Source organism: Pituophis catenifer, unplaced genomic scaffold (assembly GCF_029215685.1).
Source record: "Pituophis catenifer annectens isolate HBS135680 unplaced genomic scaffold, rPitCat1.0.hap2 SCAF_12, whole genome shotgun sequence".
NCBI classification, from domain to species: Eukaryota; Metazoa; Chordata; class Lepidosauria; order Squamata; family Colubridae; genus Pituophis; species Pituophis catenifer.
Window position 1 is genome coordinate 6,625,984 of NW_027256892.1, and position 288,358 is coordinate 6,914,341.

The 288,358-nt window shown below is 40.8% G+C and overlaps 6 protein-coding genes across 8 annotated transcripts; 2 read left to right on the plus strand and 4 right to left on the minus strand.

Annotated features, from left to right (window-relative positions):
* Positions 1–5,343: 5,343 nt before the first annotated feature.
* On the plus strand, positions 5,344–20,033 carry RAB11FIP1 (RAB11 family interacting protein 1). Its single transcript, XM_070952444.1, has 6 exons — positions 5,344–5,735; positions 11,899–12,347; positions 12,634–13,459; positions 14,708–16,615; positions 17,101–17,206; positions 18,294–20,033. Exons 1-6 carry the CDS (start codon positions 5,344–5,346, stop codon positions 18,510–18,512), a joined length of 3,900 nt encoding a protein of 1,299 aa, XP_070808545.1. The 3' UTR covers positions 18,513–20,033.
* Positions 20,034–25,790: 5,757 nt separating this feature from the next.
* Positions 25,791–32,589, plus strand: BRF2 (BRF2 general transcription factor IIIB subunit). Of its 2 annotated transcripts, none has more exons than XM_070952577.1 (5): positions 25,791–25,892; positions 27,288–27,472; positions 27,702–27,761; positions 29,502–29,823; positions 31,595–32,589. In XM_070952577.1, the coding sequence occupies exons 2-5, from the start codon at positions 27,319–27,321 to the stop codon at positions 32,292–32,294; spliced, it is 1,236 nt and encodes a 411-aa protein (XP_070808678.1). In that variant the 5' UTR covers positions 25,791–25,892; positions 27,288–27,318; the 3' UTR covers positions 32,295–32,589. The 2 variants fall into 2 exon arrangements, with proteins under 2 accessions (XP_070808678.1, XP_070808677.1); XM_070952576.1 differs by having other exon boundaries at positions 27,310–27,472.
* A 1,149-nt stretch (positions 32,590–33,738) lies between these two features.
* Positions 33,739–137,643, minus strand: ADGRA2 (adhesion G protein-coupled receptor A2). The gene is made up of 19 exons (XM_070952574.1): positions 137,237–137,643; positions 101,537–101,608; positions 61,519–61,590; positions 60,475–60,546; positions 58,981–59,052; positions 58,475–58,638; positions 56,662–56,875; positions 54,944–55,108; positions 51,184–51,379; positions 50,085–50,234; positions 49,658–49,819; positions 48,795–49,001; positions 47,639–47,843; positions 45,489–45,697; positions 44,390–44,517; positions 43,993–44,116; positions 42,560–42,705; positions 41,725–41,814; positions 33,739–40,299 (listed from the first exon to the last, which is right to left on the minus strand). The coding sequence occupies exons 1-19, from the start codon at positions 137,467–137,469 to the stop codon at positions 39,069–39,071; spliced, it is 3,912 nt and encodes a 1,303-aa protein (XP_070808675.1). The 5' UTR covers positions 137,470–137,643; the 3' UTR covers positions 33,739–39,068.
* Positions 137,644–147,520: 9,877 nt separating this feature from the next.
* On the minus strand, positions 147,521–156,584 carry PLPBP (pyridoxal phosphate binding protein). 2 transcript variants are annotated; one of them, XR_011600962.1, is made up of 9 exons: positions 156,462–156,584; positions 154,737–154,844; positions 153,032–153,067; positions 152,474–152,549; positions 151,595–151,729; positions 150,935–151,077; positions 150,737–150,835; positions 149,635–149,871; positions 147,521–148,307 (listed from the first exon to the last, which is right to left on the minus strand). XR_011600962.1 is itself a non-coding variant. In XM_070952250.1 (8 exons), exons 1-8 carry the CDS (start codon positions 156,555–156,557, stop codon positions 149,734–149,736), a joined length of 831 nt encoding a protein of 276 aa, XP_070808351.1. In that variant the 5' UTR covers positions 156,558–156,584; the 3' UTR covers positions 147,521–149,733. The 2 variants fall into 2 exon arrangements, 1 of the variants encoding a protein (XP_070808351.1); XM_070952250.1 differs by having other exon boundaries at positions 147,521–149,871.
* A 1,458-nt stretch (positions 156,585–158,042) lies between these two features.
* ERLIN2 (ER lipid raft associated 2) lies at positions 158,043–179,648 on the minus strand. Its single transcript, XM_070952307.1, has 12 exons — positions 179,613–179,648; positions 176,223–176,344; positions 175,491–175,572; positions 173,511–173,557; positions 171,739–171,800; positions 171,329–171,454; positions 170,296–170,369; positions 169,588–169,646; positions 168,803–168,894; positions 168,171–168,260; positions 164,509–164,588; positions 158,043–163,562 (listed from the first exon to the last, which is right to left on the minus strand). The coding sequence occupies exons 2-12, from the start codon at positions 176,327–176,329 to the stop codon at positions 163,374–163,376; spliced, it is 1,008 nt and encodes a 335-aa protein (XP_070808408.1). The 5' UTR covers positions 176,330–176,344; positions 179,613–179,648; the 3' UTR covers positions 158,043–163,373.
* Positions 179,649–225,815: 46,167 nt separating this feature from the next.
* On the minus strand, positions 225,816–229,835 carry ZNF703 (zinc finger protein 703). Its single transcript, XM_070952343.1, has 2 exons — positions 229,551–229,835; positions 225,816–228,602 (listed from the first exon to the last, which is right to left on the minus strand). The coding sequence occupies exons 1-2, from the start codon at positions 229,833–229,835 to the stop codon at positions 227,154–227,156; spliced, it is 1,734 nt and encodes a 577-aa protein (XP_070808444.1). The 3' UTR covers positions 225,816–227,153.
* Positions 229,836–288,358: the final 58,523 nt, after the last annotated feature.

Genomic DNA, 288,358 nt, shown 5'->3' on the forward strand with positions numbered 1-288,358 from the left:
GTGTAAACACCGAAACTCTCTAGCATACTTTTCACCTGCTTGGCTGTTCTTTCCACCAGTTCCTCTTCAAAGAACAGGGCCTCCTGCTTCAAAATGAGCAGGGACATAATAGAAGGCAGGGAGAAGCTATCGATACTGGCATTTACCTGTGTTTGTCTTTTCTTTATGAAAAAAACTGAGAGATTTAGCAAAATACGGGCAATTGAGGGGTAGAAGGAGTTAGCAAGTGCATAGCAAATCCCTTTACCTCACCAAACCAAGATAATTTAAGTTCTGGAATGGAAGCTTAAATAAAGCAACATAAAATATTATCACAATGCTGGCACAGTGACAGAGCACAGAGTTCATACATCTCTTGGGTTGTTGAATAAGCTATGGTTTGATTAACCACAGTTTATTGAATCACCTCAAATTGTCTGGATTTTCCTGTTAGCTATATAAGCTAAGGTTTCAGGGCTATGTGTCCAGCTTCATTTCTGTGGCCTGCAAAGCCACAATTGCAGGAAATTGCTCTTAAGATTTAACAAAACAACAACTTGATGGAGGGATAAAACCTGAAGAACTTAAATATATTGGTTTCTTGCAATCAATGAGCCTTTTGAAAAGTATCTTTCATATCTGCTCATAAGTGGGGTTAGTGCTGCCAGGAAGGAATCACTAACATAATGTTTTCAGGATTCAGTCCTTACTCCAGGATCTTCATAAATTCAGGCTCAAAATGGCAGCTCACCCTCAGTTTGTGCTCATATCTGCCATCCTACAGATTTCACAGACCCTTATTACTAGTCGCCATCCTGCTGTACCACACTATCAATTCTCATCTTTGACTAAGGGTGGGCTGTAGCAAAACTATAAGCACATAATTTATGCATGATAATCCTTTACAATATAAACTTTACTAGGCAAAATGTGGACAGTCACAACCATGCCTTCCACACTTTGTGGGAGAAAGCAGCAGCAGATGGTCTGATCCAAATCTTTAGACATGACATTACTATGAAATTTCCTCAAGAAAGGTCTTGTCTAAGTAATCAGGTCATGAAGAAGTATTTCCATTTAGCCGAAGAAAGCTCTGTATGCAACTTCATATATTAAAATCCTTTTTTATATACATATAGCAGTGATAGAATCAGAGCTATAAATAACTAGGCTTTGAGCTGAAAAGAATGATTAAATTTACATTTTTGGGAAGACAGCTTTGACAACAAATCATTATTTCCATCAGACATCAGGATAAAATGATATAAAACTCAATCCCAATACAAAGGATTACAACAACTTCAGCAGTAAGTGAAATTTAATATTAGTAACATCATGATATAAAATATTATAGTTCTAAATCCTGTAAGTAAAATTGTACTGCTGCTACTCTCGATAAATAAAACTAACCAATACAATAGAATGATGTAAAAAGACAATGAAGTAGATTTACTGTTTAACTGTAGTCTAAGTGGCTGACATGTCTTGTAAGAGTTCTTTGTGTTCTGTTTTTTGTAATTAATACAACCTCTGGAGGAAAATGGAAAAATGACTGATGGTTCAAATAAAGTTGAATTTATGTGTCATAATATTTATTCATTTATTTACTGGAATACTCTGCTGCAATCAGACTGTTCTCAGCAGTTCACATCAATGGAAATATAGTAAACATTAAGAATAAAACTATAAACACACATAATTGTCCCCGAAGCTGTCTGAAATAACCCTGACATTTGAATCAGGAGTGTCAAAATTAAAGCAGATAACTGTGAATAGAAACCCCTATGAAAAATGAAAAAAATGGGAAAAAAATGTGATTTACAGAATGGCTTTGATGATTAGACAGGTTGGATTATAGAAAGAAGAGAATCATGATGTAACTTTAGAGAGAAAGATTAATAGCAATAGCAATAGCACTTAGATTTATACAGTATACCGCCCCACAGTGCTTTACAGCACTCTCTGAATGGTTTCTGAGTCAGCATATTGCCCCCAATAATCTGCGTCCTCATTTTACCAACCTTGGAAGGATGGAAGGTTGAGTCAACCTTGAGTCCATCAAGATCGAACTCCAGACTGTGGGCAGAGTTAGCCTGCAATACTGCATTCTAACCACTGTGCTACCAGGATTAAAATATAATGGTACTTATAACTGGTGTGAAGTATATTGGAAACTACTTTTTTCTTTCTTTTCTATATTTTTTACTTTTTTTTTCTTGCACTTTTAGCTTTCTCTCTGATTCCTTTCTTTTTTCTTCCTTACTTTGTATTTGTTTTTATCTTCCTTTTAAAAACTTTTAGTGAAAATTGTATATTTAAAAAAATCGAAGCAGATAAGAATTTCTGCAATCACTTTGGAGCCAAGCCAGGCCTGGCTTGAAAGGATTGAGAACAAGGATTTTGAATTGCATTGAAACTAATAGATAGGGTCATGTTGGTGATTACTTATCTACCAATAAAGGGCCACTGCATTCTGGACCAAGGGAGGCTTTCAAAGCATCTTCAAAGCTAAGCCCACGTGGAGCACATTGCAGTAGACTGATGAGTCGTGATGAGGGCATGAATTAAAGCTTGCCTCCTGGAGTTGTGGGAACTCCATCACCTACGGTTTTCAAGAAAAGATTGGACAACCATTGTCCAGGATGGTGCAAGATCTCCTATCTTGGGCAGGGGGTTGGACTAGAAAACATGCAAGATCCTTCCAGCCCTATGATTCTAGGTCCTCTTGCTTCAGTTGGGACCACAATTGGTGCACCAAACTAAGTTGGGAAAAGGTCCTGATGGCTACAACATCCATTGCCCATCTGATCGTTGCTGGGAATCTGTGATTTCAAAATCTCTGATGTGCTTCCTCAAGTATACCCTACCCAGAAACAACATTGGAGGCTTAAAAGAGCAAATAGCAGCTTGCATCTTCTTGTTTCATCCCATCACAGCCTCCAGACATTGCGTTACTGCATATCCTTTACTTTGCAGAGTTATACCACAATATTTAGTTTCATGCAAATATACATTATTTTGCATGCTTCAATTGCAGAAATGAAAAACATACTGGGCTTCAATGGTCAGTTGGAGAGTTTTAGTCCCCAAGTTAGATTCCCTCATGACAGCAAAAATTTCAAATTTAATATACATCAATAAAATGTTACATCCACTGTAATCATAGGTCAGGGATCATAAAGTCTAAGATCTTCTCAGTTCTTACTGGGCAAAATTTACCCTTAATTGCACAGGAATAGCTTATCAGAAAGTCCTTTTTACCGCTTATCAAAAAGTTCTTATTTAAATGTCCCTGTTGGGATTGGGTAATGAGTTCATGTGTTGTTCAAAGGGAAAAAAAGAACAGGTTTATCTATTTTGGGGTAATTTACCCAGGTTTGGGAAGCACTAAATTAACTTCTTAGATAGGCTTCTAAATGTTGCAATGCAGGGTGGAGTCTATATGCATGAAGTCATTTCTAAAAAAGGAAATGCAAGACATTCAGGCTTGAATGCATTCAGATTGCCTACAGTGGAAAACTACACCCTTCTGAGGTGAAACTATTATTATCTAACTGCTAGCTTCTGGACAGGGCCATGTTTACTCGCCCTCAGGAAGAAATGAACTCTGCACATACTCTAAGACAAATTGGCTCATTAGTTTCAGAAAGGAAATACCAGTGTTTTTTCTCCCTTTTCCCTGTTGTAAGTCTTCGCTAACATGGAAATGAATAGTAAATCAGCAGAAATTCTTTCTCCATATAAAAAAGCTATTCAAGAAACTTTAGTGTCAGAATTTTTGCTAGCTCTTTGAACTCCTTCAAAAACTCAGCCAGGAAATGGCAGGCTAAAAAAAAACAAGATGGTGTTTTTAGCCTGCCATTTTCAGATGTTGTTGTTCTCCATATTTTGCTCCCCAAACAAGTAGCCACAGCTATTTAGGCATTATTTGATACGTTTGTCCCAATTTCTGGGACTGTTGTCAGCATCCCGACATGGCACATTTACAACTGATGCTAAATCATCATGTGGTTTATCTATTTGGTAAGTTGAATGCAGTGTGTGTTCCATATACTGCACTTATAATCAGTTTGTGCCCCAGAATTAAAAAAAAAACACCCATCAGTAGTATCCAACAACCAATTACAGACAGAAGAATCCAAGGTGAAAATATAGATTTATGTTTAATAAGCTATAGACACGCCAATTTTTTAAAATAAAAAGCAATGGAAAGTCATCAATTTGATAGAATCTGCTATACGCACAGGGACCATTCATTAAAAGAGCCTTGGTAGTACAGGGGTTTAAGGCACCCTGTTATTAAGCTGGTTATTAAGACCAGCTGCCTGCAATTACTGCAGGGTTCGAATCTCGCCAAGGCTCAAGGTTGACTCAGCCTTCCATCCTTTCTAAGGTAGGTGAAATGAGGACCCAGTTTGTGGGGGCAATAAGCTGACTTTGTATAAATATACAAAAGGATGAAGGCTATTGCTGAGCACATTGTAAGCCGCCCTGAGTCTTCGGAGAAGGGCGGCATATAAATCAAATTAAAAAAAAAAAAATTACAAAGGACAGTCTTTTTATTTCAAAAAGACGGCCTTTAGATTTATTTTTCCAAAACTCACTCTTTTTGTTGTTTAACTTTTACTGTATAAATGGTACCATTTCATGCACACGATTTGCATTCTTGTGGAAAACGTGGAAATAGAATAACACTGTTATCAGCGCTGTTGGTAATGAAACATCTGCAAGAAAACCCCCGAGCACAGAGAGCACCAAGGACCCCACAAATGTCCTTTAGTCTTTTTTTTATACAAACTGACTGGTTGGATTTTATTAGAACAGTTGTCCTTGCTTTTGAGTTTCCCTTTTTAAAGCAAAGGTATAAACATAAACAATTTTTTAATCCATCATAAACCTCTTCGGATTTGTCCCTTTTCAGTCGAGTCCTTTTATTTTTTTCCCCCAAGAAGCCTTTAATTTGCACCGCAGCTATGTGCAAATAAAGGCAGAGCAACTGATGGCCTTCCGCATATTTTGCACTATCCCCGCCGTCATCCTTGCTATGGGTAATGGAAATTGCTCCAAAGCAAACCACAGAGGAGGAACCGGTCTACCACTCCCGCCTGGGGGTAAACAAACTCCAGTCCCTGCGCTGGAAGCCACGCCCCTTTCCCCTGACAGATCTCGCGGGCTCTGGCGAGCGCTCGAGGCTCCCCTTCAGCGTTTTTCCATTCGGAAGGGGGCGGGGCGTAGCGCTCTCGCGAGACCAGGAACCGGCTGCTTGGCGTCTCCGCGGTGCCGGTTGCTCAGTCTGGCCGCGCGAGAAGACGGAACTGCCGCCGCTCTTACGGATCCGCTGCTGAAGCGGACGGAACCGCCGCTATGTCGCTGCCGGGCTCCCCGAGCTCTCCGGCCCCGCGCTGGGCCCCGACGCACGTCCAAGTGACGGTCCTCCAGGCGCGGGGGCTGCGCTCCAAAGCCAAGGGCGGCGGCGGGGGCAGCGACGCCTACGCCGTCATGGCGCTGGGCAAGGAGAAGTTCGCCACCTCGGTGGCCGAGCGCTGCCTCGGCTCGCCCGTGTGGCGGGAAGAAGCCACCTTCGAGCTGCCCTCGCTGCCCCGACGAGGCCTGGGCGTGGCCGGCGGGCCTGGGCCGAACGCCGTGCTGCAGCTGAGCGTCCTCCACCGCGCGCTGCTCGGCCTCGACAAGTTCTTGGGCCGCGCCGAGATCAGCCTCGGCGAGCTGCAGAGCGAAGGCGGCCGCCGCAGCACCCGGTGAGCGGGCGGGGGAAGCCTCCAGGCTCAGGGGCAGTCTACCTGCGCGGGGAGGAAGAAAGCGGGGCGGCTGATGGCGCCGGTCAGGGCCAACCTCGTTTTTGCTAGATTGGTTTTCGATCCCCTTTGCTTCCCTGAGAAAAAGCAGAGAAATGCGAAATTATATATATATATATATATATATATATATATATATATATATATATATATATATATATATATATATATATATATATATATATATATATATATTTAACCCCTTTCCTTCCCCTCCCCACGGTTAAAGATCTGAAGACCTTGGTAGTACAGGGGTTTAAGGCACCCTGTTATTAAGCTGGTTATTAAGGACCAGCTGCCTGGTCGAATCTCTCCAAGGCTCAAGGTTGACTCAGCCTTCCATCGTTTCTAAGGTAGGTGAAATGAGGACCCAGTTTGTGGGGGCAATAAGCTGACTTTGTATAAAATATACAAAAGAATGAAGGCTATTGCTTAACGCATTGTAAGCCGCCCTGAGTCTCCGGAGAAGGGCGGCATATAAATCAAATTAAAAAAAAAAAAAAGACCTAATTGTCTGGATACCGAATTGTCAAGTATCTAGAGATCTAATATTACATCTCTAGGTCTCTAATTTCTGGAGAGCCGATTGTCTAAATAATTGCACATTAGACAAGGGCTATGAGATGTCAGATGAAGCCTCCACCTTCAGGGGCAGGTGCACCTGAAATGAGGGGAATATGGCTGAAATTGGCATGAAGCAGCCTATTTGGGAAAGGAGGGGATTTCTTGCAGTAGGACCTGTTTGTATGTTTTGTTGTGTATTGTGAGAGCCCACCCATTTGGGTAGTTTTGGGTGTGTTGTGTCAGCCCTCCGAAAGTTGATAATCGGAATCCAGATAGCCTTCCTTTGTTAGGAGAATAAAATGTTATTTTAAAGGCCAGGCTCATTTTTAACATAAAAGTTTTGGATAGGTCAGCTCTGTAAATTTTTAGTTTAGTTTTGTGCTTTCAGTTAAAATACTCATTTTAGTTAAACGGAAGGGTGGAATAGTTCTGCTGGATAAAATTAGAGGCTAGCCAGCACACTTTAGTTTGTGCTTTTAATACAGATTGTCTTGACTTTTAATTAAAAGGGAAGCCTATTTTTGAAAAAAATCAACATCCTGTTTTCAAGTACTGTTCTTTATTTTTTATTTATTAAAAAAAATTACGTGGCACCCATCTCTCATGGTGACTCCATTCAACTTATAGAAATAAACCCCAATGTACAAAACCCAATAATACTTCCAAGAAATGCCCAAGGAAGGTACAAAATGGTCAATTCTTGTTTTTCACTCAGCAGTTAATATGCTGCTTCTGTTTAATAGATGTTAATCTGCTAATAATTAAAGATAAATTTACCCTGTATAAATGCAGTTATGTTCTTTTTACATTGCTCAAAGCAAATATTCATTACTTTTTTTAGTAAATATACTAAATTTTGTTTGATACTGCAAACAAAAGCTGCCCTTTAAGAATCTAATAGAGTTCAATGAAATAAGTGTCTTATGGAGCCAAGCATGAATTTGCTTGATTATGAAAAAAAAACTAAACAGAGAATGATGTTCACAATTCTAAATTTGGGGATGTGGTGGAATAAAAGAAGCTTCATTTTTAAATTCCAACTTGAACTGAAAAAGAATTGTAAACCAGCAGAAAATATAGTAATATAGAATATTGGTATAAAAATTAAGTTAGGAAACACATTGATGGATGAGCATGAGTAGAATCCAGTAATTTGATGAAATATCAATGAACTTTGAATGTTTGGAGATTAACTTTTTTTTTCAAACTCCAGTGTTAATTCAAATAGCATACTTTTAATAGATTGAACAAGTAATATGTAAGGGGGGGGGAAGGTAAATAATCCAAATGAAATGGATTAAGGTACCAATAATTAGGAGTTATTGAAAAAGAATGACTTCAATTTCAGTCCAAAATGTAGTCCTATTTAATAAAAGATTGGGTTAGACATTTATCTTTGGAGGAAAATACTGGAATCTGAAATTGTACAGTTAATGCAAGGTTTCAGTAGGTGTGTCCTTTTGATCAAAATGAGAATGTTTTCAAATGTTTATATGGCAATTTGTAAACTCATGTAGGGTGTGTACCTTTTATAAAACGGTGCATCATAAGATCGAGGCAGGTAAAGTATCTATATTCAGTAACTGCTAGGAATGAGTCAGAGTTTTCTGTAATTCCTTATAGCCATGTACTTATTGTTTGCATTTTAGCAGCCCCACAAAACAGCCTACTTGAATTTGTAACATAAGAATTTGATTGTTGCTAGTTCAGAGAGAAGTTGGAAAAGGGAGTTTACATATATACCTATTGCACTATTTACCTTGTGATTAAAAAAACATGAATACGATTAGATAAACACTAGTAAATGAATGTGCTTTGAAACCAAATGTGCATTGTTACGTGAGGCATAAGTCTTTGCTACTTGTTACTCTGTAGGAGCAAAGAAGTTGCTTTGGGGTGGTATATACATTTTAACACTTCTTTGTGCAGACTTCAAGCTGGAAGTGGTAGTAAAATGGATAGCTTTTATCTTCATTGTTGAAAGTCAAACTGTTGATAGTACTTCCCCTAATTTTTACATATGGTTTTATAATCGTTTAAATGTTGTTAAAGGATGCTATTTGTGTTTATTTTTAAATGTCCTCTGTGGGGTAATGCAGAGTACTTCCAGACTCATAAAATTTCTTGTTCTGCTATTGAAGCTATTGAAGAATTCATTTGTTATTTTAAAATAGGTATTTCCCTATTATGTCAGGATTCCTGCTGCAAAACAGCTGCACATAGTAAAAAGCATGATTTAAAAGTAAAAGATTAAATATATAAGACTGTATTAATTGGTTGTAATTCTATGGCCCTTTGTTAAATGTGCCAAAAAAAATTCTTTTGACCTTGAAGAGAAGATTCAAATCTTGGGAGGGAAAACTTTTTTCTGCCATTCTTCCAGTCTGAAAAAACAACTAGATATAAATGAAATTATGTTCCAGTAATAATAGTTGAGCACCATATTCACATTGAATAAAACTATTTATTTATTTATTTACTATCACTATTGAATAAAACCATACATTTAAAGTAAAAATAATATACATGCATAGTAGATAATGTATCACTGTTTTGTCTTAGAGTGCAGAAAATGATACTTCAGAACAAAATACCATGATCCTTTTCTTTGGTCAGCAATGTTTTTAGGCTGAGCTCATATTTCAGTGTTAGGAATGTAAATTACAATATATTATGATAACATTATTTTCTTAAAATCATATCTGGTATAGTTGATAAGTGGTAGGTCTCTTGTAAAGGCTGAACTATAACAAGTCCAACAGGCTTACCAAGTTTACACTGACAGTCTTGAATTCTTTGTACAACCATGAGAAGCATCCAGAGAATGTTTGAAGGAAAGGCCCTGTTCATAACTTTCTTACTACAATCAGCAGCACAATGTCAGCTAACCCATTGGATTGATCTTACAAAAGAAAACCAGAGCTGTTTGATCTCCTTATTTTTTTCTGATTTAATCACCTTTACATCTGCAATTGATTGACTATAATGGCATCATATATTTTAAATCTGTTGGTATCTTTTCATTTGAAAATTGTATCTTTTACAGCAACAGCCTTGTACCAAGTGGGTGGTTTTTGATATATAGTAGTACTTTTCCTATGGGATGGCAAATACACAACCATTTTGCAGGTAACGGACATGGTTTTGAACTGAATATCCCACTTAGAATCATATCACTTAGATTAGATGACCTAGTTGAAGAGCAGTTGCACAATCTCACCTGATGTTCAGAGGGAGGTAGGAAAGAATGTGGAAAATGAATTGCTTTATATCTGGTGCTTTTTCTCATTCTGTTCCTCTGTTTCATTCTTTTCTCAGACTTGGTATGTAAACTTTTAATGCATGCAATTTTCTTATAAAATGGAAATAGTTAAAATTAAAGTAGAAATTGCATGAATACTTGTAGTCCTTGACTTACAACCATTAGTTTAACAACCGAAGTTACCATGGCACTTGAAAAAGTGACTTGCAACCCCTCACTTATGACTGTCACAGCCATGGTCATGTGATCAAAATTTGGGCTCTTGCAGCTGGTATTATTTACAGCAATGCTGCATCACAGAGTCATGTGATTGGCATTTGTGACCTTCCCAGCCAGTTTTTGACTAGCAAAATCAATGGGGGAAGCCAGTTTTGTTCAATGGTTGAATGATTCACTTAACAATTGCAGTGATTTGCTTAACAACAGTGGCAAAAAAAAAAGCTCATAAAATTGGGTGCGACTCACTTAACCACCTTGCTTGGCAATGAAAATTCTGTTCCCAATTGTGATCATAAGTCGAGGACTACCTGTAAATAGATTCCTCTTTCTGCTTCCGAAATCTTTTTCTGGTAATAACTTTCTTCTTTTCTTTCTTTCTAGTCATGCTATCTCCTATGCTGTATCCAGTTCCATTCAAGACTATACTACAGTACTTGTCTTGGTTCATGTTGTACCTGTGAGGGAACGAAAAGGTTAGAGAAACCAAGGTGGCTTGCATCTTAGGCTCCAGTAGAGAAGCAGTTCGTTCTTTGCCATCTATTTCCTTATACCTATCAGTGGCATTTCAGCAGTTATTTATTTATTTATTTATTTATTTATTTTTCATATTTGTATACCGCCCTACTCCCGAAGGACTCAGGGCGGTGAACAGCCATAATAAATACAAATACATATAGAAGTTAAAAACTATTAAGAAACAGATTAAGTAATTTAGGCTCAAAGATTAAAAAACATCCAAATTTATCTAAGGAGGTTTAAAACCCAATTTAAAAGACAGTTTAAAAGCCAATTAAAAAGGGAGAGTTAGGCCAGACCAGCTTGTTGGAATAGAAATGTTTTCAGGGCTCGGCGGAAAATGCGTAAGTCTTGGATGTTTCGTAACTCCGGGGGAAGCCCGTTCCAGATGGTAGGTGCCCCCACAGAAAAGGCTCTCCCCCTGGGGGCCATCAGTCGACATTGTTTGGCCGACGGCACCCTGAGGAGTCCCCCTCTATGGGAGCGAACTGGTCGGTGAGAGGCTATTGGTGGCAGGAGGCGGTCTCGTAAGTACCCTGGTCCTGAGCCATGGAGCGCTCTAAAGATAGTAACCAAAACCTTGAAGCGCACCCGGAAGACCACTGGGAGCCAGTGCAGCTCGCGCAGGAGGGGGGTTACATGAGAGCGCCACATTGCTCCCATTACCACCCACGCGGCCGCATTCTGGACCAGTTGGAGCCTAATTATTATATTAAAATCTTACTGAGAGTTTGGGAAACAGCCAGATCTTTACTGTTTTTTATATTGTAGCAATTTAAAATTACAAAACTGTTGCATAGTAAGAAACCCACCAGCAGAATAGGGGGATCTAGAAAAAATGTTTCAAGATCATATTAAAAGCAAAACTTTTTCCCAGTTATATTCTTGTATCTTCAGAGTGAAAGCACTCACTTCTCTTAGCAGATAAATCTACATCTTCAGTTTGGCTCATCCTGTTTAAGTGCCTCAATTCTCCTTTCTAACCAGCTATATTTAAAAAGTCTGGATGCATTATACTTTGATCAGAGGGTTTAAAATTCTTACAGAAACATGTTCCTCTTTTGCTAAAGAGTTTGAAAATTTCCTTAAATGGGAATGATAAAACTAATTATTGTTTATGGGCATATATATAAATGGATAAATAACACAATGTACTTAAATTCACAGTAAATTATTATTTACATCTTTTTTCAAGACTTTCTTTGCCTGATATCTATCTATGCCTGATAGATAGACCCACCCTTCCTAGCTATGTAAACATAGAGACCCTTTTTTCTGATATTGGTAATTAGTTTTAAAATAAAAGAGCTATCTATACTTTTAACTATTTTGAGAATGATGCAGCACATTGGAGGAATAAATAATTTGTGTGATTTCCTTTTCTCTTTTTTACATTATACTTTGCTGGATCAGTATCACTAGGCTCCATTTCATGGTCATAGAGAATTTGATTCTTCTTCTTTTTGGGCTAAAACTCTGCAAGAAGCATTTCGGAATTAGTGTCTTCATGTTCCTAATTCCTGATTTCACTTTTCATGTATACAGATGGTACAAGCTTCACTCCAAACCAGGGAAGAAGGAAAAAGAGCGGGGTGAGATTGAAGTGGATATCCAGTTCATGAGGAGCAACATGACAGCCAGTATGTTTGATCTGTCCATGAAGGATAAGCCTCGGACTCCCTTTAGCAAACTGAAAAACAAATTAAAAGGGAAAAGGGGCAACGGATTGCCAGACACGGCTTCAGCCATTATTCCTAGCATTACTCACTCTCCAGCTGACAGTGAAGAAGAGTCAAATGAGAAGGAGAAGAAAAAATCAAAATTCAAGACACTGTTCTCTAAACCTGGTTTGCATAAAAGCAATATTTCCCAGTCCATGTCTGTGCTACCCACACTCCAGCCTGTTTCAGAGAGAGTTCGACTTCGACCCAGTGACTTTCAGTCACAGTGGAGTGATGATGAAGATGATGACACTTTGACAACAGTCTCTGAGAGTGAGTAGCCTCTTCATTAAGAGAAGCAGTTTCATGAACCTCTTAGGGCTGTGTCTAACTTTGAGATACCATACATTTTCTTTTTTGATCAAAATTGAGTTCTCCCTATCTTTTTGAGAATGGAGCTGTCATGATGATCTGTAGTATATGTCATTGGTTAAGTCCACTTTAAATAATCCCCAACCATAAATATATTGTTCATAAATATCCTTACTTTCTATAGATAAGTATTTTCAGAAATTATGTACTTAACCGTTTTGATAGCAATGTTACTTTTTCTTTTCAGAGCCCTCTGCAAACAGAACCAACAATAATGTACTTGGTCCCCCTTCTGTCATGACCCACAAGAGAACTGGTAGTGGAGACTCCAAGCAATTAAACCAAATAATTGCTGGCAGTGCTAAGAAGGATATGCATTCTTTATTTGGCCTCAGATCCAAAAATGACCCAGTTTCCAGGTCCAATCTGTGTATCAATGGTAGCCATGTTTACATGGAAGAAAATGAATCAAAGAGCGACCTCGTTTCAAAAGAAGGCACTCCATCTTCTCCTCAGACATCCCAGCGAAAACGCCTCTTTTTGTCTCAGGAAAACCTCTCTTTCGAACATGACAAGGAGCTTGAAAACTCTGCAAGGTTGGCCCTTGATAAATTGCCATCTGGGTCGTTGGAATCCTTTAAAGCCATGACTCTGCCATCGTATAAATTGCTTGCTGGTGGAGATTTAGTAGAAAATAACACTCAATTTGTTTCAGACACTCCAAAAGAAACCAAGGAGATCAAAAAACAGGAGAACAAGAAGTCTGGCTTGCTGTCTCTTGTGACAGGGAAAAAAGAAACAAAAAGCAGTGAGGAGTTGGGGAACACTGAAAGTTCCCTGAAAGCGAAGGAAGTGAAGCGTAATGAAAAAGAATTGGCCAGAAAAGAGGCAAACCCTTCTGAGCTCCCTGTGGATGGCAAAAGGGGCCATGGCCCACCTAAGAGTAATGCCATAGATGTTGTCATTGCAAAGACATCAACAAACCCTTTCAGTGAAAACATTGTGGAAGGAGAGAAACCAGAAAAGAATGCCGCTTCTGTGAAACCTTCTCAGACGAAACCTGTCAAACCCAGGTTAGTAAGAAGAGATGCTTAAATTTTTGCTAATATCATCACCATCATCTTATTTGTCAGGGCTGCCCAATTTAGAAAACTGGGCAGCTTATAACATTGGAATTCACAATGAACAGTTAAAAACATAAGACTAAAACATAACAGCCCCCACAAAAAAGCAGCCATAACCAACATACAAGGGCTCCACAGATTCATCAATTAAGAGTTAAATGCTGCCCAGAGAAGAGTGAGATGGGCAACATATAAATTGTATAAATAAAAGAAATAACTTCAGGTTTTATAACTTGAGCCAAATCTTAAGAGCTTTCCATAACCCCAGGAAAGAGAGTGCCATATGTATCTCGGGTGGGATGGGATCAAGGATGCTGTTTCAAAGGTCACAGATATCTTGGCATATAATGCATTTAGTAAGATTGATCTTTTACCTGGAGCAGGTATAAATTTCAAGGTGTATCTGATCTGGGTATTTAGCAGCCAGATCATTTTGCAGGTGACATGCACAGCTCTGTCTTCTTGAAAAAGGAGAGTAACACATGATCTTGGCAGGCTATCTTGGTTTTTTTTTTAGGAGAAAAAGCAAAATAGTTGCTATTCTTCCCCTCAGGGTAGAAATGTTCCTCATAGAGGTTCTACAGCTGGAACATGAAGGGAATAGGAGGAATTATTTGAGAAGAAAATTGGGCTACTTAGATTGCATAAGCTGATTATATTTGTAAAGTAGTCCACATGTTTCCAAACGAAATGTCAAAATACGTCAATACAGATACTGAGGACTATTGATTGTGACTCAGGTTCATTGTTTTATATTAGCGATAAATATATTATGTGCTAACAATGTCTTGTAACTTTGACTTTGTATTTAACTATATTTTAGAGACCGATAAACTTTGCTTTTGTAAGGAAAGTGTGCCTGTCAAACATAGTGCTGTGCTTTCTAACTTTTGTGTCTCTGCTGCTTTATATATTTGAAGGCTTTGCTGCTCATACAGTCTATTTAATCTGCTGAGATTAACAAAGTAATACTTTATAGACATATTTTCCTAAAATACAGTTTTTGCTTTTCCATTTACTCTATTAAAAAAGTATCACAACATAAAAGAATATGCTTGGGTGCTTCACTAAAGCCCTGTGTCCCTCCTCATTACTAACATACAGCAACTTTTCTAAACTTTTTATCTAAAATATGTCTGCTTGTCTCAGGTTGCATCTGCAACTGACATGCAGGTTTTATTTTGTCCCTTCTTACAGATTGGGCGTGTCTTCAGAGGATGAAACCAAAGCCACCTCTTTTCCTCCTGTTCCTCTTCCTCCTACTTGCTATCCTTCAAATAATGAAAATAATCCTTTTACTTCTAAATTTGATGTAGAACAGAAAACTCGGGAAGTTGGTACGTTTGATAGCTCAAAGAATGTTTCTGTTAATAATCCGTTCACTACAAAATGGATGCAGGATTCTAGAGACCTGGAATGCTCTGCAGTTTCTATCTGCCTTCCTTCAACTTCTGGCCGTGAAAATAATCCCTTCACTCCTAAATGCGGCCAAGAATTTCAGGAGATGGAAACCTCTTCCTTATATTCTCTACATTCTGCAGCTTCCATTACTGAAACTCATACTATTCCTTCTCAGCTTTCTAACATTAATGATCCCTTTGTAATCAAAGTAGGACAGGAATCTGAAAGAATTAAAGGTCCTCCCACATCTATAAATTCTGTTTCTTTAACCGGAAACATTGATAATTCCAAGTACACTGATGTTTCTTCAGAAAAGTTTCAAAATGAAAACTTAACTGTTCAAACAGATACTACATCCAACTTCTCTGGCTCTCTATCTGAGAGTCTTCCACCACAGTCTTCTGACCTAGTTAGAGTGAACCAAAAAGCCTCATATGACAAAGTGCATATAGTACTGCCTTTTAAAGAAAATAATGGGATGAAAAAGTCGGTAGCCTTTGCCCTCGATGAATCGAAAGTGGATGTAATAAGTAGTCATAATGACCGTGCAGATGAAGATTCATTTGAGGTAAATGAAAATAAAGAAACACTAAATTCATTTGAAAAGAATAGCGTCCAGGTAATTGAATTAAACATAGAAAATAGTTGTGGCTCTAAGCCTGATGAAGAAGACATAATTTCTGTTCATACTAGTGGGAACCCCTTAGAGAAAGAAGTTGAATCTGGCTTCTCTAAAAAGGAGCCACTGGTACCAATTGCAAGAGTCCTCATTCCTCTGCAAAGCAAAATGTCAGTTCCTGAACAGAGTGACCAAACACATACTGTGCCACCAAAACCAGCACCAAGAAATGGTTTGAAAGTGAAAAAATGTGTACCTCTATCTGATGAACCAAAAGGAGACGATGTATCAAGCCAGTCATCTGTTCTCAAAGAGGTTTCTTCAGACAATTCAACCTTTAGTGAAAAGCCAAGCCATATTTGCTCATTAACTTCAGAAATGGCTGTCCTTCCTCATAGATATGATAATGGTAACACAGATCCATCTCAAAGTATTAAGGATGACTCTAACCACATGATGAGAACATCACTTGGGATTTCAGGTCCCGGAGAGCTGAATGTAAAGCCCATTACTCTTCCTGTTATTCCAGAAGTAGCTTCAGATGATGAGCAATTAGGTGATTATCAGCAGAATCCTGTAAGTATGACATTAAGTGAAGATTTGTCAAGAAATGAAGATGGCTTTATGAACTTGTGGGCTTCTGCTGAGAGGACAGATCTGACATCAACTAAGAAAGCTATTGGAGAGACTGTATCAGGTCTTATGCAAATGAGTAATTTTGGCAATTCATCCAACAGATTGTTGAAGGATACAGCCAACAATGTACATAAAAACCCAACTCATAACCTAATAGGCATAGAAAAGGAGTGTGGAGAGCACTCTACCAAAGATAGGCAGGATGATTGTCCCGAGTCTTCTGCTAAGCCTGTTTCTCTTTACCCTCTGTCTGATTCTTCTCAGTCTTGCTCTGTTAGTTCTTTCCAGTCTGATTCTCACGGCTTTAATAAAGCAGAATCTCCAAAAAAGGCTACAGCAGAAGAATTGGATGCCAAAGTGGAAAGCTCTGGCAGGAAGAAGCTGCTGCAGGCATGGGTTTCACCCTCTGAAACACATCCTAATCCTGGTGGAAATTCTGCCAAACTCAGGTGAGAAGACAAGATCCAATATAAAAACCATTAGCTGCTGTTGAATCCTTGATATCTCTCTTCTTGGTGGGAAGGTGGAAAAGCCAACTTTATTTGTAACTTTAATAAATGGAACGGGGAAACAATAAGTCATGGGGATATACTCAGTACATATCCTGGTTTACTTCCATTATTTTGTCATATATCTCTAATTTGTTATGAAAATAAAATAGTAAAAGTGAAAATCTCCTACTTTGGCATAAATTCCTTGGAGGAAGGACAGAACATAAATGTATTAAGTAAACCTTTGATCTTATTTGAGCAAGTTATTTAATACACTGTGTCAACTTGTTGTTCCACCATATGGAGATGCCAGCCATACAAGAGGGTTTGTCTTAAATTTGAAGGTAAGAGAGAAGAAAAGTGACTTTGCAGGATTCATGTGTGCAGTACTCTGTTACATCCAGAGTAAGTATGTTGTTCACTGTAAATGTTTTCTCTTGTAGACTTCATCCTGTGAAGCCAATGAATGCTACAACTAACCAACCATCTGCAAAAACCTTGAGTATAAATACTAAGATGCTGGATAATCAAACTGAAATCAATCTAAAGGTACTTAAGGCATTTTTTTAAATGTATGGGCAATCTCTGGTTCTGTAATTTCTGTTAATTCTCACCATAGAGTAAATGAAAATTGAATATTAAAATATGTTAAAGCGCAGTGTGATATTCAATTCAGTTTTTATTATTACAGTCATAGACCAGAGACCAGAACAAATAAAAACACTCAATAAATAATACAATTAAAAATTCTAGAATAACAATAGCACTTAGACTTATATACCACTTCACAGTGCTTTACAGACCTCTCTAAGCGATTTACAGAGTCAGCCTATTGCCCCCAACAATCTGGATCCTCATTTTACTCACCTCGGAAGGATGGAAGGCTGAGTCAACCTTGAGCCTGGTGAGATTTGAACTGCCAAATTGCAGGCAGCCAGCAGGCAGCAGAAGTAGCCTGCAGTACTGCACTCGTAACAACTGCACCACCACTGCGCCAATAACAGATAGAAATCTATGATAAAATCCAGTCTGTCAATTATACATGGTCTGATATTTTGTAGCTGTGGTTAACGTGTGCTCCTTGTACTCTGTGTTTTTAACTATTTTTTTGTGAAGACAATAGTTGAAGGATAGTATAATCAATTTTAAAATATGACTGACTGGAGAATGTATGAATTGCATATGCTGAAAACTTGAAACTCTTCTAAAGGCTTTCAACATAAAAGATTTTGGTATTGGATTATACAATAGTTATTGACTATGTGTATGACGTTTGTAAGAGTTTGATTTTATACAGAAATTAGACCTTGGTTTTCTCAACTGAGACAATTGTAATGGATGATTTACATGTGATATCTTAAGATTGTCTTGATTTTTGCTGGTTTGAGCAACAGCAACCAGAGGTGGGCTTAGAAAGACTTAAAATCTTCATCTCCATAAATGTACTTGCTAACGCTGCATTTTTACATTTTTGTGATTTTTTAAAAAGTGGTTGCTTTTAAGCATTACTGAAGCATTTTTGAAGTGCATGCTAGATCCCTGAAGCTAAAAGTTTGAGCTGCTTTCTGATTTTTTAGTCTATTCATGACAACTCTTTCTACTGAAATGACTTTTTCCCCCTCTTTCTTTCCTACAGAAATATGACCGTTCAGATCCTGCCTATGCTTATGCTCAGTTAACTCATGATGAACTGATCCAACTGGTCTTGAAACAAAAAGATATTCTTGCCAAGCGAGATGTCCAGGTACGAGAACTGGAAGACTATATAGATAACTTACTTGTTAGAGTCATGGAAGCAACCCCCAACATTCTTCGAATTGAAGTCCACCCCAAAAAGAAAGCTGGAAAGATGTAAAATGACTCCTCAACCTGTATGAAGACCTTTCTTAGTCAAACTTAAGGAGTAGAGAATGTGAAATGAAATAATTGTTGCTTTATCAAAACAAAGGTTATTTATTTCTTTGGATAAAATTGCTTTTCTTGTCTTAGAGACTGGCTAGATATAAACCAAAATGACAATCTATCTTTACTCTTCCAATACAAAGCACATATTTTGCTTCTCTGTTTATGATTAAAAGTTTGAGCTTATGAAACTTCAAGAGAGCTATGTGAATCAGTTTTCTACTGTGAATAATATTGTACCTGGAGCCTTTATACAGAATTTTATGTAAAGTTGAAAAACATTTGCCACAGTTTTCAAATTTCTGTGGGTAATCCTAAATTTTTGTGCAATATATACAATCTTATCCTAAGCAATCTCATGCTAATTCACTGAAAACACTGGAATATCATCAAGTCCCTCATTTTAATTAGCTGGAAAATGAAAATATTACTGGAAAACTGGATGCCTTTGAAATCATCATTGTGACTTTCACAGGTTCTTATCAATTGGGGCTTATGCTGTGGATGTTTACAGTGGATTGTGTACTGAGCTACTTGCGTTATTCATTTGGGGACCATAGGTAGAAAAAAATTATATAGTAACAGCTGGTGAACAAACATTGCTTGCTTGTGTTTTCTACATTGAAATGGCAAGTGAATAAGAACATGCAAAACTGCAGTTCAGCACTGAGTTTTATAATCTCTAATTATGATTGGTTTGGGGTCCATTGTATTTGATTTGGATTGGGACAAACTGGTTAATAGCACTAGAGCTATTGCTCAGTTGTAGGTGATGATTTATAAATAGAGATTAAAGCAGGGATAAGTAACCTTGGGTTTTAAAAAGAACAAAACTCCAGAAGAAGTACTAGGTTGTTATTCCTCTATGACTTTAGAAATGTGGATATAACTGGAATGTTCCCAGACTTTTAAGTTTGAAAGTACATATTCACACGATTCTTAATTGGCCATGAATATTGACTGAGTTTGCTTTTTAGTCATCTCTTCTTTGTTCAGAAATTGATTTGTTTTTCTTCCTTCCCTTTTACTCAATAAAGTGTTCCCAGAATGTCTTCCAATTTGTGAATACCCACACAAAAATTCCTCTAACAAGGTTCTTTTCAGAAAATCTAAGAACATTGGTGTACTTAAGTCCTTTTAGAATAACAATCTACATAGGCTAGTACAATTACTTCTGTCAGGAAAGGTCAGATAGTTTTGGGGTTCCAGAAGTTTCTCTTGAGTTCTTCCAGATTCTGTATTTTTCAGAGATATAATTAATTGCCTGTGATGGTTATTATGGGTGAAAATAAAGATAAAATTGTAGACTTTCAGAATCCGTAACTGATGAGCAAGCAGTTAGAAATCTTTTAGGTAATTTTTGCTAAGGTGAAGGAAAGGCATTCTTTCTCATCAGATGCCATGGCAAATGTATCTGCAATTCTTGAACACTTTCCCCTTTTTCTATGCAGTGAAACTTTGGGTTAAACTTCGCTGAGCAAAAAAAAATGTATAAACTCTTGTAATTCCAAGCATTTATTTGCTATGCCCAGAGCTGTATATGCAATATTGTCAGTTAACTCAAGTTTTCCTTTCTCCTTAAGAATATCTATCCTATGTTTGAAATGAACAAACCTGAATATCTGATAAATTGCTCAAATCTCAGAATATTCATTGATACTTAAATTCCATTTTATTTGATCAAGAAAACTAAACAGGGCACTATTGATGTGAGACAATCTGTGGGAGTTAACAGCAGCAATTTTGTACATTGAGGCATTCGTTTTGGAAATCTGGAAGCTTTGTTTGAGCTGTGTTTCTGATATAAAGGTTTTGAATTGTCAAGCTTTTCCACAGTTAACTTCTCTTTCCCCAGAGGTAGAGAAATGTAGCCTGATCTATTTGTTGCAGTAATTACTGGAATACATATGAGATCTACATTATCTTTACACAATAGATAGCCTATATTGTTTCTGATAAAAGACTAAGGGGAAATGTTCACATTTTCAACATACAGTTTATGCAAAGTTTATATAAGAGATAAAACTTCCTTTTTCCTGTGAAAATAATAGTATGTGGTAAAGTGGGAAGAATAAATACAGAACGTTTAAATCTTGCGAACTTTTTAAATGGAAAGTTAAAGAGGTTTTTAATTTTAAAGCAGGACAATGGTTACACGGGTGAGATGTGCCTTGAAAGAAAGAATGCATACTCCAGATCTAGTAATATTTTATTCTGAATGTAGTGGGAAAACCACATTTTCTATGTGTATTTTAAAACTTACTCTGAACTGGGCATCTTCCTTTTTATGATTTACAACAAATCCATTGTTGTGTTATTAGAGATTATTTAATCTATCTTTAAATTCTGTTTTAAAAGGTAGAAACTACATGTAGAGATTAGCAAAGTATTTTGCAGAATTACACAAATCTATGCACGTTTATGTTCTGGCCACTCAAATCTACTACTGATTCAAAATTGTTAGCAATCACAGCTAGCTGATTAAATACAGGTACCTGCAGCAATCCAAGTATTATTTAGTGACATTGAAGAATTAACTTAATCATTTGCTATAGCTGTTGTTTATTATCTTCCTATGCACTTTAATGAAGGATCTGTTTGGCACTGAACAGTTCTTCAGTCCTCTTATTATACTTAGTCACCACACTGGATTATAATGTAAATTTGTCAGCTACATTTAATAACCAGTGTACTTGCCACTTTATAATCTGGCAATCACCAAAGAGCAAAATAGCTTAGGCGGCTACGGTACTCATGTTTTGAGAAGAAATGTAGTTTGTATGACTTACAAACTACATGCATCACAAACTACATCAATGCATTCATAACCTAATTACATATTTTAAGGTTTGGTATGAAATGAGTAATATATTTGAATGTCAGATTCTGAGGGAGGAGGAGATCATACTCTGTTGTTGCCATAAACTGAGTGTGAAATTTGTTGAATAGATATGTCTGCCTCTTCCTATGCAGTATAATTCTAATTCTGAGGAACTATAAAAAGTTTCTTTTTGCCTCATTTGTTTGGTAGAGTTAGAAGCAGCATTTTGGATTTTTCCACAGAAAAGAGCAGTGATCTGGCATATTGAAGGCAGTATGATATTGTGAAATTGCTGGTACTGAAATGTGTAACAGTACATATTTTATAGGTAGAAGAAAAAATTTGGAGGGTGTTTTAAAGTCTGGCTATTTCCCTCTGCTGGTTGTAGCATAATACAATATGCTTTTATGAAAGGCATGCAGAAATTTGTATCGTGTGTCTGATTCCAGAATATCAAATAGCTGCTTTAACACCATGTTCCCTAGGAATAAATTTCTGAAATAGACTGGAATATATTCTAAACATGCCCGCTAATAAAATGGCAGGTATCAAAAAAAAAACAAAAAAGAAACAAAATTCGTGCTGGACAAATTTTGAGCAGATTGAGAAAATCCAAATTTAGAATCCTTAAAACAGTGAATTTTAATATAAATTCCAGTAAGATAGCATAGTTAATGGTCATTGTTGAAAATTATGGGAATTGCAATCTCAGGAGCTTGCTAAATTTTCCAACCTGAAACAGGCTGTCTGCAGTTCCAATAATTGGAAAGGTCCATTTTGTGTTTAGAATGTTCCATAATCTTTTGTACAAAATTGATCTCAACACACACAAAGAACACTAATTTGGGGATAGTTTTAAGTCATAACTGTATGTATTTAATGGGTTTTAAGTCGGGCAGTTTCACATATTGTGTAACCTAGTATGAAGGAGTTACATCTGGGCCCAGTTGTTGCTAACTTTGTCTTCATGCCTTATATATCACTCAATATATAATGTAGAAATAATAGTGCCTTAAAATCAGTATTTTACTGAACGATTTAAATATAATCAGTTCATGTAAATTCTTAAGTTTTAATAAAATGGTTATGCAATGAATAGTTTGTGTCCCTCTGTATATTTAACATAGAAGGATTTAAATGTATGTTTATGCTTTGTTACAGTTGGTAAATTGCCTGATGGTTTTTATACAAAAACCTTCAGCCTTATGAAATGTTAAAATAAAGTTATTTAAAGTTAAACAAATGTGTGTCCTTCGTTACATATTTTACGCACTGATAGACCCAAGAATGAATAAGCACATTGACTGTTTAGTGAATATCTGCTTAGAAAGCATGTATCCAATCCATCGTTTAAACATAATTTTCTTCATATGTTTGATAGAAGTGTTTATGAAGGCAGTTCTATGAATGTGATAAAGATTAGCAAATGAGGGAAGCAGAGCATGTGTGAAAGTATATAGAATACTTAACTAATGGTTCATCACTAAGCAGGGAGTAAAATGTACCATGTCTTTCATTTTCAATGCATTTTTGAATATAGTAAAAGTTTGTTGGGAATTTAGAATTTTGATGATCGGGGCATAAATATCTCTACTTTTATATGCTGATGTGCAAATGCTGAACAATGTCCTTAAATGTCTTTTTTTGCATTTTGTAAAATATTCCCTGCCTGAAAGGGAATAGTGTGCGCACACAAAATAGGAATGAAGTTTTAGGTTGTGGCTGATTTTAATAGGATGTAAATTCAGCCTAATCCTGTATTTCATACCAATATTTTAACAACCAGTGACATCTCTTATTCACACTACAAACCTAATATAGAAATTGTAGAAAATAAGATTATGGATGTGGATGATCAAAATCATCCTGATTTGATGATACTGAGAACATTTCTTTTTCTAATTTCCTCTGCTTTTACATATTTGGTGAGACTGAAACTTCAGGCTATTTTACATGCATATTTCAAATTCTATTATTTTAATAATCTACTGTTAATGGAACAGTTGGATTTGAAGAAAGTCAAAGGTTTTAGGAATTTATTTTTTTTTTGAGATTTTTTTACAATTTGACAACACGGCTAGTTCTAAATGATAGTATGAAAAATAGTTCCAGTTTTTTAAAAAATCCTACAGTTAAAATTGGCAACATCCTGATAAATATGCTTTTTAAAAATATAATAATAATCCTGCATTGCAGTATCAAATTTGGTCCTTCGCTGTAAAGCATTCCTGCTAGAATAGGCTGAGCCCAATTTGGAAAGTAATTGTAATGCTAAGTCATTGCACAGGAAGGAACCGGATTATCTGAGCAAACAGTATTCCTTGAATTACAGGGGAAATATTTATTTTAGTACTATGACACCATTTAATAAACATTTCACATGATAATTTGCTTTTCCAAAGATAGCAACACTGTTGCTTCATTTTTACACCTTACAAAATATCTGGCTGAACTGTTGTCTGCATTCCAAAGGTTGACATACATATTTTAAAATAAACTAAGCATTTATTGTGGATTTTATGGAGTTGAGTGCATTAAGACATAAGATAATACTTTAGTTATTGCTTGCATACTACTTCTGGCCCTTCTACAGTTTTGTCCCTATTATAGTAAGACTTGGAAAAATAAATCTATGCTTTGCTCAAATCAGATTTATTTAGCGTTAACTGTCAGTGTAATCAGAAGTTGGCGTGTTAATCTTTCATACATTTCTAGACTACTATGCACCATTAGCCAATTTGTTGTGCTATAGGGGTTAAGACTAGAGGCTAGAAACCAGGAGTTCTACTCTCATCACAGGAACAAAGCTAGCTAGGTGACCATAGGCCAGTCACATGCACCCAGCCCTAGGCAATGACACTTACAAAAAAACATCAGTAAGAAAACTGCAACGTTAGTCGGTGCATGGCCAAGAGTCAACATTGACTCAAAGGCAACAAAACAATCCACACACACACATACTTAAGGTTATACAATGCATTTTAAAGTTTGTACTTTGCACATGAAAATTCAGCTTTTGATCATTTTGTTTCCTAAATGGGATTCTATGGTCCCCTTTTCTGTGAGATTAATGGCTGTGGATTGGAAACTCAAATTTTATCTTCTGGCAATGCCATGAGGAATATCAAATAAATGCCTGGGGCTTCTGGGTAACATATAAACAGAATATCCCAAGTTCCATTTCAGTTGCCAAGTGATTAATACATAATTACTTATAATTCTAAGGCTTAAGCTAATTTGAAAAAAAGTCCCAGTAAAAATGCAATAGCAAACCACTTACCATTTTAATGCTAAAACATGCAATTCTCAGGACCTACATTTAGTTCTAGGATGTCTCTATTTAATTAACAGTTTTTCCATAAGGACTTTTTGGATTTGTTTTATTGAATGATTTGTTACAGCTATCCAGTTCCTGTAATGCATTACAATATCAAGAATCCAAAGCACAGTCCTGAGGTGCTAAATATCTAGCCAGTTTTTCAGTCAACAGCAATACAATTGACATGACCGCAATTTTACTAGCGCTTTCTGCTCTTTACAGAGAGTTTAATTGACATAAGAAATCTCCTTAGGGTAACTGCAGCCATACCTTGAAACCAACTATGCCTAATACATGTATAATCCAGAACATTTACCTGCATGGCTGTATTAGCACAATTGGTTGATGCCACAGTAACTTAACCTGGTTTAACAAATTAACCCAGTTTTCTGGTTTACTTTGCTATATTGAACTAGTATAATTCAGTTCAGTTGGCAGTAGTCCTAACTACATTGCATTGAGCTAGAGACTAGTCAACCATATTTAGCCAAGGTTACTCTTGGCTTAAACCTAATTCAGGTTTAAATTTTTGTTTACCTTGAATATGGCAAAAATCCAGTTAGCCTCTTTTACCTTCTGACCCAATGAAATATTTTGTTTTCAGAAGAAAACATTTATAAAGAATGGGTAATGAGGAAGGTGCAACTGAGTTATAAGGATGACACTATTGATTATTGTCATAATAGATATCCAATTACTTATGTAAGTTTCGGACGTCCAACTGCATAATATCTCAGCTCCCGGCATAGAACGGGTCCCAACGGAAAAAAAAAAAGTCCCACTTCTGAAAAGAAATAATAATAAAATAAGCTGATGATGATGATAATGATGCGCTCCTGTCCACCAGGCATCCTTCACTTCGAACAAAAGACCTAACAGGTCTCCAGAGTTTTCCTCGAAATGGTCTCTAGAAACAGAAAATAAGCAAACAACTCCTTCAGCACTTACCCGGAACTCTTTTCCTTCATTCTTTGTTTCTCTTCGGAAACATTGAGCGGTGATGAATTCGTTGCTGACGGGATACTGTAATCGTGCACCGGAAAATGCATGTGTTCCAGGGAAAAGTCCCCCCAGCGGGTCTGTTTCCGGTTTGAGCCGAGTTAAATAAAATGGAGTGAAGCTGTTTTTTTTCGGCATACTGCTACATACAGCTGTGGGAGGATAGCCGCCCTCGTCCTCTGACTCGCAATAAGGTACGCGAATGCCCTACAGCAGCTGCTATAGGTCGGTCTTCCCCATCCAGCTGCGGTCGGAGTGAGGACTCCCAACTCCCTTAATCCCCAGCGTTCCCGGGACCAGATGAGTTATGAAGAGGGGGGGGGCATGTCGCACTATGTGGGTCTTCGAACAAGTATCTTGGTGGGCTCTGCCTTAATTAAAAACCATAGATCAGTATGCACAATGCGGACCTGGCGTCTCACGATCCCTAGGCAGCCCCAGCAATCTCTCTTTGTGGCTGTGGTGGTTTTTGTTTCGATTGCAAAAGTTTTTTTTTTTTTAATTTGATTTATATGCCGCCCTTCTCCGGAGACTCAGGGCGGCTTACAATGCGTTAAGCAATAGCCTTCATTCTTTTGTATATTTTATACAAAGTCAGCTTATTGCCCCCACAATCTGGGTCCTCATTTAACCTACCTTTGAAAGGATGGAAGGCTGAGTCAACCTTGAGCCTGGGGAGATTCGAACCTGCAATAATTGCAGGCAGCTGGTGTTAATAACAGGGTGCATTAAACCACTGTACTATCAAGGCCCTTTTAGGGTTTTAGGCCACTTAGGTCCTCTGACTCTGTGGCCTGGGTTTCCTCTTTGCCCGCGACTAGCAATAAAATCTCATAAACAAAACGTTTTTAAATTTCTAAGGAGAAATTTCCTGACAGTTAGAACAATTAGTTAGTGGAATGTCTTGCCTCCAGAAATTGTGAACACTCCAAGCCTGGAAGTTTTTAAAGAAGAGATTGGACAACCATTTGTTTGAAATAGTATAGGGTTTCCTGCCAGAGCAGACTAGAAGACATCCAAGGTCCCTTCCATCTCTGTTATTCTGTTATACCAGACACAGAAATTAGAGAGTAGATATTTTAAATAAGAGATTGGACAGCCCTTTGTCCGCAATGGTATAGTCTCCTGCTTGAGCAGGTGTTTGGATTGGAAGATGTTAAAGGTCCTTTCCATCCCTATTATTCTGAATTCTAGTGATGCCTATAGATCATGAATTCATTAGAAGATATCCTTGCTGGGATTAGATTGATGCTACCTACTTATGTGCATTTGCTGAATTGATGCAGAAAACTCATGAATGATGCAGCTTGCTGAGAAGCATACAATGCATTGCAAGAATTAAAAAGTTAACAGAATGATTGAGCACTGATATTAATATGTTTCTAAAATAACAATATCTCATTCTATTTTGAAATATGCCCATCAAATTGGTCAAACTTACTTTTTCCTAACTAGTAAGTTAATTTCTTAAAATTAATTCAAATATATAAATTAGACAGGTAGATGGAGGCAGTTTTATGGGTGTGGAATATGGGAAAAATTATGCAGCAAACATGTTAAACAAATTCCAATATTTTTTCAATTGTCAGCTTAAAATAATTCTGTTGTCAGGCTACTAAAATGTCCACTCAAAAGAAGTGTCCAGATTGTGGCTCCCTGGAAATTGTGGAAGATTCTCACTACACTCAGAACCAGTTGGTGTGTGCAGATTGTGGCTTTATTCTAACTGAAGGACTTCTCACCACTACGTATGCTGATGAGGAACATTTACAAGGTGAATCAAAGAATAACAATGGAACTAAAAACTCCTGGGATCATAAAGTTTAAGTATATTTTGGATACCTGTGATCTACATAGATGAAAACATCCCTTGTGGCCTTTTATGTAAACTTCAAACATTTAAACATTGAACATTAAAAATGTATGAGTTTTAAAAAGTTGTTTGGAGAAATGTGATGTTCTTTTTGTCATTTTTCCCTTCTAATTTATTTTTGTCTTTATAGAAGTGACATATTCACGAAGTACTGGACAAAGTGAACAGCTGAGCCGTTGCTTACAGCGAGGTAAATATTTAATATTACCAGTCAGCACCTTTTGGTGCATTGTACTTCCCATTTGTGATGGAGTATTTCCTCTCTAAAAGCAAAACCATTCTGTATTTTAAATTACCTGTATCCTTTGTTAAGGGCAGGGTGATTTTCCATTTCAGATTTTTAGAAGAGCTCATTAAATCCCTGGTAGATAATTTTTAGCTGGTACCAGGCTTCTGCCAGATAGATATGCTTTAAATGGTCTCTTATCAAATTATAAAGTTATAAAATAGTCTATATAAAAAAGCGAAACTCATTACTGCAGCAGTGCTAATATACAGATAGTCCTCAGTTTATGACCACAGTTGAGCCCAGAATTTCTGTTGCTAAGTGAAAAATTTGTTAAGTGAGTTATGTCCCATTTTACGACTTTACTTGCTACATTAATGCAGTTGTTAAATTAGTAACATGGTTAAGTGAATCCGGCTTCGCCATTAACTTTTCTTGACAGAATGTCACAAAAGATGATTATATGACCTTGGGACACTGCAACCGTCATAAATATGAACCACTTGTCAGGCATCTGAATGTAAATCATTTGACCATGAGGATGCTGCAACAGTCATAAGTGTGAAAAATGGTCATGTCATTTTTTTCAGTGCCATTGTAACTTCAAACGGTCACTAAACAAACTGTTGTAAGTTGAAGACTACCTGTATGCACCTACCCACCCACAATACATAACAAGTACTACATAGAGGTATACCCTTATGTTTGTAGTTGAGTCCAGAAGTCTGGTTGTAAGCCATACTTTGCAGCCATAAGTCAAAGCACGAACAGATTCAATTTTGTTAAAAAAAAAATCAGTAGTCATTAAGTAAATGTGACACTTGTTAAACGAACGTGATGATCATTAAGTGAATCAATTTTCTCCAATGGGCATTTTTTTTGCCAGAAACCAGAACACTGGTAACTGGCAAAAAATGTCGCTAGTCATGATCATGTGATGATGGGATGCTGCAAACAGCCATAAAAGTGAGCCAATTGCCAAGTGTCCAAATTGTGATCAAGTCATCACGTGAGTGTATATGCCTGTCATAACTTAGAAAACAGGTCATAAGTACTTTTTGTGGGGTCCATTGCAACTTTGAACAGTCATGAAGTGACTGGGTTGCATATTGAGGACTATCTATACAATACACCCACAGAATAAAAGGCCACAGATAAATATTGAGGGGAGACATCCAGTGATTTTTTTACACACGTTTTACATAAAACATACTCATTTGTTTTGTCTAATGTGCCTTATATTTTTATCCAGTTGACCAAATAAGCTGTCTTGGTTTTGATTTTATGGGAAGAACAGACATCCATCTTAAAACAAAAAAAATTTAAATTAGTACATGGCTGTGTGTGTATACATACCCATTCTGCTTTGCAAATACCTTGAGTTTCTCCTTATATTGATTCTGCTATCTGTCTCCAACCCCAATATATTGCTCCATTCCAGAAGATTGCTAACAGCAAATATTTGTGAATTCTATAATTCGAAATGGGAATTGAAAAAAATCTTGCTGTCCTTCTTAAAACCTCACATACAGTAATGCCATTAGAACAGAATAGTGATATTTGTCCAGTACAGATTTTCTGAAGCAAGAAGTTGGTGTCAAATAGTTTTTCAGAGACTACAGTCCTAGCCAGTATTGCCAGAAATATCTGGAGGGCTTTGCTATGGGCATTTTTAAAAATTATCTACATTGCCTTCTTCTACAGGAATCAGACGTGTTCAGGATCTCTGCAAAGTTCTCCGACTTCCTTCTCTGTTTGAAGATACAGCTGTGTCTTATTACCAGAAGGCAATCAAATGCCCCTGCTTTGCTTTGGTCAGCTTAGAGAAGAAGGAGATAATTATAGGTTGCTGTGTTTTTGTGACCTGTAGACAGCACAACTGGCCCTTGACAATGGGCACTGTCTGCTTGCTCCTTTATGCAGACAAGGAATTGTTTGCCAAAACCTACCTGCAGTTCTTGAAGGAATTGACACTAGATGTACCAACTCTGAGCTTGATCGATCTTGTGAAAACGCACCTCAACAGGTAAGATTTTTTTTAATACTCTTTTCTCATAAACATCTGAACCATTAATGTGCAGTTGTTGAAGAGTTATGGATGGAATTAATTCTTATTATTTAAGCTTCAGTATATTGGTTCTAGGAAAGCTCTATAGATTGGATGTGTAGTGTAGCGACTTTGCTGAAACTAGATAAAGCTGAGTGTGGTTGATGCCTGCTCAGAAATATTTCTAGTGAACTTGGATGTTTTCTCATACTTTGGAGGTGGAGGTCCACTTTCGGAGTATTTAGATGTTCTTGTCAGAACTGCCTCAGCTTGAACCTCTCAGTAAGAACGATCCTTAACTCCATTTATTGAGAAAGGTATAATTTACTAGAAATCAAGTCCATTACAGTAGTTATTGTAGGTTCAAGCTGAGGCAGGTCTGAGAGTTCTCCTAAACCAGGGGTGTCAAATTCGATTTCATTGAGGGCCACATCAGGGTTGTGTTTGACCTCGGGGAGGGGCTAGGGGGGGCGTGGCCAACTCAATGTCACTTGTGTGGGAGCGCCTGTGGTGGCCTGAGTGCTCTGCCAGCAAAAATGGGCTCCCAAGCTCCGTTTTAGGCTGTGATGGCCTCCTGCAACCCTCTGCCAGCAAAAATGGAGCTTTCACTGGCAGGGGCACTGTGGGCCAGTCCTTCACTGTTTCTAGGGCAGCCCCACGGGCCAGATCTAAGCACCCTACAGGCCGGATTCGGCCCGTGGGTCTTGTGTTTGATACCTCTGTCCTAAACCAATCTGCTTTCTGAAAATGTATTACATATGGGTGGTTTTGTTATTTCTAATATAAGATTCAAATGTAGGTTTCAGAAAGTTACTAATAGTTAATCTTCTGACAAACTTCAGCTTTTAATTGTCTTGTGCATTTGTGAATGCAATCTCATATGTCTGATTTGGGTGAATTTTTATTATTTGGGTGGGAAATAGAAAGAAGAAAGCTTATTAAGGAGTCTTCAGAGACATGTATATGAGCTCAGGATGTATATTTGAAGTGAACATTTTATTTTGAATTGACTTTTCTGGATGGGCTGTGTGTTATATTCTGAGCAGGAAGCATGGAATGGTGAGATCTAGACAGGCACATCCAAATATTTATTGCTTTCTAAACAATGATCCCAAGAATTAAAATAGTAAAGCAGCTGTAGCAGTGATCTAAATAATATTTAAAATGGGAATGACATTCTTGGAATAACTTGCCTCCAGAAATTATGAATGCTCCAACACTGGAAGTTTCTAAGAAGAGATTGGACCACTATTTGTCTGAAATAGGGTTTCCTGTCTGAGCAGGGGTTTGGACTAGCTCTAGAAGACCTCCAAGGTCCCTTCCAACTCTGTTCTTCTCTTTTCTCTCTTCTCTTCTCTTCTCTTCTCTTCTCTTCTCTTCTCTTCTCTTCTCTTCTCTTCTCTTCTCTTCTCTTCTCTTCTCTCCTCTCCTCTCCTCTCCTCTCCTCTCCTCTCCTCTCCTCTCCTCTCCTCTCCTCCCCTCCCCTCCCCTCCCCTCCCCTCCCCTTCTATTCTAATTCTTACTTTAAAAACATATCTACCTGTAAGGAAGGAACTGATACCATAAAATCTGTGATGACAGAGCATTAGCAGGCAAAGCCTTGATTTATTTAATCAGAGGTTTTTAAAAATAATTTCCTCAGATTATATAAATATTGCCAGTAATATTTCCAAAACTATAAAATTAAAGCAAAAACATGAGCTGTATTGATAGGCTTTTCCATACCCCCAATATATTTTGTTCCTTTCAGCTTTAAGCTTTTCCAGGAATCGTCCAGCATCCCAGCCAAATTTCTGGAAGACAAGGAGAAGCTGTTGGCAAGGACAATCCAGATAGTGGAGCTTGCCAGTGAGACGTGGCTGGTGACTGGTCGGCACCCCATCCCCATTGTGGTGGCAGCAGCCTTCTTGGCATGGCAGTCTTTGCGACCTGTTGATCGCCTCGCTTGCACCCTTACAAAGTTCTGTAAACTTGCTGGCATGGACATGCCCCGGCCAGCCCCACAAAGACTGAAGGAATTGCATAATATCCTCCTTCAGATGGCCTCTCAACTAGGTTGGTTGCGAGGGCTCAAAGTGGACCGGAGGACTGTGTCGAAATATGTTGGAGACTTGCTGCAACATCGCCGTGTGCTTCTACGGGCTGCTTTCCGTATGGTGGATACCACAGAAGACCACGAGCCTGAGAACTTCACAGCACCGCCAGACCATCAGCTTATAAAACCAACCGTTGCTTTGACAGAAGAAGCTTCTGTTGCTGGGAAGAAGCGGGTGCCTTTGCTTCCACCTTGTATCCTGTACCCAACAAAGAAGCCTCGAACCAGCAATCCAGACCCTGAAGGCCCAGCCATCACAGGGAACGAGCCCATTTTAGACAGTGAGATTGAACAATACATCCGGACTCCAGAAGAAACAGAACTGTTTAGCAAAATGCAAGTTCGCCTGTACTAGTGAAAGTATTTAGTGAGTGTTAAAAGCCTGCAGTCAATGGCGACAGGGGTTGGGTTTCTTATATTTATAGTCTGTGGTCCCAGATGTATTTCTGTCCTGAGATTAGATGAAGTCCTTGTGTTCAGGAACGAACAACCTTGTATCTTAATAGTCTTCTGCAGCCTGTTGCTTTGTATGCATTAGTTGGGGTTTTCTGGATTCACAGTACGAACAAATATGGAAGGTTATAATAAAGATTGGGGAAAGCAGCGATAGAACATGAGCTTTAATTTTTTTTGCTAGATTTGGACGAAACGTAATTACTGTAATAATTTTCTTAAAAGGCTGTTCTTTGGCCTAGATATGTGTTGGTGAACACACTAATGCTAAATTTTTAGTCCTGAACATTATAAAAAATTGGATTTAATCGTACTACATTGAAGTTTAATGATCTGCATCAGATACACTCCTGGTTTATTTTGCTTGTTATGTTTTGAATTAGATTATCCTTCTTTCCAGTTCAAACATTGCTTTGCATGTTATTTTAGAACTTTCCCATGCGAGTCTGGTAACACTGAAGGTAAACATTCATTTAGCATTCAATGGGTTAAGTGGACTTAGGCTCTGCAGTCATTAACTGAGGTTGAAAGTGACATAAGTAGTGTAAACAGGGCATATTGTGATCCATATACCTGTTTATCTGTAAGGGGGGGGCAAGAGGAATAAATATGATGGTGCATGCCATGATGTCATCATACAAATAAGCTAATTATCTTATGTATAAATGGGATGAAATCAGGATATCCCTTTAAATCTTATGACTGAAACTCCACTCTTCAGCTTCTGTTTTTCCCCCTTATTATTAGTACCTATAACCTTTTGTGTTTGATGTCAGCTATATATATTAAAAAGCTGCAATAGAAAGATTTGAGATGAATTTGCCCAGTTGGGATGATTTTGAATGAGTGCACAAGTTGGGCTTTGCCAGCCCTCATGAATAGGTACCGTGTTTCCCTAAAAATAAGACTGGGTCTTATATTAATTTTTGCTCCAAAAGATGTATTAGGGCTTATTTTCTGGTTAGGGCTTATTTTTGAGGAAATACGGTACTAAGTGCATCCATCTGAATGACAATCTTAACTCGGGCTTATTTTGGGGGTAGGGCTTATATTACGAGCATCCTGAAAAATCATGCTAGGACTTATTTTCCAGTTGGGTCTTATTTTCAGGGAAACAGGGTAGGTGAGAGAAAACCATTCATTAAGAATGTGCAGGAGATTTGTCTCCTATCCCCAGAGTCTGAGATGACCAGTGTAGTTGCTTGAATAGCTCTTCACCTCCCACAGATCTTTTAAGTATTGAGTAAATGAGTCCCACTGCTTGGAATCAGTATACAAGTTTGAAATATTAAAAATGTGTAGGTTGAGATGGCAAAGCATGGGTGGAACATAAACGCAATACCTAGTTCATTGGATATTGCAGTTCTTTTAATATATTAAACAAGAAACATCTGCTAAAAACAGTTCATTTGTATAAAATGCAAACACAACAAAAATGTATTAAATGTTTTCTTTGGCACAGCTGTCTCTCAAAGAGCTCTGGTTTTGATATGTCATTTGCTCAAAATGTAAACCAACAAAAAAAAGGGTAGTTATACAGAGTTTTCCCCAATAATAATATTTCATTCTAGCAAGCATATATAACAAGTTCAGCATTGCCAATATCATGTGGTTGTAATATTGCCATATAAAATAGTTAAGGCTCTATTAAACATCATACATATGAAAACCAAGGTGATTGAGAGAAATGACCTTTTTCAAATGAGGATTAAGTGCTTTTATGGCTTTTCATGGCTATTGCTTTCCAGAAGTCTTAGGAAATTTCAAGGTTGGCCTAAGGCTGCCTGGCTTGTGAAACCACACAGCCTCTGCGGTTCTGTGGAGGTAGGTTTTGTGGAGTAGGTTTTCTCTTTTCTGGCAAGGAGGGCTGTGAAAACCTGACCCTTCTGCCCTCTATACAGAGTGAAGAGCTTCTCTATCGTTTTAAACAGGCATGGTATACATCAGTTTAAATGAGTTAATTAAGGATTATGGAGCAGTAAAAATAAAATCAACACATAGACACACACATGGACAAAGAAGAGATTTGTGGTATTTTTTGCATAGAACAACTGAAGGAAATTTTTCCATCTTGGATGAAAATGCTTTACAAGCGCTGCCCTTTGGGTATTCTCAGCAGAGAATACCACTGTTGATCATTTACGTCAATCCTGGAAATAATACTAAGTCAATACTACGATTGTTGCAAGGGAAGTTTCTGGGAATTGCAAGAATCCTGGCCAAAGATTTTCCACTGGAATGGAAAAACTCCAAGGAATGTTGGGTGCTGTGACCTTGGTCTTGCTGGACTCTCTCCTTTAAGTAAGAAATTTTGCATTTCTCCAATATTCTGTTCTAAACAGCAGCCTCCTACAGGTGTAATCTTAATTCATAAATCCAATGCAAAAGTTAATTACGTCTATCTCTGTAAACAAAAGAAGGTAATGATCCTAAAGAACTAAGGGATTTAAGCCAAGACTTTCCCTCAGACCTAGCAAAAAATTGTAGCCCATTACCTTGCTACATCCTTCATAAACATGGGTGCGGTACTTTTAAGATCCCAGCCTTTTGCTTTTGATTGTCCACAAAATGTTCCTTGCTGTTTTGTTGGCTAGTACATGAGATATTTGCACAATGTACTCTGAAGGGTTGATTTTAAATGAGCAACATGCATTTCTCTCCCCTTTTTACCCCAGTTGGGTTACATGCATTCTTCCAAATACTTGGAAGTTCAGCTGTTCATCAACAATCTTTTTGTTGTTGTTCCTTTCAGTTCCAATGAACTAATGTTATCATTTTGGCATGAATAAAAAAAGCCTCCGCTGAGTGCATTGTATAAACAAATATGATATATGCCCCATTTCATAGGCCAAACCCTATTTATGAGGTTCATGCTATCAAGAACAAGTATCTGTACTTTAGAACTATTTTTTTTAAAAAAAGGCACCAACTACTTATGTGGGAAGGTTTGCTTGATTGTCATATTCACACACCATACTTAACCTCATAATTGAAGTAACGGATTTTCTGGATTTTGCAATACATTAGCAATAAGAAAATAATCTAACCGAATCAACGTTAAATGTAGTATGCATCCTAGTATATTTGGGAAATTAAAAAAAAATGCAGAAGGAGGGCGCAAAAGATATTTTTGTTATTAAGATTTGGATGTTTAAGACCAAATAGATTGGGGAAAGAAAAATTAATTTGGCCTTTCCTGGCCTAACACCCTCTAGAAACACTGAGGTTCAACTAAAGGAATCTCAAAGCAGAATCATCTTTTTTTAGACTTTTATTTTAAGCCAGAAATGAGAGAGGATAGCACAGCTTCCGTGGAAGAAAAGATTTCTTAGTCTGCACTGTTATCACTTTGTATGTTCACCAGTTCCTCCAGAGAAAAGGGTACAGGGTCTTCCTTAATTTATAATCTCAATTGGGACCAGAATTTCTATTGCTAAGTGAATCATGCCTGATTTTATGAGCTTTGTTGCCCTGATTGTTAAGTAAATCATTGCAGCTAAATGAACCACACAGTTTTTAAGAGAATCCAAATTCTCTCATTGACTTTGTTTGTCGGAACCTGGCTAGGAAGGTTACAAATGGCAATCATATGACTCTGGGCTCCCAAAGGTCCCTTTTTAAGAGGCAACTGGACTTTCTGGTGTTTCTTTGAAGAAGAAGCTTCTTGGATGAGAAGCAAAACATCTTCAAAGAAAACCAAAGAAAGTTTACCGTAGTTGCCTCTTGAAAAAGCACCTTTGGGACAACCATGACCTGGAAGACTGAGAATCTCCATAGACATGACCCTGGGATGCTACAACCATCATAAACATATCCCAGTTTTCAAGCTCATTTTGCCCATATGACCATGGGGATGTGTGATGGTTGTGAGGGTGAAGATTGGTCATAATTTACTTTTCTCACTGCTGTTGTAACTTTGAATGGTTGCAACCTTTGAAATGCTAGAAATATGACAACTTCACAAAATGTCTGTCAGGCCCATTTGTGAATTCTCAGAAGGACTGCTGTGACGGTTGGGCCAGTTTGAAACTCCCCTTTACCAGAAAGAAAATGAGCAAGGATGCTCTTTACTACCCTATTAATATTAGCTATTAGCTCATCTTTTGTTCTAAGAACACGGTCACATTTTCAACAGCAAAACACTGCCATTGTCTTCTTCTATGAGGACCCTGCCTAGCCAACAGAGGCACTTCTGGACATAAAGAACATGACAGAAGCTGGCAGCTTTTCCCACAGCTTACCAACCTTCTATTTAAAGTATTGCTTTGATTTTAAAAAACAGAATAGGAAATCTTGAAGTTATTGAGGAACATGTCTATAGGCACATCAGTGCGATGAATCCCATGTTGAGGTTCCTGAAGGAAATATGAGATTCCTAGAAGAATCATTTGTGGCATCTTCTGATCTTTCCTCAACTGGTAACATTAGAGATGCAGTGCTACATACTTGGAACTGTCATCAATCCAACAAGGAATTTCGGAGGGGGGGGGTGTCTCTTCAATTGAATTTTTCATATCTACAGGAGGGATTTATTCTTGAGTGTGGCATATGGTATGTAAGCAGCGTCCCTATACTATTGGGTGCAGAGTAATTAAAATGCCAGCAAACAGAATAATAAGCTTGATCCTTTCCAATATTTCTGGAAACTGCCTTCGAGAAAGAATCACAATACCTTCATTCATCTGATTTTTGACAACAGATTCATTCTGGGGATTGCTACACAATTCTGTGAAACGGTTACTGTATTGCAAAGAGGCCTTGGTTTTTTTAAAGTTATGTCACATATACATAAAGATAAAGGGAATGTCCCCAAGGTGCTTAAAAACAATATTTCGTAGCTTCCCAAATCCTTAAAGGATTAATGTTCTTCAAGCCTCTAAGGCTTTTTTCTTGGCAATTTTAATTCTATTCTAAACTTCTTTTTCTCATTCTTTTTTTCCTGTTTGCTGATGCACATGCTTTCCTTCATATAGTGAGGGGTTATGGGCTTTCTTTAAAAAATATGGTTAACTAAACACAATCAGCTTTAATAAATGATTGATATGCACATGGGGAAAAAACTATTTCTGAAGCAAGAAGCACACTGCTTTACTTTTAGACAGAGGAAAATCTCTCTTATAGGAAAGGAAATCCATGTGCTAAGATGCAGGGCTGTCCTCTGCAGTTTTTATAACTGCCCATTATAAATTTGTTGCCATTTTTAATTTATTACGGTAATTAAAACATCCCACTCTTGTAAGCGCTGGGCTTTGCTTATCCCTAGATAAGAACAATAAAATTGTGTTTCACTTTTTTCAATGGATCAAACTTACTAGTTAAACAGTGCAGCAGCTTCATTTATTTCAGAGGCTTCTATGTGGCATGTTAGCTGTGTCATGCCTTTAATGAGGCTTCATGGGGCATATTTTCCACACAGCTGTTAAACAGGCCTCAAGGCTTACTTCCAACTTTGAACGTGAGGAGTGACTCGACTTGGAATCACAGAAAAGGATAGAACTGTCCCAGTTTTTGTTCAGTCTGTTCCCCGCCTAACATTCAAAGTTGGAAGTAAGCCTTCAGGCCTGTTTAGCAGCTGTGTGGCAAATGTGCACCAAGAGCCTTAGCAATGAGAACCCAAACTAGGAATCTATTCCAATTCAGTTCCATAGCAGGTAACTTGGAAGGTGGACTTGTTGATAGCTTTTGCTTGAAAGTGCTACTAAAAAGATTTTATACAAAACATGTCAAGCTCAGAATAGCTGTTCTGAACCTTACCTGAAATAATTTGCTCTAGAAGTATTTCAACCCTGAAACTTCTCTTTTGAATGGAAAACTCTTCTAGAGCAGTATTCTGGTAAAATCTGAATAAGCCACTCTAAAGTTGACAATTGTTCTGAGCTCTTGATGTTTCGCATACCTCTACTGTTAAGCATCTTTGGGCAATGATGCCCAACAAATCATATTCTCCCCGAGTCCCTTCCTAAAGAAGAATAAGGATTGTCACCTAAGCATGCACCTTTGGACAATTAATAGTGCACCTTTTTCTGTCTTGTGGCTTTTTCCTTGACAACTCTACAATCATTCATTAGATTTATCAAAATCAAAACTAGATATGTGCATAACTTTGAATGACTAGGAAGAGCTTCTCTTGTCTCACACAACATGAGTTATTTTGCATAAAGCATGTAGAGACTTTCCAATGGATAGCAAATTTGCCTATACATATGTACACAGCGTATTAGAAGTTTTAGCTTATAGATCACTGTCTTCCTCAGGATGGGGTACAGAAATATCAAGGATATAAAGAGGCGTGAAGGAGGGAGACCATACAATCACAAAAACAGATGATTGTCTCTTGCTTTGCAACTTTGGCACCTTGGCTGATTGTGACTTTCTGCCCATTCTCTGGAGGAAAATGTTCCCTGGCACAAAGAACAGCAACTTCACCTGATACATAAGTGAAATGTGCTGTGATTCCCATGACAGGACAGAACAGTCTCCTTACTCCATCTGCTCAGGAGGATCGGTGGGGAGCATGGTTCTTGCCTACCCATCTCATATTATCTAAACCTATGTAGTGCATAAGAGTGTTCTCTTCACTGAGTCTGGTAGGCTGTGGCTACAAGGGTAACCTGCAGCTTCCTACCTGAGTTGGTGTTGCTCTAGGATCCCAGCTGCAGAGGTCTTTGACCCTTTCCTACACTGTTGTCTCACTCTTCCAGAGACCTGTTTTCATGCTGCTTGCATTGTCAGCACCACTGAGATTAATGTCATACTTGCTGCCCTTCAGGACCCCATTCTGGTTTGCTGCATTGAGTGGGAAGGAGCGCCTCTTAGTCTCTCTTTCTACAGAGGGGTTGGCCTGATGCTTAAGGTTGTCTCTGCTGGCGCTTCTCCTCTGGCCTCGCCCAAAATCTGCAGACTGGGGGCCACCACTGCCATCACTCAAGTCCGACTGTGTCAGGGTGGATTCCAGAGTCACAACTTTCCCTTGGTTCTGATTGTTCAAAGGGCTATTCTGGCTGCTTTGGTAACTTTCTGAATGACTGTTCTGAAGGCTCCCACTCTCACTAGTAGGATGCTCTGAGGATGGTCCCCGCATTGCCTTCAGGCGTTGATGCTTCCCTTCTCTATAGAGTTTAGTTCTGCTTTTATGGTGCCTGGTGCGCCCATGGAGATTGTTCGTATACCTGGTTGAGGGGATACTCTTACTGTTGGAAGGCTCTGCTTCCTCATAGCAGGCAGTTGTTACAGGGTTACTGTCTGGCTGGGCAAGGGCCACTTGCAAATTGTTGAGTTTGCAAGGCCCTGGGGTTGAAATTGTGCTGGTAGGGGAAGATGAAGACTTAATGGACTGAGCTACTTCTGGGTTGCAGCCAATGAAGACCTGTGAGCCATCTTCAACACCTGCTGCAGTGTGCCCATAAGCCTGCATAGGTAAAGCATTCCTGTAAGATGGGCAACAGGTAAACCATAAACTCTGTACATCTCTCCGTCGGGCACAGTGGTAGATAAAGATGAAAAATCCTAAGGCTCCAGCGGTGACTCCATAGAGGCAACTGAAGACAACCTTCAGGAGGAACCAACGCTGAGATACTGCCATTGCTCCAAATGTCCATAAAGTGAGGTATAGGAAATGGGTGATGACAAGGGCCCAGAGTTGCACCCCTAGAGAATACACACCATCAACATCACCAGCGTGGGGGCTGGAATTCAGGGTGACTGAAAGCGACCCTGAATCGGTTAACAAGTTGCTACTGCCTCCGAAGCGCTGCCTTGTTTCCAAGGGTTTTGGTATTTCTTTGGGATCCTTAGCTCGGCACTGCAGACTGATTCCGGCACACAGGAAATAAATCCAGGTGATGAGCAAAATGAAAGCTGCAGGCACATAGAATGCTCCAATGCTTGGTCGGCAAGCCAGCCAGCAGCTGGGTGGAGAAAGAAAAGGTTGGCCAAATTATGAATAGCTAACAAAGCAGCAACAACTTTGCTCCTGTTCTTCATGACAAAACATACAATCTCGGGTCTAGTACAACTCACTGCGGCCAACTCGCCATGGCCAACTCATCGTAAGACAAGAGCTATACTAATACCGAAGAAATGTTGGGATAGAATCATTAAAGAAAGATGCCAAGAAGGGACATAATGAAAAGTGAATGACAAAAATTAAAATGATGTTTTAATTGTTTTAAATTATTCAATTGAATTGTTGAATTGTCCTGTGATGAGCTGGCCATGGGAAGTTGGCCACAACAAATTGACTGTAGTGAGTTGGCCGCAGCAAGTTGTCCCATTCCATACAATCTCTTGCCTACCTTGACTTAAAGCAGCCAAAGGGGGACTCTGGAAACTACAGATATGCAGGAGAGGAGACATCTACTGGTGGCTCATAGCCAAAAATACTTAAACCAAATGTCTCTATTCACCTATAACCTATAGAACCTATAGAATAGAATGCTTGTTAATGCACACCTTGTCCTTTCTGAAATGTGGTAAAATGGCACCTGAAGGATAAGATTAGACAGGATTTATGGGGCAAAGAAGGGGGCACTTAGGAGGAACATATTTAATCCCCAAGAGATCTTCAAACACTTGAAAACAACACTGAGGATTCCCTCCCCCCCAGTTTTTGGGATCCATTCATGCAACTGAATACATATGTGCAACAGGGGTGGGTTCTAAATTTTTTTACTACCGGTTCTGTGGGCGTGGCTTATTTTGTGGGTGTGGCTTGATGGTCATATCATTTAGGATTTAGCAGAGGTACTGGTCTACCAGGCTTTTAACTGCTTGCAGAGCTGTACCGATTTACCCATTTATTTTTGCAGGCACTGGTCTACTCATGTATTTTTGCAGGCACCGGTCTACTCATTTGTTTTAACACTGATCAGCTGTAGGGCGGCCCTTTGAAGCCCCATGGCAAGAGTTTAAACAGTTTTTTTCCCTCTAGCCATCAGCTGGGACTCAGGAGGCAGCAATAGATTGGGGGTGGGGCCAAATAAAAGGTAAGAATAACACGGGGGTGGGTGGGTGGAGCAGGGGGGCAGAACTGGTTCAGTGACATCATATCATCACCACTACCGGCTTGGTGGACCTGGGCCAAACCGGGAGGAACCCACCACTGATGTACAAGTAGATACAGTGGACCAGCAGTAAGGTGGATGGACTCAATTGTGGTGGTCGTGGGTACAGTGATGGAAGATCTGAAGAACTAGATTGGGGATAGATCATCCTGAAGATCATTTATCTCTATGGCTATTAAGTCAATGCCAACTTGATGACTCATAATCAATGTTCAAGTAGGATCACAATCATGATACCTTAGGATCAAATTGGATGTTGCAAATACATACTACGAGTCCTGATCTCCATAATTGTCAATACGAACTGCCGCTGTAATCCCGCAGATGATCAAGGGGATCCCTCCAGCAATCAGGTAGAACCTGGAAAGAAAACCAGAAAATACCATGCAGAATTCAGCCTATGAATTAGAGCGAGTCGGATATCTATTACAAGAACTAAATCCTAAACTGGATGCAATAATCATAGATTAGGCTCATACAGCATATTGATCTTGAATTCAAGCAATTGTTGTTTCTATATAACCTTCCTTGCATTTTGCATGCATGTTCAATTGGCCCCATTTCTTTGTGTTTTTGATATGAGTTGAGTATGGAAACCATCATAGAAAATTTTGCCAATTTTATTCTTGTATCATTTGTTCATTTAAGTGCTAATTTTCTCATTTCCTGCCCAGAATCTCAGAATGATTTATAAGGTTTTAAAGGGGTGGGGGAGAAATAGATGCCCCAATAGCGTTACAACCTGATGCAAGGAATCAAGCAATGTTTAAGTTCCCACCACACACAGGGTCACTATCTACTATACCAGTTAAATGGGTATATAAATACATATTAACCTACAAAAGAAATCTTAATTCAATAGGACTTCTTTTGTAAGTTAATCATGGCAAACCACATCCAGTCCCTGCAATCTTCAGATGCCTTATAACAAGTCCTATAATTCCTACTTCCTTAATACCCAGCTGAGGACCCAGTTGTGGGGGCAATAAGCTGACTTTGTATAAATATACAAAAGGATGAAGGCTATTGCTGAGCACATTGTAAGCCGCCCTGAGTCTTCGGAGAAGGGCGGCATATAAATCAAATTAAAAAAAAAAAAAAATACCGTAGCATTGGACGAGGAGCAGGCTGAGTTGGTTCCCCTTCCTGCTGTTGGGGTGCCTTCCAGGCGGATGCCTTGTAGATCACTCGTGCCATCATTGCCATCCACAGAAGAGTAGACAAGGAAGAATAATGGAGAATGATGCCAACCTGGAGAAGGGAGGGGATGTGGAAAACAGACATAGTGGAAGTCAATAAAAGTTGCTACAACTTCCAGGACTTCATTTGTGGGATTATCTATCCCCTATAAATCTGAGGAGATATATTGTTCAAAGGTGGGCAAATTCAAAAAAAAACCTTTTAGATGAGTTTTAGTTGTTCCTTAAACTAGGACCATCTGCTTGAGTGCTATTGGAATCTCAAAAAATTTAAGAGAGTCATCAGTTTCCCAATTTTGCCTCAATGGCAAAGTAGCTAAGGACTTGTATGTGTGCATGCACATGGATTTGCCCTTGAATTGGTGTCCTCAGCTACCTAGCAATGTATCTTTTGTAAATTTGGGCTGATCACTCAAGAAGGTGATTCGGTTAAGAGTGAAACAGTTTGGTAATGGAGATGGTGGTTTTTAGGGTGGAACATCTGTTCATTTGTTCCTTACCAGGCAAATAGGTGGCAACATGTCCCCTGCATCTACAGGCACCGTAGATAGAAAGACAATCAAAATGGCCTTACAGTAATGTCTCAAAGGGGCTTTCCCCAAAAGGCAACTGGACTTTGTCTTTTTCCCCCCTTTGAAAATGTTTTCAAAAAGCATCTTGGATGAGAAGCAAAACATTTTCAAAGAAAAACCAATAAAGTCCAGTTGCCTTTTGGAAAAAGCACCTTTGGGGCAATTATGACCTGGATAATTGAGAATCTCTATAGACGTAACACCTTATTGTAACACCTTACAATAATATATACTGCTCAAAAAAATAAAGGGAACGCAAGCAGAAGACATCCGAGATCTGAATGAATGAAATAGCCTTATTAAATACTTTGTTCATTACATACAGTAGTTTATACACTGCTCAAACAACTAAAGGGAACACAAAACTACTGTATGTAATGAACAAAGTATTTAATAAGGCTATTTCATTCATTCAGATCTCGGATGTCTTCTGCTTGTGTTCCCTTTATTTTTTTGAGCAGTGTATTTACTGATAAATGGAATGCTGAAGTTTACCTATCAATTCTTGGAATTCCAGGGGGTATGTGTGATGTGATGCAATTTTGATGTGATGGGCGTTTCTGTGTATCCCATGTGGAAGCTGACAGATTTGGAAAAAGGAAGAAAGGGCTGAACTAGTTCCACATTGCAAAGGGAACACTGGTGTGATCTTGAAGCCATTTTAGCAACTTCTCAGTGTTTCTTGTGCATGAAGAAAACCTCTCAGTGATGTGTCAACTGACACAACCTACAAGCCCGAATTAATCAGATCCTGCCCTCATACTCACAGCTTGGCAGATGGCTATGTAGTTGGTGAGAGTGATACCACCTGCAAACACAGCAGATGTCATGGCGATGTGAAAACAAAGGTTTAGCAGCATATGCCAGCACTTCTGTGCAATATGAATGGTGCTGAAAAAAAAAACCGGGATAAGAAAGTTAAGAGATCAAACAATAAAGCTTTGCAGGCAAGGACCCTATATTCAAGTAAAGGTATCTCCGTTTAAAAGATAAGCAGGTGATGAGAAAGCCCTGAGTTTGCTTTCTCCTGGTGCTGCTGTTATTCAAAGCATACAGAATTGGGCTAGTGTTGTTATCGAGAAAAATCTGGGATGTAAGTACCTGCTCAGCAGTGGGGAGGAGAATTTCAGGAAGCTAGAAACTTCAACTCTAAAAGTGATTCACCTGTGATTGATGATGTAGATAATGATGGTGGTAAACAGGCACAAGAGGAGGAGAGCCGTGCAACTGTAAATTACAGGATGAAGCACCTCAGCGGGACTTGGTGAGTCATGCAGGAAGTTGCTCAGTTCCTGTATTTGAGAATACGTTTCATTAGGGCATAATATGGGAGGATGACAGATATTAAGGCAGCTTCTATAAAAGTCATTCCATGTGCAGTTGAAAGGGGTCATGTGGCCAATGCACTGTAGCCATTCATTCTGTCTCAGTTGAGTGTACCTCATATGGTTGTTATTAGGGGGAAACTGAGAGAATTGTGTCTTAACCAATTTGAGATACTGAAAAAACTTATACTGACTATGAGGGGTGGTGCTCATCTCTGTTTCAAGGCCATTGAGCCAGCGCTGTCCGAAAACATTTTCCCGGTCATATGACCGGCATGATGTCACGAGCACTTTTACCTTCCCACAGAAGTGGTACCTATTTATCTACTTGCATTTGTGTGCTTTCGAACTGCTAGGTTGGCAGGACCCCTAGGCGAGGACAGGAGCTCACTCTGTCATGTGGAGCTCAGGTCTTGAACCTGGGGTGCTGGCATTCTAGCATCTTAGATATTGCCAGCATCTTAAATATTGAGTCACTGTGCTGCCCTTAGATACAGAAGGACAAGCAAAATATAACTCTAGTAAATACTGTTACTATAACTACTGTACATATTAACAGTAATATATACTAAGTCTTTATAAGTATCTGTGGAGTAGGAAAGTTAAACAGGAATAGACAACTTAGCATATTCCAAATAATTTGGACTACATTTCCTTTTAGCTCTATCCACTTTGACAAGTAGCAAAAGAAACTGGGAGCTCTGGACTAGAACATCTGAAGGTTATCTATCCTAGGTTGGGAGCAAAGGAAGCTCCATACCATTAGGCATGTACAGTGTGCGGAAAAATGCATGCAAGATTTTAAAGAAATGCATGTAAAAGGGAAAGTGGTGCTTCTTGCTTTGTTGAAAGAGAATTTGGCAGAAATTTATGTGACATAACCAGGGGCTAAACAGAAATGTAATAGATCGAAGTACCATACACTGTCTCCCGCCTACCATCAGCACAGCAGTGTTGCTAAGATGTCGGCAGCTCACAGTGGTGAAGTTGGGTTCCTGAAGGATCAGCTGGCAACCTTCTGCTCTCCAGCCGCCATAACCACCCAGAATGTCAAAGTCCCAGAAAGCGGCTGTGCGATCTGTGCCCTGGTCCAAATGCCGCAACGATATGATGACTGGCTCGGTGAGATTGCTTACGCCACAGCCATCTGAGGAAGGCAGAACCAGGGGTTCATCAAAGTAGTTCATGGAAGTGCTCAGAACTCAAATTAACTTCAGGAGGTGCTTGTTCGCTCAGATAGGGTTTGCCTAACGGGGGCAGGAGATCATCTGCCTTTTTTTCAGGATCAGGATGCTTTCCTCACACTCTTAAGAGTTGCTTAAATAAATTCCACAGAGCTACTGCTCAGCAAGGGAAAGCAAATAAAGATTGAGTTTTCTGATTAAAAACAACAACAATATAAAGCACCAGCCTTTAGCATCCACTTTATTTCCAAGGATGTCACACATAAGCCTTCGGGTATTTTAGAAAAGTAAAAAATGATGATGCTTATGTGTTCTTCATTAGGAAGTGTGTCTAGACAGCTACCCCCTTTTGGTGGTCCCAAAGCTGCTTTTCCAAAAGGCAACTGGATTTTCTTGTTTCTTTCCTTGAAAACATTTTGTTTCTCATCCAAGAAGCTTTTTCAGTTCTGAAGAATGAAATGTTGTCAAGGAAAAAACCAAGAGAATAGACTAGAATGGAATGGAATGGAATAGAAAATTTATTGTCACTTTAAATGTATTCTAATCAGCATACATCAAAATGATTTTTTTTTTTTTGCATTCAGTTTAGTTTAGTTTAGTTTAATTTATTTGATTTGTATACCGCCCTACTCCCGAAGGACTCAGGGCGGTGAACAGCCAAACAATAAAATACATAGATACAAAAAATTTAAGAACCAGATAAAATCGAATTAAACCATTTTGGCCCAGACAAATTAAAACACCCCAATAATTTAAAAGCAGATTAAAATTTACATATTAAAAAGAGGGGAAAGATTAGGCCAAGCCCGCCTGGTGGAATAAAAAGGTCTTCACAGCGCGGTGGAAGGTGCACAGATCCGGGATCCTCCGTATCTCTGGGGGGAGCTCATTCCAGACCGTAGGTGCCCCCACAGAGAAGGCTCTCTCCCTAGGGGCTGCCAGTCGACATTGTTTGGCTGACGGCACCCGGAGGAGTCCCTGTCTATGAGAGCGTACTGGCTGGTGGGAGGCTATTGGTGGTAGTGGGCGGTCCCGTAGGTAACCAGGTCCTAAGCCATGGAGCGCTCTAAAGGTGGTAACCAAAACCTTGAAGCGCACCCGGAAGACCACCGGGAGCCAGTGCAGCTCGCGCAGGAGAGGTGTTACATGGGAGCGCCATGTCGCTCCCATTACCACCCATGCGGCCGCACTCTGCACCAGTTGGAGCCTCCAGGTGCTCCTCAAGGGGAGCCCCATGTAGAGAGCATTGCAATAGTCCAGGCGGGAGGTGACGAGGGCATGAGTGACCGTGCGTAAGGAGTCCCGATCCAGAAAGGGACGCAACTGGCGAATCAGGCGAACCTCAATCTCAAAAGATAACCATTATGCATATACCCCCCCCACACACACATATGACACAGAGAAACATCACAGTCTAGTTTGCCTGTATACATATACATGACCAAAAAAAAAAAAAAATCCTGCAAATTTACAAGGCGGATGGGATAAGAAACAAAGCTGTTACAGAATCTAGCAGACCTGCTAGAAATACTTCGAAACTTCCTCCCAGAGGGAAGCAACAAATAGAGACCGTGAAGTGGGTGTGTAGGGTCTCTAACAATGCTCTGAGCATTAAGCACAGAGTGCTTATAATTATTGCCTTTTGGAAAAGCACCTTTGGGACAACCATGACATGGATGATTGAGAATCTCCATAGACATTCACCTTCTAGTAGGCAAAAATTCCCAGACTGGCCCCACTAACTCTGCCAGATGGTTTGTTCCCAGGCCATCCATCCCACAGCAGCTGTCTTATAAACATCTCCATGCTATGGTCCCAAGTTTCCCAATGAACCTGCCAGCCACTCAGTTTCTTCCTGCAGTGGGTTAATGTCCTTCTCTGCCACAGCAACCGGGGTCTCTTACGTGTGCCTGCATAGATCACCGGAGTGGCCACGCTGCGTCGCTTGCCATCATCAGCGAGGTGTGAAGAATTTCCAGTGCTGCAGAAGAGTTTTCCATTGCGGAACACCAGGAACTGAAGCTTACACCTGATGGGCACGGGCTGGTGGGGAACTGATGGGGAGAAGAGGCCCAGAGGCAGCTGAATGGAGGCCAGAGCAATGCTGTTCTAATGAGAAGAGGAACAAAGAAAGCTAAAGATGGGGCTGGCCAAGCCAAACCCTTCCCATAGTTAACCCTCCTCCCAGCTATCCCAAAAGGGCTGAATACACAAACAGTCAAAGTACTAACACACCCAGGCAAAATGAATAACAGAATAACAGAGTCGAAAGGGACCTTGGAGGTCTTCTAGTCCAACCCCCCGCACAAGCAGGAGACCTTATACCATTCTGGACAAAGAGCTATCTAATCTCTTCTTAAAATCTTCTAGTGATGAAGCACCCACAACTTCTGGAGGCAAGTCATTCCACCAGTTTATTGTTCTCGCTGTCAGAAAATTTCTTCTTAGTTCTAGGTTGCTTCTCTCCTTGGTTACTTTCCAACAATTGCTTCTTGTCTTGCCTTCTGGTGCTTTGGTGAATAGATTGACTCCCTCTTCTTTCATGGACAAGGAATGATTCAAAAGCAGGATAGTGCCATTCTTCTTGCTTGTTTAGGAAATACAACTTTTGATAGCTGTCCTTGCAACATTAATGACATCTCAATCCATCAATATATCTCAATCACTGGTTAATAGAAGAATATCCTTTATTGGCCAAGTGTGATTTGACACACAAGGAATTTGTCTCCTTGTGTGTCCAATCACATTCAGCCAATAAAGGACAACCTCCTCCTCCTCCATCATGATTGAGATATGTCAATGAGTATTTCAGATATGTCAATAATGTTTTCCAGGCTGCTCTGGTTCTTATGCCTTATGTTCTGATATGAGAAACCTAGCAATATAGGGATGCTTGCTTACATGGAAAAGCAATATGGAAATGAAATTACTGTAGGTTCTCCTGCTATTTCCTCAATTTAAACCCCACATCACCAATTGCTATGCCAGAGATAAGGAGTACTTTTTCCTTATGCTATTACGCTCATCCACCAGAAACCTTTCTTCCCCATCCCATCTCACCTTGATGTGGAAACCGGCCAAGGAGATGTTTGGCCGGCCTGTAGCACAACGGAACTTCAACTGCTGGTCTGCCAAGGATTCAGAATACCGTTCCTGTCGTGGAGAACGGTTACCAAGGTTCTCACGCTTCTGAAAAGCCATGCAGCTCATGCCCAGATAACTTTCTGGCATGATAAGGTAGGCTTCAAAGGCGATGTTCCTGGAGTTCTGCATAAACAAAGCCAGGAGCTTTGTGAAACCAAGCAACTTTTCTAGATCCAGGCCATCATATGTGTGGTCATCAGCCATTAGTTTTTTGTCCTAATCTGAAGTCTCTAGCTCTTTAAAACTTACTGCTATCCAAGTTCCTGGACAGATGGCCTTTCCCATGGCAATTTTGTGGGATGTTTTCCCCATATTCGCTGCCCTGAATATGGGCTTTTCTGATAGAAGCAGCCACATAAAATCCTCTCCCTCTTTAAAATCTCCTAATAGCATTTACATTGTAGTTGTGCTCCTCTGAGGTACTATGGAAAGTTTAAAGCAATAGGAACATCGAGGAACTGGACAAGGAACTGAGGGGGAGAGGAGACAATCATCAGCAAGGAAGACATGTCAAGATGCTTGAGTCTCAACAGCTGTCCAAGAATATCTTTGGGCCCTTGTATATCTCAGTCTCAGCCAATTCAAAATCTTCCCACAGTGTAAAAATTCTCCTACTTCATCAGTGTTTTTTTTTAAATTCTTGTTTCCTAGTTCTTTGCCCCCCCCTCAAAAATAATATAGCTGTAATTTGCATTTTTGGCAGTACACCACACCTAATCTTCAAATGTAGCCTTTTTTTACTCTGCCATCCCTCCCACTAGGAGAGCTTGGATCCCTACCACAGCCATATGCTGAGAGTTGTTGCTGACAGCATAAGTCGCAATCTTCTCCAAGGAGTGCACTATGCTGGTACAAGCTTTGTCTTCAATCTGGGCCATCCACAGAACATGGTCATCTACCAGCATCATGTTACTTGCCATCTCCACAATGACGTCGGTCAGCTGGGCGAAAGCAAACAATTTGGGATATAAGAAATCATTGAACATTTCACTCCAGATCAAAGATGTGCTTGTTAGGCCATCTGGTTAGGAAAGTTAGATTCTAAGATCAGATGGTGGCCACAGACTGCCCATCTCTACTTTAGACTTTCTATATGTTGAGCATATTTAGCAACAAATGGAATGTAGACCCCTCTTTTCTTTCCTCACCATTATGAATGTGGGGAAATGAACACATGGAAATCAGCTCCTAATGTAATGCGCTTACCTGTTTGATCTGGTCTACATAACCAGTGAACTTTTCAATCATCTGAGACACATAGATGACATCCATCATATCTGAGAAATTGGCAGCTTCAGCTGTGTAGACCCGCAACTGGTGAGCTAAGGTTAGTGCATTTGAGGCATTGATAGGCATCTGTCAGCAGATAAATGGGGATAAATGTCAAAGCAGTCTAAGCCCTCTTTCCCCATCCCCAATGCATCCGACAATACTTAATTTACAAAATGGGGAGATAAAGCCTGTTTAGCTACAGTGTTAGGTTTTCTGACAAAAAATAGCCACCACTTTTAAGAGAAGTACTGAAATCTGCCAATGCACCCATCCTGTGCAAGATGTAGTCAGAGTGAAGTGACAATGATGAGCAGGCCAGGTCAGTCAATTGTGGTCAACTATAACTTGGAGGTCTGCAAGAAAGGGGCTTATGCATCCTGTGATGTTATGTGGACCACACTATTATAGATAGATGGACAAATGGGAGACATGGCATCTGTTGTAATCATTCTTAGTTATAAAGGACTGCATGATGGATAATTGAGAAAGAGACATACCAAAAACAATACTATGTGGAAAACTGGATTTTACAAAAAAACATACTTTATAAAATGCTGCATATAAAAATGAAATTCGAGGGCTAATTGTATAAAATGCAGTATATTAGAGAAGGATGTACAACAAAGACTAGTAAAGTACGGCTTTAATAAGGTATATGGAAAATATGTAGAGGGGTTGTGACTTAATAGTACTGCTAAACATGTAAAAAAAATCATGGGAAGGAGTCAGTGGGTGAATGCAGTGCTGACATGGACCATGTGGATCTCTAAAACTCAGGTATGTTAAGGATAAATTCTCGTTATACATGGCAAGGAGTGAAAAGGGCTCTCCACGTGCTTCAAAACATTCACTTTATCATTTTGTTTTGTATTATTTGAGCCACTCCAGAAAACAATCTCCTGCTTGGAATGAACCAGCAATTCTTGGACATTGCTTGTGATCATTTCTTGCTGCAACGCCTGAGTCAGTCTGTCCAGCGGCTACAAAATACTCAAGGACAATCAGAGGAACAAGTCCTTATCGTCCTACTCACCAGCACAAAGGTGTAGAGTACACGGGTGATATCATTGGTGTACAAGCAGTGTGAATAGTCCTCTTCTTCCCAGTGGCCTGTGCGGTCACAGTGTCTCCATGCCTGCTTTTCATGGCCAGAACCTGCATTCCCAGAAGTGAAAGGATACTGGAGGCAGGATTGATAAGCAGTGATGCCAGCCAAAGTCCGTGGCCACCTAGCACCAAAGATGAGAAGACTCAGAAAAGCACATTTATATCCATCTAATCAAATGCTGATGTTAGATAGATCCCAGAAAAATGGCTTATGGAATCAACCAAGGGAAAATGAAGGAATTATGGAGGGTGGCATAAGAGGTCTGGAAAGTTGGGGATAAGGTGTGGGAGGGTTCAAGACTGGAAATGTTCCACCATGGGGGGGGAAAGTCTCCATTGCTTCAGCTCAGGTCTGAGAATATAGGAAAATGTCAAATGCCAGTTATTTTATTTGCCTCCTGGAATGCTCTCCTTGGCTCAGCAGCTTCAACATCTGGATCGCAGAATTTTGAGGCCACTTCCTTCCCATGCCAGCAGCAACAGCTGGATGAATTGAGCAAAAGCAAATGGAGATCAGAGATACTCCCACACCTTGGATACCACCTGTCAAAGCAAGTTTCTTCTCTTGTCCCTGTTCACAGTTCAAGCAAGTAGGGAAAGGAAGACCTTAGTACAATGATTCTCAATCTTTTCTTCACCACAGACTGCCTTTAAATATCTTTTATGGCTATGGCCCCCAAGACTTAAGTCAAAATTTAAATCATAATATTTCTTCAAGCCTTCGCAGACCCCTGTAATGACATTGCCCCCTCCAGGGGTCGGGGAACAAGTTGAGAATCCTGTCTTAGCATAATGTGCAAATCAAGTGAAAAGCAGATTGCTAGTTCTCTCCATCTATCCTCCAAGAATAATATTTCCTCCAGCACACCCTCAAAAAAAAGAGCACTTGAATACATTGGTCAGCAGCTCATGTATCTTATGATGTAACTGAAGAACAAGCTAGCACAAATCAAGCACATAATTCCTTAGCTGTTTGAAAACTAACAGTATGTGTGTGAGTATTGGAGCTGTGCTGCTGATTGATGTAGCAAGGAGGAGGGGGTATTTCTCCCATAATATGTTTGTAATGAGTACCAAGACCCTTTTCCAATGGGGCAAGGAGATTTGGAGTTGGGGAGAGAACATTTTCATCTGGAAGCTTAGAACAGGGAGCTGTGATTTTAGTTTTAAAAAATAGGTTTCCCCAAAGACATGAGTTGCATAGCAGAAGCATACCAAGTCTAACAAGAGCTGATCAATATATTTGGCTTTCTCAATGGGACTTTTTTGGCATGCAGTGGTTCAATTAAAAAGTTTGCTGAGCTCTTGGAGTCTTGATTCTCTCCTACCCCCCAGGAAAAAACCCCAGTGGAATTCAAATTTTTTTACTACCGGTTCTGTGGGCATGGCTTGGTGGGCGTGGCATGGTGGCTTGGTGGGCATGGCAGGGGAAGGATACTGTAAAATCTCCATTCCCACCCCACTCCAGGGGAAGGTTACTGCAAAATCCCCATTTCCTCCTGATCAACTGGGATTTGGGAGGCAGAGAATAGATGGGGGTGGGGCCAGTCAGAATTTTTACTACTGGTTCTCCAAACTACTCAAAATTTCTATTACTGGTTCTCCAGAACTGGTCAGAACCTGCTGAAACCCACCTCTGAAAAAAAACCCTCTGGAATTGCAAAAAGGGAAGGGAAGGGAAGGGAAGGGAAGGGAAGGGAAGGGAAGGGAAGGGAAGGGAAGGGAAGGGAAAGGTGAATATGCCATTGCTCCACCAGCATATGGAATCCTCACCTCCCTTTCTGTAGTAAAATAAAATGCAATAAAATAAAAGCCAGAAGATAATTCCTAATTATCTCTTTATTCATCTGGCATTCAATCAGGTTCCCGTCAGGGATTTCCTGAAAAGGAGGAATCTTGCAAAGCAGCTCTTATGCACAATAGGCCAGGCCTTTGGTCCCCATTGGGATACCCGACTGGCCCACAGATGGGGAAGATCTTCCAACCCTCCGCTGGTCTTCTTCTGCAGCTGCTTTTCCTACGTCTAATCCCAGGCTCTATCCTGCTCATGCAGGCTACAGATGGAAGGAAGGGGAGGGAGTTAGAAGACAGGCCCGCTGTTAATTTAAGCCACATTGACTGCACAGTAATTTATATTCCATCAAGACCCCGCCAAGGTTACAGCCGACTCCATGAGCCTTTTTTCTCGTGCCAGAAAAATTCCAACACCTCCTGTTTCTGGAGCCTGTCTGCACTGCCAGAGCGGGCCTCTCAGATGGCCTCCCTTGCAACAGATGCTTAATCATTCCCAGGCCTCAATTGCCAGCAATCCCAAATCCCTCGCTGACTTTGCCTTCCCCGGGAGGGGCAGGGGAGCTTTGCAGTAGAATTCAGACAGTTCATCTGCAGCTGCTCCTCCAACCCAACCCTTGTCCAGCAGGACAAGGCAGCAGGAACTCAAAGGAAGCAGCTTCACCTTCCCGTCTTCTCAATTAAAGTGTGTTGGGGTCTCTCCAAGAAATGTGTTGCTCCTTTTTTGGGGGTTGGCTTCCTGGGGAAAGCCAATTTAGGTTCTTTGGGGAAGATGCTAGTGAAGGGGTGCTCCTTCTGATTCTGGTCTTTCCCTGCAATTCTATTGCCAAGGCACAAGAGGGCAGAGATGGGCAAAAGAGAAGGGGATCCACTGAGTTTATGCAACCAATTTTTGCTAGAAGAAGGGCGCATAAGTAGGCTTGTATAAATTGACGTGCTTTCTTGACGTGCTTCAACTCATGCAGCAATGCTGTTCAACCTCTATAAGCTACTTTGCCTGTTGAAAACACTTTATGACCATTCTTTGAAGTGGCTCAGCAGACTGATAGCATTGTGATTAACACCAACTGTCTGCAATTACTGTAAGTTCGAATCTCACCAGGCTCAAGGTTGACTCAGCCTTCCATCCTTTCTAAGGTAGGTAAATTGAGGACCTAGTTTGTGGGGGCAATAAGCTGACTTTGTATAAATATAGAAAAGTATGAAGGCTATTGCTTAACGCATTGTAAGCCGCCCTGAGTCTCCGGAGAAGGGCGGCATATAAATCAAATTAAAAAAAAAAAAGTGCCTCTTTGAACCCATTGCCCCTTTCAAATATTTGCACAGTCCCAGACACAATTCATCGTACGTGACAGAGTGTGTGTGTGGGGGGGAGTATATGGCCATCCTTGTTTTCAGCAAAGTTCTCCATATGTGTAATTCACGCTACAAACCTATGAGCCAAAACACGTAATATTTGTATGGCTTTTTGTTCCATCTTCTCCTCATTGATCATTTTTCCATGACTGCAACTAATTAGGAAAATTTGGGTTTGCCAGACTCAAGTGTACTGGCTGTTCCTCAAATATTCAACTTCATTTTTTTATTTCTTGGCCACAGCTCACACTTTTGTTTCTCAAGCCTTGAATCTTTCCCTCGTTTATCTGTTATGTAAGTTATCATTTATTGCAAATGTCCAGCCTACTTTTCTTCAAAAATTGATTCTCCAGCAACTAAAGACATAAAGGGACCAGGGCAGAACTAAATCATTCCCCGTTAAGACAATTTCTTCCCATATTAGCCCATGCGAAATGAGTAGAATTCTGGAACACGAATCCAACGACCGTCTGGGGGAACCTATCATAGATGATCAGTTCTGCTCCTGATAACAGCTTCTGCCACACTTTGGCTCCTACCTGAAGTCTCCACGGTTGTTTGTAACCCGCTCAGGTGGGCAGTATGAGGCTGAGGTCTCCAGCACAACAATTTCCACCTTTTTGCTAACGTTGCCCTGGGCAGTGGAGATGGTACATTCCCATTCACCATTAGCTGAGACATGGATGTTTGACAGGATGAGCTCACTGCAAACAGAGAATGCTTTTAGAAGAGAACATGGGCTGATGATCAATTGAGCTTTTGAACTACAGACTAGCCCAACCCATATTTCCTCTCCTTACATCATATTCTTTACACACAGAATTAGCAATATATAGTTGCTGGGAACTGAAGCAGGAACTTTGGAAGAGGTGTGGACATGCCCACTGCATTTCTCAGTGCCTCCTGAAGGCCTTTTTCTAGGCTTACATGGAGCCACATAATCCCAGGAATATACACATTTGATTTTGATTTGGTGCCTACCAACAGATCATACTGCATGGCTAATTAAAATGCCTACTTTCCTGGGACTGCATGACTACCATGGTTGTGCAGGAGAAAACGTGGTTATTTTAAGGAGGTAAAGAGACCTGTGGTGAGCATGCATCCATCTCACATTTTTTTATATTCTTGATCCAAACAGCTGCACATCCTAATAGAAAAGTTTTCAGAGCTCAGTACAGAACAAATTTATTAGCAGTATTCAAGTAACGTTATTATAACGTCATACAGGTCACCCAAATCTACAGGCATTTCTTTTGTAATGCCCTATGGATGTCTTTAAAAATGGGGAGGGTATACAGTATTTATTGGGTGGTTGGGAGTGACCAGAGAGAATTCCAGAATGAAGCAAAGGACAGAAATCTACTAAGTTACTCTCCAGTTATTAGATTTATTTACTGCCTTCTGGGTGAATAGGATAAAAAGAAATATATATATATATATATATATATATATATATATATATATATATGTAGGTCTTTGGTTATTCGGGTCTTCTCCCACGTAAAATTGGAAGTGTCTTGGCGACGTTTCGACGAAGTCTCATTCGTCATCTTCAGGCTGGTGTTCTCGGCTTCGTGCTTCCAGGAGCACGAAGCCGAGAACACCAGCCTGAAGATGACGAATGAGACTTCGTCGAAACGTCGCCAAGACACTTCCAATTTTACGTGGGAGAAGACCCGAATAACCAAAGACCTACATACAAACACCCGCGAAGACCTGAGAAAACATATATATATATATATATATATATATATATATATATATATATATATATATATATATATATATATATATATATATATATATAAAACATAAAAGAATAATGCATTCAAATATCTGCAAATGCCTGAAGGAATAAGCATATATATTCAAGACTCTGAAAAGATTGCAATGTTGTCACTGGACAAATCAATTTGGGAGAGAATTCCAGAACAGGAAGCCACCACTAAGAAGGCAGCCATCAGTCTTCCTTCTAGGAGGACCTTCTGCTTGGAATCAAGTCAAACCCAAGTACAAAAATGAGCTAAATCCCTGAGTCCATCCCTGTACTCTGAAGTTACTGCTTATGTGTGAATCAATAGGACATTTTTTTCTAAACCTTAGTTCCTACTGGTATTAGTCAACATCAATTCACCCAATGACCACGTTGGTGGAAATCAGCCTGCCTAATGGCCATGCTATGCTAGACCAAAGATTGGAAATAACTAGGAAAGAACTTTTCCTTCTTTGACCGACCCAGTTCAGCCTTTAGTACCTTGTGATTAAAGTGCAATCATGAACGAGGCTGTCCTCTAAGATGATGCCGCTAGGTTCATCTTCTTGCACCAGTGCACGGTTGTGGTACCAGAGGATGTGTGTGCTGTTGTCCAGATAGGTGGCTGTACATTGGAAAGGGAGTCGGTCTCCTTGGAAGACAACTTGCCTCAGGGAGGGGATTAGCTGATGAGTGTGCAGCTCTGGGGACCCTTCTGTGGGTAAAAGAGAGAGAGAGACCTCACTTAGGCTTTAGGGAAACAAGAGAAGAAAGCCCAAATCAGTCGTGTCCTGGACCCTCTCAAAGAAAGTGCGCCTAACCAAAGGCCCACTTGGTCAGCAGTCAAAGCCAGTTATGCTCCACCCTTCAAAGAAAAGAAATAAATACATCCAGGAGGACATGTCCAGAATGCTTGTCTATATGTCTACTTGGATTTTTTCTTAGATTTTTTTAAATTCTGCCTTTTATTATTCTATTAACTAAATGTTCATATAGGTATTGCATTTAAAATAAAAAAGAAAGGTTGCTAAATTCTGAATGTAAAAGGCTAAAAAGGTAAATGATTCCCTTCAGATTTTACTCCACTAGTCATTGCCAACTATTCATCTTTGTTTCAGGGCCCCTGAGCCAGCGCTGTCCGAAGACATTTCTATGGTTATGTGGTCAGCATGACATCATGGAGTGCTGTTACCTTCCCACCAAAGTGGTACCTATTTATCTACTTGCATTTGCAGGCTTTCAAACTGCTAGGTTGGCAGGAGCTAGGGCGAGGTCAGGCGCTTATGGTGTCATTTGGCGCTCAGGGCTCAAAACTGGGCTGCTGGCTTCTCAACCGGCAAGCCCAGAGTCTTAACCACTGAGCCATCATGCCACCAAATTCTGCATGAAGTCAACATGAAACTGTATGCTGAATAACAGAATGTGTATAGACTGCCCAAGGATCACATGTTTCCAGAGCCGCCTGTCTGCTTTGCTGCTATACTAGCATTACTTCACGTCTGCCAAACTTTTTGCAAGACATCTGAGGATTGTACTTTATAGCGCTGTTCATTTGAGTAAGATTCTGCTGCTTCTAAGAGTTGCCCGCAAGGAAAAACTTCTTTCCATCACTGGTGAAGCCAGTTACTCAGGCTATGCTGTGGGAAAGAAGAGCCATATTGAGAACTCCATCAGCTGAGAGAAGATGATCTCAGGAATTTTTCCCTGCAAGCATCCCAGAGGAATCATGTTGCTTTGCTTGACATGGGAGCTGTGAGTGAGGTTTTTGGTAAGCCGTTCTGAAGTCCTCTTGGTATTGCAAAATGAAGTAGACACACTTTACATATTGAGCTGTGATATTTCAGTAAGCAAACCTGGAACCCTGAAAGGATTATCAATTGCAGAGGTTTGCAGCTGACCAACACCACTATCCCTTCATGGTGATAATCCATGCTAAGCAGTAACAGAATTCTAACCACTGCATGGTGGCACAGTGGTTAGAAAACAATATTGCAGGGTAACTCTGCTCACATTGCCAGGAGTTTGATTCCTTCAATCCTGACCGGCTCAAGATTGACTCAGCCTTCCATCCTTCCTAAGTCAGTAAAATGAGGACCAAGATTGTTGGGGGCAATGTGCTGACTCTGTAAACCACTTAGAGAGTGTTGTAAGGTACTATGGGGATGGTATATAAGTCTAAGTGCTATTTCTATCTGTTGAATGAAGGATGGAATAGAAGCAGGGAGGTATCCCAGAGGGAGAAAAGAGCACTGGACTACTGAACAAATCTCCTTTGCACACCAAGCAAACTCACTCACTCAGGAGGGTGCCTCACCACAGCGCAGTTGGCTCTCTCTGATGTTTCGTAGTAGCTTCCCATGCAAGTTGCTGGGGTAGACACACACCGTCTTATCAGATACCTGGACAGAATGGCTTTTGGACCAGGCTAGGACCCAGCGCAAATGGCAGTCACAGGTCAGGTATTCAGTGGCAAAGTCACTGGAGAACAAGAGAAATGTAAATTGAAGAGGAAGTGCCAGTGAGGAAGATTTACACAGGAAAGAGATGCCTGTCCCTCCTCGATAACAAAAACATCTCTAGAAAGCTCCAGCATCTTGAGGTAGCACAGTGAACATCGAGGAACCTTGTCCACAGCTGGGTGATGGCTTGGTCTATTCTCTCCAGAGGGCTTCAAAGGGGAGGACAATGTGACTGAGCATGGCTTTCCATGCAGAAAGACACAGATGTCAACCCCAACATTAATCACGTAAATTAATCATTTAAAAAAATTAAGTGCTGCTTTTTCCTTTTCCTTTGACCAACAAAACAAAAAATACTTACAGTACTTTCAGAGACAGCAACTCATCAAAGACTCCACTCTGGAGGGTGGCGAAGATATTTCCTGATATGTTCCTGTCAAAGAGATGATAACAAAATAAGATAAAACTTACACGAGTAGACCAAGAAGCCTACCTAAGATGAGATTCATCATGGCAAGAAAGCTGCTTCAGGGAAGTCTTTGAATGGTAGGAATCTTATTCTCTTTGCAATTGCTACTTAGAGAGAAACATCCTTTCTCTGAACATCAGGGCTCCATAGAGCCCTCACAGCAAATGATGATATAGTTTTATAATAATTAAAGTCAGTTTCCCTCACTTCATCTTTTGGCTATGGTTTCCATAAATTTACTGTGAACAAAGAAATGCAATAGGGGGTTCAATTTATTTTGGGGGGCGAGAACATAAGCCATGGCAGAAGACCATACAGCATAACTAAGTCCGGTTGCTATTTCTGTTTCTGACTGAAGTTCTCTCCTCCAGAATCTATCAGGAGCTTGCAAGAAGAGCAACATCATCCCAAGACCATCTGCTTTAGAGATGAGAGTTTCTATCTGAACCTCCCTAGGTTGCTCATTTCCATGACAGCTGGATATTATACAAAACAGAATTACTGCAAATAATGCCTGAGCTTTCTGGTTTTCTTATTCCCTTCCTATCCCTTGTCTCTTCTGTACCATTTCTTCCATAATTAGTAAACCTGAAGACAAGGACTTCTGCCTTTTATTTTTCTGTAAGTTCTTCCAGGAACTCTTCACAGAAAGTATCAGAGTATAAATGCTAAAGTTACTACAAAATAAACAAGAGATTTGCTGGATCAGACCAAAGAGCTATCTCATCCAGGTCCTTCCTGTCCCCTCCAATTGCCAACCAGAAAGCTAAGGGAAGTCCAGGACAGATGTGAGAACAATAATCCTATTTCTACTGTTCTTCCCAACAACCTACTGCTCTTATCTTAAGGGTATATCATCACTATGACTAATAGCTGTAGATAGATAGCTAAATTTAAGAATTTGTCTAAATAACATCAAAAAGTAAAATTAGCCAAAAGTATTCAATGTGTTTTTTTTTTTTTAATTGAAAGACCTAGCAGGTTTGCTGCTATGGGGTTGCTGCTATGGGTAGTTGGGTTCATAAATCTATAGATCCCAATAGGGATCTATTTCTTATAAATCCCTCAGCCTTCCCTTTCAAATTTCAGGATTCCCTGACAAAATAAGTTGAAAAGGAATAATGAAATAAAAGCAAAACCATCATGTTTGGCATCTGTGCTTAGCAGTATTCTTTGACACAGTATTCTCCAACCAGAACAGTTTTCAGTTATGTGGACTGTCAATTTTGACCTTGCCAAGTGGAAATTCTGGAAGGTGACATTCACACCTTTGGAGAGAACCCAGATTTTGGAAGATGGATTTGATAAATAAGGGTTCCTGTCAACAGCACATGTACAGAGGCTCAAAGTGAGACCATACCTTCACCATTGCCACTGAATACTCACAGACGGATAAGGCTGGACAGTCCCTGCAAGAGGCCGATGTTGAAGCAGCCAATGCGGTTGTTGGAGAGATCCCTGCAGAACAATGAGAAAAAAATGGGAGCCATAGACAAACCGTGAATAGCCATGGATATTAAGGGTATACGAGCTTTCTCTTCATGGGGCATCCCAACGTTGACACAGCATAGTCTGAATTTGCCGGAAAACCTTGTACACCTTGAATGTATACTGGTAAAGATAAAGGCTTCCCCTGTCCACTTGTGTCCAACTCTTTGGAGCAGTGCTCATCTCCGTTTCTTAACCGAGGAAATCAACATTCACATTGTCCAAAGATGCTACTGGGGTCATGTGGCCAGCAAGACTATGCACCAAGGCGCACAGAATGCTGTTACCTTCCCACTGAAGTGGTACCTATTTATCTACTTACATTTGCATGCTTCTGAACTGCTGAGCACCTTTCAATGTCAGCATCTACTTCTTGGTTAATCTCAAAAAACTATGCAGAATCAGCATTTGTTTGGGAGATTTATTAGAAGTGGTGAGATTGTAGATCAGAGTGAAAAGCAGCAGTAAAAATACCCCTAAAAACAATAGCCAATCGTTTTAGTATTGTTGCCAAAACAACTGCATGGACACATCCATGAAATCACCAGAAGCTTTTTTTCCCCCTTGAATGAGCACTTGAATGAGTGCAACTAGCTTAGAGGACTGGTGGAGAATTAAAGGACAGATTTGTCTTTTCCAAGCATACGTTGCAATTACTTTTGGAAAAATAAACACCCAGCTCAAAAGATGGTGACCACATGCATCTTTGTTGAAATTATCAGGAAACTGACACTTGGAGTAAACAGTCAGGCATTATGAGTTATGGACAGGTTACACATTACTTAAAACTTTTTGAAATGGCTCTGGGCTTGGAAGTTAAGCAATTATGGGGGTGGGGATATGGGATTCACATGTAAATATTAAAGGTAGCTTGCAGATTAAAGAATCAAGAGCAGGAAATTAGCTGGAATATGTTCCGGAGAAGTTGAAACTATTACTTACAAGCGTTTCAGGTCCTGAAGACCCAGAAAAGCTCCAGGCTGAATGATGCTAATCAAATTGTTCTTTAGGTCTCTGGGAAATAAGGAAAAAAGAAACATAAGATGTTGCACTGAAGAATGGGTGAATTTTGTTCTTGATGGATCCTTGAGGATAAGGGTTAAAACTTTCTTAAGGTAACTACTCTATTTTCTTTATACCAATCAATATAAATTTCACCAAAATTTAAAAGAACAAAGCCCAAGCGAAGCAAATAAATACAATAATACACTAAAAACTAGCAAAATAACTCACATAGCATAACATTTGCTCCTCTGTTACTATGTTAATACAGTTGTTACTGGGATAATAAATCTAAAACATTAATAGGTATAAGTAAAAATAAAAAACTATATATCCCCTAACAACTGATTCATTAAAATGTGTCAAACCAAAATATTTAAAACAAAGATAACTGTGCCTTTAGATAATTACATCTTTCATTGCATTTTTTAATATATGGATATATAAAGTTTTCCACTTTTCCTTTTCTATTCCTCACTCATCTACTTCCTTCTTCCTATTTATTTACAAACATGCTTTCGAGAAAATTTTATCACATGTAAACATACATAATTAACTTTCAAAACAAGACCACAAATGGAGTATTTAAAAAAATATTCATAATCCTGAGTGGCATCTTACTTTACACCACTGAAAGCCTTGTTGAAGCAACCACCATGTGCAGTAGAATTCAAGCACTTTCAAATTATTCCAAATTTCCTTGTTTCAGCCATGTGTGGGCTGTTTCTCAGGTTTTCATTATTTATTGACTTTATTTAGTATAATAATGGACATTTACAAACCCACCTTTTTTTTTCCAGGGAAGCAGGAATCAATTTAACTCTTTGGCAGTCTAACTGTTCCACTTTCTGGTGTTTGATACACTTCAGCCATTAATAAAACATCTCAAAGATTCTGTACTTACTTGAAATGAAGACTTCACCCCACCCATGTCAAATTATTTATTTAAAAAGAGAGAGTTGGCCTGTGATTTGTTGAGAAATTGATAATGGAGGCATGTTTTTTTTTTTTCAGTTCTTATTTTCAAGATGGAGAAAGGAAAAGAGAAAGAAAAGTCCTGGATTTTATTCAGACTAAATCAAGTTTCCCCAAATGTATTCCTTCCAGAAGGGTTTCACAACTGTAACTGACTTATTTGGGTGAGGTACAAAAACAATCTTTTTAGAAGATTGAAAATCTTTTACGGACTTTTTGCTGACCGTGAAATGATTCATGGATCTGATGATTAAAAAAGGACTAAATAAAGGGCCGAAGGGATTTTTATACTATTAAGAAAGAAGGCTGGGCATAAGTTGCTAACTTTTGTTGCAAAAGAGATTTGAAGTCACTTATTTTTCTGACCTTTGTTCTATTAATTATTCTTCCACTTTTTTCTTCTCATTATTATTCTTTCTTCCCTTTTCTTTTTTTAGATTTGTCTTTTATTGTTTGAAGAACATCCTTCATAAAAATTATGCTTTGAACAAAAGAAAAAATAATTCTTTTCTTGCCCACTTCTGGTAACATCACAGGAAGATGAACGGTTGCCCAAGAATACAAGGTATTTACTTATCTTGTGGCTAAATCCAACTAATCCCTTGGATGTTCTTCCTCAGTGAACAAACTTCCTCATTGTTTGAAACACAGTGATGGATTCCCATCTTCTGAAGATAAGTTTCTCTTAGTAGTTGTCCCATAGAGTCCAAAGGCCCCTCTAACACTATGCTCACATCAAAGAATGGTTTATAGATGTAAGAAGGTTTGTTATTGTTCTGTAATTCATTAAGGATCACCATTAGGACTCCTCCTTCCCTTGTAATTGTAACTTCTTCCTACTCTCAGCTTATGCTAGGCACTAAGAAAACAACAGTGCATACTCACACAAACAAGCCCACCCATACTTCATGACTTCTTGCCAAACAGAGTAGGACAGCAACAAAATCCTCTGCTCCACAGAAAAATAAAGCAGCTTTTCCCATCTACTAGCTTTGTATGCTGCCTGTAAATCTTCCTAAACACTTCATACTTTCCCGGTGTCAAGCCGAGCAGGCTAAAATGAAGCTCAACTTTGAAAGAGATAACACTTAAAATACTGCATCCAGTTTTGGTCACCATATTATGAAAAAAGAAATGTAGAGACCCTGGAAAGAGTGCAGGAAAGAGCAACAAAGATGAATAGGGAGCTGGAAACTAAAACATGAAACACGGTTGCAGGAATTGGGTATGTCTAGTTTAATGAAAAGAAGGACCAGGGGTGACATGATAGCAATGTTCCAATATTTGAGAGGCTGCCACAAAGATGAGAAGGTCAACTTGTTTCCCGAAGCACCTGAAGAAACAATGGATGGAAACTTATCAAAGAGAGACCCAACCTAGAACTAAGGAGCAATTTCCTAACATGAGAATAATTAATCAGTGGAAGGACTTGCCTTCAGACGTTGTGGGTGCTCTATCACTCGAGGCTTTTAAAAAGAGACTGGACAGCCACCTGTTTGAAATGTTGTAGGGTCTCCTGCTTGAGCAGGAGGTTGGACTAAAAGACCTCCAAGGTCCCGTCAACTCTGTTATTCTGTTATATTCAGGAGAGAAAAAAATCAACATTTTTCCTACATCCCAGAGGCCCCTTTTAGGATCAGGGAATATACCAATTTGAAATTTAGACTGTTTTTGTACCCTGTGATGTCACAGAGCTTATGTGCAGTTTGCAGTGGTAAACTGATCTACTATCACTTCACTCCCCTGCTAAAGGAAATGGTATGAAGCCAATTTTGCTGTGCTTCCTTGGAAATAGGCAGTCCAGTTGAATTCTCCCATTAGTGAGAACTGCACTTTCCTTCTGTATCCATGGTATTGTGATGCACCCATCTCCGATCCACTCTAGCTGCTTTCAAGTAAAGCTTTCTCTCTCACCCTCCCCATCCAATGGCTGGGTGTTCTTATTTCATTATTGGGGAAAGCAAAGATGACAAAGGAAGATTTATTTATTTTGTGTATGGCATAAAGACATACACAAGTTACATGTGACCTACATAAAGACATACATGGAGTTCCCATGTAACACCTCTCCTGTGCGAGCTGCACTGGCTCCCGGTGGTCTTCCGAGTGCGCTTCAAGGTTCTGGTTATCACCTTTAAAGCGCTCCATGGCTTAGGACCTAGTTATCTATGGGACCGCCTGCTACCACCAACAGCCTCCCACCGGCCAGTATGCTCCCATAGAGAGGGGCTCCTCCGGGTGCCGTCGGCCAAACAATGTCGACTGGCGGCCCCTAGTGGGAGAGCCTTCTCTGTGGGGGCACCTACAATCTGGAACGAGCTCCCCCCGGAGATACTGAGGATCCCGGATCTGCGCACCTTCCGTCACGCGCTTAAGACTTTCCTATTCCATCAAGCTGGCCTGGCCTAAATCTTCTCCCCTTTTTAAATGTAAATTTTTAAATGTAAATTTTAATTTGTTTTAAATTATGGGGTATTTTAAATTCAGCCAAATTATTTAATTCATTTTTAATTCATTTTAAATTTTTTGTATTGATGTGTTTTATCTCGTGGCTGTTCACTGCCCTGAGTCCTTCGGGAGAAGGGCGGTATAGAAATTTAATAAAATAAAATAAATAAAATAAATAAAGTACCTGGAACAATAGTAAGAATATATAAAAGGAGCAAAGGTATGATGGGAATAGGTAGTCAATTTTGTAAGGTATAAGGAATTCAAGAAGTTATATATAAGTTGTAGATTACATTTTCAAATATGTTGGTTGATGAGAATGGAATAAGTGTTCTATATATTAATATCTAAAGTATATCGTTTATCCAATTAAGTGCAGTATTTGTTAGTTGGAGAAAATCTGCTTTTCCTCCTGTATAAGCTCTCAGATAGCAGCTAGTCATTATATGATCCAATGTCTGGCAAAGAGTAGCACAGTCACATTTGGGGGAAGGAGGAGGAGGAAGAGGAGGAGGAGGAGGCTATCTGTTCAGTCATGTCCAACACTTGGTGATTCTCTGGGCCAGGTGCCTCCACATCTTCTGAGCTTATACTACTTCTTTGAATTTTTCTGTGTCTGGTTGGTGTCAGCGTTGATGATGTCCAGTCACAGTGTTCTTTGAAATCCTGGTTTCCTTCAGGAGAGGATCCTCTGCTCCATTCACCTAGAGAATCTTGACAGATGCCATGCAAGATATGAATCCTAGCCAGAATTTTCCAGCATTGACAGGTGGCATCAAAACCTGTTAATTTTTATGATGGGTCAGGCATATTTTTTCCAGGCAAAGGAAGAATAAGGATGGAGTAGAGCAGAGTTAGATGGGGACGGAGTGCTCTTGCACTAGAAACATATTAACCTGTGAGGGACCATCTTGAACAAAGCTAATGGAATGAATATTAAGAGTAGGGCTGAAGATTTTCTGGAATGGCCACAGTTAACATATGGAAATCGCTTCCACACAGGATCTAGGGCTCATCAGCAACTTGGAAGGCTTGAAAAAGCATATAAACAAATGCTCAGTATATAACATTATTTATTGCTCTCCAAGCTTCTTCTTGGCTGAGAGATTCCAGAAAATCCCATGCCATGAATGCCTTTGTCACTGTAAATCAGGAACCATTACTTTCAACCTTATCAACAAGATCTGTAACACAAATTTATTACATCTTCCTTAACCCTTGCCCAGGCCATACACTCTTTGTCTTGATTATCTTTTAGCTGATCTGAATGATAGGAAAGTCATCAAACTCTGTTTAATAGTCAGCAAGATCTGGCAAGACCTCACTAGGAACAGTTTTGGTATGATTAAACATGCTCAAGGTTTAATAATAACAATTGCTGTTAATTCTCCTATTTATCTCTTATGATTGATGATGATCTCTTCACTGAAGCCTTAGTACTAATATAGGTAGTCCTTGATTTACGACCACAATTGAGCCCAAGATTTCTGTTGTTAAGTGAAACATTGGTTAAGTGAATTTTTCCCCATTTTATGACCTTTCTTGCCACAGTCATTAAGTGAATCACTAAAGTTGTTAAGTTAGAAGCAGGGTTGTTAAGTGAATCTGGTTTCCCCATTGACTTTGCTTGTAAGAAAGTCGCAAAAGGTGATCACATGACCCCAGGACACTGCAGTGGACATAAATGTGAGAGAGTTGCCAAGCATCTGAATTTTGATCATTTTATGACCTTTCCTGCCACTGTCCATGGGATGCTGAAAAATGGTCATAAGTCACTTTTTTCAGTGCAGTTGTAACTTTGAACAGTCACTGAATGAACTGCTGTAAGTCAAGGACTACCTGTATATAATCACTCAATATTTGAAGTAGTTTACTTGAACTTACACCGTAGTTCATATTGCAGTTTGTTTTATTCATCTTATCTTTTAAGCTTATTTTTATTTATTCCTATGTTTTATGTGTAAGGATAGCCAGGGACCAAATATTTAGTAGTACATATACTAATATCATCCAATATTAATTATTAATCATGACAGCAATATATTGCTTAGCATTAAAAGCTGAATGCACCCAGGAACAGATAAAGAGAGTTGTTGTGAGTTGGGTGGCATTGATATTGAACAATAATTTAATAATAATTTTTATTACGGCCACAGACCAGGATTACAAATAAGAAGCATTAAAATAATAATACTGTAAAGACAAGATAATATATTACAATTAGTGGTGGATTGCTAGTGGGAAGTCAAATCTGCCTAATTTTGCAGACAGCATAACAAAATTTAGTTACATTCAAAGAAATTACATTGTACTGATCTGATAACAGCAATTTTAAGCAGGAAAGTTTAACAAATAATTATTGTTCATGGCACAGTCAGCCAGATATTTAGACTGGATTTGGCATTTTTGTCAATTACTGAGTCTTTCCCAAGGACTTGGAATAGGCAGATGTGACTATTTGATGGTGTTAAAAAGCAAATAATAACAACAGTTATTATTGGAGAAGGAGAAAAAATATGTTAAATAAACAAATCTGCCATGTTTGAGATGTTGAGGAATCTCATATGAAGAAAGATATTAAGCAGATCTTCCAAGTTTTTGGAAACAGTGACTCAATTTTTACATATAAAACAAAGAAGCCTAAATATTCATGTTCTTGCTGAGGATTCCAATAAAACTAAAAAAGCACGATGTCATATAAACAGTAGAAGAGGGGATTTCAGAGGTTTTGGAAAACCTCCAAATTTATCTCTTAAAAATCTTTAGAAATCAAAATTTGGAGGAAGGGTGGAGGTGGGGAGCATACATTGAAATAAGAGCGCCTATGCACAGTAGCTACACTGTGTAGAAAAAGGAGAATAAAAGAAAAACAGTACTCAATAGAGTAGAGTTTTTGTTTTGTGTATGTTGTTTGGTCAAGCCAGCAAGTCCATAAAATGCTGCAAAGTTTTGCTCTAGTACAAGGCCGCTGACCAAATCCTTGCATCCATATTTCTTATGGAAATGATTCATATACTGTATTCCACAAAATACAGTGAGGGACCCGAGTCCTTTTTCTCATGAAGACCATGTTCAATCAGCCTTTTTCCTCCCTCTCCTATGCTCCAAGCTCTGGCTGGTCCTTACCCTGCCAATTTTGCAGTTCTGAAATGTGCTGTTGATAAGATCAGGCTTTTTTCGAGTCTTGCGGACATGAAGTTATTGCCATTCTCTTTTTCCTTTGCTCTGTTTGCCACCCGCCCCGTTCTTTCCCCAGGCTCTTGAGAAAGAAGGGATGAGTGCAGACCACACTGCCTGCAGCTGTTCCTCTAAATCATAAAATTGAACAGAACAAAAGCAACCAGCGAACCCACCCTCTTAATCCCAAGGAGACAGCTGGACGTGGGAATGAGGAGTTTCAAACGTTACAAAAACACTTCTTCAAATGCTGCCTGAAATGGACACATGCACAACACACCGGCCACCAACCTGTGTACACAGAGGGACCTCTTCCTGAGAACAGAGGGATTTTCCCAACATTTTGCAAAGAGGAATAGGTATCCTTGCAACTTTCTAGTTCTCAAACAAGGAAAGAATTGGGAGCAGGTTCCCAATTGGTGTTGCTGAGGACCTGGTTGCTCTTTGTCAGGCATGCTGTTTTATAGCCTACTCTATTTACCTCCCATGAGACAGAATGGGCAGAGGGAGTGAGCACGCCTCCACCTCTCCTGTCTATGGAGATTCTCAGTCGTCCAGGTTTCCAAATGACAACTGGATTTTCTAGGTTTTTTCCTTGAACATGTTTCTCTTCTCATCCAAGAAAATTCTTCAGTTTCTTGGATGAGAAGCAAAATGTTTTTTTTTTTTAATTTTAATTTGATTTATATGCCGCCCTTCTCCAGAGACTCAGGGCGGCTTACAGTGCGTTAAGCAATAGCCTTCATACTTTTGTATATTTATACAAAGTCAGCTTATTGCCCCCACAAACTGGGTCCTCATTTAACCTACCTTAGAAAGGATGGAAGGCTGAGTCAACCTTGAGCCTGGTAAGATTCGAACCTGCAGAAATTGCAGGCAGCTGTGTTAATAACAGGGTGCTTTAAACCACTGTACTACCAAGGCTCTTCAAGGAAAAACCAAGTCCAGTTGCCTTTTGAAAAGCTCCTTTGGGACTTCACCTCTCCTACAGATTTAGGTTCCCAGGTCCTCAAATAAGAGATTATATATATAAAAAAAATCCAGCATAGCAAACCTAGTCACAATACCTCCCATAGCAATTTAGAGGCTGAGAACTACAATTCCCAGAAGTAAGGCCAATGGTGAGAGACCCTGGGCATTGTAGTAGTGCTGAGACATCTGGAGGGTCTCCTTAGATTAGAGGGGCATATTAAGAATCTCTGCTCAGTCAGAAAACTGGGCAAATACAGACAAGCGACTTCCACTCAGCCTGGATTTCTTCATCAGCCTGGATTTCTTCATTGGATCTTTGCAAAGACAAAATTGGGAGTCAGAGGAGGAGGGTAGAGGGAGACCATGTGTTCTCTCTTTTGAATGAGGGATGGAATAAAAATGTTTCAAAAAATCAGATAAGTTTCCGTTTTGGCACACGTTCTTTCCAGCCCTGACTATGAGCCATATATGGCCTGTCTTTAAATGAGATTTGATTTCAGAGAACTCATAAACAAAGAGAAATGGAAAGAAGAGCAGGCTTCCTTTGCTCACAAGGGCAGAGGCATTTTGGAGCTTGAATGGCTGGCGCCCTTGACCTGAGGAGGCAGCTGTCCAACTGTGGGGAGGAGATAAGTTCCCCCCCCTCTCTCTCTCACACACACACAGAGACACAGAGAGGAAATGGCAAGGAATAAAAGCAGTTGGCTTTAAGCATTCCTTATGTTCTGGGGCCAGGGCTTGTGATAGATCATGGATGTGTGTAGGAACCTAGTAAAGTCCATCTTCTAAGTCAAATTCTTGGCCCATCTAACCTGACTTTGCTGGCATTAATTGGTAGCAGCTCTCTAAGCTTTCGAGCGCAAATTATTTGGAAAAGCTGAGATCTGAATTTGGGATCTTCTGTCTATAGAGCAGACATGCCACTCCTAAACGATAACCCTTTCTTGTCATTGTTCACTTGTTTTGCCCCAGTTTCTGAGATCTAATGCAGCTTGCAAGATGGGTAAGAGGACAGTCAAAAAGGTCGGTTCTTCTCTTGTGTATGTGTAAAGCTGTTCTCTGGCTAGAAAAAGGAGAGCTACCAGCCAATAGAAAAATATAAGACCTTGAAGAACAACCTTTGGTTCTTGCTCCTTTTTGTCTGCAATAGTCAGCTTATTGCCCCCACAAACTGGGTCCTCATTTAACCTACCTTAGAAAGGATGGAAGGCTGAGTCAACCTTGAGCCTGGTAAGATTCGAACCTGCAGAAATTGCAGGCAGCTGTGTTAATTACAGGGTGCATTAAACCACTGTACTACCAAGGCTTTTATATATCAGTTTCAACTATACAATTTAGCTGAACCAGAAGCTAAATCTACTTGGCTAAGATGGAATATAACAATGTCTGTATCTAGGTAGATTAATCTCCAAAAATATAGGCTTTTTCAAGAGAGGTAGACTTCCACACAAGGAGAGTTCCAAGGTTGTATTTCTGACAAAAGCATATCGGATGAGTGCCTTTTCTATAGCAAGTAGGAATCTTGGCTTCTCCCAACAAAAGCTGGAATTCCAGCAGCTGCCTAACTATGCTAAGCATTGGTCCATCTGCACAACATCTCCTCAATGGAGATGTCAAACTCACTATTATGAGTTGAACTGTAGATCACAGTATTCGTGCTCTGTGCACTCACAGGATAAGGGCATAGCAGAGCCACCAGAAATGAAGAACTCATGTAAATCCATGGGGCAAACTTCTTTCTTCATCTGAAGTTAACTTTTAAGCATGTGATAAATCAGAATGAAGGGGCCTTGTCAATGCAATTACAAAAGGCTTCTGTCTGGTGCCCAGTTTGGAGGAAGCTCAAAGATTTATCAACTCCCTTTTAGAAAATATCATGGCAGAGCTGCAGACATAGGAGGCTGCTGTGGAATTGCTGGAGACAAGGGACACCATAGTCATAGAGGAGATGCAAAGGACTTTCCACACAGGGCTTGCAGGGGGGGAGGAGGAAGAGGAGGAGATGCAATATTTAGTATAATTGTTCATATTGTTCATATAGTCCAAATGGAAAAATCAATGCATAGGTTACACATATCAATAGGATTCAGGGATCCTCCAACTTAGCAGAAATGCCGGTCAAATTGTTGGGAAAAATAATCTAAGAGTTTTTAAATTTCCCAAACAGTCCAAAGTTACAAAGTGCACAAGACAAAGCCATGGCAATGAAATTTGGGTGAATATCAGATGGAATGGCAATATCTGTTAGAACCTCAAAAATCATCACTTGCCTGTGATATTTTGATTGATTTATTCTCTTTTCCTAAACTTTTTGGGTTTACTTTCCCCTTTAATTATAACTATTATAATTATGGTGACTGGTACACCCAGTCATGTAGTGGTTGGTTTAATCAGAATTATAATCATAATTATCTGGATTTACAGATACTGTAATACTATGGTGGTAGATACCATGGTTAGATGCATGTATATCATGCTAAGCTAAAACCAATTCAATTATATTTAGGCCTACATGGAGTCCAACTTTAAGTTCTCCACGGGAACCAGTCTAATACCCATATCCAAATGGATAAATTCTAATTGTGTCAAATATGATATTGTCCTAAGGTTGCTGGATTGAAGAAAACCACCACACTTTAAGGTCTAAGGACACTGGCAATCAAATGGCAGCTGGCTAGCCAGAAAAAAACAATTCTTCTTGCTTAAAGATGGGTGATGGGTGATGATTTCATCCATACGAAAATGGAGTGGAGGTGGAGTCAGCAAATCTATGCATCAACAAGCAGCAAAACAAAAAGGAACCGTTTTTTTTTCCAAGGTCTGGCTGATAAATTTATGGCATGCATCTGGAAAGAGCAGCTGGGGATGGAATTCGTGAATTCATCAGGCAGAGGAAGGAAATGTCTTTACATTTCACAGGAAGGCAAATGAAGAAAGATCTGAATGTGTCTGAGTGTGCATGCACAAACAGAAATGGTTTATTTTTCTGGTGATGGGACAGGGGCAAATGGCTCAAGCCCACCTGTGCTTTGAATAAGTTATTCATCTGTTTCAAGAGGCGGCTTCTAGGAAGGGAAACCTGAACATAAACAGAAGATTACCCCTTTCAAAGGCAGCAACACTTTCTCTCGTTCTTAGAGATGCTGAAGACGTGTTCTTAAAGCATTTCTCACAATGAGAGCCCTCATACATAGCCTTGACCTCTGACTCCCTCTACTCCAGGCCCCAAAACACTTCATCACCTGAATGAGAAAACTGCCTAGCCCTGGTATTAGATTATCACAGTTGGCCTTTTTAAGCAACTCGAAAGTAACTTTTTTGACAACTCAGAGCCTTTAGTTTTTGAAGCCTCTAGGTTTTATGTAGATATATCCAAGGATATGACCCTTTTATTTTTTCTAGCATATTTTCCTGCACTTGGTTTTTATAATTTTTATTAAAGAAGCTTCCAACAGAATAAAAACAATGCAAATGTTGAATGGAAGAGAAAAAGAATAGAGAAAAGTAGTAAGAAAGTGAAAAAAAAATAGAAGAAGAAAAGGAAGAAGAAAAGAGAAACATAATAAATGGCTTTCAATCTTCTTAACAGCAGTTATAAGTGCATTTATATTTTAACCTTATATCTTAATTTCCTACTTTCCATAATTTCCTCTTTCTAATTGTTAAATCCACAAATCACTAGTTCGTTTTTTTTTGCAGCAAGGCGTGTGTGCACACAAATAGGGAGACACAAATAGGGAGACTGTACTTTCTTTTTCTGCTCCTGCCTATATTTTCCTTACTTTTTGAATAAGGAAGGACACCAGAATCAGAAGATAGTATTGATCCTTTACAAAATGATGAACATTGCACAATTTGCAACTTTGTTTAATTACTGTTTACAAAACTGTTTGAGGAGGCAAGCTCATTAATTAAGAAAGCTGAAGGCTAAATGAAGGGTTTAGCTATCCCAAAGCCAAGATTTTGCTTTAGATGTGATATTAAACTGTCGCTAAGGTTCCTTCTCCACTCTTTCCTGAGATACCTTAACTGATCTTATGATGATAAGTGCATTAAAGAGAAGAGAAGCAGATGCCAAGAGATCTTACTTCTGCAAAAATCCATCTCTGCTTTGGCTTTGTGCTGCCTGTTTGTTGCAATGATCAGAAGAGTTACTAGATTTTCATCTATAACAAAAAGACAATGTTGATGTGTCTTCTCCATTCTTAGCAAAACTTGGATTGCATGAATGTTGGAAATAGGCAGAACCCTTAATGAAATCCAAGAGACCGATCATTGGATTCCTGCCAACTTTTTCCGACTTCTGCGTCTTTCTGTAATTTTGGCTCTGCATCCTGCCTTATCCCTCTTCATTTCCTTCCATTTCTACCAAACAGCTGCTACATTTCACGACACACAGCATTGTGAAAGCAGTGATTTGTAGCCGACCTAGAAAAACAGGCAAACCTCCCCAATACAAACATTTATTTCTCAGTATTTGGCAGGACTAAGTTAAGATAGCAGAGCTGTTCAACTTAAACTGTTGGCATTCAATGGTAAATAATGATACAAAACCAGAGATAGTTTTTCAAATGAGAATGGTGGTGCAGAAAAAGAGAGACTACGCTTTGACATCCTTCTTCCATTAGCATTAAATCTAAGTTGGGAAAAAAACATTTTTGTTATTACATTTTGTAATAGCTGGAATATAATTCTGCATTTGACCACCCCATTAGTTTATTCTTCCATGCAAAAATGACAAAGGAAAAAATATTCTGGTTTTTGTTTTTGAAGTAGCCATATTCTGAATCCTGGCTGATTCAGGACAAAATAGGACTACTGCAAAACACAAGAGAAATGTTTGTGTCCCAATGGAACCCAAGTTTTGCTGCAATACATGGGGACAACAATAAATTTAAGATAGCATTTCCTCAGTCAAACTTTACAGCATATTCAAGATGAAGCACATTTAGTAACTACAAAATGATGGCTATCAGTTGGAAAAATAAACATAAAGCCTAGAAAATGGGAACAAAGAGCCAGGGTGACACAGTGGTTAGAATGCAGTACTGCAGGCTAATTCTGCTGACTGCCAGCAGTTCTATTCTCACTAGTTTAAGGTTGACTCAGGTTTCATCCTTCCAAATGAGGACCCAGATTATTGAGGACAATATGCTGACTCTATAAACCACTTAGAGAGAGCTGTAAAGCACTATGGAGTGATATAAATTCAATTGCTATTGCTATTGCTATCCGTTTTAGCTGTAGGTACTATATTATTTTGTTGTAGTGTCTTCCACACCCTCTATCATTGATAGTTCAAACAGCAGTATAACAATAAGCAAGTTATCCTTGCTCTGTTCTACTGATCTAAATCACACACATGTGAATATTAGATGAAGCAGTCCAAGAACTGAACCCATGAGTTCATGACTCAAGGCTTAGTGAGATGTGTTGAGAAGTTGCTGCTAATATCTTCTGTAGCCCAAAATAGAGAGATACTGTTTCTGAAGTTTGAAGTTGTTGTGCTATATATCAGACACAATGTGATTCACATCTGTAAAGACACATCTGTACATTCAGAGTGCAAGCATATGTGATGCTAATATAAGAGCTTACCAGTTTTTCTCTGGTTCATCAAGCAAAGCTTACATATCTGGTATAAATGAAGTGAGCTGAAGTCTGAGAGCAAAAAGGATCCTTTGCAGACTCTATCACTTTCTCATATCCTCTTTTTCCCCTTGCTCATAACCTTTTAGAGAAAGGATCCATAAATGGATTACTTGCTTTTAAAATGGAGCCCAAAGCAATGTGCAGGCTACATGTTACTCACCCTTGCTTTATGCATTCATTGGTTGCCTTAAACTAGATGTTTGGAAGTTCAACTCCTATCTGCCCTAACGGACCTAGGCAATGGTGAGACACTATTGTCCAAAACATCTGGACAGAACAAGTTGCCTTCCTTGAAGATTTAGGTATGGTGATGACTTCTCTCAAGCAGCCATCTGCCATGTTTCATTTCAAATTGCTGGAGGTTCTAGATGCTCCTCAGAGGCAGAGACAATTTCTATAATCTGATATGAATGCTACTGGAGAATTGAAGAAAATTACCAGGTCAAGGTCTCCTAGAAAAGTTGCAGTTCATGTGTTAGTCTAAGAAGAAAAAGTGATAAATCTGACTGGGAAGTTCACAAGAAGAGCAACAGCTGCCATTCACTCTTGTGCTCTAACAGCAGGTGATTAAGGGATATTGTCTCTGATACAGGTAACAATATGCAGTTATCAGAATCCTCTAGGAACTTGTCCAGTTCTTTTTACAACTATCTAAATTAGTGGCAATCACATCTGATAATTGTGAGTCGTATGTTCTTGTGTGAAAATGGGTACTTCAAGTTGTAACAGAGAGAGAGAGAGGGAGAGAGAGAGAGAGAGAGACTACATTTTACATATGATGCATTATCATACCTTTCTTTATCTTATTCCACTGACTGTGGAAGAACAGAAGGCGGAGCTGGAAGATGGGATTAAATGTGTCATACGTTTGAAGTCATTGTGCTGCCACAAGAAACCCAGTCCAGCCCCCCATGAATTCTGTTGACCCTTATCTAGTGCCAACTTAGCTTTTAGTTGATTAGATTCTTGTACAGAGGTAGCAATAATAAACTCTTCTATGCTTTGAACTCAACAAATGCCTCTGGTTATTTGCACCTGACAGACTTTCCTCTTTCCCAAGAGAAAAAAAGGCTCCAACACCATCATCTTTCCTTCTACAGAGGATTATTGAATCCTTTTTGTATACTAATTTTTTCATGGGTGATACAAATTTCTTTTTTCTTTACTCTAGTGACCAGGACTTGCACAAAGAAAAAGAGGAAGACATACATCTGAAAACTCATTGATGGATGAGTTTTAAATTAAGAGCTGCTGGTTTGAAAAAAGAAAAATACATTTCTAAGCTTAGGAGAATTTATGGAATCAAAAGGCTCACCCTTTTGCAAAAATAAATGAATGCGCAGAGATGGATAGGCTCACAAAAGAGCTCCAAGATAAAGAGAACACTGACTTTTATTTAGTTTGGCAAAATTGGTACACATGGTTAGAAGGAAGGATAGGGCCAACAACATAGGACACTAGGAGAACATAACTCAAGAATTGCAGAAATAGATACATGAGATGAGCCATAGGATTGTATAAATAAATGGTTAATATGATTGTAGAAAGATACTGCTGAACTTCTACGAATGTAGTAAGGTATAAGCAAGTATATTTGTAAATAGTATGATTAAGGAAAATTGGTTAAATGGACATTAATCACCGATGCGAAGGTTTTCTAGAAGTTAGTCGATTGACTTTTTGTTAATGTATAAGTGTTTACATGTATTTGTGTTTTACGTTTGTTTATGTTAATAAAATTTAATTTAAAAAAAAAAGGCTCACCCTGCATTTGGGGATAGAGTAAGGATGTTTTCTCTGAGACTCTGGGTCAGGTTTACGAGGGTTTGGGAAGGATCTCCATGGGAAATCCACATGAGAAAAGTATGTCTAAGAAAAGAGCTCCAGCAATTGGCCTATCATGTAGCCCATTGAAATATGTCACTTAAAAAGATGACTATGTGGTTAAATAAAATATTTAGATTAAGAGAATATATTATGATATATATATGATATACTAGAAATATATGTATAAAAGATATATTAAGATAAGAAAGAGAAAATGTATAAATATGGATTACTGATGCGAAGATGTTGAAAAGAAGAAGATGTAAATATCTGTTTTGGTTTTTTTTTTTTAAAAAAAAAAAACTATTTAATAAAAATTATTGGGGGGAAAAAAGGATGACCATGTGGTTAACCAGTTATTCTTTACTCCAGGGATTTCTAAACCTGGCAACTTGAAAACTTGTGGATTTCAACTCCCAGAATTCCTCAGCCAGCCATGCTGGGGAATTCTGGCAGTTGAAGTCCACAAGTCTTAAAGTTGCCAAGTTTGGAGATCCCTGCTTTACTCCATTGCCTGGTTAAGTTAATGGTCAACTCTCCTGAATTTTACAATAGACTCTGCTTGATTACAAACATGAAAGCTTTTTCCAAACAGGGGAGGGGACTGCTGGGGCTTAGATGAAAGAAGCTCCCTTCTCCCTTCTCCAAGCATCCCGCTGCAAGGGAAAAAGTTTGCAGCACATGTTTTGGGGAGATCTAGCAACAAGCAGCATACACCATCTAGGCCAGGAACCATCCCACAAAGCCCACATAACTCCCTTGCCCAGAACAAAGACTGTCCTGTTTTCCATAGCTCAAAAATAATTTCCTTTGGAACTGGGAGGCCCACCACCCCACCCACCTTGTTTTCTGATGAGGTTAGATGGTGGACTTCTTTCTCCTCACTTAAAGGCCCTCTTTGTCTCCTGGAGTGGGGGTGGAGACCATTAGTTCATCACATTATCAAGGCTATGGTTGTCGGTGAGGAATCCCTTTTTAACAGCAGGTTTTTTGCCAGCACTTGCTTGGAACAAAAAGTATCTAACCATGGCTGGTTTCACACAGATGCTAACACTTTAGCCACCCTGATAGTATTTTATAAATTGAGACTTCATGTTTCTTGAGAGACAAGTAAGATGTTCTAAGATATAACATCCTGGGCCCAATCAGCAGTTCTGAGTTCAGACTATTCCTTGACAAGGTCTCCTCCTATCTCCTTTTCATAGTGATAAAGGCATACTAAATGGGAATAGGGATTTGTTAAGAACAGTCACTATCCCAGATGAAAAAATGAGTATCTCTGGTAAACAGAAATGTTTACACTGTACAAAACAGAGGCTGCTTTTATTTCCTAATAAGGATGAGCTACAAGTGAAGAGGCTTGCTTATAACATCTCCCCTTGGGATTTAACCAAAGATGGAGAGGGCCTAGGGTGGGTGCAAATTTAATTTTTAAGCCACACTTGTTCTCTGGAAGTCTTTAAAAGCAGTCCTCCAAACAAAGATAGATGGTTCCATTGTTCCTCCTTGTAGACTGTGCCTGCAGATAATGCCTGATTATTTTGATTCAGTTTGTTATCTAGGCTTTATATGAAGTGTGGATTGGTCCTTCAGCAGAACCTGATATTGTAAGTAAAAAATAAGCTGAAAGCGAACACTGATATTATATCAAAAACAGTTTGTAAAATAATAACAGCAACAATAAAAAATCATTTGTTTACAGCTTCATATAACCGCATATAAACACAGTAATAATGACCAGGTATAGAGGGTGGTGCTGAAGGAACAGCTCCCTGTCACCTGGGCAAACTTTGGATAGGTATACAAGCCAAATGTAAGGTAAATTCAAAAACTACATGGGCTCATCACCACCCTCCTTGAAGGTCTGGGAGCACAGGTAGGTTTTCACTAAGTTTCTGAACTTCATCAGGGTGGGAAACTCTGGGTGGATGCCATTGCAGAAGGCAGATGTTATGACAGAGGAAGCATGATACTTCTACATAACTCTTCCTGCCCAAACCATAGAGCTATACATTTACACTTCTTATTCTCATCTACCTATTTTTCTTAAGATCTGCTTCTGATCTGGACCAAGATTCAAACCTGGGACCCCAACATATGAAGCCATTTTTCCTTATAACCAATTCTTTAACAGAATAACAGAGTTGGAAGGGACTGTTGAAGGTTTTCTAGTTCAACCCCTTGCTCAAGCAGGAGACCTTATATCATTCCAGACAAGTGACTGTCCAGTCTCTTCTTAAAGGCCTTCAATGATGGAGCACCCACAAGTTCTGAATGTATGCTGTTCCACTGGTTAATTGTTCTCACTCTTAGAAAATTCCTCTTTAGTTCTAAGTTGGTTCTCTCCTTGATTAGTTTCCATCCTTTGCATCTTGTCCTGCCTTCAGGTGCTTTGGAAAATAGGTTGACCCTACTCTTCCTTGTGGCAGCCCCTCAAATATTAGAACACTGCTATCATGTCAACCCTAGTCCGTCTTTTCACTAGACTAGACATACCCAACTCTTGCAACTGTTCTTCGTATGTTTTAGCCTCCAGTCCTCTAATTCTATAACTATCCAGGCATTAGTTATCGTTAAGTCTAGAGGTAACTCCAGCTATATCCCTCCAGTGCTGTGCAAAATAAATGCAGTTTAGCTCTACCTATGCTTTGATGAGCCCATTTCTCCTATGGACCCTCTGGAATGAGACAAGCTTGAACCTTCCCATAAGGAGTTAATACATTTTGCAATATTCCCTCTCAAGGAAAACCTATTGGCAATGAGCTCCTGCAGTGGGCTTACACTCAACAAAGAGTGCAATTTGGACAGAAACCAAAGATTTCCATTGTCTGAACATAAACAGATTATGATAGTATAAACTCCCACTGCCTTGATCCCATGGGAGATCAATGTCTGTGGGATTTTAACTCTAACATTCCACCAGCATAAATAAGGGAAACCAAAGTCACAGAATCAATGGGGCACATTCTGTTCAGCTCCATACTTACGGGAATTATAGAGAGCCTACTACAGGAACTGGGAGTGAGGACTTACTAACAACTGCCATTTCTCGATCAGCTGAAGAAGAATGCAAGAAACTGCCATCTCCACACTGGCATATTGTTGATTTCTCTCATGCATCAACCTTCCAGACCCAAAACCTCTGCTGCAAACTTCTTGAGACCATGGGATACAAGATTAAAAATCTGGACTATCCACGGTAGATATTCAAAACCACAATTCATTCACTTCTGACCTTATGTGTTACTTAAGAACTATGAAGGTCCCATGGACTAAATGGTTGGTTTCACACAGTATGCTAGAGTGGGCTAACATTGGGTTATTTTGCAGCTCAAGCTGGGAAGCAAGCTGTTTTCTTAGCACACAGTGAATCATAGCAACGTTTTAATTCCCAATATTTCTTTGGGTATTAAACAAAACTGTATCTTTTCAACTTCGGTCTCCTAGCGATAGTCCTAAGAACAAGAACGTTAAAGACAAGATTTGCTAAAGAGGACAACCAAGTCGAAGAGCCGCATACCCTGTGGATAAGACATTGAAAAAAATGAAGCAGGAAAATAATGAAGGTGTGAGTAAACAACTACCCCATTTTAAAATACAGATAATCCTCGCTTAATGACCAATGGTTTAATGATCGTTTGAAGTTACAACAGACTTCACAAAAAGTACTTACAGCCTCATTCTGGAGTTCTGATGGTGGCATGTAGCCTCTTGGTCATATGACTGCATTTTGGGCACTTGGCAACCTGTTCACCTTTACAGCCAGTTATAGCATTCCACTTATGGCCAGTTTTCAGCAAAAAACACCCATGCATTGACTTGCTTAATGACTGAAGCATTCAGTTAACAACTGCTGCAAAAAAGGTCATAAAATGGAGTCAGTCACATGGGTGCCTCAACTTAAAACCATCATGACTTATGACAGAGATTCTGGCTCTTTTAAGTCAAGGATTATCTGTACAGCACATTTATCTACAATTTGTACAGGGCCAAAGAAGGTGTAGACTGTCCATTATTAGTTCTTACCATGTCAAGTAGAATAGAGGTATATTTCAACTCCCAGATTTCCCCAGCCAACATGGCTGGTTGGGGAATCCTGGGAATTGAACTCCACAAGTCTTAAAGTTGCCATGTTTGGAGATCCCTGAAGTAGAATTGTATAGAGGAAAAAATTCCTGCCCTTATTTCCTACCAGTTCTTCTTCAGTTTGAGTTTCCTTTTTAAATGTCTTGCATAGTGAACATTGCAGTGAAGTTCTCTGGGATGGAATCCTTGTACCAATTTAATGACCAAGTGACTAAAATATACATTGAGAATACTTTACCTTCCCCTGATCTTCCTCTAGTGGTTTGCAACTGTACCTCTTTGGGGGGGGGGGGTATTTTTTTTTAATTTAATTGTTGAAGTGGTGGAAAAATGCTTTTGAAAACAATACCAAACTGTTGTGATATACTCTGCTGCCTTTACTGATCAACATTACTGAGAAAACTACCAGGAGAAATATAAAAAAGAGGGAAAATGTTGTAACTTCAAATTCCCCAGGAATAAGTGGAAAAACAGAAGCTTCTTTCAAATGGGATGAAAACTTTTGAAAAACTGTATGGTGTAATTTGACACCACATTAAGATGATCTATAGCTTGTGAAAATAAAAAGAACAGATTGCCCAGAAAATGTATATGTACGTATGATCCTTCCATATGTAGACAGATGATTCTGATCTTCCTTATCCATTCATTTTTCCAAGATCATCATCTGCACAGGAATGCATTTTATAGGGCAATATAAATGATTTAAGCTGATGTTTTCCTGAGTTTTGATATTTTTCCCCCCCAGGGTAGTGAAGCTAACTATTTCCTCTCTGCTTACACTGTGCCTCTCTGTCTTCACGTCTGTTTATATGACATTTTCATTCATAGCAAAAGCCAATGAAAGGGGGGAGGGCAGGGCGGGGGAGGGAGTGATAGGGCTCTGGCATTTAGTTTACTTAGTATAAATTTACTTAGTATAAGTTACATTTGGAAATAAATGCACCCCAGATGCATAAACGACCCCACCCACCACCAAATTATAATGCATCATGAACCAAGTTAACAAGCAATTATGATTCTAAAAGCCGGAATACTAAAAATGCACGTAAGCATTTTTACGTGCTTCACTGAAGCATCCCTCAGAAATAGTAAATAAACTGCTGGAATGCTAAATGTACATTCAACCTATAAACAAAAGGAAAATGCTTACATTCTTTTTTTTTTTTTACTGCTAAGAAATGTTCAGGAATGAATGAATTCTCTGTGGTGCCTCTGCTCAATTAACCAAGCTTTTCATTTTGATTTTTTCCCTTTTTTTTTTTTGAAAAAGAATACCCAAGAATTCTTTGAGAGACCAAAATGCTTCACCACCAGCTTCTATAGGTTCCTATATTAAATCCTGCTAGTGAAAGGCTAGCTAGGAGCAAGGCATTTTAAAATTTATTTTCTGCTGGTAGTTATCAGAGGTTTTGTATGGACAAAATGGACTGTTGACAATGTTAAGTGCTCTCCAACTGCAAGAGGGCTCTGATGTTTGCAGTGTGATGCCACAGCTAATAATCACCAATTAGCTCCTCATCAACACCATTTCTTCATGAAACATTTATCTGTAACTGGTGTACAGATAGTCCTCGACTTAAAACATTTCATTTAGTGACCATTCAGTGACCTATGACTCTTTTTCACACTTATGACCGTTGTAGCATTCCCATAATCATGTGATCAAAATTCAGACATTTGGCAATGGAGTCACATTTAAGACAATTGCAGTGTCCTGGAGTCATTTTATCCCCTTTTACGACCTTCTGACAAGCAAAGTTAATGGGGAAGCCAGATTCACTTAACAATCATGCTACTAACTGAACAACTGCAGTGATTCACCTAAAAACTGGCAAGAAAAGTCCTAAAATGGAGCAAAGTTCACTTAACAAGGGTCTCACTTAGCAAAAGAAATTTTGGGCTCCACTGTGGTCCTAAATCGAGTACCTATATATAGTTTTTGCTCCCAGCCATCTCTAGCTCCAGGAGCTCCATCTGAACTTCAGATGTTAAGAGATAAATTTCCAATATTTTAAATAACTAGTTGGGTTATTGACTTGAAGACTTGATTAACTCCTAGAAGACTTCCTCCTCTTCTGAAATAATTTTTGCCTCCCAACTAACTTCTTAGAATCAGCCAGGATATGGCAACGAAGGAAGCAACTAGATCTCTTCATCTATCACTATGTTGTCCCATTCCTCACGTATACAAGAAGATAATCTTTTTCCTTCTGTACTCTGAAGTATGCAAAGATCAACACATAAAGCACTTGTTGGGGGTTGAGGGAGAAGAGAGAAAGATACCTGAGAGTATTTGGATCTGATCTAGATCTTGGTGTGCCCTCTAGGAGGGTTCCTGTATTGCATCTATCCTATAAATCCTAAATTCACCATTTTTGATCTACACAACATCACCCTAGGAGGTCATCTGAATGTATAGGCGGAGACAAAATCAAAGACATAGAGAACTATATCTCCTTTTAGCACCTACTTCTGGGAAATCACTGAATATCCTGACCTGATATCTAGATGACCTTCTGACTGGAAAGGGGCAAACAGGCTGAAACATATTTGGAGAATTCATGAATTATTTTGATTGGGAATTTTTTTGATTGACCATCTTAGATATGATTTAGGCTCAGCGCTATCTACAAAGAGGTCACCAGAGTTGATAGCCAGGATTAACTAAAAGTGTTTTTTCACCTGCTGCTGCTTTGGTGGTCATAGACTCTCTTCACCCATATCTTGTCATACAGCAGTACTCCAACTAACCATCTGCATTAATAGTTGGATAGATGTGTTTGTAAAGGGACTCCAGCCTCTACAGTCTTCTGCCTTTTTTTGTATGGAAAACCTGCTCTCTTAATTCAGGGCAGTTTGTTTGGAGAAGAGATAAAGAGAGTTCAACCTAGGCATTTTTCTTCCCAACAAAATACCAAGGACACATTAACAAACATGGTTTCATGCATCTTCTCCTGTTTCCCATAGCAGAAAGTTAATGATGACTTTCACCCGGCCAGAGCTGCCAGCCTGTTTACAGAGGGTGAGATCCATTTAGCAGGAAAACAACTTTGATTTCAAATTCTGTGTAAGCTTGACTTCAACTCTTTCCCTGCCCACAGGAAAGGAATGATTTCAGCATTCACTTGCCTGTGCCACTGGCTCTCCCTTCCTCTCTGCAATTTCCACCTAAGGGGCCTAAAACAACACAATGAGTCACTGTGATATGAATGCACATCTCTGTAATTAACTGTACCCATTTTTATGCCAGATTGACACCTCTTTAAAAGAAAAAAATAAAGAAACAGATACTCAAGGTGCATGACAAAGTACCTATACATGGATACCAAATTGATGCTTCAATCCATAATTAATGAACTTCTACCCCTTATAATGATGAAACTTCTGGCTCCGATTTCTGGTACAGGGGCAGAATGGAGAGAGAAAAAAACCTCCCAAAATGGAAGCCCCAGAAAGGAACCAGAAAAGTCAATAGAGTGAGGAAAAGAGAATGAAAAGGTTTAGAGAGAAGGCAAAGAAATCTTGAAGCAGAAGAAACCTTGATAGAAAAGGCAGATGATACTGAGAAGGTATATTCATGCAAATACTTTAAAAATGTGCCCAGATATGAATTAGAATAGACTTCCACGTGTAAAAGAGGCATAGCATGGATTATTCCATACTGTACATCTCTATCTGAAAATATGGCAAATAATGCCTAGAAAGTAGAACTGTGTCAGTGGAAACATAAGCCCGAAACTCTGAAATGCAAATCATAACTGGAAGTCTGTCCACAATTCTTATTCTACTGATTCATTCCAATTTAGCTCCCCTATTCCTCCTCCTCGATCCTACGATGGCCAATCAATTACAATAAAAATCAGTTATGGAAATCATAGAGATATACAGATTTCAAAAACCTGCCTATCCATGTTTTAGGCACTGAGAGCCAACTCATTTCTAGTCACATATACTGTAATTGTTATTGAGTTTATCTGTACCGGACAGCTGGTTACTATCAGCCAACACATATTTACAAGTTCAGTGTGAGAGTTCACAGCTGTCGCTTTCCATCAAAATTAACCCTGTAAATTACTCAGAAGGCCTTTGCAAATTTCTTAAACTCTATTTCCTTCCCAGGCAAAAAGCAGAGGTTAAAATGACCTTTGCTCCTAGTTTTGTTGAACATTGTGAGCGAAGAAAGCCATCAGATACATTATGGTTCTTTTAGTTGCATCAAAAGAAAACATAAAGGAATACATTTCTCTGCTAATCAAGGAAAGCACAATTGAATATAAACTATATTAATTCTGGGCAAGTATAAAAGTTAAAGCTAATGGCAATGACCATTTTCTGCAAAATTAGAGCTCTATTAGAAATACCTTCAGCTGTTTGTTAATCATTCTTCAATTAGAAGGAAATATGGATTTCAAACTCCTTCACACAAGAGAAGAAAACTATACTGGAATTCTAACTGGTAGATTATAGGATTCAGATATATTCCTTATTTCAGTGGTTCTTAACCTTTTCTTCACCACAGACCTCCTTTAAATACCTTTTGCAGACACAGACTTTGGCCACGGACTACCAAGACGTGACTCAAGATTTAAAGCATTAAATTGCACCAACCCTTTGCTGATCCCCTGTGACGACATCGCCACCCCCAGGGGTCTGTGTTGCGGACCACAGGTTGAGAATTGCCTTAGTTAGTGAAAAATATGTGAGTGAGTCTCTCCAGCAATGTGCTATTTTCCTGGATTTCCACTTTTCAGGTAAATCCCCGGGGAAGACAATAACAGGAAGTTCTTCCCATGATCCCAACCTCCTCCCATCAGAAAATATGGGAAGCCGGAATGAAAAGATGTGTGAGTGACAAAACCAACCACACTAGCACATCCTGCATTTTTGCAATAATAAACTCTGGAACACCAAACAAACAAATGTGAAAATAGTGTCCAAAGCCCCCCTGTAAATGAGATACAAAAACAGAAACCACTTTTTTTTTTTTTTGGCAAGGGAATTTTTTTTCCAGGAATTAACAAGACAGGTTTTGGCTGAATATGAAGAACACAAACAGCTGTTTCTAAAAATATTTGATCTGATTAACCTGCAGTACTTAATTTTTTCTTCAGTAAGGTTTCAGTGAGGAGTAGAATGCCAGAGCAATTGTACCTTGCTCTAGTCCAAATTTCCGTGTTCAATTTCTTAGTGACTACAGGTAGTCCTCAACTTATGACTGTTTTTCACACTTATGACCATTGTAGCATCCCCAGGATCACATGATCAAAATTCACATGCTTAGCAACAGATTCATATTTATGATAGTTGCAGTGCCCCGGGAACATGCAATCACCTTTTGCGACCCTCTGACAAGCAAAGTCAATGGCGAAGTTAGATTCACTTAGCAACCATGTTACTAACTTAACTGCGGTGATTCACTTAACAACTGGGGCAAGAAAGGTCGTAAAATGGGGTAAAATTCACTTAACAAATGTCTTGCTAAGCAACAGAAATTTTGGACTCAATTATGGTCGTAAGTCGAGGACTACCTGCATGTGTTCACAGACGTATTTTTTAAAAGTTTATCTCTTGCCTTCTTTGGAAGAAGACTAAATAGTTTCTGTGATTCTAAACTGTGCTCCATGTTTGGAAGACCATGCCCCTTTCAAATCTCACTCTTAAAAAAAATTAAACAAGCACTAAGAGTAAAAACAGACGACCACTAACAGCCTCCCAACCACTTACAGAAAGCAGCCTCTGACTATAGGTTAAAAAAGGAAGGGTCCATAGATTTCAGCCATGCGTTAAAGCTGAACGTGATTATGCTTTTACAGCCTCTCAGAAACTGGGAAAGGATCTCTGTTTAAGGAAAATGTTTGCTTATTTAGCGATTGGTGGGGGAAATTCAGTATTGAATGTCTCACTATCCCTAATAAGAACCTGGGTTACAAAACACATGCATTTATAATCAAAGGACTGGATCCAAGCTTAGAGCAACCCTGTGTAACCAAGGTGGTTTAAAAGAGTTCCAACTAATTTTTGTATCCTGTTTTAAGTGCGCATTAGCAGATGGATAGACCAGTGGTGAAATGTAAAATTTATTACTACCGGTTCTGTGGGCGTGGCTTGGTGGTGGGGGTAATGTGACTGGGTGGGCATAGCCAACTTTTTTTTTTTTTTTTTACTTTTAAAAGCATTTTTCTCGTCCGAAGAGGTTGTAGAAAAAACGCTTTTAAAAGTAAAAAAAAAAAAAGCCTCTGATAATCGCGCGGCTCAGCTGGGCATGGGGCGGGGGGGGGGGACAGGGATTTTTGCTACCGGTTCTCCAAAATACCTGCCGTCATCGCTACCAGACTGGGAGCATTTCACTCCAGGATAGACTCAAGATCACAGAAGGTACTAATAACGCTTTATAAGCCTTAGTAAGACAACGCCTGGAATACTGCATCCAATTTTGGTCACCACATCATAGAAAAGATGTTGAGACTTTGGAAAGAGTGCAGGAAAGAGCAACAAAAATGATTAGGGGACTGAAGGCTAAAACATATGCAAAACGGTTGCAGGAATTGGGTATGTCTAGTCTAGTGAAAAGAAAGACTAGGGGAGATATAGCAATCTGAGGGGCTGCCACAAAGAAGAGGGGGCCAACCTATTTTCCAAAGCACCAGAAGGGAAGACAAGAAACAATGGATGGAAACTAATCAAGGAGAGAAGCAACATTTCTAAAGTAAAATTTTGCTTCTATTTTTTTTTTTAATAATCTTTATTCAACCTTTTTTAGTTTTAAAATCACATTGCCACTTTTACAGCATTATCGGTATCAGTTCTAATTACATATTTTCCATTTACGACCTATTGTATTATACATTTATGTAATTTTTGTATTTATACATCTAAATACATCAAACCTTTTGCTATGTTATACAATTGTTCACCTTTAGTATATGTTTTGTAAATTCTTTATATATTATACTTATATATACTCACATAATCCCTTTAACCTTTAACATCCTTTATCATATTCATAAATATATACGGTTTTCACTTTCTATATCTATTCTATACATTAATTTTACATCTACTTTCCAGCCATTTATACCATATGTTCCAGATCTTATAATACTCTGTTTCCTCTCTATCTTTTATCTCCATGATTAATTTATCAATTTCTGCGCAATCGAGCACCTTTTTTATTATCATTACGTTTGATGGCATGTTTTCCTGTTTCCAATTCTGGGCAAATGTAATTCTGGCTGTTGTTATAATGTGGAGTATGATGTATTGAGTCTTTTTACTTATATTTCCTTTTATGATACCCAATAAGAACAGTTCTGGTTTTATCTCAATTTTGTGTTCTGTAATTTCTTCTAACCATTTTTAAATATTCATCCAATACCTCTTAGCCTTTGGGCATGTCCACCACATGTGATAGAATGTCCCTTGTTCATGGTTACATCTCCAACAATTTGCCAGTTTATTGGGGAACATTTTCGCCAGTCTTGCTGGAGGTAGATGCCAACGATAAAACATTTTGTACATGTTTTCCTTATAAGCTGCTGACATCGTTAATTTATAATTTTTTCCCCATAATTTTTCCCAATATTCCAATTCGATGTTATAAGAGCCTTGGTGGTGCAGCAGTCTAAAGTGCTGTTAAGTAGCACCAGCTGCCTGCAATTACTGCAAGTTCAAATTTCACCAGGCTCAAGGTTGACTCAGTCTTCCATCCTTTTGAGGTAGGTAAAATGAGGACCCGGATTGTGGGGGCAATAAGGTGACTTTGTATAAAAAAGAACACCGCTTGGGGGGGCTGAGAGCCCTACTAAGCAGGTATATACAAAAAGTATGAAAGCTATTGCTTAACGCATTGTAAGCCACCCTGAGCCTCCGGAGAAGGGCGCCATATAAATCGAACCAATAAATAAATAAATAAATAAATAAATAAATAAATAAATATCCAAAATTTTTGGCCCAGATTATCAGTCTCTTTCACTATTTCCTCCTCCATTTTGAATCTTAAAAAACAGTTGTAAATTTTGATTATCATTTTTTCTTCTGTCCCTAATAATATTTTGTCCAATTCTTGTTGTTCTCTTTGGAAGCCAAAATTTTCTAAATCTTTTTTTACCTTGTCTGAATTTGTAAATATGGCCACCAATCTATTTCTATTCCTTCAGATTTTAAGTCTTGGTTAGATTTAAGTTTTCCTTGCCCATCCAATAACTCTTTGTATGTCACTACCTTATTCCAGTCTAATACATTGAGGTAAATGAAGAGCCTCGGTGGTGCAGCGGACTAAAGTGCTTTTAAGTGCTAGCACTTAGCTGCCAGCTGCCTGCAATTAGTGCAAGTTCGAATCTCACCAGGCTCAAGATTGATTCAGCCTTCCATCCTTTCGAGGTAGGTAAATTGAGGACCCGGATTGTGGGGGCAATAAGCCAGCTTTGTATAGAACAACATCGCTTGTGGGGAGGGGGGGGCAAAAGCCCTAATAAGCAGGTATATACAAAAAAGTATGCAGCTATAATGCATTGTAAGCCGCCCTGAGTCTACGGAGAAGGGCGGCATATAAATCGGACTAATAAATAATAAATAAATAAATAAATCATTGCTTCCATGGTTGATAGCCACCTCAAGCTAAAGAGAAGCAAAATTTCTAAGGAGAAATTTCCTAACATGAGAACAATTAACTAGTGAAATGACTTGCCTTCAAAAGTTGTGGGTGCTCCATCACTTGAGGCTTTTAAGAAGAGACTGGATAGCTACTTGTCTGGAATGGTGTAGAGGTCTCCTGCTTGAGCAGGGGGTTAGACTAGAAGTCCTCCAAAGTCCCTTCCAATTCTGTTATTCTATTATAGTGTTAAATACATCTGACTCAGGGGTGGGTTCTACTTACCTTTACTGCTGGTTCACAACAGAATCGTGCATGAACGGAAGCTTCTGCGCATGCGCAGGTCGCTTCTAATGACGTCAGGGTCAGTGGGCGGAGAGTCCCGCCGGTTTTACTACCGGTTCTATAGAACTGGTCCAAACCGGGGGCAACCCACCACTGATCTGACTACATATTTTTAAGAGGTCAGAGACACACACAGTTAATCTTACAGCCTCTCTTTTATTTCCTTCTAGTGTTCTTTACCCATTGAAGTCCAAGAAATCCAGGAAACAGGACTGTGTGGGGAAACCCCAAATACTAAAATAATTGTTGGGATGAGGTTTTCACTGGTTGCCTTTTCAAGAATGAACAGTAAAATGACTCAAAAAGTTAGCAGTTTGCTTCTATTATCAAATTTCCTTTCCACTGGAACAAGAGTGTAAAACAAAGCAAATTCCTAGGACAATTTCAAAAGTTTTTCTAATTATAAGATGCACCATATTTTTTGATATTGATATAGATACGCATGAAGCCATAAAAACTGGGGGGAAAAGCCTCAGCTCAGGAGCAATATTTACAGCTTCTACTAGGGCAATGAATGAAGTTCCTTCTCAGAAACATAGGACCCAGTGAGACCATGTTCACCGAGCAAAAAAAGATTTGGTCTAGAAAGCTGACTTGAAGACGTACAGCAATTATTGGGAGAACAAGTGGGTTAATGTTTCGAAAGATGTAATTAGCAAACAGGAAATGCCATTCACTTTGCAATGAAACAGAAATTGTTCTGGCTGAAGTGATCCCAGACATGGGTGTGGGATAATGCAACTTAAAACCAAATTTCACTGTTAAACAAACAGTGATTTGCATGTATGAAACTGTGTGTGTCTGGCTATCTGGTTGATTACTCCAAGAGCAGGAAAAAGAGAGAACTCTCTACATTTCAAAAAGCATGTAGGAATTAGCCTTCCAGGAGCAAATGGCCACACCATGCCCCAAATACAGGTAGTCCTCGATTTATGGCTACAATTAGGGCCAGAATTTCAGTTGCTAAGCAATGCAGTTGTTAAGTGAATCATGCTTGATTTTATGACCTTTTTTTGTCATGGTTGTTAAGTAAATCATGCAGTCATTCAATGAATCTGGTTTACCCCATTGATTTTGCTTGGTGGAAGCCGGCTGGGAAGGTCTAAAATGGCAATCATGTGATAGGATGATACAACCATCATAAATACATGCTGGTTGCCAAGCACCCAAATTTTGATCATGTGACTGTGGGTTGTAAGTGTGAGAACATTGATGATGATGACAACTTCACAAAGAAAATGTCCCATTGTAGGAATTCTATCACAAGCTCCTTTTTTCCACTGGGACTTCATTGAAGTAGGGAAAAGCAGGGAAATCATATACCCTTAGAGTGATGACTGCACAAAGAGAGAGCATTCACACACAACATTTGACCAGCTTATACCTATGTAAATGTACAAACCCCATGCTACACCAAAAGAATTTCACCAAGACTCTCTTCTTGAAATAAAATGTTAAGGGACAATCTTGGTAGGAAAAAAATGCACAACTGAAGAGTTTTCAGTTTTCAAATTTGGCACTCTTTGTTTGCAACTATTCTAGCTGACTCTAAACTTTGCCTATTTTTTTGGGAAAGGGAAATGCAACCAGTGCGCACAGGAGGCCAATGCCATTCTACATTTTTGCTCCACAGAGGAGCAATTCTTCCATATCCCAAACGTTAAGTGCCTTCAGGCTATGGTAAATGACTGAGTCGACTGAGCCGAGAAACAAGGGACCACACAATGCCAAACTTCCACTTCATTCCAGCCTGAAGGACTTGTTGACTTTGGCATTTTCTCTGTGTATTTTAATTCTGTTCTCCTCCATCACAGCAGATGGCCAAACACCATGGGATGTTTGCTCTGAAAAGTCCTAAGGGAGTTAGAAGAGAGCAGCTTGCCATGATGGACTCACTAGTTTCCCAAAATGAACATCTCCCTTCTCTCTCACACACATTAGTCTCTATGGTGCTCTACTAAAAATATATTATGCCTCCTTTGAGCCAAATTGATTGAGCTCCAAAAAAAACTAATACAAAGCTCTGAACCCACCAGCAGAATCATTGACAGATTTTTTATGGCAGAGAGATCTAACCTCGTGATTCTCACTTGTTCTATTAAGCTATTCTCAAATCTATATGGGTGGCTATATTAAGTCTGCTTAACACATAAATAAACATCTCAAGCTAGTTTAATGTATTCTGCACTATCGGGCCAAATCTGGGCCTCTAATAATTGTGATTTGTGTTGTCAAGGGTGGGAGGAGAGGACAGGATTTCCTACAGCTTTCAAGCAAAAGACAAAAGGGAAGACCTTGGAGATCAGTGTATATAAATATATTGTGGGAACATCAAACAAGTCCTGAGTACCAAAGACATCCAGAATAATGCTACAGGCTGTACACTTGATGCTAATTTTAGACCCTTGGGCTTCTAGACAGGATGTAATAGAACAGGTGTGCCACAGCTGAAGAACCCAAAAAACCCACCAGCCCATTTTTATAAACTGGCCTGCAGATCTTGTCCTAACTGTACCACTGAATATAACTGTATATCAAGTTCTTTGATTTTATGTGCCTTCATTTATTGTGCCTTTGCCTCTTCATTTTGTCTTTGGCAGGAGATGTAACCTTCTCTGTAAACCATTGGGAGAAGGGGAGGATAGAAAGGGAGGGGTAGGAATGTGATTCAATGTTCTAAACTGAGCCAAAAATATCTGACAACCTGGGAATATTTGCTCTAGAAAATTGTTCTAATCTATGCCAATATTACAGGGTTCGCAGCAAAACTATAATGAAGCTGGACAGAGGGTCCTATGTAAGGCCAAGCTTGAGCGTTTCCATTTTTTAAAAAAGCATGTATGTGTCATTTGGAGTTATATGAAATGTCTAGTTTTTCATCTCAGATTACAAATGAGTCTGTGGATGCCAGAAATGGATCGCATAAATGTTACATCCTAATACTCTAGGAATGTGACCCACAGGGCCAAGTAGAAGGGGGTGTTCCATGTCTTAGATATTTTCCTTTGGAACAAAGCCTGGTCAATTATTGTGCATGTGTTGGTTGTATCAAGCTTAATTTCACATGAAATCATTGTATATCTAAAGTGCAAAGCATCCATAAGTCAGTCAGTCAATCAATCAATCAATCAATCAATCAGAATAGAGCTGAAAGGGACCTTGGAGATCTTCTAATCCAGCCCCCTATTCAAGCAGGAGACCCTATACCACTTCAGACAAGTGGTCTCTTCTTAAAAACCTCCAGTGATGAAGCACTCACAACTCCTGAAGGTAAGCAGTTCAACTGGTTAATTGTTCTCACTGTTAGGAAGTTTCTCCTTATTTCCAGGTTGCTTCATTAGTTTCCAAAGTGTTTAGTTTCCAAGTGACCAAAAATATCAACATGTTTTCAATAATTGACATACCCATTCAAAATTAAATCAAGATACTTTAAAATGTCATTTATAAAATGCCTTTGAATGGGAGGACAATAACTTTATGACTTTATGAATGCCAGACTAAACACAAGCTTTTTCAGCTTTATTTTAGCAAATGAACATGATCCAGAATGGGTATTACTGGGGAAAAAAACCCATTTAGACATATATGTAATTCATGTGCATTGTATGTTGTAGAATTTAATTTAATTTAATTTAATTTCCAATTTATATACCGCCCTTCTCCCTGAGGACTCAGGGCAGTGTACAGCCAAGATAAAAAAAAACATAGAATACAAATATTAAAACATTTAAAAATATATATAAATTTTGGCCCAAAAGTTAAGAATCACAGACTAATTAAAAGAATTTAAAAATTTCTTCTTAAGCCAACCCGGCTTGCTGAAAAAGATGGGTTTTCAGGGAACGACGGAAGGCATTGAGGTCATGGATTCTTCTTATCTCCGGGGGAAGAAGAAGACAAACTCCAATGAGCTTTTCGGGAAGTATTGGATTCAACACATTGTCACTGGTTTGAATCTAGACCCAAGTGGAAATTCCAGGATTTTATCCATAAAAGATCATAGAACAGGATCTTTTCTCCTATCAAAGTAGCATATGGGTCGTCCTTGACTTAAGTTCATTTAATGACCGTTATAACAGCATTGAAAAAAGTGTCTTATGATTGTTTTTCACACTTACAACCATTGCAGCATCTCCATGGATGGGAGGTCAAAATTTGGACACTTGGCAACTGACTCATATTTATGATTGTTGCAGTGTCCTGGAGTCATGTGACTTTCTTTTGCGACCTTCTTACAAGCAATGTCAATGGGAAGCCAGATTCATTTAACAACCATGTTACTAATTTAACAACTGAAGTGATTCACTTAACAACTGTGGCAAAAAGATGCTAAAATGGGGCAAAATTCACTTAACAAATGTTTCACTTAGCAATAGAAATGCGGGGCTCCATTGTGGTTATAAGTTGAAGACTACCTGTAAGTGACATCCCAATATTTAAAGGATGTTAAGGGAAAAGCTGGGTGTCTCATCAGCATCAGGTCTTTCTTTAAAAAAAATCTACCCCATGCTTTAGTCCAAGAGGTCAATCAGGACCTGAAAAATGCTACCATTTTTCTAAGCCTCCTTCTCTCAGATGATTCTCTGGGAGATGAGAACTCAATTCGGAGAAAGGTCACACATCATAAACAATGCTCATTGCTCCAAGACAAGGTGTGACCGAGACAGCACAATGCAAGGCTGGTAAACAGAAATTCCCTCCTCTGTCTGGGTCAGAGGTTCAAGTCCCATCTTAGGTCCCTGGTGCAAGAGATGGAATTCCCATCCCCTGGCTGCTTGTTAAGGCCAGGCAGAGCGGGTTAACAGGGTGCAGCTTTGTCAAAAGTGTCTGGGATACAAAGCCATCATCTCAATTGGCAGTAATTGACCTTCCTTGCTGTTGCCACAGACACCAGGCTGAGCAGTAAATGAATAAGCTCCAGGAAAGCAGACTTTTCCTCTTAACCCTGAAGTGGGATTCAGGGTTTTTTGTTTTTTTTTTAAGAACAAGTGATGTCCTTTCCCAAAAGTGCTTTTTCAAAAGGCAACTGGACTTTGTTTTTCCCTGAAGATGTTTCCCTTCTCATCCAAGAAGCTTCTTCAGTTTTGAACTGAAAAAGCTTCTTGGATGAGAAAAGAAATGTCTTCAAGGAAAAACAAAGTCCAGTTGCCTTTCGAAAAAACACTTTTGGGACAACCTTGGCCTGGATGACTGAGAATCTCCATAGAGAAGTGATGACCTTTATTGTCAAGAGAATGTGGTTTCCATTTCTGTAATAATATACTGCACAGATAGTACAAGAACACTTGCAAGCAAGCATACCTTCTTCCTTTTCATCAGCAGGAAGATGGAAAAAATCTGCTGCAAATGCCTTCATACCTTACAATAATAGCAGAGTTTGGCCAGTGAAGGAAGGGTTATACACAAGCAAACAAGTTTTCTACCCAAGTTTCAGTGATACATTCCTTGTCTGTCCTCTCACCATGATCAAGTCATTTGCTCATTCATTCATTCATTCATTCATTCATTCATTCATTCATTCATCCATTCATCAAATTTATATGGCCACTCACCTCACACAAAGTGACTCTGGGTGGCATACAATAAAACCAACAATGAAAACAATATACAAAGGTCACTTAAAACAATTAAACATAAATTTAAGAATAAGGTGTTTTTAAAGTTATGAATGAGATGAGGTAAAACATCAGCTCTTCAACTTCAGAAGGAGCCCAGTGCCTTCTGATGTTCTACTTCCTGGTTCCTGGAAAAAAAAAGATTAAAAGTAGGGACCAGCTTGATGTTCATGAAGCCTGAAGAAGGCCTGATTTTTACTTCCTGTCATATATCCATCTGCCCATCACAACTTGAACCCTTTTCCTAACCTCCTGTCTATCCACCTCCTTCTTAACTGCTTTGGGAAATCAGACAGGTGATTATCTAAAGAGGTCATGTAAGGCTGTTTAGTCTACAGTCTGAATCAGGGAGGCAGAAGTTGTGGGTCTGTACCAGGTTGCTGCCATTAATGTGGTAAAACAGGAAAATTACTAAATATACATAGAGAGTTTATATTAACTACTTTTAATTGTAGGGTTCTTAAAAATATATAGAATTAAATCCAACTGTGGGTTTCTCCTGGTCTTTCCCATTTCTATTCCTGGGTCCAAAAATGTGTTGCCATCCCCTCCCCACTTTCTAAATTTACTTAAGTGTACCACTGGTCACAAAATGCCTAAAGACATATATTCTTCTTGGGATGATTAAGAAATATTGCAGGGCGGGGGTGGGGGAATGATACATCCATCGACTTATACCATTCTGCATAATGTTAATTACCCTGAAAGGGACGAGTGGGATTGAGTGTATGCTTTCATCTTGGGATATTTCTTCAGTTTGTGCATTAATCATTCTCTCCAAACTTTCCCCTCTGCAGCTGTAACACCCACACCCACACCCACACCCACACCCACACCAGAAGCAATTACTAATTGTGGCTCCTGCCATTCTGCCCTCTACCACACCCCAGAACTTTACCATCATCCTATCCAAGCCACAAGCCAGAGTGGGGATGGGTAGCATAAGAGGTAATAGCAATACTCTTTGACTGACAGCTCTGGTCTCCCAGCATAATTTGAACATTCCAGAGGTGACCATGAGGTTAATGCCATCTGGAACAGACTGGGATGGGGTGGGCTGTTTGTTCAGAACTCCCTAACCAATGAAACTTTAAAGAGATGTTGTGTGCCCAGGGGTCCAATCCAATTAGATACAGTTTTTTAGCCTGGAAGAAGAAGAATTACAATAAAAACAAGAAGATGCCATTGGGGAAGGGGATGCAAAGGTCAAGTTCAAGCATTGCTCAAGCAAATACAAAACTTGGCAGAAGCCACATCAAAATTGGGGTGGGGGCTTCTCTTCCATAAGCAACGTCAGGGAAGTTGATAGAGAGTTTCAAATTGCTAAGACTTTCCCTTGGAAGCCCAGGAAAAGTCAGAAACTCTAACAACTACCCTCCTCTGGAGCAGCTTCCCTGTTGGGCAAACTGTAATCCCTTGCCATTAATGAGCACTTTGTTCCAGTCTCAAGGGATGCAGATAACCTTGAACTATGAAGAAGAAAAACAAAAGGAGGAGAAAGAGATGGAAGGAACATTAAATAAACATTAATGTTTCATAGTTTTAGCAGAGAAAAGAGGTCCCTGTCCTTAGGAGTATCCCATGTAGACTGCAAACCAGGAACTTCACTGCAATTGTATCAAGCAGTTTCTTCTTTCCATCTGGATTTTTCCCCTTGTCTTTTTGTTCATGTTATAAACATACTGAATCTTGAGTGTGTGTGTGTGTGTGTGTGTGTGTGAGAGAGAGAGAGAGAGAGAGAGAGAGAGTGAGAGAGAGAGTGAGTGAGTGAGAGAGAGAGACACAGACAGACAGACAGACAATCATTTTGTTTTGTACTTATCCTGCCTCTCCTCTGGGCAAGTTCATCCTTTCTTCTTATTTCTCAATGCCCCAAGTTTGGACTTCAACTCTTACTGACACTTATTCACCTGACCCTACTATTAGATGTAGAAATGTCTGTATGTCCCTACTCCTTTTTTAAATCAGAGAACTATGATCTGCTTATGGAAGCCATCCTCTCCATTTGCAATCATATGCACATCCATGCAAAGTTCCCAAAAGCAAGCGAACCTGACTAGAATTGCAATTATGGTGACATATAATTCAGTGCAGAGGGACTGTTCCTGCTTTAGTTCATACATGGGAGCAAAATTCTTAGCTATGAAAATAGCTTGCTTGTTATTCATAAGGAAATGCCCTAACAAGTATGCTGTTGGGAAACTGAGCTAACTAACCTTGATGTTCATGTCATCAATTTTATGGAAAGATATTATAGGAAGGGGTAAGACTCCTGTAAAGTTTGTTGCTGTTGGCTTGCACCCATTCAGAATCATAAAATATACACACAAATAGAGCAAAGTAAGTTTGTTGAGTAGCATTCATTATATTTATTTTTGATTTTCCTATATATCTTTCATTGGCCTCTTTCCTAGTCATGTCACTTTTGCATATGTTCATTTCTAGATTTCATTTATTTCTTATGTCCGCATTAAGCTGCAATTCAGTCAAAACATTAAAATAAAAGCTTTCTTCAGAGTTCAGCTATCACCTTAAATAGGCAAATACATATTACCACAAAGTGTGTATTATTCAATATTTTAAATATAAATTTGCATGTTTTAAACCTTGACTTCTAGTCAAGAAATAAACATCATATATGTGCAGAGAAGTGAAAATCCAAAAAGAATAATCATGCTCCAAACAATTCATTTTTCCAGTCAGAATCAGATCTAGTCAGTCTGTGCCCGATCTGATTTTTCAAGCATCCCTTTTCCAATATCAATGAATATTCCTTCAGCACATCTAACCCTAAACCCAGAAAAGGCTGCACTTTCAAGCCTCATTAAACAGTATAATAAGCCACAGTCATATATTTGCCAGTGGGGAAACTCAGCCTAAACTAAGCATCTCTGAACAAAAATCCTTCGGTATGAGTTCTCCTTTCTCACCCATCCCACACATACCTACATAAAGATTAAAGTCACATTTGGAGGACAAGGACAAGGAGGTATAAATCTCTTTCTACGAAAGACCTGAACCATTGCCTTTCAAGTTCAGATAAGAAAGTTGACTTCGTTGGTCTGAGAAAGTTGTTTTTCATGACCTCTTCCTCTTAAAACTATTGGTCCAGTTCATTTGGAATGTTTCTGGGCCTCTCAAGAGCAAAACAGAAGTTGATATAATCAGGAACTGAACTTCCTTCTCTTCTCCTTTTTTGAGGGGGAGGGAGGACCCTAAAGAGAACTGCTGTAGGAGAAGGAGAGCGGCAGTAAGCTTCAACTGCAACTGTAACAGTAAAATTGCAGGAGATAGCCTTTTTCTGAGCTGAGCAAGTAGAATGAACAGCATTTGATGATTCTAATTGATATTGTGGGCCATCAAAAATTGCATGTATATCAGGGGTGAAATGCTCCCGGTTCGGACTGGATCCCCGGATCAGGTAGCAATGGCGGCGGGTGGTTCGGAGAACCGGTAGCAAAAATCCCTGCACACACCCCCACACCCACCGAAGGGGGGAAAATGCTTTTAAAAGTAAAAAAAAAGCCTCTGATGATCGTGCGGCTCAGCTGGGATCGTAAGAAGCTTTTAAAAGCATTTTTTTCTACAACCTCTTCGGCCAAAGAGGTAGTAGAAAAAATGCTTTTAAAAGTAATTTTTTTTTAATTATTATTATTATTGTATGTTTTAACCTGTGTTTGCTGCCCTGAGTCCTTAGGGAGAAGGGCGGCATATAAATTTTTGGAAATAAATAAATAAAATAAAATAAATAAAAAGTTGGCCACGCCCACCCAGTCACATTACCCCCCCACCAAGCCATACCCACAGAACTGGTAGTAACAAATTTTAGATTTCACCCCTGATGTATATATTTAAAAATTGAGTAGCACAGTGGCCTAGATGTGAAGAAGCTTGCATCCTACTTGGAAAATTGAGAGTTCAATCTAAGGCAGCAGCAAATTTATTTATTTATTTATTTATTTATTACATGTATTTATATGCCGCCATTCTCCCGAAGGACTCAGGGCGGCGAACACAAGTTAAGAAACAAGTACAATAAAATCATAATTTAATCCAAATAATTAATTAGTAGTAAATAATAAAGCCCGGAATCAGTCTCAGCCTATTTGTTTGAAAAGCCAAGTCTTCAAGTCCCGACGAAAGGAGCGGAGATCAGGAGCCATCCGGAGCTCAGTAGGTAATTCATTCCAGAGGGTGGGAGCACCCACAGAGAACGCCCTACCCCTGGGCACAGCAAGGTGACATTGGCTCACCGTCGGAACCCTGAGGAGAGCGGCCCTATGTGAGCGAACAGGACAGTAAGAGACAGGTAGGAGAAGGTCATGCAAATATCCCGGACCTAAGTCATGAAGGGCCTTATAGGTGAGGACTAGCACCTTGAAGCGGACCCGGAGAACCACTGGTAACCAGTGCAGCTCACGCAGGAGGGGTGTTATATGGGAGTAACAAGGGTCTCCCATGTTTTTCTATCAGGGTACAAGGAGAAAATATCTGTTGTGAACACTGCATAAGTGTGAGGAAGGGCATCTGACCAGTAAACACACAGCTCCATTTAGTTGCCCTGACTCCACCCCAAATAAATTAAAGTGTGTGTGTCTGTGTGTGCATGTAGTTATATGAGTGTGTGTAAACTACAGTATATACATAATAGACAGCAGTCTTCTTCAATGTTTAGGTCAAAATTGCAGTCAGAATCTTTGCACCAGTGGTGGGTTCCTCCCGGTTCGGCCCGGTTTGGCTGAGCCAGTAGCGGTGACGATATGACGTCACCGAACCGGTTCTCTTTGCGGGCCCTCCAGCCCTCCCCCAATTCTTACCTTTTATTTGGCCCCACCCCCAATCTATTCGCTGCCTCCCGAGTCCCAGCTGATCGGCTAGAAGGAAAAAAACTGTTTAAACTCTTGCCGCAGGGCTTCAAAGGGCCGCCCTACAGCTGATCAGTGTTAAAAGGCAGTGTGGTGGTAGACCAGAGCACTCGAAAAACAAATGAGTAGAGCGGTGCCTCCAAGAACAAATGGGTAGACGGGTACAGCTCTGCAAGCAGTTAAAAGCCTGGTAGACAGTACCTCTGCTAAATCCTAAAGAATTGTAACATGACCATCAAACCACGCCCACAAAATAAGCCATGCCCACAGAACCGGTAGTAAAAAATTTTAGAACCCACCCCTGCTTTGCATCTATATTTAACGTGAATATTAAGCAATATTTCACACAACTTGTAAGGTCCTTTCCCATTTTCAAAATAACCATTATATAAACCTTAGAAAATGAATAGGGAAAGGCCCCCTTTAAAAAATAACTTATATCTGCCTTTCCTTCAGGAATTTAGTTTCAAACAATAGAAGTCCAAGCTCTTTTTATGTTTTTTCTTTAAAAATGGAATCTGACCTGGGGGGTTTCCCAAATTTCCTAGAGTCCGCTGTGGCAAATCTCTCCGGTAACATTAGAGGTGCAGCTAAATCCTTTGAATAAATGGATGATTCACTAAAGCTGAGAATAGCTTCCAGGAGAAGTAATTTAGATAAGGGATTTAACTTGGGACAGCTGTGAAAAGTAGGAGAGTCTTATTTAAGATCTGCTGGTAGATCCATAAATACCAAAGATGCTTGAAATCTCTATCTGCTGGGGTTAAATTATCCATCTTCTGATCATCTTCATTCTTTTTCTCTGTACTTATATCTGCTCCATCTTTCTTAAAATGCTGTGTCCAAAATACTCAAAATAACATCGGACCAATGCAGAATATAGTGGAACAATGACTAGAAATATATCTAAAACTATATTTCTTCTAATGAAGCTTATAATTATTTTTACTGATTAAACATGCCTGTGATTCAATACTATTATTCTGGGCTACCTGTATATAATTCTTGTATGCTACAATTACTTTTTCTAAAAGGTTCAATAAAGCAAGAGGCAGAAAACCCTTCTGATTCTAATGTGTTTAACTGTGGCCAAAATAGAAAGACACCATGCAACCTACATGCAGTGGTCAATAAGGCACAACAAACACAAATAAAGACCAGCAGATCCACCAGTAAACAAGTTCTACAATCATCATAGATAATGAATATTTGCAATCTGTCTTCCAATTCCTATGGTCATACGGGACTTCCAGACATAGATACATAGGCACAGGTGTATGCATACATGTGTTCACAACCACTCCAAGTTCACTTTCACTACAGTTTAACCACTAATTCCTGAGATCATGACCAATAGCCTAGAAGTTGTTTTTTTTTAAAAAAAAGCAAAAATTAGTACTTACAATTTTTCAAGAGCATGGAGTTCAAAAAAAGTGCCATTCTTCAGGGTTGTTATTTTGTTATTGCTCAAAATCCTGGAGAAAGAGAGAAAGATGTTATGTAGTTTCTGGTGTCCATACATGCAGGGCTTAAAGAGGCAGGAGTGGGGTCTGGTTGTCACTAAGGGATTCATTAGTTCCAAAATAGATAAACTAGCTAAACATTCACACAGAACCCCAAATCCTCTTTTTTGTAGACTGCAGAACCTTTTAAGCACAATTTCCCCAAATCAGCCATGCAGCTTCCAATCAAATTCCAAAACAGGTTGTGCTCACAGTTTAGGAATAGCATAAATTGCATCCTTCTCTCAGAAAAAAAGGGAAGCCCGGTATGTAATTATTATTGCTTTGTCACGTAGTCAGCCAGATGTTCAGATGGGATTTGGTATTTTTATCCACTTATCAAGTGCTTCCCAAGGACCTGGGATAGGCAGAGGTTGATGTTTGATGGTAGAGATATTGTTGCAGGATGTAAGCTGTTCCAAGTAAAGCTGCCTTTTGCAATTGACTGATAGTGAATTGTCAATGCCAATGGTGTTCAAGTTGTTTTGGGAGTGTATCTAAGGTGCCTAATTACCATTACTATTCTCTTTGCTTTCTTTTGTCATAGTTGTTCTATTTCTATTTGCAAGTATTTGTATTTTGTAATTATTATTATATGTATAACATGCCCCCCTGACTTTTGCATAATGGCTCCAGTTGCTACCCTTCCCCGCCTTTCCACATGTTAATGGTAACTTCAAATGTTGACTTCATTAGTCAGCACCATGTGTTTTTGGGTGGTTGTAGATGGTTTAACGGAAAGACAGCAGAGGCTAACACAAACTGATGAAGTCATGATTAGCTGTCTGTTCTTTGCAAGCATGATTTGCATAATGCTTCTCAGACATTATGGGGTTTGCTTTTACATCAGCTCCACGGATAATAGTAACATTTACAAATGGGAACCAAGGCCAGGTGTCAATGCTTTTCCCATGGCTGAAGGAAACGGAGGAGAAAGGCCTTATCTAAACTGTACCAGCTGGTTAATGGAATTTTTTAATACATATATCTCATCTCTCCCTTCATCTGAATTCATTATTTTACTCGGTGCCATTACTGGCTGGGAATGTCTGTGGTGTGGCTGAGTGACATGGTTAGATTTTCATCACTGCTATTCTTACCAGAATGAAATAAGCTTGCAAAGCCTAGCAAAATGGAAGTAACAAAGGCGTAATTTAATAAATGGAATAATAAACATTGCAAAACAAACAGATGTAAACTAAAAAGTACACAACTGGAAAGATAAACAAACCAATGCCAAAGAAACAAAATTAGAAGGAAAAGAAATCTGAAACCTATCAGCATATGAACGGGTTGTGTGCGGAGACACAAATGTACACACACACACACATTTGTGCACAAACATACAATTTCTTATATGCACATAGGCATGATCTTAAGGAAAAGTAAAAACCTTTTAGATATTCACATTCAATATTTCTGTCTGGAATATGCAGAGAAAAGTAATTTGTCAGGAAAAACATCTCAGTGTTAGATTAATTCAGAAGATATCTGCATAGTTAGTTCTGCACAAATAATATAGAGTTTTAAGGCATTTTTTTCATTCTGATCCAATCATAAGCAAGAGTCCAGAGGGAATAATAAGTAGTTCTAGGCAGCATAAGTGTGTGTTTTCAAAGGCTGGTTGGCCAGTCCTGTAACAGCTTGGAAACACACTGAAATATTAACAAGAATAGATTTTCTCAAACAGAACCAAAGTCTCAGAATCAAATCAATTGTAAGGTGCATCTTTTCTCCATATATTTGTCTATTCCCCTCCCAAAGTTGTAGAGAATGCTGTCTATGCATCTCCCTTGTGTGATGCTCATTTTCAGCATGTACAAGTCGAAGTTGGCAGACTCTGGATTAGGACCTCCCACACAATGGCCTGCAAAGGCCACTATTCAGCCAAGAGACTTGATCCATCCCTTCCCATTGAGCTTTCTCATTTTATGGGAGTCCGGTTCAAGTACCCCTAGGTCAGGGTTTTGACCGGCACTAGGAAGCTTGCTCTCAAAGTAAACAGTTGGGAAGTTCACAAAAACAGCCCTCTTTTGACCTCCACTCAAAGCAAGCAGAAAACTTGCCAACTGAAAGGAGCCAGGAAAAAAAGAAAAGAAAAGGAGCACCCATCAATTCTTCCAGCTCTCATTAAAAAGCTTTTCTAATGAGCAATTAGCCCTGGCAAGCATGTCTTGTGCTAAGAGGGCCACCAAACAGCTGCAGAGCTTTTGATAGCCTGACCTCAGCATCCACTTTAGATTCTTCTTTTGATGGAAACTTTAAGTGAATGGGGCTTGTAGCAGCCATGTTTCCCAAACAACTGCTGTTAACAATTGCACAAAAGTCTTCCACTTTTCTTAAGGTTTTCTTCCCTGTGCAAAAATAGAAACTGCATTCTATTTTCCTGCCCTTTCTTCCAAATGCTTGAGAATTCCTTTCACGTTTCTCCTTGGGTTGTTTCTGAATTGACTTCCTGACTTGACAATGATAAAGTCAGAATGACATTTGAAAGTACTTGTCAAGGAGGCAACGATGAATTGTGCAGGAAGTTTATTTTTCTCAGGTCCACATTTTTCCATCAGTGCCCAGATTTCTATCTGTCCAACTATATATTATTATGGTTTTTAAATGCTTCTAATTGTTTAAATTAGTTTCATATAGAATAGGGTGGGCAACTATGACTGGCTGAAATCCACAGGTTGTAAATGGGCCACAGTTGCCCACCCTTGATATAGACGCATCATACTAGGCTGTGAGGTGCTTTTGAGAGTTTCTTTCTTAAAAATGCATTTAATTTTGTTTTCAAATTTGTTGTAGCCTGCCTGTAAAGGTTTTTAATTTAATTTAATTTAATTTAATTTAATTTAATTTAATTAATTAAATTTATATGCTGCCCCTCTCAGGGCGGCTCACAATACATTTAAAAAATCATTATAAAAAGACATTGAAAAATTAAAACATCAAAAACATTAAAAACTGCTTGAAATGCAGCAGAAAACAATTTACATGCGAACTATACATAATATGAGATACGGGATCTCTGTATGCATAGGGATACATGTGCATTCAGATTCATATATACAAGTAGTCCTTGACTTACGACCATAACTGAGCCCAAAATTTCTGTTGCTAAGTGAGACCTTTGTTAAGTGATTTTTGTCCCATTTTATGATCTTTCTTTCTACAGTTGTTAAGTGACTGAGTACAGTAGTTAAGAGTACAACCTCTTCGGCCAAAAAAATGCTTTTAAAAGTAAAAAAAAAAAAAAAGCCTCTGATGATCGTGCGGCTCAGCTGGGATCGTCAGAACCTTTTGAAAGCATTTTTTTACAACCTCTTCGCTGAAAAAATGGTTTTAAAAGGAAAACAATTGGCCATGCCCACCCAGTCACATTACCCCCACCAGCAAGCCACGCCCACAGAACCGGTAGTAACAAATTTTAGATTTCACCACTGCAATGTTTGGTAATCAATCAAAGACTGATTGGGCAGTGGAGTTTCCAAAGTACAAATACCTAAGACTTATGTTTTCTCTTTGTTGGACTTCTAAATCATCATAGTCGACCCCCTGGCTATAAGCCACCATTTACTCCTGATATTAGATGTATTCAACAGCTGAGCTCCTTGGGCTGCGAGACTCCCCCCTCTCGTAGGTTTGGCCCTCTACCCTATCGAGGGCCTACCTCGATGACGGCTCTTGGAACCCCGAGAGGGGGCATGCAGCAAAAAAGAGAGTGAGGGATTTTTTAACGAAAGCTTGTGTAAAGTTTTTAAGAGGTTTTGGGAAGGGGTGGGAAGGACCTGGGGGGGTCCACAGAACCTCAGAGCGGCTGAGTGGGTCTGAGGGTCAAGGCGGGAGAAGAGAGGGAGGGGGTTTAGATAGGGAACTGGGGGTCGAGGTGAAGGGCTATTCCATCAAAATAGTGGGTGGGAGGGGCAGATATGGCAGGCACAGGGGGCCATATCATGTTCGGGGAGTACGCAGTTGCTGCTTACGAGCAGTGGCACGCCTCTTGTATTCCAGGTTGTGCAGAGTCTCAGGGCCCGAACCTTCAGCTGCTGTTGTGTAATGTCAGGTCTGCGACTAATAAAGCCCCCCTCCTTCATGATTTAGTTCAGTAGGGGGGTGCGGACCTGGCAGGGATTACAGAGACCTGGTTGCCACGAGGGGGGGTTCCCCTCGTGGAGATGTGCCCACCAGGCTTCCGTGCATTTCATCAGCTGAGGGCCCAGGGGAGGGGAGGAGGGGTAGCGGTGATTATTAAAGAAAGTCTTAGTCCGAGGGAGGCCACTGTTCCTCAGATAGCCGGCTGTGAATCCCTCCTTGTGAAGTGGGGTCATGGGGTGCAGATGGGTTTGTTGACTGCGTACCTGGCTCCCTGCCACGTGGCAGCAGCTCTGCCTGAGCTGCTCGACGTAATAGCCGGGGTAGCGGTGGATATCCCCAGGCTTCTGGTGATGGGGGATTTCAACCTGCCATCCGTCGGTGAAACGTCAGAAGCAGCTCGGGAGTTCATGGCTTCCATGACGGCCATGGACCTGACCCAGTTAGTTCATGACCCCACCCACATCAGGGGACACATGCTGGACTTGATTTTTGTCTCTGGTCAGTGGTTGAATGATCTTACAATAGGGAACCTAGTTATTAAGCCCTTGTCATGAACAGATCATTCGCTCCTTCAGCTAGACTTTCGAACTGCTTCTCCTCATCGCAGGGAGACGGAACCAACCAGGTGGTTCCATCCCAGGCGCCTGATGGACCCTGAGAGGTTCCAGACGGAGCTTGGGCCATTCCCAGAGACTCTGACTCGCGACTCGGCTGAGGAACTGGTGGCCACCTGGGATAGGGCGGCTGCTGGAGCCTTGGACCGCGTTGCTCCTTTGCGGGCTCTGACTCGGTGCTGAACTTGACTAGTTCCTTGGTTCTCTGAGGAGCTGAGGGAGGTGAAGCGCTGGAAAAGACGCCTAGAGAGCGATTGGAGGTCCAGCTGCACCGAATCTGACTGGACACTGGTGAGGTCTTATATCAAGACCTACCTAGTGGCGATAAGAGTGGCGAAATCCAACTATTTTTCCACTCTTATTGCATCTGCAGAGAACCGCCCAGCCGCCCTGTTTAGGGTGACCCGCTCTCTCCTACGGGTGGGAGCGAGGGAGGATCCCTTGCAGGGTAGAGCTGAGGATTTTGGACAATTCCTGCATGATAAAATCGCTCAGATTTGGACCGGCCTGGACTCCGATTGGATAGCCTCAGATGGGATGACGGAGGTGAATCTTGAGAGTGTCACCTGGGAAGAGTTTGACCATGTGACTCCTGAGGACGTGGGCAGGATTTTGGGGAGGCTTAACGCTACCACATGTTTACTGGACTCGTGTCCCTCCTGGTTGGTGCTGGCCTCCCGGGAGGTTACATGAGGCTGGTTTCAGGAGATTACCAATGCTTCATTGAGTGAGGGTGTCTTCCCATCTGCCCTGAAAGAGGCGGTGGTGAGGCCCCTCCTCAAGAAGCCTTCCCTGGACCCTGCTGTATTAGCTAACTATCATCCTGTCTCCAACCTCCGCTTCGCGGCGAAGGTTGTTGAGAGTGTGGTGGCGGGACAACTTCCTCGATTCCTGGATGAAGCTGTCTATCTAGATCCGTGCCAGTCGGGTTTCAGGGCAGGTTACAGCAAGGAAACAACATTGATCGCATTGGTTGATGATCTCTGGAGGGCCCGGGACAGGGGTTGCTCCTCTGTCCTGGTCCTCCTAGATCTCTCAGCGGCTTTTGATACCATCGATCATGGTATCATGCTGCGTCGGCTAGAGGGGGTGGGGGGCACCGTGCTACGGTGGTTCTCCTCTTTCCTCTCTGACCGTATGCAGTTTGTGTTGACAGGGGGGCAGAGGTCGACCTCGAGGTTCCTCACTTGTGGGGTGCCGCAAGGGTCGGTCCTCTCGCCCCTTCTGTTCAACATTTATGTGAAGCCACTGGGTGAGATCATCCGTGGTTTTGGGGTGAAGTGTCAACTGTATGCCAATGACACGCAGTTGTACATTTCAACCCCAGGCCACCCCAATGATGCCCTTGACGTGATGTCCCACTGCCTGGAGGCCGTGCGGATCTGGATGGGGAGGAACAGGCTCAGACTCAACCCCTCCAAGACTGACTGGCTGTGGCTCCCGACGGCCCGATATAGCCAGCTGACACCATCGCTAGCTATTGGGGATGAGATCTTACCCCCCTCAGAGAGGGCTCGCAACTTGGGCGTCCTCCTGGATTCACGGCTGTCCTTGGAGGATCATATGACGGCCGTAACCAGGGGGGCTTTTTATCAGGTTCGCCTGATCTCCCAGTTGCGTCCCTTTCTGAATCAGGACGCCCTGCGCACAGTCACTCACGCCCTCATCACTTCCCGGCTGGACTATTGTAATGCTGTCTACATGGGGCTCCCCTTGAGGAGCACCTGGAGGCTCCAGCTGGTCCAGAATGCAGCTGCATGAGTAATAATGGGGGCAACTCATCGCTCCCATGTAACACCCATCTTGCACGAGCTGCACTGGCTCCCGGTGGTCTTCTGGGTGTGCTTCAAGGTGTTGGTTACCACCTTTAAAGCGCTCCATGGCTTAGGACCTGGTTACCTACAGGACTGCATTCTGCCACCGATTGCCTCCCACCGACCAATACGCTCCCACAGAGAGGGCCTCCTCAGGGTGCCATCAGCCAAACAGTGTAGGCTGGCGACCCCCAGGGGGAGAGCCTTTTCTGTGGGGGCCCCGGCCCTATGGAATGAACTGCCCCCAGACATACGAAGGATCCCCAACCTCCATGCCTTCCGTCGCGCTCTGAAGACCCTATTATTCCAGCAAGCTGGACTGACAGGATAAAGGTTTTAAATTGGGTTTTGATAGGGGTTTTAAAATGATTTTAGTTGGATGTTTTAAATTTGGCTGAATGATTGAATTATTTTAATAAGCTTTTAATTTTTGTTGTATATTGTTTTTACCGTGGCTGTTCACCGCCCTGAGTCCCTCGGGAGAAGGGCGGTCTATAAATATAATAAACTAACTAACTAACTAACTAACTAACTAACTAACTAACTAACTAACTAACTGTTGTTATCCAGCCTTCATCTGTTCATTCTTCATGAGTTGGCCACTGCCTAGCCATTTCCATGAGACATTTCACTTCCTTATGTGACATATTTCTGTCTGTTGATGGGGCCATATATTTCTATTCATGTCATGACAAGCATGTGCCATTCCATTCTTGTAACTTTCAGCTTCTTTACTGCTTTTCTGTTTTTAGAGTCCTGGTTTTACAACCATATGTCAGCACAGATAGCACTGTATACATTGATTAAAAACTGAATACTTTAAGCAGGTGAGCCTGCTGCTTTTTGAGTTCAGCATGAAACTACCCAAATGTTCACCCAGTTCACTAGTTTAACTCAGCTCAACTGAATTTCTTCTACAATAGAGCCATGCCATCTTTTAACCAAGGTAGATCTAGGTGTTGTCCTTCTTTGCTCCATGATTTTGCAAGGCAACTCTTTGTTGTGTTTTTTTCTAATACATCTTTACCTTGGCTGGGAATTTCAAGCGAGAAAGCATGCACATCTGGAGTCTTCTTCACCATTGGAAGAAAAGTGAACTAAGAAGTACAAACCCCAACATTAATTCTGTATGCCTTGGAGTTCAATACTCCTTTTTTGACTTCCATCTGGAAAGATCAGGGACTAGGTTGTTTTCATGGTTTGTTTATTGTTCCTACCTTCTCCCAAAAATGTTATCTTTTTTTCCCACACTTCTTTCTCTACATACATTTCATTACTGTTTTCTACCATTTAAACATTGAGGTGGGAGGTCACAGTCATACCATATGTTAAACAAACGATGGAAAGCCCCAGAAATTCAAAATATTCTGCAGTTACAGAATTCATTATTTATTTATGAACTTGTTTTCTAACCTGCCTTTCATTTAGAAGTTTAGATGATCTAGAGAATGCCCCAACAATTCTGTGAGATAGATTGTACTGGAAGACTATGAACGGGCCCAAAGTTGGCTAATGAACTCCAATGGCTAAACTATGGGGACGGATTAAAACCTGGGTCTCTCTACTCTTAGTCCAACATCTTAACTAGTACAGCATCCGATACGTCTATTCACATTCCATATAAAATTTGCAACTGCTATATTATGAAACAATACCATTTTTCTTTTCATTTAAAGACTTTATGTTCTGTTTTTCGGCTAAAAGTCACTCACTTGAAATAAACAACTAATTGAGGGAAGAATGAGTAATATTTGCTTTGGTTTCAGATATTGAACATGTCAATTTGAAAAACATCTTCTGAGTGTCCCAAGACCTCAAATGAATAATTGTTGTGTTGTTGGTCAAGAAAAATTAAGTATCTGTCACAGTCCTTAGAACTTGTCACTAAAGGCAAATTGGACCATCCTTTATGGAGTGTGGTAACATGTGAAGTTAAGCTCAACTTTAGATATCCCATATTTGATGGCTTCTTGAGCTGCATAAAGCCAAATACAACTTCACAGCTTAAAGGGTGGTCCTGGGACAGCTGACAGAAGAAGGCATCCTGTTTGGCAAGTTCCCTGGAATTTCCTGCCTGAACAATAGGAAAGTTGAGCCTCCACTTTTTCCTATTTGTTTTGTTAATAATTTCCTCTGGCCCTGAACCTTCTGTCTTAAAGATTTCCATGTGTGTCACACTAAGGGTGCCATACCTGATTAAAAGCAAGCATTCTATCATTGGGTCATTCTAAACTGGAGGAAGAAACAAGGCCAATCCCTTGAAGCTGACCAGTCTTGGTCTTCCTTCAATCTTTTTTCCTTGATCTGAACTGCAAGTTGAGGAAGAAAGCCCAAATCTGTATTAAAGTAATAACTGTATCAGACTTTATGAATACTAACAAAAACAACATGGAAGCTTTCAGTATTCCAAGAAATCTCTATGCAAGAGCTTATCAAAAAATGCCAACCTTTTAAGTTCAAGGCAAGAGGGCCCTGCTTCCACTGCCCTAGTAAACAGCAACTCCACCTTTGGGGAAAAGGTGAGCCACATTCTAAAGTCCAGAACTTTGTCCAAAGACATGGAAGTGGGGGTGAAGGTTCCTAAGAAGGAACAGACGATTTACTTCATGTTTAGATACTGGGGATCATCCAAGTTCCTGCCATAAAAACCAGACTACCTCCCTAAAAAGGGAAGAAGCCAGTTGGCCAAGATGTAATCTTGTAATTCTGTCTGATCTGTCGCCAGGGTCAGGAAAAAGAATCTGCCTCTCAATAGTTTGGAAAGAAAATTCTGGACCTTCTCTCCTCTTTGCTAAGCTAGCACCAGTTCAGGCTCATATTGTTCCCATCTTTCCTTGCCAAGGATGTTGTTTGAAGAAATGATCCAGACTAATTTTTCATCCATCCATTGATTTAGTGAAGCAAGAAATGCAATTTTCAGAGACACTGAGAATGGACTGGATATCTCTTGAATCAAGGCTCGACCTCAAGATATTCCCCAAATATCATATTCTCACATGAGCGCTCTTACCAGAGTATAGAAAGCTGAATTTGGAGTGTCCAACTCCATTGTTATGATTAATTGTGATTCTGACCTGGTACAGGGAGAACATGAGTGTGGGAGGAGGGAGAAAAAAAGAGAAAGAAAAGGAAGGGGGTGTGTGTGTGTGTGTGGATAGAAATGACCAACCTTCAACCTTGTAATGAGCAGAAGTACTTTGAGGAACAAGAAGAAGGGGCATAACAAGACAATGGTCAGAGAAAAGCAATCTGAGTCTGAGTCAGAAATGTAACTTGAGAAAGTGTCTCAGACTTGATCTTCCCTAATTCTCACAAAAATAAAGGGAAGGAAGGGAAAATTACATTCAGACTTGAAAGAATCTGTTACAATTGTATTACTCGTATGGTAATACAAATAGTATTTGCTTGTATACCTATGAATTCCAAGTTTGGTCTACTTTGAAGAGCTGATAATCTTATTCAATATGAGGGAATGTAGCCATTGTCCCAAAGGAAAAAAAAATCCTTGCTCCAGGTTTAGAAAATTAATTGCTTGTGTTGATAAATAAATCATAAATTGACTTAATAATTAAGTCAGCAACACACAGGCCTAACTTGCAGAATGTCCTCCCTCCAGAGTCCAGATTGGTACAGTGTTTTAATTCCCCCTTTCAAATAGAATGACGTGTTTATTTAATGGTGCTTTCTTTGGTTTAACTTAAACATACATTGGAACTTAGACCATTTTAGAGACATTGTCCTAACAGCATTTTTTACTTGTTTTTTATTTTTCAAACTACCAATTATCTTGACCGCATTCATTGTTCTTTGCAATATAGAGTCCTTTAAAACAGGGAACCCTTTTTATTGACATTTCATTAAGCTTGAATGGCTTTGAGGGGCTTATAGCTAAGCAGCGGAATTAGGACATAGAATCAAATATTGTCAATAGGCAAAATGAAAGACCAAGGAGAGGGTTGGATAGAATTGCCCTCAAGCGTCCCATTTATATGGCAGCTTTCCTTTGTCTTATGTTATGACTCTGTGTCCCATTATCCAGATAGTTTAAGAGATCCTTGCAACTGGCAGCATTTACTTTGGCAATAAACAAACATCCCCAGGCAACAATTCTAAGGCCAATGAGTCAAGTGGAGTTAGAAGTGGAGATAACTGGGAGATGAAACCAACAAGAGAAGATATGCATGGAGGTCAAAGAAACAGATTTCAAAGGGCCTGTATAAAATCACGTTTGGCATTTTGGTGTCTCTCTCCAGCATCTGTTAGGAGGCTTGAACCTGTCTGACAAAACTCTTGTATACATAGAAAAAGAGAAGAGGATTTATGTTCATTTGTTTAAAAGGGAAACCATGTTAATGTTTAAAAAAAAGCATGGACTCGAACAGCCACAAGAACTATCTACTGCTTAGCCTAAACAATTAAGGAACTTCAACCCCATTTCCAAAGATCCAGATGCATCAGATGCATTTTCAGTTGGCACTCCAAGCTGAGCAAGAAAGGAGGGGAAAAGGAGAATGCAAACCATTGAATTTGGGTCACAAAATGTCTACATGGAAAAATCCTGCCTGTCTTTACATCTTAGCAAAAAAGGATACAGCTCTGCACTTCCTTCCCAGCTATTTCATGGGTCCCTCCACCCATCCTCTGGTGTTGTAGGCAGGACAATGAAGAGGACACAAAGAACAAAGGGAGAGAAATGTTCCTGCTTCTATTCTTTTTTTATTGCTTCAAAAATATGTGAGTTTCTTCTACTGACCATGGGATCATCTGCCCTACAAGTAAGGGAATAAGGTTTCTTCTCCAATCTAAGGACCCAAACTCTTCAACTGGAGACAAGTTGTTTTCCTTGTTGGCAGTTTTGCATCCCAACTTTTTATGAGGGACTCTTGAGTTCCATAATGGATGAGGCTCCATCCAAGATATTGTTCAGACTTTCCAACGGCGAGACCAGCTGGAAAAATAGCGGGCTTCAACGAGCTCAGTGAAAATCCAGCCGGACAAACCGCTGACGGGGGGGGGGTCTTCAGACCAGAACCTTCCTGTAGGGACGGTGAAGAAGGAGAGGCATCTCAGAAGACCAAGAGGAACATGCAAGTTCCCCAAAAGGTCGGAGGCAGCTCTTTGGACTGGCGGCACAGGTGGCAGTCATTATAAAATGACCGCTCTGAAGCTGGGGCAACCGGACTAAGTTGTTGTGCAGGAGTGGTGTTTGAACCGAGTGCTGGTATTGGGTGAGTGATTGGTCAACTCACAGGTAAAAGAAAATGTTGAATTGGATTTAAAAGGTGTCCCAGAGCTGAAATAAGCGGCTAATTGGCATTTGGGAAATTTTATAGAGGGAGAAGAACAAAGAGGTGGCTAAAATACTAAAGCCCAAGAATGTTTTTGTACCTATAATTGGATCTGGAGAAACTAAAAATAATAAAAGAAAAGAACCCAAGGAAAAGGATTTTTTATGTGGATTTAAAATATTTTTGATAGCTTTGACATTTAGTTGGTTTGAGAATATTGTGGATTTGAGAGAGACATCTGCTGGCTGAAAGAGAGTACTGCAATATTTGTTGGAAGAAAGAAGAGAAAATACAGCTGTGACTTTGACTACTAAAAGATAATTTAGAAACTGTGAGAACTTTTAAGGAGTATCTGTCTTTCTTCATTGCTTGGTTTCGATTCTCTACGGTTGTGGAACAAAGCTTCAACTTGGAATGGACTGGATAAATATTTGAATTAGACATTAGAATTTGAAAATTAAAAAAAGACTATATGGATTTTAAGTTCTAATTAAATGTGACATAATTTAAAAGTCTTAACAATCTGTTAAATTGGCAATATGGAGTCCTGGATGTGTGAGAAATTTATTGAGAAGTTTAAAAATATGTGTGAATCTCTGAAAGGTAATAAAAAGTCAGAAACTTTGTTGGAATACACAGAGCAAGAAATAGGAGAAGAGAGCATAAATAAGGAGCAAGAAAATAATATTGAAGGAAAAGGAATTGTAAGCAAAAAACAGCTAGATGATTTCACTGGGATTTACAGTGGCAAAAAAAGAGTGGACAGAAGAACATCCCCCAAAAAAGAATCAATCAAAGGGTAAAGAGGGAAATAGTGGGAAGAGGTTAGGAGAAAGCTTGGGGAGAATTACTTGAATAATATATTTAAAAGCGAGAAAAAGGAGTCAGAAGAAAAGATATAATAAATATAAAAAGAAAAGAAAAAGAAAAAGAAGTTAAGAGAATGGGAGAAAAGGAGGAAACTATCAAGAAGTGGAATTTTGGAGAGACCAGGAGAAAATGATTAAAGAAGAGAGGATTAGTGGAAAGGAGGAAGGGAAATAAGGTAAATATTAATAGATTTAAGGGAACTGTATTAATATTATTAACTGTGGATGGTCAACTAAGTTAAAGGGTTTTGATGTAAGATCTAATATGATGATGTATATTGCTAATAGTAAAACAGAATAGCAGATGAAATGTGAAATGGCAATCTGATTTAATTTGGAAGACAATTTAAATTAAGAGACAAAGTTGAAATGTTAAAGAGTGGGATGGGGATTTTGAGAAATATATTCTGTAATGGAGAAATAAGATAATTAATTGATGTTATTGTAAGAGATTAGGAATTAAGGGCAGATAATGATACTGTTTATGTATTATGTATTAAGAAGAAATTAAGATCAGACAAAGAAGTATGGAAAAAGAATATTATGGCTGAAATTGGAAACATGTAAAATGGACTTGGAAAAAAAAGAACAATATGGCAGAAGTTGAAATAGCAAGATATGGTAAAAAATGATTAATTCGTGATAAAGAAATATATAAAAGAGATGAATATGGTAAAAATGGGAAGATTGGAATAGATTAAAAAGATTAATATATATAAAATGTATAAGATGGGACCCGGTCAACACTCTGTTCATAAAATAGGTATGATGAAAGAAGATTTTTAATAAAACTTTTTTTTTTAAAAAAAGGACCAAGGTTCAATCCTTGACATAAACCTTAGAAAAATTCCCACCCGAAACCCTGGAGACTTTACAGCTAATGATGACAGCTCTTAACTACAAAGACCAATCATCAATGTCATGTAATTTCCTCTAGCAGGAATGAGATCTGATTGTGAAAAAAGCATTATGGATGAGGAATTAATGGTCCCAGAAATGATGCTGAAGGATCACCAGGAACAATTACAAATAAAAGACTATAAATCTTGTCTTTCCAGGCATGGCTTAATCAAAACTCGGAGCGTAGCAGCAGACTTCTTAATCAGAACTTGGAGCTTGGCAGTAGACTTCTCCAAGTAAACCTGGAGAAGTTTATTATATAGACAGAAAGAAGCCATATATCCACAGATATTTCCTTATAGTATGGTGAAATCAGAGTCTATATAGAAGTCTGTGCTTCAGGAATTAATTTCTGGGCTCCCCCCCCCACACATCTCCTCTTAACGAGTTAGGAGACATCTGATCTATGCTGACATAATGGTGCTTTCTGCCCTCAGACCTGCTGATATTTGACTCACCAGCTTCATTTCACATATATTACATAGGATTATTTGCAGCCGCAATCAAATGGACCCTATAGTGCGTGCATAGTTTGATAGATATACATATGGAACATCAAGCATAAAAATTAGATTGAAACAGCTACAATGCTGTTTCAACGCCCAGGGGGAGAGCGTTCTCCGTGGGAGCACCGACCCTCTGGAATGGGCTGCCCACCGGCCTCAGGACAGCCCCTGACCTCCTCTCCTTCCGCCGCGAATTGAAGACATGGCTTTTTCACCAAATGGGCTGAATCCGTAGGGGTGATTTTTAATAAATTTTAATTAAATTTTTAATTAATTTTAACTAATTTTAAATTGACTTTGATGTTTATGTAATTTTTTGTTCCTTCTTGTAAGCCGCCCTGAGTCCTTCGGGAGAAGGGCAGCATATAAATTACATAAATTGCATAAATTACATAAATTGCATAAATTACATAATAAATAAATAAATAAATAAATAAATAAATAAATAAATAAATAAATAAATAAATAAATAAATATAAAGCTATTAAAGGAAAAGGACCCCTCATCAATTCAATCTAAAGATCTGGCAAAGGAGAAGAACCTATATAGCTATGTTTTTTTCCTTCCTAACATTTTTCCATGCAAATGCAGAATCCACTTTTTTCAGAACAACTGACTGTTGATCCAGTGGTTGCAACAAGAATTGACCAACTAGATTGTTGCCTGGGCTTGAAATCATGAGCCATGAGAGAATGACTGGCCCAAAATCATCCAGCCAGCTTTCATGCCAAAGGCAGGTCTTAAACTCATGGTCTCCTGGATTCTAGCCTGGTATCTTAACCACTAGATCCAACTGGCTCTACTTCTATACTACTATGAATTAAAACATAATAATGCTAGGAGACCCAAACCATGGGATGCGCAAAACCCATCACTACGACTTTTACCTAACATATTACATCTTCTTCAACTATTGGGCTTCTGGTTTACAGTAGTGTCCATTTCTAATACACAGTTGAACATTTGGGGAGTTCTTAAGAGTACCAGTCTGGGGAAACTGAATTGAATTGTTTTAAATGTTGGTGGGATTTAATTTAATTTAAATACTGGAGGAAACTCACCACCAGATTGCAAGAACATAAGTGAACAGTCAGATGAGGAGACTCAAACTCATTGATAGCCTCACATTGCAATGAACAAGGACACATTCAATTTCACAGCAACTAAGATTGTTGGCCATGCAGGTGCAAAGATAGCCAGGGAAATGATTGAAGCCTGGGAAACAGTTAACATGAGTGCTGATTTACCTCCAGCTTATCAAGTACTTAGAATCTGAGGTCTTGGCAGCACAAGGAAACACCACCAATCGCCAGCCATCAACACACTAGTCAATCAATAGGAAGGCACCAGATAAACACAATGCATAGAACAGCCCAAAGCACATATTCCAGTAGAGAGAAGTTCCCTAAGGTAGTTTCCAGCATGATCCAAAAGCTCAGAAAAGTAAAACTCTGGTCCCGGTGACCGACCCAGATTCGACCTTAAATACTGGGTGTTTCATTCTCTGTCCTTTCCAAATATATCCTAGAAGGGAAATCTTTTTCTGCACCATTGGCTTGGAGCTGTCTGCCTAACTATCAAACTCTTGGCTCTGATTCAGTCATCACCTAAGCAGTTTTATTCAGATTTTTCATATCAGCTAAAGCTGAATCTTCCCAGAATCTTCCTCTCCATACCTTGTCATTACCGATTACTCATTAGGTCAAAAATAAGCAACAGAAGGAAGCAATGCAGAGGCACCAGAAAGGGAAAAATACTGTATATTCTTGCAGATAAACGGAGCCATGGATAAAGCGATCCTCAAAATTATTATGTTTTAATTTTCACAATTGGCTTATGGTGATACAATTTTCATGGTAAGTAAATCTGGCTTCCACCTTGACCTAAGGTTGCAAAATGGGATCCCATGACCCCATGACAGTGCAACTGTCATAAAAGTGAGTCAGTTGTCAAGCATCCAAATAAAAATCACATGACTGTGCGGATGCTGCAATGGTCATATACATGAAAAATGGTCATAAGTCACTTTTTTCAGTGTTGAACAATCACTAAATGAACTGTTGTAAGTCAGGGACTATCTGTATATTCACAAATAGGCCATCCTGCAGATAAGCTGACCTCAATTTCTTGGGTACATTTTTGAACCTAAAATTCTTAGCTTACCTACAAGTATATATGGTGAGAAATTTCAGGTGTTCATGTATTGTTTTTTTTTTTCAATCCGCTGCCATTTTAGGATGACAATGAAAACTGCAATTGATGCAGCTTTATTTATTGTGCTAGAAAGAATGTTGGCCATCTTGCAATCAGGCCAAAATGTTAGTAATCTTGCCAAGCATATCTCAGGAGATACATTAGACGCCAGACGGGAGTCCCAGGCACTTCATTATTGCAACCATAACTTCTTTCAGTTCAGCTTCTCCATGTTCTGTTATTGGAAGCAAAAAAAAAAAAGTAAGAAATTGTGATCCCAAAGGCCTATTTCAGGCACACAGCCCTCTTGTGATCCAAGGTTCTCTCTCTCTTTCCACCACTGAGGACAGTCCATGTTTTCAAAATAGCTCATCTTGGTTTGGGATAGGAGACTGTTTGGGCTTTGGTGGAAACTGATGCCCGCAGATTCTGGGATGTACAGATTAAGTTAACTAATAATAACTTGTCTAGAATGCATGGCCCCACATTAAGATGGAAAACCTCACTAGGATTCTTGCCCAAGAAGTGGTTAAAAATGAAATCTTTGCCTCGGTCAGCTTGTTTCAGCCTGCTCAGCCCTCCTCCTCAGGACAACCACATTACTAACCATCATCTAGATAGATGCTTAGCATTTCCAAATAGTATTTGCTGCTGCAAAAAGAACATGAGGAAGGCTTTGGTCCAGAAGAGCCACAAGCTGATTCTGAGAGATGTTTCAAGCTCTTGAAACATCAAAGGCCATCAGAGATGCTCAGAATCTGTTGTATGCCAGAGGACAGATATGATCAAAAAGCAAGAAATATTCTATTTCCAATAGAATATCCTACCAGATACTTCAGGATTGATCTTAACCATCCTCTTATGGTGACCTCTGGGAAACACAAACAGTAACATATGAACTCAGAAGGAAAGAAGAAAAGTCCCAGAAGATTCTAAAGGTGAGAAGTGTCATCAAGCGACTGATCAGCCAAATCAAGAGTCAGTGGGATTCTTCTGGTAAATGTCCACATGGAGGTTCTCATTCATCCAGATCATGGTTGTCCCAAGGACACTTTTATTTTAAAGGCAACTGGACCTGTTAATGTTTCTTTAAGACATTTTGCTTCTTGTTCAAGTAGCTTCTTCAGTTCTAACTAACTTGATTTCCCCACCAGTTAGTTAGAACTGAAGAAGCTTCCTGGATGAGAAATAAAATGTCTTAAAGAAAAAACAGCAAGTCCAGTTGCTTTTAAAACAAATGCACCTTTGGGACATTCCTCTAGCAGTAGATTAGAATAGCAGCCCCCAACCTTTTGGGCACCAGGAACTGGTTCTGTGGAGAGAGGTTTTTCCGTGGATCGCATGCTGCCTGCATACCATAGATGGGGCTTCACCTGTTTGCGCGACCCGGTTTCTGCCAGTCCATGGACTGACCTGGATTAGAAAGTAGAACAACAGTTTGGAAGGGACCTTGGAGGTGTTCTAGTCCAGGGGTCTCCAACCTTGGCAACTTTAAGCTTGGTGGACTTTGACTCCCAGAATTCCCCAGCCAGACAAATGGCTGTCCAACCTCTCCTGTTGTTCCGCCAGGCCGGACTATCAACACAATAGTATTAAATTGGGGTATTTAAATTTATTGGGGTTTTAAATTTGAGCCACTTTATTTAATTATTTTAAATTTTATATTGTTGTTTTGTCTGTGTTTTTAAATAGGCTGTACACCGCCCTGAGTCCTTTGGGAGAAGGGCGGTATAGAAATAAAATTATTATTATTATTATTATTATTATTATTATTATTATTATTATTATTATTATTATTATTATTATTATTATTATTATTATTATTATTGAAAACCTCCAATGATGGAACACCAGTGGTGGTATTCAGCCGGTTCTATCCGGTTCGGGCGAACCAGTAGTGGCGGCTGTGGGAGGCTCTGCCCTCCCGCTCGGACGTCATCACATCCCGTTTTTGATGCTCTGCGCATGTGCAGAAGGTGTCGCATGCGTGCGCTCACATAGGCAAACCGGTAGCAAAGGTAAGTCAATACCACCCCTGTGGAGCACCCACAAGTTTGGCAGGTAACCCTTAGATTAGATTTGATCAGAGCCACCAAAGGATCCTGATGTAGCATTGCTGCCCACCTTGAACCAATCCTTTGCAAGCAACACAATCTTCACACTGAGTCACCTCCCATTTCCAGCAGCTTGAAGCTAATGCCACTTAATTGCTAGGCACAAAATCTCATATGGCTCTGCTACAAGAGTTCTAGGAATGACCACCAGCCTATCGCGCAGCCGAGCTCATTTGCTAGGGAATGTTCCTTCTTTCTTTAATCTCAAACGAGGAGCTGAAAGGAAAACACACGATTATTATCTCAAGCATGCTGGAATCCACTTGAATAAATAACAGTTCCAGAAATGGGGCTGCTAAAATAATAAACTTCCTTGGAGCTGACCCCAAAAAGCAATGGGGGTGGAGGGAATGCCTTCTCTCTGTCAGAAAGCAGGATTGAGAAGTGCAGGAAACCTCCACCCCCACCTCTAAAGTTGATTTCTACCAACTCGCCACCCCGATGGTAGAACATGGAGCTGAAAGCAGAAGAAAGAGAAGGGGGGGGGGTCACTACTCTTATAGCAGAATATGAAGCTGAAAGCAGGAGGAGGAAGAGGGGAGGGAGGGAGAGAAGCTTCTCTTACAGCAAAATATGGATCTAAAAGCGGAAAAAAAGAGGGGGGCTTCTTTTGCAGTAGAATATGGAGATGAATGAAAAAAGAGGAAAAAGAGAGGGAGGGGCTTCTCTTTTTCAGCTCTTTCTGTTGTTGTTGTTAAATCTGCAATAATTAAAAGCACATGTTTAGAGGCTACAGACAGAGTTCTGTATGAGGAGAGGAGACTGGCCGATCCTGCCATCAATCTATTTGGGATCATTTCGGATGTGGTAGCAAAAAAAATATTTTGACCTTTAAAAAAAGTTTTTTTTAATTGCATTTAAAATAATGACAGCAAAAGAAGAAAAACAAAAGAAAGCACAGAAATGCATACATAATAAAAATGCATACATATCGAAGTGTTTTTAAAAATGAATGGAAAAGTGCAACAACAACAAAAAAACAAGTTAGGATATGTTATTGCAATCAACAGTTACAATTCTAACCATTTTAAAAAGTTTTATTTGATGGGATCTCTTGAAATTCACAGCCTAACACCTTTAGTATGCAGATCTGGATGAAGAAGATATTCCTGGTAGAAACTTTGGACCCTTGGAAAATACACTTTATTTATTTATCGCTTTGTGCTAAATGAGGTTTTTTGTTTTTTGTTTTTTTTTAAATTTGATTTATATGCCGCCCTTCTCCGAAGACTCAGGGCGGCTTACAATGTGCTCAGCAATAGCCTTCATCCTTTTGTATATTTTATACAAAGTCAGCTTATTGCCCCCACAACTGGGTCCTCAATTTACCTACCTTAGAAAGGATGGAAGGCTGAGTCAACCTTGAGCCTTGGCGAGATTCGAACCCTGCAGTAATTGCAGGCAGCTGGTCTTAATAACCAGCTTAATAACAGGGTGCCTTAAACCCCTGTACTACCAAGGTTCTTTATGCAACTAGTCTAGAACTATCCTAGAACTTCCTTTGATGGATAATATGCTCCACAGTCACAGTCTGAAATATTTACCGTCATATCTTATCTATATTTTTTAAAGGAAGATGTCACACATTGGATTGAAAGTCTTCTGCATACAAAGCATCCTTCCACCCAAAGAAAAATATCCAGGTACATTTGCTTTAGGACAAGCTGACAGAAAGAAGGAACTGGGAGTTATTTTTTTTCTCTACTGAGATTAAACAAAATTTCTGTATGGATATGCATTTGTAGGAAGCCATATAGCCCAGCTGAGTATTTGCTTGAGGAGGATTACAGGTAGTCCTCAAGTTACGAATGGAATGGAACCTGCCCATTCCATTCATAACCCAAGGATTTGTGGCAGTGAATCTTGTACATTGAATGGGATCACTCCCTGCTTTCACCCACACATTCACTAATCGAATGTGAGGCTCATGAAATGCGCATGAGGTATTTCAGGGTGGGGAAGGCCATGGGGGGGGGGCTAGTGATGGAACAGGCCACTTGCTTAAGACCACCCAAGGCCTCCCGGACCCACTGAAATATCTCATGCTCCCCACAACTGCTGTCCCCCCCCAAGCTGCTGTGCCAGGTCACTCGTCATGTGAAGATCTAGCAAGTAGTCTCCACTCCAGCCTCTCAGCCCTGTTCCTCCCTCTGCAGTTCTGTTTAGGCCTCTGCAGGCTTTGCCTAACACATTGCAGGCTGAAATGGAGCTTCTGAAGGGTGGATCTGCCCCTCCGATGCTCCGTTCGGACTTCCAGAGGCCTCGCTCAGCATGTTGCAGGCCAAAATGAAGCTCCATTTCAGCCTGCAACTTGCCGGGCGAGGCCTGCAGAGGCCCGAACAGAGTGTCGGAGGAGTGGATCTGCCCCTTGGAAGCTCCATTTTTGTCGGCAACATTCAGGACAAATGTTGCAGACCCTCTGAAGTTGTTCATAACAGCAAACAACTGCCATGGTGCTGCAAGTATCAATCCTGAAGTGAACCTGGCTGAGGTAATCTTTACGGCTTCAGGGTTGCCACAAGACAGGGAGTGGGGCGGGGGGGGGGGGAATAGATAGCTGGGGTTTTGTAGTCAAAACAGAAAGTTTTCCTGTGGGAACCAAGGACATTTCAATAAGTGGCTGGAAAGAGGAGAAGTAGAGTAACCAAGTAATCGAGTCGAGTAACCAGCACCTCTCTTGGACAATGTAACTAATGATTTGGAGAAAAGGGGGAACTTTCATTTTTTAATTAGGTGAAAACCATGGGAACTTTCAGAGTCGGTTTTTACCAGTTGTGCCAATATGATATATCCAATAAATTGTTCTACCTGCCTCAGAGTTCTGCTTTCAATGGGTGCATTACTTTGAACATTGACAGCAAGATTCATAGTTTTGGAACTTGTTCGTAAACGCTAGGGGTTGCTTATCACGTAACTTTGAACGTTCCCTAAGGGAAAGCTTGTAACCCAGGGATTACCTACATAATCTATTGACCACATCCTATTACACTCAATAAAGATAATGTGCCACCTCCTATCCCGTTTACCTTTTCTCCTTTTTTGACTTTCAGCAAATCACAAATGTTGGCCAAAGTATTGGCGAATTCATATTGGACAAATCCTGTTTCTGATGCAAGCTAGAAGAACTACAGGTAGTTCTCAATTTATGACCACAATTGAGCCCAAAATTAGTAAAATAGTTGTTAAGTGAATCTGGCTTCTCCATTGACTTTGTTTGTCAGAAGGTCACAAAAGGTGATCATATGACCCTGGAACACTGCAGCCATCGTAAATATGAATCAGTTGCCAAGAATCCAAATTTTGATCATGTGACCATGGGGAATGCTGCGAAGGTCAGTGTGAAAAATGGTGGTAAACCATTTTTTTCAGTGCCGCTATAACATCACTAAATGAATTGTTGTAAATCGAGGATTACCTGTACAAATCTTTGTAGACCTTATTTATTTTATTTTTATTTTTATTTTTATTTTTTCAATTTATATACCGCCCTTCTTCCTGAGGACTCAGGGCGGTGCACAGCCAGAATTAAAAACATGAAATACAAATATTAAAAACAATTAAAATCTATATAAATTTGGCCCAAAATTTAAAAAACCACAAACCAATTAAACATTTAAAAAAATTTAAAAAATTATTCCTAAGCCAGCCCGGCTTGCTGGAAAAAGTGGGTTTTAAGGGCACGGCGGAAGGCACTAAGGTCTTGGATTCTCCTTATCTCTGGGGGCAGCTGATTCCAGAGGGTAGGTGCCCCCACAGAGAAGGCTCTCCCCCTGGGGGTCACCAGCCTACATTGTTTGGCTGATGGCACCCTGAGGAGGCCCTCTCTGTGGGAGCGCACAGGTCGATGGGAGGCCGTCGGTAGCAGCAGGCGGTCTCGAAGATAGCTAGGCCCTATGCCATGGAGCGCTTTAAAGGTGATAACCAACACCTTGAAGTGCACCCGGAAGACCACCGGGAGCCAGTGCAGCTCGCGCAGGAGCGGTGTTACATGGGAGCGCCATGCTGCTCCCATCACTACCCGCGCTACTGCGTTCTGGACCAGCTGGAGCCTCCGGGTGCCCCTCAAGGGGAGCCCCATGTAGAGAGCATTGCAGTAGTCAAGGCGAGAGGTGACGAGGGCGTGAGTGACTGTGCACAGGGAATCCCGATCAAGAAAGGGCCGCAACTGGCGAATCAGGCGAACCTGATAAAAGGTCCCCCTGGTTACAGCCGTCAGATGTTCCTCCAAGGACAGCTGCATATCCAGGAGGACTCCCAGATTGCGAGCCCTTTCTGTGGGGGCCAAAGACTCGCCCCCAATAGTCAGTGATGGAGTCAACTGACTATATCGGGATGCCGGATACCTTGTGAGAGAGGGAGATTATTGCAATAATAATAGTGTGCTCCTCCTCTGGGCATACCGAACTACAATTTCCAAAATTCCCAAGCTTTAGAGATGACTAAAATATCACAGGCATCAGGGTGAGGAGGGCTGTTCCATAAACTGGAGGGTGCAGTTCTATAGAAAATTTGTTATGGATCTATGTCCATAGAAGTTTAAAGCCTCTGTGGCAAATTCAAATGTTCTGGTTGCTTCAAAATACTTCTCTGTGGTCTTAGGAACATTATGTAGAAGCACAAATAATGTGCTTGGAAACATTTCCATTACATATTTTTTTAAAAAAAATGTGGAGAAGTATCAAATGTTAGAAATGCAACAAATTTGTTATGTAAAGTTAATGAAAATGTAACAGACACAATATTCATTAAATTAGGCAGTTAAAATGAATAGAAAACCCATTCTCTCCTTCCTTCCTTCCTTCCTCCCTCCCTCCCTCCCTTTCTCCCCCTCCCCAAGACAATAATTGTAGAAAACACATGCAATCATCCATAAAACTTTCCAGGCAGGCTAAAATTTATTCTACTATAATTCAGTATTGTTTTTAGTAAAGTCTAAACAAAGACATTGGAACTGCAAATGTTGAATCCACGAAAATTACCATGTTACTATGGTTTTTTTCTTTGTAATCTAAACACCATTGAAATATAGAATATCAATTTTCTCTTGCCAAGCATTCCAATAAAGAGTATTTCTAGGAAAGCTTGAAAACTGTTTGAAAGCAACATTAAAATCACAGCATATGTCCTTAAAAACAAAGTTGTTTACCTGTGTGTGTGTGTGTGTGTGTGCGTGTGTGTGTGTGTGTGTGTATCACACTGGTTACTTTTGATGGACAGTTTATAAAATGTTATAGGGCACATATAATCAACACAATGTATATTTCCAGTTACTCTTACTGAATCCTAGATAGCAAACTTGCTACACCAGATCTCATTCTGGAAATAATACACAACTCAACTGTATTATGTTTCTGATACTTTTAAGCATATCAACTGAAACAGAATCAGGAAGGGTATAATAGTCAAATAGAAAGAAAGATTGTGCATTCTTAAATTTATCCAATGTGAAAAGCACAGGGCTCATCCAGCATGCAAAAGCATATTCTTAGTATTTGTGGACTCCTTCTCCCACTAAATCTTAATCCACAGTTGACTAACCACAATAGCTAGATTCCTACAATACACTAACCCCAACCCAATCACATTATTAATTATTAATTTTTTAAGGAGCCTTGCCCAATATTCACATGAAACAAACTAATGTTTAATGTACTGAAATCAAGGCATTGCAAATGTTCATTTTATTTTTCTCTTTCTTCTCAAAACATTCAGAGTTTGCAGAGTTTCATCATGAACTAACCACAGCTTGTTATGGTAGCCAAAACCAAAACAACTGCTGCTACAATGTTTTCTGGAAACAAGCCAGCTCCCAAATCATAGTTTACAATGGATTCACTAATCCAGGGTTTGGCAAACCCTCCAGATGCACTTTGGACTACAGCCCCAAAGTTACACAAAAATTATTCAGGTTCCTTACACCCTCTAGCTTGAACCATGCACTAAAGGCACAAAGTCACTTTCAGAGCTGGTTCCCACAACATACCAAAGAAGGGAGAAAAGTAATAAAAGTCCCTTATCTTTCTTGCACCTAAAATTACACCATAACAATGACAACAACAACCATAAGAATTCCCGCCCCTGCTCTAATCCAACACTTTCTTTCCTATTCCCGCCCCTGCTTTAATCCAACACTTTCTTTCCTATTTGCACACCTAGATTTTCTTTCACCAGGATGCTGGGGCAGGGGTATCATACAGAATTATTATTATAAGCCTACCCAATGTAGAGCACTAGGCAAATCAGGAGATCCAGGCAGTTCAAATACAGTATGTGTAAAGATTTATTGTACAAGCTTAAGCTCTCTACAAGAATCTGAACTACTAATGGTTAAGGGAAATTAATGAGGGTTAAGAATACAAGATATTCAAGGTGGGCTGGACTTAGATCTCTTGTGGACACGAAGAGACTCATGACTGATGACGTGTTTGGCTCAGCCTGGTCATCTCCTACACCCAGGAACCTTTAGATAATATCCACACTATTTTGGATATTGAGAACAGCAGGGGAAGAAAATGGTGCCCTCAACGCAACACGATGGTACCATGTCATCATAACTCCTTCCTGGTTTCCCCACTCAACATCCTTTTGAATGGGATGTTCTGAACGTCAATCTCCAATGGCACATGTGATTTAATCCTTATGGCAGGAGGCAGGATGCTTGCTACAGCTGCCAAAGCAATCTAGGAATCCCAGGGAATCAAGATAGGGTTAGGCTAGGATTCATGAGGGTTAAAAGGTAAAGGTAAAGGTTCCCCTTACACATATGTGCTAGTTGTCCCCGACTCTAGGGGGCGGTGCTCATCTCCGTTTCAAAGCCGAAGAGCTAACGCTGTCCGAAGACCTCTCCGTGGTCATGTGGCCGGCATGACTAAATGCCAAAGGTGCACAGAACGCTGTTACCTTCCCACCAAAGGTGGTCCCTATTTTTCTACTTTCATTTTTTATGTGCTTTAGAACTGCTAGGTTGGCAGAAGCTGGGACAAATAACGGGAACTCACCCCATTATGTAGCACTAGGGATTTGAACCGGTGAACTGCTGACCTTTCAATCAACAAGCTCAGTGTCTTAGCCACTGAGCCACTACATCCCTGCACCACATCCATGAGGGTTAAGCTTCCTCATTGAGCATCACAGAAAGCTCTGACCACTAGTCTAGGCTAGAAATCAGGAGTCTGGGGCTACAAGATCAATGGTGAGTTCCATAACTGGGTAGAGCATTGATGCAGTGATGGGAAAAGGTGTTGCTCTTGAGGCTTGATGCAACAGGATGCTGAGTCAGCTACTATCAAAGCTTGCTGTCTGCAGCACTTTGACCTCCAAGAGCATCCAGTCTTTCTCCAGATGGTTCGAAGAAGAATAGTAGCAAATAATCAAGATTCATGTCAGCAAGAACTGTTGGAATGGGAGATACAGTCAACAAAATGGAGAGGAGACACTCACAAGGACCATCTAAGCAACCACAGAACAGCAGTGAGCATCAAATGCCTACCCAATAGAAACTCTTTAACAATTATTTGTTTTTATTACATTTTTATCCTGCCCTTATTGCTTTATAAGTGATTCAAGGCATAAACATACTCCTTCCTCTTCCTATTTTCTCTGCAACAACCCTGGGAAATGGATCAGGCTGAGAGAGAGTGACTGGCCCAAAGTCATCCAGCTGGCTTTCACGGCTAAGGTGGAACTAGAACTCACAGTCTCCTGGTGTCTAGTCAAGCAATTTAACTATGAGACCAAACTGACTATATTCTGATGAGAGTCAATTACCAACCCTTCTCCTCAATCAAAAGTTAGGTGGGGAACAGAGGAATAATCAGGCTTGTATGGGAATAAACAATGAGAATAAAACATTGGAAACATGTCAAGGAGAGACTAGGCAGAAGGAAAAAAATTTGGAGCAGGAAAATAAATTGTAGCAAAGAGGTCAGAAAAATTGGAACAGAAGTCATACACTGCAATTTTATATATGCCTTTTTTTCCAACCTCTACATTTGTACCCCTCAGAAAATATGTGATTTCCTGAGCCATCGTGTTATAGGCACAAATCAGGCCAGCTCACAATTTCCACATCTGGAAAAGGTTTGAACTCCTTCATGAGCGGGAACACGGCTGGTTCTGACCTTAGACAGCTATCTGTCTCTTGTTAGGAATATAGTACTTTTTCCATCAAGCTATTAGCACAGAGGTCAGCCAGGAAAGGAGGGGATTAGAATCTTGTTAATGAATGCCAAGATAGATCCTGCCAACTCAGCACAATTGGAGCAATAGGCAGCAAACATTGCTCGCAACCTGTATGCTGTCGAGGTTAAAATGCTGGCCTATATAACAAGGTGTCTTAAGAATTTAAACTAGGACACCTTGTTCATAGGCTAGCATTTTAACCTCAACAGCATACAGGTAGCTAGCTTTGGTTAATCTTTCTCACAGTCTAAGCTACATCATAGGGTTGTTTGGTAGATAAAGTTATAGGGAAGTGTCTTATGTATACCTCCTTGAGGATTTCATGGAACATGCAGCAAGAAACAATTGTTAGGAGCCATGGTGGCACAGTAGTTAGAGTGCAGTATTAGTAATTGCAATAGCACTTAAACTTATATACCACTTCACAGTGCTTTACAGCCCTCTCTAAATAATTTAGAGTCAGCCTATTGCCCCCAACAATCTGGGTTCTCATTTTGCCAACTTCGGAAGGATGGAAGGCTGATTCAACCTTGAGCTGGTGAGAATCGAACTGTTGAACTGTGAGCAGTCAGCAGAATTAGCCTGCAATACTGCAGTCTAACCACTGCACTACTATGGTATTGCAGGCTAATTCTGCCCACAGCCTGGAGTTCAATCCTGACCGGCTCAAGGTTGACTCAGCCTTCCATCCTTCTAAGGTTGGCAAAATGAGGACCCAGATTGTTGGGGGGAAAATGCTGGCTCTGTAAACTGCTTAAAGAGGGCCGTAAAGCACTATGAAGCGGTATATAAGTCTCAAGTGCTATTGCTATTTCTAGATGTAAAAACCAGTGTACCAACTTTTTGAATAGCACTAGAAAAAGGCTCCTGAGTGACTGAGAAATGCTTGAATCAGCATTCTTAGCTTTTTTCCAATAATAAAACTCAGAGCCTAAATAAATTCTTTAGGAAATCGTCTCACCTTGTACTCAAGAAAAGGCACCAAAATCTAGCCTGAATGATGATTAGGATCACTATATTACTATATGGATTGCAGAAACACAGGTGCAGATGTGTTCTCAAAGAACACACTAAAATCTTGCAAACACAAGCATAGAACCAGCAATGCTGCAGAAGGAAGAGAGCCACTGGCCTTGCACTGTACAAATTCATGCTCAGTTTTGAGCAGCAAAGATCTGATCCCTTCCTTCCTTCCTTCCTTCCTTCCTTCCTTCCTTCCTTCCTTCCTTCCTTCCTTCCTTCCTTCCTTCCTTCCCATTCTCTCTCTCTCTTTTTCTTTCCTTTCTTTCTTTCTTTCTTACTTACTTTCTCTCCCTTCTCCTTTCTTTTCCTTTTCATTCCTCTTCCTTTTCCCATACTTTCATCTTCTTTCAATATGCCATTTTTGGATTGAAACTGCTGTCTGTACGAATACAAAATGATATCCAAGCCAGCCCACAAGATAAAAATCATATACTAAGGACTATAAAAACTAATTTAAGCACCTTGAAATACTTGGATGTAATGAATGCAAGCCCAAGTATAACACCTTGGAAATAAGCTTCTGTGATCTGTCAGCTTCCCAAAAACTATTTCAAACTTTTGAAAGTTATTAACCTAGACAGAGGTAGGCACTGGAGAACTTGCAGGTTTTGAATCCCTTTTCAGTGGCATCCAGAGCCCTTTTATTATAAATACCAAAAATCTGTTACACCCTTTGCTTTCAAGCTGATGTTGAAAACACACCAAGACTGTTACATAAATCTTGAAGTAGGCTTACAACGAGGGATACCTCATTCCATCACCACCCCCAAAAAACAAGGAAAAATATAAATCCTAGTCCCCCACTTTTTGTGTGCTTATTTTTGTCCAAAATGTTAACGGCAACTCTTGACCTATAGGGATGGTGAAGGAATTTAATCTGTGCAAATTCCGATACAAGCTGATTTGACTTGTATTTCCTGAACTAAAACACTGACCCAAACTTGGTTATCTGATGACTTTTAAAATTCCTGAACATTCTGCTCATGTTCTAACACAGCTTGAGTTTAATGGGGCTTACTTCTTTCTGATATGGAAAAGAATTTTGTGCAGTGCCAAAAACATCTCTTGCATTTTCCTCCGGCTGTTCTTCTTTGATTGAAAGAAAAGGAAGGGTGTGTATGTATTTTTCAGAAGAGAAATAGAGGATGGGTCTTCATGCCCTTATTTAATTATTAGATAAGAGGAAATAGGGGAATTGCCTGTATTTCATAATAGCACTTCTCCATCCAGCCTCCCTGACTTCCAATACTTCCATTAAACCCCAAAGCAATAGCACAGGTGCAGAAATGTGAACAGCCAGGGAAGTTTGAGGCTGGTAGGATGTAAGATCATTTTTTGCCACTTTGCAATAGAGCTGGCCCCAAGTCATCCTGAACAGAAATTGAAAAGTCATTCTCCACCATCCTGCAAATGAGACAAAAAACAAAAACAAAGGGCAGAAAACATGAAAAATGACAAGGCAAAACCTGGCGTAGGGATACAGCCTCGGAGCTAAACAGCTTTTTCCTTCCTGAAAAGGTGACATTACAGCAGTGTTCCAATATTTGCAGGGCTGCCACAAAGAAGAGGGGGCCAACCTATTTTCCAAAGCACCTGAAGGCAAGACAAGAAACAATGGATGCAAACTAATCAAGGAGAGAAGGAGGATTGGAATTAAGGAGAAACTTCCTAACAGTGGGAAGAATTAACCAGTGGAATAGCTTGCCTTCAGCAGTTGTGAGTGCTTCATCACTGGAGGTTTTTAAAAAGAGACTGGACAGCCACTTGTCTGGAATGGTGTAGGGTCTCCTGCTTGGGTGGGGGGTTGGATTGCAAGACCTCCAAAGTCCCTTCCAATTCTGTTATTCATCTGCAGAAATGCTCTTTGACTGAGCTAAACTTTCCCAACAGTTTGGGGAAGGCTTTTCTGTTGGAAAGATGCAATGAAAAAAAAAAAAAAAAAAGGATCAGACAGTAACAAAGAACCATAAGCAGAGCTGAACTTGACCATCTGAAGTGGGGGGGGGGGGCACACTGTGCTTTCCAACTATGCTCCAGGCCATGCAACCCTGTGCAGAAACAATGTCAAGGGTTGAACTGCAACTCTATTCTTAAGCAAGCTTTACATCACATCTGGCATGGAGAGCCTTTTTTTGTTTCAGGAAGAGACTTCTGGATATCCTGTTGAGCTGAGATCCAATTTTACAGACTCCGTGATAACATTCCACTATATAACTTGGAGCCTTGTTTGAATCCTGCAGGCTCATTAGCAAGCTGCGAAAGTCAGGAATGTCTCCCCCCGCTTTCCAAGTTTTGCTCCTGAATGTATTAACTTTCCATGCATCAAGCTGAGTTTGCCGTCTGGTGCCAGAAGTCAGCTGCAATATTTCCCTTGAAGGTTACAAATGCACTGAAAATAAGCACACAAGGGGACTTGTTGGCATAAGCTCTCTTTCCTCCATTAAAAGAAAATTGGCACAAAGGTTAGAGTTTTATGAAAAGAGGCTTGTCCGTCCCTCCCTGGCCTACCCAATTTTTGCAAAAAGCAGCAAGAATCATGTTCTTTGGACATGGATTATACACAATCCTCAGATTTCAAAAAGGGAGGGATCCAACACATAAAAGCGTAATCTTTAAGCACAGTCCAAGGGCTTCAGGCACATCTCTGGCGTTCCCAGCCACACTCTCTGGGATAGTGCAATGATCCACCATTAAACATTTAAAATGCAATGATTGACCTCTCTTCTCACCCCACCCCAAGGTGGTTAGGCTGGCATTGAAACTGTAATACAGGTTGTCCTCAAATTACGATCACAATAGTGCCCCAAAAAATCAATTTCTGAGCAAGACAGTTGTTAAGTGAGTTTTGCCAGATTTTATGATCTTTCTTGCCTCAATTGTTAAGTGAATCAGTGTAGTTTTTAAGTTAGTATAAAGTTTATTACAGTCAAAGACCAGAGATCAGAACAACAACAACAAAACATTCAAAAAATATCTAGTTTAAAATTCTAGAATAAAATAAATAACACATAAAATCTATATTAAAATCACGATTTGGCATTCAATCTGTCAGTTACACATGGCCTAAATATACTATAATATTATTCTAGAATTTTAAACTGCATATTCCTTAAGTGTTTTTATTTGTTCTGATCTCTGGTCTTTGACTGTAATAAACTTGATTTAAGATTTAAGTTAGTAACACTGTTGTTAAGTGAATCTGGTTTCCCCATTGACTTTGCTTGTCAGAAGCTCTCAAAAGGGGATCACATGACCCTGGGACACTGCAACTGTCATAAATAACATGCCAGATGCCAAGCATCCAAATTTTGATCATGTGACTGTGGAGATGCTGTAATGGTCATAAGTGTGAAAAATGGCCATAAGTCATTTTTTTCAATGCCATTGTAACTTTGAACAGTCACTAAATGAATGAAGACTATCTGTAGTGGGGAGCCAAACAAGACCACTCAGAAATGGGGGAGTTTAACATCCAGTCTTTGGATCGCCAGCTCTATTATTTTCAGAATGCCTATTTATCATTTTCAGAATGTTTGTTATTTATCAAAATTGGATCATCCAAAGAGTTAACAGCACATAGTGAGAATTAGCCTTTCAACAAAAAAAAAAAAAAAAAAAAAAAAATGTGGATGTGGAAGAAAAAATAAGGAAAAGGCCCAAGGTGGGTGGGCAGAGAGAGACACATTTCCTTTAATTGGAAGAAGTGGTATAAAATGATTAAGATGTCACGCTATGACTGGGGAGTTTCAAATTAACTCTTAGCCACATCAGATGGCTGAAATAACTCTCAATGTCCCTCAAAATTCTGTGTTGAGCTTTATCTAATAGTGCAGAGACTGTTGAATGAGCTAGGATTAGCTCATGTGCAGACTACATACATATCTTGTATCCTGCATTTATGAAAATTTATCCATATATTTATTTCCTTAATTTATTTCTGGATTACATGCTATGAGAGCTGGCCCATTCCAGTCAGTAATTCCTTCAAATTATAATCAACTCAAAAATAAATGCACTACACATTATATTAAAGATAAACAATAGAAATGAGGACCCAGTTTGTGGGGGCAATAAACTGACTTTGTATAAAATATACAAAAGAATGAAGGCTATTGCTTAAAGCATTGTAAGCCGCCCTGAGTCTCCGGAGAAGGGCGGCATATAAATCAAATTAAAAAAAAAAAAATAAAAAAAATAATAAAAAAAAAAAAACACCATAAAATGGTAAAAAACCCATCCAAGACCGAGTGGCTGTGGTTTCTGACATCCCGATATAGTCAGCTGGCGCCATTGCTGACTATTGGGGGCGAATCATTGGCCCCCAAGGAAAGGGCTCATAACTTGGGCATCCTCCTGGATTCACGGCTGTCTTTAGAAGAGCACTTGACGGCCGTGACCGGGAGGATTTTTCATCAGGTTCGCCTGATTCGCCAGTTGCGTCCCTTTCTAGATCGGGACTCGTTACGCACAGTCACTCATGCCCTCGTCACCTCTCGTCTGGACTATTGTAATGCTCTCTACATGGGGCTCCCCTTGAGGTGCACCCGGCGGCTCCAACTGGCGCAGAGTGCGGCCGCGCGGGTGGTTATGGGAGCAGCGTGGCGCTCCCATGTAACACCTCTCCTGCGCGAGCTGCACTGGCTCCCGGTGGTCTTCCGGGTGCGCTTCAAGGTTCTGGTTACCACCTTTAAAGCGCTCCATGGCTTAGGACCTGGTTACTTACAGGACCACCTACTACCATCAATAGCCTCCCACCGACCAGTACGCTCCCACAGAGAGGGGCTCCTCCAGGTGCCGTCGGCCAAACAATGTCGGCTGTCGGCCCCTAGGGGGAGAGCCTTCTCTGTGGGGGCACTGACGATCTGGAATGAGCTCCCCCCAGAGATACGGAGGATTCCGGATCTGCGCACCTTCCGCCGTGAGCTGAAGACTCTTTTATTTCATCAAGCTGGCCTCGCCTAAATCTTCTCCCTTTTAAGTGTAAATTTTAAATTTTTACAGTATTTTAAAATATGGGTATTTTAAATTATGGGTATCAATTCAGCCAAATTTATTTAATTCATTTTATTCGATTTTAAATTTTGTATATGTATGTGTTTTATTTCATGGCTGTTCACCGCCCTGAGTCCTTCGGGAGTAGGGCGGTATAGAAATTCAATAAAATAAATAAATAAAATAAATAAAAGCATCCCAGCATCCAAGCCCATGTGTAATAAAAGAATTACTCAGGGTATGGGTCATTATCATTAAAACTTGCCAGCAAAATCAAATTGCTTTCATGAGCAGAAAGCTAATTTATGTAAGAAAAAAAAAAGTGTTTTTAAACTTTTCTCAAAACACTCCAGAAAAGAACTGACAACAGAGTTGGAACTGGACCCAAACTTCAGCAAAGCGCATAAGGAACTGTGTCAGAATACCTCTGAATACACGCAGAGTCCTGTGTTCCTGAGAGGAGGGCACTGCATGCCATCTTAAATTACGATGTGGCCTTCTAGATGTTGAGCTCCAACTTCCAACAATCAAAGGCAGCACAATCAGCAGAGAGAAATGAAGAATTGGAGCTGAATAACATCTGGAGGGCCACATTTTACTAACTCTGGATTAAGTGAAAAAGCATCCAGGATGCTAACCTTTTTCTTTCACAGACCAACCATTAAATGCAACAAAGAAGGGATTAACTTCTTTTCCAAAGCACCAGAATGCAAGATAAGCAACAATGGATGGACACTAATCAAAGAGAGAAGCAATCCCGGAATTAAGGAGAAACTTCCTAACAGTGAGGACAATTAACCAGTGGAAGGGCTTGCCTTCAGAAGTTGTGGGTGCTTCATCACTGGAGGTTTCTAAGAAGAGACTAGACAGCCACCTGTCTGAAATGGTATAGGGTCTCCTGCTTGAGCAGGGGGTTGGACTAGAAGATCTCAAAGGTCTCCTCCAGCTCTATTCTGATTGAAGTTGGTGGACCAGCCCCTTCAAGTTGCATTTTATTTTCCTTCTACTCTATTAATTAGTTCATTGAGGACAAAATCTAATACAGTTAAACACACAATGAGAAATAAGGGCTTTCAACTCCGCCAGCGTACTAAGAAAATATATTTAACATTGTATCATTGATTGCTCTAATATTAATAGTATTATATATCACTTCTATATATCTGTAATTCTCATAGTGAACTGAAAAGATATTTCCCTGGCCAGCTTTGTTTTTCCTAAATGCTTTCATGCAAACCAGAGCTACGATGTTTCCAGTTCTATTAAGCCAATTCATTCATGACAAGTAATCATTGTAACCTTTCCCAGGCTAGAAACTGTTTCACTCAGCCCAGATGTCTCCCCTCCAGACCTCAGACCCCCACAGTCTCCCACAACCCTCCCCCCCCCAACTTTGCAACGTGCAGCTAGCTATCCAGAGCCTTTTGGCACATGCGTAGAGTAACCATCTGCCAAACGTTCATTTGCTGTACTGGGAAAATATCTCTGTGAAACACATTCATAATGGCATCAGTGTCTTTGATTAGAGAGAGAGAAAAAAACAATATCTGCATTTATGGCTGAGTGGAAACCCCTTGTAGATTTTTTTGTATAAAACAAAAAGAAAATGGACTTAGGATTTGTGATTCCGATGAGGAAAAAAGTAGTGAAAAAAAGGCTGGATTATACAAAAGAGTGAGCTTTCTTTTGTAGTCACAAAGTAAGAGATAGTTTTGTGGTTGTATTTATATTTGCTTAAAAGAAATTAGACACCTCTATTTCTTTCTATATTTTCCTGCACTTTTGCTTTTTTTTTTTCCTTTCTTTTTGCACTGCTTTTCGTCTTCATTAACTTACCCTGAGTTTTATGATCTAGAAGAAACTTTCAATAAAAATGTAAAAGATTGTGCCATTACTGCTGTTGACTTCCACAGATGTACAAAATAGCCTAAGTGGGCAGATTTTAGACGCTTGCGCAGAACTGAGGGGCAGCAGCCAACCGTTGAAGGGAATGGAAAATGAAAGTATGCAAATCGGGACTAATTGTGTTAACTCCTCAAATATACAAGGGGTGCCTCCGCTTATTTCGACTCCTTCAGTTACAGGTTCCCTCTCTCACCTAAATCCTGAACCAGACAGGGTGGGAGACAGATGGCTAGAATTCCCAGAACCGGATTTCCCCCTCCCCTGCAACACTGCAAGGCTGGCTTGCTGCATTTTAATGCGAAGACACGTGTACAGCCATCTGCAGGGCCGCCTCCCCCAATTCAAACTCCTTAATGTCTGCGTTTAAGGCAATGAATGCTTGACACGTGGGATAAAATGGCATCGAATTCCTAAATATTCGAATCCACTTCTAAACCGAGGCAGCCTCCAGCTGTTTCGGACTACAACTCCCATGAGCTTGCAGTGGTTTCCTAGGAAAGAGACGGGGCTTTCTTTGCACCCGAGCGGATTACTTAAGGGATAGATTCTCACAATGTGTATTACTCCCTAAATCTAAATGATCAAAATCAAGACCCCCTCAGGCTCACGTAACGTAATAGCAAAGCAAAGCGCATTAGGACTCCGGTTTACAGGACTAGCGAGCGGCTGATTTCCACAACCAGGAGGATGCGGCCCCTGAGTTAACGTGCCTAGCCAGGGTGCCCAATGCGTTTCTGCAGGCTGCATCCTGCGTCTCTAGCAACTGATCCACTGAGCGGGGAATGGTCTCAGGATACCTCGGCCCCACTTCGCTGCCCTTATGACGACGGTCACCAGCAGCCAGCAGCGGGCATTGTGATCCTGTGCGCTGCACGTCGGCGCGGGGCTGGTGGCTCTGCTGAAACCCGCTCCCTCCCCATCCCTTCGAGCCCCACCCCCCCCATAAGCCTCTGAGCACATGCAGAGCGCTCAATCCGCCTCGGCAGCTGTAAAGGGCGGGGGTTGGCTCAGCTTGCGCGGGTAGCCTCTGAGCGCGCGCAGAGCGCCCGGAGCGGCGGGATCGGGCGCCACCAGCCCTCCCACCCTCTTCCTAAGTCTCGCTTCGTTACTCACAGGGTGACGGTGCCGTTGGGCAGCAAGCGCGACGCCGGCGGCTCCCGCAGCTCCTCGCCGCTGCAGCTGACCCGCTTCCTGGCCGGGGCCAGCCCCTTCGGCCTCTCGCCCACGCACTTGCAGCCGCGCAGCTGGAGGGGGCAACTGCGCGCCCCGCCCGCGCCCCCCAGCGCCGCCAGCAGGAGCAGGGCGCCCGTCCAGAGCATCCTCGACGGCGGAGGCTGCCAGCCCATCCTCAGCCCATCCTCGCCCGCTCGCCCCGCAGCCTTCGGCGTCCGGAGCGCCCCGGGGACCTCGGCAGCTCCGGCCCCGCAGCCTCTTGCCCCGGCCGTCACGCTCGGCCCCAAGGCAGCCCCGGCCGAGCCGCTTCCCCTGCCCGGAGCTGGTCTGTCCCCGCCGGGGCTGCGCCTTGCATGGCCGGGGAGGACCGCTGCGCGGCTGGGCGAGGATGTCCGGCGGCCGGGCTGCTAGGCGAGGGTTGGATCCCAGGGCTGGGGCTGCCGTAAGCCGGGTCCCTCCCCTCGGCCACGGCGGGGCCCTAGCGCCTCCCTCTCCGCCGCCGAACTGGAGCCGCGGCGGGCGAGCGAGCGGGCTTGGATGGGAGCCAGGGCTTGGGGGGGTTAACGGCGGAGGGCGCAGGAGTTCCCTGCCTCGGCTGCACCCACGGGACTCTTGCCCAGCTGTTGAGGCTCCGTCCCCGTCGCTGCTGAACTCCGCTTGTCATTTGCGATCTGGCCTTGAGCGCAGCTCCGGCAAGATAAATTGAAAGCAGCTTTCGGGGACGGCGGAGCAAACATTCCCCCTGGGAGATGCCTCCGAAGGAGTTGACCGGACTCGCGTGTCTCCTCCTTCGGCGTTTGCTGCTTTCACATGAGCTGCTGCGGGTTCTGAGCCAGGAAGTCAGTGGCAGGCTCGGTGGAATATTCTGGTTGCCCCATGAATTTAGTTGCTCCCATAGTTTTATTTATTTATTTATTTATTTATTATATTTCTATAGTTGGCGTGGGAAGAATAGCAATGGCACTTAGATTTATATACAGCTTGATACCTCTCTCTAAGCGGTTTACAGAGTCAGCATATTGCCCCCCAACAACCTGGGTCCTCATTTTACTGACCTCGGAAGGATGGAAGGCTGAGTCAACCCTGACCCATTGAGAATCGAACTGCTGGCAGTCCATCTGTTCGTCTGGCACTTGGAAGTAAGGATCTCTTTGGAAGATCTTTTGATTCATCTAAGAAAGGGGCATGGAGGGCCACATCTGGTCCCTCCATGTCCTAAACTTTGCCAGAATAGCTGCCCTGTCCCTCCCCATTTCAATCCTCTTAAGCTTTATGCACTTCTGTGACCATCAAGAATCAACTTGGGGGCAGGAGCTCTGAATGCTAATTTCACCTCTTTGAAACACACAAAATCCTACATCACTCTCCACAAGAGGACCAGGTCTTGCCCACCTTTTGGAGCACAGCCATTAACGTGCCACACAAAATTGCTGTGGGCAAAATTGTATGTTGCTGATCTAAGCCAGGATTGTCAGTGCTGGCTGGTGAACCTCTCCAAGTATTAAGTATGATTCTTTCCCTGCCTGTGTAGTGATGCCCAGGATTGAATGCTAGATGTTGACTGTCAAACTTACTTGATGCATAAGGGATGTTCACTATCTCTGGGATGATCAGTTGCAGCTGCCTGGTAGACCTTTACAAACTTAGCAACTTTTAAGGTGTATGGACCTCAACTCCCAGAATTCCCCAGCTAGCATACTTTACACTGCCTTCGAGACCGACTTCTGCCACCAATAGCCTCCCACCGACCAGTCCGCTCCCACAGAGAGGGTCTCCTCCGGGTGCCATCAGCCAAGTTATGTCGGCTGGCGACACCCAGGGGGAGGGCCTTCTCTGTGGGAGCCCCAGCCCTGTGGAATGAACTGCCCCCGGAAATACGTAAGATCTCCGACCTCCGGGTGTTTCGCTGCGCTCTGAAGACCCTGTTGTTCCGCCAGGCCGGTCTATTAACATAACATTTTTAAACGGGGGTATTTTAAATTTCTGGGATTTTAATTGGAGCCTAATTATTTAATGATTTTAAATTTTAAATTGTTGTTTTGTTTCTGTGTTTTTAAATAGGCGGTACACCGCCCTGAGTCCTTCGGGAGAAGGGCGGTATAGAAATAAAATTATTATTATTATTATTATTATCAACCCGATTTTGATTATTAGTCCTTCAAAACTTTCTGCTTATCAGGTGTTCACAGAGGCCTCTTTAAATTTGTATTCAAACTTCAAACTCTTTTAAACAAACCCTTTTGCAGGGGTTTGTTATAGATTTCACCCCATTGAATCAGACATGTGAAAGATTACTTTGGAAAAGCAAGTTATGGATTACCGAGGGTGGGGCAAAATGGAAGAGAGTTTAAACAGAAATTAAATATATGATGGCGCAAGCTGTGATGACAGGCAGCAGCCATTCTAAAGTTAAGTGGATAGGCAGATACTGAATTAAGGAGTTGATGAATACCCATACTTTGATAAGTAGTCTTAGTGTAAGTTTAATTCAGGTGATGTAGTGTAAACTTTTTTTTTTAAACCCTACCTCTTTGCTTTCTCTTCTTACTGGTGCAATTTTTGCTATGTTGACCCTTCACCCCCAGACCAGTGATCTTCTTCAGTTCATTCAAATGATATATGAGTGGAATTGTAAGTGGCAACAGTGGAACCTAAAAATTGTACATATTATTGCAGGAGTTTTGATGGATCACAATCCACTTGACTTAGAAGTACAACCCTCTGGGTCAGTGGTCAAACTCAGTGATAAAAAGTAGATGTCTGTGTTCCACAAACTGTTCGAACCATAATATAACCAAAAGGTATACTTCTGTGCCTTTTCCTGTCTAAATGACTTCACAAGGAATTATTTTTATGTGTTTGTATCCTGCCTTTATTATTTTTATTAATGACGCAAGGTGGTGAACATACCAAACACATCTTCCTCCTCCTATTTTCCCCACATCATCTCTGCCAGGTGGGCTGGGCTGAGTGAGTGGCCCAAAGTCACCCAGCTAGCTTTCATGGCTAAGGCAGGGCTTGAACTCACACTCTCCTACTTTGTAGCCTGATACTTTAAAACAGTAGACCAAACTAATCTTGCAAGCCAACAAAGCTGGCCTTTCCCGGCTCCGGATCCTAGATGTTGGTTTGGCCAGGCTGTCTCCCAAATGTCCACCTCATCCCAAACCATCCAGACACCTCTCAGCTGCACTGTTTCCTGTAAGTCTCAAAACAAGTCAGCGCCACAGATCCAAACTAGATGGAAATATGAAATCTGAGACCCACGTCTCAGTTCAAACACAATTTCCCATAGGGACCAAGAGGCATATAGACCAGATTGCTTTCAACTCCTTCCAAATCCTCTCACGTCCGTCCCAGGGAAACACAATTCCAGGCCTTTGGAACTATTCTTTGATGAAGGCAAACAGAAAGGTGACTTAACCTGATGCTGTAATAACATCTGTCAATCTAATTACCAAGAGGACTTGCATTTCTCAAAGCGAAGCCGGTCAGAAACTATGCTGAGTGTATTCATATACCAAGTTCCGTTTCCAGAAAAGGTGGCAACAAGGACTGTGCTATTCCAAGGAGAGGCATTAGTGATGTGAATTGGACTACTTTGCCTGAGGAATCGCATCATCTTTCCAGATATAGGTAGTCCTCGACTAACAACAGTTCATTTAGTGTCCGTTCAAAGTTACAAATGGCCCTGAAAAAACAGTTTTTCAAGCTTGTGACCGTTGCAGCATCCCCAGTTGCTTACAACTGGTTCATATTTATGACAGTTGCAGTGTCCCGGGGTCCTGTGATCAGCTTTTGCGACCTTCTGACAAGCAAAGTCAATGGGGAAGCCAGATTCACTTAACCATGTTACTAACTTAACAAATGCACTGATTCACTTAACAACAGTGGCAAGAAAAGTTGTAAAATAGGAAAAAAACACTTTACAAATGTTTTTTTTTAAAAAAATTGATTTATATGCCTCCCTTCTCCAGACTCAGGGTGGCTTACAATGCGTTAAGCAATAGCCTTCATTCTTTTGTATATTTTTATACAAAGTCAGCTTATTGCCCCCACAAACTGAGTCCTCAATTTACCTACCTTAGAAAGGATGGAAGGCTGAATCAACCTTGAGCCTGGCAAGATTCGAACTTACTTTAATTGCAGACAGCTGGTGTTAAATTACAGTGCTTTAGTCTGTAGAGCTATCCAGGCTCCTTAGCAACATAAATTTTGGGCTCAATTGTGATCGTAACTCGAAGACTATCTGTAATCCTTTGCAGGAGAAACTTCTTGTCATAAGGTTTCTCTCTGCCATTAAAACACAACCCGAGAGAAAAGGGGCTTGCAATTCTAATCAAAATACGCTGATGGAAAGAATAGATTTGGAATGTAAAAAAAGAAAAAAAATGAAAGGGGAGGGGAGGGAAGGTACAAATATGAATGGCAACAGCTGTCCTGTCCCTGGGTGATGAATGGGGCCAGACTGATTTTGCCCTTGCTCCGATTCTCTAGAAAGCAGAAAGTGCAGCCTCGCAGTGGCCTCTTGGCATTTATCATCTGCCTGAGGGGACAAGAGTGCCCCCCATACCAGATTTCCTATTTGTTTTGGGAGGGAAGGAGTATGCTGTTATGTGAGCCTCTACTTACTAGTAGTTGGAAGCAGCACTGCCCAAGCACAGGTTTTGACCGCCCCAGTGAGAATTACAGCCCAAATCCTTCTAACTTACCGCCAATAAAAACAGCTTCAGCGTTGCTTTCCTAGAGGAAATCTAATAGCTACTGAATAAACAGTTTCTCCATTTCAGTGCTGAAGGCAGACAAAGTACTTTCTTGAAACCTGAAGAAACTAAACTCCCAAGGAATTTTTCTCCGTCTGATCCAGCAACTGGAATAATCACCTTTTTTTGTTTCCTGGATGTAGTCAAAAGCTGAGGGGGTGAGACTCTCTATTTATTCCTCTCTCTCCTCAAAACATTATTTTTTTTTCTTTCCCCCCCCTCCTTCCCTTTCTCAAAAGCAGAGGGTGAGACTCTCCCTATATATTCCTCTTTCAAACAATTGCTATTTATTTTTATTATTTATTTCAAAAGTACAGATTCTACATATATTCCCCTTTCCTTGAAACAATTGTGTTTCTTATTTATTTACTTATTTATCCCTCTGTTGATACAACCTAGGACTGCATTAGCTTTTTTGGCCTTTTTAGTAGGGTCCTTGTTTTGGTAATGTAAGGATGACCCACCCGAGGCCTTTCGGATATTTTGAACTACCATACAAATCCCACAATCCCATTCTGGGTGGAACTGATAGGAGCTGAAGTTCAGAACATCCAGAGGGCAACATATAGCCCAGCTCTAATATAATAGTTATGGTGTCCAACTAACACCCATGACCTGGGTTCAAATTCCTACTTTACTATGATCTTCACTGGAGTCTAATCAATCCACCACTCTAGCTCACTGGGTTGTTCTAAAAATATAGCAGATGGGATCTCTACACAACTATTACTTCTAATTCACTAGCCTGTTGCTCTCAATATATCGAAGAAATGCATCACTTAGAGCTGCAAGAATGACGTTGCTTTGAAAACCCAATATTTCTAGTCATAATAGAGCTAGCAAGTACTTTGGAGGTCTTCTAGTCTTCACACAGGAGACCCTGTACCATTTCAGACAAGTGGTTGTCCAGTTTCTTCTTAAAAACCTCCAGTGATGAAATACTCACAACTTCTGAAGGCAAGCCCTTCTACAGGTTAATTGTTCTGTTGTAAGTTTCTCCTCAATTCCAGGTTGCTTGTCTCCTTGATTAGTTTCCATATGTTGTTTCTTCTGGTGTTTTGGAAAATAAGTTGACCCCCCTCTTCTTTGTGGCAGCCCCTCAAATACGGGAATACTGCTATCATGTCACCACTTGTCCTTTTTATAGATTAGCCATACCCAGTTCCTGCAACAGTATTTTGTATATTTTAGTCTCCAGGTCTTTAGTCATCTTAGTTGCTGTTCTCTGCACTTTTTCCAAAGTCTCAACATCTTTTTTGTAATGTGGTGACCAGAAGTGCATGCAGGTGTGGTCTTATGAAGGTTTTATAAAAAGAACTAAAACTTCATGTGATTTTGATTCTTTGCCTCTGTTTATATGATATACCAATATATATATAAGATCCGTACCAATCGGGTTTCAGGCCCGGTTACAGCACGGAGACAGCATTGGTCGCGCTGGTGGATGATCTCTGGAGGACTCGGGACAGAGGTTATTCCTCTGTTCTGGTCCTATTAGATCTTTCGGCCATGGTATCTTGCTGCGAGGTCTCGAGGGGCTAGGAGTGGGAGGCACTGTTTTGCGGTGGTTCTCCTCTTACCTCTCGGGTCGTACGCAAGCGGTGTTAGCAGGGGAGCAGAGGTCGGCCATGAGGCCCCTCACTTGTGGGGTGCCCCAGGGGTCGGTCCTCTCGCCTCTTCTGTTCAACATTTATATGAAGCCACTAAGTGAGATCATCCGTGGTTTCGGGGTGAGGTATCATCAGTACGCTGATGATACCCAGCTTTTTATATCCACCACGAACCAGCCCAGTGATGCCCTCAACGTGATGTCCCGGTGCCTGGAGGCAGTACGGGTCTGGATGGGGAGGAACAGGCTTCGGCTCAATCCTGCCAAGACCGAGTGGCTGTGGGTACCGGCATCCTAGTCCGATCTAGAGGTTCCATCATTGTCTATAGGGGATGAGGTGTTACCCCCGGTAGACAGGGCACGCAACTTGGGTGTCCTCCTGCATTCACAGTTGAGTTTAGAAGATCATATAACAGCCGTGACCATAGGGGCGTTTGCCTAGGTCTGCCTGGTGCGCCAGTTGCGCCCTTATTTGGACCGGGATGCCCTACGCACAGTCACTCATGCGCTAGTCACCTCCTGTGTTGACTACTCCAACGCTCTCTACCTAGGGCTGCCCTTGAGGACCATCCGGAGGCTTCAGCTGGTACAGAATGCAGCCGCGTGGGTCGTGATGGGTGGTTCCCAATACGTCCATGTTACACCTCTCCTGCGCAACTTGCATTGGTTGCCGGTTGCCCTCCGGGTGAGATTCAAGGTGCTGGTGATGACCTATAAAGCCCTACATGGCTTAGGTCCAGGATATTTGTCGGACCATCTGCAACCAGCAACAGCTCCCCATCGCCCGCTGCGTTCTCACAGGGAGGGCCTACTCAGGGTGCTGTCGGCTAGACAGTGTTGACTGGCGACCCCTAGAGGCAGAGCTTTCTCTGTGGGTGCTCCCACCCTCTGGAACCAACTTCCTCTGGGGCTCCGGTTGGCCCCTGACCTCCGCACCTTCCGCCGTGATTTAAAGACATGGTTATTCAGCCTGGACTGGGGGCGTTAACATGTATTTTAACACGTTTTTATTCGGATATTTTATTGTTGTGAGCCACCCTGAGATAGGGCGGCATATAAATCAAATGAAATAAATAAATATGTGAAGAATACCTTCATGGATTTTAGCTTTCCAATTATTTCACTCCATTTAGGGCAGCTTTGGTAAAGCAAATTCCCTAATATATCAGTTTGGGATATTAAAAGTGTTTATCACCGATAAAACAATTTATTCTTATCAACGGATATGTGCTCCATACATAGTGAACAACAAACACTTCTTTTTTTAAAAAAACCTGAAATTCAATTTTCTGGCATTTTTCCACTTTCTGAAGCAGAAATAGAGTTGACAATAATAAACCCTGAATTCTTGCTCTTTGAGAATGAACCAATGGTGCCACCTACAGTCTCATTCTAGTTTCCCAGGATTTCCATACACATGCACATAAGAACCCACCACACAAGAATACAAGTGTACACATGTTCTCCTTTGAAATTTGGAGAAGATGGGAAAGTATCGCCTATCAATCTATAGTTCCTTTCTAAAGAGGATTGCTTTGTGTAAGAAACTGCAAACAATGAAAGAACTCTGAACCCAACAGCGTGATTCCTTGAGAGATTGTAGAGGCAGTCCTCAACTTAAAACCATTCCTTTAACAACTGTTTGAAATTACAACAGCCCTGAAAAAAGTAGAGTAGAATAATAGAATAACAGAATTGGAAGGGATCTTGAAGGTCTTCTAGTCCAACCCCCTGCTCCGACAGGAAATGCTATACCATTTCAGAAAAGTGGTTGTCCAATCTCTTCTTAAAAACTTCCAGTGTTGGAGCATTCACAATTTCTGGAGGCAAGTTGTGCCACTGATTAATTGTTCTGTCAGGAAATTTCTCCTTAGTTCTAAGTTGCTTCTCTCCATTATTAAGTTTCCATCCATTGCTTTTTGTCCTGCCTTTAGATGCTTTGGAGAATAGCTTAACTCCCTCTTCTTTGTGGCAACTGCTGAAATATTGGAACATTGCTATCATGTCACCCCTAGTCCTTCTTTTCATTAAACTAGATATTCCCAGTTCATGCAACTGTTCATCATATATTTTAGCCTCCAGTCCCCTAATCATCTTGGTTGCTCTTCTCTGTACTCTTTCTAGAGTCTCAACAACTTTTTAAAGTGACTTACAACATCTTTTTTAAGTTCTCACACTTACAACCATCTCCATGGTCATGTGATCAAAATTTGGGGGCTTGGCAAATAGTATTATTTATGGTGGCTGAGGTGTCCCGGAATCATGTGATCATCATTTGTGATCTTCCCAGCCAGCTTCCAAACAGCAAAGTCAATGCGGGATGCCGGGTTCACTTAACAACCACATGATTTACTTAACAACTGCAGTGATTTGCTTAATGGTAGCAAAAAAGGTAATAAAACAGAGCGCCACTCATTTAACCACTGTCTTGCTTAACAATGGAAATTCTGAGCCCAATTGTGGTCATAAGACCAGGTAGTACAGGTAGTTCTCGAGATTTGAACGTAATGGAGCCTGCCCATTCCATTTGTAACCCGAGGATTTGTGGGAGTGAATCTCGTACCTTGAACGAGATCACTCCCTCCTTTCGCCCACGCATTCGCTAATTGAATGTGAGGCTCGTAAAGTGCACGAGGTAATTCACGGTGGGGAAGGCCATGGGAGGCCTAGTGATGGAACTGGTCACCTGCCTATGACCACCCAAGACCTCACCAACCCACTGAAATACCTCATGCTCCCCACAATCGCTTCCCCCCCGCCCAACCTGCCACACAGGGTCACTTACCTTGTGAAGATCTAGCAAGCTGTCTCCTTTCCAGCCTCTCAGCCACGTGCACCCCTTCAATGCTCCATTTAGGCCTCCACAGGCTTTGCCTGGCATGTTGCCTGCCGAAATTGAGCTTCTGACGGGCAGATCCACCCCTTGGAAGCTCCATTTCGGCTGGCAACGTTCAGGACGAATGTTGCAGACCTTCTGCGGTTGTTCGTAAGGATGAACAACTGCTGTGGTGCTGCAAGATTCGTAGTTTCGGAACTTGTTTGCAAACGCTAGGGAGTGCTTATCGAGTAACTTTGAACGTTTGCTAAGGGAATGCTTGTTACCCAGGGATTACCTGTACTTCGCTCTGAACTAAAAACCTGTAGGGCAGATGGATGCAGTTTTTGTGGGCTTCTGAGCTTTGTTAAGTGAACCTGGTTTCCCCATTGATTTTGCTTGTCAGAAGGCCGCAAAGGGAGATCACATAACTCCAGGACACTGCAACTGAGTCAGTTGTCAAGCATCCGAATGTAAATCAAATCCCCATAGGGATGCTGCAATGGTCCTAAGTGTAAAAAAATGGTTATGTCACTTTTTTCAGTGTCATTGTAACTTTGAACGATCATTAAATGAACTGTTGTAAGTTGAAGACTACCTGTATATGTGGCGAGGCCAGGACCCCTTTTGGGGATGGACAGTGAGGTCAAGGAGAAAATGCAAGGTTGAAGGCCCCCTATTGCCCCTCTGCTATTTCTCACTGAACATGTTTGGGGACCAGCTCAGTCTTAGGGGTATGACCTCAAGGGCCTATGAAAAGGATATCTGCAATCCATTTTTTGTCTTAACAGCACCAGGCACCTGAAGATCCATTATTGACTTCTTCTTGGCATTCTTCAAAAGTGCCATCTGCTTGCCCACCTTCTCCATGTCAACCTAGCTTGGTGCTGTCCCTAGAGCGACAGACACTCCTCCCTTAGTCCAGTAATAGACTTTCTGAACAACTACACTCTTCTCACCAGACACCAAAACCAAAGTCCTGGATGTGGCAAGATGCATATGGCTCTCTACTAAAACATCCACACCACCACAGGACAGAAAAAGGAAAAAAAATATATCTTTAATAGCTTAGTAAGCAGCATAGTATCTCGGTTCACAACTAGTTTTATTCTTAAGACAAAGAAAGGACTGTGGAGCTTAGGGACTGGGATAGGTCAGTTTGGACTGCATTTAGCATTGCACCTGCGCTGTAAAAGACTGGCTAGCAGGATGTTCTGTACCTTGCAGTTTTATATTAGAACCAGACAACCCTGTTGGGTCACCATTTCAGAAATATTTCCTTACTTAAACACAGAAATAGCATGACCACGAGCAGGCAAAATAGCAGGAGGAGCGGGAGTGATATCCAACTTCCTGCTGGCTTCCCCACTGACTTTCCTTTAGGAAGCTCGCAGGATCCTGGATTTTGGATGCATTCTGTATGGTAGCCTGTTTGAGGTACATCGATTCAAAATCTGTTGCCCTGTGAATGCAACATTTTGCCCATTTGAAGTTTACAAACAATCAGACGTGAGAGCTTTAGTAGCATAAAGATGGAGTCAAAGATGTGAACGATCAAATGACTTCCAAAATTAGAAATAAAGGGAACTGGCTTTTACCTGGATAAGGAATCTCACCTGATAAGTCCAATGCATTCTACAATTGCTACTGGGTGTTGAAAATGCCAAGTAGAATTCAGACCCATAATCTGCTACCCTTTTATTTGGGGGTACTGGGGTTAAATCTGGAGCTTTCTACGAGTCAAGCATGTGTTTTATATCACAATGGACTCAAAAGATACACCATTAAATTATTCCAGAGATGCACACAGCTAGAAGCATTTTGCTAGAGAGGAAAAAGGAGAGGATAATTTTTTAAAAAAATTAACACATATTTCTGCCAAGATCACATACATCATGAGGCCAGGCTTTCAAGTAGATTGTCAATATGTGAGTTACAAAACAGATTCCACGGTAAACATTTTCACCAACTGGGGTTTGCAGAAGGAAGGATGACTATTTCGATGGATCTTTAGCAATGCATTTTGTTTCAATAAGATTTTAGTCAAGGTATACTTTTTAAAGATGGGTGAAAATATATACAGTGGGAGATAAAACCCATCATCATTTACTAACATCCCAGACATCAAACCTGGAAAGACAGAGCTTTGCATTAAAATGCAGAAATTCTGAAGTTTGCCCTGGAAAACCATTATTTGCATATGTGCCACTTCCAATCTTGCAATTCCATCAATCTCGTCTGTGTGTGTTAATGCACAGGCGAGCAAATCATGGCTGGCTGCAAGATCTTGCTTGGCTGTCGGTTAGGCAGACACTGAAAGCTGCTTTATTCTGCAACTGCACTGCCTTTCCTATGGAATGATAACGAGGGGGAGAGGTTTCGCACCCAGCCACCCCTTGATTTGCCATGTGAGGTAGGTCAGCCCCATTTCTCATATAGGGATCAGGCACAGGACGGTTAAGAGATAACCCTGCACGTTGGCGGCAGAGCCAGCAGGTTTCTTGGCTTTTACAAGCAGAGCCATCCTGCTTCCTATCAGAATTGTTCCAAACTTTACTTGATTCAAATAAAGGAAAGAAACCTCAAGACTACATTATAGAGCAAATGGTACAGCAGAGCTAGTCGGCAGTGGTAATAGCTACGAGAACAATTTCAGCTGCAATCTCTTCCAAATCTCACATCCAGGGGTAGGTTTGATGTTCATTGGGATCCCTATCTATCCTTCCCCTGTGGGCTACTTAGCAAACCACCCAATCTGAGCATGTTTTCTGAAATGCCATAAAAAGATTAAAGATAGCAAAGATTTAGATGAAGCACAGAAGTTGACCCATAAAAGCTTTGAAAGTGGAAGGGTGGAGAATAACCTTTCCATAAGGCAACCTTGCTTCAAGGGGAAGCAAACAAGAAACATGACTCTAATTGGAAATGCATCATGGCCACTCCTGGAAATGGTATTTTGCCCAGATCAAGTCCAGTTTAAATCAAATGGTTACCCAGTGTAGCTATTTAAAGTCACTGCAGTTAAAGTACTGAAGTCAATCACAGGTGCTGCTGTTTTTTTTTTCTCTATAAATGCAACCTCAATGGATATACAAGAATAAAGGTACAGGTGCTGAAGTCCTTGTCACACCCTGTCACACCTGCCAATTACCTGCTAGTGCTCCACTGCCATCAGTACAAAGGAAGAGTCAAGTGCCTGGGTTTCCAAGCAGATTCTCTCCAACAGAGGGAATCTGTTGGGCCTCTGCTATTAGTTCTCCTTCAGAGTCAAATTCTCCAACCTGTCTTTAATGTCCTTCTGGGTTTTGTCGCTAGCAGGTTTGTTGGGGTAGCTGCGCTCTCCGAAGATGGTGCTCCCAATTCTGACGTTGGTAGACCCCACTTCAATCTGTTCAGTTAAAGGTGAGAGAAAGAATCACTGTTAGGAGTGTGACATGAACTGACGGAACCTCCTTCGCCCTTAGCTAGGAATCTGGAGCAAGAATGGAGATCCACAACCTTGGCAACTGAGATTTCTGGGTTCTGAAGCACACCTATCGTTGGCTAGTGTGGAGAAACACTGGTTTTAGGCAACTGGTGGAATGGAACCGAGACAGCCTGCCTCACAGGCCCACTGATCAAATGGCAATAGTAGAAAACATCTATTCCAATCAAAATGAATGAATCAAAACTCTGAAGCCATACAAGCTGATTTATAGGAGCACATCTGGTGCATCTGGCCAGTACTCTAGCAATTACCCATTATAATCTCAGAATTTAAGGACTTCTATCTAGTCTTTCTAATAGGAGATGCCTATTAATCTTCTGAATATGGAGCTGTGCTGTCTTTGAATTATAGCTCCCTGTAGCCTATCCTGATGGACAAGCCATAGTGGAATCCACCACAATTAATGTCCTGTAGTAAATTACATGCTTTGCATCCCACCAAAAAAACCAAGTTCAGATGGTAAGAGTTCTGAATGAAAGGTTCCAGCTGATGATGCTTAGCTTTTCTTTGAATAAATCCAAAGAGAAAGAACTTGCCTACTTTCTAGATCAACTGGTCCATTGTTTAACTGTTCCTTAGATGATAATGGAATAGATGGACCATTCCACTTAATTGGAAATAAGTCCATTCATTTACAACTTGACAGATTAGGAGGGTATTAGGTTAGGAAAGATTATCTAGACCCCTTGGTAGCTTCCTTCAATGGGAAAGATGACAATGTCAAAAGGCTTCTGATAATCTTTGGCAAAATGACAAACAGACTTACTGCGTGTTGAAAGTCTGTAGACATCCCCATGCTCAGCTCAACCTTTTCAATTGGGATATTGAGCTTTTCACACAGTTCTTGACGCAGAGATATTAACAACTGGAGAGAGAGGTTGGGGGAGGGGGAAAAACATAGCTCAATCTTTTCCTTAAAAGCCAAGATTTGCCTATCAGTATTATCTCTCAAAATTTCACCTACCTGGAAATCGGGATTGGGACCCTTACTGAGATCATGCCCAAAGCTTCCAATTGTCATCAAACCAACAAATTCTAGATTGGTACACTTCTGAAGGATGTGTTCCACCGTTGTGATTAGTTCCCCTGGTGGAAGCCCGTGTTTACCTATAAAAGAGAATATATCAATGCACTTTCTGTGGATGGAGTTCTCTGAAGGAAGATGCATTCACAATTATGCAAGATGCATTCACAATTATGATAAGAGAGACTCTTTATCTAAGACTAATGAAATCACTATTGACACACTATTCTTCCATACTCATGGAGAATGAGTCATTTGCTTGGAGTCATTTGCTGGCCATTTAACTACCTCAGCACAACTGGTGTGGTATCTGTAAAGGGAAGCCCGTAAGTAAAGTTGTTGGGGTGTAGGTTTTCCAAGTGATTTCAAATCCAAACATTCTAAGGTTCTGTGCATGCACACCTGTAGGCCCATGTCTTTTACATATATCCTACCAAACTCTGCAAAGTATAGCTGTCACTTTTCTCCAGCCTTTGAATGTGTACGTCAGAAGTTCTCAAAAATGAGCTTCTTGACTTTATAGTCAAGCAGACAAACCAGCCAAAACCTTATCATGACTCAGTCATGTTTGTGTGGAAGAACAACACCTGGTCTACTTACTTGTTTCTCCACTGGTGTTTACTTGCACCATGATCTTTAGCTTTTCAGAAGAGTTCTTTTTTTGCCAAGTACTGTTCACCTTATCTGCCAGTTTAATGGAATCCACTGTTTCCAGCATAAATAGGTTTGGCACCACTAAAACAAATAAAAAAGGGTCTTAGCAAATATCATTTGTGACGTACACTAGACCAGTGTTCCTCAACCACGGCAACTTTAAGACAATGTGGATTTCAACTTCCAAAATTCCACAACGAGCCATGTAGGCCCTGCTGAGAAACCAACCATGCAGACTCTGTTGAGAAATTCAATAGCAAGTGGCTAAATTCAATAGCAAGTGGTTAATAAGTTATGAGAGTGGAAGAGGGTTTGTTCCCACTGATACTTAAAATACATTGAATTAGACTAATGTAGTTCAGTGAATTGGCTGTATGTTTGTTCAAGATTCTATGCATTTTCCCACTACCTCTGCTTTCTTGCATCAATTCTAGAAGTCTCTTGGATACACCTGTCATATTAATCATTTATTAAGCACCATTTACATAGATGGCTCAAAATAATTAAATACAATAAGGCATAGATTCCTAAGATTGGAAGATTTGCACAGAAAAGAGACTGTTCCTTGTCCAATATAATCTGATCACAAACATTTCCTATGCTTTATTTCATCCCTCCATTCAACTAACTAATTCACAGTCACTTGATAGTGAGATGGGTGGTACATACATTTAATAAAAAAAAAAATACACACATCATAATCTGAAATTCCAAAGCAAAGTAAGACATTCATTTAAATTGAACATATCACATCAGGCCTTTCTTGCTATAATAAGTTTTCCCCCTACTGTCTCGTAAATCAGTACTAAAAGCAAACATAATTACCAATTAGCTTGTTGACATTACTCTTCTGCAGATGGCCAATAAAATGCCATTTAATCTCCGGACAAGAAGAAAGAATCTAAGATTGAGACAACAAGGTATGTGATATTCTGGCTTGAAATCTAATGGCATTATTTTATATTTATCCAACAAAACTGCTATATAAAGATATACAGGATTAAAAGTCACCAAAAAATTGCAATTTTCAAACAAAGGCACAAATATCAACCAACATCTTATATGTGTGTGTATTGTTGTTGCTGCTGTGTGTTCATGTTTAACTTTACTTAATTACTATTGTTAATAACCCCAACTAGATTCCAGAACAATCCAGATGAGAAAATTGTTTCAAATTACTAGAGCTCTCAAGGACAAAGAACCACCTTGTTCAAGTACTATATCTTTTATTTAGGCCTAGATTAAGTTCAAAATTTCAATAGGGAGGAATCTTCTGCAGAACAAATGAGTAGTTAATTTATTCCAACAATGGTATGTTCTACATTGATCAGAATACTGACTACTTGAAATTTTTATCTAAGAAATACACATACCCCTACTTACTTTGGAATCTGATGCCTTTTCTAATAATTCTTGGACCTATGGAAAATAAAAACATCCAATTAAGGTTTCAAAGTTTACTTTCATTTATTTCATGCAGACTGTCATAACTGACAATGCAAAAAAAAAAAAGAGCATTAGGAAAAGTAAGTTACAGGAAAGAAAGTAAGTTACAGGTAAGAGAAGAAACTTCTGCCCAAACTATGCATGGTGTCGCCACCTGCTCATTTGTCCTGAATAAACAGTACTATCTTTGTCCATGTACACCCAACAGAAATGTGGTGGTCAGCAAATACAACAGAAATGTATTTGCTTAAATAAACGTATTAGGGTTATAAAAACAAATTAACTTCGCATATGTATCAACACTACTACATAGTGGTAGGTAAATCATAAAATGAAAGATAATACATACATTTCACATATGTATCAATTCTCTCTGTTGGGAAGTACTCAAATAAATTTTAACTGCTTTTACAACCTCAACCTTTTTCAGAGGAGGTTGCATTCTGCTGGAAGATACGATGAATGAGCATATGTATACTTCAAGCAGCTGAAAAATAAAGAGTGGCAGCAACCTTACTTGAAGCAACTCAGGGATCTTATGTTAGCATCTTTAATTTTCTTTGCTTCAGGAATGATTAGCCTGATTTAACATTAGCTGGCAAGTTCCAAAGTCAAAATAAAGTTTTCCTTGTTACCTTCTGGGTGGAGGCTGAATCATCTATATTCAGTCAGTTTACCCTTACTCGGATTCGAATTTGGCTTGCCTGCATATTAGTTGTATTAAACTCTGAGCCACAAGTTCTCCTCCCTTTATCAGCTGAGCCAGGGGAGGGAGCATACTGCTTCCCTTTCGCCTTTCAGCTCCAATCCAGGAGCCCTCAAACAGTCAGATTCACAACAAACCATTTTATACCAAATTTGTATTTGCTGATAAATATAAATTATTTCTTTATCAGCAAATATAAATATTATATATACATATACATATACATATATACATATATATGGAATGGAATGGAATGGAATGGAATGGAATGGAATGGAATAGAATAGAATAGAATAGAATAGAATAGAATAGAATAGAATAGAATAGAATAGAATAGAATAGAATAGAATAGAATAGAATAGAATAGAATTCTTTATTGGCCAAGTGTGATTAGACACACAAGGAATTGGTCTTTGGTGCATATGCTCTCAGTGTACATAAAGAAAAATAAAACACATTCATCAAGAATCAACAAGATGCAACACTTAGTGATAGTCATAGGTTACTAATAAGCTACTCACTTTTGTTGTCACCAGTTTAGACATTAATGGCTGTCTGTTGCGTTATTTTGACAGCACATTTACACTGTAATACAAGCTGTATACTCACTACTTTACATTGTAGCCAAGTGTCATTTCTTCAATGTTGTCACATAAAAAGATATACTTAATTATTTACAAAATGTGAGGGGGTGTACTCACTTCTGTGATATACTGTATGTATATAGCATGTGTTATATGTGTGTATGGGTAGATGTATTTTCTTTTGGGAGCAGGCAATTTCATTTTTAATGTGTGCCAGTGTGCTCACAGTAAAAAATGACAATAAAGGTTATCTTACCTCATCCCATCCTATCTTAACAATTAGACTGGGCGCCAGGAGGCTCATGCCTTGTTCCTTCCCATCTTTCAACCTTAGATTAAGTCAGGTACTCACATAGTTTTCTCCAAAGCTGCGCTGTCCATGATTATAAGCCTCAATGACCATTTCTGCTGGTTTGGTTTTACTGACAGCCACTAAACGAGGTGGCATGGTAGGTAAGGTCTGCATTTGCAAAGAAAAAAAAAGAAGATGAGCAGTCTATACAGGCTTTCTGATAAGCGGAATGTGGAAAGCAATCACTAAAGACCCATCAACATATCAGGTAACAGCAAACAAAAGGAGGGCAACCTGGTTCCCTTTCACATTTTGGATCATTCCTACAAGCTTTGTTCATTGGCAATATTGTCCAAGGATTGAGGCAGACACAATCCAAAAGACATGGAGAGGACCAGATTGCATATTCCAGGAATAAGGAAAATTATTTATTTATTTATTGGATTTATATAGGTACCCATCTCTGGGCATACAATAAGCCACCAGTTAGTTTAAAAAATAGTTGATCACAAATAGTACAAATAAAATTAATACATGGGTGAACAGACCAGAGCCCATTTTACGGGCTCCCCTATCTCTAGGATTTCCCAAGCCTGCTGGATAAAAACAAGTTGTCAAAGATTTCCTATATTCGGTTTATCTAACCATAGTGATGAATAACATGTAAAAATAACAGTTTTATTGCACCTTAAAGAATGCATTAAAATCGAATGGACATTCTCACAGACAAAAGGATTCTGCATCTTTAGATGCCTCACCCCTTTCACTTGGGACAAGTATGACTAAGCACAATGGAATTTATTATTGGAGAATTAGGTTGGGGATTAAATTTTCAGGAGAAGCCTGGGATCCCCTTTTCCTACTAACAAATTGAACTAAACGGCAAAAGCTTTTGATTTCATGCTGTTCACTTCATCAGATGCCTAGAACAGCTAGGCTGATATTAGATTTAAATTGAAGTGAATGGGGGGGGGGGGGGGGAAAGGCAGCAGAAGGCAAGTTTCTCCCCATGACCTGATTTAACTCAATCAGGTGTCCATCAACCTAGCCATTCTCCACACAGCTAATCATTTCATAATAATACATATGTCAACTTATTTTTATATTGTATCTTTTAAGCACTGTTTTATTGTAAACCATGCAGCTAATGATAATGCATACATACTTTAAACATTTTCATATTGTGCATTTTATACGTTCTATTTTGTGGTAAGCATGCAGCTAAGAATAACATATTAGTTGTTGGGTTTTTTGTTTTTTTTTTAAATTAGATTGTGCATTTTATGTATTGTATTGCAAGCCGCCTGGCGCCCCGCAAAAGTCAAGAGGAGGGGGATATAAATCGGATAAATAAATATATTTGCAGGCCGCCCTTTTTTTCCACAGGCCCCGGGCTGCGGCTACAAAAAAAATAAAAAAAGCCTTTTGAATCAGATTTGTGGGTCGGGAAAGGATCTCCTCCCACACAGGATTTGGATTTGAAGCAATGGGAAGGTTGAGAGTCTCGCAGCTGATTCCGCCTTTCGCCGCCCGAGGAGCTCCAGAGGCGCGGGGACTACGCCTCCCAGCCAGGGCGGCCTCTGAAGATTATGGGAGTTGTAGTCCCCAAGCCCTGGAAGGCGCCCGTCGACCGTCTGCGGGGAGTCCCGCCGCTCCGGCCGCGGAAGAGCCCAAAGCGCCCGATGCGAAGTCCGAGCGCAGGGCCGATTCAGCGAAGCCCATCCAGACCCAGGCGCGCGTGGGCCCCGGCGGCTCCTACCCTCCACCCCAGTCCCGGGACAGCACCTGGGGCCTCCGGGCCGCCGCCTGCTGCACTTGCTCCCGGACCGCCCGGAGCATCTGCGGCAGGCCTTCCCCGGCAGCCATGCCGGCTCTCCACATTCCTCGCCGGGCCTCCTCTTCCTCTGCGCTCAGCCCCTCCGGGATCCCGAGCGCGCCAGCTTCCGCCACACACGCGGGAGCCAATCGCCGCTCGAGGTTGTGCTCAGCTGGCCAGCGGGATTGGGAGGAGAGGCCGGAAGGAGGCGGGGTTAAAGCGTCTGACCGGCCCTCGTCTTCGGCCATTTTGGAAAGGTCGAGAGAGGCGAAGCAACGGGTAGAAGTGGAAGCTGCAGCACGCATGCGCGTCACACTTGTGTTGAATAGATGGGCAGCTCAGCTCTACAAGCCCGAGGGCGAGCGGTTGGAGAACATGCGTGCATGAAGAGCTCTGTACCTAGCAGGGTTGTAATGCAACCTGCAGTTAAGGCTGCCGGTTACAGTCCTGGTCCTACTGTCAAATCCTTCACCTTCCTTAAAGATTGCACAAGTGACGGATGGCAGGTGGGATACATGAAGCTCCCTACTCAACTTCTCCGTTTTCCAGGGTTGTTGCAAATGCAAAGTCAGGTTACCTGCTGTGGTGTGCTAATTTTCAGTATTTCTGGAAACCTTTGGTTTCCTTTTGCTTCCATTGATCCTGCTTTCCCCCCTCTTCTCTGTTTCTACTTTGGCTCCATTTCTGGATGGCTCATGTTGACACCAATTGGGTGGCTTGTGCATGCTGGTTCCGGTACCCACCTTCCCCATTGATCAGAGGGAGAAGCTGAAGCTGTCCTTGGAATCCAGTGTATCTGAAAATGCAAGATTTTGGGAAGAGGGAAGGATGAGAGAGGGATTGGAAGGACAGGATGGATATCATTAAGAATTCCATCCAAATCTCCCCTATTTATAGAGCCACTAGACTGATTGGGACAACTTGCTCAGCTCTATTGCTTTTGGCTTCCGCGGCCAAAAGCATTACATTACATAAACCACAGCATCACACAATGTGAATTCAACTGCCACCACTATCACCCAACCTTGTTCCCCAAATATGGACTACCTTTCCCATCTGGGCTTGCCTATAAGTAACAGAGTGCTTGCTTTTTTTCTCCAGGACATTCATAAAGTAAAGTGTTACAATACAGTAGGGAAACACATGTTTCAACTTTATAAAGGCTTTATCAATTATTTATGTCTGAAGTTTAAAAAAATAAAGGATATCTGATGATATCCTTTATTTATTCTAATAAATTCTAAATTCTAATGATCCCCACAGGAATGCTTGGCAGCCTAACTCCATAAAATGTCTCAATTTAAGATTTTTGGGTGTGTGTTTGTTGTGTTCAGGAAATGTTTCCAAGATACCATCCAATTCTTAGATTCTTCAAATATTTTTCTGCCCCCCTCCCCCCCCCCCGCCAACATTTATTTCAAAGCCCAGCATATGTCCTTACTTTTCACTCTGAAAAGAGATCCCCTGAATACACACATTAGGGTGTACTTATTCTAAAAGCAAAGAACATTTTTATTGAGTCATTACAATAAATATCAAAATGTACCGGCAGTTTAATACACAATTTTCTAAGGAAACAATCCAACAGATTAGAAACACAGCAGCATGGCGGAATGGCAGATGTCCCAAAACATGAATGAGCAACATTCATTGATTGCCTCCTATAGAGAGCTCATTTGAAGCATAAAAGTTCTTTTTCACATCCTTGCATACAGAAAATAAGTGTTACTTTGTTCAATGATAATACAAAAGAAAATAGAAAAATTAGTTGCTCAGAACCCATACAGTGAGCAGTTGAGAAAGGCTCATTTTAACAAAGCAGCTCTCTCTTGCACGCACATTCTCTTTCACACATACACAAAAATCAATATTTCTAGTACCTAATGGGCTGGACAGAATTGAATCATCAGGAAAAATCACCCACATCTTAATTAAGGAATGCTGCTTTTTTAAAAAAACTGAAAAGAATTTTAAAGTTTCATTTAGTTAATCCATTTATTTAAAAAGCCTAAAGATTTTTTTTAAACCATATTTTTACATCAGTGTTATATAAAAAGTCACATAATGTACTTTGGCTTTGCTGGAATTTAGTATTTGCTAGTTTAAAGAGCTTGAGCAAAAGAGAAACAAATCTTAATCTTTTATACATGAAGAAAAAAAAATCAAATGTCACTGCTCCCATAAATCTTATGTGAATGCTTATTAACTGTATTTTTATATTCCAGTGCACGCATAAATGTTTCTGCAAACTGTAGTAGGAAGTTCAAAAAATAGCAGCTTTCTTCTATTGCAAGATTGGATATAACTCAGGCAATGAAATTCAACTGTACAATTCAGAAATTAAGACAAATGGTTACAGATCCATTTTAGTACCTAAGCTATTTTATCATACCATTTCTGAACTATTTGTTTCAAACTTTCTGTATTTTCAATTGACAAGGAAAAATCTGTGACGTCTACATGAAAACAAGCTTATACAAATAAACAAGAACATGGCTGAACCCAGAAGTGCAGACTTAAATATCAACATGATTTTGACTACAGTATTTTTTGATATGAACAGAATCTAGATAAATTTTGGCTAGTGACAACCTGCTGCCAATTAATTGTCCTATAGCATATCAATCTTTTGCAGCTGCTGCTGAAAGCTCAGGTGGTAATGGAGGATGGACACTGGGCAGTGTGATAGAAGAGAACATCTATGAAGGGAAATACATTTTCTAATATACCCTCTCCAGCCCAGTCAAATTCTATGTGGTATACGCCTTCCGTGACCTCCAGATGTGTTGGATCTCTGTTTCCTAACACTGGACAATATCAAAATGAGGAAAACAAATCTTGTACTGCACATTTCACTGTCAAAACTTTGGCTTGGGCTCATTAAGGTCCCAATATTTTTAGAATTAGATTCGATATAGCTTCAGCTTGGGTTCACCCTTAAAGAAACAATTCCTTTCTTGTTTCGTCTTAGTGAGAAATGGACTTCTTTGAAGAATAGAGGAATACATTACAAAGCCACATGCTAAAGGTCCTAATGCTTTAGGACTTGCATTTATCAGCCATGGAAGAATGCCAAGTTTCTTTATAAGGCAGTGATGGTGAACCTTTTCGGCACAGAGTACCCAAACATGTGAATGCACGTGTGCGCGCGTGCGCCAGAAACCTGAAGACCAGCTGGCTGGTGCACATGCCTGTTTTGGGGCCATTTTCAGACCATTTTTGGGCTGTTTTCAAGTCATTTTCTGGGCCGTTTTCAGACAGCTTTTTGCCATTTTCAGGGCCGTTTTTGACCCAAAAAACAGCCTGGAAAATGCCCCCAAAATTGCCTGTTTTGGGGCCATTTTCAGGCACTCCAGCGCCCGCAAAGACCAGCTGGCCGGTGCACATGTGTGTGCTGGAAACCAGAAGAGCAGCTGGTGATGGCGTGGGTGCCCACAGAGAGGGTTCTGTGTGCCACCTCTGGCACACGTGCCATAGGTTCGCCATCATGGGTATACGGTGTGAGATAGAATAGAAAAAAAACCTCCTGTACTCCTGATGTTATTGCAGTTCTAGGGATTTCAACAAGCAGCACCAATTCAGAACAATGCACTGTGTGGAAACCAATAGCACATTTAATGGGCTTCTCCCCATGAATTTGGGGGTAATGATGCCATAATTCTCACAAGCCTTTATTCGTACACAACAAGTCACACAAAGGGAAATACACTTGATGCTTCTTCTGCTCTACTTTCCCTGCAGCCTATATTGTGTTGTACATAAGCACTGTTTAATTCAATTGCAAGTAAAGGCCAAATTCTAACACAGAGTGGGAAACCAGTACATCAACTGTATCCTTGTCAATTGAAGGGTGAGGGTTCACATGACTGAATGCTTCTATATTAAAAATGTATTACCCCAAAAGTTAGTATAATATTTTAGTGAAACAGACAGATGTTCTCCATACAGCTTCCTTCACTTCAGAGGAACTCTGGATGTTCATTACATTAGCTCAGCTTTAGACAATGAAGACACGTGGAAGAAAGCAACTGCAAGGGGAGGAATAGGCTAAGGCGTCCAACCTTGGCAATGTTAAGAGTTGTGGACTTCAACTCCCAGAAATCCCAGCCAGCATGGTCTTAATGTTGCCAAGGTTGGACACCCCTGGGCTAAGGAAAAGCTCATTTGAAATTTAAGGCACACGTGGCAAAGCGCCTGAGATTCCCTTTATTTAGTTTGCAGGCCGTGGATTCCGAATAGTAGCCCCCATTTTATAAAGAGGCTCATCTCAATCCCTCTTGCATGATGAGAAAAATGTTAAAGTGGAAACACCCCTCTCCCAAAGTCACACTTCAAGAGCAAGGACTGTAATCAGACTGACAGAAATCTCCCATGAAGTTTAAAAGCCAGCATGCCATAACGATCACCCTCTCAATTAGGTGATGGAACAAAATTGAACAAGAGAGATTTTTCATATTTGGAGAAAGGTACAGGACATCTCACTTGATGACAACTGAAAATTGACCAGGTTGTTTGAAAAAAATCAGAAAAAGAAAGAGAACAAGAAGCAAATAGAAAGTTTTTCTACTTGGGTCTTTGTCCAGCATAGGCAAAGCATACTTTAAAAAGGATCTAGGAAAGCTTGCATTTTTAACACATGGAACAGACACAAAAGATGATTTAGCAAGAGGGCTTATTCAGGCCTTGTGGCTACTGAGCACTGATCTTATAGTGGGAGGCACGGATTAGACTAAGATGATAAAAGTCTTTTGAGTATCATCACCTAAGAGATCTGGGGTTCTTGGTCCTGCCACTTACAAGATATTATAGCCCTACTTGCTGCAGCTTAAGAGCAGGAAAATGTATACTACTGATACACCAGCTATTCAATCAGCAAACATTGATTAGTGATTTTTTTTTAAAAAAAAATGGTTCCCCTACTACAAGAAGGAAAAAAGGCCTTTGGACTGTTTGGATTACAAATAGGATTTCAGCCCTAAAAGGGTTCTTATCCCAAGTACCAGGATCTTGGGGTTTAGAACAGAAAATTTTGGCAGGATGCCCTATTAGTCTACGATGTCTCAATCTTTACAACTTAAAGACATGTGGACTTCAACTTCCAGAATTCCCCAACCAGCCATCATGGCTGGCTAGGAATTCAGAGAGTTGAAGTCCATACTTCGTAAAGTTGCTTAGGCTAAGAAACACTAGCCTATGCAAAATAAATAGCACAGGCCAACAAGAAGAATGAAAAAGTCCTTCTGTTTTGGGGGGGGGGGGACAGAAAGTTCTCTCAATCTGGGTTTTGGAGCAAGCCATTTCTAGAACTACATGCAACACCCCCCCCCCCCCTTCCTTAATGGAAGATACACACCTAATGGAATAAGCAGTTTGGGATTTACAGAGTCACTGAGGGCACCATTTGAGACATCATTGGTTGCTGAAGGAGGGATTCGGATGCAGCTTGGTGTTTCGGATTCCTGCTTGCTGGGCTGTCCTCAGAAAAAAATCAGTGTTAAGAATCAGTTCCCAAACTATTTCACCTACTTGTGGATCACTTCAAAGGACAGCCTTCTAGAATATAGAAATGCTGGATGTGTGTATTTTATCCATAAAGCAGTGGAACAGGAGAGACCCCGATGTTGCACCATTGGAGACTAGTCAAGCCAGAATACAGCCCTGTATGATGAGTCTTGATCAGTCAGATCTGGGTTCTGCAAATAGGCTGCCAATTACCTAGTGAACAACAATGACATGGCTAGTAGATTGTGTTAAGATTATGGAATCAGTAGTTACACAGGTCCATTCAGACCACAATCTGAAAACCAGAATCAAGTTATGCTTCTCTACTGATTCCCTCTATGAACTGCATATTATTATAGAAGAACTTCCAGACAGAGGACAAGTACTTCTCCAGGAAAAGCTGCATTTAATGTAAGGGCAAAAGAACCATCTCACCTGACATTTGTCCCATGACTGTCCCAACCAATTTCTACAGGTAGGAAGGTGGACATTGGGTCTAGATGTTGCAGATCTTGAAATAAGCATCAACTGACATATCTTTAGTTAATGTTTAATGCTCCAAGTTTCCATTCCAAGGCTTTTAATCTGTAGTGTGTGTACTTCTTGTTTAAAAAATTCAAAATTAGCACCTTTATTTTTGAAGAAATAGGCTGCAACTGATGACTAGTGAAATCCAATTACTGGAGAAGATGCTCATGAATGCAAATAATTCAGCATGCAGAGATGATCTGCTCATTCACATATTGTCCAAAAAAATATTAGTCTACTGAACCTTATGCCCTTCAGAAGAGTTGGGACTGTAACTCATGGACTTCCCGGTCACCCCAACAACTTACATTCTGGGGAGTTGGCAGTCCCAAGACTTCTAGAAGGAATAAGGTTGGGCTATTTCAAGACTAATTTGCCAATACCAAAAGAGGGAGCGAGCCCTTTTTTCAATTCTAAAAAAAAAAAAACAACCCTACATGGTGGACTTGACCTGTAGTATATGTACAAGTATAAGGGAATAGTTGAGTTTCTCACATGAAAAGGTTTCTTTTGCTCCAGAAATAAAACTGAGCATGCTTCATCTTATTGAAGTGGAGACAGAGTCAATCATGGGCACGCTGCCTCTTCTTTTAGCATGATTCACTGTTGCTCCCTCCATCGGCACAAAGATCAATAAGGCAGTGTATCTTGACTGCTAAGAAAGATGAAGTCAGAAGCCTGAGTTGCAGTGCTTCTTCAGGCTGTCTTTTCAGAACAGAGAGGGTGTTTTTCTTTCTGGCCTAGTGGGCTCAGTGCTTCTTCACATTCTGGAAGGTAGAGACCACACATCAAATAGCCATTTCGGATGGATTCAGACAGGGGTGGTGCTGTCCGTCTGGCCGCTCATGACTTCACAAATCTTCCCCTGTTTCCAGCCAACTTTCATCTCTTAGCTCCTCTGCCTGTCCTTCAGAAAACTTAGTGGGACTCCCAGCGTGATCCATAAACATGTTGGGTATATCTTTGCCAAAGTAGATTTTGCTGTTGGAGGCAATTGCTTTGTATTTCATTAACTGCAAGTATTCTGGGGTCAGTTTTAGCTGCAAGGAGAGAGAAAGAGAGCATACCCACAAGTCCAGTTATGAAAAAGAGTTTTCAAGACTTCTGCTCAGTCTTTGGATTAAATTATCAATTGTGTGTCTTATAATACTTTGAAAATACAAAAATAGAGCAATATAAATATGCAAGATAAAGCTAAAATGAGGCTGGTTAGTTGATTCAGCCACTGCCTGTGTTATATAAATAGACAATTGCATTCAGCCATAATAATAGTTTGTTTGAATATAGCACAATATCCAGAGACAATCGGAACAAATGGGGCTATCCAGTGGCTTCTGCTCTTTGCAATTATGGTGACGTGCAGACAACAACCTATATATTATATATCTGCCCTTTGTGTCCCAATCAGGATCTCATGGCAACGCAACAGAACGCAATCAATGTTGCTAGTTTTTGGGTAAGATCTTGGTTTGTACTGTATATATTTTAATCTTGTATTTTATATTTTAAATTTTATGTCATATAGTATGTCTTATTTTAATTGTGATGCTTTCAACACAAATGAACCAACAATCTGTACACAGGAGAAAAATACTACTAATCTACATCTGGGATTTAGTATGTTGTGTAAATATCTTCTCTTATGTATCTTATAATATCTCAGTGCTGCGGCTGTAACTATGATGTAGGGATTACATGAGAGAAACATCTACTTCTGTGTCCAGGAGGAAGAGGAAAACCTAGCATGGATTGCCAGGCACAAACTGGTCCATAAATAAGTCAATGGTTAGCAAGTAATCAAGAACAACTTTTTAAATCAGTAAGATTTTTGGAGTCACACAGATTCCATCAAGAATTTGAGGATGGAGAAGCTCAGACAAGGGGACAACTGCAGTGATAATAAAGATCAAAACAACTTTAAGATTTTGCAGTTGCAGCATCAATAAACTGAGCTCCAGGCCAAGGAAGCACAGTGGAATCTCTCACCTTGTTGGCTTCTGCTATCTTCAAGGCCGTGTAACATTCAGCATCTGCTTTCGCTTTTTCTCTGGCAAGGAATGCGGCATCTGCAAAAAGAGGGGAGATGGGTGAAAAAGACTTCCAAATGCAGAGAAGCCTCAAGTGACCCTGAAAATTTAAAGAGGAGGAGGAGGAGGAGCAGGCATTTTCTAGAAGAAATGCTGATTTGTATCTTCAGAATTGGTCAAATAGTTTCCATCTGAAGTCATTTTTTCTCTTAATCTTGATCAGAACAACAAGAACAAAAAGATTACAGCCAATCATTAAGAGAACAATCTGGAGGAAGAAATGAAGCACAGCAGAGCAGTTTTCCTTAACCTGATATCCTGCAGACATTCTGGGCATCATCATAGCCAGTAGACATTGTGTAGTATGAAGGGCACTAGGTTAGGCAAAGCTGATCAGTGACAAAAAGAAATCTGAATAGAGAACATGCTCCAGTTAAAAATTCAAACTTTTCTGTGTGAAATCTACCAGTAAGTCAGATGCTTTTCAGAATCAAGTGAAACAGATATAATTTAGACTGTTCTAGTTTCTAAGCAAAAGATTCAACTCTTCCCACACACACCCAAGAGTCAGTGAGGTAGAGATGGTTGGAATTAGATCTGGGAGATGCAAATTCAATTCCCTATAAAGCACACAGCTGAAAGACAGTACTGATGGAAAAGGAGAAAGAATTATGATTCTAAGAGAAAGGATTTCCAAGTTTAGAAAGCCAATTCATAAAGTTACTGCTAAATACAACCACAATTAAGCCCCAAACTTCTGTTACTAAGCAAGACAGTTAAGTGAATTTTGCCCCATTTTATGAATTTTCTTGCCACAGTTATTATTTATTTATTTGTTTGTTTGTTTGTTTGTTTTAATTTGTATACTGCCCTTCTCCAGCAGGACTCAGGGCGGTGAACAGCCAGAATAAAACAGAACATATAAAATTTAAAAACAATTTAAAAATAATTAAATATTTTTGGCCACAATTTAAAACAACCCAATTAAAATCAATTCAATTTAACCAAAACAGTGGGATCAAGCCAGCCCGGCTAGGTGAAATAAATACGTTTTCAGGGCCCAACGAAAAGTCCGGAGGCCTGGTATTGTGCGTATCTCTGGGGGGAGGTTGTTCCAGAGGGTGGGCGCCGCCACAGAGAAGGCTCTCCCCCTGGGGGTCGCCAGCCGACATTGTCTGGCGGACGGCACCCTGAGGAGGCCCTCTCTGTGCGAGCGTACTGGCCGGTGGGAGGCTATTGGTGGCAGAAGGCGGTCTCGTAGATACCCCAGCCCTAAGCCATGGAGTGCTTTAAAGATGGTCACCAACACCTTGAAGCGCACCCGGAAGACCACCGGGAGCCAGTGCAGCTCGTGCAGGAGAGGTGTCACATGGGAGCGCCCCGTCGCTCCCATAATCCCCCGCGCGGCCGCATTCTGGACCAGCTGGAGCCTCCGGGTGCACCCCAGGGGAGCCCCATGTAGAGAGCATTGCAGTAGTATTAAGTTAATCACTGCAGCTGTTAAGTTAGTAACACGGTTGTTAAGTGAATCTGGCTTCTCTGTTGACTTTGCTTATCAGGAGGTCCCAAAAGGTGATCACATGACCTTGAGAGCCAATTGCCAAGCGTCTGAATTTTGATCATGTGACCATGGGGATGCCGCAACGGTTGCAAGTGTGAAAAAGTCGTAAGTCAAGCTTTACTATATAAAAGCAATTATAGGTACTGCTCAACTTATAACAATTTGTTTTAGTGACAATTCAAAGTGACAATGGTACTGAAAAAAGTGACATGATTTTTTCACACTTTCAACCATTGGAGCATCCCCACCGTCCCATGATCAGAATTCAGTTGCTTGGCAATCGGCTCATGTTTATAATGTCCCGGGTCATATGATCACCTTTTGCAACCGCCTGACAAGCGAAGTCAATGGGGAAGTCCATACTCATGCGGTTTTGACACACATCCATCCATTAACACCTCCATGTCTGTTCATATACCAATGCACCAATGTCAACAGCCCAAAGTGTGTGCAATTCAAGGGGTATACAGTACAGTATCCAATTGCCAGAGCAACTACACGAGTCTGAACAAAGCCCCAAATTTGCTACTAGGATACAGCTGGACATTCTGTCTCCTCTCCTTCAATTGCTTAGGATACAGTTGGATCGTTTCAAAGGCCTGGCACTCAGCAACACGTCTCGATGTAAAAGCAAGCTATTAGCCCTCTGCCAAGGCCTGCCTAATGAGAAGATGCTGCTCTGTAAACCACTAATTAGCTCCTTGGGGACATGCTGGATCGCTTGACAAGGTTCATAATGAATTTAGCTTAGCAAACCAGTGCTTAGAGACAGGCCAGAGGAGCCTTTTCCCTGCACCAGCAGCTTACTCCAAAAAAGGGTCAACAAATGGGAAATCCTCATGTCAGCATCTCCTTCTTACAAGGGTAGCTTGAAGGCTTTGGCTCAGTGGCACAGCACATGCTTTATAAGCGAAGCACCCAGGTTCAATTCCAGCTTGTGATGCAGAGAAAAACTTGCAGAGCCAATGCCAGTTGGTGGAAATATCACCAACTTGTGATCCAGATGCCAATCCCATGTAACTTCAAACTAATTTCAAAGTCTGCGCACGGGTGGTGGTGGTGGTGTAGGCTCAGAGATATTTGGATTGTTTTTAAGGCCTGCAGGTTGGGGGAGTAATGAAAATTGAGAGAAAGGAGGAGTAGCCGATTCATTCTGCCTCATGGTGGTTTGCATGGTTAGGATGCTGGGTTGATAAGTAGCAAGCCCATGTTCGAGACCCAAATGCTAACATGGAACGGGGCGAGTTTCCATAATTTCCTCCAGCTCCTGCTGACAGTTCAAAAGTGTGCATTTGTAAGTAGGTAGATAGGTACCACTTCAATTGGGCACATTAATAGGGACATGAAATCAGCTTTCAGCTAGGCAACCCCTGGGCAACAGTGATGTCACCAGCTAATCCTTTCAACCTGGAAGCAGCCTAGTGCCTCCGACACAAGTGCAATGCAATTTGTTGTTCAAATCTGCCTGCTGCACACTCCTTAAGTGGAAGTTAGGAGAAACTTCCTAATGGTAACAAGCAATGGTAACAGTCAGTTTTCTGATTCTTGGTTTAATGGCAATTCAAGAAGGATTTAAAAGTAATGAGTAGCCTTTGCTGGAGGTTTTCAAGAGAAGCTGAATTGTAACCAATGCTTTAATTTGGATTTTTGCACTAAGTACGGGTTGGAACTCAATAATCTAAATATTATTCTTCCCACTCCATGATTCTATTATTTACCTCCTTATTGCTTAAGGATTAAATAAAAACTGGAATAAGCAAGGAAAGGATTCTTCAAATGTCAGTGAAATGGGGAGAGGCTCCTAAAGCTGATGACAGACGAATGGGGTTAAACAGAAGCAAATCACAAGATGCTGCTTCTGCAGAATTACATCATAGACACTACTGATTCACCCTAAACAAGATTATCTCCATTAACATCATTAAGATATTTGGAATTTTCTTGTTCTCTCTGTAAACTGGATTTAATCTCTTTGTTAGATTTCTGGTGATCTTCAAACAGGGAACATAGTGATTGAAATCCTCAGACAGGACAAACACCTCTAAGACACTGCTGCTTACCTTCAATCTCAGATATTCTTTTCTCTGTTTCTTTTTCCATCACCTTCTGCCCATATGTTATCTCAGCCACTTGGGCAATTTTTTCTGCTTCTGCATAGGAGAGAAAACACACCCAATCATTATAGGAGGCAGCAATGATGTTCAATGAAGCTACAATTTCCTGGAGCAGAGAGGCTTTCTCCACTGCCTCTGTGGGTGCTTCCCCCAAAGGGTGCTTAGAAATGATGACTTGTACACCTTTTCAGGAGGTTTTTTTCTCTTTTGTTTACAAGGGTGGCTCATATTTTAAACTAGGATTTTTCTAATGATCTCTGATGAAGTTAACTACCCCAAAGGAAATTACGTCCCTCCCCCTCATTTCACAAACTACCTGAGTATTTTTATACTCTCAGAGAATTCACAGTTTGCAATCTAAAATCATTCTGAGCTTATATCCAGTTTGGTTCAGATCCAGTGGGAAAAATACTCCCTTAGTTATATGCACAATGTATACTTCTTAGCCTCTGCTTTTGATCTCCCTCTATTCTTTTGGAAAATGCAGTCCACACAGACAAAACAAGAAATACCACCTGTTATGTTCTGCCTAATTCTACAAGAATATTCCTACATGACAACAAAAACTGCACACCAACCAATGAGGGCCTTTTTGCGTTCTGTTTCAGCCTCTTTCTCCACAACTTTCTGCTTCTGAGCCGCAATCAACAGTTTTGTCTTTTCACTCTCCCTAGAGGGGACCAAGAGAGGCTTTAGCTAAAGGATTAAAATGACTTCCATAACAAAAGGCATCTTCAAGTTACTGAATGGATTAGAATATATACATATATAGAACGACACTTAGATTTATATACTGCTTCACAGTGCTTTACAGCCCTCTCTAAGCAGTTTACAGAATCAGCCTATTGCCCCCAACAATCTGGGTCCTCATTTTACTGACCTTGGGGATGGAAGGCTGAGTCAACCTTGAGTCAATGAGACTCGAATTGCTGACAGCCGGCAGTCAGCAGAAATAGCCTGCATTCTAACCACTGCACCACCACAGCTCTTATATGTACAAATAATAAGCACAAGAGATTCTACAGATGGCTCAAACTGAACATTCATTCATTCAATTTCTATATTAGCTCATCTCAGTCAATGATTCTTGATGGCTTACAATTAAAAACAAAAGCAATTAAAAATACTAAAAACATTTTAAAACATTAAAAACGTTCGGATTAAATATACACAAGGGCAAAATATTTGACTAGTTAGCAATACAGCCAGGAAACAGGGCCCTTAACATATTCAGCAGTTAAAACTGGGTGAGCAGTGTGTGTTTTTACATATGTCATATGACTACAGTCCTATAGTGTATGTGTAATGTATGCACACACACACACATGTAACCACTATAAAGAAGAGGATTTCAGAAACTTACATGAGCTCATAATTTCTCCGAATTGTTTCTGGGATGTTTGGCTTTGTAACTCGGACTGCCTGATTGAGCAGAAAAAGTGAGCATTATGAGGAAAGACTCTCAAAATGACCACAATATTAAGAACCACACAGCTGACTGTTCAAAAGTAAAGGCATCCTGAATCTGTGAATAGGAACTAGTAAGAATGAAGCAACAAAGGAAAGACTAGCTATCAATTGGACAGAGCTCATAAGAGGTTTCAATAACTCCTTGTTTAGATAAGCAACAATTTTTAAAATAATCTTATAATCTATTCAGACATATAAAACTAAACATGGAAGTTGCCTAGCCCAGAACGTGAGACACTTCCGTTTGGAGAAAAGCACAACTTAGAACCAAACTAGAACCAATATTTTGTCATCATGTTTGCAACAATGGCAGAATCTCTGAACTTCAAATTGGACAACATCAAGATTAGTTTGCAATTCTCTCGTCTATCCCAGCGATTCTCAGGGAGTCCATGAAGTCAACTAAGTAATAAATATTTTAAATTTTCTCCATTTTAATATCTAAATATTGTTAGATATATCCCACATTAGCCAAAGCTCTTTGGGGTCCCTCAATCATTTTTAAGAATGTGAAGAGGTCCTGAAACCAAAACATTGAGCATTCTATCCAGTTTTGCACCAGAATTTTTTTCTTGGGATATATTCCAGCATTTTTCATTACCTGTATGATGAGTCCTGGAGCCATGGTTGTCAGATCTTGTTGAAGAGCCAGTTTTAGGTTTTCATCAATCTGATCTAAGAAGGGATAAAGCAAACAGACAAGGCAATATTGCTGCAATAAAAATGGGAGAGAATATGGATGACAAGGCACTTATTCTCTGGAAGGAATTATAGGTTATTGAGACAGTAGTTCCTTTGGAAGCAGGTGGTCTCACTTTCAATTCCAACCTCTTTTATGCCAAAGATCACAGAAAATGTATGGATTTTCAAAATTTGCTGAACTTCCAGCAATAATAGCCATGAACTTGGCTAATGGTGAGGAATACTGGGACTTATAATTCAGCAATATTTTAAGGGTATCAGGGCCACTGATAAGTAAAGAGATATAATCTTCAACCAAACATTCATATAATCAATGACACTTTCCAATGTTTCTTTACTGCTAAATAGTTGTAGAGGTAAAAAAAATGGTGCAAATTTTCACTCCTGCCTCATCAACTAGCTCTACCAAAATTCCTGATTATAAAACCCTGAACTATAAAACCACTATTTGTTTTCAATTGACTGATTTGTCTTCTGAAACAAAATGAGGGTAGATTAATGAAAATATGTAATGCACTATCATGCTCTATCATGTTCAAAGGAAATGATGTATCACACATTGCAACATTTAATTACTTCCACTAAGACTAGCTAAAAGCACCATTAATTTTTTGAGATAGATTTTGTGTCATCAAATTGGCCTCTGCTCTTAGCGACCACATATATTTTCTCTGTCCTTAACCTGGTCTTTCAAGTTTTTCAATGCTCCCATTAATGTTAGGAAAGTAAAATCTATTGCTGTGGATTCAATGATTTAACAAATATGCAAACCTGTAAATGCTCTCAATTATGGGAAAGAGAAAGGAAGACAGCTTAATGAAATTCACAAACCTAACCCTTAAATTCTTCTCATTCTAGAGACATTGTAATCCCAACAGTTCTCTAAGGTATTTTAATTCAAGTGTTGTGCACATCATGCTGAAGAAACTCACCAAACAATTCAATATAAACTTCCTGAAGTGTGTGAACACTGCAAAACTGGTTCAGCTCATGGTGGATCTTGTTGAAGATGAGAGCCTTATCATAATCTGCAGTATAGTTCTTTACTATATCATAGACTAGGGAGAGAGAATAAGGGGTGTTAAAAAATTGTGCAGGCAAGAAATGGCATCTCATTTGTTATTATAGCCACGGTTTGAGAATGGGAAAAACTCAGTACTTCTCTCCAGGCAACAAAGAACCCTGGGAACTGGGTGATTAAAAATAACCCCTAATTTTATTTCCTTGGTATAAATGGTCCCTTCGTTTTATCTTCCTTCCAGGACAATTGGTGCAGCCATTTCCCACAATAAATCCGATCCCAAATCCAGCTCTGAAAAAGAGATTGGCATTAATAACTCACCTGCACTTTGGATCAGGAAGTTCACAACCTCAATTCTGTCAAAATAGATCATCACTCCTCCGCTGCAGCAATAAAGAAAAAAAAAAATTCAAGTAGGAGAGAGGTGAGCATCTGCTGGGATGGGTCATTTGGAAGAGAAGCAACGCTGAGAGCTGTGCTAATCTCCCTTGCCAAAAAAACAGGAGTTTGGTAGCACCTTTTCTGACAAACACCTTTTATTAGAAGGCATACATTTTTCTCATGTAAGCCAACACCTTTTAATAAAATGCATTAGTTGGAAAAAACTGCTACCAAACTTCTGATTGCAAGAATAAGGTATCAAGAGGTAGCTCAGAAAGTGAACTCTACCTGCCCCAAACACATGCAGTGCTACTTTGTTAAAAAAGGGTAGCAATTTTAGATTGATTGGTACACATTAACACTACTGCAAGAGGCTTCTCTGTGGATAAGTAAAAGGAAAAAAGTGCCATCTAGTGGTAGAGGCAGGGCATTCTTTGGATTAATAGAATGCAATCAGGCCTCCCATCTGAGTGAGAAAAATAAGGAAAGCAAAGGTAGTACTAATAGTAATATTGCCTTGGGTGCAATCCCAAAACAATTGGAGGACCATTTGAACACCATCGGCATTGACAAATTCACCATCAGCCAATTACGAAAGACAGCTTTATTTGGAATAGCTTAGATCCTGCGACCATACCTCTAACACAATGAAACATCAATATCTGCCTATCCCACTCAGGTCCCGGGGAAGGGCTTGATAGGTGCATAAAAATGGCAAATCCAGTCTGAACATCTGGCTGACTGTGTGACAAACCATAATAATAAAAAAATTGCATTGAAATAAGATGCCTGGATGAGAATCCTCCTCAAACACCTACAACATCAGGATTGGAAAAGGGGGAAGAGTTTGTATTATCCCACATGGGCTCCAAAAATGAGAAAATATAGAAATGAGGGGTGAAATTGGAATAGAAATCGGTGCTCTCTGAGCCTGCTTGACTTCTTGCAGACGCTTCATGATGTTACCTAATTTGGGTAACGAAACGTCTGCAAGAGAACAAGCAAACTCTGCAGCAAGGACCTCTCATTTCAACCCTGAGCTACTGATATTCTCCTCTATCGAAAACAGAAATACAAGAAATGATTACATTAATTAGTCAAGCTACATAACTTGGTGAAGTAATTTGCAGCTTTGAATGCCAAATATCTTAACTCCAGGTTTCAAGACCAACAAACCTACTTGCATTTTTATGCCATCTTTAAATACAGACTCCTAGGCTGTGGTATTAATTTTTTAAATCTTGCCTTTATCACTTTTATAAATAACTTAAGGCAGCGAATATAGCTAATACTCCTTCCTCCTCCTATTTTCTCCACAACAACCACCTTAACACCTTGTGAGGCGAGTTGGGCTGAGAGACATTGACTGGCCCAAAGTCACCCACCTGGTTTTCATGTCTAAGGCAGTACTAGAACTCACAATTTCCTGGTTTCTAGCCTGGTGCCTTGATCACTAGACCAAACTGATAGTTACATGGACAGTCAAATACAGGATCATAGATACAAGATGATTTCATTTCCTATTTGTGTCATCTTATCTTAAATCAGCAAAAATAATAGCACATTTTTCGACACATCTATACACAGGAGGGAAGCACTAATCAAAGTTACAAAACAAATTCTAGATTTATGTACGAGAAAGCCTTCCTCCACCTGTGGAGAAGATAAAAGCTAAGAAATGGCAGATTTCACAGATGGGGGTCCAACCTTACCTTGTGCCACATGGAACATTCTTTACTTCATCTGTTTGTAAGGTGGTCTAGAAAGTAGAAAGAAAGAGGACTATTAAGGGACTGCTTTCCTTAAGCTGAATTTCACTTCTGCAATAAGAAAAAAAAACTTTTCTCTGGGATGGGGATAAACAAAATTTGGCAGCCAACACTCACATAATCTTTTTTTGGGGGGGATAAACAGCCGCAGGAAACAAGGTAATGTTGCATAAAGAAGGTCACAACTGTGAAGAGATTCATCTTTTTACTTTTCTCCCTGACTTGGAGGAGGATTTTTAAATTATTGTGCTACAACTTATTATATACTGATGCCAAATGATGTTTCTTGTCCCAGCAGAGCAGAAAAATAATATTGGGTAGTGCAGAGCTCCATGGGCTGTAAAAAGTGGTTACCCATCTTTGCACAGTGGCTTGCATAGCTTTGGTCAAGTCTCTTTGGCCCAACTCAGGTAAATGCCACCCATCTGTCTATCTCGAGCTCTACCTGATTATCTTAACCCCATCTTCTCTGCAACCTATCCAAGCCAGAAACAGACTGTCCATTCCAAATGTTGCTCAACAATACTTCAAGACAAATATATTCAACATGCTGATTGAGAGCAGGTCTTGAAGATAAACCTCTTACCCCTATTGTGAAAAAGTGGAAGGTCTTGTTTGAAAACAGGTTTAAGGTCCATTCAGATAAGACAAAAAGAAAGAATGTGAAGGAGTTGGGAAATGTGGCACATGAAAAGAACAACTTTGTTTGCAGGTCTGCAATTTTAAGAGTAACTTTGCAAGAACTTTGCATAGGCTCATTACAAAATTTACAGAGGTAAAATGCTTAATAAAACATAACAGAAAATATATACATATTACAGGACAATAATAAGGGGCAGTTAAGATCTAAGTCAATCTGGGAAGTAGATAATAGTAAAGAAAAATAAATAAACTTTATTGCCAAATAAGTGTGTCCCACACACATAAAACCAGCTTTTCCACAGGATGTAAGAATTAAATAAATTGGAGTATGTAAATAATGTTTGTGTCACAAGCTCGTATATGTCTAGTCTGATTTATATGAATTATGTATTATTATATTATTGTAAACCGCCCAGAGTAATGTCATATAAGATGGATGGCTATATAAATTTGATTAATAAATAAACACGAAGTTTATAGCTTGCTACAATATATTAATGATGGTTATTGCAAACTAGAATTCCTGGTCATGGAAAGCAACTGGAAACCAAAACTGTACATATTCTGTTTCTCCTCTGGAGACAAGCTAGGATTAGTCAGAGTTTCAGACTAAGATATGATTATCATGAATGGAGAATTGAGATCCAGGAATAAAAGGTTACATTACAAATTTAAGCATGGGCACAATTCCTCTTCATGCCACATTCCATTTTTATTCTATTTTTAACCTCTTCAAGCATTCCCCACATTATGTTCCTTACCCAAACAACTTGCAACAGAAAACCTGGACTCTGAACCATTGGGTGTGGCAAGCTTCTTTCTTTCTTCCTTTCACAACAGTTACTACATAATGAACCACTTGACAAAACAGTTCCTCAGGCTTGCACCCAAGATACACAAAGAGCATTAGAGAGTTAAATATTAACAAAATCGCCCCAAGATGCATTTAGGAGCATCTTCCATGTGACAGTTACAAGGTATAAATGTAAATCCGGCTTCTAGATATCTATACTTTAGTAACAACATATTGAATCATGTATTTAAATTTTCCAATCAATTAGGAGTTGATTTACTTATCCCCAACAAAATATACAATTATGAAAATTGAATTATATAAACTATACATTGGACTAAAATGACACCTCATATTGTTGAGACTGTGAATTAGAATCTACCAAGAAATGTCTATTCTAAGGTAGCATTCAAAACTACTCTGGCACAGTTAGTAAGAGTTCTCTGTGCTTCTCTCCCATAAGACAATTATATATAAAGACAAGATACCTGTACTGATTTATAGGAAGTTATGAAGGGGAGCATTAGATGGAAACCAGGTCCACTTGTAGATGTCAGAAGTGCTCCTCCTCTGTAGGGGAGAAAGGTATATATTTAAACAAAAAATGCTCAGGTTCTTTGACCAGCAATTTCAGACTTTTGACATCCCCACCAACCAATTCCAGATTATGTAGTGCATTAACAAATTCAAAGCTTGCTTTCTCACCATCACATTTTGCCTGTGTCCTTTTATCAAAACTTTATTTGCATCATTTGTATAGCATCCTACAAACTGAAGACAGCTCACCATAAATACAATTACACTGAGTCTGCAACAACCTCAGGTTCAAAGCCAAACATTTCATCCTAAATACTCAAGTTATGTATAACAGGAGGGGGTGTTCTCCAGTGCCAAAAGACCACAAGTGTCCCAAGCTAACCACTCTAGAGCTACTATTTTGAAACATGTACAAGCAATCTCAGTAAGCATATTCAGAATGAGATGCATTTGCACAGTCCTCAAATGGTCCAGGAGCAGATTTTCACAGCTATGGTATTCAACTTAAAGAACACTCTCCTAAAGAAAGTTTATGCGTGGCACCAGGTTGAAATGAAGGAAAAATTTCCATTTGTCATTTATTCAATCTTGCAAACCACATTTCTTAGCACATGCAAAAATACAAAAAAGCACACATGCAGCAATACAAAAAAGCACACCTCCTTCCAAGTATCTGCCCTTACCTGTAGTAAACACCAATGTGCCCTTCTTCAATCTTGTGTATTGCAGAAAAAAGAGAAGCTGCTACTAGGCTAGCAGCCAAAGCTGCAATGGCACCTAACTGAGTCATCCCTGAGAAAGTAACCTGAGAAAAGTAAAAAAAGGAGCAAGATAAGCACTTATGTGAATCTGTGCAAGACACTGGTTCTCTGCTTTGGGAACAAACTGTCCTGTCTAAAGTTATAGACAGGACACCTTGTTTATGATTAGATCATGATAAAGATTTCCTTGCATGATTGGATCAAGGTCCACAGACCCAGCATACTTTTTCCATCAATAGCTAGTCAACTGTTCTCTGAAAGAACTGGAAATTTGGTTATATATTTACCTTTAGCATTTGATGACCAACTCTACTGCCACGGAATATTCAGACTGTTTCATGTCATAGCTAAAAGATATGTTTTGGGTTTTTTTTTTTTTTGCTTTAATTTATACGCCACCCTTCTCTGGAGACTCAGGGCGGCTTACAATGCGCTAAGCAATAGCCTTCATACTTTTGTATATTTATACAGTCAGCTTATTGCCCCCACAATCTGGGTCCTCATTTCACCTACCTTTGAAAGGATGGAAGGCTGAGTCAACCTTGAGCCTGGTGAGATTTGAACTTACAGTAATTGCAAGCAGCAGATGTTAATAAGTGTTTAGTCCACTGTACTACAGGCTCTTCTCTTAACCTATATTTCTTATTAAATTTGATTAAAGTACTTGACATCCTACAAACCTCAGCTGCTTTTTAGGGTGGCAGGGGCAAACGTTCAGTCCTCTTGGCAACAGGAATCAATTTCACACAATCAGTGGTCATGGGCCCAATGAAATCTCATAAACTAGAAAGTGAATAAACCAAATTTCTTTTCACACCAAGGAGCCCAACTTTACTCTTCTCTCCAATAGAAAGCATTATTTGTCTAATTTGCCAGTTTTACCAACACCAGGTTATTGAAAAGTGTTTACAGTATCAATTTAATTCCTTAATGTTTTGTCAACTACAGCATTCATGTGAAATAAAAATGTGATCAGAAGAGAACTGTAAAAATTGGGCTGCTGATTGTAACTTTTACTATGTAGGATCTGATGCTGAACATTCAAATAGCACCACAGGCGTGTTCACCTTTTATTAATATTAAACACAATCCACTAATAAACTTCTCCAGCACAGACTCTGAGGAAATCTGTAGCTGTTGGCATGTTCTTCATGCAGAAATTAAGAGTTACCTGTGTCTCTAAAGGCAGGACTAGAATCACAATGTGGAAACAAGAATTTGGCTTAAGTCTTTAAAGTAAGTGTAAAAAATTTCCAACTGTGGAATAGACTACTGCAAGTGATAGGTTCTCCCTTTTGATATTAAAGCAGAGATTGTTATATGCCAGTGATAACAATGTTTAAGCCTCAACAACTTGATTCTAATTAAATATATTGATTTGCAATTCCCAGAATTTCTAATTTCTGGGCAGCACTAGTCAGGCAAGAGTACTTCTGGTTTACCCTGATGAACCAGAGAATTGGACTAAATTACCCCATCATCCTGTTCAGTTCTAAGATTCATTTTGCACTTTCCCATTGTCCGTGCTTGCATTTTTCCTATCAGTAGGACCCAAATTCTGACAGATACTACAGTTGCTTTGTGATGCTGTGTTTTTCAAAAAAATTAGCAGGTTGCAAAGAGCAAACAACCTCTAAATGCTACTGCTTGCCTCTCATTCAAAATCCCCAGAAGCCTTCTGAGTGACTCACAGAAGTGCCCAAGTTGCCAGTTCTTTGAATTTTCAACCACTGCTAGTGATAAGGAAACCAAGCAGGAAGAACTTTTCAATTCTTGTAGCTTATGCTTCTCTCAGTTTGCCAAATACATCTTTAGATAACCAAAAAGAGGTTAATCCACAAGTATGCCTATGATTTGTGGTATACCCAAATGGCAGGAAACATACATTAAGCAATCAGTTTCTGTGAGCTGCAGTTATAGCAACGATATATCCAATTCTAAATTTTCACTCCAGCTGAAAAAGAAATGCAGTGCCCACCAACTTCATGAATAAAATTCCAATAGAAGAGAATGAGGTAAGTTGTAAAAGTCAAGATGCTCAAGATTTGTTGACAATGAACTGTAACTGCTAAATAATTGTGGTTATATTAATGAACTAAGCTTAATTACTTATCAACTGAACCAACTGTAACTTGTTCAACAAGTCCTGGCATAGTGAAATCAGGCATATAAACCTAGTCTCCTGCCAAACTTGTTAATGATTTTTTTTTAAAAGTTCACCTAGCACCTTTATTTATCTGTGAATGAATTTCTATTCTTCCCACCTTACCTATTCCTTTAGAACAGCTATGTCCAACCTTGGCAACTTTAAGACTTGTAGACTTCAACTCCCAGAATTCCCTGGCCAGCATGTCTTAAAGTTGCTAAGATTGGACAGGCTGCTTTAGAAAGACAACTGTTTCATCCTTTCCCACTTCTCTGCCTCCTTCCCCAGCCCTCATTTTCTTCGGACTTCAACGACAAGATTTTATTGGAGCGTATCTGTTGAAAAACGTATTTGAAAGAAAAACACAAAAGCGTTGCTTTCGATGCGTGCATCTGCAAGCACCAAGACTTCAGCTCTCAGTAACCATGGAGAGCTCAGAGTTACTTTCACCCAGCCATTCTCATTCCAACGAATCTCACAGGCTTGTGGTGGGAAAATTCCCAAAGAAAGACACACCCCCTCCCCAAACCTCTCGAGCTCTTCAGAGAATAAACAGGATATAAAAACAGTACGTAAGTAAATGAGAGAAGAGCCACATAACAATACAGGAAAGCGCTGTCGAAATTGTCCCACTAAAGAAAAAGGCAACAGACTTTTCCATTAGGAGTCCAAAAGGGCTACCTGGAAGAGGTTTTTGCAACGCCCCTGGGAGGCCCAGTTTGGGGAAAGCCGACTGGAAATGAAAGGACCTGGCTATGCCTTAAGCGGAGGACAACATTGGCAGCTAAAAACTGGGGCGTTATTCTTATTATTTATGTTTTTCCCCCTAGTACTGTGCGCTGCCCAGAGTCCACTGAAGTTGGGCGGCCGAGGCTTTCAGCAGAGAATAAATAAAAATAACCCTCATCCTTCTTTCTTCCCAATGAAAGAAACGGGACGCTCTCCGGGCCTCCTAAAGGGGCGAGAGAAGCGAGGGGGCGGCCTAGCGAAAGCACTCGGTTGGGGAGGGAGGTAGAGATAGCAACGAGGGACTCCCTACAGCCGGAAAGAAGACGCGGAGCCCGGCCGGGTACACCGCTGAGGGGGAGGAGAGGAAGCGAGGCGCCGGCCTAGCAGAGAAAGACAGCCACGCGGATTGCCGCGCTTCACAGCCCCGGCACACTTACGGCCGCCCGCGCCTCCTGCTGCTATGGCCGCCCTGGCTTCCGGGTCAGTCGCGCGCCTGACGTCATCTCCCTGAGCCGCCGCCGCCGCCGCCGGCAGAACCTGTTGGACGTTCGCCCCGCCCCCTCTGAAGTACGGCCGTTGCTGCCTTCTTTCTCCGACAGAGGGCGCGAGAGCCCTGGGAATGGCTTCTTCGCCCTAGACTCCAGTGCCGCCGCCTGCGTGTTACCCGCAACGTCGGAATGGTGCCCCGAGCCGACGTTTGAAGTAAGAAGCGGGTGTTGAACTGAGCGGGCAGGCAACAGTGCGGAGACGCGTTTCCCAGACGGCGGCTGCCTTCAACCTCGCCTGGGTTAAAGGGGTGGAAGTTATTTATTTATTTATTTATTTATTTATTTATTTATTTATTTATTTATTTATTTATTTATTTATTTATTTAATTATTTATTTATTTATTTATTTATTTAATTATTTATTTTAATAAATAATAAATAATAAAATAAATATTGTCATATTTATATGCCGCCCTTCTCTTGAGGGACTCGGGGCGGCTCACAGAATAAACAGTCCAACAATAAATAGAATTAAAATGTTAAAATCCGATTTAACACCCCAAATCCCAAATTAAAATACACAGCAGATCAGGGAATTTGCTGAAAGAGCCATGGCTTTAGATCGGTGCGGAGGTCAAGGGCCATCCGGAGCCCAGTGGGTCAACCATTCCAGAGGGTCGGTGCGACCACAGAGAACGCCCTCATCCTGGGGGCCGCCAGCCGACACTGCCTGGCCGATGGAACCAGGAGAAGGGCAGTCCTATGTGAGCGCACTGGGCGGTGGGAGGCGGGTAGGAGGTGGTCCTGCAAGTACTCTCCAAGTTATGATTCGAAAGGTGGGCCTACGTGGGTCACAGTGGGCTTACATCCCCTTTTGAGTTGGCAGCCCATTCGGTTTAAGACGTTCAGCTATTTATTAGCAAGAGAAAAATATTACATGATATAGGCTGCGCTCATACGTTGCATGAAGACAGTAGCAAATCATAACTATGGCCATCATGATTAAGTCAAGTGGCTTAGTATGGTTTTGCATGATCTGCGTTCTGTTGAGTAATCGTTGAGTTCGTACCCCAGATATTAAGCCATAAACCATTATTTACAAACAACAGGACTTGGACGCCCAATGCACAAAATGGTCTGATTCATTTTATTTTACTATGTCATTGTTATTTTTAAATTATACTGACTGAATTATATAAATCCAGTCAGTATTGATATACTCAGTATAACCTAGTTATACTGATTATAATTAGCTGGTTACAATTGAACATGTATTAATAAGATAATTACAATCTAACCAGGGTGATAGTCAATAACTTGAATGTATTTGTTTTATAATGTTGGAAGAAATGTCCATCTGTGTTCAGTTCCAAGTGGGGAGAAAGACACTGGAAACATGGAAGCTGTTTGGAAAGATGGTTTAATAGTGGACAGGACCACATGGTTTGAGGTCTTGGGCAAAATGAGCACATGGGTGAGAGGGAGATATATATATATATATATATACCCTCTGTTGGGCTTTGAACTTGCTCCCTGTTCCTGTGGCAAGAAATGTATCCTGATTGGTTGTCAGACTCCCATGCTTGGTTGAATCTTGCTGGGTGATGTAATCTTCCCAGGTGCCATGTGGTGAGATGGGTAGAGGGCTAATCCTATTATATCCTGAGGGTGAAGGTCTTTTGTGTTGTAGATAAGCTAGCCCAGCTTTTTGTCTTGTAAATCAGCAGTCACCAACTGGTGGTCCGTGGACCATTGGTGGTCTGTGAGAAAATGTTGGTGGTCCGCAGAAAAATTATTTGCATTTTTTATATTGTATTAAATCAGGGGTCCTCAAACTACGGCCCCTGGGTTGGATACATGCAATGAACATTTGTGTTGCTGCAGAGAGTCTCCCCTTTGGGGTCTTCTTGTGTGGGTCGGAGGGGGGAAGAAATTCCGACTTGGGGTCTGCTTCAGTCTCCTGGTACGGGGCTTTGGGCGAAGGCTGGAGGGAAGTGCCACTGGTGGCAAGGAGCCGGAGGGCCTTGTTCCAGTGGGACTGCATCATGGCCTGGAACTGACTGACCATCTCAGCCCACTGAGCCTCCAGGCGCCGGTACCTGGCCTTGCGCTCCTGTAGGTCTTCCCTCTGCTTGGAAAGCCTATGCTCGTAGTCCTCAGTGAGTTGCTTCTGCTGAGCCACCTTCTCGGTTAGATCCAATTTGAACTGAGCTGTTTTGCCAACTCTTTCTCGTGGTGGCTGCTTAGCGCCAACAACTGCTTCCTGTTGGGGCCCTAAGGAGCCCAGGTGGGGAGGTGAGGAGTGGCTGGGAGGAGAGGGGTGAATAGAGGCTGGCGAGGCACCTCTCGATGTGAGTGACATTGAGTTGGCCATGCCCACCCAGTCACATGCCCACCTAGCCACGCCCACCCAGCTGGTCATTAGGCAGATCATATTAGTGCTCCACGGGATTTAAAATTATGAATTTAGTGGTCCCTGAGGTCTGAAAGGTTGGTGACCCCTGTTGTAAATAACCAAAGTATCTGCTGAGGGCAGGGAGCTGGGCTGAGTTTCTGTCTTAAGATTTCTATTTCTCTTTTAGGGGAAATATTCTGCCTTTTTAATATTTCCTGGAATATTTCATTTTTCTAGGAGAGGGATGGGTGCTAACTTCCTACAATAATAAGTTAACCAAAGCATGGCTATTTGCAGATGTTACTGAATTGCAACTCTTAGGACTTCAGATGACACAGTTAGAAACATCTAGAAAGGGTATTTCTTATTTTCAGTCCTGATTTGGTTTCATGAAAAAAACCCAAGAAATTCCCTTTCATTAGAACTTTACCTTTGGTGTGTGGATTAGCAGTCATTATAGTTTGTAGTGGTTTCAAAATCAAGAAGCTCTGTTTAATGCTGACCTGGTTCAAACTGCTTTTGAGATTTCAGAAGTTTCAGAAATCTTCCTTTGCCAATATACCAGCAAATTAAAACCACTAGAAAAAAGTGAGTAGAGAAAAATGTGTAAGCTCTTGTATTATTCCCAGTTCTATAAATCTGATTCTCCAAATTACTGTAACTTCTGAAAACTATCCAGAAGCATAAGGAGAAAAACTCATCTAAAATGTCAGCAAAGGAGAAAAATTTCATCTCCGCTTTATAGCGTTCTCTATGTATATGTATAGAACAAACCTGTCCAAAGAATTCTGTGCCAATTTATAAAACCAAGTAACGAAATATCAGCAATATTTGTCAATCCAAATGTTCAGCTCCCAAACAAACGTTAAAAGGGTGTTTTGGATGAAATACACACAGCATTAAGTTTTTAAACACTTGCCTAGATTTAAAGCCTTGATAAAATGCACTAAATCTTTTAAGGTTTTTAATGAATTTAGCAGGTGTTCCATAAATCAGAGTTTGGCTCAGCCCTTCTTTTAATAGCAGTAAACTAGGAAATTGCTGTGAGTGGAGGCAAAACGCATTCCTGTAACAGTGAAAACAAACAAGGTTTTTGAACAAGAAAACTGGCCTCATGTCTGGAACTGACACTGGTGACACTAAATCAGATTCCATCTGTGGATCTATAGTTAACAATATCAAGATGTAACCAGGTAGAATGGTAAATGCATCAGAAGGTTAAGGAATCATTATCAGCACAGCTTGGCCGTGGAAGAAATGTGAGAAACTCTGGAACGTGGAACTTTGCTGGATTTCATTTTGTAGTCTGGCCAAATCCAGTTAGATTCACTCTTGGCAAAAATGAAAACTTATGTCACTGTCCCTTCATAGGGGCAGTGAGAAGTTTATGTGATGGAGATCTTGTTATTCCTCACGTGTCAGCTTTCCCAAGTAGACCAGACAGGAAACTCATCAGATGAACTAATTCTATCTTGTTGTGAAGCTACATTAACAGAATCAAAACTGTCACCATCTCTTTCTGCAGCCTGATAAGTTAGGGAGGGATCCCTTCTCAGTTTCTTTCTTTGCCTGTTATGCAACTGTGAGCTCCCCCAGTTATCTGACTTCCCTAAGCAGCTTCTCTTTCCCCCACCTCCCACAGTCCTTTCCTCAGTTCACTAAGTCATTATTTCCTTAGTTGGGGTTGGTTGAAGAGCTGATATTTGGCTGGATTCACATAACATGCTGAGCCCAAACTAAACACATAATAGCTTGACATAATTTTATCAGATCTCACTTTCACTGTGGTATCTGGAACTGAAGACAGTTCTTGAGTATGCAAAAACAGTAGAACTGAAATTACATTTAAATAAAAGTTCATGTTTGACTTGGCATGCAAGTTTAGCACTTACCTTGGGTAAAAAATAATCAAAATCCCTCATAGGAGGAGGCCAGTTTGCACATCAGGACAGCCATGTTCATAATGAGCACTAGTATGTACGAATATGCATGTATAGGCAACAAAGATGTCATCTTTATTCCAAAGTGATATGAAATGCTGTAGGAGCCAGTTTCTTTTTTATTTGAAAGAAAGCTGCCACTGACTCATCAACTTTTTCTCAAAATCCCCTTAAGTCATTTTTTTAAGATGTTGGGATGTGGGGAGAATAAAATAAATTAAAGCAGATTAAAAAGAAGCCCTCTTCCTGTCAATAATTTCCTTTCAGCTCCACTTGATTCCAGTTCGCATGCCTATGTGCAAAAAATCAGGCCTCCCTAAAGCGTGCTTGTCTTTGAGGCACTTTACAAACAACATATTAAATAATTATTAGGCACAGCTATTAGCGAAGATTAGAAGTGCCTCATCTCTTCCTTCCAGTAACTTTGTCCCAACCCATTAGAACTGAAAAGCAGAAAATTAAAAAAAAACCTCTTCCAGAGATGGAAAGGCTTTCATTCTTTGTACTTCACTTTGCAAGAGAACACAAGAGGGAACTGCTCCTGATCCTGGTGCCAGCCAACTTGCCAGCTGCCCTCTTCTAGGACATTCCGTGCTAGTTCCCGCTGCTCACGTTTCTTCCTTAGCAGCCATGGAGAATAGAAAGAAAGGAAAAAGAGGTCTCTAATTTATCTCCAGAGTTATCTCCAGCTTTCCTCCTGAGTTAAGATGCCATATCTCTAAGAATTTCAGAGAAAAGCAATTGGTTATTCTGTGCTGAGCACTAGTATATTTTAATATAACTTTCTCAGGTCCAACTGGACAATATGGTTTCTGTCTGCAATTCTGTACATCAACGTCTGACCTTGGAGATGTATGTGTTCTCCAAGTTTTCTCTTCCTAGCCTTGGAGAGTTTTCTGAGTCTGCTGTTAGGTTTTGGGTTCACAAATGTTGGAAATTGGCCATGTGGAGATAAGAACTACACAAGAGCATCACATGCCCTAAAATGACCATAAAACAATTAAAAATGCAGAGAAACAATGTAGACTCCTTGAAACCAAAGTCAACAGTTAAGTTCTATGTAGTTTACTTGGCAACAATATAAACATTGCTTCTTATATAGCCTTCTTTGGGGAATTATTTTCAAGTTGTTCTTTAGCTCATCACTCTGGATTTCTTGGTCTTCTTTTTGAGATCAGCCAAGGTCAACTACCTGGGCAAAAAGACCCCCCCCCCAATAATTTTGGCAGTGCCCGTGTGTGCCCTACATGGCATACCTACTTTGCATCACCCCCTTCCTCACCCTAGAAAACTGCCTACTTGAATGTGTTCTGTTTGCTTTGTTTCATTGTTTAAAAGAATATATTTTGCCAACGTCTCTTCTCTTTCCTCATGGTAATGCAGTTTCCCAAAATTGTAACATCATTCTGGAATGTTGATCCTGTTCTTGGGGCTTTCTGCTGAGAAAATCCACTGGACTTTTAGTTGCCTCTTGAAACTTGGGGGAGTGGCGCTGTATGACATGATCCCTAAGAGGCCACTCTTGCTGCTGGTGGAGAAAGCTGGGGAGGGCAACTTCCCATCCAGGCTGGAGAATCCTGAAACAAGAAGATAGCAAACCAGTTACTACCAGGAGGAGAAACCTGAGAGAGAAACCGAGAAGGAACTTGGAGTTCTGCAGGTGTCCTGGGTGGGGAAGTGCCCAGAGACAGAACACCCTGATCAAAGCTATTGTGCTGACAGAATAGATTAGTATCCAAAGGAGAAGCTTCAGGCAAAACCTGATGGGAATGACAGTAGGGATTAAAGTTGGAAAATAACTTGATCCAGAGGAGTGACTCAGATCAGCATTGTTTGACAGGGAGAAGGTTTCAGGGATAAAGGGCTGATCCTGTCAAAGATGGGGGAGTGGTAAGAGCCTAAAGCTCCCAGAGTATATCTCCCACTGAAGTTCCCCTGTCCGCAGGTACAGGTGGGGTACTTTCACAACAGGTAAATAAGCAACTTAGTTAAGAGCAGCTCATTCTTTCTCAACCTGGATTGATTCAGTGTCATATTATGACCTCTCTCCCACCTTTTTATGAGTCAGGCACCTTCAAAGCAGCTGTGGTTGTCAACTCACTAAGCTGCCGCAGCTGGATTAGATAATTAGAGTTTTAGAATATTTATCTGTTTACGTTTAGGGAGAACTCTGCGTGTATGTATGTGGGAAACATATAAAAAAGCTGAAAATCAAATGCTGATTACGAGTGATTGGCTTGAGGTATGCCTGGGTGTGTGTGTTTGTACATACTGATTTTCATAAGGACAAAGAATATAGAATAGAATATTCCTTATTGGCCAAGTGGGATTGGACACACAAGGAATTTGTCTCCGGTGCATAAGCTATATGCATAAGTATACATACAAGTAACAAAATGATAAATCATGAATCATAAGATACAATCCTAAATCATAAGATACAACCAACAAGTAATAGTGATAAGATACCAATAGGAATAGGTAATAGGATAGGTGAGAAGCATTATGGTAATACAGCCCTACTTCAAAATACGTTTAAAATATGTTTAATTGACGAAATGTCCAGGCAATTTTTTTTTTTACAAATGCAAAAAGATGGGGATAGTGTTTGCTAAAACCATTAGACAGTCCAAAGGGAGAGAAGGAATAACAGCTTTTGGTGAAGACTGAAAGACTTCAAAGACTGAAAGATTGAAAGTTTATGCTAAATAAATAAATAAATAAACAACACTGGATGAACTTTTCACAAATTTTCCTCTCCTATGAAAGAGGCTTCTGCCTTTTTACCTTCTTGGAGAATTTGGAACGCAATCCACCATTTTTGGATATGTTGTTGAGTTCTAGTGCTAGCTTGCCTGTTTTGTATTCTATAATTTTCCATCCTCTTGAAGCCTGCTTGGCAGGACAGTCTGGAAAAATAAAGCTTCACGAGACAACTTCTCTCCCTTGGGGTAGAATAGAAATTGGGAAGCCAAGGAAACTGCAGAATAAGCAATGGCAGCTCTTCATATAACAGCATTTTTACCTATTCTAATCTAAAAGTCTCCAAGTGAAGTGTATAACATAGAAACCATTGCAAAAATCAAAATAAACATAGAAAATTCTGGTGTAGGAATGGTAATAAAAGAAAATCCATATTTATTTAGCATATGACATGGACTAGCAATATATATTAACATTTCAACTAGACTAGTAGAACGCAATAAAATATAAATGTTAAAAAGATCTATAAATCCATAATTGCAATCTCATGTATGTATGTATATATGTATGTATGTATGTATCACTATTAGAGATCTTTTACCACGGAATCCTTTAGAATTCTCTGTCTTCTACCTTTATTCTTAAGCATCCTTCTTTATCTAGTCTTACTGATTCTTCTTATCTAGAAGTAGCACCCAGATAAAATGGTGTCCCCAGATCCTTTTTGATTATTATTATTATTATTATTATTATTCATTTAATTTGTATACCGCCCTTCTCCCAAGGGGACTCAGGGCGGTGAACAGCCAAAATTAAAATACATAACAATACAAAAGTTAAGATAATTAAAAAAGATTAAATCAATCGGTCTCCCATTTTAAAACCCCAAGTCTATAAAATTTAAAAAAATCCCATTAAAAACCCTTTAGACTAGGCCGGCTTGCTGGAATAAATAAGTCTTCAGGGCTTTACGGAAGGTCCGGAGGTCCGGGATCAGTCGTATTCCAGGAGGTAGCTCATTCCACAGGGCGGGTGCCCCCACAGAGAAGGCTCTCCCCCTGGGGGCCGCCAGCCAACATTGCTTGACCGACGGCACCCCGAGGAGGCCCTCTCTGTGAGAGCATATTGGCCGGTGGGAGGTTATCGGTAGCAGCAGGCGGTCTCGTAAGTACCCTGGCCCTAAGCCACGGAGCGCTTTAAAGATGAGAACCAACACCTTAAAGCGCACCCGGAAGACCATGATCATCAGACTCTAGTTATATAAAATGTTTTGTCAAAATAAAAAAAAGCTGACAAGTCACTAAACTCTATCACCACATTTAATTACCGGATAATATTTAGACCTTTAGTTTAGATCAGGGGTGTCAAACTCAAGGCCCGCGGGCTGGATCCGGCCTGTGGGGTGCTTAGGTCTGGCCTGCGGTGCTGGTCTAGAAGTAACAAAGGACCGACCCACAGTGCCTCTGCTAGCGAAAATGGGGTGCAGGGAGGCTGGGTGCGGCCCTGGCGCCCCATTTTGGCAAGCAGGGTGCTACAGGAGGCGTCAGTCCCGTCTCTCCCCCTCCCCTCCCCCGGCTGGCCTGCAGAGGACAACTACAATGCTGATCCAGCCCTCGAATAAATCCAGTCTGACACCCTTGGTTTAGATCAGTGGTTCTCAACCTTCCTAATGCCGCGACCCTTTAATACAGTTCCTCATGTTGTGGTGACCCCCAACCATAAAATTATTCCTAAAACCATTGAAAATATGTGTTTTCGGATGGTCTTAGGCGACCCCTGTGAAAGGGTCGTTCGACCCCCAAAGGGGTCCCGACCCACAGGTTGAGAACCACTGGTTTAGATAGAGGACATTCTGGAGGCTTTAGTAGATGGTCGCTACGACGATCGTAAATGTGAGGACTGCCGTGCTGTTGTAAATCAATGGTTGTAAGTCGAGGACTACCTGTATAAGTACAACATTTCACAATAGCATCAACTTTTTTTCTCTCCTTCCAGAATATGGGAACAGATAGCAATTAGCTTGGGTTAAATGTTGCAAAAACAAAGTGGGAAAGAACAACTAGAAGAAAGAGCAGATCAGACTTCAGCCATGGATAGTTAGGATGTTTCTATACAATCTATCAAAGCATGCCTTTGTTGAATTTTGGCTTATGTGAAGTACCCCTGCTGTCAACAGAATGATATTCCATCTGTGTGTAATAACTTTAAATCCCCCTGGGCAGATCTCCTGGCTGTAGCCCATAGCTAGCATGCTGATAAGGCCTGGTTAAATGCTTTAAACTGTCATCATGAGAGACCGATTCCTCTCCCTCGACCTCTTTTCCCTGGACTTTGTGTATGCTAAGCCCATGGCGGGGATTAATCCTGCTGTTGCCCATGGCATGGCCAGGCTAAGACTCTATTAATAATTCACCGAAGAAAAGATCTATAGATGGAAATGATGTCTTGGCAGAATTCATAAAACATAAATAAAGAAAACCTGGATGGCCTTCATGACCAAGAAGAATGCTTGGGATAGGAAAATGGAGGAAAAATGATTGTTGGCTGGGTTTTGTATTTATTCACTAAGATCTGCTTATTTTAGCCGATTGGACCCAAGTTGCATCTCAGCTGATGACAGCCCCTTGCTGGCTGTGGCTAGGCTCAGAAAGTCAGCAGGATTGGGCCCAGTTTGATGGAAGAAGCTTTGATGGCACAACCTTGAGGCTGCAAGCTAGATGGGGATACTGAAAACACATCTTGGAAGAAAGCATTTTGATGCCAAGAAGTCATCAAGAGGTAAGCTCAAGTAGAGCCTATACAGTCAAAGCATGTCTCAAATGTCTCTTTCAGTTGGCTTGGAGGCCAAATAGAGGGCTAGCAGGGAGAGTCCTACTGATTGCCTCCTTGCCCAACATGTTCACATGATGTGACTAATATGTGCTCAATGTGTTGAAGCATATTACTCTTCAGATAACCCCACCTTCATATTTGGTAGTCATGCTATTTGTCATACTAATCACCATTCTTCTTGCTGTGATTTTCTGGGATGCCTCTGAACAAGTGGATTTTCCAAACTTGAACCATGGGCAGGATGGCAAGTTCCAGCCAACAATATTCCTTACCTTTAAAGAAAACAAATTCAAGTTTAACTGAGGTGAGAATACCACTAGAATTACTTCTTATAGATCAATGTTTGGCAACTTTAAGACACATGGACTTCAACTCCCAGAATTCCCCTCAGTCCATGGGTCTTAAAGTTGCCAAGGTTGAGAAACACTGGTTTAGAGCCAATCTTTTACTGTTCTGATTCCACTCATATTTATTACTTTTTAATTTGGGCACTTGATGTGCCATTAATTATTACTTGTGGCATTACAGTTTCTGTTGAACTAGATTGAACCAGTGTGATTGGTTCTTCCTGTCTAACACAGATCAAAACCCAAACCTGTGCTGCAATTTTGCAAAATGGAAACAGAAGTCCACTTCTGCTTTTCTATTTCATTGTCAGTGTGCTTAAGGGTTTATTTGGGGAGTATTTTGAGCTAATTCTATTGCCCAAGCAATACTCTTATTTTCCATCACTTTGAAGTTTTTTAACTACCCTGGAAAAACTTCTCAGGAAGAGTTGTCTGATGGTATCTTTTCTTAAGAATGGAAGTGTGGGAAGCCCAGAAGCTAGAGACCTCTGGGAAAGAAGATAAAAGGTAATAAACAGTGTAAGTTTCCCCTGTCCATTTGTTTCCAACTCTAGAGGATGGTGCTCATTTCTGTTTCTTAGCCAGACATTTCCGTGGTCCAATGATTAGCTTGACTGTATGCTGAGGCATACGGAACTGAATGTAAACTGTAAATAGGTACCAAAGTGGTACCTATTTATCTACTTTCAAACTGCTAGGTTGGCAAACTAGGTTTCTAAAAAAAACCAAAACCCTAATTTTTGTAAAGCTGCTAGGTTTCTAAAAAAACCTAGGTTTTGTAAAAACTGCTAGACTGGGAAAGAACATTGTGTACTAAATCACAGAACAGAACATTCACACTTATACATCAGCCACCTTGTGACCAAGTGAAAGGCATTCTTCTCAGGAGAATTGCAACAAGCAATTGCAAAAGTGAATGCTCTTTCAATAAATAGAGTCTTGGAGAAACAAAAATACACAATAATTTTTCAGCACAGACCCCACTCTGAAAGACCTTCCCTAGGTCAAGAAAGTACATTTGTGGTACAGTTGGAACACCAGGGGTGAAATGCTCCCGGTTCGGACCTGATCACCCGATCTAGTAGCACTGGAGGTGGGTGGTTTGGAGAACCGATAGCAAAAATCCCTGCCCCCTCCCCCATGCCCAGCTGAGCTGCATAATCATCAGAGGCTTTTTTTTTTTACTTTTAAAAGCATTTTTTCTACAACCTCTTCGGCCGAAAAAATGCTTTTAAAGGTAAAAAAAAAAGCCTCTGATGATCGCGCGGCTCAGCTGGGATCGTCAAAGACTTTTAAAAGAAAAAAAGGGTTTTTTTCTTTTAAATGCCTCTGACGATCCAAGCTGAGTTGCCTGATCGGCAGAGGCATTTAAAAGAAAAAAAGGCTCTGTCGATCAGGCAACTCAGCTGGGATCGTCAGAGCCTTTTGAAAGCATTTTTTTACAACCTCTTCGCCGAAGAGGTTGTAGAAAAAATTGTTTTAAAAGTAAAAAAAAAAAAAATTGGCCATGCCCACCTAGTCATATTACCCCCCTCACCAAGCCACGCCCACAGAACCAGTGATAACTAATTTTAGATTTCACCACTGTGGAACACACATAGAGTGTAAGTAAAACCCATGGTTTTCTTTCTATAGGTGGGAATAACAAGCCCAGATTATCTGGTTGCTTGTTTATTGACCTATCGTGCCTCCCACCCCACTCTCAGTGTGAGATTCACAGCATGTTAGTGTATAAATTCCAAACTCATTTATCCCTCATTTCTCCCAACATGGCCCAATTTCTCCCTAAAGGAAGCAGTGGAAAGCATGAGGGGTGTGGAAGAACCTCAAATGTTTCAAAAAGTGCACATAATCTTTATAAACCAAAAAGGGTCAGGAATGGAGATTTGCCCTCGACTATGTATACTTGCAAAGTAGGCAATGCTGATGTTTGCTCAAGTAGAAGAAACTCCAGGTAGGGAAAAAGTAAATCTTTGGGAAGAAGATGGTGTCAGGCTCTAAAAAAAACCAAGAAAGACACACTGAGACTCTACTAAGCAGATTCCTTTATTATTCCTCATCTGTAGACAGAATCTTGCCAAAGTAAAGCAGACTAGTTGCACCATAAAACATGTATTCTGGGAACTATTAGAGAGGAGGCGTCTTCACCCTTACACAAACTATCTACACTGAGTTGTCTCTTGCTCCTCTGGAATGCATTCCCTCCATCCTGGGAATCTGGAGAACATTCCATCACAGTTGAATAGTGTCACACTCTGCTACTATATTCAACTTGTCCCGTTTACAGATATTACATGGGCATATCTATCACTGAGTCTCCATCCAACCATTATATGCTGATATAATGTTAAGTATTTGAATCAAAAAATAAGGGAGCCTTAATGAGAGTAGAATATGCACATGGGCTTTTCAAACAAAGGAGGTTCACTATCTTTTTTTTTTCCCATTTCCCCCCAGATCATTTCCTGAATAATTTTGAAATTCAGAGCAAACATCCCCATCAGTGTCAGCGGATTATCTGGATGGAAACAGAAGTAAAATGCAAGACAAATATGGATAGATCTTGTTATGGCTAGGGAAAAAAATAATCCTGCGATTCATAAATAAAATGTTTTTGTTTCTAGCTTCAGTTTTCTTTGGCATGTATGAACTGACACCTAGGAAGGCAGTTAAGTCCCTCTCTTTGTCACATCCAACACAGTTCTGTCTATTTAAAAAACACAGAAAGACAATTGTTCCATTGGAAAAGATGGTGAATCTTAACCCTAAGGCCATTGTTTGTTTGTTTTTTTTGTTTTTTAAAAAGACACCACTGGAGAAGGAAAAAATACAACCAATTAAATCTCTTCAACATTATTTACAGATGATGGTGCCAACTTGCGTTCTGGTAGATCCAAGTTCATTAGATGTCAGCATTAACAATACTGCACTTGGCAATCAAGACAGAACTCAGGCTGTTAGTCATTAATCACCATCTGACAGCCTGAAGCAGAAACTCAGAAAATGGCTCACACGTGTCTCATCCCCAGTAACTCTCCCTGCTGCAATAATGGCTCTCGTTCATACCACTGACTTACTGCTTTTCAGCAACACGGCCTGGGTGATAAGGCCCTTATTTTGTTCTATTTATATTTGTGGGAACTATGTGGCATATGTCTAAGTGCATGCAATCAATGCAAGATTTGTTTACAACAATAAACAGGTTTATTGTTCATATGTACAGAAAAGTTGTCACATCAACATATTTATCTATTTTTGCAGAGATGTAGCCTCGAATTGAAATTAGATACAGTACAAGTGACCATTGGAAGTTCTTCACCAATTTAGGGGCAGAGAAATTACAAGGAGGATTTTTTTCTTCTGAATTTCTCCAGGGGATGGAGCAATTCTTCCATGCTTTCTCAAGAGCGGGATTTATCTTTTAACAATGTAAATCAATATTTCTCAACATCACTATTTTAAGATATATGGATTTCAACTCACAGAATTCTGGGAGTTGAAATTCACACCTCTTAAATTGCTACATTTGAGAAAGACTATGCTTGAGTAATCCAAAGATTCTGGAATCAAAAGTCAGCTCCAAAGAGGGGAATGTAAAGGAATTCAGTGCGCCCTCCAATTTTTAAAAATGTTTTCTTCCACTGAAAAGGAGCCTCCCACCCCCTGTTTAAAATATAACATGATTGGGGTGCTCCTGGGTGGAATTCCTTTCTGGTGAAATTTTATTGTTGGAATTGGGGTAGAGTTTGATTGTGTTTGACTTCTCAATCAATGATCTCCCTCACCAGTTTTCCCTGTTTTTTAGTTGAAAAACGTGGAGAAAAAAGACACATATTTATAGATATCATGTAGATCAGGGGGTGTCAAACTCAATTTCATTGAGGGCCGCATCAAGCCTGTGGTTGACCTCGGGGGGTGGGCGGGCATGGCCAACTGGGTGGGCATGGCAAGCTTGATGCCAGTCACTGGGCGTGGCCAACTGGGTGGGCGTGGCCAGCTTGACGCCACTCCCCAAACTGCTGGCATGTTTCCTCTTCGCACTGGGTAGACCGGGCTGAAGTCACGCTGGCCCGATGTTTCCTCTTCGCACTGGGTAGACTGATCCGAAGCGACGCAGGTAGACCGGGCTGAAGCAACATGGGCTGGCCCCTTACATTTTCCAGGACACCCCTGCAGGCCAGATCCGACCACATCGCGGGCCGCATTTGGTCCACAGGCCTTGTATTTGACACCTTGATGTAGGTGGTGCCTAACTAAAGCCAACGTTAGGGGGAAAAATGTTTCCTGTGAAGTTTTCACTTTTTTTCACCCTTTTTTTTGGGGGGGGGGGAGGGGGAGGAAGAAACCCAACTTATCTATTTTCACCAAGTCAGAGAATTGGTTAAAAATGCAGAAGAAAAGTTCAGTACAAGTGCCAAGGCTTTACTTTCTCAGCTCCATTGGTTTAAGAACCCTAAGGAAAGCCGTGAGTCCAGGAGATGGCAACTCAGAATGACAAAGTTGGAAGGCACCTTGGAGGTCTTTTAGTCCAGACCCCTGCTCAGGCAGGAAACCCTATGCCATTTCAGACAAATGGTTGTCCAATCTCTTCTTAAAAACTTCCAGTGTTGGAGCATCCACATCTTCAGTTGTTCCACTAATTAATTGTTCTAACCGTAGGGAAAACTCCCCAGACCATCAGTGCATCAATGATGACGACAGTGGACTCACGAATCTTCATCATTTTTGCAGCTTTTACTTCCAAACTCTTTTAAGAAGTAGCAAGCAAGAATAAGAAATGCCATTTGTTTTTAGAAATTTATGAAGCTTTGGGGAGTTTCACTGGCTCACTACAAAACTAGCCCTCGCATGAGGACAGCACTTCCTTTTTCTTCAATTCATTCATGTCTGATTCTTGGAGAAAGCCTGGATAGATTCCTACAGTTTTCTTGGCAAGGTTTTTCAGGATGGGGTTGCCCTTGTGTTTTTCCTAGGGTTAAGAGAAAATAACTATCCCAAGGTCAACTAGCTGGCTTTGTGCCTAAGGTAGGACTTGAACTCTTCTGGTCTTTATCCGATGTACACCAAACTGGCTCAAGTATTTACCCACTGCTAAGTGACATGAGGGGTCCTTGGTGCTCACTAAGCTTGTTTGTTTTCTTTACCCAAACTAGGTAACATCATCAGTGCTAATCCAGTGAGGCGAACAGTGACTAGCACTGATGTTGTTACCTAGTTTGGTAACAAAATGTCTGCAAGAAAACAAGCTGAAAAAGCTGAAACATTCTCCTTTATTAGTAGGTGATGTCCTTTGCGTCAGAGAAGCTTCCCTTCCAAAGGAGCCTTCTGGTAAGCACATGGGAAGATGAGTGGAATATGTCAGATTTTGGCCTGTGCTGCAGCATCTTCTGAGATGGGCCAAATCCTCAGGATGCTGGTGGAACTCCTGGATGAACCCAGCTTTTAGAAAGGAAAACGAGGGTCTGACTTGGGACTTTGCAGTGGGAAATTTACTCGGAGGCTTTTTCTTTACTTAATCTTCTAGACGCCAGCCCAGTGGACAACTGCCAACATACCAGGTCATCTTGTCCATAAATAAAAGCAGCAATGTTTCCAGCCCCAGAATCCCATTTATAATGGGAAAATGATTAATGGCCTCGCGAAACCACAATTCATCCAGGGATAGAAATTATACTTGCTTCCAAAAGGAAAAAAACAAAACAAAAAAACCCACAACCCCAACCGCACTTGAGAATGAGTGCTTGGAGAAGTTTGGGCAGATGGGGATGAGGGTGAGGGGAAGCTGTGGGTGATCAGGACTCATCAGTGTTCTGGGATTTTTGACTCTCAGGCACTAGATGAGTAAACTGCAAGAAATGCATAAAAGAAAAGAAGCTGCAAGGTATTCAAAGAGAAGCATTCTAAAATAGGTTAAAAGGGGTGGGGAATGCAGGAAGAAGCTTAGAAATTACCCTTGCCAGGTGATACACTACACCTTTGGGTCACATCCTGCAAGGATGACCTGTGGGAATTCATTCTCAGAGTGAGACTGTATGTCTTTTACTGGACGGTTCTGAACCCCCCTCTTCTCTTTCTAGCATCCTTTTTCTCAAGCACCAAGGAATCAAGAGGGAGTTTCTCCTAGGACTTGGAGTAGATCATCTGCAGAAGACCATTGAGACTAGATCCAGGACTATAACTACTTCCCCCTATTTATACCATCATATTCTGCCACAAGCCCAGGACAGGAAGGAGCACAAATTGCATGAAACCGCACTTGCCAATATGGAGTCCTTAGTGCTATATGAACTTGTTTGTTTGCATGAAGATGTGTCATTATCTGACTAAGTAACATCATCACTGTTAATGAGTGTGAGATTTGCTCTGTTTACATATAGTTGCTTGTCCTGCCTGTGTTGGTGGGAGTGTGGTTTTCTACTTGGTAGGTCCTTGATTAGGGTATTGTATTTTGCTTGATTGTTTGTCTTGTGTTAATCCCTGCTTATCTGGGAGTTGGCTGCTGGAGAGGATGTGTTCTAGTCTTTTTGTTTTCTCCTTTTTGATTGTCTCTTGAATGACGTGTAAATGTGGTTTATCTTGGTATGTCTGTTGATGGCTGATTTGTTTTGCAGGAATTCCCTAGTGTATTTGGAAATAGCTTGGTCTATGATGCTCAGTTTCCCAACTGAAACTATAGTTTAATCTGTCTGCTCTAATGAAGCAAATCCCCACACTCACTAGCACTGAGGATGTTCCCTAGTCAGGTAGTGAAACATCTGTAAGCAAACTATCAACTTCAGAGAGAATCAAGGCCTCCATAGTTCAACCTTGAGCTATATATATTTTCTTCTATTGTTCTTCCTTATAATTAGAAATTTCTGGTCAGCTGCATAAGGTATGTTCAAGACTAGATTTCCCTCCAGTTTAAATGGCAACCCACTTTCCCAGCACCACCAGTCTTGTTAACGTTTGTCAGGCCACGATGCAGAGGAAAACAATGTATGAGAGAAAAAAATATTCACCTGGATGGAGTACAAGTCAAGACAGTCATTTACCTGCAATTGCATCACTTCTGCTTTCATATTCTTTTCAGGGCTGAATAACTCTTCTTGTCAGTCTGTTGAGTGGTGAGCTGAGAGAAAGCAGGAGCTGATTAATCTGGAAATGCATAAAAAGAGTTTTCCAGCACGACTGCTGACTTTAATCCAAGCAGCTGTGTTCTTTCACTTTGGCATCTAAACCCATTGTGTAAGTTCTGGGCTTGAAGGAAGCTAGTGGTATATATTTGTCATTGCCCAAGAAATAATGAAAAAGGGAAGGAGAAGGGGAAAGAGAAAGGGGGTTGGCCCCTTGCTTAATCAGACCAGCGAAAGCTACAAAATGGCTGTTGAAACCGGGGAAGAATAAAATGAGACAGACCAAAGCAGAGCTGAAAGCTGAAACAAAGGGAGAGTGAAAAAGTCACAGCCAGCAAGGGATGCCTACAGCATGCTAAAGAGTGTAGGTTTCCTTTTAGATATCAAGAAAAAGTCCAGGGTCCAAGTCAGAGTATACGTGAACAATGGAATTGTGGATACCAGCCGTGTAATTTTTTTTTTTTAAATAAAAGTTAGTAGCTAGATCTACAATAATGCTGTGGTGCTGGGGCAAGAAAAATTAAAAGCTCTCTTTCTCCTGCAGCACATTGCTGTTATTCTATGTTGAATGCTGTGTGTGTGTGTGTGTGTGTGTGTGTGTGTGTGTGTTTAAGCAGAATGCTTAGTTTTCCTCATTGGCCTCCTGTCAATGTAGCTGCATAGAATTCCATTACTTCCCTATATGAAGTTTATTTTCACCAAAAGTAACCTAGTCCCGCTTAAATGCTGGTTTTAAATACAACAAGCTGGGACAGTCAATAGGTAGACGAAGGTTGAAAAGTCTCTGTGTTTAAAAAAAAATGCTACTTTTGGCATTTTGTTTAACTAAAAATACACAAAATGCATCCAATCAAAAGACCAGGATGGTGGAAGGTATGAAGCTATTAGCAATGCCCCACAATGACATCCTGCTGATGAAAATGTTCTTTTCACCTCAAATAATTTGTCTCACTCCCTAAAACATAGCCAAAATGAAACAGCCAAGAATTTTTTAAAATGGCTAAGAAAATCCTTCCCAAACTGGGTACAGCCATAGCAGATGTAATAATTCTGCATATTAATGAGACAGAGGGGGAGGGAGAAGAAAAGAGGAGGGAGGGAGGGAGAGGGGGGAGGTATATATTATGCCCTCTCTCACCTGGACCTGCTTGAGAAGTCCCAGCCAGCTAGCTGCATTTCTCCAGATCATCTCTTCCAATAAATCAGAATTCCAGAACCCTTTCAACTTTGCAAGCTGATATCTCCTAATAATGAGAAGAATGAAAAGCTATGTCCTTCTGGAATCTACCAGAACAATAAATCTCCAAAGTAAAAACATACCCCGGATTTCCAAGTGCATTTGTTTTTCACAATATTGTTTTAGCAGACTAACCTTGCTGCAATAAACTCGACCCTTGTTAGATGGTATTGTCCACTAGTCTTCTGATAGATGATACCCAGAATAAAGAAAGGCAGCTGGAGTCAACATGCCTAGGAGGAACTAACCTATAGATCTATCAGCTGGCTTCATGCGTGTGTTTCCTTTGGTCTGCTAAGATTAATAGTATGGCCAACATCAGTTTCCCATTTCCCCTGTTTTCTTAACCTGCAAAAGAGGCTTCTCTCTGTGTGTGTGTGTGTGTGTGTGTTTCTTTACCTTTATTCTCAAGGTGGTTGAGAATTTCTTTTGAATTTCCCCAATGGCGTTTTTAAATTTACTTTTTTGTTGGAGAAGATGAAGGGCACTGATGCTGGGAGTGTTCTTTTGGATTTCACATTTCAACACCACATTGAACCTTCTCTGGCTGCCAGTACGTCAGGCTATAAGTTCCTCTGAAACAGGACATATCCCTGCAATTTTTTGGATATGCTGCTTGGCTCTCTCGTCATCTACATCAGCAGCACATGAGATAAAGCAGCTGCCTCAGAGGAGAACTTTGCAAGAGCATGTCCACGCTCATTAAGAACCAGGCCAAACAATACCTAAAGTGGCAGTAATGGCAATTTCAAAGTTGTTGCTCATTAATCACTCTGTCAATCTTGACAGGGCCAGTCACTCTAAAGAATTCAGCTATCTAGGGAAAAGGAAAAAGAAGCGCCTGGGGACATTTGCTTCTTGAGCGACTGTCTAAATGTAGCCACAAGAAAAAGAATTTGGTCAATATGCAAGAAGCTTTGCAGTACAGATGGTCCTTGACTTACAATCATTCATTTAATAACCAAAGTTACAGTGGCACTGAAAAAGTGAGGCTGTGCTCTAAAAAGTCCAAACTTCCAGGTTCTAGCATCCATGCGCACCCAACAATCAGCTGGCCGGCGTGCATGTGCACACCGGTTTTTAGCACTGCCACGCGCGTGAAGGACAGCTGATCATCCCAGAAGACAAACAGCCGAGCCCGCGCGTGCTGGGCGACATGGCTTCACGTACCACTTTGGGCACACGTGCCATAGGTTCGCCATTGCGGGTATAGGGCTTCCTGCCTGAGCAAGAGGTTAGACTAGAAGACCTCCAACGTCCCTTCCAACTCTTATTCTGTTATGGTAGGCTGGAGAACAAGCTGGCAGCACCCATTGTCCAGTGAAACCTCAGGTACCTGCCAGACACAAAGGTGTACTTATTCATGTGACTGATTGTTGCTTCATATGTTTGGTGCTCCTAGAGACTGGAGGCCTATGTAGGGCTAATCCTTTGGTGGAAAGCAGTTCTGGATCTCAGTGTTTTGCTTCCAGCCATGCTAGAGAAAAAAAATAGTTTATATCAGGCTCAATTGCAATGTGGTTGGAAACCTGTGAAACTTAAGTTTTTGGTATGAATTAATGGTGATTGATTTACTTACTGGAAAACAGAATCCTGTATGCTGAGCTTTGGGTTCGGTAAAGGGGATGTTAAAACGGATGGCTTTGCAGCTTCTCTCAGTAGCTCAGATGAAATAGGTGTGACACTGACAAGTTCTATGAGTTTTCTCCATTTCCCCTCTAACATTAACCAGTCAAGCATAGTCTCAGGGTACTTGAATGTTTAAAATTCTTTTTCTTCTCCCTTTGTGTGAAATGGGGTCTGGGCTGGTTTGTTTTTTGTTTGCAGCAGCTCTGCAGTGATTTTCAATTCACATCAGTAAAAAGGAAGGCTAGCAAGAATCTTCTTCAAATTGCTTCTGAAGGGTTTCTGTAATGGAAGCAATACTGGCACTGGAGTGCTTAATCATTGAAGTGATACAAGATGCTCAGAGTGAATGTGCAAACACAGGCTCATGGGTTTGGCTACATCCTGCAACTTCCAGTTGCAGCCAGCAAGGCCATTCTGTTTAAGGTTGCATGCCTTTCTCCATATTTTTGCTTTTTCTCTGGCAATGTATTTTTTTCTTCAGTGGGCAACATGTGATTACCTTATCAGCTAGCATGGAAAGACAAATATATCCAGAGGATGCTCTGTGGTCCCCTTTGCCACTGGCAAAATAAACTGATTTAATTAAAGATCAGAGGCTCAGGTCTTGTCTCACATCCTTTTCTTGTTCTAGCAGCTTTTCTCTGCTCTTTCAGATCCTACAATGATTGGCAGAACTGTCTAGAGACAATGAGGCATAGTGGGCTCACCTCCCAGTGAATCACAGATGAGACAGGTGAGGGTTGAGCAAGCTCAAGGAGAAATCCAGACAGGAGTGAGTGAATGAATGAAGGAATGAATTAATATCCACAGCTCTGCACGGAAGAAGAAAGAGAATTGCTTTCCTTCTCTGAATGTTCCCCACTGCTGTGAGGCACTAGGCTGCAGAATGTCCCAGTGAAGATGACTAATGGGTCCTGGATATAGATCAAAGGCAAGCCAGGCTTAGCTTGATCTCTACATGCCTGCACGTGCTTGCACAGAGAAAACATTTCTTTGGATGTTTCCATTTCAGCAGGTCAGTGGAAAGAATCTCTCTCCATTGATAGATCTGCGGTGAGGCTGTATAAGGGGCCCAGGTGTTATGCGATGCAGATGGCAGTCCCCCAAAACTCTTGTAGATGGCCTGAGGAATTATGGGACCTAGCCTCTGTAACACAGTTGGGTTGAAAAGAAGGAAGGAAAAGACAGCAAGCTTCTTTTCTACCCTGACTGGTATGGAAAAAACAACACATAGGAGATGTCTAAAATCATATGGAAGACACACAAGGGTCTTCCAGCAACACCTGTCCCCTGCATACAAGTATCAGAGGACAAGGATTGAAGCTTAGTGGTGGGTTGTGGTAGAAGGATTGTGAAACAGACTAGCGTGAAAGGTTTATGAAAGTGACTAGCTTTGTTCTCTGATGGAAAGCCTTTATGCGGTTGATTCTAAAATGGCAAAAATGGATGAACTAGGGAGCTATGGAGATTTATTTATTTTTCGATTTGTGTCCCTCTTTTATTATTTTTACAAATGACTCAAGGTGGCCTCTTTCCTCCTCCTATTTCCCCACCCTGTGCGGTGAGTTGGACTGAGAGAGAGTGACTGACCTAAGGCCACCAAGCTTGCTTTCTTGGCTAAGGTGGGACTAGAACCAGTCTCTTCCTTTCTGGCACTAGACTGAACTTGAAAGAGCACATTCTGTTTGTATGTATGCATGTATAGATCCATGTGTATAGATTTAGGAAGTGGTTTGCCCTTGTCTCCTTTCTAGGGCTGAGGAAGAGGGACTGATCCAAGGTCACCCAGTTGGCTCTCACGGGATATGAACTCATGGTCTCCTGTTTTCTAGTCTGGTGCTTCAACCACTAGACCAAACTGGGAAGAAGAAATTCTGCCTGTCTGTATACATATGTATGGATTTAGGAAGTAGTTTCACCCTTGTCCCCTTCCTAGGGCTGAGAGAGAGGGACTGGCCCAAGGCCATGTAATTGGCTTTGTGCCTAAGGCAGGTCTACAACTCGAGATCTCCTAATATGTGTGTGTACACACACCCACACGTACACACAGAGAAGATGGAATATAAGCAAGGAGAAAGACCTGGGCTTGATATAAACTGGGTCTGCCTGAATGATAAAAGAACCATCTCAAAGATGATGAAGAGTATCACTGCTGCTGTTTTATGCTCCACATTTCTCTCTCACTATGAAGCTTCTCTGGCTGCCCATATTTCCTGCTCTGAAAAAAGCTAATGAAGAGGATTCATTAAATGTATCGCCCTAGGAAGCTAGAGAGCCTACATTTCTGGATAAGCGATCGCACACTGAAAAACAGGCCAGTCATATGAACCTTATGGGCAGTCGGAATGCCACCCATGAGAATTTAATAGATTCCAAATTGACTAGTAGCAAGAAATGATAGGAGAATTTTTCTGCAGAAAATTACAAATCACATCAATTATTTCTCAGGTGAATCTAGTCATTATTTTTGAATGTATCAATTTGCCATGCAACGTGCCCACTAATTGTCTCCCCACCCCCAGATTGAGTAGATGATTATTTTGTTCTTATTGGTTAGGATCTATAAATAAAACTAATAGGAGATATGAAAGAATGGAGTTCTATCTAGGTTCCCCTCCCCTCCCAATTTATAAGTTACATTTTTTGAGATTGGACTCTGAAAGCTCCTGCTGGGGAAGGAGATAGGGGAGCCTTGATTTACTGAACAATATTTATTGTCTTTAAATATATGATAGCTATGCAGACCCAAGTTCTCCTAAATCCATAAACATCTTTTTAACTCACTCAACTCAGCTTGGTGAGGCCCCTTTCGGCAGTCGTTTATTTAACTTTTTCCACATGTGGAGCCTGTCGCCTCCATGTGATTTCCGGGAAAACACTGGGATGAGGGAAAGAGAATTATCTGGGAATTGTGGGGAGAGGATAGGCTTCACCTTCTGGCTTGCTGGAACAGGCCCACTGCCGCTTGCTGGCACGGCCAACAAAATCTTACCCAGCCAAGCCGGCCCTCATTAATCATTCGAACTACTCAACTGCCAGCTCCTTTCAAGATCTTTCAAGAAGTGTTTTCACCCAAAATAGAGCTTGAAAACACGCAGGGCTCTACTTTCAGGAGCTCATCAATCTGGCTATTATAGAGAGTGTCAAGCAGACCCTGACAGACAAGGGAGCTCTGTTTGAGCAGCCTCTCTCTCCCCACCTCCCCAGCTCTTTCTCAACCTGTCATATCAAGAACCTGATCAAATCGGACAGCTTTATTTGTACCTACAGAATAGATAAAAGGGCTGTTCATTGAAACAAATGGAAGGGAGGACAAGGAGGGTGAATCGGGAGACCTCTCACAAGAAGGAACAGGGAAAAGGCATGGAGTCCAGGACAGGGCAGGGCAGGACAAGAGGAGGAAGGGTGGGCTGATCCCAGCCTTGAAGGCTCACATGACTGCACTGGTATTCATGCTGTGCTCTCCAGGGACCCAGTTTAACAGCTGCATGTAATTATGGGGAAGAAATATTTATATAGGGATGAGGAAAGGGATTTTCATCCTGTGGCTGAGCCCTGCTTGTCATGGAAAAGTCACCAGCTCCATCCTTGTCAACTCCAAGGGTTTTAGTTTTCCCCAAAAAAGCAAGGCTTGACGAACACTTTGAGGAGCCATTGGCCCTCCAATGCCAATGAATGGACAAGTAACTCCATAAAAGTTGAGCTGAACCAGGCACATAATCCCTTACTCCCAACTACCTTGGAAAGAGGATCAGTGTTAGACATGTTGTAGATTGGGTAATAGGGAAGTGAAAATGATGTATGTAGTTGGGTAATAAAACATCTGAAAGCAAACAACCAGGTTTGGAGAGCATTAATCTCCCTGAGCTACAGATATTCTTTTCTATTGGAAGTTCCTCCTCCTCCTCCTTCATGGTCACTCAGATAAATTCCTGAAATTCAAGGACTCCTTGATTTGCAGCTTCAATCTAGTGCAGCTCCAACAGCTGGTGGAGAGGCAAAGCAACTCAGTTCAAATATTCCCAGAGCTAAGAACCTCTTTGGTGGCTTTGGACAAGCTTTGCTTCATTAAGCCTCAGTTTTCCATTTCACAATGGGATTGAGCATGACAGAGGCTTACATTTCAAGAATGTAGTAATGGTGGCAATTATTAATACATTTGTAGCACTCTGAACTTCAGAGAACATGGTTAAGTACGGCTGCTGCTGTGCTCATTGGGGTTTAACGTTAATGTCTTCTTTTCTCCTCTGCTTCTGGTTACCCTAAACTGTCAAGTTACTCCTTTCCTTAAAGCAAAATTTTTAAAATCATATCTCAGTGAAAGGTTTCATTACAATAATACATTTTTCTTTCTTTTAACAAATAGAGAAGGCCTAACTATTTTTTTCTCTCACTGGACATTTCTTTTCACTACTTGATTTTTTATTTTCAATAGCTAGCCTATATATTGAAAATTAGAGCAAGACTTTTAAAACTTAAAGCTTCTTTTCCAAGATAAAACCAACTTTCTTGACCAAATTAGTGGTATATTATAGATTGCAGTCTCAGAAATGCTTTTAGGGTTGGTCCTTTTCTGATATTAATGGTACTGAAAACCAAAGATGATAATCTGGGAGAATCATCCATAGTGATTTGGATTATCCCATATGCCTTTGGTGTAGAGCATTGAATGACAACTCAAACAGCAACTATAATAAACTGTGAGAAAAAACATCCCAAACATTGCTTCCCTGTAGAAAAATTTTCCTTGCCAGCCTATAGTAAAAGGCTTGGCAAATGTGGTAGGGACAGGACTAACCTATGTGACCCCACAATCTTTTCTCAGCCTTCACAAGAGTTTAGTTTAGTTTAGTTTATTTGATTTATATACCGCCCTACTCCCGAAGGACTCAGGGCGGTGAACAGCCAAACAATAAAATACATAAATACAAAAAATTTAAAAACCAGTTAAAATCAAATTAAATCATTTTGGCCCAGACAAATTAAAACACCCCAATAATTTAAAAACAGATTAAAATTTACATATTAAAAGAGGGAGGAGATTAGGCCAAGCCTGCTTGATGGAATAAAAAAGTCTTCACAGCGCGGCGGAAGGTACGCAGATCCGGGATCCTCCGTATCTCTGGGGGGAGCTCATTCCAGATGGTTGGTGCCCCCACAGAGAAGGCTCTCTTCCTAGGGGTCGCCAGCCGACATTGTTTGGCTGACGGCACCCGGAGGAGTCCCTCTCTATGAGAGCGTACTGGCCCGTGGGAGGCTATTGGTGGTAGTAGGCGGTCCCGTAGATAACCAGGTCCTAAGCCATGGAGCGCTTTAAAGGTGGTAACCAAAACCTTGAAGCGCACCCGGAAGACCACCGGGAGCCAGTGCAGCTCGCGCAGGAGAGGTGTCACATGGGAGCGCCATGACGCTCCCATTACCACCCGCGCGGCCGCACTCTGCGCCAGTTGGAGTGTTTTTATGCACTATAGATCATTGATGCCCCTCATGAAGGATAGAGTGAACAGCAATGAAGCTAACGTGCACAGGATACTTCTATTGATGATGGTGGATTTAAAATGAGTGAATTTTCTTTGAAGGGAGGCAGCAACTTCTGGTGGAGATGGGTTTTCTTCTAAGGCCAGATTGTGAGGGCACACACTTGGGAACGTCTGTTTGAAAGCAGATTGGCCTTATTCCTTGGAAGTAACCTTCTAAGGCTATGTGTCAATAATAGGCAGTGTTTAACAAACACTGGATGAGGCTTAGGTGGGGCCAGAGAGGCAAAAATGGTTGGATTGTTTGTCTCCATTTCTGACATCCTTTTCGTCTATCATCTTGACAGTCATTACTTTCTCTGTTTCTGCCTCCCTCAGACCAGTCTCCTTACACAGATCCTTCTTGAATTAAGGCTTGCAATTTTCTTTTGAAATTAGAAAAAAGGAACTACTGGCAAAAGTTCATAATTTGCTCATCCCTAGGTTACAGAGATGTTTGATCTAGTTGGACAAAGCTCTCCTCACGTTCTAAAATTGCTTGCAGTAGACAAGTTTCCTAGTTATAGAACTTGACACAGTACCAAAATGTTACAAAGGAGCATTAGGTCTGTCTAGCGTGTGATATTTCCACAAGGTTATAGTGAGCCTCCATCAACACAGGTCAATATTGACCTGTAGGATCTAAGCATGCTTCTTAGAACAATTGTTAGACGTTCTGCATCACGGAGGACTGTAAAAATGCTAACATGGAGGAAGTGAGAGAATATTTAGTTTTTTTAGGGCTATCTAAGATATCCATAGAATTCATAGTAATGGCTACCTAGGGAGCAAAACTTGACATCTAAGAAATGGATGGATGGGTGTTTGTGCAGGTGGATCAGGTGTTAACTGATCTTGATTCCTTTATTCCTCCAAAAGTGGATTAATTTAAGCTCTACTAATAAAGCTGTAGCAGATGCCCGGTCATATTGTTCAAAACCCAAACTTTGTGGGGGGTACTAATGGTACAATATAAAACTATATTATTTAGAGTGGGGGTGGGGAGTGAGAAGATGAAAGAACCCTGCCAAGTAAAACTTTACAGAGTATGCAGATTTCAGTTTGTGGCTTGCAGCAGTTTTAAATCCTCTTGCTACTACCCCAGTCATTTTTCAAAATATTGAAGTGATACATCTTTCCCTACTCTCTCCCCTCTCCCCTATTCCAGAAGAAGACATTTGTGGTTATTTCTGTTCTCCCAGCTATTAAAACCACTTGTACAGTCTGTGTTGAATGAAAAATCAGTGTGCGGCTATAAAGCAAAGGTCTTAGTTTACACTGGAGACATTTGCTTTCCTTCCTCTTCTTTAACATCTTGCCCGTCTTCCGTCTTTTCCTCAGTCTCAGGTGGTGTCCTTGAGAGCATGGAGGACTAAGGAAACCACGGTGGTTTCAGCAGGAAGAAGTAGGGGCTACTTCCAGATGTGTAGCTTCAAAGGACATTAGGCTTCTATTCCTTTTCTCTGTAACTGGGAAAAGAAGAAATGAGAAAAAACTGGAAAATTACAAACAAAAATGTGTCTGTAATTTATTTTATTTTTTATTTATTTTATTTCAAATTTATATACCGCACCTTCTCCCAAGGGACTCAGGGCGGTGTACAGCTAGATAAAAACATACAGTACAAACATTAAAAACAATTAAAAGAATATATATTAATTTGGCCCCAGTTTAAAATGACAAACCAATTAAAAATTAAAAATTTAAAAATATGTTAAGCCAGCCCGGCTTGATGAAAAAAGAAAGTTTTAAGGGCACGGCGGAAGGCACCAAGGTCTTGGATTCTCCTTATCTCAGGGGGCAGCTGGTTCCATAAGGTAGGTGCCCCCACAGAAAAGGCCCTCGCCCTGGGGGTCACCAGCCTACATTGTTTGGCTGATGGCACCCCAAGGAGGCCCTCTCTGTGGGAGCGCACAGGTCGATGGGAGGCCGTCGGTAGCAGCAGGCGGTCTCGAAGATAACTAGGACCTATGCTATGGAGCACTTTAAAGGTGGTAATCAACACCTTGAAGCACACGTGGAAGACCACTGGGAGCCATTGCAGCTCACGCAGGAGCGGTGTTATGTGGGAGCGCCATGCAGCTCCCGTAATTACCCGCGCGGCCGCATTCTGGACCAGTTGGAGCCTCTGGGTGCTCTTCAAGGGGAGCCCATGTAGAGAGCGTTGCAGTAGTCCAGGCGAGAGGTGACAAGGGCATGAGTGACTGTGCACATGGAATCCCGATCAAGAAAGGGTCGCAACTGGCGAATCAGGTGAACCTGACAAAAGGTCCCCCTGGCTACAGCCGTCAGATGTTCCTCCAAGGACAGCTGCGTATCCAGGAGGACTCCCAGATTGTGCGCCCTCTCTGAGGGGGCCAAAGACTCGCCCCCAATAGTCAGCGATGGAGTCAGCTGACTATATCGGGATGCCGGGAACCACAGCCACTCAGTCTTGGAAGGGTTGAGCTTGAGCCTGTTCCTCCCCATCCAGATCCGCACAGCCTCCAGGCACTGGGACATCACTTCAAGGGCATCGTTGGGGTGGTTGGATGTAGTTTTGGATGTAGTTTTTCAGGAATGAGGGAGGTTCATTGTAGAAAAATCCCATCTGGGAGCAGCCATATCTTTAATTAACAGCCACGGACTCTGGTGATTGGATTAACATCATGCACTAAACTATATTTTGTTTTAGCCATGACTTGATGAGTAAATCACAAGGGGTGGCTTCACAAGCACGCTTAGTCATGAATCATGGTTTGTAGATTGTTCAAAGCTATGGGTTTTAATCAGGATTTTTGGACAAAGCCAAAATGGCTGGATTGGTCCATTATGATCAGCCATCAATTGTGGTTTATAAGACACAGTCATTGGATCCACACAAGCTGCTGAACTAAATCTAAATTTGACACATTATGATTTAATTCAAGTTTGTATTTAGCCACCTGGACAGTGGCCATTTCTGAGTAAGACATTTGGAGTTGTATATAAATTTGGTGAAATAAGTGACCTCACTCGATAAAGGAGTTCCTGCAGATTTTACTCCGCTAGTCGTTGCTGACTATATGGGGTGTCTCTGCTCATCTCCGTTTCAAGGTCATTGAGCCCATGCTGTCCAAAGATATTTTCGCAGTCATATGGCTAGCATGATATGGAACACTGTTACCTTCCCATCGAGATGGTACCTATTTATCTATTTGCTTTTGAACTGCTAGGTTGGCAGGAACTGAGGCGAGGATGGAGCTCACCCCATCATGTGGCATTCGGGTCTCAAATCTGGGTTGCCCGCTTTCCAGCCAACAAGCCCAGCATCTTTAATCACTGAGCCACTGTGCCACCCCAAGTGATCCCACTAGTGACTCCACTAGTGTCTTATAGTCAGCCAATCCTCACTGACAAGACAAAGTTTGGCCCCACTGTTGTTATTTCGGAAAACAGTGCTGGCTTCTGAAAGATCCTTTAAGTTATTAATGGGAAAATGCACTCTTGATTTTACTGAGTGATTACGATACATCCTTCACTTCTTGCATGCAGAGGCAGTTTAAAAAAATAAAAGTTTTGCATACCTTGCATGTACTATACCGATTATCTATACCCATAAAGAAGCAGAGATGATTTTTTTGCAAATCTTTGTCCTGTTTTGATCAGAAATACAATACATTTCACCAGAGCAAGTACAACTTACGATCAAGTGATCTGTATGCCTCGTTATTCTCTCCATGTACTGCTAATATCTCTGATCACATATCTCATGAAGACATAATGTGTTTTTTAAAGTGGGTTTCTTTCCATGTGGTGTGCACAGTACTGATGCAAACAGAGGATGGAAAGCACACTCACGCAAACCGAGCTGTATCATTTTATAAAGCATTTTTCCTAGATATTGTTCCATTGGTCCATGTTGCATAACACTGCCCCATGGTGGTTTATTCAATAAACCATGATTCAACAAACCCTAGCTTGGTGTACCGGTATGACTTACTGGAGAAAAGAAATTGGAAGCTGAGGATGATTCTTCCTGGGAATCAAGTTAAAGAAACAGCCTTTCTAAATGAAGAGGTCTGCTAAATGTTTCCAGGAGATATTCTTTGGTGGGAAGAAAATGATGTCTCTCTAGCTATTTGTCATGATGTTAAACAGAGGGCCAACTGCTGATCATACATCATCATCAAGTAACATCTCACACTAAACAATAGGTCTGGCTGAAAACTGACATCAACAGAGCCCTGTAGAAAATCACCGTGGCATAGATCTGTCCTGGCCATTGTCTCGGATGAACGTTTTGGAAAAAGAGAGATCTTCTTCAACGCTGTAATGTGGAATCCATACAAGGAGAGCATGAATGTGACATAAAACAGATAACCACAAGCAGTTCCGGATTTCAGTTCAGTGGGGAGCATATGTTTTGCATGAAGAAAATTCCAGCTTTAAATACTTTGCATCCAAGTAGAGCTCAGAGTAACAGAATTAGAGAAGAGACCTTGGAGGTCTTCTAGTCTAACCCCTTGCTTAAGCAGGAGACCCTATACCATTTTAGACAAATGGCCCTCCAGTTTCTTCTTAAAAGCCTCCAGTGATAGAGCACCCACTACTTCTGAAGGCAAACTATTCCACCTGTTAACTGTTCTCACTGTCAGAAAATTTCTCCTTAGTTCTAGATTGGATCTCTCCTTGATTAGCTCCCATCCATTGTTTCTTGTCTTACCTCTTGGTGCTTAGAAAAATGTTACTAATTTAACAACTGCAGTGATTCACTTAACAAATGTGGCAACCAAGGTCATAAAATGGGGCAAAACTCACTTAACAAATGTTCTTACTTAACAATTTTGGGCTCAATTGTAGTCGTAAGTCAAGGACTACCTGTATTGTCTTCCCCAAACTCCTGTGAGATAAACTAAGGTGACTGTGATTTATTAAATGACCTTGAGCCAATTCTTGGCTGGAGTCACACGCCCTATTAAGCTGTGTTTTCTTTCATCCTTGATTTGTTTGATGAAAACAACCAGTTAGATTCACAACAGTGTTATGGACACAAGTTATCAATTTCTTTTTGCTTAATCTTTCTCTCCCGTACCCCGGAAAAAAAAAAATAAAGGTGGATGGAAAAAGAAAGACTTCAGAAGAAAGGCAGTAAGTAGAGACAATAAATAATAAATAAATATGGCACTCAAAAGCCAAAATCTGTGATACCTCAATGGAGTTTCAGAGGAAAAACTTCCACTTCAATGCCTGATAGGCACCATTCAGTCCCTATTAGTGCACCTCTTTTTTTTTTTTTTCACTCAGCTCTGCTATTTTTGCACCGGCATCTGTCTTCTTTTTTTTAAAAAAAAAATGCTAGAGCAGAATTCATCCTTCATGGACTACAGATCTTTGATGCTCTTTGTATTTCCCGAGATTTCTTTGTGGACATCTCCACTGCAGCTTTTCTCTTTGTGATGGATTAACCGGAAGATTTAGCAAGGGCTTGCACCTTGAGAGAACAGCTTGTGCATTACAGAACCCAACACATTTCTTTTTTCCAGCCCAAATGTATAATGTCGCCTTTGTTAAGTCTGGCCTGCAAGGATGATTTGAAGCCAAAAGGGGGTAAAAAAGAAAATAAAAAAAGCAGAATTGCCTTTTCTGCAATTCCCCAGGACCATGAAACGCTTTCAGCTTTTTCTGCTTGGGTACCAAAATAATCCTAACCCTAATCGACAACAGTAATGAAGCGCCTTGATTTTCCTCATTCCTCTCTTGCATCCTCATGCAATCGGGGCAGGGATATGCATCCCTATACAGACATACACAGAGGCCTGAGCCGTGGCTGCGATAAATCAAAGGGAAACAGAGCCTGCCAGTTAGACTAAACAAGTGCATTTGCAAAGCTTGCTAGCCCTCATTAATCACCCTGACAGCTCTAAAAACACATTTCCCCTTTAATGACTGTATTTGGATAATCAGTGCTTTTTCCTTCTGGGTGAGGGTTTGAAGAAGGGACAGCTGGTGCTATTGCAGCCATTCACGGGGTGGGAGGGGTGGGGGGTGAGAGAAACAGGGTCAACCAGAAGTCAACCACAAAAGGCCTTTTGCAGTCCTGGTCCAGAACTCGGACAGGGGTTGTTTGGCCGTCAGAAGACCAGCAACTCTTTGCCAAGAGCTGGAACGCCGAATGTGCTGTGTTCCTCTGAGCTGTCCAAACAACTGCCCCAAAAAGAACCAAAGAAACCAAAAAATGTCTCAAGGAGAGAGTCAACTTAGAAATGAGAAATTTTCTGACAGTGAGAGCAATCAACCCATGGAACAGAAGTTGCCTTCGGAAGTTGTGGGAGCTTCATCACTGGAGGCTTTCAAGAAGAGACTGGACTGCCATCTGTCAGAAATGGTGTAGGGTCTCCTGCTTGGGTGGGGGGTTGGACTAGATGGCCTACAAGGTCCCTTCCAACTCTGTTAATCTGTAAAATCTGTAAATAAAAAAATATAAAAAGATTCTTTGTGGCTAGATTGGAGGAACCTCTGTTTAAATTTAACTCAGAGGTGCTCAAAGTGAAGTTCCCAGCCTGAAAATGCAGATGCATCTTCTGGAGAAAGTACTCCAAATGCTGGTCCATATCCGTATCAGCAAAAGGGAGAAATGAGACAAAACATCTCTACTTCATTTGAATTAAGGTGAAGCATAAGCAGTATGGTCTGGCATGTATAGGTAGTATATTCTTACAACCACAATTGACTCGAAATAATTAAGAAGAAGGTCAAATTGAAATTGGAAACCATATTATTATTAATATTGAATGAAACAACATTAACAACTGGAGAAAGAGAATTGGTGAGGATTTTGGTTATAATGGGAGAATTATAATTGCTAGATATTGGAAATTAAATATTGACTTAAAATTAGAAGAATGGTACAATGAAACATGGAAATTTGCATTAAATGATAAATTGACTTGTGATATTAAAATTAGAAGTGGTATATATAAAGAAAATGTTTTTTGGAACACTTGGCAACCATTTGTGGACTTTGCACTTGGGAGATTGGATGAATCGGCAGCAGTACTTTATCAAAGAGATTTCTGGAAGAATTGAAGACTTCAAGTTCCTAAAACTTCCTTTCCATTTGTATAGCACATTGGGGAAAAAAATTTTTTCTTTCCTTACTATTGATTTTTTTGTATTGATTTTTTTTCCTTTCTGTTATTCTTTAACAATAAAAATATAATAAAAAATTAAAAAAACAACAACAACCACAATTGACTTACAACCACAATTGGGACCAGAATTTCTGTTGCTAAACGAGTCATGTCCACTGTTATGACCTTTTTTGCCATGGTTTTTAAGTGAATCACTTAAGCAAATCTTGCTTCCCCCATTGACTTTGCTTGTCAAAAGCTAGATGGGAAGATCACAAATGGCGATCAGATGACCCCAGGAAAATGCAAGTTTCATAAATATATGCCGGTTGCCAAGGACCTGAATTTTGATCATGAGTCTGTGGGGAAACTGCAATAATCATATGTGCGAGAGCCAACAGTAGGTAACGTGTTGTTACTTTGAATGTCAGTAAATGAATGGTTGTAAGTCAAGAACTACCTGTAGTTTGTGCCATGGCTTCACTTACTGCTTTAGGGAGTCATACTTGGATGGCAGAGATAGCCCAAACAAGATAGAAAGATATAGAGGTAGAAGTAGAGGTATGTAACTTTTTAAGTCCACAAGATGATAGATAGATAGATAGATAGATAGATAGATAGATAGATAGATAGATAGATACTGTGTTTCCCCAAAAATAAGGCCCAGTCTTATATTTTTTTGAACCCTAAAATAAGTGCTTGGCCTTATTTTTGGGGAGGTCTTATTATTTTGGGGTGCTTGGAGCAAGATGGGGCTCCTCTTGCTATCTTACCTGATTTCCATCTCTGTGTTTAAATATTTTCAGGGAGGGCTTATTTTCGGGGGGGGGGAGGTTTATTTTAGCGCATGCTCTCAAAAGCCCAATTGGGCTTATTATCAGGGGATGACTTATTTTTGGGGAAATAGGATAGATCAGGGGTCTTTAAACTGTGGCCCGGGGCTGGATATGGCCCACCAAAGCCATTAATCAGGCCCGCGTAGGACCATGAGGCTGCTCCGCACACATCACTCCACCTACCCGCTGGCCCCCACCCGCCTTCTGGAGGCCGAGGCCAAAAACGGGATATGTGGAGGCCTCATGAGGCCAAAAACGGACCCATTTTGGGCAACAGAGTGGTTCTGGAGTGGTACTGTTACCCTCCCCAACTTCCAGAGAGAGAGGGAGGGAGGGAGGGAGAGAGAGACACACCCACAGGGGGGAGGGAAGGGGGAGGGAGACACACACACACACACACACACACACACACACACACACACACACACACAAACAGAAGTCCCTCACCTGCCCCCAAGGCAGCCACATCCCTTCACTAACCTGTTTTCCACCTCCAGGAGCATAACAAATTAAAGTTTAATTTGTGTGTATTGTTTAATGGACTGCTAAATTGGCCACGCCCACCCAGACACATGACCACCTAGCCACACCCAGCCAGCTGGTCCAGCCCCCAACAGTCTGAGGGACCGTGAATTGGCCCCCTGTTTAAAAAGTTTGAGGAGCCCTGGGATAGATAGATAGATAGACAGACAGACAGACAGACAGACAGACAGACAGACAGACAGACAGACAGACAGACAGATAAAAGACAGACAAAACTTTTTTTTAGCATCTTTCAGAAGCAGGCATTGTTTTTCAAATAACGAGTAAGGACAAACTTTCTGTCTTGTCAGCGAGGATTGACTGTTATAAGAAATTATAAATCACTAGTAGGGTCACTTATTTGTTTAACTAAATTTATATGCCACTCCAAACATGTCTGACTCAGAAATGGCCAGGGTCCAGGTTGGCTAAATACAAACGCAAGTTAAATCATAATGTGTCAAGTTCAGATTTAGTTCATCAGTTTGTGTGGATCCAATGACTGTGCTATATAAACCACAATTTATGGCTTGTGATGGACCAATCCAGCCATTTTGGCTTTGTCCAAAAATCCTGATTGAAACCTATGCCTTTGTGTGTGTGTGTGATTGGTATATAGCAATATATCTGCTATTGATTGATTGATTGATTGATTGATTGCCACATCTCAGAACCCAGAACTCTGTTTCATTTGAAGACTGCAATCCCACTCAGCTGGATGGAAATCCATGAGCAAAAAAAAAAAAAAAAAAAAAGCCACATTGATTCCCTCGCTGCCCCAATGGCAAGAAGCCAAATCAAATCACATGGAAAAAACTCTTGAGTGCAAGTTGTTAACTGCGGAATGATTAATAAAGTGCATCTCCTAGCCCCTATTAGAGGTGGTTTTGGCAATATCCAAGCTGCAAACTTGACAGGGAATTCTTTAATGCATTGGCAGAGCAATTGCCCTGCTGCAGATGAAATTGCAGCAACCTGGCAGGTTATAAATAACAATAACAATCAGAATAGAGCTGGAAGGGACCTTGAAGGTCTTCTAGTCCAACCCCCTGCTCAAGCAGGAGACCCCATACCATTTCAGACAGGTGGCTATCCAGTCTCTTCATAAAAACTTCCAGTGATGAAGCACCCATAACTTCTGAAGGCCAGCTGTTCCACTGGTTAATTGTCCTCACTGTTAGGAAGTTTCTCCTTAATTCCAGGTTGCTTTTCTCCTTGATTAGTTTCCATCCATGGTTTCTTCTCTTGCCTTCTGGTGCTTTGGAAAATAAGTTGACCACCTCTTCTTTGTGGCAGCTCCTCAAATACTGGAATACTGGAATCATGTCCCCCCTAGTCCTTCTTTTCTCTAGACTAGCCAAACCCAATTCCTGCAACCAGATAGCCTGCTCCGTAATGTTTTGTGATTATTCTCTGCCTGATGATGTAGGGCACGAGAAATGCCAGGGAGCAGCTGACCTGAATAAATTGAGGATTTTTGGGGGAGTAAAGCCTTCCTTGGGATAGGAGAATAAGGATACTTTCAAAAAAGTGGGGTAGCTTGATGGCTTAATTGATCTTCCCCAATGATCTCTGGTGTTATCTAATGTCAAGAATGAACCACATTACTAATTTGGGAATAGATGCCCTTTTGCTAAGAATGAGCCAGATGCCCTTGTTATGTTATGAGAGTCATTTTGGACTAGAAAGCAGGAGACCATGAGTTCAAGTCTTATTTTAGCCATGAAAGCCAGCTTTGGGCCAATCACTTTCTCTCACAGCTCAACCTACCTCCCAGGGGAGGGGAAAATGAGAGGAGGAAGGTATGTTGGATATGTTTACTATCTTGAGTTGTTTGCAAAAATAACAATAAAGGTGTGATACAAATGAATGAATGAATAAATATTTAAAATGTTTCTAGAGAAAACTGGAATGATAAGAATATCTGTTATCAAATAGCTCTGTATGAAGCCTTTGCACATTGGTCCATCATGCAGAAGGTTGGAGCTAATGAATTCCATCTCATGAAATTTCGAGGTGGAACTAACCTGCCTTGACCAACCACTTGGCTTTGAGGCAGTTGGTTTCTTCTCACAGGTAACACTTGCACAGTCTCAACTCAAGGAGAATATTTCTAGCTCAGGGTTGAACTGTGGAGTCCTTGGTGCTCTCTTGCAGACATTTCTTGTAGAGCTGATGATGTCACCTAGTTTGGGTAATGAAACATCTGCAAAAAAAACTCAAAGAGCACAAAGGACCTCTTGCTCACACAGTGTGTCATTAAAGGCCCACAGAAGCAGTTGAAGTGAAGTGGTGCAATTGCTTCAACCTGGCAGGTCAAATTTTTGTGCTCTTCACTTCTTGAATCAGCTCTGATGGGGTAGTCCAATTGCTGTGCTCCGTGGCTAAGCCCTTTTTAATGCTTTCAAGACTTGTACAGTATATCTAGACTGGTCTCAAAGCCAACCTGGGCATCTTTGGTGCCACCACTATCATTTCTGCTTTCTCTTACTGCACCCCAAATCCACCTCAGGTTTGTACCTATAGTCCAGCACAAGCTGCAGCTTGCTTGTCCAAAATCTCTACCAAAAGAAACTTAAGTAAGGGGTGGAGGCAAAGGTGGGATTCAGGTAATTTAACAACCGGTTCTCTGCTCTAATGATTTCTTCCAACAATCAGTGTGCCAAACTGCTCAAAAGTTAACAACTGGTTCTCCTGAAGTGGTGCGAACTGGCTGAATCCCACCACTGGGTGCAGGGGAAAGTATTCATGAAAGGTGGGTTAAATTTCTTTCCCTGGTTTTTAAAGCAAGAAAAGCCCAGCACTGTTGTCTCCCTTACTGCCATGGTGGTGCAGTGGTTAGAAAGCAGTATTGCAGGCTAACTGTTCTGACTGCCAGCAGTTTGATCCTGACTTCCTCAAGGTTGACTCAGCCTTCCATCCTTCCAAGATTGGTAAAATGAGGACCCAGATTATTAGGGGCAATATGCTGACTTTGTAAACCGCTTAGAGAGGCTGATAAAGCACTGTGAAGTGGTATATAAATGCTATTGCTATTGCTATCATAGGCAGCTGTAGAAAGAGGCATCTCTCTCTCCCTCCTTCTTTTTTTTCTAACCCTGAATTAGATCATTTCCTCTTCAGAAAAAATCTATGATACTTATTGCAGAAATGTTTCTCTTCCCCAGGAATAACTTAACAAAGGCATCGATTTGTTGCATTTACACCTTGCTTTTACTCTGTGGAACTGGAAGTAGCAATTGGGGAGCCTCATACAGTTTGATGTCCCTGCATTGATCAACTCCAAATCTGTTTGGTGAAGCAACTGCAATTTATGGCCTTCACAATCGCAAAGCTTGAAAGTTCCCGTTCCTGAACATAATCAAGAGCTTTTTGCCTCTTTGACTTTTTCAAACCAGACTTGGTTTGTTAAAAGATTTTTTAAATTGCTGCTTCTTAGGCAATCTACCATTGAGATTGGATCTCTGTTTATAAGAACAATTGGAAAGATTGGTGCTAACAAGTTAGTTTTTAGCTCCCAGTTAAACATACCATATTTTTCGGAGTATAAGACCCACCTTTCCCCCCCTAAAAGGGGGTGAAAATTTAGGTGCATCTTATACACCGAATGTACCCTGCCCACCCACTGGCCCCTACCCTTTGGCCTGTGCCTCGCAGCAGTTACCTCCTTGCAAGCAAACAGCAAGAAAAGACAGCTCCTTTCAGCTTCAGCACAGCTAATTAGCACAAGTTGATTAGATCGGCCTCCCGACTCTCAGCTGATTTGCTCTCAGTTGTTTTGGGCAGGGCTCTGCTGCTTGCTGCAAAGACATAAATTACTGGAGCAGATTTTTTTCCCCTTGTGCTAATGAAGCTATGCTGAAAACAAAACTGAAAGTAAAGCAGGCTGTTTGCTGCAATGAGGCAAAATTAGGCAGAGACAGAGGGAGATTTCTTTTTCTTCTTTTTCCTCACCAAAAAAGGTAGGTGCAAACAATGGGAAATTTAGGGCAAAAGAGGAGAGTTCAAGATTTTAAACACAAAAGAAAAAAAAGAGGGAGAAAAAGGCAAAAATAAAAATGGAAAGGGAGAAAAAGAAAAAGAAAAAGAAATGAAAGAGAAAAATTTATACATATTTAGAATTGAAATATGAATAGTAATAAGAAATAAATGGGAAATCATGATTGTAAAAATGAAATGAATAAGAATTGGAATATTTGTTTTTGTATTTTTGAAATCTAGACAATGATAAGTTTTTATTTTTTTATTTTTTTTAGAAATATGAATAAGTATAAACTGTAACAATTGAAATACCTTTCAATTGTTGGTATATGGTGGTGAAAGTAAAAAGGATTAAATTGTAGCTCGGATAGCAGCTAGAAGATTTTTAAATTTAATTAGGAAATTGTAATGATTGAAATATTTTTAAATATATATTGTGATGAAAGTAGAAATGATTAAGCTGTGCTTTGGAGGATTATATGGGCAAAACTATGTGGGTTATTGAGAGAGTTTAAGATGTGAAAATGAGTAACATAAGAGGGGAAAATTATTTGGTTTATTATTATTGGTAAATATAATTAATTGATTTGTAAGAAATTGGATTGCATGGAAATAATTGGAATATTCATGTTCATATTGATTAATATACAAAAAAGATAGTTGTATAACTGATTTATATTAAAATGTTGAATTTGTATTAAACAATTGTAATATTACACAATTAAGCAATGTGAGGATGGATATAAAAATAGATGACAATGGGAAGGGGTATAATATAGAACAGAAGGGAAAAATTGAATTTGATTTAAGATTAGAGATGAGGATGAAGAGTAATATTGGTTTTTTTAAAAAATAGATGAGGAATAAATATGGCAAAAAGGAAATATAGAAATTGTAAATTTAATTGAAATGACTAAACACTGTTTAAATTTGTGAACCAGCCAACTACTCTGTTCAAAGAAAATACATTGTATGTTTGTATGTGTGTTTGTCTAAAAAATAAAAAAAATTTAAAAAAAAAACGCAACCAAAAAAGGTAGGTGCGTCTTATACTCCAAAAAATACGGTAGATAATTTAGGTCATGTTGATCATACCTGCATCCACCTAGTTCTCTAAGTTATGTGGGTTGAATCTTGTCTGTCTGTCTGTCTGTCTGTCTGTCTGTCTGTCTGTCTGTCTGTCTGTCTCTGTCCGCCCATCCATCCATCCAACCTTGTGAAGTAAGCAAGTTGTAAAAAGATGTTTTTAAATTGTTTTTCTTCCCCATACAAATCACCATCTCCACATTCGCACATTTTTTAAACCAGCAGCTTTCAAATTTTCTGATATGAGACTTAAAATGAAAAATAAGTATGTGCAATCCCTAATGAATAATATTTAGGATTTTAGTGGACTTAGTGATATTCAAAAGCCCAAGCTTGATCACCATGCAATGTTTGGACTCCTCTCGATTGCTTATGACTCCCCAAAGTGTCCTAACCCCTGTTCTAAGGCATAGATACTTTAGCGCTGGTGTGTTGAATAAACTCTCTCTCTCTTCCCCACCCTTCTCTCTCTGACAGACAGACAGATATCATAATATGGCTGGAAGCCTGGAAGGCACCTTGGAGGTCTTTTAGTCCAACCCCCTGCTCAAGCAGGAGACCCTATACCATTTCATACAGGTGGATGTCCAGTCTTTTCTTAAACACCACCAGTGATGAAGCACCTTCTGAAGGCAAGCTGTTCCACCCGTTAATTGTCCCCACTGTTGGGAAGTTTCTCCTTAATTCCAGGTTGCAGAAAAACATATAGATTCTTTATTACAGTCAAGTATTCATACCAGTTTTCTCATGCAGGTTTGGCAGAAAACTCTTTTTACCAAGTTCAAACAATTAATCATGACTAAAAATCTCAGAGTAAGGGAACCAAACCACTTTGCTTTATCGTCCCCTTTTTATCCAGCAAACCATGAACATTAAATTAATAGCAACAAATGCAACCTCTTCCCCCCTGCCAAAAAGGGCATCAGTCCTCTTGTTGAACCTAAAAGCAGTTCATATTTTGAATTAAGCTCTTGAATCTGAAAGTGGCTCTTATCTTGAATGAACTTAGTATTAAAGCTACTAGATCCAAGCTGCAAATATCTGGATGGCAAGAACTTGTATTAAAAAATTCTCTTTATTGCTCTCTCATGGTCATCTTTATTTCCCAGCTTTAGGGGCCTCTATAGATGTTCTTAGGAAATTTAAGAATTCTGCTATCTCAGAGCAAACATTTACCTAGTCTTGCGTTTTGTTCCTAAAACACCCAACCAAATATCCGTTACAAACCTCTAATGAAACACAACACTGTCTTTATGCTAAGTCCTCCAGGAATTGCTATTCTGGGGGATACTATTTTTGATTCTTGAGTTATAGCTAGGATGGCCAATCACCACTGACAGCTTTCTTTGTTACTGTAAAGATCTCTGTACATGTAGTCCTTGACTTACAACAGTTCATTTAGTGACCATTCAAAGTTACAATGGCACTTAAAAAAGTGACTCAAGGCCATTTTTCACACTTATGACCTATGCAGCAGTCCCATGATCATATGATCAAAGTTCAGATGCTTGGCAACTGGTTCATACTTATGGATGTTACAGTGTCCCAAGGTCATGTGATCACCTTTTGCGACCATTTGACAAGCAAAATCAATGGGGTAACCAGATTCACGTAACAACCATAGTACTAGCTTATCAATTGCAGTGATTTATTTAACAATTGTAGCAAGAAAGGTAATAAAATGGGGCTAAACTAACTTAAATGTCTCACTTAACAACAGAAATTTTGGGCTCAATTATGATAGTAAGTCGACGACTATCTGTACTACAGGAGAGCCAGGGTTATAGAAACTCCAAATGTTAAACGAGGCTTAGCTTGCTCACTAGCAAGGAGCAGGTGTAGATACAACAGATCAGCTGTTACTTTAGCAAACAGCCAAGGATTAAGGACTATCTGTGTGAATGAGGAGTTGTCAAAACACTGGAAATCTCAAGACAGAGGAAATGTCATTATTTTTCTTTTAAAAAAAATACAGTAGAGGGAAAGCTGGATTATATAGACAAAGAAATGCCAGAGGGTCTACTTGCTGTGAAGAGAGCTCTTGGGAAGCAGAGCAGAACAAAAAGAATGTTTAGTTTCAAACACCTGAATTTATATCAAAATAACGACACAATTTTTGCACATAATTTGCTTCATATCAGAGATGGCCTCCATGGAGGAAAAAAAAATCTAAACAAAGAAAGAACAACAAATAAATGAGAGTTGTTCCATTGGCTCCTTATCAAAGGAAAGAAAAGGGGGTGCCTTCTTTAAATGCATCTCATCCATGAAACTTCTCACCTCTGAAATATTATGCTAAAACTAAGAAAAACAGGTGCTCAAGGCCCCGTGAAAATTTTCATGGCATAGAAACTTTCTACAAGGTATTATTTCCAGCTCTGTGGTCTTCTGGTAGCTTATTTTTACAGCTTCATAGACGTTTTTAAAAAGCAGTGAATGAAATTGTACACTTGCAAAAATAATTTACAATTGCACCTTAACCTCTGAAATTCTCCCTAGTGTATTTGTATTACTGACTGGAGAGAAGATTCTGCACGCACATTGCCATGCCAGATGTATAATCCAGATTCAAAAACTAATTTAAACTTTTGCAAGGAAGTTTCAGAAACAGCGGTAACTGTCTAACCTCTAGTTTGTGCTGCCAGTTTGACAGCTGTCTGCAAAAAGCTTTGCAATAAATAGTAATCTTCCAGTATTTTATTAAATATGTAGGATTACAGACGTGCATGAACATGTGCACGCTAACAGAAGAGGCCACATTTCAAAACTGGTTAAAGTGCAGCCTAGCCTTCCTCTATTTCCTCCTCATTTTCCTTTAGGAACCAAAACAGGACAAAGCAAAGGGAAATGGACTAGATTCTCGTCAGTATTTGCCACTGCAACTAAATCAATTGAGTTGACAATAATAACATTAATAACAACATCAACATCTTAACAACCGATCTGTTAACTTTGATTTTCTGCAAGTCATAGTCAGATCGAAAGTAAATTCTGATAGGCTGAAGAAACCAGATGTCATTGAGCATCGGCCAAATGTACAGTATGAAAGTTGATACTAAACTTTTTTGCCCTGATCAGAAAGTTCACAGTGGTTATAGTATCCCTAGTATTGAGGATGAAATGCCTGACTATAAGTTGCTGGAAAACTCATCTCAGAAAGAGCAGTGAGCGTGCTCTCCTGTCCATTCTACTTACAAGCCTCTCTCATAGGCATCTGCTCGGCCACTGCAGGAAATGGATGGGAGACTGAAAAGGTATTTGTGCTGATCTAGCAAGAGTCTTCTTAAGACTTTTACTGGCTTGTTTCATACACTCTACTGGCAGTTGAGTTGCTGAGAAGGCGAAACGCATGGTTGCCATTCCGTGTGGTAAAGAACAAGCACTTCTACTTTGTTTAGAACAGGGTGGCGGCAGCCCTGAAACCCTCCAGATGATCTGGAGTTCAGTTCCCATCTGGACAGAAATTGAAAGAGCACTTTTGATGACAAGATCATGAAAGGTGTAGTTCCAAACCTCCAGGTAAGGGAGAGGAGGGGAGGGGAGGGGAAAGGAGAGGGGAAAGGAAAGAAAAAGGGAAAGGAAAGGAAAGGAAAGGAAAGGAAAGGAAAGGAAAGGAAAGGAAAGGAAAGGAAAGGAAAGGAAAGGAAAGGAAAGGAAAGAAGGAAGAAATCACTTCTGCATCTGAACTCAGTCCAAGCTATGGAGAAACCATTGCCGGCAGCAGCTTGCTCTGCAGGAAGTTTCTTGTGTCATCTCATCTTGTTCACCGTGGCTAAACAGACAATTGGTTGACTTCATGTCACCCCCTACATAAGCCCTCAATTCCTGAACTCCCATAACATTTCATCAATCATATTGCAGCATAACCTGATGGCTTGTCACGCGACATGCTAAAAACAATGGCTGGGGCTCCCATGCATGCTGAACTAATTAATCTCATTTTATCTTAGCTTAAAGATGTGTTGCTAGCCCAATTAATGGAGCAATCTCTGAAAATTAAAAATGAATATCACATATACAGCTAGCTATGAGCCACATTTGTGAGTAGCTATAACTTGAGCTTGAAGCTGTACAGTATTTTACACAGTCATCTTTTATATCTTTGAAAAGTCATATTTGAACCCAAGCACTTATTCTCATTACTCCTGTCCACAAATATATAAACAGAAAGTAGTTTCATCTGACTTTATTAGCTGGGCAATACAGTTTGTAATATGGCACTTCCTACTACAAGTGTTTAAAATGTGATGGAAGAACCTTCATCACTCAATAGTAGAACAATTTGCATTCATGTCTGTGTTACTGGTGTCCACAATTCCGGGGGAACAGGACTTATACTATATTAAGGCTAGTATCCAGTAACAGGCCCTCCACAGAGTAGTTGGACCTGTGGAGGGGTGGATTGGCTCTTAGTTCAGGCACTTAAAGTCCATATCCAGCAGTACCACTAGGAGGTGGCCAAGCCTGTAACTATACCCTTTTTAAGAGAGTAGGTTCAGAGTTCAAGCCCTCTCATTTCCAAGTTTCGCTGAGAATAATCCCTATCTGAAACTACAAATTGGTGAATCTTGCTCAATCGGAGTTCACTCCAATGTTTGGATATCAATTTCAATAATTACCACTGAGAATTCTGGGAGTTAACTCAACACATTTGGCAATGCCCAGGTTATAGAAGGCTGGTATAAACAAAATTTGAGCAGTGAGGACCATCCTAGATGGATCAAAGTGTTATTTCTGGATAAAGCTGTTACTGCCATTCTTACAGGTTGACATCCATGATTACCTCCAATAAAACCTGCTAATCTTAAGTCACTTTTTCCATCTTCAATAGCAAAACTATCCTCCAATTCATCAATTAGCTTTGGGAGAAGTGTTGATAAGGCAGTTGTTTTTTAAATCCTTGACAATTATCCAGGCTAAAGCCTTACAGTAGAGGGAGAGAATTTGTACTTCTTCAGATGTTGATGGGCATCCAACTCCTAGCAATCTTTATTACAGGCTACCCTGACTGGGGCTGATGAAAATTGTACTTTAGCAATATCTCAGCAGCCTTCAAATGCTTCACTCTGAATTAGGTATCCTCAAAAAAAGGCCCCATTCTGGTAAACAGCAAATTTATGGCCAACATACAGTTGGGTCTACCTTGTGGTGCCTGGTTACTGGGTCAAGAAAATAAAGAAAAGGTGGAGATTCTCACAAGCGTCCTTCAACTATAGTAGAAGATGTTCTATCCTGCAGTCCAACTCCTGGCAGAAGACCTACTAGATAGGGGCATTATGAATTGATACACCTGGATTGGAAAAGCTGTTACTTGCCCAATGAACAAAGCAGGTGGGTATTATGGGAGAAGTAAAAGAATACCCAAACAGAAGTTATTCAACGGACTCACCAACAGATATAATGCTGAGCTCCTTTGTGTCAAATCCAAATACCCTTCCATTTCCCACAGGGCCGGCATCCTAGAGCTGATGCTTGCTGAAGTCCAAACCATCCTGAAAAGTCCCAGTTTGCCTATGGCATGGAAACACGGGGATTATCTATGGAGATCCTCAGTCATCCAGGTCATGGTTGTCCCAAAGATGCTTTTTCAAAAGGCAACTGGACTTTGTTTCTTCTTGAAGACATTTCACTTCTTATCCAAGAAGCTTCTTCAGCTTTCCACCATTCAGCCAGAACTGAAGAAGCTTCTTGGGTGAGAAGCAAAGGATTATGCTGCGAAAAAGACTGACTTTGAACATCCCAATGTCCTTCAGTGCAAAAGCCAACTAGTGCCGTTGCCTGTACTCTTGGCAGGAAAGGAAAATAAAAGGACATCCTTAACATATATTTTTAAAAAGTTGCTGAATGATCCGAATCTTGAGGCAATGAATGGATCCAGGGGAGTTGAAAGAGGAAAATGAAAAAAATATATACATCCCGTCCCTTCCGAGTTCTCAAGATGTCTTGCAGTGGATGAAGCTGGACTCTTAAAAAATCTGAATTAAAATCAGAACAATAGAGAGGTAAATCCCTTGGCATTTCGGTGCCTTTGGGAAAAATGTGCCAAAGCCCTGATAATAAAGCACTGTTCTTAGCACGGTATCTATCCATAACCATAACAGTACTCTCAAAGAGGATGCAAAAGGTTTTTTACTTTTCTCCACCACTAGGTAGTGCTGCAGCTCTTCCATGCTCCATTTCCCAGGAAGGTTTTTAAACCCTGCTCTCTCTCTCTCTCTCTCTTTTTCTTTCAATCTCTCTCTCCCCCCCACCCCCCCCTTAAAAAGTCTTTCCTGGACTCCAGTTGGTATATATTTCCTATAAGGAGAACTCACCACTCCACTGAATAGAGTTAGCTCAAGAGAAACACTTAGCAGAGAGAGCAGCTGCAGGCAGACTTTACGCATTCAGCAGAATGAAGCATCATTTTGCTGAGGTGGCAGTCAGACAATAAGGAATATGAGTGGTGCAGGCACATTGCTTTGGAACATCCCCCCTCCCTTCTGAAGCTTGCAGAAAGAATGGTAGCATATTAGAGACAAAGGCATTACGTGAATCCGTCCTGCTGGCCAAAGACCCAATACTTCTCTTCCCCTGCAATTCCTGATCAGAACAATCTTGCCTCAGTTTCCCCCATGAATAGGCCAGACACACAAGCGACCTTCCCCTCCCAGCATGGCAGACTGAATCAGTTGTGCTTGCCCAATGCACTAAATCACAAACCACAACCGGAGGATGGCTTGATGCATTAGATGACTGTGATCTCCACTTTCACCGTTCAGTCACCTTAAAAACAAAGGGCTCTGTTCATGGTTTGGCCACTCTTTGGGTTGTTGTCTTTGAATTTTCAAGGCCGCCTTGCACAACCAGCCAGTCAAGGGGAAGGTGTAGCGCAGGAAGGCGAAGGGAGAATGCAAAAGAGCACACGCGATGGGGTAGATATAGCAAGTATTCATTTATTAACAAAATAAGACTTACCAGGAGGGAGTTCTATTCACCCCAAAAGATCTGCAGCCTTCCGTGCTGCTTAGTTCTGCAATTTGGGGAGGAGTTCCGCACCTTAACAGCTGTTCCATTCCCACAGGTCAAGAGAAAGTGGGCGATAGGGTCATTAGGGAAGAACGGGGAGTGATTTTTTTTTTGTTGGTTGGGGTTTTTTGGTACGTAGATTTGAGTCTACAGAGAAAGATAAAGAGGCCCTCAAGGGCTACTAGCTGGACTTGAGGCTCCAGCTCGAAACCAGACTGAGCAAAAGTTCTCCGAGTTCCTCATTTGGCGTATAAGAAGATTGTTCTCTTCCAGTCCCTCAAGGATGCTTGCTAATTTCCTTAAAATTCAGGTCTTTTGAAGAGAGAAAAAGCGGGGGGGGGGGAGGGGGGGGTGAAAGGAGGGGAGAGAACAAAAAAGAAGCCAAAGCAAAATAAAATAAAATAAGTGTGAAAGATGGTGGAAGGCTTGCATGCCCCTTCTTTTATGGGAGGGGGCTTCAGCTTCACCCAAAAAATCCCAGTGATTGGATGCTCTCCTTTTTATTTAGGGCATCCATCCACTTACTCTGAGAGCACAGGTGATTTAGTTCCTGCAGTGGAGACAGGACGATGGGTTCTATGTAGGACCACCAAGCTCTCGGCACCGCCAGCCCAGTGCCAGCCGCTTCCCAGTCCCAAGGTGAGTCCGATCACCCCGCCTTCTGCTTCCACAGTTAAAACAAAGCCACCAAATAATTTCCCAGCCAACCTGACCTCCCCATTTGTGTCTTTCTCTTTCTTTCTTTCTTTCTTTCTTTCTTTCTTTCTTTCTTTCTTTCTTTCTTTCTTTCTTTCTTTCTTTCTTTCTTTCTTTCTCTTTCTTTTTCAAGACAAAAAAAATAATAATTTCCAGTTACTATACAAAAGCCAAAGAAACCGAAACCAAGAATAGAACCAAACTAAAATAAGGGGGTATGGTAGAGAAAGCAGGGAGAAGGAAGAAAAGCATTTCGCTGAACATCATGCCAGGCATTCCTGGGGACCAGGGCAAAGTTTTCTTTTAAAAAATAATATTTAAACGGGAAAAAAGAAAATACAGTAACCTTCCTCCCCCCACATGGACAAAACATTTTGCTTTAAAAAAAAAAAGTAAAAGTGGGTCAGATTTTGGAAAATGGGGGGACACAGACGTTTTGCATACCATTGATTCATTGGTGTATTAATGCACTTATTTTCCCAGCTTTAAGCTAACATACAGGAAATAAATACACACTCCGGAGGCGAGGTCGCAAGAGAGGGCAGGGCTGCTGGAGTTACTGATATCCAAGTGCAGAGGCTGAGGTCAGTCTTTGGCCATAAAGGGCATAGGGGGAGTAGTAGGGTCCAGCTGCAGGCAAGGAAGGGACCGGCAAGGTCCCAGCCGTCGGCAAATGGCTTTTGCCGTAGGGATGATAGCGGTTTAGTCCCAAAGTCTGCGGGCTTCTCAACGACAGAGATCCGGGTAAGGAGCTGGGACTCCCCGGAGCGGCAGGCGGGAGGTGGAGGTGGCAGGACGCAGCGGAGCCCAGCCCCGAGGTAGGATAACCAGCCAAAAGTTTTTCCGCCCCCGGCAGAGTCGTGTGGGTCCTTAAATGGGCCAGCAGTTCCTCGGAGGTGGCAAACCTCTTGTCGCAAGGTCCCCCAGCAGACACCCAGTTGCATATGTGGGGCAGGGCGTCGTTCTGCAGCATGAAGCCGTAGGTGTAGAGCGAATGGCCGGACAGGCTGGGCGTGGCGCTGGAGGAGAGGGCGCTGTGGAGCGGGTGGGTGGGATACACCAGGGGATATCCACTTTTCAGGCTGCCCGGGTCGTGGACGCAGCTGGAGCAGTTGCTGGTGCCCAGGTGGGAGGCGGTGTGGTAGCTCAGGCAATAGGGGTCTCGGCATAATCCCTGCATGAAGGAAGGCGGGGAGGCCCCCGTCAGCGGGCTGGAGCTGGGGGGCTTCCCCGGGAGCCCCAAGGCCCCCGGCAGTTGGCCGCTGCTCACCAGGCTGGGCTTGGTAGGATCCAAGCCGGGTACGAACTGGGAAGGATACCCCGCGTACGCCCCCACGATGGAGCCGTGGTAGCCGATGCCGGAGGGGGGCAAAGGAAACACCGAATGACCCGGCTTGTAAGGAGACACCGGCGCCACGTGGCCCGCCGACGCCAAGGCCGGAGGTTCGGACTTGCGCCCCGAAGCCGCCTCGCTTTGCGTCCCGGGTTCCACGCTGCCGGCGCGCGCCCGGGTACCCCCGGCTCCTGTCGCGCCGTCTGGACTGGCTTTGGCCGCGACCTCCGCCTCCTTCTTCTCGTCCAGGCCTCTGCAGTCCGAGTGCTGCGGGGAATTGCCCCTCGAGCCGCCCGGAGAGGAGGAGGTGGAAGAGGAAGGGGGGAAAGGAGGGCAGGCGGCGCTGGGAACTCGGAAGCCGTTCTTCTCCGCGCCCGGGCCGGCCTGGCTCGGCGGGACGCCGCCGTCCTTCCGCGGATCGCCGCCCCCGCCGCCCCCGCCGCCTTTGGAATACGGCTTGAAGCTCGACTTGTCCTCGGCGGGCGCGTCGCCCAGTTGCTTGAGGCCGCTGCCGCCTCCGGCACTGGCGGCGCGACCGCTCGACTCCTTGTCCGGCCCGGAGAGCCCGGCGGCCGCGCCGGAGTTGAGTTTGGAAGCGGGCGGCGGATCCGGCTTCCCGATCTGCGAGCAGGTTTGCGCCAGCAGCGCCAGGGGGCTCTTCTTGGCGTCCAGCTATGGGAGGAAGGAGAGAGGAGAGGCGAATGAGAAAAGCGGGGCTCCCGAGTCGCAGCGCCCCAGAAACTCGAGCTCCCGAGGGACAAGAGTTCCCCCTCTGACAGCTGGAAGTTCCCCGCCACCGTCCTCTAACCGGGCTCCCTTCCTAGGAATCGCCTTTTCCTCGGGCTTGACCCCCCCTCCTTTTTTTAAAAAAAATTGATTTATATGCCGCCCTTCTCCAAAGTCTCAGGGCGGCTTACAATGCGTTAAGCAATAGCCTTCATACTTTTGTATATATATAATTTGATTTATATGCCGCCCTTCTCCAAAGTCTCAGGGCGGCTTACAATGCGTTAAGCAATAGCCTTCATGCTTTTGTATATATATAATTTGATTTATATGCCGCCCTTCTCCAAAGTCTCAGGGCGGCTTACAATGTGCTCAGCAATAGCCTCCTCCCCGCTGGAAGGTCATCGGCAACACGGGTTCTGGTCCTTCCGACGTGCAGCCGCCCGCTCCGGAACCCGAAGTGGCGGACATAAGTCCTCCCCAAATGGGGCCCTTCTTCTGCCCGGGCTATTCTGCTACAAAGCCCCTTCCTGCGCCCCTTTGCCCCCTTTGGAAGCAGCAGAATTAAAGCGCGGCGCAAAGTTGGGGAAGAAGGCGCCGAAGATCGCAATACAGCTTTCTTTCGTCGCTCCCCTTGTCGTCAACAGGCCGGCCAGCCAAATCAGTTCGGATTTGAGGCTCGCTCGCAGGCAAGCGCCCTTCGCCGGCCCTCTCCACAACTGGGGCGCCAGGCAGTGGGGGGCAGAGATCCCCGGACTAAGGGGGAGAGGAGAGCGAGCGAGAGGGGGCTCCGGATGTGCCGCGGCCCGGGGAAGAGCGAGGGCAGGAGCGGAAGCCAAAAAGGCCCAGCTCGGCGGGCGGGCGGGCAGAGGAAGGCTCGGACTTGGCACTGACCTCGATGGGGCTGACGGGCGTGGAGGAGAGCGGCTGCAGATATTCCGGGTGCAGGAGGTGACCGCTGTGGGCGCTCAGCATCTTCAGGATCCTGATGGGAAGCCGGTTGGCCTGGCGCAGGGGGTCCTCCGGGGACAGGTGCGAGAACACCGGGCACACGGCTCCGGAAGGCTGGGCTGACGAGGCGGCGGCCGAGCCTTCGCCGCCTCCTCCTCCGCCGCCGCCGCCGCTGCTCCTGCTGGGCGATGTCCTTGCGTTAGATCCAGCGGGCGAACCGCCGCTCATTTGGGGGAGCGAGCCGGGCAGGGCGGGGGTGGGGTAGGGCAGGGCTGGGGAGGGGGGAAAAGGGGGGGGAGAGAGGCAAGCTCCGCAGCGCCAAAACCCGGGCAGGGCGCGTTGTGGAAGCGGCGGCGGCAGCAAGGACGACCGCACCGGCCCCAGCGAGAGACGGAGGGGGGGAAAAAGCCCTGCCTTTCCCTGAGCTACACGTCTAATAGCTCCGGTCTGCAGCACACTTCAAAGGCACCGGCCTGCCCACCAATCGGGGACGTGCCAAGGGCCTCGGGGCGGGGCCATCGGCCGGTGGGGGGAGCTTAGCCTAGTGGAAAGATGAGAAAGTCACTTTTTAATCCCCTCCTCCTCCTCCTCCTCCTCCTCCTCGGGAGCGCCTTGGCATCTCGGAGGCAAGCGGAGCGACGCCTCCCTGGTTGCTCGCTCTCATCTGTCGCCTGCTTGCGCAAAGGGCTCGGCCCGGCTCCCCATTCTGGGCTGGCGGTGGGTGGGTGGGTGGGTGGGCAACGGGGGGATCCCTTCCCTTCTTCCTTGCTCTCTCCTGATCTCTAAATATTCTCTCCGTATACAACACACACTTTCGTATATACGCTCAGGAGAGGCGCACCCAAACACTCACTATTTGGCGAGGTTTTAGAAAACGGCATCAAAGAGGGAAGGGAGTGGAGAAAAGGACATCAGCTGCGTGTTTTCTAGGTGAAAGGTGCTGGATTCAAAGTTATTCATAGCCCAGGAGGCTAAATTCTCCAGGAAGCCAAATTCAGCCATCCTAATTCCAGCCTTAGATGTGGACTCACCAGGTGACTTTTAGGGTAACCTGTTGAACCTTTAGCCTTCGATCTCAAAAACTGCTACCTTCTTCCAACTCAAATTTCATCTTATTAAACTTACTTTTATTAGATTTAGAAAGTTGTCCAACTCTTTAAAACTTGGTTAGGTTCCCTCTCTGGTAGATTTTCTCATCTTTTTAATTACCAAGGTGGGATCTTGCCTTAATTGCTTATTTCACCCATCCTCATCCTGTAGAGTCTCTTTTCCAGGATTCTTTCTTGGTTATGGTGTATCAGTTACTCATGTCTCCCTTTCGTTAGAATGCTGGACTACTTCTTGCTAGAACTTTTTCTCCATCTTACCTGATGCTACTGTTTTTTAGAAATTTATATTGCCTAAATTCTTCACAATGCTTGATATAATCCTACAGTATCACACCTTTGATGCATTGGATGCATATTTTCATCACAAAATATTTCCCCCCACTATTGCTCCCCAAGAAAGAAGACAAAGCACCTCTTCAGGGGTGGTGACTACACTTTTTCATAAATTCAATCCATCTCTGTTACGGGCACAAACCAGCAAAGCTTTTCATAAGTTGGAACTGTTTCATCATTCCTGGAATTGGAGAAGTTGAACGTCTGGAAGTCCACAACTTTGCCTTCAAAAATGTTAATTGCCAGGGTTGGAGATGCATTTTAACAGTTACCATAGTTCTTGTGCGGATAAGAATGGGAGTTGTCCAAACAGTAAGCAAATCAGACTGTTACATCTTTCACCAAAGAAGGATAGTCATCTTACTCTGGGGGAAAAAAAAAGTAACACACAAGGAAATGGATCTGAGTTTTGTTGCTCTAAATTAATGAATACTATTAACCAACATTCCTAGATGCTTGATTAACTCTTTCTGGTCTTGATTGCAAGGAAGAAAGTATAACTGCAGAATTATCAGCTCCATCATCACCCATTCCCTTCCAGTAATAAACTACGAGCTATTCAATCTAATCAAAAGATAACCCGTAAAGTCTCCTTTGAGTCAGGCTCGGTTCCTGGGAACTGTAGAGACAGATCCATGTACTTTTCATGGTAATGGTACAGAACTGCTTTGATCTTTGAGGGTCTGGGAATGTTTTTTTCCTTTCAATTTCTCAGTCCACTTCACAACTTGGGGTAGTATTTCATCAACTACCAGCGGAAGTCTGATTCTGCTTATATTTTTTAAAGCAGCCAAGGTTGAAAGCTGCCTCAGAGTGTAACAATCGTATTAGTGGTCCCTTACCAGAGGCAATTAAAAAAATTCCAGCAAACCTTATGCTGTTCCTCAAATAAGGTCATAGGGACAGAGTAAGAATTCAACTAGAGCTGCTCCTCCTCCTCCCTCTCCCCTTCCCTTTCCTCCTCCTCTTCCTCTCTGTATTTTGTAACCATTTTCTTCTGGGGGGGGGTAAAGCTGAAGGCAAAAATAGGAGTGGGATATTTTTTTCTTAAAGAAATACATTTATGCTCTTTCCTTCTCCTCCTCTTCTCCCAGTAAACCACGGGTGTAGGGAAAGATATCTTTCAACAGTTTTCTTTCTTGCAAGAAGGCTATAAATTTATGCTGAGGTTCACATGAAGTCAGCAGGTCATAAGTCATCCAGCTCTTCATTTACATTTTTGAAAAATGCAAGAATTATCTTTGGAGGGGCTACTAACTTCCATTAGCACATAACTAGTCCAGGGAAAGGACAGCTGGATTTAAGAAGCCAAGAATGCCAGAAAAATCTGTACATCACAAGGAAATGAAAAGACACCAAATGCTACATAGTTTTTTGTACACTAGTATGAAATTCTTCAGGGCTGCAGGGGAAAAAGCAATCATGGCTTTCCAGATAATAATTCAGTGCAGAGATAGAATCAAGTAATGGTCAGGCAGATTGATGAGCATTGCAGACAAGCAGAAAGAAAGCACGGTTGGCCTCAAAAGCATTGCTACAGGAAGAGCAAAAATATCAACATAAATCATCCATGTGGACTAGATAGTTTTGAAGACATTCAGCTGGGAGATACTTTACTACATGAACCATCTCCTTGAAAGAAGACTGCAAATCAACAGAAGATCTGGTGAAGATCAGTAGGCCTTAATCTCATACCTTTCTTCCATTATAGTAAGTGGGATTTAAGGTGGGGGGGGTGTGGATTAGCTATTTCTCACTATCCTTCTTCCTAACAGCAGCAAGCTACATTTCTTGCCATGATATGATATTCCCTTCTATTTGTCTCTAGTTTTCTTTTCTAAATACACTCAGTACTATTGTAGCTACTTATCACACTCACTCCTTATACTGAATTACAGGGGTGGTGGTGGTGCCATGTGTCTGGAGTCAATTACATACATGAACACAAATGAATACATAGAACAGTGGTTCTCAGCCTGTGGTCTGCAGACCCCTGGGGCCCCATGATGTCACAGAGGGTCTGCAAAGTCTTGAAGAAATGTTCTTATTTAAATCAGGGGTGAAATGCTCCCGGTTCGGACCAGATCGCCCGATCCGGTAGCGATGGCAGCGGGTGGTTTGGAGAACCGGTAGCAAAAATCCCTGTCCCCTCCCGCCCATGCCCAGCTGAGCCACGCGATCATCAGAGGCTTTTTTTAAAAACTATTAAAAGCACTTTTTCTACAGTCTCTTCGGCCAAAGAGGTTGTAAAAAAAAATGCTTTTAAAAGGCTCTGACGATCCCAGCTGAGTTGCCTGATCGATTGTCAGAGCCTTTTAAAAGCATTTTTTTACAACCTCTTCGGCCAAAAAAATGCTTTTAAAAGGTTAAAAAAAGCCTCTGACGATCCCAGCTGAGCAGCACGATCATCAGAGGCTTTTTTTTTTTTTTTTTTACAAAAAAAGATTGTAAAATGTAAAATCTTTTGTAAAAAAAAAAGATTGCGCGCCACAGCTGATCACACCCCCCATGCACTGTTCTACTTACCGCATGCCTCCTTTTGGCGTGCACTGCCCGCACACCTCACATTTGGTGCGTGGTGTGCACTGCGCATGTGCAGCCAGTGAACCAGTAGAAAACCGGTTCAGATTTCTCCACTGATTTAAATCTTGAATTAAGTGTTGGGGATCCAAGGCCATGATCTTTTTATTTTTTATTTTTTTTATTTATTATTATTTTTTTAAATTTGATTTATATGCCGCCCTTCTCCGGAGACTCAGGGCAGCTTACAATGCGTTAAGTAATAGCCTTCATTCTTTTGTATATTTATACAAAGTCAGCTTATTGCCCCCACAATCTGGGTCCTCAATTTACCTACCTTAGAAAGGATGGAAGGCTGAGTCAACCTTGAGCCTTGGCGAGATTCGAACCTGCAGTAATTGCAGGCAGCTGGTCTTAATAACAGGGTACTTTAGACCACTGTACTACCAAGGCTCTATGGCCACAAAAGAAATTTAAAGGGGTGCATGATGAAGAAAAGGTTGAGAACTACTCACATAGAGAATAGGAAATTGCCATAGTGCAGCATCATGTCCATAATGGGAGGATTCCTCTCCCCAGAAGAATTCCTAAATAACTAGAAATTGACCCCAAAATGCCTAAAATAAAAGGGCATTCTGTAGAGTGTTGGATAGCAATAGCACTTAGACTTATATACCTCTTCACAGTGCTTTCCAGCCCTCTCTAAGCGGTTTACAAAGTCAGCATATTGCTCCCAACAATCTGGGTCCTCATTTTACTGACCTCGGAAGGATGGAAGACTGAGTCAACCTTGAGCCTGGTGAAATTCGAATTGCTGACCATCGGCAGTCACCAGAAGTAGCCTGCAATACTGCATTCTAACCATTGCACCACCAAGAATCTATCAGATATGGTCCTATTCTTGCTTCCTGCTGGGTTTCCTATGAATGAAGACTTTCAAGCAGAACTTTGGAACAGAACAAAACAAAGCATAGAGAGTGAAATGAAGGAAGAAGGTGGGCCTTAAATTAGCCACAGTTTTTAAGGGAGGATTTGAAGAATTAGCACCATATACGTCTTCAAGCATGAGTTCCATGAATGGGAGGGATAATACAGGGGGATCTCATTTAATGACCATTCTGTTTAACAACTGTTTGCACTTATCATGGTGCTGAAAAAGTAGCATTGCGAGTGGTCCTCACACTTAATGTTTATCACAGCGTCCCTGTGACCATGTGATAGAAATTCAGGTGTTTCACTATCAGTGCTCGTTTACAAGCCTTACAGCATCCTGTGGTCAGTATGATTGCCATTTGTGTGTTTCACAATGGACATTGTGGTTACTAAGTGAGGACTACCTGTATTGGGTTGAAACCAGATATAGCTACACTTGATTTCCAATCCCACTAAAATCCATGGTCAACCATTTCTGTGGATCTGCTCCGAATGTTGTGTCTGATTCCAACCCTTCATCCCCAATTTTGCCAGGATGACATCTGGAATTCTGTGCTTGGTAGAATTTCTTCCTAGTGGAAGTTGTGAACAACAACTTCTTCTGACAAAATTATGTCAGAAGGATTCTTTGTATCTCATATAGGGACCATGTCACAAATGAGGACATTCTACAAAGAAGTAATTCCCGAAGATTCTCTGAGATAGTGACAGACTGAAAGATGTGCTTTGTTGAATCTGTGCTTCACATGAGTGAGCAAAGTCCAGCATAGACCGCAATCAATTGATTGTATATCAAGTGATGGTGGTGCAGTGCAGTATTGCAGGAGTTTGATCCTGAATGGCTAAAGTTTCCATTCTTCTGAGACCAGTAAAATTTTGGTCTCAAGATTGTTGGGGGCAATATGCCAACTTTGTAAATTACTTAGAGAGGGTTGTAAAGCACCATGAAGCAGTACATAAGTCTAAGTGCTATCGCTATTGCTACCATCAGGTGGTTGGAGAAAAGAGTAAGGTCAAAAAAAACCTTGTGCCAAACATTTCAGGAAGATCTGAAAAATCTCAATCTTAAATGGAAGATGCAGAGACTCTAGCTGTGGACCGAGAACTGTGGAGGATACTTTTAGCCCAAGGTGCTTGGGACAAGACATGATGATGATGATGATGATGGAAGTTGTCATGGTGATGGTGATGGTGATGGCAAGGTTTCCATCTTCTCAAACCTTTTGCTTTCCTTTTCTCTTTGTCTTGCTATGGAAGGGGCTTCTTTGTGATAGTTCAGAGGTGGTTTTAAGAATCACAGGCTCAGTCAAATGTAGATGGCAGGGACCGGAGATATGGAATGATCCAGTGGTGGGTTGCCCCTGGTTCGGACCGGTTCTATAGAACCAGTAGTAAAACCGGTGGGAGGCTCTGCCCACCGACCCTGACATCATCAGGAAGCTTCTGCGCATGTGCAGAAGCACATACACATGAGTGGAGCAAAAGCGTGTGTGTGGTCCCGTTGCGAACTGGTAGTAAAAGTAAGTAGAACCCACCCCTGGAATGATCCAATCTGTGAGACAGCAGGCAGGGGGAAAAAAAAAAGGGGGAGGGGGGAGAAATCAAAGTGCATTTGAGGTGATGTCATGGCTGCGTTGTAATAAAAACACCTAACAACAACTACAAATGCAGCGTGATCTGGAATAAATTACCCTCTGAAACTCCAGTAAACTGCTGCCACCGTGATTGGCGTGGCAGGTCAGTAACAGACTTCTAATTCAGATTGTTTGACAGTGTCCCATTTCCTTTCATGTCCTTCTAAGTGATGGTGTTGGATTTGCCAGTGGAACACCGCTTACCCATTGCTAGGCTGCATGACTGGACCGAGAAAGAAAGAAACAGGCTTCTGGGTGAATTTGTGAATTGATGTTTCACAGAACTCTTTCCAAGCTTTCCATCCTAAGGCCCCAGGACTCAGTTTTTCTTCTAGCCCTCTCCCCCCCCTTTTTTTTTCCTATCATGGAATAAAGGTTTTGGGTTACAGCTACCTCAAGGGGAAAAAAAGACCCCTCAGAGCAGAGCAAGCGAGCTGTATAATTAATCATATTAGATCCTGACAGATGCTTTAGTTTGCAACAATGTTGGTATTATTAACTATGTATGGCTACTCATTACAGCCACTGCCCACGTGCTTGGATTCTGGGAAGAGAACTTGGCCGCCCTTCTCTTAGCCGGATTTAGGTTTGTCAGCATCAAGTACCACTTCCCCAACCATCATCCATCACCCCACATGTCTGATGTGTCAATTCCATCTTTGGAGATCTTTCCCAAGTCAGACAACAAGCCTTTATTTGAAGTGAATGGTAAAAGGGAAATGGATACACACACACACAATATTTGTAACTTGGAGTGGAAATGAGGTGTCCTTCATGCTTTCTTTTCTTGCAGACATTTAATTACCAAACTAGGTAACATTATCAGTGCTAGAAGGGAGTGGGGTATTCTGGGAGAAGCTGGGGCCATTTTTCTTCTTAAATAAAGATGTCAAAGTTCCCTCCGACCTCCACCCCTCCCCCTGAAAAAAAGAAGAAGGAAAAAAAGGAGAGGAAGAATAATAAAACAAAACTAACCATTAAGAGAAGCTGTTACCAATATATATATTAGCCACAACCCTTCCAACTCAATCCAGCCAATTAGTGTCGGCTGGAATAAAATGTCATCAGAAGATGAGTTGTGTTGAATTGATGAGTATTTAGGCAAATTGTTGCTGCTACTGATGCTCTTCCTTGAAATATGTACAGGTAATCCTCGATTTATGACCACAATTAACTCCCAAATTTCTGTTGTTAAGTGAGGCATTTGTAAAGTGAGTTTTCTCTATTTTATGACCTTTCTTGCCCCAGTTGTTAAGTGAATCACTGAAGTAGTTAAGTTAGTAATATGGGTTGTTGAGTGAATCTGGCTTCTCTATTGACTTTGCTTATTAGAAGGTTACAAAAGGGGATCACATGATCCTGGGACATGGTCAGTTGCCAAGTGTCCGAATTTTGATCATGTGACCATAGAGCTGTTGTAAGTGTGAAAAACAGTTATAAGTCACTCTTTTCAGTGCTGTTTCAACTTCGATCACTTTAATGACCTGCTGTAACTCGAGGGCTACCTGTATTCTGCTTCTGTGTTGTTTTTCTCAAGGATATCTTCTCTGGAACCCCTCTCCTATTTTTTAAAAAAATCCTTGAATGATTGATAGAAAACATCCTTTTTAAGGTCTCCAGTTCAATCCCTGAGATCTCCAGGTAGCAACGGGGACATTTTCATGCTGGAAACACTGGAGAATTGCCAACAACTAATGGAGACACATTACTGAACAAAAGCAGTCAGCAATTTAATTCCTAGTAGTAAGGCGGATGATGTTTTGTAAATTCTGGGAAATAAAAAAATGTACAATTGAAAGTGCCATTAAAAAAGAGAGAGACTCTTTTTTTCCTTCCTAAAACAGAAACAAGAGTGATTTATAAACGTTTCTCAATCTTAACTCAACAGAACGTAAGATTCCCCCCCCCTCCTATACACTCCCAGGCTTTTTGGAATAATCTTGAATTGTGATTTAATAACTGATTGTCTAACTCTGAGAAATGGCTGCAAGGATGAGTAGACTCGGAGAAGGAGTTTGCCTATTTTCCTGCACTAAAAGTGCTGTTTACATTTCTCAAGCCTGTAATTTGAATGTAAAAAGCCTATGTTGGCTAAATGGTGCATTCTGTTCTCAAAATGGCTTTCTTCCATTTTCCAAGACTGCTTCTGAGTGTCCATGCTATTGCGTGCAAAAGCCACAATTTTATTCTATGGCAATTAAAGCCTACCGATACTAGGAAATGTGTCCTGGGGAGAGACAAAACTGCCTTTCCATACATGGAGTTATCCCGATCCAAATTATGGCTCAAAAAGTAGCATTCGATATTTGAAATTATTTTGATAGATCAATACTTTTCATTCAAATCAAGAAAACTGATCATTGACCCAGAGTTATTTCAATATTTTGAGTTTCTTCCTATTTATTGGCCTGGTGATTTCCATAGTGAAAAATCAATGGAGAGGGAGGAAAAGCCAGTGACATAGGATACAGAGAGAAGAAAATGGTGCTGAAGGGCTTAAATCATATTCAATTCCTGATCCAGTAAAAGTACTAAAAAAAAAAAAAATCTGAAATGGACCTTGATTATGGGGAAAAGTTAGAAGAAATTTAATTGTTTGGCTGGGTCCAGATGGACCTCTTAGTATGCAATGCAGTTGATTAATTAGAGTACAAAATTTTACAGAGCATCTAGTTCTGTGTTTTTCAAACACTGCTGACTTCAAGTTCTGGAACTGACTTCAACTCCCAGAATTCCCCAGCCAGCTGACATGCTGGCTGGGGAATTCTGGGAGTTGATGTCCACCCATCTCAAAGTTGTCAAGGTTGAGAAACAGTGATTTAAATGATGCATATCTGCAGCTAACTATCCATATTTTAACTCCCTTTGTCCATTTTTCATTGGAGTGAAATAATTTGTTTAGGTAAAATGATTCAGAATAAGCATCATTTGCTAAAATTGCAGATCCACTATGATGTTCAATTTAACTCAAGCTTAAATAAAAATGGTACAGATAATCTTTGACTTACATCCACAACTAGGACCAGAATTTCTGCTAAGCAAGGAGAATGCTACCTGAGACACGTCCAATTTTATGATTTTTTTTGCCATGGTTAAGTGAACCACTTGGTTGTTAAGCAAATCTGGCTTCTCCCAATGACTTTGCTTGTTGGAAGGAAGCAAATGATGATCATATGACCTCAGGATGCTGCAACCATCATAAATATATTCTGGTTGCCAAGCGCCCAAATTTTGGTCATGTAGCAGTGGGGATGCTGCAACAGTCATAAGTAGGAGGACCAGTCATAAGTCACTTTTCCCTCTGCTGTAGTCACTTTGAATAGTTGCTAAACAAATGGTTGTACGTTGAGGACTACCTATATCTGGAGCAGAAGTGATTGTTAATTTCTCCCCTATGGTCAGCCAATGCCACCAATGCCTTCACAGGAGAGCATGGATACTACTTTCCCATTCATTTTCCTGTTGCACAAATTCCAGAGTTCAATAACCTCAGTTATGAAACTCACCGAATTGCATGCACAGGTTGATCAATCCACTGTTTGCATGCTCAAAAGTGCCACCAATTGGGACAAGGAAAAAGAGATGGAATTGTATACTGTGGAACAAAAATTAACATGATAAACAAAAGTAAGGAGTATAGATGTCGCAGATTTAAAGCATTTGGAGCATAGAAGGACTATCTTGACAGTTTAGAGCTCAATACAAAGCAGATTTTTTTCCTAAGTTTTTTTCCTAGTATCCTGCCACTCATTCAGTAGTTGTATTAAAGAGTTTTTAGTTGTTCAGATGACTTTTGTGCATATGGTTTATTACATGCTTATTTTCTTTTACTGCTGCATAAAATACATGTTTATTACTGCTTTTGTTTTACTTTCATTGTTACAATTGTACAACTCCTTTTTGCTATGCTTGTGTAGAGGTTATTTTAGCTAAACATTTAAGGAAGAGAGGGAAAGAGGGCACTTGTGTGTGTGTGTGTGTGTGTGTATGTGTATGCATATATTGTGTGTATATATTTTATTTTATTTATTTATTAAAATTTGTCAAAGAAAAATGAGAACAAGAGTAAAAGAAAAAGTACAATGACAGGGACGATAGGCACGATTGTGCACTTATGCACGCCCCCTCTACTGACCACTCAAGTATGAAGTAAGGTCCACGGAAGTCAATTTGCGACTGAAACTATGAAAATTTGTAGCTGAGACAACTGGATCAGGTAGAATATTCCAGACTTTGATACACACACACACACACACACACACACACACACACACACACTGTATATATATCCATCCATTCCCCACCACCCAAGCTGCACTTTGACCTTGATTCCTGTTTGCAAAATCCAAGGCATGGATGTGGGATGGAAGGGTCAGCCTTTGTGTTCAGTATCCTGTTGTTAAGATCACACCTGTGCGTTTAAAGAAACACTCCATTAAGAAAGATACTGTAATTTGGGGAGGTCAAATTCTTTCTGTTATGAAGCTGGTACCGATAGGTTAAGAGAGGAAGGGGCTGCTGCTGCAGACTTCCTGCAAAACTTCCTGGTGCTTTGATCAACCACTTCCCTCTTGAGATCCTACTATTCTCAATTTGGTTTCATTCATTACTTCCCGACTTTCTAGTGCTATTCAGACTTTCCTTCTGCCTAGAGTGCCCCCGAGCCCAACATTTCTGTTGCTGCAAGTTTCCAGAATGTTCCTATTCTGAGAATTGCGAAATGCAAATTCCACATTTGCAAAGGAGGGGTTATCCTCCCTAAACCTCTGCAGGGCACCAAACTGAGGAAAGGTCAGATAAACAGTAAAACTGAGAAAAGCTTTCCATGTTCTCCATTTTTCTCTCTTGATTTTCTTTATAATAGTCTTCCTCTACAAAATGATAGCGATGCACTTGAAAAAAAACAAAAACAAGCTGCACTTCAAGAAATTCAAAAATATTTCAGCTGTGGTTATGGAGAAGTACAGGGCTGTGTAGAAATTGGTGAGAAAAGAATTTAGGTTAGCCCAATTCAGCTACTGTATATGCTCATGGTGGGATTAAAAACATACATCTTTGTGTATGCTGAGATTGTGGGCGCATATACAACCCCGTTCTCTAATTTTTATTTATTTATTTCTATCCTGCTTTTATTATTTTTACAAATAACTCAAAGCAGCAAATATATCCAATACCCCTTCCTCCTCCAATTTTTCCCATAACAACCACCACCCTGTGAGGTGAGTTGGGTTGACAGAGAATAACTAGCTCTCCATCATCCAGCTGGGTTTCATGCTTAAGGCAGGACTAAAACTCACAGTCTCTTGCTTTCTAGCTTGGTGCCTTAACCACTAGACCAAACTGGAATCTGAATCTCCATATTGTTCCTTTATGTCAAATCCTGATAGATAGACCAAAGCAGAAAATCAACTCCACAGGAAAACCACAACTACATTGATTGAGATTGGCTATAATAACAACTGAATCTTGGAATTGTGCTGTAGAAAAAATGCTTTGAAAAGTTAAAAAAAAAAAAAAAGTTGGCCACGCCCACCCAATCATATTACCCCCACCACCAAGCCACGCCCACAGAACCGGTAGTAACAAATTTTACATTTCACCCCTGGATGGAAGGCTGAATCAATTTTGAGCCAGTCAGGATTGAATTCCTGGCAGCAAGCAGTGAGTTAGCCTGCAATTCTGCGTTCTAACCACTGTGCCATCGTGGCTCCTGATTTTATCTTGTTTCTCATGACTTCAAAGACTGCTTCAGCCCCCTTTGCCTAGATCACAGTTCTTGCATACTTCTGTCAAGGTCACCTTTCTTACTCTCTACTCTGTGATAGAGCAAAAGATCTGCAGAGTAATCTGTGCCCAGTCAGCTTTGTTGCTCTACATAAGTAAGTATCCAAAGAGGGCTCCTCACCCAGGTTAAGTCTAGAGCATATTTTCAGTTAATGAGATGCAGAGAGAGGTGGAAGTGAGGAATGTGGTGCCCACTCATCTCACCCTCCTCTGGAATCCAATGCTTGGAATGACAACTTTGCGGTGATTCATGGCGGTGCTGGCCCAGCCTGCTCAAATTAAAGCCTGAGTCAGGGCCATCTTCCACTTAGCTCAGACTGCTGGACCCTAGGCTAGAACAGATCATATATCAGCTCCTTGACTTAATGGAACAAAGATGACTCAAAGGCTTTTCGGAGGAGAGGCTTCGTTTGCTCTTGGATGTTTGCTTCACGCCTTTTATTTTATGGATAAATCATCATCTATTAGCCTTCCTTGAAAGAAGTTGACAGCAGCCTTTACTCAAATCACAACAGTCCTTTTCGGCTGACTTGGTGGAAGAAAACGTGTGTCAGCAATTCTCTCTGGCCCTCCCCAACCCTTTTTTTTCAAGTTCTACCTTGCAACTGTAGAAGAGGCTCATTTTTTTTTCTCCCTGCTAAACAAGTGCAACCTAGAGACAATCTTATTTATTGCAGAAGACATGTTTTAAAACAACTGACAAAACAGCAAACTCTAAAATGACAAGCAAAATAGTGGGGGTTTTTTTTAACGATTGCATAGATTTCTGGCATGGATAAAAATAGTGAGTGCATTTGAAAGTTGTAATTAGATTTAATATTATTATTATTATCTTAAAGAAAGTGAGGAAATGTTTGGATATTAGATAGGGTTGCCAACAAACCTATAGAGTTCAGGCTGGGTGAACATTTTGGACTTGTAGTTCAAGTAAAGAAGGAGTAAAGTGGCCAGTTCTGAGCTGGAAAAAAAATCTGAATGGCCAATGGATAGCAACAAAGAATTCAAATTTCCTGTATCTCTTTTCTGCCATTTACTCGTCATCTGGAGTTAAATAGCTTTAGAGAAGATCTTATTCACATATTGACCATTTCAACTTTTCAAGTTTCTAGTTGGTAGAAGCTCCATCATAGGCTGCCATTTTAATGTCTAATTTCTACTTTGCTTTATGAGGTTAGGGAAGAGATGATCTTTATAATCTTCTCTCCTAAAGAAGTAGAGGTCTTTTTGTTCAGATTCTGCAGAGTTTTCTATTTCTGAGGGTTCCTCTGAAGAGAATTCTTCCAAGCAACATGAGATATATAGTCCTCAGGACACAATGAAGTCTAGAAAATACATTGGTACTTCCAAGACCATGGAGCAGGAAGGGAGGGGGGAATGGAAATTGCTGAAACTATCAGCAGAAAGGAAGGAGTAGAAACACCATGTTCAATATACCTGGTTTGGGAGGCCATACAATATGCTAAATCTGAGTTAGCATGTTTTGATTCTGTGTATTTATATCAGATGCTATGTCCAAGCAAATAAACCACAGTATAGGCCAAAATGGTGGCCTGGTTCAAAAAGAGTACTAAAAAAGGCTGCTGGGTTTCTGCAACATAATCTCCAATTCAGTAGTGAAATCCACTTACCTTCGCTATCGTCTTGCAGTTGTCTGGACTTCAATTCCCAGAATTCCCTGATGGCTAAGGAATTCTGGGATTTGATGTACATACATTTTCAAGCCAGCAAAGGTGAAAAACACTACTCTGTTGTTAACCAAATCTGGAGAATGCCATCATGAGCCGATGAGATTATTTTTTAAAAAAGGAGGGTGGATGGAAAATGTTGGGGAGCCCGGGATCTTCTTGATAAAGATTTTTGGGTGCCAGAGATGCAGTTGTTCAGGATCATGATAGTGAATTTGGTTCAGCTTGGAAATGAGCTGGTGTCATTTTTCAGGCTGTGAGTTGATGACATGTCTATTCTTAACACTAACTGATAGGCACCGGATCACAAATCATACAGTTTCAATTCTTGGTTGTTCTCTTCTCAGTCCGGTGATTAACATTAAAGACCTGTGTGAACATTGTGGGTTGGGGGGGTGGGGTAGAGAGGGGAGGGACAAAGAGGTGAGATTTATTTATCTTTTTTTTTTCTTCCTCTCCTTCCATTCCCTTGATGTGTGATTAACAGCTGTTTTTCTTTGTGGCAAAGCAGTGGGATCTTCCTGTTGTTGATGTAATGGAGATACTTCCTGGTGTGAAATTCTACAGGATGGATTGTACAAAGGGGATGGTGAACTCAAACACACTTATCAAAGTGCTTTTGAAAAAAAGAAAAGAAAAGCACTCTTCTATTCTGTGGGGACAGGCAACAGATCAAAACACACACAGAGTGCTTGACATCAGGTCAAAGTGACATGAGTTAATGATAGTTTTTGTGTGCTTTCTTTTTTTTTAAAAAAGAGAGACTGTTTTATGAGCCAACAGTGCTCTTAGAAAATACAACTGTGTGACTGTAATTTAAGAACCTTTTTTTCCTCTGTAAAATGTAATTATTGTGTTCTGTGAGGTATTTACATGCGTGGTTGTAACTTCAGGTCATCAGTCCAATTGTCCCAGCACTGGAGGTTTCAGAAAGTAATGATTTTCTCTGTAGAACAATAATATCACAGAAGAGGGAAGCATAACCTGGAATCCTAACTCTATACAACTAAATGTAGCCATTCCAAGTGGCAATTGTTAAACACATAGGTAATATACTATACTAGTGATGGCTAACCTTTTCCAGACCGAGTGCCCAAAGCATACATGCGTGGGCGTGAATCCGTGTGTGTGCGCCTGAACCCCCCAAATGCAATGAGTGTGTGGTCCCCCGCATGCACCTTGCCCCTCTGTGCATGTGCAGCAGAGACCTGAAGACCAACTGGCCGGCGGGAGGCACAGAGCCTCTTGTGCGGCAGAGCTGAACTGGGGTGACGGCTCGCGTGCCCACAGAGAGGGTGCTGCGTGCCACCTCTGGCACATATGCCATAGGTTCGCCATCATGGTACTATACTATACAGTACATGCAGGTGTGAATCAGCTCCCAGAATTCTCAGCAACTGCTGTGCTGGCTGGGGAGTTCTGGGATTTGAAAACATATGCAATAAGGGGTTTCCATAAAAAAAACCCAATAAAAATACAGCAAAGACAATCAAAGTTAAATTGCAAATACAAAATATCAAATCAACATCAAATTAGAACAATTCCAGTTGCTCAGTTCAGTTCATATTACTAGAATCATGATATGTTAGCAAAAATAAAGTGTCTTGAAGTAGGGTGGTCTTTAAAGACAAATCAAGATAGGATTGTATATTCCATACTTCTTTCAATATATGGAAGTTTCATAATTTAGGGGTCACCACTAAGAAGGCTTTAGCATTATCTATGATTTCTTTTTACCAATCCTAGATAATCTGTTTTAAAGTAATTAAGCTTACTCCCTAGAGTAACATAGAAGTATTTTCTGTTTAAGGCATTATCTCCAAATCTTAAACCTGGGATTTAACCAGTGGGATTGGTCTTCACTGATCCGTTAAGTATTATGTCAAGAACATAAACTGTACTAAAAACCATTTAATCCAATTTTCTGGATCATACAATGGTCTGTGAGAAGCATTTAGAATTCCTGATAATATATTATTATATATTTCCCATGAACCAGAATCTCCCAAACTGGTAACATTTGTGAGTCAATTTTCCATGAATTTGTCCATTCCATCTAAATTGCCATCAACACCATCTTTATTTAATCTCCCCTAACTGCTTTCTGAAGACATCTAACTTGGTTAGATGCAAAGTTCAATTATGCATTGAAGCTCTTTAACAGATTAACTGAGTTGGAAGGGACCTTGTAGGTCATTTAGTCCAACCCCCTGCCCAAGCAGGAGACCCTACACCATTTCTGACAGATGGCAGTCCAGTCTCTTCTTGAAAGCCTCCAGTAATGAAGTTCCCACAACTTCTAAAGGGAAGCTGCTCCATTGGCTGATTGTTTTCACTGTCAGAAAATTTCTCCTTATTTCTAGGTTATCTCTCATTGAACAGTTTCCATCCATTATTCCTTGTCTGGCCTTCAGATGCCTTGGAAAATAGCTTGACTTCCTCTATGTGGCAGCCCCTCAAATATTGGAACACTGCTAAATGGTTTGAAACTCTTAATTTTATTAGGGCATTGGTTGCAACCTGAGACATGTCTCCCCTGGTCCTTCTCTTCACTAGACTAGCCGTGCCCATTTCCTGTAACCATTCTTTAGTCTCCAGTCCCCTAATCATCTTGCTTGCTCTTCTCTGCACTTTTTCTAGAGTCTCAATATCTTTTTTATAGTATGGTGACCAAAACTGGATGCAATATTCTAGTTGTGGTCTTACTAAGGCTTTATAGAGTGGTATATATAGGAGCCTTGGTGGCGCAGCAGACTAAAGCGCTGTTAAATAGCACTTAGATGCCAGCTGCCTGCAATTACTGCGAGTTCGAATCTCACCAGGCTGAAGGTTGACTCAGCCTTCCATCCTTCCGAGGTAGGTAAAATGAGGACCAGGATTGTGGGGGCAATAAGCTGACTTTGTATAAAAAAGAACACTGCTTAGGGGGGACTGAAAGCCGTACTAAGCAGGTATATACAAAAGTATGAAGGCTATTGCTTAATGCACTGTAAGGCGCCCTGAGTCTCCAGAGAAGGGCGGCATATAAATCGAACCAATAAATAAATAAATATTAGTACCTCACTTGATCTTGATTGTATCCCTCTGTTAGTGCAATTTAGGATTGCATTGGCTCTTTTGGCTGCCGCTGCACACTGCTGGCTCATATTTAGCTGGTTGTCCACCAAGATCCCTCTCACAGTTACTACTATTAAGCTTGGTTTCACCCAGTCTATATGTGTGCTTTTGTTTTTCTTGCCTAGGTGCAAGACTTTACTTTTCTCTACATTGAATTTCATTTTATTAGATAGGGCCCAGTGTTCAAGTCTGTCAAGATCTATCTGGATCTTGAGCCTATCATCTAAGGTGTTGGCTATTCCTGCCAGCTTAGTATCATTTGTAAATTTGGTAAGTTCCCCTTCTATTCCTCATCTAATTAGTTTATGAAGATATAGAAGAATATTGGGCCTAAGACGGAACCTTGTGGTACCATACTGCTCTTTCCATGTGATGTAGTACCATTAAGGACTACTCGTTGAGTATGGTTTGTCAGCCAGTTACGAATCCATCTGGTGGTGATGCTATCTATTCCACTTTTTTCTAGCTTACCAAGAAGTAGGCTGTGCTCTACTTTGTTGAATGCCTTGCTGAAGTCTAAGTATATTATGTCAACAGTATTTTGCTGGTCTACTAATTTAGTCACTGTGTTGAAGAATGAAATAAGATTGGTTTGGCATGATATGTTTTTAACAATCCCATGATAGTTATTACTTTACTCATTTCTAGATGTTGGCAGATCTGGTTTTTTTATTATCTACTTTTTATCAACCTTGGCTCTTGCTGCATAGATAGCCCTAAGCTCTCACATTGTGTGTGTGAAGGAAAATCTCTCTATCAATACTTTTCACACATGGTTTAACATAAGTCTATCATTCCTCTTACTCACCTTTGTTCTAAACTAAATGCTTAATAACTATAGTTTTCCCTTATGGAGCAGATGCTGGAATCCTCTAATCATTTTGATTGTCCTTTTGGTGCTTTCAGGTCTCGTCTGATAAATTCTTTGAGTTGGTTTTGATGCCAGGTAACTGTATGGAGACACATTCATCATTCTGATCTGCTTTAGTTATGACTCACAGTTCTTCAAAGAAATTTCACCAATCTCTTTGGTCCCATCTAGCTTTATAATATTATTATGGAGTGGCTATAGTTGTTACATCATAACAGTCCACAATATGTCAAGTGCAGCTTCATCAGTGGTAAAATCCATTTTTTTTACTACCAGTTCTTTGGGAGTGGCTTGGTGGGCATGGTGTGGCTTGGTGGGCATGGCTTGGTGGGCGTGGTAGGGGAAGGATACTGCAAAATCTCCATTCCCACCCCACTCTGGGGCCAGCCAGAGGTGGTATTTGCCGGTTCTCCGAACTGCTCAAAATTTCTGCTACCGGTTCTCCAGAAGCTGTCAGAACCTGCTGGATTTTCACCCCTGAGCTTCATTATAAACTTGTGGAAAATCCCAAATACAGTGAAACTTGATCTGACTATCACTTTTAATGCTGAAACTTTGAGGAAACAACTAAAGCCAACTAAAGTGGTGAACTGAATTGCAGAATGAGACCAGTATACTTGTATACTTGAAGCACACAAGTTCTGTGGTCTTTCTCATTTGTGATTCCTCCCTGTTTTAAAAGCTACTTTGTCCTAAAGTGTAGATAGCATATGTCATAGCCTGAAGCTGGGTGTAGCTTCTAATCAGGAGTTTACATGGAATACATATTGCTAAACAATTTGGTACAATGAATGAACCAGCCACCATTTTGCTCCATGAAATATTCCCCCAAGCTTCCTGTTGTTGAGCTACTGATATAGTTTTCTTGGAAATTATTGTTCTCTCTCTTTTTTTTAAAACAGAATTTGTATGCTGTTGCTCCATGCTTCCACTCACAATGACTCTGGGAAAGAAGGTAGGCTCTAGCAATTGTAAGTGTCATAAGATCCTCCAATATGCTTTGTAGGCGAAGGAATTTGAAGTTAGATCTTTCAGTTTGAAGATTTCATTCAAATCACAAAGAAGGAAGGGGAGGAGGGAGGGGAGGAGGGGAGGGGGGAGGGGGGAGGAAGGAAGGAAGGAAGGAAGTTGGATAAGGGAAAAAAGGGCAAAGTGCACTTCTGATGGGCAGATGTTGTCCTTTCTTTTACTTAGTGAAAACTACTAATTCATAAATAAGGAAGTGCTAATTCTGTTGGTCACACTGAGAGATCCTTGGTCTTGAGAGTAAAAACTTTCCTTTCTTACTTTCTTCATACACTGCTGATCCAATAAGTAGGTTGCTTCAGCTCTGAGCATTGAAGGAAACCATTCATTACCAGCCTGCAAACTCATTTTACATGCAAAACCATAAAGCAATCATACAGCCTGTCTCCATCCGTCTTTGAAAAAAAAAAATCTGGTCACATTTTTCATGCCATGTTTTGTTTATTATTCTAGTGCAGATGGAGCCAGAAAGCTTAGAACTGCGTTGAATGTTTTCCATGATGAGGAAAGGCCAATGGTTTGGCAACAGTTGGAAAAGGAGGGTGGTGGTGGTGGTGGTGGTGGTGGGGAGACCTTACCCAAATAGCAGAAAGTAATGGTGCCTGGATAACCATTCTAAAGCTTCTCTAGGTAACTTCTGTCATTGAAAAAGGTTAATAGCAATAGCACTTAGACATATATACCTCTTCACAGTGCTTTGCAGCCCTCTCTAAGCAGTTTACAGAGTCAGCATATTTTCCCCAACAATCTGGGTCCTCATTTTACTGATCTTGGAAGGATGGAAGGCTGAGTCAACCTTGTCCCAGTGAGAAACTGAACAGCTGGCAGCCGGCAGTCACCTGAAGTAGCCTGCAGTACTGCATTCCAATCACTGCACCACCATGGCTCTAAACCCTGTTAGATAGGAAGAGGGGAGCTCTTGAAGAAGTCTTCTTCTGAAGCAGAAGATTGGACTAGAAGAGCGCCAAGATCCCTTCCAACCTTATTATTCTGTGTTCTGTGTTCAAGTTATTGATCTATTACTACACACAGCCTTAGGAGGAAAATATAACTTTGAACCCAGAGCAAGGAGTGAGCAAGGGCAGTAGTTATTCTACATTTAATTCAGCGGTGAAATGTAAAATTTGTTACTACCTGTTCTGTGGGTGTGGCTTGGTGGGGGGGTAATGTGACTGGGTGGGCGTGGCCAACTTTTTTTTACTTTTAAAAGCATTTTTTTACAACCTCTTCAGCCAAAGAAGTTGTAAAAAAAATACTTTTAAAAGGGTCTGATGATCCCAGCTGAGCCATGCGATCATCAGAGGTTTTTTTTTTTTTACATTTAAAAGCATTTTTTTGGCCAAAGAGGTTGTAGAAAAAATGCTTTTAAAACTAAAAAAAAAAAGCCTCTGATGATCGCGTGGCTCAGCTGGGCATGGGGGGGGGGCACAGGGATTTTTGCTACCAGTTCTCCGAACCACCCACTGCCATCGCTACCTGATCAGGCGATCCGGTCCGAACCAGGAGCATTTCACCCCTGATTTAATTTCTTTGAATTTTATTAACATATTTTGTTAGTTATGTATCATATGTGTATGGCTGACATCTAACAACATGGGATATTTATTTTTATTTATTTGTCAAACATGTACAGATAACGAGTATAGGTATGAACATAAACAAAGAAAGTAAATACAAATAAATGGGGACAGTAAGACAGGGATGGTAGGCACGCTGGTGCGTTTATGCACACCCTGTTTACAGACCTCTTAAGAAGGGAGTAAAGTCCAGAGTAAACAGTTTGAGGTTGAAACTGTGAGGGTTTGAAGCTGTAACAACGGAGTCGGGTAGAGCATTCCAGGCATTGACCACTCTGTTGCTGAAAACGTATTTCCTGCAACTGAGTTTGAAGCTGTTTACCTTGAGTTTGTATCGATTGTTTGCCCCTGTAGTATTGTGGTTAAAACTGAAGAAGTCATTAACAGGCAAGACGTTGTAGCAGACAATTTTGTGCACCATGCTTAAATTGGACTGTAGGCGGCGCAACTCCAGATTGTCCAAGTCCAAAATTTTAAGCCTGGTGGCATAGGGAATTCTATTGTGAGTAGAGGAGTGGAGTACTCTTCTCGTAAAATACCTCTGAACTTGCTCGATCATGTTAATGTTAACCTAGGTAGATTAATACTATCTAGAACATTAACATGATACTATAGGTATCCTGTAAATTGAGAAGAATAGAGCCAGTTGGATGCAGTGGTGAAGACACCAAGCTAGATACTGGGAGATTGTGAATTCTAGCCCCATCTTGGACCCAAAGTCAGATATAGATAGTCACTCACTTTTAGCTCTAGGATGGAGACAATGGCAAACCATTTCTGAAATCTTGCCAAGAAAAATGCAAGGACTTGTTCAGGTTGTTGCCAGGAGTCAATACTGACTTGAAGACACTAAAAAAAAAAAAAGATTAACACTCCAGTCAGGTAGTAATTGTTTCTTCTTTTTTATTAATAATTTTCCTCATGACCATTATGTTTAGAAATCTCCAGCCTCTTGGTTCGTGCTTTTGAGAGTTGCATGGAATCTGGAGCCAGTGGTGAAATGCAGCTGGTTCTATCTGGCTTGGACGAACCAGTAGCGCCAGTGGTGGGAGGCTCTGCCCACCCACTCGGACATCATCACGTCCCGTTTTTGACCCTCTGCGCATGTGCAGAAGGCTCTGTGCATGCATGGAGGAGGCACATGCACTCACATTTGCAAACCGGTAGCGAAGGTAAGTGGATTTCTCTCCCTGTCTGGAGCCACATGTTGCATAACTACACTATGCTTAAATTTACTCTTGATACAATTTCTGTAGACAAAGAAATGATTTCCTGTCCAAGGAGAAATTCTTCAACACATTTTAAGGGTTACCGTTAACAGTAACTCAGCTTTTTTCTTCCCAGCATTTCTACCTTCAGCAGCAGCAACTGTATGTGACAGTCAGTTATAATTTCATATCCTGTATAATTTGCCTTGAGCCTGGTATTATTTTGAAGAACTATGGAGAGAAGGAATGATGGCCATCATAAAAAAGAAGTGGGGAGGTTTGGAAGACTTGGAAAAAAATTAAACAAAGAAAAATGATTGAGAAATTTTAGAACTAAGAATAAGTCTTATTTCAAGCTAGTTCTGAAGTTTGATACTTTGAAACTATGGACTTAGCTTCAGACATGCAATCGGGCTTGAAAAGAAATCATTTCAGAAAACAGCAATATATTTTTACACAAAAATAACAGAATATCTTTCTAAACAAGCCTAGCCAGCACCTAAATTTTTTTTTAAGGAAAAAAAAAGATGTTAAGATGAATAGGTCAGTTGTGCTCTCTTTCCTGGACATTTGGGCTTCCTTGGCTAAAGGATTCTGCAGTTCTGCTCTGATTTCAGATATAACGATTTCCTTCAGTTTCTGATACTCCAGTTCTTTAGGGAAAATGTGGGCATTATGGTTTGGATCTGAATCTGAATTAATTTCAGAGTGTTAGCATGGTTGCTTTAAAGAAAAGAGCCAAAATAATTGACAAGGAAGACTTCATCTGTGATCCTAGAGCAGTATTTTTCAACCTTGGCAACTTTAAGGTGTATAAACTTCAATTCCCAGAATTCCGCAGCCAGCATGAACAAATATCATTAATTATTGCTACATTCTTCTTCTCTCCCTTTTCATTTCCCTTTCTTCCCCTCAATCCTCTTTAATTCTTTAAATCAGCCTTTCCTGATTTTCTCCAGTACACCTTCAGGTATGTTGAGGTTACTTCTTACATTATTACTGTAATAATCTGAGAATCTGAGAAGACCCAAGTTGTTTTAGACCCAGAGAAAGGCAGAGAAAGGTTGATTTTGGCTTTTGCCTCCAAGGCAGAATTTTACTCCATTGCATGTTTTTCTTTTCTAAATAATCTCTTTAATTTGCATATGGATGCAAATGATGACTATTCATTAGTCATCTTATGTAGGGATGGAAAATGAGACAAGGTTCTGTGAATTTCTGAGAAGGCTTCCTTAGAGGGCTAAGGGAGTGTATTTTTGTATATGTGACAGTACAGTTGTTTGGTGCTATAGCTGCAATCTCTAGAACATAGCAAGAGCCTTGGTGGCGCAGCAGACTAAAGTGCTGTTAAGTAGCACCAGCTGCCTGCAATTACTGCAAGTTCAAATCTCACCAGGCTCAAGGTTGACTCAGCCTTCCATCCTTCCGAGGTAGGTAAAATGAGGACCCGGATTGTGGGGGCAATAAGCTGACTTTGTATAAAAAAGAACACCGCTTGGGGGGGCTGAAAGCCCTACAAGGCAGGTATATACAAAAGTATGAAGGCTATTGCTTAAGGCATTGTAAGCCGCCCTGAGTCTCCAGAGAAGGGCGGCATATAAATTGAACCAATAAATAAATAAACAATAAATAAACATGGATGGCCAATCTTGACAACTTAAAGACCTGTGGACTTATAGGTCTCCTGCTTGAGAAGGGGGTTGGATTAAAAGACTTCTAAGGAACTTCCAACTCTATTCTGATGGAGTGATTGACTTCAACTCCTGGAATTTCCCAACCAGCTATAGGGAATTTTGGAAGTTAAAGTCTACAAGTTTTAAAGTTGCCATAGTTTAAGACCACACCCGTGGTCTAGAAGGTATCTCAGAAGGTATGGAAACATGAATTTAGCAGCTGCCTGTAATACTTTAAGAGAATAACAGAGTTTAACAGTTTAACAGATTAACAGAGTTGGAGTTCCTGCTCAAGCAGGAAACCCTATCTATTTCAGACAAATGGTTGTCCAATCTCTTCTTAAAAACTTCCAATGATGGAGCACCCACAACTTCTGGAGGCAAGCTGGTCCCCTGATTAATTCTTCTCACTGCAGGAAATTTCTCCTTATTCCAGGTTGGTTCTCTCCTTGATTAGTTTCCATCTATTGCTTCTTGGCCTGCCTTCAGGTGCTTTTGATAAGAGGTTGACCCCTCTCTTCAAGCAGTCACACCTTTCTCCCACACTCCAGGAACCTCTGAAGCATTTTTGAGGTTGAATTAAATCCCCCTCACAGTCTTATTATCATTTCTTCTTCCTCCTCTACATGTCAAAAGACTAATACTGAGTTATGCAGGGAATATTTGACTTGCTAAATCTCCTGAGTGAAGGATGAGGAGAACTTTCCTATGTAGGAAAGAGTGGAAAAAAGATGTCCCCAAAGCATTAACTAGCAAAAAAGTTCACCTTTTTCCTTGGCCAAATTAGCATACTAGGTATAGGTTTCAGTAACAGAGACTTCTCCTCAGTTCCCTTTGCCTTTGATGTGATAGGAATGGAGGTGCTCAATTAAAGGCCTATCAGTCCATAAGTAAATCAACGCCTATCAGCCTTGTCACATCAAACAAATGATTATTACACAAACCGCCCACCAATTTATCTGCCTGTTCCTTCTTGACAGCTCAGGGTCAGGGCATTGTAAATCCTGCCATGGATTTCAGCCACCTGGATTGGGAATAAAGCTATTCTCTGAGTCAGTCTTGCTCCACCCAATTAGTTTCTACCATCTCAGTCAGAACAGCAGGAGAGAGAGGCAGCCAGTTTATTTCTGAATGAAATTCTGTCCGGGTAGCATTTAACAAGCGATTCATTAAAAGAACTTTATAGAATTGCTACTGATATCCTGATATAGGGAATTGTTTATTCCGATTCTTCAATCCCTTAAAAAAAAAGAAAGAGAGAGAGTACACTGTGTGGTTTTTAATTGACTTTTCACTTATCAAATCACCTAAAATTATTCCTGGCATTAAAGATCTAAACATAATAATGTTTTTCTTTCTTTCTGCTGATGGCCAGGCTGGAGATTGTGAGCTTCATCTATTGGAGGAAATATTTTGAAGGGCATAAGTATTTATGTTTTCAGAGCTGGGATGGGCAGTATGTAGACACTGTCATTCTTTGCATGGTGCAAAGTGGGAATATTGATATCTATAACTTACTACAAGTTCATTCAGGCACAGCTATCAGTTTGAGACTGATTTTGAATTTAGGACCTCAGGGTTGAAGCATCCATTTTATCAAATGTCGAACATATTTCCTTTCCTCCATCCATTTTAGGAACAGTGGTACCTCAATACTCAACTGCTTTGAAACTCATTGAATTTGGTACTCAACACATTTTGACAAGAACATTTTGTCCTGGTATTTGTCATTTGCTTGGTACTCAACACACAAACTAGAACTTGTTGGTGTGAGTTGCCTCATGACTTGCTACTCTTTCCAGCTGAAACAAAGGGTGACATGTTAGCTCCTGCCCTGTGCACACCCCCTCGCCGGTCTTATTCTTAGATTATGTGGTCATTTTGTGTATTTTTGCACTTTTTTTCCTCATCAGCACAGGTAAAGTGAAGTTTTTATTTTATTTAATCTAAGTATTATTTTTTTTAGGTTTGTAATGATATACGACCCTATCTTTTTTCATAGTACCTTAAAAATGTGCCTTGTCTTTGGTTTGGGAATGCATTACATTTATTTACATTATTCCTCAAAGGAAAAAATGTTTGGTACTCCTTATTTTTGTTACTCATCGTGCCTCCCAGAACCGACTAATAATGAGTACCAAGGTAAAGTCTTGAATTATGGGAAACTCTCTGGTGACATTTTGATTGAGCCTAATAAAAAGACTACTATTCTACGAAGGTTACATTTTTGTTTTTTTCTCATGGACCATCACCATCTCTATCTATTAAAAGGTATAATGACATGTGCAACATGATATGTAATTCAACCTACATCCTGTGCATTAGTTGTATCATGATGTCTGATTAACTTCCTCATCATAAAAAGGGTTGCCCAACCTGGCCATAACAATCCATGTTTATTTAAAGAGACCAACCTAGAAATATTGTGAGCTACAGCAATTAAACATTTAAATTTACCACATTTTTAATGTGATTGCCTTGATTGTCAGTTTGGGGATCTGGTTGACGTTTTAAAGGAGATTTGAGTTAATATCAGGGTTCCAAGTAACACTCCCCAATGAAAGAAGACTCCGAGGCAAGAGGTTCCTCAAAGTTCCATTTTATTAGAGATGTCATATTGGCACATCTAGGAAAACCCGAATCTGAAAGCTTCCAGGTTTTCCCCACCCAAAAGAAAGTCCAAGTCCCTTCGCCTGCATTCACATTGCCATCACATGGTCCAATCAACGCACCATCCCATCTGGAGATGCCTCCCAGTCACGCCACTCCAGGTGCAGGGCAGAATGTCCTTGACTCTCAGAGAAAAGAATGTTATTATGGCTAGATATCTCCCCCACTCCGTACAATTCCCTCTCACAGTTTCCCATAGCACTAAATGGGGTAGCCCTGAAGATCCAAAGAAAAGATGGCTTCCAGGGCTGACGTTAAGATTGCATGGAGGAATCAAAGGGAAAATCCAAAGAATCTAGCCCAGGGGTGTCAAACCCGTGTCGTCACCGCATTATCACATAATGTATCATGACTTTTTCCCCCTTTGCTAAACCAGGCATGGGTATGGCCAGCAAATGACGCATCCAACCCACTGGCCGCGAGTTTGACAGCCCTGATCTAGCCTCTATCAATTGTTGATTGAAAATCCAGATTGCATACATATTAATCTCTTTTTCTCTCAACATCCCATCTCAAATTCGTCACCGATGCCTTCATTTTTCAACCAACTATGTTGGCTGCATATAGAACAGAAGGACTAAATGCATTCATAACAACCTCATCTTGAATTAACCAATTGTCTTGATTCATGCAATATATGAGACCATAAACTAACCAAGCAGGAGAGCTTCGCACAATCCCCCCCCCCAAATTTAGCATGAAAACATCTGCTAGAGTTTTTACTGGCCCACTTAGGCATTATTGCTAATAATAATAGATTCATATACAGTTTCCTATGCCAAATTATCTCAAAGTAGGTTATGATGAACAGAAATAAGGAGCAAGACAATATATTAAAACAAAATAAAACATATAAAAGAGTATTCAGTAAAATATTGAATAGAATAGAAATGAATAAAATATTCATAAAATAGAAATGAATAAAACATACATTTAAAAGTAGGAGTGTGTGTGTGTGAGAGAAAAAAAATCTAACAATCCATCCTGGGAACGCTTGGGTGAAATTTAAAATATTCTATGGCAGATATCTCCTGAATTTTCAGGGCCAAAACATTGACACAGGGCAGCATCTTCTACAAAATAGCTGTCATGAACTTCTGCTCGATGGCATTCTTGGTAGATGCAGCAATAGAATAGAATTCTTCAAGAGATGGTATAAATCCTTACCAATTGTTGTGGTCCATACACGGCCTGTGCAGCTGGTGGCTGATTCGGACAGCGAGGAGGCTGGTGTGGTGCTGCGCCAGCAGCCTGTGCAGCTGGCACTCGAGTTGGACAATGAGGCTGGAGAAGATGTGCCAGAGGCGGGGATTCAGCCAGGGCCTTCAGAACCTCCAGAAGCTCCCTTAAGAGGATGAAGAGGAGGAGCCTCTTCTCAATGCACGGGTGCGCAGAGCTGCCAAAAGGCAGAAGTGGCTCCTCAGGAGGAGGTCTCCTCGAGAGTAAGGCTTGAGGCTAATTGGCCACTCCCTTAGCCTATTTAAGGAGGAATGCTGACTGAAGCAATTTGCAGGGAACAACTTCGTTCACTCTCCTTCGTGCCTTGATGTTAGTTCTTTGCAAATTGCTTCTGGGCTTTCTGCCAATCATAGTAAGATTAAGATTATTTATTCTTTGGATTTTTGTAGGCTGTTAAGAAAGTTAATTAACAGCCTTTGTTTGAAAAAAAAACTTATTTAAATTAGTAAACTAAGGTTTGTACAAACTTGATGTCAGCGTTCCAATTTATGATTTTCCCCAGCGCTGACATGAATGAGAGAAAGAGAAGCCTTGCTTTAATGCTGAGATGAACTTTCACTTAGTTTCCTGCTCCTCAGTAGATAACGTTACTTAGGTGATAGAGGGAGGGGGGAATTCCTGTGACTGGAAAGGGCTTGGGACGGAGAGATGGATCTGCACAATGGCCAATGAGACATTGGGGAATAAAGAGCGGAAAGGGAGGAGTTTGGAAGGAGATGCCAGTTCTGGCTGCACTAAGAGTTCAGGAATGACGTAGTTAATTCTGAAATAAAGAAAAGATTCATCAAAGACTTTGCGTTTGAGAATGAAGTTTATTTGAGATAACACCGAATCCTGACACTTTGTGTGTGCTATGTTCTTTGGGGTCCGTAGCTGGGGCAGAATACCAATGGTACAATGTCTTCAGTTTGTCCTTGGTTAACTTTGATATATCTTCTTGTCTGTTATAACCAAACCAGGTAAAGAGCAGTAGTGCCATATAGCATTTAAGTTGCCCAGAGGCTAAAACATATAAAGAATGGTTGCTGGAATTGTGTATGTCTAATTTAATGAAAAGAAGGACTAGATAGCAGGGGTGACATGATCACAGTGTTTCAATATCTAAGGGACTGCCACAAAGAAGAGGGGGGGTCAACCTATTCTCTAAAGCACCTGAAGGCAGGACAAGAAGCAAAGGATGGAAACTAAACAAAGAGAGAAACAATCTAGAACAGGGGTCACCAACCTTTCGGACCTCAGGGACCACTAAATTCATAATTTTAAATCCCGCGGACCACTAATATGATCTGCCTAAGGACCAGCTGGGTGGGCATGGCTAGGTGGTCATGCACCTGGGTGGGCGGGTCCACCTCGATGTTGCTCGCATCGAGTGGGGGTCTTGCCGGCCTCTACTCACCCCTCCCCTCCTCGCCTGCTTGCCCGGGCTCCTTAGGGCCCCAACAGGAAGCAGTTGTTGAAGCAGCCACCACAAGAAAGAGTTGGCAAAACAGCTCAGTTGAAATTGGATCTGGTGAGAAGGAGGCTCAGCAGAAGCACCTCACTGAGGACTATGAGCATAGGCTTTCCAAGCAGAGATAAATCCTGCAGGAGTGCAAGGCCAGGTACCGGTGCCTGGAGGCTCAGCAGGCTGAGATGGTCAGCCAGTTCCAGGCCACGAGGCAGTCCTACTGGAACAAGGCCCTCCAGCTCTTTGTCACTAGCGACACTTCCCAAAGCCCCGCACCAGGAGGCTGAAGCAGACCCCGAGTCGGAATTTCTGCCCCCCTCCGACCCACACCAAAAGGCCCTGAAGGGGGAGAATCTCTGCAGCAACACAAACGTTCATTGCACATATCTGTCCCAGGGGCTGTAGTTTGAGGACCCCTGATTTAGTGCAATATAAAAAATGCAAATAATTTTCTGCAGACCACCAAACTTCTCTCGCGGACCACCAGTGGTCCACGGACCACCAGTTGGTGACCTCTGATCTAGAAGGAGAAATTTCCTGACAGTCAGAAGAATTAATCAGTGGAACGAATTTGCCTCCAGAAGCTATGGGTGCTTCTGGAGACCATTTTCTGGAGACCATATTACAGACCATTTGTCTGAAATAGTACAGGGTTTCCTGCCTGAGCAAGCGGTTGGACTAGAAGACCTCCAAGGACCTTTCCAACTCTGTTATTCTGCTATTGCTTCTAATAGATCATCATTCCTGGGCCTTGGAATTGGGAATTAAAGCACCTGGCAAGCTATTCCTGTTGCCAAGTAACCCTGATATTGGTAGCTCACAAATGTAGGTTTCCCAGAAGGAAGTGGTTTGGCAATGATCCTTGACCAGACTTGACTCTGTTGTAAACTTTAACTTTTTGTACCTGTAATCTTCCTCAGCTGAATTTAGAGAAAGATAACGATAACGTTTACCAAGCCCTGGGTACTATTATTGGGAAGCGCTAGCTGGTCTGCATGCTGAATCCCTAGAATTATAATTTGAAGGCTTTTCTATAACCTTGGAAAAGGTTCTGTCAGCCCCACCAGGTAGACCAGACCTGGATTTAACTCCCCAGGAAGGTTAAGACTATTTTATATTGAGAGCGGCTATAATAACAGAATCTTGCAAGTCCAATTGTGCTGTACCTCCTCCCTTTCTTATACCTGTGTGAATTAGGAAGGTATCTCTCTCTGAGCCACTTCCACATAATTTCTGCTTGTTTTGGACTTAAAATATGTTTTTCCTCTTGTTGCTTTGGTAAGAGATCTCACCTGTCTCTGTCAAGGTAATCATAACTTGTTCTCTGCAGGTTGTTATTAGTTTCACTTACCCAGGTTGACCCTTGAGTTACCCCAAACAGGAATATACTGTATGTAAAGTTCTTCCTATTTATTCTGGGCCTGCTGCCTGAACAATGCAGTAGAATTTCCTAGTTTTAGTTCCTGTTAGTTATTCCTAGCTTCACCTTTGGTCCTAGCTTTTCTTTGATAATTGTCTATGGCATGGGCAGTATTCCTTATAACAATAAGGTTGTTATAAATATCCTTGTTTCCATCTGCACAATATTGGGGGCATGGAACTTGATGGCTATTTCCTTTGCAAAGTTGAGTATTCATGTGTTAATAATTACAAATGTTGGGATAGAAGAATTCTGCTAAACTTCAGCCAGAGCTCTGGGACATGGTGCCTTTCGGATCATCCTTATCCCAGCTTTGATCATTCCTGTGATCTTTCTAAAAGCAACCTTATAAACAGAACCAGAAAATGCCTTTAAGATTTTCTGGAACTGCAGAGCTTATTCCTAAGAACAGCAGAGCTTGAAAAAAGGCAAGTGTAAGAACGAGACAATATGGTTGGCACTGAGAAGCTGAGCAGTAGCCTTTTGTTTCAACCTATTCCAGTCCCCAAAAAAGAGGTTAGATCATCTTGTGGACTGCCAGGACAGTTTCCCACTGTAGCTTGGAAACTCTTTCACATATGTAGGTTTCAACACCTCACTCTCACACCACATTATGCACAAGTTAATTCAACATTCAGGCTGATGTCAACATCTTTTATTTTTATTGCCACAGCAAAATGTGACAATTGTAATTTGCATTCATTGTGTTTCAAGTAACACATTCCAGATCCTTATAGCCACTCAATTCTAAAAGTATTTATCTGCAGTTTTCCTGGATGGGGGAAAAAAACACACAATCACACGGAAAATATTTATTTATTCATTCATTTCAGTTTACACAGCCAGAAGGCAGTCTGAATATTGTTGGGAGCCAGTGGACAAGTCACTGGTCAGATATACAAGGAAGTCAGAACTGAAAGAATCCAGGAGCTCAGGGTGGAGAAGAACAAAGGATGCATCAGAGGTCAGCAGCAGTTGTATTTCAAGAGAGGATTTATTGCAACAGGAAAGCAAATTATTTCTTCCTGGATAGATGAATGCAATATTCAGCCTAGGAATGTAGAATCAATCAAAAGTCTGAGAAATTTCATTTGCAGCTCGGTCTATGCAGATGGGGTGACTAATCACAGATCCTAGCTTTCTCAGCTCTCTTTAATTTTAGCAAGAAAACTTTCTGTTTCTTTCTAAAATAGTAGCTAAGGGGTCCATCTCAAACTGCCTTCTCATTTTCAACCTTATAAATTGAGCATTGCATTACCCAGCCTATCTTTTTCCAACTTGATTCTTTCAAGGTGGCTACAACTATCATTTTCAGATTTGCCAGCTGCCATGCTGATTGGGAAATTCTAAAAGTAGTTGTGGTCTATCAGAAGAACAGTACAGAGTAGAATATGTAGTCCAGACTCATCTGGCTCAGAATCTTTTTACAGTGGCAAAGGATTTTCTAGCTAGACATGTATCACCTTTCCAGGCAATTGCCCAATATGAAATATTCAAAATTCTAGAAAACCAAATAAGACAGCAAATGAAGATGATGTATGAAGTGATCACTACCAGGCCCCTTACCACCTTGTGGAAAATGGTGGAGAAGATAATCTGGAGGGGGGGGTAGCTATAGAAAGTCGTAGAGGAAGTGGAGTATCTGGATCTCTTGCAGGTTAGGGCTGGTGATAAGGGTCAAATCAAACTGGTTGCTCTTCTAGATGACCTGTGATAAGGCTTGGAGGGATGGAGGGTAGCCCTTCTATATTTCTAGCTCTCTGAGTAGCATTCAGTACCATTCACCATGACACAGTGTCAACCTTACCAGGTAAATCAGACCAGAAATATGACCAGATAAACTAACTCTACTTTATTGCAAGTCTACATTAATAGAATCTTGCAAGTCTGAAAATAAAATTATCATACCATCACTTTTACAGCCAGAGAAATTAAGAAGGGAGGCTCTGAGCCTCTTAATCTGTTCATTGTGCAGTTATGAGCTATATTGTCTCTTATCTGACCATTTCCTAAGCAGCATCTCTTCACCCTATCTCCCAAGGTCTTTCCTGTACACCTTTACACATTATTTTTTGAGAGGCATTGTGCTACATGAATCCTGTGAAAGTTGGTGAAGAGGAAAGATTGAGTCTTTGGCCATTCCTATGTGGGGTTTCCTCTATTATGTTTAACATATAAATGAAAACACTAGATGAGTTTATCCATCAGTTTGTGGTGAGCAATCATCAATATGTTGATGTTATCTGAAGAATGTAGAGACTGAATGGGTCAAAACAGACACTAAATTATAGCAAGAAAAATGTAGATATTCATTCAGAAAATCTCTAGATCAAAGTCAGTTCCAATGAGGGCTTTTCATCGGATCATGCTGACCTTGAGAATCTAATTGATCTGTGATCTTGATCTGTTGGGTTTGACTATTTGTGGAGCAATAGTTGAAGGACATGAGTACTAGATGTTCTTGTTCTTGGAATGAAATGTTCTGGCATTTTTCATATCCTCATCAGCTCATGATTGCACCAAGTTACACTACAGAGTATATGGGACTGCATTTGAAAACTATTTAGAAGATAAAACTTAGTTTTCAAGAGTATACCTCCTAATTTTTGGCATTAAAAGTCATTAAAGCTAATTTGGACAAATTTAGCTTTCTTGATCATGTTTGCAATTCTTGTGTCTTGACATGTGATGGCTGCAAGTATAGATGGTCTAAATAAATACCTTTTAAAATATACATGTGATTTGCTTATGGCAGTCTGACTTACTGTAGGTTACATGTGTGGGAAGACTGTGTGTGTGTGTGTGTGTGAAGAGCACTGCACACCAGAACACAGTTAGACACAAGAACAGTTTTTTCCTGAACACCATCACTCTGCTAAACAAATAATTCTCTCAACACTGTCAAACTAGTTACTAAGTCTGTATTACTATCAATCTTCTCATCGTTCCTATCACCCATCTCCTCCCACTTATGAATGTATGACTATAACCTTGATGCTGGTGTCCTTAAGGTTTATATTGACTGTTCCCTATGACTATCATTAAGTGTTGTACCTTATGATTCTTGACAAATGTATCTTTTCTTTTATGTACTCTGGGAGTGTATGCACCAAGACAAATTCCTTGTGTGTCCAATCACACTTGGCCAATAAAAAATTCTCCTCTCTTCTCTTCTCTTCTCTTCTCTTCTCTTCTCTTCTCTTCTCTTCTCTTCTCTGCCACATAACTAAGAATGGCATTATTGTTCTCCTATATACAATGGCTATATGCTGGGAAGAATGTGCAGATCAGATTTTTGCTTTTAACAGTGCTTGAAAGGCATATTAATGTGAGAAGGAAAACCTATTGTAGGTTTGTTGATTTACAGAAAACATCTAATACAATGAATAAACTTGAACTATGGCATGTTTTATGTGAATATGAAGATGAAGGTTGGTTGCTGAAGGCTGCAAGAATGATATAGGATGGACATAAAGCATGTGTGAGAATAAATGGCATACTTAGCAATTATTTTAACACAAAGCAGGAGTAAGAAACAGATATAGATCCCTTTAGTAGTTAAATGTATGTGTGATAAATGTACACTGAATGCTTGTGGTGGTATCCAAGGTGTATTGATTGGGGATTTACATGGTGAATACTTCATTGTGCAGGTGATTTTAAAATGTGCAAATGGTGATAGAAAAGTAGTGGATAACCTGTGTTCTCTCGCAAGGAATAAATATGTGATAGAAGAAGCAGATGGTTTGTATCAGGATATGCTTCTGCTGACTTTCTTATATGTAATTGAGCACTGGATATGTCAGGAGAAATATAAAAGTAATTTGAATGTAAAGGGAATCAGGCTTTCAGAAGGATGTGGTTAAGAACATATAGGGTCAAGAATGAATGCAGGCTGAATGACTGCCAGACAACTCACAAAAGTGAGTTGTCCATGAAAGAAATACAGGTAGTCCTCAAATTACAACCATTCATTTAGTGACTGTTTGAAATTCAGTTTTAGTCACTATATTATAAAAAAGATGTAGAGACTCTGGGAAGAGTGCAGAAAATAGCAACAAAGATGATTAGGGGGTGGAGGCTAAAAAATATGAAGAACAGTTGCAGGAATTGGATTTGTCTAGTTAGGGAAAAGAAGGACTGGGGTGACATGATAACAGTGTTCCAATATTTGAGGGGCTGCTACAAAGAAGAGCTATTTTCCAAAGCACCAGAAGGTAAGACAAGAAACAATGGATGGAAACTAATCAAAGAGAAACAACCTAGAACTAAGGAGAAATTTCCTAACAGTGAAAACAATTAACCAGTGGAACAGCCTGTTTTCAGCAGTTGTGGGTGCTCAATTACTGAAGAGACTGGACAAGCTATCTGTCTGGAATGGCATAGGGCCTCTTGCTTGAGCAAAGGGTTGGACTAAAAGACCTCAAAGGTCCCTTCCAAATCTGTTCTTCTGACTGTTCAGTTCTGAAAAAGCTTTTTGGATGAGAAGCAAAATGTCTTCAAAGAAAAACAAAGAAAGTCCAGTTGCCTTTTTAAAAAACACCTTTGGGACAGAAAATTTGTGCTGTTTCTATAATAAGAGTGTATCAATTAACTGTTTTATCGTGTGCCTACCAAATAGCCACCGTTCAGAAGAACTACCAACTTCCACGTTACTTCATATGTGGCCAGAGACGCTGCTGAGGTACCAAAGCACACCAAAGACTCTTGGGTGAAACTTTTGAAACAGATAGCATTTATTCCAAAGACAGCTTTGTCAGACTGTCCAATCATTTAGCATCTTCCTGAATTGCATTTCAGCCCCTTCTGATGTAAGGCATTATTATCCCATCACCCCATCCTTTGGGGGTCTTCCCTTACCTCATGGTGCCGTTGAAAAGAGTTTGGTTTCTTCCAAAAAAACTACCTGCATTTAATTTCTCAGCATATGATCTGCTGGTGCCTTTTAGGAGTCAGTGTTTAAAGAGCAAGCATTCTAATGCTCCTGGTGCAGTTGCATCAATAAAACATTTAATAGCTGCTCACAGTAGGTGGCCCTTCTCTATAAAGCAAATAGCCCATTGCTAACAAGCGGTTATCAAAGAAGTCAAGTAATTATTACTTTGAACAGCAGGCTGAAAACATAGATACTTGAAACAGGAAATGAAGCCCTCTGTTTACAACTCTGATCAACATGCCATTGTTTTGCATGCATAGAGAAACATTGAAAATCCTGGCTTCCAGGCTGACATGAGAGACAAAAAAGCCGCCAGTGCTGGAGCCATTCTATTCATATACTATATATTCATCAGTGGCCTTCTACTCACATATATTCACATGAAGGATCTTCCCTGCATTAAATTAAAAATTATTCCAGCATCTGGATCCCCCAAAATCTGTCCAGATGCAAAGTAGGAAAGGAATCACCCCCACCTCTGTACAATAATATTCAGATATGTCTTGTTTCTTATTTTGGAGATTTTCTTCTTGAATCAAGCCTAGGAGCCCAGAATCATGTTTTTGTGAGATGGGCAGCCATGTTAAGATGACAGACAGACAGAGAGGCAGACAGTCGATAGATGATAGATAGAGATAGATATTGATATATGATAGATAGACAGACAGACAGACAGATAGATTCTATATGACTAATAAACCAAAATCCTGTGTATTTCTCAGCTGCATTTTAACAGTCATTGACGCTGGTGACCACCACTTATCCACATTTTCTGCAAGAGATTCCATAAATTAATTTTCCTTAGTTCAAAAAAGCCCAGCAATGGAGCTTCTTTCATCATCTTTTTGTTCCTCCATCCCAGGGATGCCATCTGTCTGTCTAGTCCAGCCCCAGCTGCCTTTGGGGAGACTCACTGTGACATGAGGAAGTGACAAATTCATTTCCATTTATGATCAGTTATGATGATACCCCAGAAGAATAGAAGTCTATACATAATCATCCCCCCTCTCCCTTTCTCTTTGTTAACAACTTCAATTAACAGAGAACTGTGTAATGCTTCATCAGCCATTTGGATTACAGATGAAATTAAGCCATCATATTTATGAACTGCTTTGCGAGTTGTGGGAGAAATAGGCATATTTTATATTTAATAACATGCTATTACATTTATAATGCTAATGCAACTAAGACTGGGCTAGAAAATCCCACCAGCACTAATTTCCATAGAACCATTAGTCTTCTAGGAATGTTGTGGGGGTAGAATAGTGTGTAAAACCTTCAAATTTTTGGAGAGTAGGGATCACTGAATACATCCGGAGAAGAAGAAAAATGCAGCTTCTCTGTAATGCTTTTTAAAACAAATTTTGCATCTACTTCAATTGCTTGCATTACAATTGTATAGATGCTACACCTCCTTGGGAATCAACCAGTGAGAACATGTAATTTCCAAAATGTAATCCCACCCCCCCCAAAAAAATCTTGGGATTAAAATGACGGGCTTTTAAAGAGACAAACTGTGAGTCTTCCCTTAGTAGTGAAAGCCATCTGGGTGACTTTGGGCTAGTCATTTTCTTTTCAGCCCAACCTATTATGCAAAGTTCTCATTGTGAAGGAAATAGGAAGAAGGAACATTATGTACACTACCTTGACCAAAAGTAGGGTTGAGATATAAATCTAATAATTATATTGTTTTGTGTCTGTCTTTGAGTCAGTGTTGACTCTTGGTGATTGTCTGAACAAGTCCCTGAAGTTTTTTTTTGGGGGGGGGGCAAGATTTCTTGCCATTGCCTCCTTCCTAGAGCTGAGAGAGAATGACTGGCCAAGGTCATCCAACTGGCTTCTAATTTGATACCTTAACCACTAGATCAAACTGGCTGTCAATCATGATACTAGTTCAGCACAATATATAATCCAACTCTTCTTCTTATCACCACTTCTGGTTTGGAAAGAGCTGTAAGATATTCTTCTTCTCTATGTTGGTCAGTTGAATTTTAACTGAATTTTAAATTTATGATCTTTATTTATTGTTTTAATCTTTTATATGGTATTTTTATTGAATGACTGTACACTGTCTAGAGTTGGTTCATGGACATGGGTGGCATAGAAGTTTAATAAATTAATAAATATTGGTTCTAAGGTTCTGTGGGTCTGGGATTTAACAGTCTTGGGACAAATGACAAGTGATGGCTGCTTCCCTCTTTTCCTTCTCTTGATTTCTGAATCCAGGTAGATAGAAATCAGTTTAATACTAGTACACACCCTGTATAAATCTGCAGGGGGTTGCATTAGAATAAATAAAGGAACAAAAATTACGATTTATTTGATGGGGGAAACACAACATGTGAAGATAAATTGAATTAATGTTGTTCCCCATAATGATTCTGCAATTTTGTTCAATCTTATTACATAACGTTCAATGCAAAGCTCTGATATTGTCCTTCAATCACACAAAACAAGAACATCAAGGACATTTTAATAGCTAGGAATAGGAGTTTCTTGGACAGCAAAGTGGCTGAGGATTTGGGTGGGTGACCTGTCTCTCCTTATACAATCATCTTTCTGATGGGCTCTGCAGCCACATGGTTTCCAATATTGCAATTCAAGGAAGGCATCAAGAGACCCTTTCAGATAAAAAAAAAAATGGGAATATCCATGGAGCCTGCAGAGTGTTGTAGAGAAGTGTAACAAAAGAAATGCAGACAAAACAAGACTTTCCGTTATAAAATAAACGATGTATGATCCTGGCTGGGAATTTGGAAACTGGCAATTCCAACACATTTGAGTGTTCTAGGTTGGGAAAGGCTGCTTTTAGTCTATTTCATATTTAATTGAAGAGCTCTAAGAACTAGGAAGCTTTTGCCTGGTAATTGCTTCTACTTGGCACTTTACAATCCTGAAAGTGTCTGGTGTTAATAATTTAAATCTCTAAAGTGGCTCAGATATTTCTACAAACCACTAGAGTTGCACACACCATGCAAATAATTTCCTAAGCCAAGTTTAAACACACATATATTCAGATTTGCACACAGAAGCCCCACAGTTGACATAGTGCTAGCATGTTGGGAACTAATCAAGAAGAGAAGCAACCTAGAACTAAGGGGAAATTTCCTAACAGTGAGAAAAATTAGCCAGTGGAATGGGTTGCCTTCAGAAGTTGTGGGTGCTCCATCACTGGAGGTTTTTAATAATAGATTGGACAACCATGTGTCTGGAATGGTATAAGATCTCCTGCTTGAGCAAGGGTTAGGACCTTTCCAAGGTCCTTTCAATTCTATTATTCTGTTAAGTTCATAATAAAAGTAATAGATTAAATGGACAAGACTTTCAGGAAACGGTCGATTTCTGTACACCTTCTCTGGTGATATTCATATATAGGCATTGTTTTAGAGCGTTGGCAGAAATGGATAAGTCATTCTCTTGCTTCATAATGGTTTCCACATCATAAAAGAAAATGTTTTCTTCCTTCATATTTCCAGGACTGGCATGTTGGTCTCCAACCACAAGATATAAATCTTGATTGTATGTTCTTTCAATTTCAGTTTGAACCTCATCATAACAATCATGTACCTCTTGTTTTTCTGTATCAGTGTTCAGAGCATAAATTGTATTATGCTCTTTATTTGTTGTATTCAAAGTCTGATATTATTTACTCATTGAGTGCCAAGTACCTGAGTACTGTCCTTGCTGTATCTTTTCTTTTTTATATAATATAGTATCCAACCTTCAAAGTCTCATCTTATCATGCTTTTTTAAAAAAGAGAATTCAAAACAAAAGCATTTCCCATGGAAAGGATTCTGATAATTAATTCTAAAATGTTACTTTGAATCCATCTAGATCCTTTGTCTGTTTTTAACATTCAAAAATCAATGTTCTAATTATCCTTTTGCTTTTTATTCAAAAGGAATTTTTAAAGACTGTTAAAATAGTCATAAGTGTGAGGATCGGTCATAAATAACTTTTTTCTCATGCCATTTTAACTTTGAATGGTTGTTAAATGAATGATCACAAGTCAAGAACTACATGTGTCTTCTTACCGTTATTTATTTATTTATTTATTTATTTATTTATTTATTTATTTATTTATTTATTTATTTGTTTGTTTGTTTGTTTCCATTTCTATACCGCCCTTCTCCAAATAGGACTCAGGGCGGTGAACAGCCAAAGTAAAAAACAGAACATGCAAAATTTAAAAACAGTTTAAAATAATTAAATATTTTGGCCGTAAATTAAAACAACCCAATTTAAAATCAATTTAAAATTTAACTCAAGCCAGCCCAGCTAGTTGAAATAAATAGGTTTTCAGGGCCCGACGAAAAATCCGGAGGTCTGTTATTGTACGTAACTCTGGGGGAAGGTTGTTCCAGAGGGTGGGCGCCGCCACAGAGAAGGCTCTCCCCCTGGGGGTCGCCAGCCGACATTGTCTGGCGGACGGCACCCTGAGGAGGCCCACTCTGTGCGAGCGTACTGGCTGGTGGGAGGCTATTGGTGACAGAAGGCGGTCTCGTAAGTACCCCGGCCCTAAGCCATGGAGCGCTTTAAAGGTGGTCACCAACACCTTGAAGCGCACCCGGAAGACCACCGGGAGCCAGTGCAGCTCGCGCAGGAGAGGTGTCACATGGGAGCGCCTCGTCGCCCCCATAATCCCCCGCGTGGCCGCGTTCTGGACCAGCTGGAGCCTCCGGGTGCACCCCAGGGGGAGCCCCATGTAGAGAGTGTTGCAGTAGTCCAGGCGGGAAGTGACGAGTGCCTGAGTGACTGTGCGTAGGGAGTCCCGATCTAGAAAGGGGCGCAACTGGCGTATCAGGCAAACCTGATAAAAAGCCCCCCTGGCCACGGCCGTCAAATGATCTTCTAAAGACAGCCGTGCATCCAGGAGGATGCCCAAGTTACGAGCCCTCTCCGTGGGGGTGAGTGATTCGCCCCCAATAGCCAGCGATGGCGTCAGCTGGCTATATCGGGACGCTGGAAGCCACAGCCACTCGGTCTTGGAGGGGTTGAGTCGGAGCCTGTTTCTCCCCATCCAGGCCCGCACGGCCTCCAGGCACTGGGACATCACTTCAAGGGCATCATTGGGGTGGCCTGGGGTGGAGATATACAGCTGGGTGTCATCAGTGTACTGATGGTGTCTTCTCTTCATTTTCTTCTGCTTGAATCCTTAGTCCACAATGACTAGTAAAGGATTTCTGCTCTCCCAAAGTGGAAAAAAGAAAAGAAAAATATTTTTTAATTTTCCCCCTAACCTTACTCTCCCTCCCCCCCAGCTGCTCATGGTACTTTTTTGGCTACATCAGCAATAACACTCAGAGTTTGAACACCAGAAGTAGAGGGAATGATAATTCAATTATAGGAGCAATTTGCTTAACAGTCAGGATATACACAATTCAGCAATTCATAAACATTTCAGTCTAACAAAGTATCACCAGGATCATCAAATATTAAAATACAATTCAGACAAGTTAAACATTACAATTAAACTAAACTATCCCAGGCAGCAATGATAGTTACAAAGTACATAATACAAAACCAGCACTTGTTCCAATCTCAAATGAGAGTGGGAATTGTCGCTAATTTCATATTAATATTATTCATTCATTGGAGAGGAATTCTAACAATACATTAACACATTAGTATAAGCTGTCTTCCCAGTCTCTTCTCTGTAGATCTCAAGGCTGAAGCTGATAAAATGGGAATCAACAATTCCCAGGCCGTTCTGATTTGTTTTGTAAACATGGAATAGGTGTCTCCTACAATCAAGCCTGGGAAAAGATTAGCCCAAATTCCCTTGCCTTGAAAGCTGGAAAGGAAAAGATTTAGGATTAAATCTTTGGCGTGATATCTATTTGTCTATCTCCTCCCATCCCACCACCATCAACTCGCATCCTATTTTTGAAGAAAGCAGATCTGTTAGGTGCAAAGAATCAGGACCGTCCATTAAATTGCAGCACAGAAGATTTATTCAAGTCTATACACAAGAATCTGGTGCTAAATAAGGGTCAATGGAATTCAAGAGGAGCTGGACTTGAGTCTTTTGTGGCAACACAAGGACTCTAAACTGATGACACACTTTTCTCTGCCCTCCAGCTCTGCTGCTCTTCTCCTACAGATCTTCTGAGTAAGTATAATTTCTTTCTTCTGTGTAATTAAGCAATCTATGAAAGTTTTGCAATTATTGAACCAGGGTGAATTTCTCAAGAATTGATATCTATTGCCTTTTCCTTTTTCTGGGAAGGCAAAGAAGACAGGAAAATACCTCTGGTTTCAGCGACTCAGTAACCATAAACATTCAGGCTTCAGGGTCATAACACATAATAAAAGCTTTGTTGGTGTTCTTTGTGTCTAGATGGACTAGTGGTATATGGGTAACTCTGAATACAATATTAGAGAAGTAAAAAAAAAAAGTACATATGGAAACAGTGTTACCCTAAAATTAATGTTTCCACCAAGTACCAAGGAAATATATCAATGGAGCCTTTTCAGCTACTGTCCCCACATTGTGGGAGAACGTCTCTGCCTATAACTTTAGTGAATAATTTCAAAAAGATGTTTGAACCCAAAATAGGTTATGGTAATCTTATGATTTGGCTAAGGGGATGAAGACTTCTCCTTTAGTCCTGTTTGCCACAAATCTACAAAGAGCTTCTTCTGCATGATAATTTGAGGGCCTTGGTAATGTTAATTAATCTGGGTGGAGACTGAAAAATTAGGAAGCACATGCTGAAAGATGACAGCTGGCAAAAATCATTAGGAGCAGTCTTTCAGCAATCTATATCTTGTTATTGATCCGGCTATAGATCATGGTCTCTTCTCCCCTCCACCCTAACTTCACTTTCTCTCCCTCTCCACAAGATCTTTCAGGTCGATATGGCAAGTGCATTGAGACTGTAGCAACACATTTAAAACCTTATAAAAGGTTATTTAGTTGCTAACAGTGCAGCAGTTTCTGCAAAGCCTGCCAAAAGGTTACAGCTTTTGGGGCATCATAAATTACAGACGACAGGAAAGGGGAAAAAAAATAAGTGTGGTTTTCTTTATTGTCTCCATGATGGATAGGCTCCTGAACAAGACACAAAATACATCATATCACCTTTAATGGGTCCACATTTCTGTAGCCATAACTCACCATTTTAAAATAGAAAATGGTGAAATATGGATTTGTATATTCCACTCCTGACATATTTATGAGTCCTTCCCTTCTTATAAATACAGTGATTGCTGTTTCAAAGTGCCATGTCAGGTATGAGCAGAGCGCAAACAGCTGGTGTGGTTGAAAAATTATAGCCAGACTTGGACGTTTTCAAAAAATGCTCTCGCACAGCAGTAAATTTACAATGTTTGCACTAACTGTTATTAAAACCAAATCCATAGCTTGGCAACAGGAGCCTATTGCTTCATAACAGCTGGAGTTGCAATTTTGCAGAACAGCTGGGTCAAGGCTGCAAAGCTGGGGCTCTCATGAACATTATCTGCAAGGAGTGAAATGGTTGGGGCTACGTGAGTAAGAGTAATTTGTAGTGGGCAAAGCAACTGTGGGCATTACATGCCTGGATTATGGTTTATACGCACAACCTTACGTTTCTTCTCTAATAAGGTCCCTCACCATGCCACTTCCTGTGAGGGAGAACTTTACAGATTAACAGAGTTGGAAGGTACCTTATAAGTCATCTAGTCCAACCCCCCTCACTCAAGCAAGAGACCCTACACCATTTTTGACAAATGGCAGTCTAATCTCTTCTTGAAAGTCTCAAGTGATGAAGCTCCCACAACTTCCGAAGGCAACTTCTGTTCCATTGGTTGACTGTTCTCACTGTCAAAAAATTTCTCCTTATTTCCAGGTTATATCTCTCCTTATTCAGTTTCCATCCATTATTCCTTGTTTGGCCTACAGGTGCTTTAGGAAATAGCTTGACCCCTTTCTCTCTGTGGCAGCCCCTCAAATATTGGAACACTGCTATCATGTCTCCCCTGGTCCTTCTCTTCACTAGACTAGCCATGCCTAGTTCCTGTAACCGTTCTTCATATGTTTTAGTCTCCAGTCCCCTAATCATCCACTTCTCTGCATTTTTTTTAATAGTGTGGTGATCAAAACTGGATGCAGTACTCTAGGTGTGGTCTTACTAAAGCTTTATAGAGTGGTGTTAGTACCTCAGATGATCTTGATTATATCCCTCTGTTAATGCAATTTAAGATTGCATTGGCTTTTTTGGGTGCCGCTGCACACTGCTGGCTCATATTTAGCTGATTGTCCACTAAGACTACAAGATCCCTCTCACAGTTACTGCTATTAAGCCTGGTTTCACCCAGACTATATGTGTGCTTTTGTTTTTCTTGCCTAGGTGCAAGACTTTACTTTTCTCTACATTGAATTTCATTTTGTTAGATAGGGCCCAGTGTTCAAGTCTGTCAAGATCCATCTGGATCTTGAGCCTATCTTCTAGGGTGTTGGCTATTCCTGCCAGCTTAGTATCATCTGCAAATTTGGTAAGTTCCCCTTCTATTCCCTCATCTAAGTTGTTTATGAAGATATTGTTTATGAAGACATTTATGAAGATATTCTCTAAAAGAATTTTGCAGGTCCCCAACTTTAACCGAAAAGTTGAACTCAGAATTTCTACAACTGTCTAGAATGCCCAACCGATTGAAGTCACCTCTATGTGAAATCTTAAACAGGCATTTCATGTGTTCTACCCAGACCAACATCTTCTAGATGGTATCAGACTTATTTATGTCCATTCTCATAAATCTCAATTAGCATCACCATTGGTCAAGGATGATGGAGACAGTAAAGCAGCATCACCTGAACAACCTCGGGTTCCTCACTGTTATGGTAGACCATTCTGACCTTAGTTGTTTTTGTTTACTTGTGTGTGTGTGTGTGTGTGTGTGTGTGTGTGTGTGTGTGAGAGAGAGAGAGAGAGAGAGAGAGAGAGAGAGAGAGAGAGAGAGAGAGAGAGAGAGAGAGAGAGAGAGAGAGAGAGAGGGATTGAGATTGATTTTGCAGTAAAAGAAATGGCAGGCATTATATGCTCAAATAACTGCATTTCAACCCTCAATTGTCTTCAAAGTGTGCATATACTCAACACACATGCACAGAGGATAAATATTAAAAGTTTATTTATTTATAAGACTTTTATCCCACCTTTATTATTTATTTATTTATTAGATTTGTGTGCTACTTATCTCATCCAGAGGTGAGATGTTATGTTATGTTACGTTATGTTAGCCAATATCTTGCTCATTAGAGAAGACAGGCAAGGCTGACTGGACAGGAATGGATAATTTCTTACCTTCCAGCTGTTGCTGAAGCTCCCAATTAGCTCATGCTGACTTTGTGACCCACCATACTCCTACGAAATGTTTGTGAATACTGGAGAGAAAGAATGAACATGCAATAAACTTTATGGGAAGTGCATTAATTGCATGGACTTTTCAGTTTGCCTGAAAGGTCTTTTAAAATATCTGTTTCTGAAACTCTGGAGAGCTGCAGGGAAGACAAAAGCCAACCAAATGGAACATTAACTTTGCTTCAGCTTTGCTCAATTTGGTGACCAGGAATCCTAAGAGTTGCAATACCAAGTTGTCAAATGGGCCTCAAGTGGGAAAAAAACCAATAAGATTTATGTATGGCTCTTTACAGATTTTTTTTTAAGTTGATGGTTTGGCTTGGTACTGGTCTTGTGAGTTGTCCCATGTGTTTCCTCTTGCCATATGTACATCTTAAATGTGTGCCTCAGTGGGGAGTTGAAATTAGTCATAGTTCTTTTTTATTGCAATTTAACTAGATCCAGAAATAAATGTGTATCCTGATTATGAGGTGTAAGCTAAAACTTTAATGGGTAAAACAGATCACCTTTTAAGACTGATGATGCATATATCCTAATGCTCTCTTCTAGCATTTAATAGTCTGTACTACTGTTATAGTCATGATCCCTTAAGAAGGATTATATCAGAGTTTTGTTCTAATGAATAGATCTACTTTGTGCATTCTGAAAGTACATTACTCATGGGTTATACCTTAAGGTTCCCAAAGCTTCCTCAGATAGAGATGAAATATTTCAAATTCTGCTGGGATTCATGTTGGGGAAACTGTATAATTCAGTTGTGGAAGAAATAAAGGAAGAGTCAAATCCTGTCTATAAGAAGTAGAACACTGGTAGAAGTACAACTCTTGAAGGTATGGATAAAGTCTCTTTTGAGTTGGGATTGACCATGTTGATGGCATGGAGATGTCCAGTAGCTATCTTGGTCATAGTACAGAAAATGTTTACTACTGTCTTCATTCAGGGTATTTTATTCAACTCTTTACTTTAGTCTGTGTTTTCTGAAGGTCTCCCTGCTATTGATTAACTGGGTCTAGCCTAGCTTCTAATTGGGGAGGACAAGAATTCTTTCCGTAATCAATCTGACTCTGCTTAGCTTTTTGAGATCAGCCAAAGCCAGCTATTTGCTGCTCTTGGCAGTTGCTTTTAATACATGCCCAGCCCTGACTTTACTGGACCCACTGCTGTGTTGAAATCTTCCTTGCTGTTTCTCAAAAGCCTCTACAAAAGAGGCTTCTAATTTTCTACCTAAATCTCAGGGCGGCTGAGACTTTCTCTTGGTGGTGTTTCTAAGCTGACCTTGTTGACCTTGACATGATTTTGCTGTCAGATTTTTGTTTCTTCTCTTAACTGTCCACATTTCTCAGACTTGATGTTTCTGCATGGGATTATAACAGATAACAGATTAACAGAGTTGGAAGGGACCTTATAGGTCATCTAGTCCAACCCTCCCGCTCAACCAGGAGACCCTATACCATTTCTAACAAATGGCAGTCCAACCGTCTGTCAAGTTTCGATGCTATCTCAAAATAAATGAATTTCCAAACTGCCGATCTTTGAGGAAATTTTCTCTTTATTGAGCATAGTGATCTGTCCCTGGCTCTTTCGTGGTCAGCATTGACCTTTGCCCCCCAGTCCCTCCCTTTCTGATCCCCAATTCTCTGCATCTCATTGGCTATCTTCCAAGCCACTCTCCTCATCCCATCTCCGTCAGATCACAGGAATGTCCCCCCCCCTCCTCCCATCTCCGAGGAAACAGAATCTTCAAAGGAATTAAGTAGGCAAAAGTTCAAGCTTCTCCTCTCCTTTACTATGTCAGCACTGGAACGCTGACACTTTTCTTGAAAGTCTCAAGTGATGAAGCTCCCACAACTTCCGAAGGCAACTTCTGTTCCATTGGTTGATTGTTCTCACTGTCAGAAAGTTCCTCCTCATTTCTAGGTTGAATCTCTCCTTGGTCAGTTTCCATCCATTATTCCTTGTCTGGCCTTCAGATGCTTTGGAAAATAGCTTGACCCCCTCCTCTCTGTGGCAGCCCCTCAAGTATTGGAAGATGCTATCCTGTCTCCCCTGGTCCTTCTCTTCACTAGAATAGCCATGCCCAGTTCATATAACAGTTCTTCATATGTTTTAGTCTCCAGTCCCCTAATCATCCTGGTTGCTCTCCTCTGCATTTTTTCTAGAGTCTCAACATCTTTTTTATAGTGTGGTGACCAAAACTGGATGCAGTACTCTAGCTGTGGTCTTACTAGGGCTTTATAAAGTGATATTAATACCTCACTTGATCTTAATTGTATCCCTCTGTTAAAGCAATTTAGGATTGCATTGGCTCTTTCGGCTGCCGCTGCACAGTGCTGGCTCATATTTAGCTGATTGTCCACTAAGACTGCAAGATCCCTCTCACAGTCACTGCTATTAAGCCTGGTTTCCCCCAGTTTATATGTGTGCTTTTGGTTTTTCTTACCTAAGTGTAAGACTTTACTTTTCTCTACATTGAATTTCATTTTGTTAGATAGTTATGTTAAGCATGGATAGCTGGAGTTACTTAGATCCTTAAAATGGTTATTGTACAATGGGCATTCCCACATATCATCGGGCATTTTGTAATTAAGTATGCATAAGTACATTATACTCCATCAAGAGAGTATAAAAATCTGCATTCCTTTAAATAAAATGCTGAAACAAATTCTTATACATCAGGTTGAATGAATGCTACAAGGGAAGATACAGAAAATGTTTTATCTAAGTCTGTAAGCTCATAATAGTTGAATTTAGCTTTAAAGTGCTTGTGGAAGAAAAGGTTGGAAAGAAAAATACAGATAGTCCTTGACTTACGACCACCATTGAGCCCAAAATTTATGTTGCTAAGTGAGACATTTGTTAAATGAGTTTTGCCCAACTTTATGACCTTTCTTGTTAAGTGAATCACTGCAGTTGTTAAATTAGTAACATGGTTGTTAAATGAACCTAGTTTCCCCATTGACGCTGCTTGTCAGAAGGCTATAAAAGGTGATCACATGCGCCAAATAAACTGCAAATGTCATAAATATGAGTCAATTGCCAAACTTCTGAATTTCATAAATGTGAAAAACAGTCACTTTTTTCAATACCATTGTATCTTCAAATGGTCACTAAATGAACTGTGGTTAAGTCAAGGACTACCTGTATTTTAACTTCATTGGACTTCCCTCCTCCACAATTTGTGAATTCTTTCAAATATTACAAATCAATCATATTTTCAATATTTTGTTCCAGGCCTTGTTTGATACAAAATGCTGAATCTTTAGAATCTGCATGAAATAAAAGCTTCCTTCATTTTTTTATGGTTCCTTTAAAGATTGGAAAATACGGAGATGATGGATAGACAGTGGAAACCCTCATTGGGTTCTTCTCTTACAGAATCATGTAGGAATTGCTGTTCTCCTGCAGACTTGGCTTTTCTTGGACACATGACCATGTAGTGAAAGTCAGCTTCAGCCATTTTCACCCATGTTGTCCATGGTGGTAGACAACATCACACAATTTACATAATCATGAAAAACTGCTTTTGTGATGTCTCCACTTTATTTGATTTTAAATCTTCTTTTTGGTTAAAGTGTTGGACAACAGTGAAGGAGTCCTAGCACCATAGATCAGTGGTCCCCAACCCCCGGTCTGCGGACCGGTGCCAGGCCGTGGAGTACCTGGCACCGGGCCGCGCAGCGGCCGGGGGACATGAACGCTGCAGCGCAAAGGCTCCTGGGCCGTGCGCAAAAGCTCCTGGGCCGTGCGCAAAAGCTCCTGGGCCATGCGCAAAGGCTCCAGGGAAGAGAGCCCCGCGCAGGTACGCACGTGTGGCCCAAAGCCCCCACCCCTGCGCGTGCTCAGCGGGCCACGGTAAAATTATCAAAGGCTGATTGGTCCGCGGCGATAAAAAGGTTGGGGACCACTGCCATAGATCATGGAGTTTAATTGATTAAATGACTTCAGCCAATCATCATGCTGGCTGGGGAATTCTGGGAGTTGAAGTTCACAAGTCTTAAAGTTGCCAAGTTTGGAGTCCCCTATTTAACTCATAACTCATTTAACTCATCAATCAGGTTGTTTTAGGATAAAATGATTTATTTATTTATTTATTTATTTATTTATTTATTTATTTATTTATTATCGGACTTATATGCCGCCCTTTCTCCACAAGGACTTAGGGCGGCTCACAGCAATAAACAACAAGAAGTCCAATTAAAATTCAACAATAAAAACTAAAATTCCCATTGAAACCCCATTCAGTCCAGGCCAGCTTGGCGAAACAGCCATGTTTTAAGGTCATGGCAGAAGGAGCGAAGGTCAAAATGATGGTGGACACCCACTCTGTGCTACTTGGAGTTTCACGAAGAAAGGAGAAAAATAGAACAAGGAAACAAAAATGATTTTTTACATTTACCTTGTTTTGTTGTTTCCCTCTAATATACAATGTTAAGTTCTGTGCAACATATCTGACAACATGCCAAGCAATATGTGCTCTCTCCCCCTCCCTCCCTCCCTTTCTCTCCCCCCTCCCTCCCTACGGCATTTTTCTGCCTATTCATAGGAGCAGACATGTTGCTGCCTTTCCTTCTGTAAATGGCTCAGGATGAAAACAACGCTGCCAAGGGCCTTTGAAAAAGCAACTCCAGAGAGTACCCAGCAATGCTCCATCGTCATTTTGTCAGATAAAAGGCTTCTAATTAGCTTTTTGTTCCACCCAATTACAAACAGGAGCTTTGACCTTTAGAAGTGATTAGTTTTTAAGTTAACTCATTTGTACGAGACCATTTGCTAAAGTGTATGGACAAATGAAAGCCAGGGTTTCTGGGATGGACTAATAAACCCTTTCAAATCTGTCAGGGTGTGCTGACCCACCTGTTGTAGATGAGCATGCTTCAATTCAAATTGGGCTCAAATCCTTTTTACAGATTTTTGAAGCCCCATCCTTACTTACTGGAAGAAGTCTCTGCAACAATAGTGTCAAAATGTGCAAGTGATGGCTATTAGCTGGAACCAGGAATGCATCACAAGAACTTTATCTATTAAAATAGTTCTCTGTTATAACAGAAGGGATCTCTTGATTCAGGTATAGACATGAAAGAATGGGGGTCCAGAATCTGAGCTCATATACTACCTTGCTGCCTTAGGATAATAGAATAACAGAGTTGGAAGGGATCTTGGAGATCTTTTAGTCCAACCCAAGCAGGAAACCCTATACCCATGATGGTGAACTTATGGCACGTGAACCATATTGGTGGGCACACGAGCTCAGCTCAGCCAGCTGATTTTCGGGCCTTCTGGGCCCACCGGAAGTAGGGAAAGAGGCTCTCATTTTTGGATCTCCCCAGGTTCCAGAGTCTCTCTAGGCGCCTGGGTAGGGGAAAAACAGCCTTCCCCACCCCCCCAGAGGCCGGAAATGGCCCGTTTGCCAACTTCCGGTGGAACCGGAAGGCCCGTTTTTTGCTTTCCCCAGGCTCCTAGAGAGGCTCTGGAGCCTGGGGAGAGCAAAAAACAGGCCTACCGGGCCCCCGTGCCATCACATGCCAAAAGTGGGGGGAGCACGGGAGGGATCACATGCGCATGCATAGGGGGCAGGGCGCACAGAATTATGGGTGTGGCACACACGCATGCGAACCCCCCCCCACCTCCCCGCTTTTGGCACGCGATGGCAAAAAGGTTAGCCATCACTGCCCTATACCATTTCAAACAAATGGCTGTCCCATCTCTTCTTAAAAACTTTCAGGGTTGGAGCACCCCCAACTTCTGGAGGCAAGTCATTTCACTTATTAATTGTTCTAACTGTTAGGAAATTTCTTTTTAATTCTAGTTTGGTTCTCTCCTTGATTAGTTTCCATCCATTGCTTAATTTGAATCAAATTTCCTCAAGCCCACCAGATGCCTTCCTAGCACTATAGTCTTTATGCATTTGTAGGTTCTTCTATTGCTGATGGGCATAGGCTAAACCTGTTGGGTCCTTTCACAAAAGCAGCCACACTTCTATCTCCCATCCTCAGTATTTAACATCAGAATACTGATGTTAAATCGGGACATTGGAAAGGACAATGCAAATCACCCCAATTAAACACCCCCGAAGGTATCTCTGTTCCAAAATCCATGTACTCCTCTTTAAAATTCCCTCCTCTGCCAGCAGCAGTACTATTGAGCTGAGATTTGTTTCTGAAGAGGAAGCACCTGAAGTGATAATTTATCTTCCTACAATTTTCTGCCACCGGAGTGGGAAATCTAGCAACAGAATTGGAGCATAATCATCCAAGATAGATATAATACCCCTAGCTCTGATAAACCATGCAGGGAACAACAGCAGAAGAAATGGTGTATCATACTGGCATTGATAAAAGCCAACTTCACCTCTAGCAAGCCTCTATTATGTTGGCTTTGACTTTCAGAACTGAATGTTGAATTCTTAACATTTTATTATCGATAACAATTTTCTTTTAATTATTGTTGTCCCGGTTATCTTTGTTTAATAATCCTGGGAAATAAAAAGAGTTCTCCCTTACTGCTCTCTCAAAGGCTCCTCTTAGATAAATAAATGTAAATGAACAATAAAAGTCTTTTGCATTTTGCTGGTTCAAAGAATGTCTAAATGTCAATTGTTCACTTTTGTATCGGCAAGGGGTTTACCTCCAATTTCTGTTCTTCTGCTTTCTTCTTGGTTTTTCCTTGTAGCAAGAGGCTTCTGCTAAAATACAGAAACAATGTCAGAGTAGCAGAATGGTTAAAAATGGTCAAGATGAATGGCTATGATGGTGCAATCAAAGCTCTGTTATGGCTTCCATTCTGACTTTTCTGACTATACCCTGCAGACACCCCTGAGACAGGCATCTGAAGGCAAGACTGAAGGCAAAAGGAGAAGGGGATGGCAGAGGATGAGATGGTTAGATAGCGTCATCAACACAGAAACATGAATTTGGGCAAATTTCAGGAGTCAGTGGAGGACAAGGGGGCCTGGCATGCTGTGGTCCATGGCATTGTGAAGAGTTGGACATGAGGTAGAGACATTAATTACTGCCACTTTCAAAGAAATGAATGTTTTCTTGCTTTGATGGAATAAAAGTCTTCCACTGAATAATTTCAGATAGTCCTTGGCTTATAGTCACAATTGGGACAAAAATTTCACTGGGACCAAAGTTCCAGGTTTGTTAAGCGAATTACTGCAGTACTTCCATCTTCCCCCACTGACTTTGCTTGTTGGAAACCAAATGGTGATTATGTGACCCAGGAATATGTCAACTGTTGCAAATGCATGCTAGTTCCCAAGTGCTTTAATTTTTATCAAGTGACTATGGAGATACTGCAACAGTGTGAGAACCGTCCACAAGACACTTTTTTTCAGTGCCGTTTTAACTTCCAACAGTCACTAAACAAATGGTTGTAAATCAAGGATTACCCATACATTACTATGAGTTAAAAGGATCATTTTTTTCAGGTATTATTTAAAGTTTTTTAAATTTTTGGATTCTCTTCAAAGCCAGAGTTTTCAGACCTGCTGTGGCTCAACAATAAATTAGCTGGTTCATCATCTTTTCAGTGGTGGCTTCAGATCTGGAATTCCCTTACCATTCGACTACATAAGTGCCCCACCTTTCGTAGCTGTCAAAAGTTAGATATGATGTCTGTCACACAATTGATACTAAACAGCTGATGGCTTAGCCTGTTTCTGAACTGCTTTGGGACTCTGAAATGGGTGGGGGGAAGTGGTGGGCTGGTTTCTATGCCCATGTTATGGTCCTGTTTGGAATCATCACGTTGGTATGTAGTTATGGAGTATCTCTTCTCCTTGTTTCCTTTCTCCTGCCTCTTATTCATCCAATAAAAATATACTTTGCAATACCAAGCTATATGACAAGCAAAATATTTACTTCGCTCTTTAGTAAGAAAAAAAAACCCTATTCCATTCTTTATTAAGGACCTTAACAAGTTATATGATGGCTTTTAAAAATATTATTATGTATACCTTTGCCATTTTTTATTATTACCCCCCTCTCTTTCTTTCTCTTTTTCTCTCTTGCAAAGTTCCTGAAGAACTTGCTCTGAAGGGCAGGATATATGTGATAAAATGAACAAATAAATGAACAAGAGGCTGAATATTTGGTAGAAGAGTAAGCTCTGTTGCGTGAAGGACTATTTTTCCTGCATTCAAAGATTTTTATCCCCCTATTTGCAGCAGCTTACAACTCCAGTTCAAACGGTAGAAGATAACAGTGATAAATAGTTAAGGAAAAATAGACTGAAAACAAGTTCAGCAATGAGAATCCACAGCAGTTTGAGATACTTATCAAAAGTGTTACAACCAATTGATATTATCATTTTTTTTTTTTTTTTATTTGATTTATATGCCGCCCTTCTCCGAAGACTCAGGGCGGCTTACAATGTGTTAAGCAATAGCCTTCATACTTTTGTATATTTATACAAAGTCAGCTTATTGCCCCCATAAACTGGGTCCTCAATTTACCTACCTTAGAAAGGATGGAAGGCTGAGTCAACCTTGAGCCTGGTGAGATTCGAACTGGTGTAATTGCAGACAGCTGGATGTTAATTACGGTGCTTTAGTCTGCAGAGCTAAACCAGGCTCCTGATTTGAAGTTAAATGGATTCTTTCCTATTATATTTGGTATCAATGCATACTCTGCCTGAATATTTTTAGAACAATGTGAATAGCATTGTCATCATCATCACTGTCATCATCATCCAGGTTATACAACACATATTCAATCTAGGTGAAAAAAATAGAGAACCTGTGGCCAGACCACCCCAACGATGCCCTTGATGTGATGTCTCGCTGCCTGGAGGCCGTGCGGGTCTGGATGGGGAGAAATAGGCTCAGACTCAACCCCTCCAAGACCGAGTGGCTGTGGTTTCCGGCACCGCGATATAGTCAGCTGGTACCATCGCTGACTATTGGGGGTGAGTCTTTACCCCCCACAGAGAGGGCCCGCAATCTGGGCGTCCTTCTGGATGCACGGCTGTCTTTAGAAGAACATATGACGGCCGTGGCCAGGGGGGCTTTTTATCAGGTTCGCCTGATCCGCCAGTTGCAGCCGTTTCTGGATCGTGACACCTTGCGCACAGTCACTCATGCCCTTGTAACCTCCCGACTGGACTACTGCAATGCTCTCTACATGGGGCTCCCCTTGAAAAGCACTCGGAGGCTCCAGTTGGTCCAGAATGCGGCCGCGCAGGTGGTTATGGGCGCAACTCGTTGTGCCCACGTGACACCCCTCCTGCGCGAGCTGCACTGGTTCCCAGTGGTCTTCCGGGTGCGATTCAAGGTGTTGGTTACCACCTTTAAAGCGCTCCATGGCATTGGACCTGGGTACCTTCGAGACCGTCTTCTGCCACCAATAGCCTCCCACCAGCCAGTCCACTCCCACAGAGAGGGTCTCCTCAGGGTGCCCTCGGCCAAATTATGTCGGCTGGCGACACCCAGGGGGAGGGCCTTCTCTGTGGGAGCCCCTGCCCTTTGGAATGAACTCCCCCCAGAAATTCGCAAAATCTCTGATCTCCGTGTATTTCGCTGTGCCCTCAAAACCTTGTTGTCCCACCAGGCTGGGCTATCAGTATAAAGATTTTAATTGGTTTTAGATTGGATTTTTAAATTCAGGGTTTTATAAATTGGGCCTACTATTTAATAATTTTAATTATTTTTAAATATTGTCTGTCTTTGTGTTTTTAATTAGGCTGTATACCGCCCTGAGTCCTTCGGGAGAAGGGCGGTATAGAAATAAAATAAAATAAATTAAATAAATAAATAAATAAATAAATAATTTTTTTAATTGGATTAAGGCTGTAACACTATGGGAAATATATGAATTTGGGTGTCTAATATGTGTGTATCTGTGTGTATGTTTGTTTATATTAATGCTGCATGTAAACTATGTTTCAGTTTCTGTTCATGGAAAAGGATTCTGGGTTATTTGATTTGAAATTGCTCTTGGCATTTTTTAATTTACTTTATAGTTGGATACAAAAAAAAATGTGCACAGAGAAAGGGGCAGAGCTTCAGTAGCATAGCTATGACTGCCGTCCCTTTTTTTGATTCCCCATCTCTGCCCTACTGGAGCTTCTGTTCTAAATAGAGAATAACATTTAAGAATAAACCAGTGACTAATAAAAATATGGAATAGAGCAATAAAATAATACCATAGAATGACACTGGGAAATTAAGAAGGGTCCCTTCTGAGCCTATTACTCCACCCACTCTCCAGATGTGGGCTATGCTGTCTCTTATCTGACTGGTTCCTAGGCAGCATCTCTTTGTCCAATCTCCAAGGTCTTTTCCACATATCATTATAGTCTAGGCCAGTGTGTATGTATAGCTGATATACTTCTAGTATCCTCCTTTTTGTTCAACTAGGTTTACATATGTATAGGCTCACTCACACCTCAAGACTTCTGCTTTACTTTTATCCAGATGCTGCATTTCAGTCATTTTCTAGTCTCAGCCAAAGAACCTAAATCTTGAGTTCAGTACCTATATTATATGATGGGCTCTTAAGAAATTGTATATGAGTTGTTCTTGCTTATGCATAGACGTTTACAAGCCTGGCTTTATGAGTTTAAATATTCCTCCCCCTACCCCCTTCCGATCGAAGGGTGGCCAAGGGTTTCTTTCCTGTACACATGCTGAGGCCTTTGAGCAGACTGCTCTGTTTTATAACATTACTGTTCCTGGCCTCACTTTATTACATCTGTTCTTTGGAGTACCATGTTATAAATTGGATATGTGATGATGTGTAATCACTAACAGGAAAGCCAATGCATTTTCACTGCCACACTTAATGGTGGTGGTTTCATTAGTTCAAGCCTGGCTAACATTCGCTTGGGAACCAAAGAAAAACCTCAATTTTCAGTGTTTTGATTGTTCTCTCTCTCCCCCTTCCCCCCAAAAAAGTCTCTATATTTTTATTCTGTCTATAAGTTTACTTCTCTTCTTTTGCTGTTAGTCTGTTCTGAGGTTTAGCACTCAGATTCTCCATTCAAACAACCACAAAGGTATATTCCTGGTAAGAACTTATAGGTAGAAAATGGCTTGAAGTCTCTTATCAACTTGAACTGGGTAAATTAATATGCATTGGTCATTAGTAAGAGGATAGGAAATCAAATCCTATATTAGTGGTCTTGGAGGTATTTGCATTGTTAAGCAAAGGCCTATGACGCAAAGCTGCAAATTCTAACTTGACACTTGCTTCTGCAGAAATAAATTGATTGCATTTTGAAGACGCAAAGAAACATTTGGACTGTACATAAAATTGAAAGCAAGATCTGCAAACCTTTCTTTGGCTAAAGAAGGATGTTGGGTTTTAACTGTTTAGGTTAATTTAGACTACATGGGTTCATCTCTATTACTGCTGAGCTATGTACTGTGTTTCTCATGAAACACACTGCAATATATTTTTTTTGCAAGTCTCATTTCTATCTAAACCCACATTAGAAAGATGTTTAAAGGGCACCAGAGTCTGAGAAATAGCAGTGTGTCTGTGTGTGTGGGAGGGGGGGAAGCAGGACCTGCAGATCTGCTTTCCCATTTCCACTTCTCCTTTGAGATGCAATTCTAAGTCTTGCCCATTGTTTCTGACTGCTTAGCAGAAATAGTAATTGGATAGTACATTGGCCATTTCTGAACTTCAATAAAAGCAAGGAAGGATAAAAGAACAAGGAAAGCTAACCCAAAGAACATATCAAGCACAGGAAATCAGGAGTCCAGGCAATTTAAATGAACATATACGATTTATTATTATATATAGGGAGCAAAGGGACTCACGATTGATGATACATTTGACCCTTCCCTTGGGCTCGCTTGGTCAACCCCTCACTTGGTCAACAGAGCAGCTGGAATTAATTGGCAATGTGTCTCTTTTGCACAATTAATTTTGTTTCTACTTGGAAACCTCTTCTGGACTTTGTGCTTGAGGTAGGAAAAAAATGAAACTTTGATTTTGGGTTTTGTTGATTAGATAGGTTTGGTTTATAGTATATATTATTATATAAAAGTAAAACGTTGAGGTTTCATCTTAAAACCTTATTCTATTGCACCAAAAGGAGTCAGAAGTCAATGCTTTCTTCTTCTTTTTCCTCTCTACCCTACACTTTCCTCTCTTCCCCTTCCCCCCTCCCATTTTACCTTTATTTTCATTTTTCTTTATAGTTTTGTATTTTATGCTTTGATAAGCTAATAAAATTTTGAACTATGGAAATGTGTCTCTTTTATGAAGTGGCTTCTGTCAAGCCAGTTTAAGCCAATAATTTGAGCCCAAGCTTGTCATACATGGCAATTCTTATGGCAAACTTCCCTTTTATGCCTACAAATGAACTCAATATCATTTGGAAATCTAGCTATAAATCCCCTGGATTGAATAGTTCTTTATCTCATACTGTCAAATGTTTGGGTTATTATATTATAACAGCTTCTAATCCTATAGGCATGGAAAAAAGCCAAGAATCCCAGTCCTGATAAGCTAAATATATCTTACTGAGAAATATGAATGGACTCAATACATAGTCCTAACAAAGACAATCACATGCTCTTTATATTTATTTTGAGGATTCTTTTAGTGTATTTGAGTAGCTTGATATAATGCATATCCAGAAATGTGTGGCTTGCTTACACTTAGAGGTGAGGACTCTAGTGCTACTGAGAAATAAAATAGAAAAAGAGATGGGAAACCTGGGATTCTGGCTCTATTGTACAATTAAGAGTTTTAAACCTATGGGAAAAAAAAAGAGGACCTCATTGGGTATCTTCAGAATATCTTCTATGTTAAGTGTGATTTCAGAATTCCTCACTACCCTCCCCCCACCAGTGAGTTGAATGGAGTTGTTGGGAGTTATAGTTTAACAACATTTGGAGGGTGTTTCTTACTCCCAATTTACAGAATTGGAAACCATTTTGCAAATGCTTTGGAAGATGTCAAAGAAAGTAGTGTAGTACAATAATATCCATAGATATCACCTAGACAACTCTAGGCTTGGAATGTTGGAGGGAACTTTTCCAGAACTACAATTTCTAGTACAGTCAGGATAGAACTACAATTACAGTGATGGAGGTTAGAAACTATAGTCATAGGTTCCCCATCTTGTATTAGGGAATTGTATAAGCCAGATCATTATGGCCAAGCCATTGTTCTTCAGCATCGTTGAAAGGCCCCGCAACCTAGGTGTCCTCCTGGATTCCCATCTGTCTCTGGAAGACCATCTGACGGCCGTGACCAGGGGGGCTTTCGCGCAGATTTGTCTGGTGCACCAGTTGCGCCATTTCCTAGACCGAGATGCCCTTCGCACAGTCACTCACACCCTCGTTACTTCTCGCTTGGATTACTGCAACTCCCTCTGGAGGCTCCAGCTGGTCCAGAATGCAGCTGCGCGGGTTGTTACAGGAGCTCTCCATTACTCCCGTGTAACATCTCTCGTACGTGAGCTGCACTGGTTACCAGTGATCCTCCGGATCCGCTTCAAGGTGCTGGTACTTACCTTTAAAGCCCTACATGGCTTAGGTCCGGGGTATTTGCAGGACCATCTCCTACCCGCCTCCCACCGTCCTGTCCGCTCACACAGGGCTGCCCTCCTCAGGGTACCGTCAACTAGACAATGTCGGCTGGGGTAGAGCGTTCTCTGTGGTGCTCCTGCCCTCTGGAATGAGTTACCCGATGATCTTCAGATGGCGCCTGATCTCCGCTCCTTCCATCGAGGCCTAAAGACTTGGCTGTTTCAACAAATGGGTTGATTCTGATTCTTGGGTTTTATTATTTATTTGTCTCTGTTTTAATTGGTTTTAATTAGGATTTTTCTTTATTATTGTATGTTTTTAACTTGTCTTCGCCGCCCTGAGTCCTTTGGGAGAAGGGCGGCATATAAATATTTGTAAAATCAATCAATCAATCAATCAATCAATCAATCAATCAATCAATCAATCTCCTCCCCAGTCTATTATTTGAAATAATAATCCCATCCCATTTTAATATAAGATTTATGAAACAGCATAAAACGTATTCCATAGAAAATATCCTTTCTTATCCTCAAAGAGAAGATGCCAAATAAAACTGAGTGCAATGTAAGCCAAATTCCATGGAAAAAAATGATCTTCCTTTCCAGTCAATAACCCATGTATCATCAGAGAGAAACTGACAGACATTCTGCCATTTTTGAAAAACCAGGAACTTGAAGTAATTTCAGCTGATCTTTTGCAAGGATGAAACAAATAACCCTGCTCATGTTAGAGAGCAAATAA

Coding starts and splice junctions, on each gene's coding strand:
- RAB11FIP1 (XM_070952444.1), top strand. CDS start 5,344: ATGTCGCTGCCGGGCTCCCCGAGCTCTCCGGCCCCGCGCTGGGCCCCG. Junction 13,460..14,707: donor ACGAAACCTGTCAAACCCAG/GTTAGTAAGAAG, acceptor CCCTTCTTACAG/ATTGGGCGTGTCTTCAGAGG. Junction 16,616..17,100: donor GGAAATTCTGCCAAACTCAG/GTGAGAAGACAA, acceptor TTTCTCTTGTAG/ACTTCATCCTGTGAAGCCAA.
- ERLIN2 (XM_070952307.1), bottom strand. CDS start 176,329: ATGACTCAGTTAGGTGCCATTGCAGCTTTGGCTGCTAGCCTAGTAGCA. Junction 171,801..173,510: donor AATGTTCCATGTGGCACAAG/GTAAGGTTGGAC, acceptor TTATTGCTGCAG/CGGAGGAGTGATGATCTATT. Junction 164,589..168,170: donor AAGAATATCTGAGATTGAAG/GTAAGCAGCAGT, acceptor CTCTTTTTGCAG/ATGCCGCATTCCTTGCCAGA.
- ADGRA2 (XM_070952574.1), bottom strand. CDS start 137,469: ATGGGCTGGCAGCCTCCGCCGTCGAGGATGCTCTGGACGGGCGCCCTG. Junction 44,117..44,389: donor ATCTACATCATCAATCACAG/GTGAATCACTTT, acceptor TTTTTTTTTCAG/CACCATTCATATTGCACAGA. Junction 41,815..42,559: donor GCTCCTCGTCCAATGCTACG/GTATTTTTTTTT, acceptor TTTTCTTTCCAG/GTTCTACCTGATTGCTGGAG.
- ZNF703 (XM_070952343.1), bottom strand. CDS start 229,835: ATGAGCGGCGGTTCGCCCGCTGGATCTAACGCAAGGACATCGCCCAGC. Junction 228,603..229,550: donor CGCCCGTCAGCCCCATCGAG/GTCAGTGCCAAG, acceptor TTCCTCCCATAG/CTGGACGCCAAGAAGAGCCC.
- BRF2 (XM_070952577.1), top strand. CDS start 27,319: ATGTCCACTCAAAAGAAGTGTCCAGATTGTGGCTCCCTGGAAATTGTG. Junction 27,762..29,501: donor GAGCCGTTGCTTACAGCGAG/GTAAATATTTAA, acceptor CTTCTTCTACAG/GAATCAGACGTGTTCAGGAT. Junction 29,824..31,594: donor GTGAAAACGCACCTCAACAG/GTAAGATTTTTT, acceptor TGTTCCTTTCAG/CTTTAAGCTTTTCCAGGAAT.
- PLPBP (XM_070952250.1), bottom strand. CDS start 156,557: ATGTGGAGAGCCGGCATGGCTGCCGGGGAAGGCCTGCCGCAGATGCTC. Junction 153,068..154,736: donor GCAGCTTTGGAGAAAACTAT/GTGAGTACCTGA, acceptor TATTTTCCATAG/GTCCAAGAATTATTAGAAAA. Junction 150,836..150,934: donor GTCCCAATCCCGATTTCCAG/GTAGGTGAAATT, acceptor CTCTCTCTCCAG/TTGTTAATATCTCTGCGTCA.